General features: G+C 43.0%; 14 protein-coding genes and 2 long non-coding RNA genes across 29 annotated transcripts in view; 7 read left to right on the top strand and 9 right to left on the bottom strand.

Moving 5' to 3' along the window:
• Positions 1–82843, top strand: part of LOC309347785 (ankyrin repeat and KH domain-containing protein 1-like) — a 90352-nt gene extending 7509 nt beyond the window's left edge. The window contains exons 2-35 of one of the 10 annotated variants that reach the window (XM_081872562.1): positions 7444–7597; positions 10629–10752; positions 12961–13108; positions 15552–15699; positions 16505–16738; positions 17866–17960; positions 20142–20379; positions 21483–21674; positions 22326–22435; positions 23330–23417; positions 24238–24365; positions 24539–24682; positions 25100–25202; positions 37904–38653; positions 48828–48958; positions 49077–49188; positions 49572–49717; positions 51474–51616; positions 52062–52275; positions 53893–54068; positions 55677–55839; positions 58688–58783; positions 60590–60706; positions 61989–62163; positions 64580–65036; positions 67784–67930; positions 70819–70929; positions 71766–71915; positions 72024–73636; positions 75797–76006; positions 77464–77715; positions 79813–79988; positions 81857–82021; positions 82325–82843. In XM_081872562.1, coding sequence (XP_081728688.1) covers positions 7444–7597; positions 10629–10752; positions 12961–13108; positions 15552–15699; positions 16505–16738; positions 17866–17960; positions 20142–20379; positions 21483–21674; positions 22326–22435; positions 23330–23417; positions 24238–24365; positions 24539–24682; positions 25100–25202; positions 37904–38653; positions 48828–48958; positions 49077–49188; positions 49572–49717; positions 51474–51616; positions 52062–52275; positions 53893–54068; positions 55677–55839; positions 58688–58783; positions 60590–60706; positions 61989–62163; positions 64580–65036; positions 67784–67930; positions 70819–70929; positions 71766–71915; positions 72024–73636; positions 75797–76006; positions 77464–77715; positions 79813–79988; positions 81857–82021; positions 82325–82384 — 7470 coding nt within the window. In that variant the 3' untranslated portion in view covers positions 82385–82843. Of the gene's footprint in view, positions 1–7443; positions 7598–10595; positions 10753–12960; positions 13109–15551; positions 15700–16504; positions 16739–17865; positions 17961–20141; positions 20380–21482; positions 21675–22325; positions 22436–23329; positions 23418–24237; positions 24366–24538; positions 24683–25099; positions 25203–37903; positions 38654–48827; positions 48959–49076; positions 49189–49571; positions 49718–51473; positions 51617–52061; positions 52276–53892; positions 54069–55676; positions 55840–58687; positions 58784–60589; positions 60707–61988; positions 62164–64579; positions 65037–67783; positions 67931–70818; positions 70930–71765; positions 71916–72023; positions 73637–75796; positions 76007–77463; positions 77716–79812; positions 79989–81856; positions 82022–82324 lie in introns of all 10 variants that reach the window. The other 9 variants (XM_081872564.1, XM_081872561.1, XM_081872560.1 and 6 more) reach the window with 9 other exon arrangements.
• Positions 82844–89432: 6589 nt separating this feature from the next.
• Positions 89433–94821, bottom strand: SRA1 (steroid receptor RNA activator 1). The gene is made up of 5 exons (XM_081872909.1): positions 94750–94821; positions 94478–94654; positions 91767–91975; positions 90567–90675; positions 89433–90037 (listed from the first exon to the last, which is right to left on the bottom strand). Exons 1-5 carry the CDS (start codon positions 94772–94774, stop codon positions 89841–89843), a joined length of 717 nt encoding a protein of 238 aa, XP_081729035.1. The 5' UTR covers positions 94775–94821; the 3' UTR covers positions 89433–89840.
• Positions 94822–98118: 3297 nt separating this feature from the next.
• APBB3 (amyloid beta precursor protein binding family B member 3) lies at positions 98119–117523 on the bottom strand. Its single transcript, XM_081872844.1, has 12 exons — positions 117191–117523; positions 110413–110591; positions 109154–109230; positions 108554–108614; positions 106183–106329; positions 105342–105469; positions 104787–104901; positions 104161–104248; positions 103758–103841; positions 103403–103518; positions 100399–100587; positions 98119–99864 (listed from the first exon to the last, which is right to left on the bottom strand). The coding sequence occupies exons 1-12, from the start codon at positions 117237–117239 to the stop codon at positions 99631–99633; spliced, it is 1467 nt and encodes a 488-aa protein (XP_081728970.1). The 5' UTR covers positions 117240–117523; the 3' UTR covers positions 98119–99630.
• Positions 117524–120917: 3394 nt separating this feature from the next.
• LOC309347937 (SLC35A4 upstream microprotein) lies at positions 120918–123861 on the top strand (the record flags this gene model as incomplete). Of its 2 annotated transcripts, none has more annotated exons than XM_081872932.1 (3): positions 120918–120990; positions 123074–123172; positions 123664–123861. In XM_081872932.1, the coding sequence occupies exons 1-3, from the start codon at positions 120976–120978 to the stop codon at positions 123859–123861; spliced, it is 312 nt and encodes a 103-aa protein (XP_081729058.1). In that variant the 5' UTR covers positions 120918–120975. The 2 variants fall into 2 exon arrangements, with proteins under 2 accessions (XP_081729058.1, XP_081729059.1); XM_081872933.1 differs by having other exon boundaries at positions 120934–120990; positions 123113–123172.
• A 574-nt stretch (positions 123862–124435) lies between these two features.
• On the top strand, positions 124436–125744 carry SLC35A4 (solute carrier family 35 member A4; the record flags this gene model as incomplete). Its single annotated transcript, XM_081872865.1, has 1 exon — positions 124436–125744. The coding sequence occupies one exon, from the start codon at positions 124436–124438 to the stop codon at positions 125435–125437; it is 1002 nt and encodes a 333-aa protein (XP_081728991.1). The 3' UTR covers positions 125438–125744.
• A 3954-nt stretch (positions 125745–129698) lies between these two features.
• LOC309349257 (uncharacterized protein) lies at positions 129699–152936 on the bottom strand (the record flags this gene model as incomplete). Its single annotated transcript, XM_081875002.1, has 18 exons — positions 129699–130404; positions 131022–131189; positions 131446–131586; positions 132360–132490; positions 133834–133921; positions 134407–134484; positions 137532–137746; positions 139932–140062; positions 140285–140404; positions 143651–143779; positions 144476–144558; positions 144821–144898; positions 145804–145932; positions 146615–146662; positions 147234–147319; positions 150253–150304; positions 151765–151836; positions 152880–152936. 18 exons carry the CDS (start codon positions 152934–152936, stop codon positions 130189–130191), a joined length of 2022 nt encoding a protein of 673 aa, XP_081731128.1. The 3' UTR covers positions 129699–130188.
• Positions 152937–154232: 1296 nt separating this feature from the next.
• Positions 154233–157973, bottom strand: CD14 (CD14 molecule). Its single transcript, XM_081872803.1, has 2 exons — positions 157740–157973; positions 154233–155647 (listed from the first exon to the last, which is right to left on the bottom strand). Exon 2 carries the CDS (start codon positions 155635–155637, stop codon positions 154276–154278), a length of 1362 nt encoding a protein of 453 aa, XP_081728929.1. The 5' UTR covers positions 155638–155647; positions 157740–157973; the 3' UTR covers positions 154233–154275.
• A 3762-nt stretch (positions 157974–161735) lies between these two features.
• TMCO6 (transmembrane and coiled-coil domains 6) lies at positions 161736–171670 on the top strand. 2 transcript variants are annotated; one of them, XM_081872784.1, is made up of 12 exons: positions 161736–162443; positions 162610–162734; positions 163736–163845; positions 164733–164916; positions 165653–165757; positions 166207–166292; positions 167481–167597; positions 168249–168360; positions 168448–168628; positions 169602–169693; positions 171035–171202; positions 171296–171670. In XM_081872784.1, exons 1-12 carry the CDS (start codon positions 162290–162292, stop codon positions 171476–171478), a joined length of 1617 nt encoding a protein of 538 aa, XP_081728910.1. In that variant the 5' UTR covers positions 161736–162289; the 3' UTR covers positions 171479–171670. The 2 variants fall into 2 exon arrangements, with proteins under 2 accessions (XP_081728910.1, XP_081728909.1); XM_081872783.1 differs by having other exon boundaries at positions 163733–163845.
• LOC309347991 lies at positions 170047–171028 on the bottom strand. The gene is made up of 2 exons (XR_014159113.1): positions 170635–171028; positions 170047–170597 (listed from the first exon to the last, which is right to left on the bottom strand). It is a non-coding gene; the product is annotated as an uncharacterized lncRNA (long non-coding RNA).
• Positions 171671–171699: 29 nt separating the features above from the next.
• On the bottom strand, positions 171700–176537 carry NDUFA2 (NADH:ubiquinone oxidoreductase subunit A2). The gene is made up of 3 exons (XM_081872934.1): positions 176378–176537; positions 173364–173470; positions 171700–171910 (listed from the first exon to the last, which is right to left on the bottom strand). Exons 1-3 carry the CDS (start codon positions 176482–176484, stop codon positions 171819–171821), a joined length of 306 nt encoding a protein of 101 aa, XP_081729060.1. The 5' UTR covers positions 176485–176537; the 3' UTR covers positions 171700–171818.
• A 677-nt stretch (positions 176538–177214) lies between these two features.
• Positions 177215–190092, top strand: IK (IK cytokine). The gene is made up of 20 exons (XM_081872758.1): positions 177215–177360; positions 178758–178824; positions 180739–180831; positions 181565–181624; positions 182234–182401; positions 182484–182598; positions 183565–183635; positions 183885–183931; positions 184045–184208; positions 184302–184410; positions 184846–184885; positions 185265–185484; positions 185961–185979; positions 186123–186203; positions 186892–186970; positions 187228–187285; positions 187746–187834; positions 188056–188164; positions 188795–188829; positions 189775–190092. Exons 1-20 carry the CDS (start codon positions 177345–177347, stop codon positions 189800–189802), a joined length of 1668 nt encoding a protein of 555 aa, XP_081728884.1. The 5' UTR covers positions 177215–177344; the 3' UTR covers positions 189803–190092.
• A 3492-nt stretch (positions 190093–193584) lies between these two features.
• Positions 193585–203470, top strand: WDR55 (WD repeat domain 55). Its single transcript, XM_081872845.1, has 8 exons — positions 193585–193656; positions 197184–197332; positions 197981–198081; positions 198847–198934; positions 200097–200276; positions 200585–200684; positions 201106–201275; positions 201677–203470. The coding sequence occupies exons 1-8, from the start codon at positions 193639–193641 to the stop codon at positions 201996–201998; spliced, it is 1128 nt and encodes a 375-aa protein (XP_081728971.1). The 5' UTR covers positions 193585–193638; the 3' UTR covers positions 201999–203470.
• Positions 202726–208269, bottom strand: DND1 (DND microRNA-mediated repression inhibitor 1). Its single transcript, XM_081872857.1, has 5 exons — positions 208172–208269; positions 206915–207044; positions 205387–205848; positions 204258–204668; positions 202726–203612 (listed from the first exon to the last, which is right to left on the bottom strand). The coding sequence occupies exons 1-5, from the start codon at positions 208184–208186 to the stop codon at positions 203596–203598; spliced, it is 1035 nt and encodes a 344-aa protein (XP_081728983.1). The 5' UTR covers positions 208187–208269; the 3' UTR covers positions 202726–203595.
• A 1406-nt stretch (positions 208270–209675) lies between these two features.
• HARS1 (histidyl-tRNA synthetase 1) lies at positions 209676–245689 on the bottom strand. Of its 3 annotated transcripts, none has more exons than XM_081872786.1 (14): positions 245567–245689; positions 243797–244010; positions 242196–242279; positions 241662–241781; positions 239549–239644; positions 238579–238704; positions 237858–237965; positions 237617–237715; positions 237246–237339; positions 236831–236958; positions 236499–236741; positions 234303–234419; positions 233864–234010; positions 233173–233715 (listed from the first exon to the last, which is right to left on the bottom strand). In XM_081872786.1, the coding sequence occupies exons 2-14, from the start codon at positions 243899–243901 to the stop codon at positions 233659–233661; spliced, it is 1524 nt and encodes a 507-aa protein (XP_081728912.1). In that variant the 5' UTR covers positions 243902–244010; positions 245567–245689; the 3' UTR covers positions 233173–233658. The 3 variants fall into 3 exon arrangements, with proteins under 3 accessions (XP_081728914.1, XP_081728912.1, XP_081728913.1); XM_081872787.1 differs by lacking the exon at positions 245567–245689 and adding an exon at positions 245426–245563; XM_081872788.1 differs by lacking the exons at positions 233173–233715; positions 233864–234010; positions 234303–234419; ... (9 more) ...; positions 243797–244010; positions 245567–245689 and adding exons at positions 209676–210097; positions 212226–212372; positions 213528–213644; ... (8 more) ...; positions 226945–227034; positions 227836–228022.
• Positions 210660–211011, bottom strand: LOC309347987. Its single transcript, XR_014159109.1, has 2 exons — positions 210930–211011; positions 210660–210859 (listed from the first exon to the last, which is right to left on the bottom strand). It is a non-coding gene; the product is annotated as an uncharacterized lncRNA (long non-coding RNA).
• Positions 245588–271949, top strand: ZMAT2 (zinc finger matrin-type 2; the record flags this gene model as incomplete). Its single annotated transcript, XM_081872895.1, is given in 7 exon segments — positions 245588–245681; positions 245684–245823; positions 262123–262216; positions 262591–262714; positions 264197–264270; positions 268931–269076; positions 271312–271949. Coding segments are annotated over 7 exon segments (816 nt in total). The 3' UTR covers positions 271456–271949.
• Between the last annotated feature and the right edge of the window lie 12714 nt (positions 271950–284663).

Raw genomic sequence — 284663 nt, 5'->3', positions numbered from 1 at the left:
AGAAATCATTGACACCATCAGTCATAGCCATCAATTTCAATGGGCCAACACTGAGTAAGATTAACACTGGCTACAACCCAATATAAAAGGGTATTCTCCTACTCAGGGAAGACCCATTGGAGGTCAGTGACCCCTGAGTCAGCCATACCCATCAATTTCAGTAGGTCTCCTCTTGGATAGTATTATTATTTCTATTGCAGTTTATTGCCCATCTATTACCCACCTATTTCAGTGGTTTTCCTATTGAGCAGGACTCAACACTGCCAGAAACCCAGTAATGATTATGAGGAAGATAAAGATAGGCTTTGCCTAGCAAAGTACTACTCAAGAGCAGAATGCACTGGAGTCGGCAGGTCGAGTGTCTATATTTTGGAAGCCCATATTGCAGTGGAGTGGTATCTCTGAAATGGTTGATGGAGAGGGCTATTCAAGTTGCCTTTTTTAAAAAACCCAAAAACCTGATGTTAACCATTAAGCCTTCAGCCATGTTAAGACCAATTGGTCATCTCTGCTGTGGGTTAAACCACAGAGCCTAGGACTTGTTGATCAGAAGGTTGGCGGTTCGAATCCCCGCGACGGGGTGAGCTCCCGTTGCTCGGTCCCAGCTCCTGCCAACCTAGCAGTTCGAAAGCACGTCAAAGTGCAAGTAGATAAATAGGTACCGCTCCGGTGGGAAGGTAAACGGTGTTTCTGTGTGATGCTCTGGTTTGCCAGAAGTGGCTTAGTCATGCTAACCACATGACCCGGAAGCTGTCTGCGGACAAATGCCGGCTTCCCTTAGCCTATAGAGCGAGATGAGCGCACAACCCCAGAGTCTGTCACGACTGGACCTAATGGTCGGTCAGGGGTCCCTTTACCTTTACCTTTACTTTCTTCAAGCCTATGCTAACTGTGTGTATTGAGTTTTAGATAGGTAGCCGTGTTGGTCTGCCATAGTCAAAACAAAATAAAAAAATTCCTTCCAGTAGCACCTTAAAGACCAACTAAGTTAGTTCTAGGTATGAGCTTTCGTGTGCATGCACACTTCTTCTGAAGAAGTGTGCATGCACACGAAAGCTCATACCTAGAACTAACTTAGTTGGTCTTTAAGGTGCTACTGGAAGGAATTTTTTTATTGTGTGTATTGACTATGAGCATAACAATATGAAAGTGTGACCCAGGTGTCTTGGATGATCTGGTTTGAAGGTCTTGACATGGAGTCTGGAAGGCAGAACTCTATAGACATTGTGTGTTTTAATTGAATATGAGGAAGGTGTTGCACAGTTACAGTGGTACCTCTGGATGCAAATGGGATCCGTTCTGGAGCCCCATTCGCATCCTGAGTAAAACGTAAGGTGCGTCTGCGCGGGTCGTGTTTTGCCGCTTTCACACATGCACGTGATGTCATTTTGAGCGTCTTCGCGAGCAACAAAACCCAGAAGTAACGTGCTCCGTTACTTCCAGGTCACCGCGGAGCATAACTTGAAAACGCTCAACCTGAAGCACATCTAACCCGTGGTATGACTGTACAGTGGTGCCCCGCAAGACAAACGCCTCGCAAGACGGAAAACCCGCTAGACGAAAGGGTTTTCCGTTTTGGAGGCGCTTCGCAAAACAAATTTCCCTATGGGCTTGCTTCGCAAGACGAAAATGTCTTGCGAGTTCCTGCGGGGTTTTTTCCCTCCCCCCCTTTTTCTAAGCCGCTTATCAGCTGATCCGATAAGCCGCTAATAGCGCTAATCCGCTAAGCTGTCAATGGGCTTGCTTCGCAAGACGAAAAAACCGCTAGACGAAGAGAATCGCGGAACGGATTCTTTTCGTCTTGCGAGGCACCACTGTAATTGGAAGGAAAACAAACCCTTGGTCAGCTGCTACACAAAGTGATGGTGAGGGACAAGGGCTCAGGAGAATTCAGAAGTTTGCCACAAAATACTTTTTGTGACAATTTGGCTGTTCCTAATAAAAATATTGCCCAACTATGGATTTTGGAAGTTTTTTTTTAATGGACCAACATGGTTGCTTTTTTGTGCTTCAGGAAATACCAAATCTAGTTGTTCAGAGCAGAATATACAACCAGAGGAAGATAAGGGTCATCTTCAGGTGGCAGGAAATTAAGGCTTACATCCCTTCAGCCACTATACTATACTAATGACGTGGATTGATGTACTAGGTCAGGGGCCCCAAACTACAGTCCACGGGCCACATCCAGCCCTCCAGGGTCCTGAACCCAGCCTGCCCGGCAATTGCAGAACCCGCTGCTATCTAATGGGTCTCCCCAGATCTCAGCCAGCAGCAGCATGCTGCTGCAGCAAAGAACTCGGCCCAGACACCATAGGGTGGAGGTGCAGGAGGAGGCCCTCGCGGAGCCCATTCCAGCTCAGGGAAGATGACCTCCCTCTTCTCCTTCCTTCTCCGGCTTTCTTCATTCTCAATCCTAGTTACAAAACTCCTCGTCCATGTGGTGCTTGCTGGGCAAAGATCATGGTCAGATCATGGGTAAGGCGGGCAGGAAGAGGAGGAGGTGGCTTTGTTAAAATGCACTTCTTTTGTAAATTGTTGGAAAATACGGGTCTCAAACATGAGGTCTTTTAAGCGGCAGTGGCTTTAATTCAAGATCTGTGGGTGGTGTTTTTTTAAAAAAGGTTTTGGCTGCAAAGCAAATTGCATAGCGCAGGCATAGACAAACTGGGCCCTCCAGATGTTTTGGGACTACAACTCCCATCATCCCTAGCTAACAGGACCAGTGGTTAGGGATGATGGGAGTTTGGTTCCAAAACATCTGGAGGGCCGAGTTTGCCTATGCCTGGCATAGCGCTTCCAGGAGATCTCCCCTACCATCGGCGATGAATATGCTAGTTTTGTAGGGTGAAGTTTGGGAAGGCGGAAGTGTGTTGGGGGTTTTTTTTTGGGGGGGGGGAAGATGTTGAGAATCCACTTTCTGAGCCAGAACTGGTGGGAAGGGGTTGCAGCTTTTGGAGGGGGCTGGCAGTTGTCCAGACAGAGTATATGGGATGTGTTGATGTGACAGGGGCTGAACTTTTTATAAGGCGGGTGTTTATGTGAAAAGCAAAGCAGTTGTTTGGGGGTGTGAGTTCCCCTTTTTTATTAGGAGGTTGCAAAACACTGGAGGGAGCTGAGCGGATTCTGTGCTGGGGAGACTGCTGTCAGGAGCAGCTTTGCTTTGCTTATGATATTATGGTTATGTAATCCTTACAGTAACCCTGTAGGGTAGGCCAGTGTTATTTCCCACCCCACCCCCCATTGCAGAAAGGAGAGGTGACGGCTAAAGCCAAGAGAGAGAGTGGCTTGTGCAAATTCAAGCTGCCAGTGACCCCAACTTGTAGCTTAGTCTCTGCTAAGCCAGCTGCCCTGATGCAAGGTGACCTGGGAGGGGGTCAGGTTTGTGGGGTCAGATTTCACATGGTTTGAGGAGAGAGCAGGCCCATACTTCCCATTGAGATACTTATATGTTTATGTTGATTAAACATTCATTTTAAATATTGTATTGTTTTTCCTGTTTTTTGTGCCCTACAAATAATATATGTGCAGTGTGCATAGGAATTCGTTCATATTTTTTCCAAACTATAGTCCGGCCCCCAACAGTGTCAGAGGGACAGTGAACTGGCCCCCCGTTTAAAAAGTTTGAGGACCCCTGTACTAGGTAAAATAACAAGAATTCAATAGGACTTAGTTCTGAGTAGACATAGAGTTTTAGTCTTAATGAATAGCTAGTTTACAGTTACATCTGAAGTGGCCAAATAAGGTTTGGAAAAGGTCTGGGAACTGTGGGTTGTATCCAGTGCTTATCCTTCTCAGAGTAGAACCATTGAAATTAATGACTAGTAAGGTCCATTGGCTTTAGTGGGTCTACTGGGAGCATTGGATACAGCCCCATGAGTTCAAATTACATAAGTACCTGTCAAATAAGGGAAGATGGGAAACTTACCATGTAGAGAACAGAAATTGAATTTTTCAAATTGTTTTTGCCAGTAAAAACAAATTTGTCCTTGATTAAGACATTAAAACCTTTAATTCTGAACTCTGTGCCAATCCAAGTCACAATCTGAAAGTAAACATAAACTTAAGTGTTTTCCTGCTGTTCTCCATAAGAAGGTGAGCATAATCTATGGCCATCCAGTTATGCTTCTGAATTCTCACTATTAGGTTTTCCCAGGAGATATGCAAAAGTTCTTTAATATTAGAATTTAGGGGAATGAAGACTTTTCTAGCCTGGGCCTTTTTAAGGGTTTTTTTTTAAAAAAACAAACAAACACATGGCATCTCATGGCCAAGAATAGTGAAGTTTTTAAACTCTTGTAAGTATAAAATGTATCAGCATATTGTTCTGCATCAGGGTATTCTCGGCTCTATTCCTGAACATTTTTGGTATGGCTTTCTTTATTGTTCATACTGAAACTCCCAAGTTTATTCCTAAATATTGGAGATCCTTCCAACTAAAATAGGCTTAAGACTCAATGTTAATTACACCAACTTTCAATTAAATTTCAGAGAAATTGATGGGATTTCTCTCAAGTTACTCTATTTAGATTGATATGTATGAATCCATATGCAGCTTGTTTACTTTTGCATTAAATCTATATACTGTTCTATGATCTAAGGTTACAGGGCGGTTTACAGCATAAAAAACTAAACTAAAAACTAGTTGAAAGTTAAATGCAGAAACCTTGGCTTATAATGGTACTTATTTACACACCTAATCCCAAATACAGCTTCTGCACCCAACATACTAAAAAGCAGAATGCTTTTTACTGCTCCTGGTTAAACATCCTTGCTAATCCTTTGAACAGAAAATCTGTGCTTGAACAGAAAACCTGTGCTTGTAATGATGCACACTATAAAACAGATGACGTAACCTTTTTTGCAGTGTTTGAAATTCATTGGGCGCCAGGCACATTTTGCTACTGGCACGGGTTCAATTACGACTACATAGATATTTCTAGGTGTCAGGTTGGTGACTGACATCTCCATCGAGCCAGTTGACTTGTGTGCAGCAAAATACGCACAGCATATGCTTCTGTGCTGCCACATGAATCATGGATGCTGGGCATCTTAGTGCTCAATCATTGCATCAAGGAAAGTTAGTGTAGGGCTGAGTACAAATATATTTGACTGTGTTCCAGCCTTTACACAGAATACCCAAATGGAAACTTGGAGACCACAGTTTAAAAACCCATGCCTTAGTGTATAGTTAATACCATTTCCATTTTCACTCTGTTTCTCCTTCTTACATACTAGGACAAGTGAATTATTATAAGAGCAAAGTACAGTCAAGCAATACAGTTTAGATTAGACGCAGCCTTTCTCAACCTGTGGGTCCCCAGGGGTTGTTGGACTACATCTCCCATCACCCCTAGCTAGCAAGGCCAGAGCTCAGGGATGATGGGAGTTGTAGTCCAACAACCTCTGGGGACCCACGGGTTGAGAACTGCTGGATTAGAGGTTTTCAACCTTTTTGAGTTCATGGCTCCCTTGACCAACTACATTCTTTCTGTGGCACCCCTGTGGGACTCAGTAGCCCAGTTATGTCACCCCTTGCTTGCAGAGCTGGCAGCCTCTCTCCCTTTTTTTAACACCCTCCCTTGTGGAGTGTTCCCTCAGCCTCCTCTCCTTTCCCCACTCCTTGGGAGTCTTCTGGGCAGCCGCTGCTGCTGTCCCTGGTCTCTGAGCTGCCCCCTACCACTCCAGAGAGAGATCCCTCCTCACACTGCCCCACAGGGGCCTGGGAAGAGGATGCCCCCAACCTTAGTGGCCCAACGGAGACTGGCCAAAGGTGAACGTGAGGCCAGCACCTTACCTTGATTGGCAGCAGCGAGCATTGCTGGGCCTGCATAGCGGAAAGGCTTCCCTTCAGCATCAAGCACTTAGCTCCCAGGCAGGACTTGCACACAGCAAGCACAAGAAAGGTCAGTGCAGCGCCTGCCTGCCTGCCTGCCCAGGCTCCCACTAGTCTGTCCATTCCAAAGAAAGGGCTGGTGGACTGGCTGGCTGGGCTCCTCGCCTGCCTGCTTGCTTGCTTACTCCATGGCCACCTCAGCTCCTGGCAACCAGCACCCGTTGGCCAGCCCCAGAGGCACCATTTGCCTACAGTTTGGGGCTGCTGCAACAAATAGCTGTGCAAGCCTTTGGGAGGCAGAGATGCAAGAGGGCATTAGGGGAGGGAGGGAAGGAAAGAGGGACAGGCCAGTGTTGCCCACAGCACCCATGACCAATCATTCATGGCACCTAGGGTGCCACAGCGCACTGGTTGAAAACCACTGGTTTAGATTATAAATAGACATTCTGTTGTGGTGACTGTAATCTAGGTTTGAGGTGCCATTTGGCGCCTAGTTTATACAGTCATACCTCGGGTTGAATACACTTCAGGATGTTATCTTCAGCTTCCTTCACACTCCGCTCCAGGTACGACTTTCTCTGCTGAAAGGCACAAAAGCAACAGCAAAGAGTTGTATTCCATCAAGTTCCACTCAGAGTAGACCTGAACCTTAGCTACTCAGGTCCATCAACATCAGTGGGCCAACTATCAAACTGAGGCTAGCACTGATTGAACAGCACCCCTAAAAAGAACCATACTGAAAAGGTTAGAGGAATTTAAATGTCTTTAAAAAAGGGTTAGACAAAATTGTGGAGGATAAAGGTATTTTCCTTAGACAAGACGGATACAGTGGTACCTTGGGTTAAGAACTTAATTCGTTCCAGAGGTCCGTTCTTAACCTGAAACTGTTCTTAACCTGAAGCACCACTTTAGCTAATGGGGCCTCCCGCTGCCGCTGCGCTGCCAGAGCACAATTTCTGTTCTCATCCTGAAGCAAAGTTCTTAACCTGAAGCACTATTTCTGGGTTAGCGGAGTCTGTAACCTGAAGCGTATGTAACCTGAAGCGTATGTAACCCGGGGTACCACTGTACTATTATTACCACAGTTTTCAGTTTTACTTTTCAGGGAAGAAAAATAAAAGTACAACCCTAGGTATTGTTACCTGGTAGTAAAGTCCACCTTGCGCTGTGGGACATTCTCCTCAGTAAGTGTGCATATGAATGCCACCTAAAAATCTGCATTTCTCCAACTGGTTTCCCTGGGAAATTGTCAAGCCAAAATAGATGATTAGTGAACTGTAGTTGGTGATTATGGTTAGAATCTTTGAAGTAGTAAAGAGGTTTCTCTCATCTAGGGAAAACCAAATGTTGGCAGGTTCAGCGGTTATAGGTGACCTAAATTTAGTCTGCAGTACAGTCTAAATTACTGTTACCTTGAACATGGTTGTAAATGTGTTCAACTAATAGTATGTGTTCTGAAATTTCATTCTCCAGTAACATTTGTTCTTGAAAATGCATGCATGTAGGTATCAAATATGTGGCTTTGACACAATGTATTCAGTTTTGTTCTGGTTTGGAATAAATTGTTAAATGAAACAGAAGTAACAGCTAACCTCTATGTCTTCAAACAGGTTGAGTCGTTTATTTTGGACCAAGAAGATCTGGATAACCCGGTGCTTAAAACAACATCAGAGATATTTTTGTCAAGTGCTGCAGAAGGAGCAGACCTACGAACAGTAGATCCAGAAACACAAGCAAGACTAGAAGCCTTGCTGGAAGCAGCAGGTAGTTTTCTTTTTTCATTTTGATAGTAGTTTTATTTGTGGGTGGTGGAACCAATAGTTTTGACCTTGAGGAACAGAGATTGCTGTGTGCTCAGACATTAACAACTTGAAGTTGAGTTTCGGAACACAATTGAGTTTCTAGAATTGAACATTTTAAAACTTTGTTTGGGGTGCCTAAAAGAGTTTAGAAGTGCTTATGTCAAATTCAAGACATTGAGGCAATGTACTCCACAAGGTTTTACCCAGATGCTGCTGTGTAAAACTGTGTTTTACTCATACAGACTGTCTCAATTATCTGAGCTAAGTGATGCAGGAATAATGCTTCAAATCACAATGGTGACGAGTTCAGGGATCTTGAGATAATATTGTTTAATGAAAAATGGGAGTATAAACAGGCTCTCATTCAAGTTTGTATCTGAATAAGTAATTCATGCTTGGTTGTAGCAGTCAGTGAATTGAGCAGTAATAATTTAAGTTTGCAGTATGCAGACAAAAAGCAGACAAGAGTGGGGAATAAAGGTAGCCCTTTTGAAAATGCATTCCAGTAACCTTAACCAGAGCATCTAGGATGTATTTCATTTGGTGCATCAACCTATATTAATGAAAGGTGTTTCATGGTACATTGGACACAAATATAATCTAGGCTAGTGATTCCTGAACATTTCCCCTATGGACCATTGGAAAATTGCTGGTGGTCTTGGTGGACCAATTAATGATTTTCCTGCCTCTTGTAGCAATTTCAGTGCACTGTACTAGATAGTGAATTCTTTTTAATTTTATTTCTATTCCTGTTATTTTTTATATTGCATTTTATTGTATTACATTTTACATTCCATGGAATAAAATTATAATACAATGAAATACAATATAAGAAATAAAAAATAAAGTAAAATTGAAACATGATCATTTGACTTGGACATACCACAGAGCATCTAAATGAAGTTCACAGATCACAAGTCATCCATGGATCACAGTTTGAGAACCTGATCTAAGCTGATGTCTCTAGACAAAATCATGGCAGCCATATTCTGCATCAGTTGAAGTTTCTGGGCTGCCTTTAAGGGCATATTGCAGTAATCTTACTTGAAGTGACTAGGTAACTATTAGGACCAGGCAAAGATGATTGGGGGAGGGGGGAATGGGTGGCATGTTCAAGGGAGGATAGCTCCCACCTCCCAATTTTTCTGTTTTCCCCCTGTGCCCTAACATTGGTTCCATATCCTCCTGGCAGGGGTACAGCTTTAAATCAAACTGATAAAAGGAGCTATTGGGACACAGCTGCCACATCAGCTTTCAGGAGCAGTACTGGATCTGGAAGTACCCTGAAGCTGCACACCTGCTGCTTCAGGGGAGTGTAACCTCATTGAAAACATGCTGCACCCTGGCTCCTAAAGCATCAGTCCTAAAACTGCTGGCTCTGAATTTTGTACATCCTAGCTTCAGTAGATGCTTTATTCATGCACATAATCAATGGAGATGGGGGAGAAATCTAGATCACTACGAAATGTTTTGTTTTTGAAAATGGCTATACAGTTGTCCGTGTAGATCCAGTGTGGTGCATTATTGGATTAGAGAGACTAGTTAGAAGCAGTAATGTTGGATTTCTGGGGAAAAATAAATTGGAAAACTGGATCTCTAATTGAAGGTTGTCACTGCTCAGCGTAGTTGTCCTAGCCACAAAGCCATAGCCAGTTGTTTTGGGGCTCTTGTGTCCTAAAAGGAGTCAAGGTTGCTCCACATAATAGGAATTTTACTCTTACCCTGTTACATTGTCAGGATTAAGAGGTGACTTGTCAGAAGCCTTTGCTTCTATTTCAGATTAAGCATAATTGAGAATTAGTTCCAAATCCTAAATGGTGATTAATCAGCTGTGGATTATTGAAACAAACTTGCTTCATAAATCACGGTTTGAAGTTTGTTAGCTTCCACTAACAATAGTCAAAACTAACTGCAATTTGTCTGGGTTGAGATATCATAATAAGCTGTGGTTAGTTTAAGTTGGAAATGAAAGCTTCTAAACTCCTCACATCCATGTTAGAGGAAGGGGGAGACATGTAAGTGGCTTGTCTCTGTAACTCTAAACTATAGTTAGCATTATATGCAAACAGAACCATTAAGTTGTGTGTAAAAGACTTTAGAAGGAAATGATAGCCAATTTCATAATCAGTTCCCGTAGCTTGAAAAATAATGCTGACATAATATTTCTAACATTCTTAAAAACATAGTTTAACACAGTGTTAGAAACTCAGATATATACAGTCAGCAGAATGGAATGCCTAGTTGCCATTTTTGGGCCAGACGGCTTGAAAGTTGTATTTTTCAATATGACTTTTTGGTTCCTGAAATTCATTGATTGTGCCGATAAAATATAACCGATAGAATTCCACATCTCCAGATGGTAGAGATGTCACATGCCCTCCTGGTGCCTAGGCATCTTCACTTGGTTGCAAGTGGCCGATAGCCCAGTGCAAAATCCTTCTGGTGAATTTTGAATGCTTGTTTTAGCATGGTGTTTCGGCAAAAGGTACAATGAAGTATCTAGAACACTTCTTAAGTTTATCAGTTATTGATTGATTCATTTATATAGCCACATCCGAGATACCAAGGGTTCTGTCCTTTATATTTAAATTGGCATCTAACTTTAACTTTAGTTTTTTTAAAAAAAAACTCACTAAATTTTCATTATGTCACTTTTAAAAAATTGAAGCATTAAGTGCAGATGCCGTTGACATTTTCCCATTCTTTTTGTAGTTCAGGAACATAAGAGTTGGATTTAAGGACGCAAAAATAATTATCAAGTCCTAAAGCTAGCTTTGTCTTTTCCATGTTCTGTTTGATCTTCCTGATATCGTAGGGTCAAAGTAGTTTCTAATTTTCTAGCATGTTTGCAGCTGACAACTTTAACTAATAGTGCATGTGGCTGAAGTTTAAAATGGTGTCTCTGCATTTTTTGTGTGGTTTTCATACTAACCTGATTGATGAACGCACATTCGCTGAAGGGATTGGTAAATTGTCCACTGCCGATGGTAAAGCCTTCGCAGATCCCGAGGTGCTCCGAAGATTGACTTCTTCTGTCAGCTGTGCATTGGATGAAGCTGCTGCTGCATTGACACGGATGAGAGCAGAGAACAATCACAACGCAGGACAAGTGGACAAGTATGTATTGAATTCCTGTTCATCTGGTTTGATTCTATCTGCATTTGACTTGAAAAGCTGAGGATTGTGGATAAAGTGGCTCTTGGTATATCTAATAAAGGAATATAAATAGGCCTAGACCAGCTTCTGTCTCTGGTATTCAGAAATGTAAACTGAATAGTGACCACTTTGGGCTTTACCCAAAGTAATATTTCAGCCATATCAATCCCTCAATGTGATTCAGAGGCGAGGTTCTCTAATTGGCTTGGAGAGCTTCAGTAGCAAGATAAGGTAATGTCATGAGACAAAATTGACATATTTCCACATGTTAATTGATGAAGTATATTCACATATATGTTGCATCCATGCAGTTTCATGCAAATTTAAAAATGGGATAGTTGTATAATGAGGCAATATGGAGCACAGAGGATGAGGCTTATATACTCATAGGAAAGTAAGGAAGGAAGGCCAGGAATTACTTCATAGAATATTAAATGTCAAATAGTTGTCCTTGGTAAAACTGTACAGGGAAGACTAATTGAATGTGCGAACATTAATACTGAAATTGCTTGCATTAGATACATTCATTGCATCAGATGAAACATGCATTTTGCAAGAATTCGACTTTAGGCCTTCAGTGGCTGGATTTTGTTTTTTTAAGTGGCAGGTAGACTGCAAATATCCTTAATTCTCACAATACAGATAAATACCGTATTTTTCGCCCCATAGGACGCACCGGCCCATAGGATGCACCAAGTTTTTTGGGGGGAAATAAAGAAAAAAAAAATTATTTCCCCCCCAGGCGCTTGTGGGGCCGGCAGCGGGGAGAGGCACTCTTCTCCCCGCCGCCCGCCTGCAGACCAGATCCGGGGACAGCGGGAGGACGCGCTGCGCCTCGCAACTGTCCCTGGAGCTTGCGGGGCAGGCAGTGGGGAGAAGTGCACTTCTCCCCGCCGCCCGCCTGCAGGTCAGGTCCGGGGACAGCGGGAGGATGCGCTGCGCCTCCCAACTGTCCCCGGAGCTTGGGGGGCAGGCAGCGGGGAGAAGCGCTCTTCTCCCCGCTGCCCGCCTGCAGATCAGGTCTGGGGACAGCGGGAGGACGCGCTGCGCTTCCCAGCTGTCCCTGGAGCTTGCGGGGCTGGCGGCCCGGAGAAGCACGCGTCTCCCCGCCATCAGCCTCCAAACCACATTGGGAGACAGCGGGATGGCGGCGTTCCGCCTCCCCGCTGTCCCCCGACCTTGTGGGACTGGCGCTGCGGCTCTCCTGAAGCCTGGAGAGCGAGAGGGGTCGGTGCGCACCAACCCCTCTCGCTCTCCAGGCTTCAGCGAAAGCCTGCATTCGCCCCATAGGACGCACACGCATTTCCCCTTCATTTTTGGACGAAAAATACGGTAATCTGGGCTAAAGTCAGCATAGAGATTAATCTCTCATCATGTTTTTTAATTCATACAGTGTTCACTTAATGACTTGGAAACTTGATAGACAATATTTTATGTGAAATTTACTGCTTAGCCAGCAGTATGGATATGCATCTCTTAAAGTGTTTGGCCAAAATGTTCAGAAAACCATGCTGCAAGCTTTGTTGTTCCCTTTATTCAATTTTAAGATTTAAGATTCTGAAAAAGAAAAACACATAATCTGGTGCACTTATGACTTAGTCATCCTTCTACCTATATTAGAAATTTATATAGCTGCCTTTGAAATTGTGACTTACCAGTGCTGTCCTATGAACTGCCACATGGCTATATAAAGACCAAGTGGTGTACAGTCAATTTACGGTATACTTATTTTTATATTTATATAAGCTTTATGTATTTTTAATTTTTGGTATTTTTTATATAAATATAACAAAACAACCTTTCAAGGTGATTACAGTAAAATACTTCAATTTTGTCACCCAGAGTGGCAATTTAGTCCTTTCTAAATTATCCTGAATGCATTCTTCATAAATCTCCCAGATTCCTGGTTCAGGCATCTCTTTCCCTGTTGTGAGTTGCATGGAAAGAGTCCTTAAAGCTCACTCCCATTTTCCCAGATACAGTCACAACAAGAGTTGCCTAAGCAGCTTGCTAAATGATTCTTCATGTTTGTTTAATATAATTTTGTAAAGGACGCCAGCTGTCTTTAGTAATGAAAATTGTACTAAAGTTAATCATAAGTTACCATTTGTGTAATTCATTTGAGCTACTTCCATGTGTGCTCATTGTATTTAAAATGTTATCTTCCAGTCGCAGTTTGGCAGAAGCATGCTCGGATGGGGATGTAAATGCTGTCCGGAAGCTGTTGGATGAAGGAAGAAGTGTAAATGAACATACAGAAGAAGGGGAGAGTCTCCTTTGCTTGGCATGTTCAGCTGGGTATTATGAGTTGGCACAAGTGAGTAAAGACTAGTGTTCTAAACCATTCCTTTAAATACTAAAGGTGTGAGGCCTATAGATAATCTTCTAACTTATCCAAGAATTAAAAAGTGTATTTTTAACCTGGTATCTAGAGGGTGCAGTAGAAACATGCTTTCCTTAACACAGTCATATCAGTTCTTTAATGCTAAAACTTCTCATGAACCCAGAAATAATTGATATGTTTATAAAATGGACTACTGATTTAAAAGGACAAGGCAAATGTTCTGCTCACGTATTCAGTGGCTTTTGAAGTGCTTAATCCTGCAAGGTTTAACTTTAACAAGAAAGTTGAACAAACACCACCAAACAGGTTTTTTTCTGACTTCTTAGCATATTCCTGGGTAAAGATGAAGTTTAGTAGAACACCTTGCATTTCTGTTATTCCTTGATTCTTGAGCTATTACTCTATGATTTTTGAATGCCTTCATCTGCCCCAGCTGCAATAAAACATGTCTCTCCTGTATCGGTCTCTACAGCCACAGCAGGTGCTGTAACTCTCCAACAGTTTGTCTTCACCCCCAAAGGCACACCCTTCCATTGTCTTCCAAGACAGACAGATGCCAGCCAACTTTGAGTGTGGTGTCATTTGTCAAGAAGTTTCCTTGGAAATGTCATTAGGACTTGCTTTGTATGTCTTAACACTGGCAGTATCGCTATTGGTGGTAGTGATGTGGTTCCATTTAGTTCTATGGCAGAAAGTAAACATCTTCATTGGTGGCACCAGATTGCTCTTGCTCTGTTGTAAAAAGCTGCCCTCTAACCATCATTGTTTGTTTCCCTTTCTCCACTCCCTTTTCCCAGTCATGGTAAGAATATTCAAGTAGAGCTCTCCCCACTGTGAAAAGGGAATGGTAATGGTTTTTCAGCATCAGGTTAGGAAAACTAACCATGTCCATCTCTGTAACCCTATCTTCTGCCTGCATAATCTGAAGGATTACTTAGTATGACATGGACTTCATGAAGTTATTGTCAAGATTCTGAGGGTCACTATAGGCCTGTAGCTCATGCAGCTAAGAGTTATTGTGGACACAACTGAGCTAGCTGGACCAATGGTCTAACTTGGCAGCTTCCTGTATTCATGGAGATACAATGACAAAGTCTGAGGATGGGATTCACACTATGAGCCCCCTTAGCAGAAGCCCTGTTTAAGAACTTCCAGTTATGCATTTGTGCTTTCCCCCCTCTGCCCTTGTCTCCCATGTTCCCAAAATTGGATCTGTGGGGTTCTGGAGGATGCTCAGAGAGCACACAGGGGTGTGTGAAATCCTTCCCTTGGTGGCACGTTTGCCATTGTGCAACATTTAATTCCACCCAACAGCTTTGCAGCTCTCAGCTTTTGTTCTGTGTGTTTTGTGCCAGAGATTATTACAGCCAGAGAACTAGAAGCTAGAAATAATTTTTACCTCATGTTGTTTGAGAGAAATTTAAAAAGAAAAAGTGAGCTGAATGTGGTGGTCATGTGAATTTGGATCATATCCACATATCTTGGATGTATTCAAAGTATGTATTGAAGTATTCAGGTTTACAAGTACTGAGGGGGTGGTCATCTTTAACTTTGTATTCTTTTATCTTCTTCCTGCCCTACAAGGTGCTCTTCCCTTGTTGCCTTATCACAAAACCATGACGCCGTTTAACTTTACCACCACCTTAGTGTGAAGGCCGTGTGGAAGGCTAAGATAGCGGATGGAGAATAGTGCAGTTCCCACAGTGCTGTGCTGTTTCTTTACTTCAGGAAACAGCTCCACATTGTGGTGGTGGCAGGAGTGCAATAATACAGTTGTATCTTGGATCCCGAGCGCCTTGGAACTTGGATGTTTTGGTTCCCAAATGCCACAAACCCGGAAGTGACTGCTCCGGTTTGCGAACATTCTTTGGAACCCGAATTTCCAATGAGGCTTCCATGGCTTCCGATTGGCTGCAGGAGCTTCCTGCAGCCAATGAGAAACCGCACTTTGGTTTCTAAACGTTTTGGAAGTTGAACAGACTTCCAGAACAGATTCTGTTCGACTTCCAAGTTAAACTGTATTGAACTTAACTATTTCATTGTTAACCCAGGACAGTTTCCACATTTCCCAGGCTTGTAAACGAATCACATTTATTTTTATACAGACTGATTTAATGATTACCCATGCTTCCTTTCTACACCCTTATCTAGGCTAGGCCCTTCTCTGCTCATACCTTTTTGTTTTGTTTTCTTCCTCTGTTTCCTTTACAACTAGTCTTTCTCAAAATGGCATTCCTCTGAATGGAGACTCCTGTTTAGAGGGCTGGCACAGTGCTGGTGATAAATGACTTTTCTTGTGACTGAACATCTGATTCTTCCCTTCACATCGAGAATGACTAAGTTGAAGCCTTTAAAAGACCAAGAAAGGGGAATAGTAATGACTAATAGGAGTTTAACTTCTGTTTCATTTATTCAGGTACTGCTTGCAATGCATGCAAACGTTGAAGATAGAGGAAATAAAGGAGATATAACCCCACTCATGGCAGCAGCCAGTGGCGGCTATGTGGACATTGTGAAACTGCTGCTTGTTCATTGTGCTGATGTCAATGCCCAGTCTTCAACAGGTAAGTGTAAATAAGAAATGAAAAACTACTAATAATTTGAGTGCCAATAGATTAAATAGATGCAAATATTTACTTAGGGATGTAGTATTATGTGTGAAAAGTAGTGCACTGTAAACTTTGTCTTTTAAGTGATCACTCAGTTGAACCTGGATGAAGAAGTTCATGTAGTATTAGTGTTAATATTATAATATTTTAAAACAGCAACACTGTCACATTTAGGAGAAATTAAATACCTTGACACTAATTTATAAGTTTTCATAAAGCATTTTTCTGTAGTAAGAAATATATTCCAAAATCATTGCTCATTAGAAATGACTATTGAAAGTACACTAATGTAAAACTGCTCAGAATGTCAATTTGTAACCAGTGTTTTCTGTTTGATATTATGCAGATTTAAAGTCCCGTCAAACAGTAGTCATCCTTTTGCGGGACCAATTTCTTAATCTCAATGAATAAAGAGTTAAACTTGCAAAGCAGGGGTGGTGTAGTGGTTAAGAGCGGTAGACCCGTAATCTGGGGAACCGGGTTCGCTTCCCCGCTCCTCCACATGCAGCTGCTGGGTGACCTTGGGCCAGCCACACTTCTCTGAAGTCTCTCAGCCTCACTCACCTCACAGAGTATTTGTTGTGGGGGAGGAAGGGAAAGGAGAATGTTAGCCACTTTGAGACTCCTTCGGGTAGTGATAAAGCGGGATATCAAATCCAAACTCCTCCTCCTCCTCCTCCTCCTCCTCCTCCTCCTCCTCCTCCTCCTCCTCCTCCTCCTCCTCCAAGTGACCTTGGTTTGTTTTCCCCTGTTCTCTTAGGAAACACAGCACTCACTTATGCCTGCGCTGGGGGATTTGTTGATATTGTCAAAGTGTTGTTGAAAGCAGGTGCGAATATTGAAGATCATAATGAAAATGGACATACCCCCTTAATGGAAGCAGCCAGTGCAGGTCATGTTGAGGTTGCAAGAGTACTTCTGGAATATGGTGCAGGAATAAACACTCATTCCAATGAATTCAAAGAAAGTGCTCTTACACTTGCTTGTTATAAAGGTAGGACATTTTGAAGGATTGCATTGGAAAACCTGAGTATCCCTGTATACCCTTCTAAAGAAATCTGCTGCTTGTAGCATTACACTGTGTGTTTAATTATAACATAAAGGCACAGTATGCCCTCCACAATTCACTGTATGTAATGCCATGCAAGAGGGCAGGGCTGAGGAGGGTTAGGGTGATTGATTGATTGATTGATTGATTGATTGATTGATTGCATACATGTCTTCCCTAATGTCCCAGGATGGGTTACAACAATTTAAATTTTAAACACTGCTTTTAATGTTATACCAGTACAAAAGATGCAATCTCAAAAAATAGGGTGTGTCCTGAAAATATATACCTCAGGTGTCAAAGGCCCCTGGCTAAAGAGGTGCGTCTTCAGCGTTTGCCAAAGTCGGTATAATGAAGTTGCCAGATCCTCCCCACAGAGGTGCAAGTTCCACAACTAAGTGGCTGCCACAGAGTGCCTTCTCTCAGGCAGTGGAACTACCAAGCGATAACCCTCTGCTGATTTGAAAAGGTCTGTATGGAAGAAGGTGGTTTTTCAGAGATCTGGGGACTCAGTTTTGTTTAGGGCTTTGAACGCTAACACGAACACCCTGAATTAGGCCTGTGGTTATCTGGCAACCAGTGCAACTGTTTTTAAATGGGGGCTGTAAGTCATCTAAATGGAACCCCAGTCAGTAATCTGTCCTCTGCATTTTGGATCAATTGAAGTTTCCAGTTGACTTCTAGGCCATCCTCACATACCATATCCCAACTATTACTGCTGCTGTGAAGGATCTTTTTAAAAAGTTATTTTCAATTATGCATACATAATATAAATTATATTTAAGCTCATATCAAATTGCCATGGACTACTGTTTGCATTCCATTGCCATTTGACTCCAACCTTTACATTTTGTTCCTCTTTACATCCATATGTATATATGGTTTACAACAAACCGTACTATCCGATGCATGCAATGAAATGGCCTCTGACAAAAGCTGCCACATGCCAGTATACAATGTGTTACTACGTTAAGTTGGCTTAATGTACTAGCTTGGTGTGAAACTGTTAAGCATAGTTGGTTTGAACCATTATTAGGTCTTGTAACATGCTGATTTTTCTCTTTTATTTGAAGGTCACTTAGATATGGTTCGTTTCCTGCTTGAAGCTGGAGCTGACCAAGAGCACAAAACAGATGAGATGCACACAGCTTTAATGGAGGCTTGCATGGTAAAATAACCATTGGATTAAATGGTGTTTTGGTTGAAGAAAACTGAATAACTTGAACATACCTAGCCTTACCTCTTTCACTACTTAAAGAAAACACATTGCAAGAATGTTTATGCAAGATCACAGCTATTCATTTATGTTCTAAAAACAGCATTCCAGTATTTATTGCCATGGCATATAAGTTTAAGTCAAACACTATTTTTCTTCAGCTTGGTAAAATTGTAAAAGCTAGTAGTGGGGAATGAGTTGTTAACAGCTTGCAATCACAACTTAGGTTAGCAGTAAACTAACTGTAGCTTGTAATAGCCAGAAAAAGAGGATAAATATAGTAACCACCTCTCTGAAGAAGAATGGTCTAATGCTGCAGTAGTCTTCTGCATTATGCCATTAGCACTTGTGCTATATAAGGATGCAGTGAGTAGTCAAAAGCTTTGATTGCCTACTACCTGGTTTGAAAAACGTGTAAGGACAGTTACTGCTGGGAAACTGCATAGAATTAGGTATATTCTGTATCAATGATACGCTTTATATTCTGTATATAAGAATACACTTCATGATCTGCTGTGAGACATCATAGAAGCATTTGAATAAAAGCAACAATCATATCGTATAGTAAGTAGCAACTGATTAAGCAGCAGCAAAGGGGCAAATATTCTAAAAGGCTCAGTGAAACAATGGTCTGTTACTGTCTGCCTAACAGTAGGCAGTGATGGGCATACCTCTCTAGGGAGGTTGTGCGTAACTGAGAATGAAGTGACTCTGTTCACATATAACGTTAAGCTAGGTATGGGGAACCTTTGGCCCTCCGTGTTGCTGAACTACAGCTCCCATGAATTCAGAAAATAATCAACAAAATATATTGTGCTGCAGTATTCTTTCAGCTGATCCCTGCAACCATGTTGAAAATGGAGGACAATGCCAAGCTTCCCTTCCCTGTCCCCAGCAAGCTGCAATGAACATGGAATTAAATATCTACTGTAAATTGATGACAAACAAACTCTTGTAGATGCTCCTAGATTTGTGCATGCTCTGTCCAGCAGAATATCCTGTGACTCTTCATCCCATGCAATTAGTAGAGGTGCATCTGAATATAGAAGGTGTGGAAGAATAGTTGATTCTTGGTCAGCAGAGGAGTGGAGCATACAGGAAAGGGTTAACTCCTAGAAGGCAGTGGTCCAGGGCAAAAAAGTTCCCAATCAACCATCATGTAGTGCAGGGGTAGTCAATTTTTTTATACCTACCACCCACTAATGCATCTTTCTTGATGGTAAAATTTCCTTACTGCCCATCAGTGCTCAATGGAAGGAGGATTCAGTTTCTGCCGTTGAACCCCCTACCGCCCACCTAGAATCCTGAAACACCCACTAGTGGGCGGTAGGGACCAGGTTGACAACCCCTGATGTAGTAGGTTAAGGAGTTCTGCAGGCAGACTGCTCTTAAATTCAGCTGGTCTTCTCCCGGCATTGCTGCACATTCGGGGGGGGGGGGCGGATGGACGACAGCCACCAAATGTGACTGTACACACCACTTCCTCTGGAAGTTATATATGGAGCAGCCGTCAAGGTCCACACACCCAATGGCCTCCAGAAGGAGAGTATTCAGCAGTTCCTGTAACTGGAAGCTGTCATCCCACTCAGTTTCAAGGTATACTGCTTCCGAACATCTCTTTTGTATGCTCCACTCCTCCACTAACTAAGAATGGAAACTTGGATGCTTTCTGGTCAGTGCAGAGTGGCACATACAGCTTGATTCAAGTTGAACCTGATTCCACTGATAGCTCTTCTGTTTTACCTTCTCAGTTGGCTTCTGTATTGCTTCTTCTGTTCTTGTTTTATAGTTCTTGTTATTAGACACAGTGGGGTTCTCCTTCAGATACATTTTAGTTACTACAACCAGTCTGTGGACTAGTGGAAAGGTCTCATCTGGCTGTAGCAACAGGAAATAAAAAATAAAATAAAAATGTTTTGACCCTGTTTTCTAGAAGATGACATGCCTGAATGTTTCACTCTGCTGATCAGAATAAGATTTCACAGTAAATTCAGTTGTTTGCAATTTAAGCTGAAGAGTGAACATACATTCCTAACATAATTCAAATGATATTGAAAATTTCCTTTCTAGAATATTTGAGCTTTCTTTCTTTCTTTCTTTCTTTCTTTCTTTCTTTCTTTCTTTCTGAAATAGGATGGGCATGTGGAAGTAGCTCGTCTGTTACTGGATAGTGGTGCTCAAGTGAACATGCCTGCTGATTCCTTTGAATCTCCACTGACACTTGCTGCTTGTGGTGGCCATGTGGAGCTAGCAGCCCTGTTAATAGAAAGGGGAGCAAACCTTGAGGAAGTTAATGATGAAGGTTATACTCCATTAATGGAAGCTGCTCGGGAAGGCCACGAGGAGATGGTGGCTCTATTACTAGCTCAAGGTAAGACAACACATTTGTTGCAAATTAGAGCATTAATATTATTTTTACTAGCTTCTTTCTTGGTGGCTTCAATACTAATATTGCTAGCAGAGTAGTTCATAGTTTATAGTATCATAGAGTTGGAAGGGACCACAAGGATCATCTAGTCCAGTCCCCAACACCAATTGTGGTGTTGATTCTGGTGCCTCTTACACTGAGGATAATTACTAGGGCTGCTAACCTATTCAGAATTCTCTAGATCAATAAAAATATTAATTGGAGTAAAAAATGGTGTTCCCAACCAACCTGATTAATTTCTAAGCACCTTTTATTGCAGGATGTAATGTTTATTGGATTAGGAAACCTTCATTTTGCGCTAAAAGAAAAGGCAAGAGAAGGTGTTTAAACAGACTTGCTCAGCCAGCCAGTGTTGAAGATGTGATTAAGGAATCTTGCCCTTTTATCTGTGCCAGCAGCAGTTCCACAAAGCTCCTTAGGCTGCTACGTTGGGAAGAGTACAAATGTGCTCCCAGTGCTTAATGTTTGGCTGGTGCTTCTGTGTTTCTCCCACTTGTTCCTACCTCTACTGCTAAATACTTCGCAGATTGGATGAGGATCTTGCACACCATAACATTGCTCTGCTGGCTACCTTCGTAAGAAGAGCCAAGTGTAGACCAAGAAGCAGGTATTGCAGGGAGGCATCTTCGCTTAACTGGGTGTGGAATGTGTGAAAATGTCTTAAGTTAATGTGTTACCTGGCAGATAAGTTGAGAGAAAATTGCTCTATTGTACCTCTTTTAAAACCATTTTTTCAAGGTGTTGGGCCTTTTGTTGCCATTGTGGTAAGCCAGTGGATTTATTTATTTGATATTTGGTTTTTATATTTGTATACCATACCACACAATAATCAACCATGTCTTCTGGGCAGGTCACAAATAAAAATAAAATAAAATATGAATACAGTAAACTAAAACTATCCATGCAGAAGCTGCGCTAGCACAGAAATTAGCAGAAACCATATGAAGAAATGCAGGCCAATAAAATAGCACTAAAATCCAGTGAGGGGGAACCAATATCAAATGGGCATGCTAATGATTTTTTTTCCTAAATAATTTTTTTTGTAGGTGCTAATATAAACGCACAGACAGAAGAGACACAGGAGACAGCTCTAACTTTAGCATGCTGTGGAGGGTTTTCGGAAGTAGCTGACTTCCTCATTAAGGCAGGAGCTGACATAGAACTTGGTTGTTCTACACCTTTGATGGAAGCGGCACAGGAGGGCCACTTAGAGCTGGTGAAGTATTTACTAGCAGCAGGTATGTTTGCTATTACAGTTGGAAGAGATAAACCAGATAGTGGACCTTCAGATGTTTTTCAACTCGTGACTTTAATCACTCTTGACTAGTATGGCCAATTTATTGTTGCAAATTGTAATCCCTCAACACTTTCTTGCATGAGTCACAATGTAGTTTCTCCGGAGCAATGAAGAATATAGTCATAATTCTGGAACTATTGGAAATTATTATCAGTAATGTAAAAGTATTTAGTATTCAAAATGCTTATGTAGCTAATCTTCACAACATTTTTGTGACATGTTTACTACTCTCATCAGGATGACATGCCTAAGACTTCAGCGTCCAGATTCATTTGACTGGTTTTCCCAAGAGCATTTGTGTTCTCAGTGGCAGTCCCTGTACTCAATAGCAAAAGACTTATGAAACTGAGAAATGTTACCAAAGGAACCTGTGATATGCAGAGGGGTGACTTGCTGCTCAGAGAGTGCTAGCCTAAAATAAATATTCTGTCACCTCACCAGTGATTTATTTTTTTAAATGGTGTTTCCAATTGAGGTATCCTGTCAGTAGCATTTGAGAAAGGAAATGTTTTATGAGCCGTTCTAGGTTGAGTGTTAATTGGGTAGATTTTTTAATACATTGTGAGTAATCTAATTCCACACTCTTCCACAGGCGCTAACGTTCATGCAACAACTGCAACAGGAGACACTGCCTTGACCTATGCCTGTGAAAATGGACACACTGATGTTGCAGATGTTCTGCTTCAAGCTGGTGCAGATTTAGTAAGTCTTGAATATTTCTCTAAAATTTTGGAATGTAATGGGAGCTTTTTATTTTCCTTGAAAATGAAGAAGAAAAGTGCCTATGCAAACTAGATGGGAGAGTAGACCAAATTGTTATCCAGAGGAATGAATGCAAAATAATTCATGAGTGAAAGTATAGATTAACAATTTGTCTAATACTTGGATTCTTACGTTGTGAACTGCCCTGTGATCTTCGAATGGAGGGTAGTATGCAAATTTAATAAATAATAATAAATAATTTTGTAATTGTTCTGTTTACACCAGTTTTTTCATCACTTTGAAAAAATAACAATTTTCAATCTTTGATTTCCTTCCAGCAGTGCATGTTCCTTGTATTTCTTTTCTTTAATTGGTTCTATTTGCTGATTTATCAGGAAGTGCCAATGGGACAAGATTTTATATCTTTTATTTAACTGAACTAAATATGTAAAAGGGTGTTCAAAATGGAAAAGGTTGTTTGTATTCTGCATGCTTCAAGTACAACAATGGGTGAAGTGTATGACTGGTGTTTTTAGGTCAAGTTTTTGTGCACAGCTTGTACTAAAGTATCAAAAATGTTTACAAAAGCATTGTCGTATACCACCTTTGGTCCATTTGCCAGGCAAAGCCCCTTCCTTATCCCTAATCTTCAGGTTGTGTTTGGTCCAAACAGTTTAGTGTTCTGTTTAGCTCTTGGGTAAGACTTCAGTCTTCTCGTTGCTGTTTGTGACTCTCACCTATTTTGAAGGGGGCTTTCTTTTGCCTCACTGAAAAAGCATCAGCTCTACCTTAAGCTTGCCTGCTGATCTTGCTCTACAATATTAGCAAATTAGTTCTTCTCTTTACTTTCCCCCACAGTATGGATTTCACTTTCTTCATAATATTTCTAAACAGGAGCATGAATCTGAAGGTGGAAGAACACCACTGATGAAGGCTGCAAGAGCGGGTCATCTATGCACTGTACAATTTCTTATTAGCAAAGGTTGGTAGTAGTAATAGTAACATTAGTAGCTGAAGGAAGGATTGCTTGACAGTTGGCTGTTAGGAAGAATGTGTTGCTTTATAGCAAACATTACCTTTTGCTATACATATAATGTTTTGTACTAAATGTATGTTTGGGATACATATAGCAGTGGAAAATGAATGTGGACCGTGTTTTTGAAAGCTCAGTGCTTCATATACTTCTTCTTCTTAAAATAATCCTCTTTTCATATCTCCATAAAGTATTACAACCCCCATGCCCACATACTTGGAGTATGAGATTTAGTGTATCTTGCTTGAGGTTATGCGCTTGTGGCAGAGGCAGTGTTACAGGGGTTGTCTCGTTCTTGTAGCTGAAGACTAACTGCAGCAGGTTCAGGTTAACTGTCATTTGGTATACAATGCTTAATGAAAAATGAGTTTACCAGCATTTTCTTTTAAGCAAACATGAAATATGAACGTGAACCTTTAAATATTTTGGTACCTGACTATGTCATACTTGGAGTAGGCCTATTGAAACCAATTGATTGAAATTGGCCAGCACTGGTTTCAATGAGTCTCCTCTGTTTATGACAGAGCTGTACTGTCCTTTAGAACTCAACTACTTAATTTATATTCCAAAATTAACATACAGCTAATAACAAACTGGCTTTTACTATGTGAAATGTTTTTAAAACCTAAATGTAAGCAATTTCCTCTTCACTTGCAAATTATTGTTCATTTTAAAATTAAATGATTTGGAATCTCATTCCCAACAAATGGTGTCTTTGCATTAACTTTGTTCCTTGAAATTTCCCTTTAATTACATCTCTTTGCGATAGGTGCCAATGTTAACCGAGCTACAGCTAATAATGACCACACAGTGGTGTCACTGGCATGTGCTGGGGGCCATCTTGCTGTTGTTGAGCTGCTCCTAGCTCATGGTGCAGACCCTACTCATCGTCTTAAGGTATTCCAAGTAACTCATTTTATTATTTTACAGTATATACCTTTTGTCAGTTGTATTGGCTAATGCTCCCAAAGTATGTTAACTATAAGGTTGGTTTTGTTGTGTATACCTAGTTAGTACAGTACTCAGATCACAAACTACTATAATCTGTCTTCTTAAAATGTGTATTCCAGGATGGCTCGACCATGCTCATTGAAGCTGCGAAGGGTGGTCACACAAATGTTGTTTCCTATTTATTGGATTACCCAAACAACGTTCTATCAGTTCCAACTGCAGATATGTCTCAGCTCACACCGCCATCTCAGGATCAGTCTCAGGTAAGCTGTAAAGCTTTTAACTATAGCAGTGGAAAATGAATGTTTACTTTTACCAGCTTGACATAAATGGTGCAAGTTTTTATATAGATATAGAATATGAATTTGATATAGAATATGAATAGTACAATTTGAGTAAAAGTCAAGTAGAGAGAAACTCCCAAGAACAGTGATTCAAAATTCAGGTGTGCTACCTCTTCTATTTCTCATGCTGTTGGATTTCTTAAAAAGCTTAACTCTTAAATTTGAGGGGAGGAAAATCCAGTTCCATACTAAAAGCTCACAAAAGCTTGTTTGAACAGTACACTTAATGCTGTGCACATGCAGGGTGTGAGGAGAGTATCCTACTTGATTTGGATTAATGTTCAGGTTACTTTAAAATCCACTGATAAAAGTTTTTAATCTGAGTTGATTTTGCAGGTTCCACGTGTACCAATGCATACACTTGCCATGGTTGTACCTCCCCAGGAACCTGACAGAGCTCCTCAAGAGAATCCCCCTGCACTTTTGAGTCTCCCAAAAGGTTAGTATGCAAACATTTTTAAATTGTATAACTTGTGCTAGGATTCTGAATTCATTGTGTGTCTGGGGCATGGGAAGTATTTGGGACTTGATAGTGAATGGTGCAGGTCTGTTTCTCTTTAGTCATTTTAGTATAAGATTTTGAAAACATACTAGCAGTTATCTAAAGAACTGCTTTGGCTCCATGCCTGGAGTTGTGCTATTCCAGTGATAACTTTTGATTTGAACAGCCAGTGGCAACCTTAATGTCATCACATGGTACCATATCTCAAACTCCTTTTAACGCTCCCTTCAGTTTCAAAGCTCTCTGCCATGTTGCATGGAGGTTACTGTTAACAAAAGCAAGTTTTAGATGATATTCAACTAAGTTGAATTAATGACCACGACTTAGTTAAGTCCGTTAATTTTGATAGGTCTCTTATAAGAAAAACTTTCCTGAATATCGCTCATTAGTTACTAGTTGAATAATATATTTGGTAACATACTTTAGTAAAATATTCAACCATGTTTAGTTATACTTGTAAGAAGCTGCCTCTAATAGATTTAGTAGATTTCTGAACTGGGCAGTAAAATTGCATCTTCACCAGTAGTAAAAAATTGTGTGACAGATTCAACAAACAGTGACCAACTGTAGTATTCATTTACACATTTCCTTAGCTGATTTTATTATTGCTGTAAATGAGGTCAAATAGGAAATTCTGTATTTTGCAGAATTTTGAAGTACAAAGAAACTCCTTGTGTAGAATCATAGAATCATAGAGTTGGAAGAGACCACAAGGGCCATCGAGTCCAACCCCCCTGCCAAGCAGTGTACCTGTTGCAGAAAATGTATTGTCTTGGGTTAGCAAAATCTGTGATTCACCTAGTCAAACATGTTTTGTGTCAAGCAAATGCTTGATGTACGTATGCTCTCATATGTGCTTTCTCGTGCTCGCTCTCTCGTGCTCGCTCTCACTCTCTCACACATCCACACACCCACACCCACACACCACAGTCTCCATTTGTTTTTCACCATGTTTGTGAAATACATGGCTAGTGGACCGTATTCAGCTTGGTGGTTCATATGCTGTACAGTTTGTTCTTTCTCATTCTGGACAGTTTGCCCAGCTGTTAAATGATAACAGTTGCATTAAGTGAGTGAGTCAATTTAGATTTCAAAGAACTTACAAGTTTGTATGTATAGCCTTTCTGGAGACCTATGAATGTGATTAATCAAATGTTTGTAGAGTCCATTAAATAAAGCATAATACTTGGTAGAAAGTGAAATGAGCACGGTTGTACTCAGAAGTGACAGAATTTTGCAGTGCAAAATCAATGCAGAATTGTTAATTAAAACGGATGCATCTACATATTTATTTAGTGTAAAGAATATGCTAGGTGCTGTGCAGCACATAATGTGATGGCTCCTCTCTGAAGGTTTAAGAGTAGGGGAGCTAAGTTGTACAGAAGGCCAGAAAGACGAGAAGGTATTGGACAAGTTGGGATTTTTGGGTAAGGTTTTTTAAGGGAACACTGAGATCCTCAGAATAGGTTAAACAAAGCATTCTTAGAACAAGTTATATATAGTGCTTTTTCTAAATGCTCAAAGTGCTTCACATATAATAGGCAAGCTTAAGATAGGCTGCTATCATATGAATTATGCACACAGGCATCCAAATTATTTTCACGGAAAAGATTTGTATCACATAGAGCACTCCAGTAATTTACTTTATTTCACCTGGTGGATTGTGTGATTTATTCTGATTTTTCTTGTCCTGAAGAAAGACAAGGAGCTTTGCCAGAGTACTAAATTCTTGACTCCAAACACTAGAAATATTTTTGAACCGTACCTCTGCCTTCTGGGATTTTAATTCACATTAGCCACATTTTTCAAAATTTATATTTTCATCCAAGAGAACTGCTTTTCAGTGACAGAAAATTCCTAATTGAAGCCCTTAGTTGGCTAAAATATTTTGCATAATTTATCAAATTTATGCAGCTGGAGCTGTTTTATGTGTTAGAAAGGTTCAGCTGCCTATAAATCTTGTTCCATGACAAGCAAATGAACTGTTCTCACTGAAGCAAGTTGCCCCCTTAGCACTCGAATGAAATTTCTCTTGATAAGTGCCTGTGTGTCATTTCAGTTTGAGAACAGAACACCAGACAAGGCTTCCTACTCTGAACTTAAAAAGGCTCCCAAGGTAGTGGATAAAAATCCATAAAAATGGTAATCCTGAAAAAATAAATAGATCTAATTCATCACAAAAATAATAACCTAGCAGCTTGTCCATGATCCCCTCCCAAAATAGTGTACCATACTCATTTCCACTGTCTCCTGAAAGAGAGGCAGCGTTGCATGTGGAGAGGAAGCTTCATTCTTTAGAAGCCACTACTAGAAAAGCTTTGTTTTAATAAATGTTTTGTCTCAATGAGGGGGTTTATTGCTTTAGTTTGTTTATGCTATATGTTTTTACATTTTTGTATTTTAAACCTCCCTGTGGTCTTCGGATGAAAGGCAGTATAGAAAATAAATATTTGTCCTTTGTGGCCACTGGGCCTAGTCTCTCTCTTCTTTTTAAAAAAATAATATTTATTAAGAGTTTAAAGATTACAAAAAGAAAGAAAAAGAGTTAAACAAATCAATATAATACAATACAAAAACAAAAATAGAAACACTACATAAAACATAGAATTAACAAAACAAAACAAGAACAATTAGAAACACTTCCAATATTTTCAATCTTATCTTTCATTCCCTTGTTTCATACTCTGGTTTCACCTCAGATCGTATAAATCTTTCACCTTTTACTGGGCCTAGTCTCTGTGAGGAAGTGCACACCATAGGGCAGCCAACAAAGTGATGTATTCTGATAAAATGGAAATGGATCTCTTGTCCATGTATATGCATAAACACTTCTAACTGCCAGGCCTTTAAGCCTCTTCAACTCTTTGTTAAATACAAATTTTGTAAAAAAATTCTCATGATTCATGAAGTAGAGCAGAATCCACTTCTGTACTAGCGATGTTTCTCTGAAGGCCAAACTGCATGTTACATGTGTTCCAGCTGGCCACTTAGCTTGAAATAAAAACAGCCCTGAGGCCCCAATCTGGAACATATTCATGATTGGGATGGGAGCCCTGTTCCAGTCTCCTGTTGAAAACTTCTACCTCACAATTGCTACTTGCTTCTAAAGATGCTGGCTACTGCAAACAGCATGTGTTGGGGGCCATAAACTGCTAGGAGGTTTTGACAGGAAACCATAAGTGCCTGTGTTCTGGGTTGCAGCATCACACTGGTTGTTTTGTAAAAAATGAGTGGCCACCTTAAGCACAATTTCTAAAACCATGTGAAGAGCACAAGTGAGATCTACAAAAAAAAGTAGTATGTAGTGTTTTTGTTCAGGATATTTTATTTCATTTACTCTGCATCCTCCTCCAAGCAGTCAGCTGGCTTTCCATGGCAACTAAGCATAGCCCTAATTGGACTTGTGTTTTTTTTGGGAGGGGTCATTCCCTGCTTTACATTTTTGTACTTCAGTGAACCTTAGGAGTCTTCAAGGCCTGTTGATAGCTTCCTCTTGTGCGTTGATGGTGCTGTTTTAGCAACATGGGCACTGGCATTCGTGATTCAACCTAAAGGGTCATTTGAAGTTCAGAGCGTTTTTAAGAGACTGCATTCAATAAGCCAGTTTTACTCAAGCAGTTTGATTCAGGTTCTGACCTCAACTGTATATAGCATGTTAGAAATCAGCATATTTCAGTTATGATGAAGCAGTGGAATTTTAGCAGTGATTATAACTGTCTTGTGCTATGCATTTAGAATTTTATGGTATAATACGAACAAATTGTCCCAAAATGTTATATTCTGTTATACATTAGCATTAGAAAGAAGTGATCTGGAACGCATGAGATGCTATAGACATTTTTGGAAGCTCCAAATAACATCCACAGAAGCTACTTGCCTGCCTAAACATCTCTTTGTGGCCTTAAAAGGGGGGGGCTGCACCCCACACTTTTGAACTGTTTCCCTGCTCATACTCCTGATGTCAATTCTTACCTCACCATAGCTGAGCAAACAAGTGGCTTGTTTGCCAAAAGGTATCAAAGGAGGTCAGGCTTTGAACTGAGTGGTGGTGGAACCTGATGAGGATCAGCAGAACTCATCTCAGCAGCCTCCCAGTGCCCTATTTTGTCTACAAAATTGCAGCTTCCTACCAGTATTTGAGGCATTGCACCACCACTCCTGGATGTAGTTTAAAAACACTATTTAAAAAGAGACAAGTATGTCTACCAGTTAATCCCAAACCCCCAAAAACTTTTGAAGACCCCCCCAGCTTGTCTGCCTGCAAATGGGGCAACAGATTTGGGATGGGGTGGGGGAGCCTTTTGGTTCCACATTAGGTTGTTAGAGATGCATGCAGATATTGTGTGCTTGGTGGAGGAGGCTAAGCAACCTAGTGTTAGGCATATTGGGCAAATATCTCTTGACTACAACTACAACAGTGTAAATCTTTTTCACACATACACACACATTGTCTGTTGCCTCCCAAGTGCACCAGTTTATTTTTCCCCATAGGAATAAATTGCAACAATTCACTTAAATGGCAGAAATCAAATATCTGCATTTGAACACTGTGGGAGGTGGTTGGAGGCTAAATCTTTGCCCTGCCCCTTCTGATTCCAGTGCTGGGGTGAGAAACAGCTATGTTGGAGTTCATCTTGTTTATTCTGTGGAAAACAATGGGAGCAACTTAAAACCAAACCGTTCTTTTGGGTCTGGAAGGCAGGTGCATTTCTGGAAAATGTTACTGTAAATGAGTATTTTGAGATAAAAGACAGGAAACAGTTTTTAGCATGACCTGGGTATACTGAAGCAAAAAACATTAGTTCTCCAAGCTCAATTGTGACTGTTTGACCTTCTAACTTAAGAGGGGAAATGCTAAGAAAAGCACCATTTTTAATTTTGTACTTCTCCCTATGTGCAAATGCTTTCTGAATATTGCTTCAAATTTGTTAAAGTAATTGCTTGACTACCACAATATGATTGGAAAACAATTTTTGACTGGAAAGCAATTACACAGTTCAAAGTTCAGTGTGACTCCAGGCATTGAGCTTTATTGTTTATTATAAATAAGCAGTATTTATAATGGTTATAGAACATTGGTCAGTAGTTTACATTAAGAAAATAGAATGCCACAAAACAAGTGCAATATATGAACAAGACTAAAACCCAACATTCACAGAAGACTGAGAAAAAATTCCATTAAGGATGGTGGTAATAGCACTACCATTCAAGACAAAATCTCATGTTTTGCTAAAAGATAAAGGCTGCTTTCACTGATGTGCACATCCTAAGAAGCACATAGGTTATGGCTATAGACACGAGTGGATAAATACTACAAGCTGCACATCTAGACTACAATGGTAGTCAGCCTGTAGTGGTTGACTTTATGGCAGCTGAACTAAATATTATTTAGTGTCTTAAGGACACAACTGAGGCATAACAAGACTCAGAAAGCAGACCTTATGACATGATGACATAATGAATTGTGTCTAGATGAAGAAAGTCAAGTATTCCATCTGAATGATGATTGGGAGTGCTATATAATGCTGGCTAAGGAGTTTTCCACTGTCATTCTGAATAACTGCAGTAGAAGGGCAGCACAAAGGGAAAGCCCCTATCTTAGCTTCAGAACGTTTTCCATTTCTTTCTACTTCTTGCAAAATGCCCCCAAGACGATGAATTTCAGCAAATTTAAGCATACATCTGTGATACATCTAGTACTTGAAAACCAGGAGACTGACAAAACTATAACTATTCCCCAGTATGCACTGGAGTAGGATAAACACGTATTTGCCTTTAATTTATATAGCTCTAAAGCACTATAGTATTATGACAATGCCAGCTTATACAGGAATATTTATAAGGACAGAGGATGCAATAAAGTGCACAGAGAACAGCTGCTTTATGTCCTTGAGACTTCTACAAGGTGATTAGGTTGTTCTTGAAGGATGACACTTAAGCCAAATGTTGAGTACTAAGTGTGCTGCACAGGATCTTGTCTATGGAATTTTCAAGGTGAAGAAATTAAGAACAGAAGACGTTGGACTGGGTTGCACTGTGCACCAAACCACATGAGCAAACGGTATGCTGTGCTTAGCCCACAAAGAAGCCACTAACTTTGCTCTGAACAGGCATTCCAAAAGGCTGAATTTTGTAGCTTTGAATAAGGCTGATCTTGCCATGTTTTTGCTCAGGGATAAGGTTGCTTCTACATGTTATACAGAAAGTTCTGTAGAATTATATATGCAAAAGACTGAGATTTTTAGAGGTTGTGTTATTTTTACAAAATGTTGTAGAAGTACTAGATGATGTGGGTGACATCACAGAAAATGCATTGTATAACCATCAATGAAGTATTCAACAAGCAACTGAATGATTCAGCAACAGAATATCTACCTTCTCTGTCCCATTCTACCATGATTGATTTGTGGCTCAGATATCTATTTTACCAGCCAAGTCAGGGAACTGCCTAGCAGGTGAGGGATTTTGAGGCCTTGTATTATCAGACAGGCAAGCACTACGCCTTCATTCTAAATGGCTTCTTAGATACTGATTCACCTCAAGTCCTGAGGGTGATATTGAAGAATCTGGAGCTGGTGGGAAAGATGTTTTGGAGCATATTGGGTCCTCTGAATCTGCAGCCTCATGCAAGATGTCTTTGAGCGTGGTAGTCTTGGGAAGGTTCTTCTGTATATACTGATTCCCTTTGAACCATATATATACTGGAGCCAGCAATAAAGTTGTCGGCTTCCTTCAAGGGCCTCATCCAGTTCTGACTAGTCCTGATAGGAAGGTGGTAGGGCATCATACCTTTTATGTATTTACTGAGTGGGACACTTCACCTTCACAGCAAATTCAGCATTTGAAAGCCTGTTGAGAGAACCATCACCTAATTAATAATTTGGAGAAGGCAAGCTCACAGATAAAACCATCATATCCACTAAGAAGTTTTTGTGAAGAATATACAATGTGAAGGCAACTGACTCTTATGTAGCACAGCATGTCTTGAAAACACAAAATTGGAAATGTTGCCACCAAGAAGTGACATTCTTCATTTTCACTCAGTGTGCAGTATTGAGTCATCTGGAGAAATTCTCTTTTTGCCATTGTAGAGCTCCCAGTGCCAGCAAATACTGGTTGGAAGTGCTCTTAATCAGTTATTCTGGTTGTTCAGATGTCAGATGTCCAGCTGTTTGTTTGGAACTAATCTGTTGTTTATGCCAAACAAAGTGTGTACCTTTGAGATGCAAATATAGCAAATCTACATTCATGTCAGTTCAACAGATACTTTGGCCTAGTTCACATGTATTGACAAACCATAGTCCAAAACTATGGTTTACATTGAACAAGCTGGTGCACACTGGCTTAGCATTTTGTGTGAATCTGTGCTTGTGGTTTGTTTCTCTCTGGACAAACTGCAAGTGGATGCAAAGGTTTTTCCCTGGCTTACTACTCATGATTCAATTGGGAGAAACAAACCATGAGCGCTGATTTGCAGATGACACTAAGGCAGCTGCTCCAATAGTTTGTTTTCCAGCTCTAGAAAGGAACAAACAAAGCAGGCATGACAGAGCAGCACGCACAAGCAAGCTGCTCGTTTGAGCTAAGCCATCGTTTGTTTCTGATCATGCTTTATTGTTAAATATGATTTGAGGCCACTGACTACTAGAGCACATTCATGGATGTCCAACTTGAAATGCCTGTAAGCATAATGACTGTCAAAAGATTAACAGTGCAATTCCTTTTCTTAGTTGGTACCTGTATCATTTACAAATTTTACTGTTTGTGTTAATTTCAACTTTTTTGTTATATACTGCTTTCATTTTTTTTTCAGTTGAGCTAAAACTATGGACAGTGTTGCATGGAATTTACAAAAACCACATTTTTTAGAAAAATTAGAAGGTCAAGAACTCAATTCAGCTTGGAAGCCATCATTTTCATAACCATTAGCCAAAATGTGTTATGTAATATAGTTTCCCAGCTTTTACCCCTTTTTCCAAGCCTCTTTTCCAGAAATCCATCTAGACTATTTACTTACACAAGAGAAAATAAAGGGATTTTGCCAGGGGATTGGAGGGAAGAGGCTGTTTTTGTCTTTTTATGTTGCTCAGAAGTGCATGTTTGGGTACTGCTTGATTCATTCACCTAAAACTTTGTGGAAATGTGAAGTGTTTTTGTTAGCTTTACTAGCACAAAAGCTGTGGCCCTTCCATTTAGTTCTGATTTAAACCTTTGTGTAGCTACTCAGAAATTTCAATATGCCATAAGACTTGAAGTAAAAAATGACCGTTGCGGAGGGAGGAATTAGTCAGTGGGTGCCTACTATATCAGGGCTGCACTATCTCAGTTAAGCTTCCCAGTGTCTTCTACAGTACCTTCAACTGGAGATGGTTTCAACTTTTATAAGGTCTTAAAACTGCTTCAGCCTCAAATGGCTTCCTCTCAGATGTTTCACTGTAATTGCCTCAATCTGTCAAAAAAAACCCCTCCAAAATATTTTGTCTAGATACCACATTAGGCCAGCAAGCTCATTCTCATTGACTGTACGCTTACAGAAATTCCTCTTTGTGATTTACCCAGACACAACCCTCTTTTTTTAGAAGTCCTACAGGGTTAATTGGGGTGGGCTTTGAGTTGAAGATTACAACTTTAATTTTATGAAGTTCTGGCATATTTTTTATGTTATTGATTTCATGATATACCTGCTCCAAGCCCTAGGGATAGGATGGGATAGAAATTAAAATTATGAAATTTTTGGGGCGGCTATACCGTAATTTTTTCTGACAAAAGCCATGCCAATTTTCCTTCTGATTACAAATTAAGACATGACTTTGACAACCTTTATCTTATGGATCATAAACACCATTTTCTTCTAGAACTTAAATACTTGAAAGCATATTAATAAGTTCTAGTTTTGGATTCCTGGGCCTTCAAGTTCCATGAACAACTTAAGGGACTTGGGAATTGAGCTGAATTTCCATGTTTTTATTGTTGTGAATTAGACTGCCTGGAGAGTGAGGTGATGGGTGATGCTAAGCCTCGTTTATCCTGATAGCTATGAGTTGTACTGACTGCTGAAGTACATTAGCATATGCTTTTTAAAAACAACAACACATACTTACCTTAATATATAGATATATTCAGCTATAGTGCAATTTATCATACTCTCAGTCTGAGTTCATGGGTAAAAGCCATTAAATTTTGGGCAGGGGAATACCAAAAACATATTTTCCTTTCTGCAAAGGTCTTGGCAATTTAGAGACATTGAGCAGCTAGCTTGGGGTTCTGTGTTGGGATTTAGTTTAGTTTAGTTTAGTTTAGGTCTTTCCCACTACGGACACTGCTTAAATGCATTTCAAACCAAAATGTTCAAAAATCCATTTGGTCTAGTCTACAGGATTCATGCTTCCTGTCAGTTTCAGTGTATACTTGCAGTATACAATTGAGCTGTGTGACCACATGAGTGGCTTCTTTACTCATGCATTAGAAGGGGTGTCCAATAACAGCTTAGTTGGCAGAAGGCACCAACTAAGCACATGAAGAAGCAAGGGTTAAGCCAGTTATCACAACAGTTTCAGACATGACTCCTGCCCTTGCAGGAGTTACAAAGGGGTTACGTTCGGAGGATTATGCCTAAAGCCAAAACCATGTGTAGTCAAAACACATTGGTTTCAATGGCGGATGGGATTGCAAAAGTCATTTTTCCTGGAACCCTGCTTCCCCTCACTTTCTTTTTGGCCACACGTGTAAAACTGAATGCACATAAACTATGGGCTTACTGTACTTGCGCTAGAAAGGTTATACTTGTTGTTATTGGTTTCATAGATTAATAAATTGTGTCACAGCCAGGAGATATCAAAGCAGTGTGCAATTAAGAGTAAACAATAGATTCAACCCCTGCATCTAAAAGTTCTATATAACAGTAATTGTGGGAGTGGAGTGACTTCTCCTCCAAAACAAAATGATGAATGGTGCCCTATAGCATATTAGTAGCCAGTGTAGCACTCTCACCAGAAGTGGTATATGGGGTTGATGGGATACTACAGTTAACAGCCTAGCTGCTGCATTCTACACCTTTCTGGCTAAGGTCAAGGCATGTAGGTCATCCAGTCCTGAGGTTTCCAATGCCTGGACTACTGTGGCCAAGCTATCTTATTCCAGAAACTGTTATAATTGTCTTACAAAACAAAGCTGGTAAAAAGTACCCGCTGCTTCAGATGGAGTGTAAGTCTGTCCAGAACAGGTCACTGATGTATCTCCCAGACCTGGGAACCACTTATCCACAGGGCCTCCTTTTTGCCAGGGCTTAAATTCAGTTTATTGGCCCTTATCCATCCCACTCCTGGGCCCAGGCACTGGTCCAAAGCCCACATAGCCAATTATAATTCAGATGTTGCAGAGAAGAGTTGACACTGCTCCAAAGCCCATAACAACCATTTCCAGCTGCTCTATGTAGATGTTAAATATCGTTAGGGATAAAAAAAGTGCCCTGTGGCACCTGATAATACAACTGCCAAGGCCCAAGAGACCTACTTTTTGCCAACTTGTGAATATTACCTTCCTCTGAGGTGGCCAAAAACATATTTCACCTTAGCCATTCAGATATTTCAAGGCGCATGTTTTCTCTGACACAAGTTTTGATGCTCCTTTAGAAAACAATTATACATGAAGCTTCCTCCAGCATTGCTCTTCTGCCTCGGCTTATACCAGGTGTGGTCAACATGGTGCCCTCCAGATGTTGCTGTACTACAACTTCCATCTGTTTTCTGTTATGAGCACAGTATCTCGTCTCTCTGGTTTTCTCCTCCTGGACTTCCTGATAACTTAAATTCCCTATTAGGCTAACCTTGTGAGACTCAATGTACCTATGCCCTATAGCTTGTTGTTAGATTATATTTTTTGTATATGGTATCAATATAATATTTTTGGAGTAGTTTTGAAATATTCAAAATGTTTATTTGTATTGGATCCCAGTAGAATAATAATACTGTCAAAAATATGTGATGGGAGAAGGTAAAGGGAGAGAGTTGACATATACAAATCCCATCCTCAAGTCAAATCAGCACAGTCCTAGGTCTATGCTTTGAGCTGTGACCAAACTTAGTTCACTTTAATATTATTCTTAGAGTAATACAGATGAATTTAGGTTTTTTCTTCAAATAAAAAAGTGGCATATGTTAATGTAAAAAGATTCATAATGAAGGTGAATGGTGACCAAATGCTTCTCTCTTCAGATGACTGATAGAATTAACAGTCCTGATGTGTTGAGAAAATAAAAACATAACAGTGGTCCAGTTAATTACTTGGTGTGCTCGCAACTTTAAAGTTGGCTTAATATGTGACTTTCATACTGCAGGCGGTGTCAGTTACCTTAATGTATATCACACTGGTCCTATTAAGGCAATATAATTTAATTGTGCCTATAGGTTTGCAAGGTTTTATGCCTCAGCACAACTCCAAAGATAGGAAAGCTCAATTAATCTTGCATCAAGACAGTACTAACCTTTTTAAGCATATCGTTCAGAACTTGACATTGAATATATATATAACTATAGCGCCCCAAACCCACACATTAGTTCATTTTTAGCTAAATTTGTTGTAGTGGTGTTATAGTATAAGAGTTGCTGTGAGTATCATAAAATCTGAGTCAAAACACAGCATTAAAAGCCGGTAGTAGTAATGCTCTGTCTTGTCAAATAAACTGGTTTGAGATTATTAGAACAGCTTGTGTTGCCATGTCATTTTGAAACTTGAGGGTACATAAAGGCCATCTTGAAATTGCATATTCACCCCATTAAATGTTGTATCTTTTAGTAGTTTTCTTTTTCTCCCTCTCCCTCACACACAAAGAAGTGTGCATGCACACGAAAGCTCATACCAAGAACTGACTTAGTTGGTCTTTAAGGTGCTACTGGAAGGAATTTGTTTTGTTTTGACACAAACTAATATTTTTTTGGGGGGGGTTAAATATTAGTGCATTAATGTAACATTGACTTTTGACAGCTGCACAGCAAAGCTCTGAGCAAAGGATGACTTGAATTTGTAGAGGTACTGATACAGGATAGCTATTTCTTGCTGGATGCCTTTTGTGGTGCGTTTAAACCTTTGAACTGAACTGTTCAGAGAAACAGGGCTTTCTGCAGCAAATGCTCATTTGCTTTTAATAAATGTTCAAGACTTTTGCATTGGTCCGTGTACTGAGGAATATAGCTGTTTGCAATTTTTACAGTATGTTCTTAAAGCACAACTCCCAGAGATAGGTAGCGTGGCATATGTGTTGGATGTTGTGTGTGTTCTGCAAGTTAAGTCTCTAGTGTTGCAGCGTATTTATAGGATTTTGCTTCTTTTGTCTGTCTGAACGTTAGTAGTCAAGACATCGGTAAATATTCTGTATTTTTTGCAGTAGAATTTTATTTATTTGATAAACAATACTTAAGGGGACACATTTTTATTTTAATATTAACATAGTTTTTTACAACTGGAAGCTAGGGTCCATTTTAAAATTACAATTCTGTCTTGTGCTGTCTGTCCTGATATGAGGTGTAGACTTTAATCTATTTTATGCTAATGTGGTTAGTTATAAAGTTTTGGGTGGGAAAAGCGTGGGGTATGGGTTAACCTCAGCATGGCATTTTTTCAAACATTTTTCGTGTGCTTAGGTACATCCAAGCAGAAGTCAACTTCCCTTCAGGTAGCAGATCAGGAGCTACTGTCACCTTTTCACCCATACCAGCCTTTGGAATGTATAGTGGAAGAAACTGAAGGCAAGCTGAATGAACTTGGACAGAGAATTAGCGCTATTGAAAAAGCACAGCTTAAATCATTGGAGTTAATTCAAGGTGAACCTTTGAATAAAGATAAGATTGAAGAGCTCAAAAAGAACAGAGAAGAACAAGTGCAGAAGAAGAAGAAAATACTGAAGGAGCTGCAAAAGGTGGAAAGGCAATTACAGATGAAAACACAACAGCAATTTACCAAAGAATATTTGGAGACCAAAGGTCAGACAGAGTCACCCCTTACCCATCAGCAGCAGTGCCCACACACAGGTGTCCTCCCAGAAGTGGAAGGCAATGAGGGTCTGCCTGGGGATAGCTTTTCAGAGTTATGGCAGGTTGACAGAATCCTGGCAGGTAAAGATGAGCAGCAGCACTCTCCACCATCTGCTAAGCAAGCCGGGTTTGTCCCTCTCCAACCTTTGTCAACGCCACAGTGTAATTTTTCAAGTAACCTAGGCTGTAATGGGACAGATTCTTTTGAACTTCAGAAAGTATTAGGTAATCAGCAAAATGTAGGACAACAGCAGCCAATTGCAGGACATGGTCAGGGGCTGTTAGTTCAAGAACCAGACGGATTAATGGTTGCCACTCCAGCACAGACGCTAACCGACACTCTTGATGACCTGCTAGCAGGTGGGTTGAGAAATATGTTTTCTTGCATTAATGTGTGTGCTCCGTTCCCTCTGCCCTCATTCCCTCTTGCAATTTTCCCTTTGGGGAGTATTTGTTTTAAATATATTTCTTTCTTAGTGCTCTTAATGTTGGCATTCAAGTTATAAATTCCCAAATATTTGGGTTGCTTTATCAAAGGTTAAATATTAATATTTTGCTCTATTGAAATCTTCCTATATCAATCCTTTGGGCTTCCACTTCAGTAGTAGTAACTTTTTAAGGAAAACTAGTTACAAGAAACCAAATGGTGTTATGGAAATATGTCTAGTTGACACTTGCCTCTCTGAAGGTATCACTGGGCTCATGATTTCAACACTCTCGTGAAGGTGCCATTTGTATGACCTGACACACCTCTGTAGCAAGGAGACTTTGATGTATTAAAACACCAGCAGCTTTATTTGGAAATTAACCTACAGGCTTACTCATTCATATATAGTAATATCAGAATATCGTATGCTTGTGAAAATGAACCCTTTGAAATATGCTCTAACTACATGGCAGCGCTAGAAATACTTGCAGCAGAAAGGGGATGATAGCTCCTTCTTAGGAACAAACTTAGCCTACACTAGCTATTGTCAGCTTAGCTATCACACCATTTTAACATCTTGTAATAGCGTAAGATGCTAGGTAAGAAAAACCATATGCATGGTTTATGTATAGACTGCAAGCTTTAACCTTCATTGTAGAGTAATTTGTGAGGCTGAAAGTAAGAAAAGGGCTTGCCCTTGTGGAGTTTGCAGTGATGTGCTGGCTCCATTTTCCTTTACTGTCTTTGGCAGAATATAGTTTTCCTTTGCGTTTGTATCCTAAACTGCTAAAACCAATGCTAAAACCCCAAAGCTAAAACTGCTGTGGCCATTCCTTTTAGAAGTTGAAGCTGTAGATAGCAGTGTTTATTTGAGTCTACTGCAGTCTGGATGGGTCTTGGTTTTGTTTTGAAGCTATATTTGTTTTGTGTTATGTAGCAGGAATACTCCTTTTGAATTTGAAAAAGGGAATGTGAAAGGTGCCTCACCTAACTTGTAAATATAGTTTTTGCTTATTAAATGTTAAGTTATTCTTCTTGTAAGGAAAATAGCCCTCTTGATGACCCTGTTAGCTCATGTTCAATAAAGTAATACTATCAGGAGCGATAAAACAAGAAAAAAGATTTCCCTTGGCTGGGTTGGGTTCAGAAATATAATGCAGCATAACAGAATCCCTTGTAGGAGAAAGGAAAAATATTTATGGATCTAAATGAAGTGTCTTTTACTTTTTTATTGTGCCAGCATTTTATGGATACATTTTCATAGATGATATCTCATAGAACTGGTGCTGTCTAATCTGTTGGAAGTTTGCTTGAAATGGATATCATGTAAGTGAAGTGATTTTCCATCTAACTTACCAGCAGTAACCATGTGCTCTGTGCGATTTCCCTTCAACTCAGGACAGGAAAAATAAATCTCATTCTGATTTGGCTTCTTGATGTCAATATGTGGCTGATAAATCTGATTGAGAGAAGCAAATACTAAATAAACTTAAGTTTTAATAGTGTATATATCACCAACCAGGAACTAGGAGAGTTAGAATTCAGCATTGGGGGAAATCAGAAATTTGAGTAGGCAAAAATCCACTTGAAATTGAATTGGTGTGAAGATGTTTGGAAAATGTGTAGTAAACTTACTAAATTTATTAAGGGAGCTCAGTTAAACTAATTTGCCAAAGTTGTGTACTGTTTATGATTTATGTCTTTTTGAAAGATTATAAAGCTGTTAGGTTTATTGAGTATGTAGGTTTCTGAAACCTACAGCAGACTTTGCAGTTCTCTGTTCCTCATTTGCTCAAGTAAAATGAATGGGAAGGTTGCATATATCATGGAAGGAGGAACAGCTGTAATTTTAGGGATTTTCTCTAGTGCCCAGATTACCCCCCCCCCCCCGAGAAGAACTATAGTAGTGCTCATTGCAGTGTCTGAATCAGCTTAATGGGCAGATTCATATGTTAGAAGAATATTCAGATGCTTATAAGTATTGCATTGTTAACGTCATACCTGATAGTAGTCAATATGCAGTCTTTGATGTGGCTGACCAGATTTTGAGTCAACTTGAGTCAAGATTGGTTAATGGTTAAACTTCATTATTTTTTTAATGGAATTGCTATTTCAAAGGAAATATATGTATCAACATTACTGGCTTCTAAACTAATAATGAGTATGTCTAGCATTTCAGTAATAGACGAAAGATGACAAAGAAAGTAGGCTTGCTGATGACTTGAACTGGGAGGGACTGAAAAATGTCTTTTATTTTTTTAAATCTGTCATATGCTCTTGAGGATGGGAGAGGATTGCCTACAGCACCTTGTGAGAATTGGGCAAGTGGTGGTGGGAATGTTGCAGAGGAAATGAGATGTAAGAGTATCTGGTGATAGAAAAGCAATGCTGGAGTGTTCATGCATGCAATTTGAATGTAATGTTCATGTTGTGAATTGCCCTGAGACCTGCAGGTATAGAGCAGTATTCAAATTTAATTTAATAATAATAACAACAGGTACTCAATATTTGGTACAAAAAGGAGATGCAACACTGTCTTCAGTGTAGATGTCTTCTTGTCATATATAAGCAACTATTCTCTTTTATGGAGGAGAAGATGGTGAAATATTTTCCACAGCTACTGTGGGAAGTAGTAGGAAAATACCAAAGCCCTATAACTTTGAATTTTGTGTTAAGCACCCTTGCTCTCAAATACTCATTTATACTTTATTTCATTGATTCACTGGATTTATGCTAAATTTCACACTGAGCTTTCAATTCAGGTTACTATGATTTGGGGGAAAGCTGTTGAATTTCTTAACCATTGTTGGTAAAGGCCACAACGTTTGGAGTGCATATTTGAATGTTTATTTTTTGTTGAATTTCCCCATTTAGGACAGTACTAAATATAAATCTAGGTTTGTTTCGTTTGTTTTTTAAAAATGGGAAAACTTTACCAGAATCCCCCAGTGGAAGGAGAATTACCGTATTTTTCGCTCTATAAGACGCACGAGACCACAAGACGCACCTAGTTTTTGGAGAAGGAAAACAAGAAAAAAAATATTCTGAATCCCAGAAACCAGAACAGCAAGAAGGATCGCTGTACAGCAAAAGCAGCGATCCCTCTTGCTGTTCTGGCTCCTGGGATAGCTGCGCAGCCTGCATTCGCTCCATAAGACGCACACACATTTCCTCTTTCTTTTTAGGAGGGAAAAAGTGAGTCTTATAGAGCAAAAAATAGGGTAACTTTTGCCATCATAGTCGTAAAAGAAATAAAGGCAGTAGGTAGCTTACATGAGGTAAAATGCTCAGCTATTTAATCACTTTAGGACTACTACCGTCTTCCCTAAAATATATGTATGTTCCCTTGTATGCAAACAGATCTTAGTTTGTGTACACTTGGATTTCAAAATCTAAAGTGTGAAAGTCTAAGAGCCAAACATGTACGTTCCCTGTGTTCTGAGAACTTCTTGCAACAAAAACCTTGCGTAACATTCCCCTCATAGTTTTTTTTGGGGGGGGGGGGAAGGAACCTATAGTAAGTCAGAGGTGTAAATTTCAAATTTCATAAGTAAACAAAGTATCCATGTTTAAGAATAGCAAGATCCTATTATTTAATTTGATCACCCTAAATAGTAGTATGACATACCAAGAAATGAATTTCAAAATTTCTCCCTGGGCAGGAAGAAAATAGTTTTATTAGTACACATGTAAACGATTTAATTGCAACAAGTGTTCATACACCAGACTTCACATACTTTTTTTAAAAAAATCCTGTATGTAGGCACTTTTTCTCTCTCTGTACATTAAGTACCCATTGGCAAGAAATTGTCTTTATTTTTATATGAGCCATCACAGCATCTTGTGTGTTTGTTGAGCTGGCTAGTAGTTGTTTTTATTCATAAACGCAGTTAAGAGATGCACCTATTTCTTTTTTCAGAAGTCCTTTTCATTTATAGAACATAACTACTGGCTAACGATGGCATCTCTTCTTCTAGCAAGACACATTGCTTTTGCCTGGGAATGAGGAATGTTGTAATCTTTCCAGATCATAAATTATACAATTATGAAAGTGAAAGCAGCAACATAATTTGATTAAACATAATGTCTGGATTAAATTTTGGCCCAGTTAAATTTCCCTTACCCTTTTGTATGTGTGTCACTGTAACATGTTTCTCTGTTGCTCTTCTTGGCTCTCAGGTTCTGCTTACTCAGTGAGAAGTGTCAGAGAACCATAGCATCTCTCCTTTTGTTTTGTTAAATTGGCTCATGACTTGCTCACTCTCTTCCCAACATCATGCTTCAGCTAGCCCAGCCAAAGGGAGATGTAGAACTTCTGGTGCCTCTTCTTACCACTTTAAAAAGACCATTGGTGGTCTCTGAAGGAGGGTCCTGTACTTGCTGTGTCTGGTGGTTGATAGATCTTTATTGGCAATGAACTGTGCAGGCGGCGGTGTGTGTGGGGGGGGGGGAGAGAGAGAGAGTGCAGATGTTGTGATCAATGAAAGCTTGGAAGTGAAATGCCAGAGGATTGTCAGTGTGGGTGCACACATACATTTATTACTCCTCCATTGTGTGCCATACCACCCCTTCTCTTGTGCCTTGCTGTGTTAATTTCCTTCTCTGAGGTAGAAGGAGTGGGAAATCAGTATATCAGTGTCTCTTGTATTTTTAAAACAAAATAAAAAAATTTCCTTCCAGTAGCACCTTAAAGACCAACTGAGTTAGTTCTAGGTATGAGCTTTCGTGTGCATGCACACTTCTTCAGATACCTATCTGAAGAAGTGTGCATGCACACGAAAGCTCATACCTAGAACTAACTCAGTTGGTCTTTAAGGTGCTACTGGAAGGAAATTTTTTTATTTTGTTTTGACCATGGCAGACCAACACGGCTACCTCTTGTATTTTTGTGTCTGTCCTGCTTGCTGCATGCTCTTCTGAGAGATTGGAGAAGGGTGATCAGTTGAATTCTCTTTAATCAAGTTGTAGCTGTATATCAGATGGGTCCTCAAAATTAAGCACTGCAAAACAGTAAGTTTTAATTTCGTGTCTAACTGTATTCTTGGATAGGCAATGGTTAATTCAGTGATCTGTGGAATGTGATGCAGTCAGTTCCATGGTCTCTTAAATGCCCCCATTGTTCCTTGTTCTCCTTTGTGACTCTTTCACCAAACATTTACATGATACCACCTCTTTCCTTACAAATCCCTTCTCAGGCAATTTTTCTACAAAGTCTTTGGCCCCATCTCCTTGTTCTCATCCCTATTTGAGACACAGACTATTTAATTGTTCCATGTTACCTTTGGGGTTCTCTGCCATACTTTCCATCTGCTCCCTTATCTGTGTAAATTGTAAATTCTTTAGAGGCAGTAACCGTACCACTAGTTTGTTACCTGTAAACTGCCACTGGCTGTGATGGGACTATAAATGCAAGTACTGTCTTTTCTACCTAGTGCCTTCTTGTAATGTAAGCTGATATTACCATATTTACTCAAATCTAACACTCACCTTTTTTGGCCAAATTACAGTGTGAAAATTAAGGTGCACATTAGATTTGATGGCACGTTTACATTTGGCAGCAAATACTTTGCTTGGTTTCAAGGTTCTGAAAATTGAGGTGCACATTATATTTGATGGCACATTAGACTCGAGTAAATACGGTATGTCACTTCAGTTGGTCGATAAAGATTTGGATATTGTCTCTGTTGACATTGACCATGGGTGCATTACATACTTACATTTCAAAAGTTAAAGCACCCATTTTAAGTTGTCCACGAGAAATGAAAACATAGAAGGATCATAGAACTGTAGAGTTGGAAAGTACCCTGAGGATCATCTAGTCCAACTGCAATCTAGTCCAATCTTTTATTCCAATCATTTACGCTTCAGCATTTTTCTGGGCAGATTTGAGTGAACTTAACTTCTGTAGGTATATAATGGCTAACAGTGATTTGTGAAAGCACAACTCAGGGTCACTTTTAGTGTTTTATGTCTTAAAAAATTAACTCTTTTTAATGTATGTGGTATGGTGTCTTCTGTGACTGAGTGTGAACTGATTTGGGAACTTGGAAGTTGAAAGCATCAGTTTCAGGGATGTTACATAAATTTCAGAAACAAGTTCTAAGATTCCCTGGTGTATTTAAATTATGAAGTTATATTCAAGTTCAGAGATGAGATGTCACTCATATGTCTATACAGTTCCCTCCCCCTGATTTTTACAGGGATTGCCTTCCTGGCCCTGAGCACATCAGCGGAGTGCACAGAAGCCAACCCTCTTGCGCTCCATTCTGGCCTATTCCAAAAGCAGTCAGTTGCGCATCGGTTGAACGCATGCAAAATGATCGCCACCTGTACAGTGTTGTCAGCCAATATTGACAACTTTGAACAATTAGCTGGTGAAAGTTTTATACAGTAAATTGGAAAACTCTCAGAAGCTCTTGTTTTACACACTGCTCCTTTTTTTGTACTACTTGGTTCCACTGCTGGAATTTGTGTAGTACATGGGTGAGGAACCTGTGGCCCCCCAGAGGTGGTCAGAATCCACTTCCCAGCAGCCTCAGCAAATATGACTAGTGGTCAGGGATGAAGAGAGTTGGAAGTTCAGCAGCCTCTGAAGGGAGACAAGTCGTCCATCCCTGGTGTAGAAAGTTGTTGCAAGTTAGGTGGGAAATAGTAGCAAGCTTTGTGCACAATTCTTTACTCAAGTTCTATAGTGTAAGCTACTGCTTTTAATACCACTCTGATCAGCCTAAGTTCAGTTGACCTCAAGGTTTAATGTGAAACCAAAACAAGTGTCCTCCCTACTTGAATGGCACTTAAAGAAAAAATGGTCATGGTATACATTGTGTACAGTCAGGTTTACTCGCAATCCTCAGTCCATTTGAATACCCTTTTGTGTATTTACATTTCATTCAATGTAAAGAAGACTGCATTGTCAGTTGTTTTTAAAAATAACTGGTATGGAAATATTGAAATTTATTGCTTACATTTGTTCTTTTCATGTGTTCAATTCATTTGGAATGGGTTGGATCCAGACTTGACCTCATGCAAATGGAAAGGCTTATTTTTATTTGCAGAAAGGGCCAAGATCCAACAGAGGATTCATCTAGATCAGGGTTTCCTAAACTGGGATTTCCAGCTGTGGTTGGACCACAACTCCCATTGTCCCTAGCTAGCAGGACCAGTGGTCAGGCTTGGACTAGATGGCTCTTACAGGTTCGTTCCAATATTACAATTCTATTATCTCAGCTACATTGCTTGACAGTAGCTTGCTCTTGCAACAATTCACTTCTCCCAGTATGCAGCGTTCGAAATTCGCCTGGCACATTTTGCACTTGGCTATCAGCCACTTGCGCCAAGTGAAGATGCCTAGGCGCCAGGACGGTACCTGATCTCTCCAACCATCTGGAGGTGCATGCCTGGGGATTCTTGGATCCTGACTGTGCAGATAAAATATAGCAGATAGAATTATACAGATTGTGTTGCTAGTGTATGGAAACAGTCAGGATCCAAGAATCCCCAGGCATGCACCTCCAGATGGTTGGAGACGTCAGGTACCATCAGAATGAATTTCAGGAACCAAAAATTTGTTTTGAAAAATAAGACTTTCAAGCCATCTGGTCCAAAAATGGCAACTAGGCATTCCATTTTGGCGACTGTGACCCTTGTTAAAGGAGCCATTTGACTCCTAGCTTATATTGATTTTCTAACACTGCCAGTATGCAAGAAACTGGAAATAGTATTAACTGTGGACTAAGGCAGAGGTTTTAAAACTGTAGTCTGTGAGTTCCATTTGGGTGGCCTGTGGAAAGGCTGCAGTACAGTCAAATATATCTGTACTGAGCTACACACTTAATTTTTTTGATGTGATGATAAAGGACTAAGATGCCCAGCAAGGGGTCCATGATTTGCACGGCAGCACAGAAGCACATGACATGCATCTTTTGCCGCACATGAGTCAGCTGGCTCGATGGAAATGTCAGTTGCCAACATGGCACCCAGAAATCTCCATGTGGTTGCAGTTGGACTTGTTTCAGCAGCAAAATGCACCTGGCACCCAGGGAATTTCAAACACCACTCCAGAACAAGAGAATTAGGGAATCGGTGAAAATTTCTTACCCACTTTCCTCCAGCATGGTGTTCTGTGTGTGAATAGTGTGGATCTAACCCAGTGTGTAATGACCATTCAGCAGATGGGAATTTTAATCTTAAATGTAATGTTTTCATAGCAGTAGTTTTTTATAAGCAGTTGACATAACAATTTTAGTACTATTTGATGGTTAAGTATTGTTTCATACATCTTATTTCCTGTAAAACAAAATAATCTGGCCTAGTTAGCTTTAAGCCACAAAATGTAAATTGTGAAAGTGTCACCTGCTTATATGTAAAAGGTTTAACAGTCTAGAAAATGTCTCATGATGGGATTCTGCAGCACTTGGATACAATCACAAATCTCAACAGCAGTCATATCTTAGTTACTTTAGAATGCCTTTGAATATGTAGATGGGGTGATCCAGTCAATATTGTATACATTGAAAAAGCTTTTTATAAAAGTCCTTCACCAAAATTCGTTGAATAAGCTTAGAAGTTACAGGATAAGATTAACTAGTTACAGGGCAGGAAGATAAGATAAGATAAGATAAGATAAGATAAACTTTATTCACATTAGCCAACGGCCATAGCAACATAAAACAAGCAATATATACAAATAAAATATATACAAATAACAGGGCAGGAAGCAGAGAATTAGGAATAACTGGACAGTTCTCACAAAGGAGAAAGTGAGGAATGGCCATTGCCAAATGATTTATATTAGGATTGGTGCTTTTTAAATTGTTCATAAATCACCTGGAGTTGAGGTGACCAAATTTTCTAATCCTTCCAGTAGCACCTTAAAGACCAACTAAGTCAGTTCTTGGTATGAGCTTTCGTGTGCATGCACACTGATACACATGTATCTGAAGAAGTGTGCATGCACACGAAAGCTCATACCAAGAACTGACTTAGTTGGTCTTTAAGGTGCTACTGGAAGGAATTTGTTTTGTTTTGACTATGGCAGACCAACACGGCTACCTATCTGTAACTCAAATTTTCTAATGACACCAAATTTTTCAGTGTAGTAAAAATGAAAAGGGATTGTGAAGAGCTCCAAAAGGAGCTCTCCAAAGTGGGTGAATAGGTATTACAGTGACAAATTCTGCAAAATTGTGCAAGTTGGAGTGAAAAATCATAACTCCTAATGGAGTCTGAGCATTCAATAGCTGATTTTGGTGGATAGCTCAATGAAAATGTTAACCTAATATGTGGCAGCTGGAATCCTTTAGGGAAATGCCTTAAACTAAAACTTCTGATAGTGTAATGTCTTTATATAAATCTATGGTACAATCACACTTTGAATACTATGTGCAGTTCTGGTCATGATCAAGGAGCCAGAGCAGCTCCTGCAAGTAAAGGTTACAATACTTAAGGCTTAATTTAGAATAAATGCAAATATAGGGAGGGGTGTAATAGTGTCAAAGTGTGCATGTTTCAGAAAAAATGTGTAGAGATTTTTTTCTATAATAGTAGGACCTTGAGTTACCCAATGCAGGTTTGCAATTAATTTTTGCTGAGCTTGCTTACTTAGAATCAAAATTCACTGAAACTGGGTATCTGTGAGTCAGTTCTTTACATGTTGTATTTTATTATTGTGCGGCTTCAGGAGTGTAGCTGGAAAGTCAGATAGAACCATAGCATATTGATGCTAAAGTCTGTCATACCAGCGTAGTCCATCAAGTTTGAAGGAGATTACACATGTAAAATATGATGCCTGTCTTGATTTTGGGGGATGAGGAGAGATCTTTTCCTATGCCTGCTTCCAAATATTTTAAAGGGGTATGCTTCAGATCTTATATGTGTGCCCTTCACACTCTTTAGGGTGTGAGTGTGTATACATACACACCTACCCACACACCAGAGTACAAAATTTAAAGTGAAAATCTATCCTAAGTGTTTCTGGGATTGGGGTACAATTTTGCATTTCCCTGTTAGTTCATTATTCTATAACAGGTTTAGTAATTAATAAGACATGATTTCTCTGGGAAAGGAGCTCTTTATGCAAGTGATGTTAAATGTTATCCTTTTTTCCAGCTGTTAATAGCAGAGTGCCTACTGGCTCCAATTCTACAGAATCGCCTACACCTGAACCTTGTTCACAAACACTCAGTGTCACTTCTCAATCTGTGCTCCCCACGTATCCTTCAGTTGACATTGATGCCCACGTGAGTAATGTAGATAAGTTATAAAGCTGTTTTTGTTATATTAGTTGTTTCTGTTATATAACAGAGTAGTAATAAGGCGTGTATGTAGTAAACCTAACATATCCTTTCTACTGTTAAGACGGAGAGTAACCACGATACTGCGCTGACTCTTGCATGTGCTGGTGGTCACGAAGAGCTCGTCTCTGTATTGATAGCACGTGGTGCCAGTATAGAACACAGAGACAAGAAGGGTAAGCTACTGAAGTGCTGCTGTTTGTTGGTATTTTTTCCAGGGCTTGATGATGCATGGATATTGGACATTCCATTACTTTTCATAACTTTCTAGCTCATAGAAGAAAAACTGCTTTGAAACAGTTTGGGGGGGAATTTAATGTTTGTTATATGGAACTTTGAGCATTAACTGAGAATGGAGGATATGTTTTTTTTAGCAGAGGCTTCTTGTCAGCTTTTTGCCCCCCCCCCACAAGTGCTTTATCACAAACTCAAACACTGACTGTTCAGTGATTTCCATTGCCAATATTTATTGTGAATTATTGGTTTTAATACACAACTTTTCTTTCTACCTCTTTGCCTCTCGTTCGAAAATGGCTTCTAATATAATAATCTCTATTAGGATTTACACCGCTAATTTTAGCTGCAACTGCTGGACATGTTGGTGTTGTAGAGATCCTTCTAGACAAGGGTGGAGATATAGAAGCACAATCTGAACGTACTAAGGACACTCCACTTTCATTAGCATGCTCTGGTGGACGCCAAGAGGTAAATGTTATACTCTATCATATTCTTTAGTCTTAAGTTAGGAGAAGAGAGCATGCATGTAGCAGCCTGATATGTCCCCTTGCTCCCTGAAACATTTTTTTTTTGGTATATTTTAGTTTATACAATACATATTGTATTGAACATGTTTAATTTTTTAATTTGTGGATTGCCAGTAGTAGAAATTTGTTTCCTACAAACATCCTTTAAAATGGCTCTTGATAGATTTGATTTTGTCAGTCAGGCAAACAAGATTCTTCAAAATCTACTCTGGTGTGAAAAAGGCATCCAAGTTGGACTGTCCATACTCCCCATACTGCTCAGGATGGGCAGGTATCATGCAACCTGTAACTGTAAAAGGTAAAGGACTCCTGGGTCGAAGTCATCTATGGAGTGTGGTGCTCATCTTCATTTTAAAGCAGAGGGAGCTGGTGTTTGTCCACAGGCAGCTTTTCTGGGTCATGTGCCCAGCATGACTAAACCACTTTTGGTGCACGGAACACCTTGACAAGTTCCAGAGTGCATGGAAATGCTGTTTACCTGCCGCCGTGGTACCTCTTTATCTACTCATGCTGGTATGCTTTCGAACTGCTAGGTTGGCAGGAGCGTGAGCTTACCCTGTCGCACAGATTTGAACTGTCGACCTTATGATTGGCAAGCCCAAGAGGCTCGGTGGTTTAGACCACAACACCACCCACATCCTACCTGTAACTGTATACCAGATCTGAGTCCAAGAGAGATTTTACTCTTCAGCCTGCTTGCCCAGGAACAGAGCTGAATCTTCCATGTCCTTTCTCTCACTTCTGCAACACCTTTTGTGACTTCAGTAGCTTCTACACCTTCACCAGCTTTACCTTTTTCAGTTCTTGTTACTAGTACCTTTTTGTTGCCTTCTCCAAGATCCATTTGAAAAGGAAAAAGAAAACTATGGCACTCTGTAAGAAGGAAAATTTCCTCCATGCAATCAGACTAAAAAGGGCATGTTGGGATCTGCAGGGGAAAAAGAATCAGTACTTTGCTGCTTTCAAGCCTCACAATGCAATCTAGAGACTTTTACAAATGTTACATTTCCATTGATCACACACTTGCCACGATTTTGAAATTCTTGAAGTCCTAGAAGCCTGTTGCAGGAATGAAAGAGAGGGAAGCTAGAATAGAGGGCTCTGTTCCTGGTCAAGGCAGGAAAGTGGAGAAGAGTCTGGAGCCACACAATTTCAGGTGACATAAGTACTCTGTGTCCTGGGCAGTACAACAAGACAGCCCATTCTGGATGCCTCTACATCAAACCAGAAAGAGCCTTCATGGTAAGCGACCTGTTCTGTGGATTTTTTGTATATAGAGCAGGGTTTCCCAAACTTTGGTCTCCAGCTGTTGACTACAACTCCCATCATCCCTAGATAGCAAACCAGTCATTAGAGATGGTGGGAATTGTAGTCCCAAAACATCTGGAGACCCAACTTTGGGAAACCTTGATATAGACTATTGTAGGATTCTCAGTACCATTAAAAACGTACAAACTAGTGAAACTAATTTTGAGGAGTGCTCTGCTGCCATAATCTCTCTATACACTAATGACAATTGGCAACTGGTTCTTTGTATAACCATTGAGGAAAAGAAAGGATTAAAAGAGAACCTTGGTTCCCTGACTTGCCATTTTGTATTCTAGCTATTTATAGATTTAACAGTTTGGCTGTTTGCGAATTCCACCCAGTGCCAGAGTGTTGTTATCCTCTGATCCTGCTAATATTGTACCTTTCAGGTTGTTGACTTACTGCTGGCACGAGGAGCAAATAAAGAACACAGGAATGTGTCTGATTATACACCTCTTAGTCTTGCCGCATCTGGGGGATATGTTAATATTATTAAGATCCTGCTTAATGCTGGAGCGGAAATTAATTCAAGGTAACAGGCTGTGTTTATTGGGCTCTGTGGCATGCTGCATTTGCCACTTCTGGTTCTATCTTGGGAGGAGGAATAAAGGGGATGTCTAAGTCAACTGATCTATTTTGATCCTATTCAGTTGTATTAAACTCTCATAATACGGGCTCCTCGTAACTAATGTGCAATTTATTGATGTCTATTTTTTATATATATTAAAAGCTCACATACTTTGTTAGTAGATTTCCCCCCTCAAATTCCTGCTAGTGTTTTTAGCATGTAAAATGGTGGTATCAACTGAGACCAGTCTGCTTTAGTCTGCTCTGGTCTGCTTTTGTCAGTTAGGTTTCTCTTCCATTTCTCTGTAAACCTGTGTCTATTCTTCCGGGGGGGGGGGGGGGCTTGTTTTCTGTACATTTGTCCAGGTTCTTTTGTTCTGGTGGTTGTATTAATTATCTCTTCCCTCTAGGACTGGGAGTAAACTAGGCATTTCTCCTCTGATGTTGGCGGCTATGAATGGCCATGTTCCTGCAGTGAAGCTGTTGCTTGATATGGGCTCTGATATAAATGCTCAGATTGAGACCAATCGGAATACAGCGCTCACTTTGGCCTGTTTCCAGGGCAGAGCAGAGGTGGTCAGCCTGCTCTTGGACAGAAAAGCCAATGTTGAACATAGGGCAAAGGTGAGCCTGCAGATAGCTTTCTTCTCAAATAGACTTGTGGTAAAAATGGTTTTGGCAATAGACTTAGTTTCCGGTTTTAACTATTTCAGTAATTTGAAATCAAGCCAACTTATCTTGTCCATCACTGAGTATTGGAAGGCTTTATTGCTTTTACTTTAGTAAACGTACCATTATTCATGATACCACCTCATGGCTAACATTGCCTCAAAAGCTACACCTGATGGTAAGATACCTTACTGGTTATCATACTGGTTTTCACATAGTGGGTTGCAACTATGCAAGCTAAGGTGGATTGCAGCCTAAAATGCACCACACCACTTGTTTTGATATTAAATTAGAGTGAAGAGAAAATTGAAGCAGATATGAAACTTACATACTTTTGTGTGGAATAGGGAATTTTGGCAGCTGGTTTTTTCTTGCTGTTGCATAATAGATTGTAACTGTAAAGTAGAGAGGCACTCACTGTTGCAATAGCCTCTTTTTTTGCTGGTGGTCCTAGAGAGAAAAGGCAAAAGATGAACAGTGAAAAAATTGAGTGGCTCCTATATTGGAGGTGGGTGTTAAAGATGAATTCTGGATCTGAAAAGGATTAAGACTACCAGTTTACAATAGGAGTGAGGAACCTCTGGCCTATAGACCAGAAGCAAACTGGGGCCTCCTCATCTGCCCCACCAGCCTCTTCTTCCAGAGTCTGCCTACTTCATGTCCCAGTTTCTCCGGCCAAGCAACAAGAGAGTGGTGGTGGAAGATATTACGAGCTGTCCAAAGAGTAAAAGATTGTTATTTTCCCATGGGCAGTTTGCTGCAGTGTGTGTAGGATATATTGGGTGGTTGTGGCTTTATTCTTCACACAAAGGAATGCAGCTTTCAAATCGAAAAAAGTTCCTCATTGATCGTTCCTCACTTCCTGTCAATAAGGGGAGAGAAAAGAAGAAAGGGATGGGGATTCTTTGCAATTCGAGGGCCACATTCCCATTTGGACAACCTGACAGAAGGTGCATGCCAGTAGTGGTGAAGACCACTTCTCTTCCCTTATTGACTAAAAGTGCAGAAACCTTGAGGTAAATTGAAGATTAAAGAAATACATTAGCTTTGACTCAGTTTAGTTCCTGAACTGTAGCCCTGTGGGAACCTCTGCAGGAGGAGCCGTGCAGGTGTATTGGAGAGAAGCAGGAAACAAAAGCCCAAACACTAGCCAAAGAAAATGCAAACTGCAAAGTCTTAAATATTGTGGTGAGCAGATTAATATTAACATTCTGAATATCATGCTAGTAAATAAGTGATGAGGTACTTTTGTTCAAATTATTCAAGTGTGCAGTGTTCAAGGCAGCAAAGTTCTGTACTAAAGCAAAGCATTGTATTTTGATGTGACATCCATTAAAGTGAACATTTATGCTGTACAGATGCTTCTACTGACCTGAACATAGTAGTCCCAAGACCTTACAGCTTTTTTTTTGACTTGTGAATCCATTGTGTGTGACTCTAGCTACCCTGAGTCATGTTGATAGGTCTTGCATGCATTGGGGTCCTTACATAGTGAAAGAGGTTGGCAACTATTTCTAGACTATGTTTAGAACTGCTTTATATAGACTCTATTTCAAACATTCTTTTAAACAGACTGGGCTCACCCCTCTGATGGAAGCTGCTTCTGGAGGTTATGCTGAAGTTGGAAGAGTTCTTCTTGATAAAGGAGCAGATGTCAATGCTCCTCCTGTGCCTTCCTCAAGAGATACTGCTTTAACAATTGCAGCAGATAAAGGCCACTACAAGTTTTGTGAGCTCCTGATTAATCGGTATGTCATTTTTTTTTACATGAATAACTGTAATGACTAGAGTACCCACATACAGAAGTAGGTAACAGCAGACTCAGAAGAACCTGGTGGTTTTGCAGCACTATATAAAAAAGCCACAGGGAGGAGCAAAAACTGAAATAGTTCCTTAGAAATTCAATGGCATAGAACGTTGAGACTGGCAGCATTCACACATCACAGTAAACCATAGTTAATGGTTTACCATGTGACTGCAGAAGGCTCCTGCTTCACTCCTTCCCTCTAACTAGTGGAACTTAGCATTGTAATACACTAAAGTTCTGCTCCTAACAAACCACAAAGTTAAGCCAGGCTTACCAGTCATGATTTGTTTGAATGAAGCAAACTACCTGGTGTTGGACATAATGCTAAACCTGGTTTGTTGCTCCTGCTAGCTAGAGGGGCTGTGTGAAAATGTTGCAATCATCATGTTTGGAGTAAACCATTGACTATGGCTTACTAAAGGGGTGAGGAAGGTGTGACCCTCCAGATGTTAAATTCTGCAACTCCCATCATCTCTGGCCATTGGTCATTCTGACTGTGGTTGATGGGAGTTTAGTCCAATGACATTTGGATGTGTGCAGGTTCCCATTCCTGTGTCTACTGTAATCTACAAACTGGGCTATTTGAGTGAAGGGGGAATTGCCAACTGGGTGGGAGGGGGAACAGAGTGGAGCAACTGGGATGGATTGTAGGAGAGAGACAGATGTTAAGAGGTGCAGAGAACCATCTCAAATGAAGTTCATTCTCCATATTGCAGATTGACAGGGCTTGTGATGGGGAGAATATAGCAGCCCTGCAGTGTATTTAACACGCTTTACTGGTTGGACTGAACCAGAGTACAAACCCTGCACTGTTATCCATTGCACATATCCCCACATTGCAAGCTGGGTTCAGAAAGTAGCATGCAACAACCCTGCAGTATAATTCACTGTTGATATTGCCAATCAGGGGTGATCACTATTCTAAAACTGCCCCTTTAGACTTTCCTTTGGGCCACATCAAGCACTGAGTTGCATTTACAAAGACCATTGCTCTATTGATTTTCATGCAGACTGTAACTAAAAAAATTGTAACTAAAAATATGTATTTTACACATTAAGTCAGACCAGAAACTCCTGTCTTTGATGCTCACTTTTGTGTTTTCCACTTCCTCAGCCACAAGTTCACATAATATATGCACCCATGATAACACCGCAGCACTTAGTTGTGAGACCCCACTTGTAAGATAGTAAAGTCAATTCATTCCCATGCATAAGAGGGAAGTATCAGCATGCTTGGCAAGGTTTGCAGAAATAAAAAACAAAAACTTGCAGAGAAAAAAGCCACTTTGCATGTTCCAGTTGACATAGTGCTAACATGTTAGGAAAAGGATGGGATGATTGGAAACTCAGACCTTAAAATTTTGTTGCAGGCCCCCTTTTTGGAATTCTAAATTTCAGTTTAGTCTTTATAGCACATACCTCAAGAGCATGGATGACATTCTGAAGTTCTTAGCAGCTTCCATATAACCAGTGTTTGTGAACTGAAATGTAGTTTCAATTTCTGCCTGGGTTTTTTTGCCAGCTTGAATTTAATTCTAATTCCTTTCAGGGGGGCACATATTGATGTTCGCAACAAGAAAGGGAACACACCGCTCTGGCTTGCAGCTAATGGTGGCCACCTTGATGTAGTTCAGCTGCTTGTGCAGGCAGGAGCTGATGTGGATGGTGCAGATAACAGAAAAATTACTCCCCTTATGTCTGCATTTCGTAAAGTAAGTTCATTGATGTTTCACAAAATTTAAATCTGAAAAAGTCAACTTGATGGTTTTTCCTATCTTTTATCTTAGAATGAATGAAATTTCCTCTCTTTCTGTTTTCCTGTTGCTGTTTGCCTTATGACAACCTTCCCCAACCTAGTGCCCACTGTGTGTTTCTGACAGCTGCCCCCAGCTATTATGATTGATGGAGGGCAGTGGTTCAAAACATTTGGAGGGCACCAGGTTGAGAAAGCTTGCATTAGGAATTGATGTGAACTGTAAAGTTTGTAGTTTACATTTGAAGAAGCAATTTCGCCTGCCTAAAACAATGTTTATATCCGCTGATTCCCAGGATATAATTGCTACCTAGTTGTACTTACTCACTTTCTCCATATTAATTGTGGAACTGCCTCAAATGGTCATGATCCTGACACAGAGCGGGACATACCCTCAACATGTTTTGGTCTTCAGGTGGGGAATGGTCATGGTCAGACCACTTCCTGGTGAAGTTTGTTATTGTAACTGCTATTCATGCCTGCAAGAGTGGAGGACCAGTTCAGATTGTCTGCTCTGAGGGTGATGGACTCTAATGGCTCTGGAGGATTTCCCAGTGTAAAAAGTCGGTGATTTTGTTGAGGTTCTTGTTTTGCTGTGGAGCAGTGAGACAAGAAGGGCTGCTGACATGATCATTCCCAAACCTGGTCTTCAGTGCTGTGGAGATCACATTGCTCGCTCATATTCCCAAGAGCTGCAGTTGATGAGATGGAAAGTGATGAAATCTTGCTTTCAAACTGGCTAAACACTCGTTAGGAGACATAATCCTATTGTACTGCATCCATTGCTCCCTCAAGGAGTCAGCTAGCAGGTCCAGAGACTTGTTACCCTGGATTCGAGAGCAGATCCATGAAATCATATCTGCAAGTAGTTTGCAATACCCTTTAAAGACAAAGTCTTTGTCTTGACTTGGATGCCACTATCCAATAATGATGTCCAGTGCTACACCTGGATCATTTTCAGTTGATGTTGCCTGATGATGTAGCCAGGATACTTACAGCAATGCCTTTGACCACATGCACTCTAGACTGTGGCTGGTCAAAGCTAGCTAGAATTTGGGGTGACTACATGGGTCCAGGATGTTATGAACGCATCACTGCATGATGGGGTGGTCCCAGCTGCTCTTAAAGAGGGGGGTAGTGCAATTACTCCTTTAAAAACCTATCCTGGACCCACTACTGGTCAGCCATCAGTGTCCCTTTTGCGGGGAAGGTGGTGGAGCAACTTCCAAGTGTTCCTGGATGTCGCTGATTATCTGAATCCACTTCAGTCTGGTTTTAGGCCTGATTAGGGCACTGAATCAGCCCTGGCGGATGACCTTTATTGAGAGGGACAGGCAGATTGTGATCCCGTTACTCTTAGTTTCCCAGAGGCCTTTCATACCGTTGATCCTGGTATCCTCCTAGATCAGCTGTGTGGCCTGGTTATCTGAGATACTGGGCTGGATTCAGCTAATGGTCCTGCTACTATGCAAGGACTTACACTAGGGCAAAGGGGCTGTCCTGTCTCCTGCTCTCCACGCCCCCCCCCCCATGACTTAGGTGGAACTCAGGAGAACCCCCACCAAAAAAAAAAAACCCACCCAAAAACCAGGTAGGAGGAGAAGAGAGATTGTTCTGTTGAGGAAGGAGAAATGCTTACACTGACAGAACATTTGTAACAGTGCAACATCAAATTCCTTCTTTACAAAGGTTCCATTTCTAGTTGTGTGGTAAAGTCCTGAGAGTAACATTGGGGCACTGCTCTTCAATCTTCTGGCAGTTGTGCTGTGGGGCTCCATGGGGGCACCGTTTTGTCCTCAACTATTTAACATCTGAAGATGCCATTAGGAGTTTTGGAGTATGGTGCTAGCACTACACTGCTTTTTTCCTCTATAACATCTGAATCGGGAGAGGCTGTTGAAGCCCTGGACCTTTGCTTTTAATGCAGTGGTGGTCTGGATGAGGACAAATAAACAGCATTTGAATTCTGGAAAGACAGAGGCATTATAGGTAGGTGGTTTCAGTGTCCAGAGGATAGGACAGTTGCCTTTTTTAGACAGGGTTGCACTTCCTCCAAAGGAGGAAGTACGTAGCTTGGGGATTATTCCCGGGTAAATCTTTATCATTCCAGACCCAAGTGACCTCTGTGGCTGGCATGCCTTTTACCAGCTTTGTTGGGTATGTCTGCTACCACTATATCTGGATCAGAATAATTTTGGCCACTGTAGTACATGCATTGTTAATCTTGACATTTGATTGCTGCAATGTGTTCCATGTGGAGCTGCCCTTGGTCTGGAAGCTAAAATTAGATGGGGGTAGATGACTGGCAGCATGTGACCTCTGATAGATAGATAGATAGATAGATAGATAGATAGATAGATAGATATCATATATCATATATCATATATCATATCATATCATATATGCGCACTGGCTGCCTGTATGCTCCCTGGCCAAGTTCAAGATTAAACAAAGCCTTGAACAGCTTGGGTCCAGGATACCTTGAGGAATCCTGATCCTTGAGCCTGATCACTGAAATCATCTAGAGGAGTGCTGTTGATTGTTCTTCATGTTCAGAAGCCCAGCTGGCCTCAATCAGAGGTCTGGTATTTAGTGTTGCTGGTTCTGTGCTGGAAACACTTGCTTTTGATTTTCTGTTGAAGACCTTGTTATGCTGACAGGCCTATGCAGTTGTTTGAAGTTTTAATAATTATTTTGTACTGTTTTTAATGGTGTTTTATGTTTTAGTGTATACGTATTGGTGTGTACCATTCTGATAGGAGATGATAAATGAATAAAACCTTGGTGCTGCTCTCTTTTTTTTTCAGGGTCACGTAAGAGTAGTGCAGTTTTTGGTAAAAGAAGTTAACCAGTTTCCTTCAGACATTGAATGCATGAGGTACATAGCAACAATAACTGACAAGGTGAGTGCCAGAAAGGCTCCTAATGTGTTCTTAAATGATGTGGTGCACCACCTGCAACTTAACAATGATAAAAATCAACAGTGGCGGTTTTTCCCCAGCAGTAGCTCCTATATTTATTTTTAATAATGCATAGATAAATTCAACGGATATTGATGTTACTGAGCATGAAGCCAAATCTAATCAATATTGATAGTGTTCTTGAAAACTAAATATATACAGAAGTTGAACATAGCCTACTTTGGCTATTTTAGAGGAAAGGTGGACTATAAAAAATGGAAACAATTATGTCTTGGTTCTGTGATATGTTTGTGAAACTGAGTGTTAGACCACTTGGATCTATTAACTTGCAAGCAAAGTTGCTATCTGACAATGAACAGCTAGGCGTCCTCACCCCGAATTCTTGAGTGAGGGCATTTTCTCCATTGTAGGCGTGGTGTGTTGGTGGGGAGGGGATGGTCTCTGTTCACCACTTAAAACAAACAGACAAAAAAACAGATTGCAAGACTTTTATAGTTGAAGATCACAGCTCCCAAATAATTTAGGGGAAAGGTCTGAAAGAAAAAAAGTTCACAAAATGAGGTCAGACTAAAGGGAGGATTTTAGGCACTTGTTACATCACTCTCACAAGATCCAGTAGTTGCCCTCTCACAAGATCCTGTATAGTGGAACCACATTATACTATACAAGTATATTAGCAATGCATGTTTCATATGTAGGTAGAACAGCATTGTTCACGTACCAAATATTGAAAGTGCTTATTTTAAAAAAAACTTTATTCAAATAGAGATTATATCCAAAAAACACATCCTTGATGGAAGTTGCGTGGACTGTGCACAACAAATTGGAAATTAATGTATGTAGGTTGGACAAAAATGAGGTTCAGAGAGAGGGGGCGAGGCTGTTGAAAACTGTTGTATTTTCACAGGCCTGCACTGGAAATGTACAAGGGAGGCATTGCATCTATTATCCAACACACCTGCCTTCCACCAATACCCAATAGCTGAATTTCAACAAGCACTGGATTTTTTTACAAAAATATTGTGTTCAGTTTTACCGCATATGTCTTAACTACCATTATATAGAGATAGATACGCAGCTGCTATTGTGAAGGGCTGTACTTCACAATATGTTAGACCTTGTGAATTGGCATGGCTGAATGCTTCTGCCACTGGAAAAAAGACCTTCCAAAATGTTAGCAAGAAGGCTAGGAGTGAATGCTTCTCTAAGATGCTAGATTTCCCCTAGTAGAAATATGTATGGGGAAACATTCGGTAGGAGGGAATAAATCTTGTCTGAAGTAGTAAAGGCTTTTCTGGTCTGTACCATATCCAGCATCTGCAAATCTGGATATGCCTAAGGAAATTGATCACCTTTACTTCCATTGGTAGTTATGGTTTTGCACCTGTTATCAGGGGCAGCATGAGAAATGCTTTCTAGATTTGGAATGCCATGCTACAGTTGTATTCTAAAAGTAGGCAGGTGGACAACTGGCCAGCACAAGGCCTGCCAGTTGAAACAATAAACTCTTATAGTATTAAACTTGCAGCTTCAGTATAAATTCTGCTCTTTTTGCATTGAAAGGTCAGTTAGCACACGTATGGCAAACAAATTGATAATTGCTTTAAAATCTGTATTTTCAGAAAACTGTAGATCAGCCGAACAGTAATAAAAAAAATCACTAGTTTTAATTCATTACCTACAGACATATTCTCCGGTACTGCATTTGTATATGCCAGTGAAGTAGTTCTTGGTGTCTAGCAACTTGCTGAACCTATCTTTCCTTTTCACAAACTTTCTACTGTATAGGATTTGCTGAAGAAATGTCACCAGTGTGTTGAAACAATTGTGAAGGCAAAGGACCAGCAAGCAGCTGAAGCAAATAAGAATGCAAGCATCCTGCTAAAAGAGCTAGATTTGGAAAAGGTAAGATGATAGAGTACATCCCCTTGCTTAAATACTGTTACATAAATCAAGTAAAATCCTCTCTCAGACTTATTCATGCACCTGTGTGGGATAAATGCAGCAGAGGGTTAATCTGAGTCTGTTTTGGATTTTAATTTTCTGGAGTAAGCCACCATCACGCCTTCACTCAGGCTAGCAAGACTTCTAAATCAAATGGGTATAGATCTAACAGTTGAAAATCCTAACCACCCCCATGAGCCACATTCTGGATTAGATTGGGTCGCCTTGCTGCATCCTCCTGTGTACTGTAGCAAGCTAGTAGTTACTAAAGCAGTAGCTTGCGGTTCGGGGGGATTCCAAAGTAAAGCTTACTTTAGTTATGGATAGTAATAACATAAAGTGGTCCACTACACTATGGTCTAGTTTGGACACCCTTTCTCAGCCTCATACATTTATAAAGCTTGAAACAAGTGTCAAGAGGCCCAGCACTATTGCTTCACCTTGTGTGCTTGTTCACCACTTTTTTTAGCTTTTAGTAAGCATGTGTTTCTTATTATGTCTAATCCGGGGGACTCTTGAGTTCATGTTAATTAGTCAGGATCATATTCATGTTTTATGAAGCCTAGACTGATTGTCTAAACTGGGCCAATAGTTTATACTGGAAAATAAACCAAAATCATAATAGATACTTACTTAAACATACCTTAAACTAAATGTAGTCCACTAAAAACAGGTATAAAAAATTGGTCTACAATTGCAATACTGTATAAAAGAGCAGGACCACTGCAGATTGATTATATTCAGTATTTGAAGGTGGCTTTCAGGGTTTCCACTCTTAAGGACAATCTAGGCATATCTATAGACATATCTATAACAAAACACATTTGTAGCACAGTTGACCTAAGCAACAGTGTGCTTTCCCACACAAGATGGGATCTGTGTGAGCCAAGCCAGATTGGAAAAAGCACTTCAGTTTACTTTCGTTTTTTTACTTTTTCATTTTACTTTCATGTTTAGGGAAGTTTTTAATGTTTGATGCGGTATTGTTTTTAATATTCAGTTGGAAGCTGCCCAGAGTGGCTTGGGAAACCCAGCCAATTATTATTATTATTATTTTATTTTATTTTATTTTATTTGTGTGGGGGGGGGGAATCATTCATTATGGAGGTTTCTTGAGCCAAAAAGAAGACACTGGAGAATTTAGAATTCTATATATAATGCATTTGCTGTAGTTATCAATGTATATATGTTTATATTCTACATTGGTGTGTAATCAGGTATATTGTAAATTATTTTTCCACAGTCCAGAGAAGAGAGTAGAAAGCAGGCTCTTGCAGCAAAAAGAGAGAAGAGGAAGGAGAAGAGGAAGAAGAAGAAAGAAGAGCAAAAACGAAAACAGGAAGAAGATGAGGAGCACAAACCTAAGGAAACACTAGAGCTGCAAGAAGATGAAGATGAAGATGAGAATGATGATGATGGTGAGGAATTCATCACTCCTTCAGCTTAGTTTTCTAAACTTGTATTTTTGGGATTTAAAGCTCCTCTAAAGCACAGAGTGAAAGTAATTTTTACATGTGTTTTGGTAATAATTGGTCACTTCATTTGAGTAAGGATATCCAAGTCGTGTGAGGGACTCTGTTAGCAGTGTACATCGTATACAAACACATTGCTTATATTTCTTTATTATTTATTAAACTAGTAGAGTTGTATTTAGAATGACTCTGTAGAGAAGAAAAGGCTTAGTCCAGAAAATACATTTTGAAAACGGTGGGTTTTAAAACCCATTTAAAAATGCATAGTGCAAAGGCCATGCATGCTTCTGTGTGTAGGAGTGTAAGAGGCTGGGAGCTGCCACAGAAAAGGCCCTGTTTCTCATGCCTGGCAACCAAATTGACGTCATAGGAAGGTACACAAACAGGGCCTCTGAACCATATCTCAATGCCCAGGCAAGTTTGTATGATTGCTTCATACAATTATCCTTCAGATAGTTCTGTCTCAAACCATATAGGGCTTTCAAGGTTAAGACAAGCACTTTGAATTCCATCCAGAAACACACCTATAACCAGTGCATTTGGTACAGAATTGGTGTCATGTCCTCCAGTTCCCTTGCCCCTACCATTATCCTAGCAGTGGAAACCTGCACCAGTTGGAGTTTCCAGACCATCTTCAAAGGCAGCCACACAAAGAATCCATTATGGTAATGTCTTGGATGTAATTTGTGCATGGATTACTGAGGCAAGGTCTGGTCTCTCTAGATAGGGCCATAGCTGCTGTATCAGCCTAAACTGGTAAAAGGTATTCCTAGCCTAATCCCAGGATGCAAACCAGAGTGCTTCCCCATTCAGGACTGTTAAATCATTCCAACCATGGAGAGTACCTCTGTCTTGTCTGGATTAAGCCTCAGCATGTTCACCCTCATGTATGCCAGAATCATTTTCAGACACCTGTTCAGATGTTCCACAGCATCAGGAAGATGCAGGCAGTGCTATTTTTCTAGAAAAAGAGGTGCCCTAACTTGCCATGAAAGCTTCCATTGTTCTCTTATAATGGCACCGAGTTCCGGCTGAAAAAAAGACCTGGTTGTAGGTTAGAGCTAGGTGTTGTCTGTACAGTGGTGCCCCGCAAGACGAATGCCTCGCAAGATGAAAAACTCGCTAGACGAAAGGGTTTTCCGTTTTTCGAGGTGCTTCGCAAGACGAATTTCCCTATGGGCTTGCTTCACAAGACGAAAACGTCTTGCGAGTTTGCTTCCTTTTTCGTAAAACCGTTAATACCCAGGGAATCCATGCTCCGCAAGACGAAAAAATCGCAAGACGAAGCAACTCGTGGAACGAATTAATTTCGTCTTGCGAGGCACCACTGTATATTGGTGACACCAAAGTCCAACTCTCCATGTTAAACAGCGTGTGGTCAGAATAATACCTTGAAGCACCCCACAGATCAAGGGTGAGAACTTGAAGGCCCCCAGCACCACCTTGGACTGATCCTTTAGGATGCTCTGGAGCCAACATACTACAGTGCCTCCCATGCCCCACCTAACAAGACAGCCCCAAAGGATAATCTTTATCTTTCCTCTTCTGCCACAACCCAGTCAAACTTTAGATTTAAACTCTGCTTTGGGAAAGGATCTGTGTGTCTTACATAATGGATACTGTAGGCACTGTGTCTATTACCCTTGGCCATCCAACAATCACCTGCTGTCTCTCAAGTATCCCTTCCTGTTTCTTCTTCCCACCTGGCCCGGGTCCCCCCCCCCCCACTATAATTCTGATGACTGGAACTGACTTCAGCACCACTTATTCCTATGGCACTGGGTAAAGTAAGTCCTGGTTACAACCCCTTCTGAATGGCTCATCTCATCTCTATCCTAACCATGTGGGAAGGAGTTCTGCAGCAACTCTGGGGTAATGCAAAAATGGGACTCAAGTTGTACTGTCACTTTTTTTACTCCCTTGTTAGTAACTCAGCCAAACTCACCTCTTCCCTAAAGCTTTTGAAATCACCTTCGAATCTCATCCCTCTGAAATGAAGCTTTGCATGTTAATATTGTCCAATTTCCGACCATCTGAGTTCTTGCTACCCTGTAAAGTACCTTATACATTGATGCTATATAGTTCTATATGATACATACAGAAGAAAATCAACAAACAGTTCCTAGAATAGCAGGTTTTAAAAGAAGTTCTTTTTTAATTCATCCGTTGTGATTTAAAGCATTTAAAAAATAGATTTAAAACCAGAATGCTAAAAGTCTGGTCTAACTTGCAGAAAAACTCTGCCTTTGATGTCATGGTACAAGTCACTACCATTCTGATACAGGTGGGGTTTTTTTGGGGGGGGGGGAGGCCACTGTTCCCATCATTAAGTTTTATTTTTAAAAAATCTGTTTTGTTTCAGTTGATCAAGAAGTTCCTTTAGAGCCTCCAAGTGCAACCACTACAACTACTATTGGAATATCTGCAACATCAACTACTTTCACAAATGCATTTGGAAAGAAGAGGGCCAATGTGGTAACAACTCCCAGCACAAATAGAAAGAATAAGAAGAATAAAACAAAAGACACTCCTCAAAATGTGCAGATAATTTTGCCAGACCAGCATATAACTCTAGCACAGCAAAAAGCAGATAAAAATAAAATCAACGGAGAGCCAAGAGGCGGTAGTGCTGGTGGGAATAGTGATTCTGACAACTTAGACAGCACAGATTGCAATAGTGAGAGCAGCAGCGGTGGTAAAAGCCAGGAACTAAACTTCACTATGGACACACACTCTTCAGGCGAGAGACGATATGCCTCAGTACTGCTCCCTTCTCAGGAAGACAAGACTAACACCTCAGTTTCCAAAGTGCAAACCAGGTGAGTCACAAGTTATATCTCCATTATTGAAGCTTTTAATGAGTCTTTTTCATGTTGGCTTGATGCTGAAATGTTTCTGAATGCACATGTTTTGGACCTTCTGCTTCAAGGTTGGGGGATTAGAGGCTTTAAATTACCTTATAGATCCCCAAATTAGGTGTTACTAAGGAGATGAGCTCTCCTTGGTAACCTCTAATTCATCCCTCCTGATCAAAAACAAAGCAAAGCAATTAAAAGCAACAGCTGCACGTTAATCCTCCAGGACAACAATAACAGCAAATGATATCATCTAGTTTTGCCAGAATGTAACTTTGAAGACAGCGTTGGGCAGCAGGTTCTCTGACCTCGTGGTGAAGGTGGGTGTAACAGATGCTGCTTGCTCTGCACATGAACATCTGTGTGCTCCTCTTAGCAGTTGTCATCTTCCTGCATCAAAGGTTTCCTGTTGGTGGGAGCAGTGACCATTAGCATGCAAGTGTGTTGCTTAGCCAAGGCTAATGATTCCCAATTCCCCATAATCTAGAGTAGAGGTGGCTAACATGATGCACAGGCCATTTCCCCCCGCTGCACCCACCTGTCCCATCCATACCTGACATGACTGCAAAGGAACTATTGGGAATATTAAGGTGCACTTTATACAGTGGTACCTCACGTTACATACGCTTCAGGTTACAGACTCTGTTAATCCAGAAATAGTGCTTCAGGTTAAGAACTTTGCTTCAGGATGAGAACAGAAATTGTGTTCCGGTGGCGTGGCAGCAGCAGGAGGCCCCATTAGCTAAAGTGGTGCTTCAGGTTAAGAACAGTTTCAGGTTAAGAACGGACCTCTGGAACGAATTAAGTTCTTAACCCAAGGTACCACTGTATTGTCCCTGTGCAAGCAAGGCTTGCATTCGGAACCTTTTAAAATTTAGTACCGAATGCAAGGCCCACTGGAGTTTACTGCTTGATAAGGAACCGTGGGAGCTCCCTTTAATGCTCCTGGTCATTCCTTTGCAGTTGTGGGTTTGCCTGCCCCCACAGTTGATGTCATGTGTGGGCAAGTGGGTGTGGTTAGAGGGAAACAGCCTTGTGGGCCTATTTAAGACCCTTTAAAAGTTTCCCATGCTTGTTTTAGAGAGATCCTGTGACTACATTTTGGCTACAGACCTACGCTTCATGATTAGCTAGTTTCATATTATTTAAAAGATTCATACCTTACATTTTTTATAAATAGTACAAGGTACCTAAGAACATCACTATTAAAATAACAAAACATCAAGTTTTTACAAGATCTAAGCAGAGGGGCTGGGGAAACCCAGCCAGATGGGCGGGGTATAAATTGTTGTTGTTGTTGTTATATAGCATAAAAAGATAAAACAAATATTTAAAAGCAACAACAGAAGATGAAACAATTGCAACTGACATATCTAAGTAGCTCAAAATCAGCCAGCTACTAAAACCAGATGTTATAGTCCAAAGTCAAGTCGTCTTCTTTTTAAAAAATCTTTGGCATTCACTATCGTTTCAAGTGGCAGGAGCATGACAAACTTGTCTCAGAGGCGAGCACCAGGGCTTTGGTACAGCTATGGAGAAGGTCCTTTTCATGGATTTCAGTTATAGTTGCAATATATACCAGTTTTGGTCTGCCCAGGCACACACAGGTTCTGCCTCTGCATCATTCAAACCTTCTAGAACTAAACCTAGATACTTCTGTTATAAAAGATCTGCTCTTTGACTATAGTGCTTATGCCTATGGGGTGAATTCCATATTTTTCTGTTCAGTTCTCTTTTCAGCCACCATTTTATCATTAGGGAGAATTTCTTCTTTGTCTTTCATCCAAGTGTCATCTTCAGAATTTTCTAATTGGGTCTCTTCACATACCATGTAACATGAACTGGCCCAATACGAAGTACCAGGTGGTTTTTGAGTACATTCTAGTCACATCCTTTGCATGGTGCTCCATATGTATTGTTCTACCTGGCCCCAGTTGTCAACTTAAGCTGGGTGGACACCAGATGTGAGCTATCCTTATCCTTGTTCATATGACGATACCTGCATCCAGTATCTCAATAACTAGCTTACCAATCTCCTATGTTTGTGCCCCCACAAAAAAACACAAAGCTGAGGTTGCTTACCTGAAATGGATGTTTCCCACATAGCTATCTGTGCATCCACACAGTTGGTCTTCCTTGTTGCAGGTAGCTGTATAACTATGATACTTAAGAACTTTGATACTTAAGTGCCAAGCAGGAAGTTGTGGTACATTTACACAACACTTGGGCAGATCGTTTGTGCCCAAAGTTAGTTTTAAATTCAAAAAGTTCTGAACAATGCTGTGCACAGGTTCATAACCTTTAAGCATATCTGCATAATTATCACTCATAAGAACACCAGATTCAGGTAAGCAGGCTGTTCAACAGTCCCCCATCCCCTTTGCACATAATTAATGCAACTGTTGCCGCAAAACAATTTACGCTGCCATTAAGTGTTTTCAAAAGTTATTAATCTTTTATCAAAATAAGTGCCCCGCCTACATAGTCATTAGCGCTGATCTGTTGATAGAGCTTCCTGTATTAGGAACAAATGTTCCATATTCTGTGCTCACCTGAACTCATCTGGAAATAGGATTGTGCTGTCTGAGCACTTGGAGGACCCTGTTGATAACAGTTTGTATCATTCACTTACATGGAATTCAGTAATTGGAATTGAGGTTTTGATCATTTGGTGGCAGGCAATCAGTAATCAAACTTATCTTTGTTTTTAGACTTGAAGGTGAAGCTAATCCAAACTCCTTAACAACAAGTTATAAATCTGTGTCTCTGCCTCTGACATCTCCGAACATAAAGTTGAATCTGACTAGTCCAAAAAGAGGGCAAAAAAGAGAAGAAGGCTGGAAAGAAGTAGTGAGAAGGTAAGTTGTTTTCATGCAGTTTCATGAATCTGACCAGTTTGAGCATGATTGGTAATTTGGTCAGTTTTGAATTGGGGGTGAAGGTATGACAGTATACGAATGGTAGTGGATACACGTGTCAGATTTTTTTTTAAAGCACTTGGCATTTGCTAACTTTAACATACATTATAAGTCTTAAATGCTGTGGACTTGAGGAGCAAACATTAGGGTCACATGCTCTCTCCTATCACACCAACTTAAGTGTTAAGTAGCATCACATAAGCAGCGCCTACTCATGGATCCTAGTTCACAGTGAAGGTTCTGCACGTGGAGGTGGGGAGTTGAGCCTGAGGTTTGTGTATGCACCCCATTATGTAAAGCTGAGATGCTGGGTGTCTGGGAAGCAGACTGTCAATTCTCTTGTAAGAGCCCTGTTGTTGTTAAGTTAGTAAGGCTCAAGGATGCAGACAAGGTGCTTGGATTAGTCAGGGCCACCACTTATGCTCTGGACCCTTGTGGCTGATAAAAAATTAGCAGTGAGGAGACAGCTGGCTGGGCCAGGCAGGTGATTCATGCCTTCTTACGAGAGGGGTTGGTCCCTGCCTGCTTGAAGGAGACAGTGGTAAAACTACTCCCGTTCTTGGGCAAGGTTCTAGAGTGGATGTTCATGCACCAGATTCAGGCGCTCTTGGTGGAAACTGAATTTCTAGAGCCATTTCAATTGGGTTTTTGGGGGTTTTTTGCCTGGTTTTGGCACAGAAACTGTTCTGGTCACTCTGTATGTTGACCTTTGCTGGGAGAGAGACAGGAGAAATATGTCCTTGTTTATTCTTCTTAACCTCTTAGCAGCTTTCAATACCATCGACTTCTGGAGCAGTTGTCTGCGTTGAGGGTAGATGGCACCACTTTGCAGTGGTTCCAGTCCTACTTGGATGGTGGTTCTCAGAGGGTGATGCTTGGGGAGTGCTCTGCAGCCTCGTGGAACCGTCAATGTGGAGTTCCTCAGGGCTCGATTTTATCCCCTCTGCTGTTTACATGAAACCACTGAGAGGGGTCATTTGGCGTTTCAGAGTACGTTGTCAGCAATATGCTGATGACACAGCTCTACTTCACCTTAGCATCTGCAGGTGAGGCAGTGGGTGTGCTGGACCGTTTTCTTGCCTCAGTAATGGACCAGATGAGAGCCAACAAGCTGAAGCTCAGTCCAGATAAGACTAAGGCACTGGTCTGGATGGATGGGAGGTTGCCTGCTCTTGATGGGGTTATACTGCCTCTGAAGGAGCAGGTAAGCAGCTTGGGGTACTCCTGGATCCTTTGCTGTCGCTTGAGCCTCAGGTGGCCTCAGTGGTGCTGATTGCCTTCCATCCGCTTTGACTGGTGGCCCAGCTGTGCCTCTGTCTGGACAGGAATAGCCTAACTTCTGTTGTCTGTGCTCTGGAAACCTCTAGGTTGGAATACTGAAATGCATCATACGTAGGGCTGCTTCTGAAGACAGTTAAGAAACTTCAGCTGGTGCAGAATTTGGCAGCCAGGTTGCTTACAGGTGCAAGACAGTGTGAGCATATACTGATCCTGGCCAGACTACACTGGCTGCCAATTAGCTTCCAGACCCAATTCAGAGTGCTGGTTTTGACCTATAAAGCCTTAAACAGCTCAGGACTGCAATACCTCAAGGACCAACTCACCTCATATAAACCAACCCGGAGCCTGCAATCATCATCTGAGCACTTCTTTGTGTGCCTCCTCCATGAGAGGTCTAGAGGGTGGCAACATAAGAATGGGCCTTTTCCGCAGTGGCTCCCCATTTGTAGAAGGCTCTCCCCAGAGAGGTCCATCTGGCACCTTCATTATATATCTTTAGGCACCAGGCAAAAGCATTCCTCTTCAACCAGGCCGTTGGCTGATTGATATTCTACACATAGCTGTCAACGTTTCCCTTTTTTTAAAAAGGGAAATTCCCTTATTCCGAATAGGGTTCCTCGCAAGAAAAGGAAAAAGTTGATAGCTATGATTCTACAGTTTTTTAAATGTGTTTGTGAGAGGAGAGGTTTTTGTTTTAACTACTTATTTTGTTCTTTTATCTTGTGAACTGCCTTGAGATGAAGGGCAGTATATAAATTTAATAAATTATTATTATTAATTAAATTTCTGTACTACCCTTCAACCGAGGAGCACAGGCCTATTTACATTATAAAAAGTACACTTAATAGATGCAAACAACTTTGACATTTTAAATCTGAGCCGTTAATATGAAACCATATACTTTTCCATATGTAACAGTTCTGATGTAACTTTTTTCTTGGCTGCTGATGCATTTGTAAACATATTAACAATAGTGAATCTTGTAGAAATATGTATGCTTCCAAAGCCTTCCCTTTCTGTCAAACTATTTTAAAAAGAGATATTTTGCTATCCTAACAGAGCTATAGATTCTGCGCTGTGTGGAGCACAGTGATTCTAATGAAGTACTTAATCCTGTTGAAATGGGGAGGACAATAAGCCATTAACTGCTCAACTGATTTCAATGGGCCTTAAATGGACTGCCATCTAAATTATGTACAATATCAGGTTCCATATGCCTATCACACCAGTTTCTTAAGATTTCCTAGTGTTTTAAATAATTGTGATATTTTAGTCTTGACTAATCTAGGGTATAATTAGAACATGTTTTGGAAGTGCCTACAATAGTTCCATATGTGTAGAGCTGAGTAGATCTGGGACCTGCTAATATCTGGCTTGGAGATCCCTTGGGTTTCCACAGAGATCGATAATATATATGTAACAAATAAAACAGGGGAAAAGAGAGAAGGTTTTCTTGTCTGGACCTGAGCTTGAAAATGTATGACACGAAACTCTTTTCATCTTTTGCCTAGAAAACTAATGAAAATTGTATTTTCTATCCTTGACAGGCAAGTAGGCAGAGTTTTAAAGGACCCTTCCCCTAGCAACACTCTGCAGTCAACGCCAATTGAACAGTTTCAGCTGCAGAGAGGCGGACGCTGTCTTTCAGGAGCAAAAAGGTACTTTGGTGGCATTCAAAAGTTCTGCATTGGAATTGAAGAGGATTTATGAATAGGCTGTAGATGAGGCTGTGGGTGGAATCAATGAGGGTTTAGAACTTCAGGGAGTATGGATTACAGGGGTTTATGTATCACTGTCGGAACTGAGCTGAAGAGAGGAAGAAAATAGAATCCATGTGAGGAAGTGTTGGGGCTTGTAAACTTCCAAGGCTGCTGGAATTGTTGGAGGGAATGTCATTTTTTAAAACAACTAAAGGAAAAGATAGTGACTCAACAAGTACAAGATATATAATAACAGGGATTTTTTAAAAAAACAAACAACAAAAACCTTTCCATGACTTTCAGTACACATGGAGCTTCTTCATTAGTGTTTTCAGAGCTGTAGGCTAAAATATGTGGTATATCTCCAGTTCTAAAGCATGCATAGCAGTTAAAAGGCATAGTAACCATTCAGTTTGTCAGTAGTACACATATTCTCAAGGGGGGCTTTTTAAAAGTTTGGCAGTTAATGTGTGAATTACAGTAGCATTATCTGAAGAGCTATTAGCCTAAGTTAAACAAAAATTCACATGCCCAGAACACACATCTAACAAGGCCCAGAATATCCGCAAGAATATCACTTTAACTATCCTGAGATGCTTGGCTAGTTATCAAAATGACATACTATAATATTTAGTTAAAGGTAAAGGACTCCTGGACAGTTAAGTCCAGTCAGAGGCGACATTGGGGTGCAGTGCTCATCTCGCTTTTCAGGACGAGTATATTATAATACTACCTAAATCTCTTAAATTTAAAAGCAGGAAGCCCTCAAAACATTTATAATTTTTGTCATTTAGGTCAAAAAAGCTCTCTGTCCCAGCATCCGTTGTTTCTCGAATAATGGGAAGAGGTGGGTGCAACATCACAGCAATCCAGGATGTCACTGGTGCTCATATTGATGTGGACAAACAAAAAGATAAAAATGGAGAAAGAATGATCACAATAAGGTAGAGTGCCTAAAATCTAATGTTTAAAGCTCATGTTTTTCAAATGGATTTAAGTTGTACTGAACTGAGCCTTGTGTTCTAAATATGATCCTGCCTTCTCTATTTCAGGGGTGGAACAGAATCAACAAGATATGCAGTACAACTTATTAATGCCCTTATTCAAGATCCTGCCAAGGAACTGGAAGATTTAATTCCTAAAACTCATATAAGAACACCTGCTTCCAGCACCAAGTCAGTCCATACAAATTTTTCATCTGGCGTCAGTACTGCTTCAGCTTCAAACAAAAACTCATTTCCCCTTGGAGCTCCATCTCTTGTCACCTCTCAGTCATCAACGCTGTCTACCTTCCAGTCTGCTAACAAATTAAGCAAGAATGTCCCTGCAAACGTGCGCTCTTCTTTTCCAGTCTCTCTTCCCTTAGCTTATTCCCACCCTCACTTTGCCATATTGGCTGCCCAAACTATGCAACAAATTCGTCACCCTCGCTTACCGATGGCCCAATTTGGAGGAACATTTTCAACCTCTCCAAACACCTGGGGTCCATTCCCAGTGAGGCCAGTTAACCCAGGCAGCACAAATAGCTCTCCAAAGCATAACAGTTCAAGTCGCGTAGTTAACCAGAATGGCAATATTTTGCAGCCTGAATCCACGGGTTTAGCTCCCACTTGTCCTGGTACTGTCTCTTCAGTAGTTGCATCTTCTCAGCCACTCTGTGTTACAAGTAACCGGACTCCATCATCGGTCAGGAAACAGTTGTTCGCTTGCGTTCCTAAAACAAGTACCATGACGACAGCGATCTCAACTGTGACAACTACATGTAGCACACTGCCTTCAGCTTCTCCTGCACCTGAAAACACTGGGCATGTTCCCACTACATTTCTACCCGCTAGTGTTCCACAGGCACAGCAGTCTGCACTTAAAACAGATGCTGTTTCTTCTGCCCCAGTACCCAAAGAAAAGGCATCAACACCAGAACAATCTGTTGGAAACGCATGTGTGCCATCATCGGTTGCTGCTAGCAGCAATATCTCATCTGGCAGCACTTCAGGAGTCATAGAAACGTGCACATCTAGCAGTCCTGCACCTCCAAACAACGCGCAAGATGAAACACTGCCGACCAATATGGCTGACTTAAGTCCTCCCATATCTATGCCTTTTTCTTCCAGTTCAGAACCTACTCCATTAAGCTTAGCTTCACCTAGATCGGTTGCTACGGATAATCAGGACAATGGTACCTTACCTCAGTTAGCTGTACCAGCACCCCGTGTCTCTCACAGAATGCAACCTAGAAATTCATTTTATTCAATGGTACCAAATGCAAACATACATCAGGAACCTCAGTCCATTTTCGTTACAAATGCAGTACCTTTGACACCTTCGCAAGGGCCACCACCCACAGTTCAGCTGTCATCGCCCATGAACGTTATGAACGGTTCTCAGATGCATATTAACCCAGCAAACAAATCCTTGCCTCCTACATTTGGCCCAGCAACACTCTTCAATCACTTTAGCAGTCTTTTTGATAGCAACCAGGTGCCAGCTAACCAGGGATGGGGAGACTGCCCACTGTCCACACGGGGAGCAGCAGACCAACCTTACACTGTCCAGTCTACGTTTTTGGGTAACTCTGTGATGGGGCACATGGAAAATGTGCATCCTGATAACTCCAAGGCTCCAGGGTTCCGGCCTCCTTCCCAGAGAGTTTCAACTAGTCCTGTAGGTGAGTTGCTATGTTCTGCATGGAAAGGGAGATCATTCTTCATGGCCTCTTGATAGCAATTGAAAAGCTTCCCCAAACTTTAAAATTGTTTCTGTGATCCTGAACCAGAGGAATACTGAAAACAAGAATTGTGTTGGGTCTTTGATTATTTTTACTCAGTTGATATTTTCTTCATAATGTGACTTAATATAACCAAGAGATGGGGGAATTGGTGTGACTCTGTAGAATGAACGTTGGCACACGTTCAGGTAACTTCTGTGAAATGATGGGGGAAACAGAACATCCTAAAGAAAAAATCTGGCCCATATAGATGATGGGGACTTTTTGTTTAATCCTTCACATACCCTCATACCAGTCCCTCCCCTTTCCTGTGTTTGTCTTCCTCTAAGACCAGATAATGTGATTCATTGATAAGTTAGCCTTTTTCTTTACTCCATAACAAAATGGAACCAAAAGTTGCATTTTAGGAAAATGTTTCTCAGCATTCCACCTATTAAAGCTTTGCTCTGCATTTTTATTTTTGAACTCTTGTCAGAACCATAATGAGATAAAAATAAGTTGCATAATTAAATAGGAAATGGAAGGATGGCCATTCCCTCTGTTGCTGATTGGTGGTGTTGACCAGTTTTAATTGCAGTCAATAGAAGCCACACTCTTTGATTATGTTATGCTTGCACTAAGGTTTTGCATTGTGCTTTATACTTAGCAGATGATAATTCCTCTTCAGTCAGCTCTGAGATTTCTTACATTCTCAAACTTGAATTCCAGTAGGGTTCAGTTAAAAAACAACAACCCCACTCTGAATCTTTGCTGATGCGGTTTACAGATAATCTTTGACACATTGATGTAATAACCAATTGCTGAGCATAGGCAGCATTTCTAAGCCTCAGTCCTGATAGTACTAACCTTTACAGAGACCATAGTTGGTAAAATAAGATTAAGAAGGATTTTACTCAACTTGCTGCTGTTCATAGTTTAAACCAAGTTCTACATTGCATGGGCACTATATCCTTGTGACCCGTTTATGTGAATTCGATTGTGAGAAAATTATGTGTGTACTAATGGACATAAAGGAGACTTGTGGGATGTTAATTTAGAAGCCTTTCAACCATCCACTATGTGGTGGCATTTAAAGAACAAGCAAACCAGAATAGTGACCCTCAGTTATCCCACAGTCATTCTGGGGATGAAGTGAGGCCCTGTAAGAGCTCTTAAAATACACCACGCAGTAGATGCAACAAACCACATAGAGAGAGGTAAAGTGGAAAAGCACCTATATTCAGCCATCTGGGGAGGCATTCTCGCTAGTTTAGAACCTAAATATGCAAGCAAAATTGCTTAATCAACCATGAGAAAATGGTCTTGAGCAGCAGACTATCCCATTATTGGCTTTTGCTGCAAAAGAGGAGCAAAATCTTTTCATTGAGTCTACAGAAGGGATGGGGAACCTGTTCCAGATGTATTTGAATTTATCTCAGCAAATGTGGCCAGTGGGCAGAGATTATGGGAACTGTAGTCCCAACAACATCAAGTTAACCACTCCTGGTCTACATCATCTAAAAATGTGGTTTTGAACTGAATTCTACGCTGGTTGTGTTTTCTTCCCTTCCCTGATGTTTTGAAAAATGTTTAATGCCTGCAGTAAGAGTGACAGTTTAATGTTGTGAAATGCTCACATCAAGCCAGGCTGGTATTAGTTTGACTCAGTCTGAAAATGTTTGCACTGCAAAACTATACAGGTAACTATGCCATTTTGAGATTACTGTATATACTGGGGATTTGACCAATTTGGCAATAACAAATAATTTCCCCTATCTTGGCTTAACTATTTATGCCAATTCAACTATGCACAGAACATCTATAAATATTCTCCTTAATTTTAGGTAGGATTGTGAAAAGCAGTTCATGCTAGAAGCAAGTAATATTTAAAACACAGGATGTAATTAATTATTATATGGGCAGGCTAGGAAAATCCCAAATGTAACCCAGCCCTATTTAATGATAGAAATCAAGATAAATGAGAATCTGTTTATCCTACAGACCTCATCAGATTATGATGGGAGGGTTTCTGTAATTCGTAGTATAACTGGGTAACAAGTAGGGTCTTTGGAGTTATTTTCTCAGACATAATCATATTAATTGTAGACTTACCTTCTCTAGATCCATCCAGCAGCTCCTCAAACTCCTCTTCAACGCCTATGGCTGGTTTTTCAGCAAACATTCAAGGAGCACGGGTTTATCTTCAAGGGCCAGCACCTGTTGGGACCCCCAGCTTTAACAGACAGCATTTTTCACCACACCCTTGGACAAGTGCTACAAATTCATGTAGGAGTTTTGGGGGTCTGTCTAATTCAACTCTTCAGTCTGTTGGTATTGACCTTTTTGCTGGCTGTATGATTCTAACACATAAATTTGTTTTCAGCATTAATTAAAGAAATTGAGGCAATTTGAAAAGATGAAATTACTGAACTGCTTAAAAGGGGCCAAATTAGACATAACATGCAGTCACATGAAGGTTCCCCTTCCTTTTCAGAGAGTTTGAGTAGAAGAATTGATGGAGTGAGGGTTGCTTGACTTTTCCCATCTGGCTTTCCCTACACACAAATCTGTCACAATTACTTTTCTCTCTGTTGGAAGGAAGATAAAAATATCCTTCCCATTTCATTCTTTACCCACTCAAATTTGCAGCTCCCTATGACCACTGCTGGTCTTAAAAACAATTTAAAGGAAACATGCATGCAGTTGCACATTTGCTTTAGTTTAGACCCAATACTTTTAAACTGCCTCTATCTATCCATCTATCTATCTGTCTGTCTATCTATCTATCTATCTATCTATCTATCTCTCTATCTGATCCCAGACAGGTTCAGAATATCTGAATGTAAATAAGTGATGCTTAAGTCATGTTATAGATTCAGCTAGAGTTGGTCTATATAGGATGCTTGCTGAATGAGATCAGCTCTTGATAATTTTGTTTGTTCAGCAGTGATTTGGAGGAGGCTGCAATTATACGCCACAAGGAAGCTGCTGGCTGGCTGCCTTTGGGTTATTTCTCCCCTTATCTCTCTCTTTAGTGGCTTATTTATCCTAGACATTGGTGTATGGAGATGGGAAAATCAGTTGAGTGCTTGTTAACAGACCACTACGCAGTCCAGTCTGTTTCATAGATCAGTCATGGAGAAAATGTCCCCTATAGTTATTTTTAAGCTTAGTAAATAAACTAGAGAGCCATTGGCTCCTATGTCAGTCAGGGACAAAGAACAATAAACCTGGCAGATAGCTCGGAAGTATAAAAGTTTAAAGAGCCTAGATAACTTAGGCAGGATGACCTAGCTTTTTGTTGAGGCTGATGATTAGAGACATTTGGGGAAGGGAGGGAGACCCTTTTGGCCAACACGTCAGATCTTAATCTCACTGCACTCCATGGGCTGCCTTTGGCAGGTGAGCAATCCCAGCCACCTGTCAGAATTGTCCAATAAGAAGTGGTCTGCTTTGCCAATGCATTCCCTGAAGCATGTTCTCAAACAGCTCCTTGATGGATGTACAGTTTTGAAGACATAAGCTAATAATAAACTATATCATGAAGCACCATGTTATAACCTAATTTAAGATGCATTAAAATTCAAAACACAGTTTTCATCTATTTCAAAATACTGATACTTTACAAAAAAAAATGTTTTTAGTATTTAAATCCCGCTGATTACAGTAGAAGTGTACTTTTGCTGAAGCATTGAGAATTTCATCTCTAGTGGAAACTTCCTAGAGCAGCAGTTAAGGTAACTCAGCATTTCATGTGTGATAAAGCAAGAGAACTGTTTTTTCATCAGGTGAATCTCCTATTCCATCAGTTTCCTCGGGATCATCCTCGCCCCTTTCAGCTGCTTCTGCACCTTCTTCTCTGGGTCAGCCAAAATCAGGGAGCACAGCACAAGATCGAAAGGTGCCACCGCCTATTGGAACAGAAAGACTTGCTAGGATTCGTCAAGGAGGTTCTGTCACACCTACCCCCTTGGGAACCAACTTTGCAGCTCCTGTCGGACACAGTGGTATCTGGTCATTTGGTGTTAACAATGTTTCAGGTGAGTATCTCAAAGGAAATAATAATAATAATAATAATAATAATAATAATAATAATAATAATAAAATAATTTATTTATTTATATCCCGCCCTCCCCAACCAAAGCCGGGCTCAGGGCGGCTAACAACACTAAAATAGTGCAACATTATAAAAACATTATAAAAATTAATTAAAATCAAAATTGATGGCAACCATAAACTAAAGTTTTGTAAAGATTGCCAAAGGAGGGAGTCAGGCTGCGCCCTGACCAAAGGCCTGGTGGAACAGCTCTGTCTTGCAGGCCCTGCAGAAAGATGTCAAGTCCTGCAGGGCCCTTGTCTCTTGTGACAGAGCGTTCCACCAGGTTGGAGCCGCAGCCGAAAACGCCCTGGCTCTAGTTGAGGCCAGCCTAACCTCTCTGTGGCCTGGGACCTTCAAGATGTTTTTATTTGAAGACCGTAAGTTCCTCTGTGGGGCATACCAGGAGAGGCGGTCTTACAATGATTGTAAGAGTTAAAGGAAACAGTAATTTGCAAATACAGGATAAAGGTTCCCAGCCATATTATATCTAGCTCTTGAGCTTTTAACTAAATAAATCCTAAAGAGTCCATTTAGACAGAAATTATTTAAACATCTTTAGTACTTTAAACATGTATTCCTGCACATTGTGCTTTTCCTACTTTGTGCAAGAGTGGAAATCTTCCATGCAGGAATTTAATAATGCCAGTAGTAGCCCTGAATAGAAGAGTGTTTCTGAGAATAGCCAGGAAGGTTGCTAAAGAAGTGGAGCTGCAGGAAAATAAGTCTATACAGGGATACAGAACTGTTGCATGGCAGAAAGTTCAGAGAAAGGGGAGTGGGGAAAGTGGCTGATAGTGAGCCTTGTGTAGCATGAAAGGAATGAAGACACATGAGTAGAGAGAGCTCCAAAGCGAATCTTCAAGTCAGTGCAATGCATCCCATGGAGTCGGTGTAGGAAACTGGAAAGGGGTGATCGGTATGGAGGAGACACAATGGTTTAGAAGAGGCATTCAGAGCAATTGAAGATAGCAGTTAACAGGAAGGAAGATCTTTTGATAAGTAATTTTCAGTAAATTGGATACGGAAGACCATTGAAAGGGCGTATAGAGGCTAGATGAGAACCTGGAGATACCAAAACGGGAGTGGTGCCAGGGTGTGACAACTTCTAGGATATGGGAAGAAGGGGGGGGGGGAATACGTGCCTTTGATGTGCAGTGATCAGACCCCAAATAAGGGAGGTACTGGCAAAAAGGGAACCCTATGATAGCAGCTGGAGTTTTAATTCCTGATTTTTTTACTGCAGCATTTTCTATTTCTGAAGAGGCAAGTCCTTTTGAATTTCAAATAGTAGTTTGTATCTTGGGGAGTAGGTATTGCTGCAGTGAATCAGTAAGTGAAGTTTCAGCTACTACTAAGTAGTTCTGTTGTGCAGGTATGTCCTGCTAGCACCATGTTTGGCTTGAGACGTTGGCAGGACAAAGTACAAGAGGATGTTGGTGAGGAGGGAAAGGGACAACGTACCCTTAAATGGCAGAGCAATTGTTTTGCATGGAGGTAGTCCCAGGTTGAATCCCTGGAATCCCCAGGTAGAAGGATGACACAGAACTATCTGCTGCTAGTCACAGATAATACTTGGGCTAGATGGGCAAACAGTTTGTTATGATAAAGCAGTTTCTCATGTTCCTAAACCTCAGGCCACAGGAATCTCAGGAGGGTGGCAGATAAACTTTGTTAAAGGACACAGTCATTAATCTTGGAACAGATAGGTAGCCGTGTTGGTCTGCCATAGTCAAAACAAAATAAAAAAATTCCTTCCAGTAGCACCTTAAAGCACCTTACTTAGTTGGTCTTTAAGGTGCTACTGGAAGGAATTTTTTTATTTTGTTTTGATTAATCTTGGAGAATGAGGACTGAGAACTAGTCCTTGGATTTGCCATGGAAAGGTCACTGCCCTTGAAGAGCACTGTGTGTAGAGTTGGGTGGGGTCTTCCTGCAGCAAGAAGGAGCTTTTCTAACTTTTGGGTAGTAAGAGAGATAAAATTTGATTAATACGAGAGATTTTTCTGATCCCTAAACAAGTGCTTCGTTATCTTTCTAGAAGGCATGTCAGGTTGGTCTCAGCCTGTCATGGGAAATCATCCAGTTCATCAGCAGCTGTCGGACCCTGGCACCTTTTCTCAACATCAGCCGATGGAGAGAGATGACTCTGGAATAGTGGCGCCCTCAAATATTTTCCAGCAGCCTATGCCGAACAGCTTTGTAGATTTCTCTAAAGTACGCTTTCAAAAGTTTCTCTCTCACACTTGCGCACAGTCATACTATGCACAGACCTCCACACAGTTGCTTCAAATCAAACTAAATCATACAGCTGTAGAACATTCTTAGAATTTGTATTCTCAATGGAAGCTGTTTGTGAACATTGGGGGCTTCTCAGCTTCCAGTCCTTCCAGAATAGCATCACTTCTGTTTGTCTGGGGTGTCTTAATAGGCAATTTGTGCTAATTAGGGATAACATTCTGCACTGCTTGCCGTTTTGTGTATTAATATGTATTGTTGCGTATCTCTGCTTGTTCCACTTGCCAACCTTGCCTACCTGCCAAACCCCTTCTTCCCCCCCCCCCACACCTGGCCATTCCCTCATTCCTTTACACCTCACTCACCCCTTGCCTGTCTCCTTACAGCTCGCCCCAAGTCCCACCCCCTCTTAAAGGAGGGGAGAGATGCTTCAATTTTCTCTGAAGTGTCTTCCTTCTGTTAAACTTTGGTACAGCTGCATTTAGCAAAGAGAGGGAGGTGCTTCACAGAGCAATTTGCTTGCACAGCTGCCTACCTGCTGTTCTGTTGTCACACTGGAGTTGGTGTGCCCAGCTATTGGCAGCCATGCAAACTGCCAGGTGACAACAGCCTTACATTTTGATGTGTATAGGAAAGAAGAGCCTGTTACACAGTAATGAGTTACTCTTGAGTATCAAGGATTGAATATGTACTGTGGAGAGGAAGACTTTCCAAACTACTGGTTTTGGGTGGAATTCCAATCATTCTGTTTGCACAAGCATTCCAGCTTGCCTGATTGAACAGACCTCCCAACACTGTTCAGGAGGTTTTTCCTGACCCCCTCAAGCCAGTTGGGGGGGAAGCCCCATTTCCCAAGCAGAAGTCCTTGTGCAGGGTTTCTGTTGGTGGGGGCTGTTAGGTGAATCCCACCCTATTTGTTTATAAGTTGTCTAGGAACTGTAGAGGATTAAAAGAACTTTAATAATTAACAGCCATGTTGTACTTATACCAAAATTAGCACAAAAACCCAAATAGAAAACCAGCACAATCAAATACAATATATAGCATATAACTATAGCAGCCATTAAATATGTTTAGTACATTAAAGCATCAACCACGTCGCAGAGACTTAAAGGCAGATCTTAAAGTCTTGTAGAACAGAAAAATATTAACATGGAATTGAAAAGACGACACAAGACAGGCTTCACTGGGAAGAACATTCTATAATTGGAGTCCGCCCAATAGAAATGGCCCTCATGTCTACACTGAGCTTTAATTGAGTGTGTACTGGTGGGCATTTTGGAGCCCACAGGCACAGTGTTGGTGATCCCTACCTTACAGTACAGTAGGTAAATGTGCTGTTAGGCATGAAGGTCTGTTAGGTCCAATGTCCCAATTTACATAATATCTTGTGGGCAGGACCAGATTTATTATGATAGAAGAGGGATTTAATTGGTAAGGAAAGCAGTATAAACATTAATTTGGATGGGGAAATGTGGGAACTGCCCTGGCTTCTGTTGGCTAGAATGTTCACAAATTTCCGACAATATGCTGGTATCAAATAAATGAATCTTATCTAGTTAGGCAGCTTCTAAAAGAGGCGGATAGGTGCTAAAATGTGCTTTTATATTATGTGATGAATGTAAAAAAATAATAATGTAGGGTTGACACAGATACATTATTCTAATGTAGAACATGAGTTGGTTAGTCTTTGCTCAGGAGCCTCTTAGAGGTGGTGTAGAATTCTGCAGATAATCTCTGCGTAACAGTAGCATTGTACTCATTAGTTACTACAAATAAAATTGCTACTGATCTGTAAACCTGTTTCTCTGCTACCATTTTCTGTAAATTGCCATGTCTCTCCTTAGGGCCTTCCAATTTCCATGTATGGAGGCACTATTATACCGTCTCATCCTCAGCTAGCTGATGGACCAGGTGGGCCTCTCTTCAATGGACTGCATACTCCAGATCCAGCATGGAATCCCATGATAAAGGTTGTCCAAAATTCAACAGAATGTACCGATGCTCAGCAGGTGCAGTAATTAATGCTTCTTGTACTATTAAATTTTCAAACATCTGCCTTAAATAATATAATTGAATTTTTGTAAGAGTACTAGGAGTGTCTTCATTCTTCCATCCTAATGTTACATTTTCCTTAAGTGTACTTCAAAATGGAGTCTTGGTGGGATAGCTGATCATTAAATCTGGGTGTTGGGGCCAAGCTTTAGTCAGCTAGAACTTGGTTTTTTGCACCACTTGATTCTGTAGGTCTTTGTATAGTGGTGCTGGAGCCATACTCTGAAATTAACTATTTTGTGATCTTTCTCCTCCTGTAGATTTGGCCTGGCACCTGGGCGCCTCACATTGGAAACATGCACCTCAAATACGTCAACTGATTTAGGAGGGCCTACCTTTTTCTTTCCTTTTCTTTTTTTAAGCCTTGTTTGGAGAAACATATGACCTTGGAAGAACTTGGGAATTTTTTTAATGTGCCTAACTAAGCAATTTTTCTGCGGGCTATAACAAGAGAAATTTGTTTGCCCATTGTGTAAGAACAAAATGAGTTACCTATTCAACTGATTCTGTTCTCCAGTTAGTTTAGCCATTTTGAACTCAAAATCGGATGAACCTAGTGCTTTTGGCTAAACACTACTGAATGCTACTTGTATGCAGCAGAGAACTAGATGAGTACATGATTTCAACCTTTTAGGGTGATAAATACATGTATAATTGTTTACATACTTAAAAGGAAAAACGTTGAGTAAATTTCATGTCGTATAGTGGCTCTACTTTATGTAGCCTGTATTAATGTGAAATATTTACCTGAATATTCAATAAAAAGATGAACATTATAAGTTTTGTGTAATGATCTTAATTAAATCAGTTGCAAGATTGTACCGTTGGATTGGTACTGTCAGTAATTTTAAGATCATTAATAGATTCTCAGCACTTTTAGAAAACTGTTGTAGTATATACAACACTGTTTCCAGTACTATTAGCTGTTCTGGTATTTGATAGAAAGTCAGAGAAATCTAGAATATGGTTGAATCACTGGACAGCCATGGTGGCTGACTCCTCAGCACTATAGCCAAGGGTAGCTTTATTCAGCGGACACAGTCTACCAGGTTGTGTTAAAGTAGGTACTCAGAAATCTAACACAGAACAAACAAACCAAAGAATCGCCAACAGGTGTTAAGAGTACATATAACAACACATCAAGCTCCTTCACTTAAGTAACAGATTCATATTTAAGTACACATTCCATGCCAACCTAAGGTATCTATACCCAACATACACCTCAGAACTACAATTAAATTATCTTTAAACATGGAAAATTCTTCTCTGACTTCAACTCTCAAAAATGGACTTGCAGAGTTACGAGATGCTATGCCAAAGCCATGTTTCTTCCTTGGGAAGTAGGTGACTTTACTGTGCTGGTGCCCTAAGTCATATTTCATAGCGATGCTCTAAAACTGGCTGCTTTAATATGAAACCTCAACATCAGTTAATTAACTTGTCACACAGCTTGTCATATTTCTGGATTTGGAAGAGCTTGCCATGCAGAAGCAGAAATACTAAGTTATGTTTGGCTGGAGTGCACAGAAGAAAGCTAATTTGTTTCTAACACAACGGGGCTTGCCAGCAGGCAAACACACTCATCTCCTTCACAATGTGGACCAGTAGTGAAACTAGTTGCTGACTAGGGAAAAGGCAGCTCATCACCTAAATAGTGCAAGGCTGCAGATGATGGTGCACTTAGTCTTTTGGTAACCAATGATAAGTATGATGCAGGACTCTGTGTATAATAATCAAATTTATTGTGGGCAGATACAATCAGTAAGTTCTCCAAATGCTCAGGATGTAGAGAAGAACTGGGAATCTGTAATTCTATGTAGCAGTTCAATTGCCAAGCTCACCCAGTGAGCTTAATACAAAGGGGTTTTGAACTAAGATCTTCCTGTTCAGATCGTACCCCCTAGAGCATTGGTAGGGAACCTTTTTGGACTGGCAGGCCATATCTGTGTAACTTCCCTACCCCATGGCTGACTTTAACAGATGGGCAGAGCCACCCACCTGCCAAAGTTAACCCACAGGAAATACACACACTAAGCAGGGTTGGCTCCCACCCATCTTCCAGGTGGGTGAAGTCAGCTGATGGACAGGTAGACATGGTTCAATGGGGTTTTTGTTAATCCAAATACTGCAATGTGTAAAGTGAATTGAGAGTAGATTCCCATTTATAGAAGTGTGATCTCAACTGCCAAATCTGGTCAGCTTATGACATCAAAGTTCCAAGATACATCAGTAGCTTTTTGCACATTGTTCCAGCCTGCCTGAACACACAAAATTCCCAGGTGAAGAAAGAGTCTTACTATTTTGCAGGGTTTGAACGTTACATTCAACAGGTGTAAACTTTGAGGAAGAGATGTTTACCTGTCCTTTTCTTATGCAAAACACATAAGAAAAAAGTAGTTTAGGGTTTTTTAAATCTCAACTGCACCCAAATTCCTGGGTTGGAAGCAAATCTGGCTTCCTTCATTTCTGGTACACATGACTAGGAATGTAGCCTGTACAAACTCAGCTGGGAGTGTACCCTATGGAACATACCGTATTTTTCGCCCTATAGGACGCACCGTCCCATAAGGTGCACCTAGTTTTTTGGGGGGAAATAAAGGGGGGAAAATATTTTCCCCCCAGGCGCGGGGCTGGGGCAGGGGAAGCCCGAGCTTCCCCCGACCCCAGCCCCCAGAACAGGCAACTCTCCGCAAGCCGTGGGAGCCTGGCGCCGGGTTCCCGCGCCTTGCGGAGAGCTGCGCAAAGTCTGGGCGCACTGAGCTTAGCGCGCCCAGCCTTCGGCATGCAGGCAACTCTCCGCAAGGCGCGGGAGCCTGGCGCGGGCTCCCACGGCTTGCAGAGATCTGCACGAAGCCTGAAGAGCGAGAGGGGTCGGTGCGCACCGACCCCTCTCGCTCTCCAGGCTTCAGCGAAAGCCTGCATCTGCCCCATAGGACACACCCACACTTCCCCTTCATTTTTGGAGAGGAAAAAGTGTGTCCTATGGGGCGAAAAATACGGTATATTATTGGGACAACTAGCCTCTGGTGGCAGCAAGAGCAGCACATTTCCTCCCTTTGTGAGTGTTTTGTTAAAGAGTGATTAAATGGAGGACATGGATGTTTATAACCTGCCTTAGGAGCAAGATTTTGACACACACTTCTCATTTTCAGTGCTGTACCATGTGCATTTGTTAGTGTCTGTTTGGTTGCATTATTCTGATAGTCTGCCCAAGTTGTGTTTGTCGAGCAGCTTGTCTAGCACCACCTGGGGGTGGTGGAGGGAATTCCACTACAATGCTGTTAGTGAATCTTTATGGCATCAAGAAAAAAAAACCAATCCTTAAAGCTAACAGTGAAAAAATTGTTTGGCACAAATTGCAAAATGACCTTAATCAAGGGCTTTCACCTCAGTCTTTTATAACCAACAATCCACTGCTAATGGATAAATCTCCACACCATACATAATTTTATAAAATACTATCCTATGCTACAAACATAGCCTTTCCTAGTAGGAAAGGTACTCCAGGTCCCCATTCATTTTTATTACCCTACGATACCATGTGATGGGCTTGTCAGAATTGTGCAAAGTATTCCAAGTGTGTCTGCACTGCAGCTACATATTAGGACATTACAGTACACTGGTGCCTCGCAAGACGAAATTAATTCGTTCCACGAGTTTTTTCGTCTTGCGATTTTTTCGTCTTGCGAAGCATGGACTTTGGAAAAGCTTCAAAAATCACCAAAGTCTTCAAAAACCTCAAAAAAGGCTACCACACTGCGTGCTATGAGTTGCTCCTCGAAGTGAATGCACGGTTTTAAGAAAAAGGAAACAAACTTGCAAGATAAAGGAAACAAACTTGCAAGACGTTTCCGTCTTGCGAAGCAAGCCCATAGGGAAATCCGTCTTGCGAAGCAACTCAAAAAACGAAAAACTCTTTCGTTTTGCGAGTTTTTCGTCTTTCGAGGCATTCGTCTTGCGAGGTACCACTGTACTGACAATTGTATTTTAGTCTTCTTCCTTATAATGAAAGCTACCACATATATCCAACATTAGCCAGAAGTATGACTAATTTTGGTTGTTACCAAGTATCTCTCGAATGGGGAGAATATTTTTTTTATTCATGAAAGAAGATAGAATACATAAAAGAAAAATACAGCTAATAGCCTTTGAATACATTAGGACAATTCACAAATTACAAATCATATCCATAAATTAAAATATTGAAGTCAGAAGGATTCTACAGCATCAGAGTATCGATCAGAGTTCACAACTATATCTCTGTATCTCGGTATTTAGAGATCTTCTGAAGAAAAACTTTCCATATTGTGTGGTGCTGGGAGCTGGTAACAAGTTCTAGACATTGGTGTATTGTACTAGGATCATGTGGCTGTTGCATGAAGAAATAAATCTTCCAAACGGGGGGGGGGGGGGAGTTATTTAAGTCTCTGCTTAATCCAAGCTGATAATTCAATTTCTCTGATATGGCCATACTTGGTCATATATTTTTCTTTGCTTACACCTAGATAGTTTCAATATCTTGATATTAGCATTCTTGCAGTTGTAAGTATCTTATTTGTAAGTATATTTCCATTGGTCTGGGGGCCACCCCCAAAGAGCCACGGTGGGGATTGGCTATGAGTTTTGTTTTGTGATCAGATTTCTGCAAACACAACTTCCCAAAATTCTGCTGCCCAACACTCCTGCCAGATGAGCATATGTTTGCCTTTTACTGTCTTGTATCTCCAGCATCACAGAGAGATTGTTGCTGTTGTAAGATAGAGCTGCAGGTGTGCAGTACCATCTCAAGGCCATTTTTAACAGGGCTGCTTAGGTGTGGGCTGAGATCAAGGGAATGGAGACTGAAAACCAAATGTTTCCCTAATCTGAGGTGTCTATTGTGCTACCTTTTCCCAGCACCCTTGGAACACCTGAGTCTAGCCCAGCCAATAGCCTATAATGTATGAATTTGGGAAACATGCCGTGGCATTGGTATTGTGGGTAAAAATCATTTGCTCAAAGGCTTTTTTACTGCAGCATCATATGTTGTTGGCCTTTCTTGAGTAGACCTAGCAGTCACACTAGTTTCAGTGGGTCTACTCTGAGTAAAATTTATTTGACTACTACCCAAAGATGGTTTTAAAACCATTAAAATTGAAAATAATCATGCTAATAGATTAAAACTAAATACCAGTACACAAACAAGAGCCAATCAAATGTAATGCTGCCAAAAGCTAAAGCATTTTTAAGTGGTACCTAAAACTTATCTTTGGGAAGGACCATGGCTCAATAGTAGAACATATGTTCTGCATGCAGAAGGTCCACGTTTTGCCTCCAGCATTTCTACATAAGGCTGAGAAAGCTGTTTGAACCCTGGAGAACTCCCTGACTATTAGTATAGAGCCTACATTGAGAAACTACAGGTGGTGGTCTACAGTTTGAGACCCACCAAAGAAAAAATCCCTTCTGTGGCCACCCACCTTTCCTGTATGGTCTTTTAATATATGGGTATGGTTGTATTTTTATTCTACATAAAGTATGAGTCCTTATATTTAAAACAAACTACACTAGGATTCTAGCAGTTTATTATTTTTATGCACAATTTTGACCAAGCTCCCCAGCTTTCTCCTCCCAGCCCTGAGGCGGATTAGAGCTAGTGAAGGAGCCCAAGGTCACCCAGTGAGTTTCATGGCTAGTCCAGTGCTCCATGTTTGCCCTACACTGACTTGCAGTTTGACTCCTTTGGACACTATATTTGTAGAGCAAACTGCCTCTAGTAGGTAAGAAACCAAGGCAGGGCAGCTGAATCTAAAACATTGGGAAGTAAATCACTGAATACAATTGCTATTGTTTTTCAGTGTTGGTGTTGCAGTGTTGGGAGGTTGTTTTTAGAACACTTGAGATAAGAGAAGCAAAATCATAGGGCAACCCTTGGTCACAACTCCATGGGTTAGTCTGGAGCTAAACAATGAGTCTGGGTTCAGATAACACACTAAGCCAAACTATGGCTTAGCTCAGCATGGCAGAAGAGCAAAGTGGCTGCTGTCTCTTCTCCTAGAGCCCACGTGCTCATACTAAGCCATGGTTTGGTTTAACATAATGTGTGAATCATGCCAACATGTAGAGTGTTGGCAATGTCCAGTAGAGCCTAGACGGAGGATGCAGACTTGACACCTTGCTTCTGAAGTGTCGTTGGCTTCTAGTTGCTGTTATGCTTGTGTACAGCAAGACATTTAAGAGGGCCATTTGCAGCCAACAGCTGGAAGCTGGGAACCCGTTTAATATGTGTATTATACAAGTTAAGATACAAGACTTGTTTCTAAAAATTAGCAAAATTAAGGTAACAACATAAGCCTTAACTTATAGATGCTGTCACTGAGTTGTCGTAGCTCAGTCGGTAGAGCGTGAAATGCTTAATCTCAGGGTTGTGGGTTTGAGCCCCATGTGAGATAAAGGGGAAATAAAGTGTAATGTTACCTTGAAACTGTGTACACAGTATTCCAATTAAAAAAAAAACAAAAAACCACAAAAACTTATAGATGCTGTCAGCCAGTCAGAAGGATCATTGCTGAATAACAGTAACTCCCCACCGAAAGGTTAATGGAATGTTATTATTGAATTACTATAGTAACCTTCAATAGTTGCCACAATGGAAAAATTACTTCCAGAATTAAACTGCAGTGTTTAAGACTGAAAGAAGCAGGATGCACAGCAACTGTTGCCATCATATTCTCCACGCTGCCCCAAGGGCATGCGGAAAGAACGTCACAGTGGGAACTGGTTGAATGGAAGCCAGTTGAGGATTACAGTAAAAAAAAATATAGCAGCACAATATCCTCTCTACAATGAAGACATTGCAGTAAAAAATGGTTCCTTTAAAATAAAATAGAAACAGCATCTATCCCAGGGGTCAGCAAACTTTTTCAGCAGGGGGCCGGTCCGCTGTCCCTCAGTCCTTGTGGGGGGCCAGACTATATTTGGGGGGGGGGACGAATTCCTGTGCCTCACAAATAACCCAGAGATGCATGCTGATTCCCGGACCGTCTGTGGGCCCGATTTAGAAGGCGATTGGGCCAGATCCGACCCCCAGCCCTTAGTTTGCCTACCTATGATCTATCCCCTCATTTTGGTTGAATTGCTGAGGACAGATATGCAATTGCTGGGAAACATGAGACCTCACTTTTGTACAGTCTACATTTTCCTAGAAAGATTTGAATGAAAAATACAAGGTACATGCAACCCAATCTGGGGGGGGGGGGCGTTTCAGGTCATTGTGTGTAGTGGTGGAGCATGCACAAGCCCACGCCTCCCCATTCCACCCCCTTTTCCAGCCACTTCTGGGTTGCCGCAATGCGCATGCGTGCAGTCACACGTAAATCGGTCGTTGCCTGTAGATGAAGACCAGGAACCTTATCCAGACTGAAATGAACTCCGGAGCAGCAGTAGCTGTAAGTGCATGCTCTTAGTTTCAGTACCACATGTATCAGTCTGGACTTTCATTGTACACTTGCATTACAATTGCATCACCTAGTCACTTCCTTCCATTTTGTACCAAGTCCAGAAAGGGCTGGCTGTTTTTAACCACAGTCACCAATTTCAAATAGCTGCACCCAATTCTCCAGCTTACTTGAGAGATTCTCCTTAAGCTTTGAGCTTTGGTCAGATTGGCAAAAATTAACTTGAGTAGGTCACCAATGCTCAGGAGATAAAACACGTTCCTCTGCTGCTTAGGAAATCAGTCCCCTGTCCCCTGCGGGCCCAGTCTTATACTGCCAACTCCTTGGACATGGCCTAATCTTACTGGCATTCTGGTTCCAAAGAGGTTTCAACTTTTCGCTCGTAATCTTCTGTGGCCAGATCTTCTGTATGCAAGTTTCTTGTTTCTGCAATGAGCCTTTTCACTCCTACCATCCACTGGCTCACTTCAGTGACGTGGTCCACAATTAGTGAGCGATGGATCTCATCAGCTGCATCCCAGTGCTGCTTCTGGAGCTCTGAAAGTAAAAAGAAAGCATCTCAGAACTGCAAAAGGTAATGAAAAAGTAGCCCAATTCAACTGCTTCCCCTGACCCTAGCTCCTAAGTCACTAAAGAATTAAGGAATGCAGATGTTTGTGGCTCCACAGGCCACACACATGGACTGCATGCTAATCCTACTGCAGCAGTAGTTCTGCTATAGGGATTACAGTGGTGCCCTGCAAGACGAATGCCTCGCAAGACGAAAAACTCGCTAGACGAAAGGGTTTTCCGTTTTTCGAGGTGCTTCGCAAGACGAATTTCCCTATGGGCTTGCTTCGCAAGACGAAAACGTCTTGCGGGTTTGCTTCCTTTTTCTTAAAGCCGTTAATACCCGGGGAATCCGCGCTCCGCAAGACGAAAAAATCGCAAGACGAAGCAACTTGCGGATCGAATTAATTTCGTCTTGCGAGGCACCACTGTATTTAAGGTGGCCAGAGGCTGTAAGATAAGAGTTTACAATGAGGAATGTTGCCGCAGAGCATTGAACCTTGTCCTTGCTGCTTACCTTGTGTCAGAATCTTCATTCCCTTTCTCACTGGGGCAGAGAGTTTCCCTTGTACCCACATCTGCTGCAGGATTCCTAAGCGCTTGCTGATGTCATCACAAACCTGTTTCTGAAAAAAGCAATTCTTATTAGGAAGCACATCTCGCAAAGGTTATGTTTATAACTTCTCACCACAGTCTCCTTGGTCCTCTTAAGACAAAAGGGAATGGCAAAACCCTCACTAGCTTTGAGCTTACAAAAAAGCAAACCCTGGGTAAAGCTGTTCACCTGCCTTCATTTTCATCCTACCAGTTTTATAATTTCACTCTAATCTCTGCTAAAGCAATAGCTATACCTAAGATTTGTCACTTCAGACATCGTGCCAAACCATAGTTCAGAGTCTGGCACGATCTCTAGCTCACTGAGGATGCCATCTTTTCAACACTGCCTGACACATTAATCAAGTCCTCATTGCAAGAAGTCCACAACAACAGAGCTCCAATTTTATATAATATCTAGACCTGGTGGAATTCCAGCTACAGAAAGTCAAAACCATTTAATGTTAGATGCTACACTTAGATGTAATCCACAGTAATACAAGAGATAGAAGCCTCACTCCATATATTTCTAATGATCAGCACCTCCGTTTTTTAGGTATTTGGCTTACATGCACATACAGGTGGCTGGAAAATTGCAAGCATCTTGTCATCTCATCCTCTTACTTCCTTTCCCCAGAATGATTATTTTGCCTGCGTTTTTGTTTGCTATATCTTATGGTTTTTTTTGTGGGGGGTTGCTTGTTATCTTTCTTTCTCTTCTTTTTCTTCTTTCTGTAGTTACTGGGAGTGTTGTGCTGTTTGTTTATTGGAAGATGTTTTGTCTGTGTTTTTTGCTACCTACTTGCTTGGGTATGCTTGGGGCATGGGTTGTGGGGGAAGGTGGCCAGCTTTTTTTTTAAAAAAGGTGCTTTGTTTTGAGGTGTATATAGGTGTTTTTATTGTTTCATGAGGTTCTGAGCATTGCCAGTTTTTTCTTCTGTGAAATGGTGCCCATTGCGCCTTCTTAGATTTCCAAATGTGCCCCCACACCCTCTGCTCTAGCTATTCAACTAATCGCTTTAGTACAACGAAGCAGACCACAACTGCTCATACAGAGGCAAAAGAACTTTCTTCCCTCCAAAGTAAAATGGGGAAATCCTGAAAAGGAAGCAATTCTACTTACTGGTACAGATCTCCTGCAATTGGCCAGAGCCTCATTCAAGGGGGCAAGAACATTCTCCACATGGCAATCCTCACCAGCCTCAGCGACGGGTTGGCTTGTGGCATCTACCCTCATAGAGCGGCCTGGCAAACGAGGAGGAGGCAAGCCCACCGGTGGCGGTGGAACAGCTGACGACGCTGCTGAGCAGGTAGCACTTTCTGGACCAGGTGCTAAAAATACAAGTCAGGAGAAAGACACAATCAAGCATACAACCAGTGTATAGTACATCGAGAAAATTGAATTCTGGGTCTCCGAATCAGGCAAGCAAAGCAAAGCCAAGCTTAGATAGAAACCAAGACTTTTATGTCATTTGCCCAGTATTGTGGAAAGCCCTGTCAACAGAGGTTCAGCAGACACCTTCTGTTTCAACTTTTAAACATCTGATGAAAACTTCTCTACCCCATCAGGCTTATGCAGGGAATTAAGAAGACAACTTTCCACAATAGCTAGCTGATTTCAACTTTGTATATTTTTTGTTGTATGTTTTTATGTACAATTGTTGTACACAGCTTTGATTTTTTTTAAGAATAGCAGTATTTGTGTAAGTAAATAAATAAATTTGATTCAGTGATGTAGTTCCCACCCTCAGAATTTCTGCACGCACTTCCTTTAGAACACACATCACACAAAAACCCAACCTCCTGATCAAAACCAAATAGCTCTCAGAGGATGGCCAGTTTTTCTGAAGAATATCTATTGAAAAATTGAATATCTATTTAAAAATTGGGCTGGATGAAGCACTTTCATGTTGAGAGTTCCACAGAATATTTTTAAATAGATATATCTGATGGGAAACCACTAGCAGAAAGAGTGCAATTCTGAGGTGGGTCCAGGAATTGCATCAGTAATCCTTAAGCAGGTCACAACTTTCTCCAAGAAGAAAGGGGTGGGGCCTCCAGTCTGGGAATGGAGCTGTGAGGGACGTCCTTCTGATCATTCCGACTACATACTTTGAAAGCAGCTCTGTGCTGCCAAAAGATTAATGTCAAATGGTAAATGAACTTTCTACTATCTCTTTACTACTAAAGATAAATCACCATGTCTACCAACAAGAGAGCTGCTGAAAGAAAAAAAGCGGCAGAAACTAACGCTGAAAAAAATATGGCTGATGCAAAAAAAAAAAGCTGACTCAAAGGCTACTGAGCATTAACAGGCAGACGCAAACACAGCTACTTTACAAAATATCCTGGCCCAGCTTCAAACCCTAAACCACATACAAGACCAGCTGAGAACTCTAACAAAAGACTTGAATGAGTTCTGGGTACAACTGTCAAACTGTGAAGGCAGATTGGACTCGTTTGAGAAATTTTCACAGGCCTCTCACAGCACTCTTCATTGTGGGAACCCATAGTCACACTTGTGATATTCTTAAAGAAAAAATCCTGTGTGATTCTTGCTGTGTGCCTGTCAATCTCCAGAACTGACTTTTATTTCTGTTTTACGTTATGATCTTCAAATCCATATTGGAATTAGGAAATTCTACAAGTTATTGATAAGCATGGTCTTCCTTTGGACATTCTGAGTTTGGACATCTCGCCACATGAAATCTCATATTTTAAAGCATGATTTTTGTGCTGATTGCACTTCTGATTGTCTGTCCAAATTTGCCCTTGGTATGCCAAACTACCGATTTAGACTCCTATATAACCAGCATCACAAATATCAAACAGAGAAAAGCCTTTACAGTTCTGCAGTTCCAGCCTATGCGTTCTGCCATAGTTGAAGGACACTATTGCTGGATCGCTTATGAAGAGAGTTTGCCCACATGGAGGAAATCTGCCTGAAGACTTACCCCACTAGATTGGTTGCCCAGTCTATGAGGATTAAGAGCAGCTTTGTTCAACAAGTTAAATCTCACAGTTGGGAGATTAACTGGGTATTTGTATAACATTTTATTAAAATACAAATAAAAAACAGCCAGCTTTGCCTTTAGAGTGGCAATTTTAGGGAGACGTTTGTGGGGGTGACAAGTTGAGGTCTTCAGGGGAGCAAGCTCTTATCCTCATATAATTTCTGGTTTTAATAATTAAGCTAACTGTTTAATGTATTTCATTCTGTTTTATGTATTTTGCCCTTTGTAATAGCTTCAGCTCTTTGCATGTTTCTTATGGGTACAATTTTATTTTTAAAAAACTAATAATGCAAGCAAGACTCCTGAGCAGCCCTTCTACAGGAGGCCCTATGGCTTGGAGTGAAGTTGGCTAAAGGAGGCGGAGAGAGGGAGGGAGGGAGGGAGGGAGAGAGGAAGGAAGGAAGGAAGGAAGGAAGGAAGGAAGGGGAGGAGGAGGAGGGAGGGAGGGAGGGAGGGAGGGAGGGAGGGAGGGAAGGCGAGCCTCTGGAGGTGGGCTCTGCGTTCCTGGCAGGCGTGGGGATCTTGACCCATCTCAGCACAGGAAGAGATGGACAGTCCACGAGGCTCCTCCAGGGGTCACATTAAGACAGCCGCTGCTTGCAGGGGCTGTTTGCTGGTTTGTTTACAAATCCCATGAAACCAACAGATGGCTGACTCAATAAGTGAACGTCTCGTGAGGGAGAGGGCTAATCCGCCAGCGAAGCGGATGCGGTTGGGAGCCTTGATTTTATAGTCCCGAGTTTTGTTTTGTTTCTACGCTTTCCCTGTTAACAAAACAATAAGGAGGGAAGAAGGAAAGAATCTCCCCGCGTCTCCTCACCTGGCCCGCGAGGAGGAGGGGGGGGCGGCGGCGGCGCTGCTCCCGGAGCCGCTGCCGGGCGTCGCGTCAGGATCCCCCGCTTGCCGCCGCCGCCGCCGCCTCCTGCCCCGGAAGCCTGGAGCTGCTGCAGGCCGTACGAGAACTGAGGCGGGTCGTTCCAGCCGCGCTCCCGGTTCCCTGGAAAAAGGAAAGCGAGACGTCAAGGCCGCCCCTCCGCCGCCGCCCGCCCCCTCGCCGCCCCCTCGCCGCCCGCCCCTCCGGCGCCCCCTCACCCGGCTTCACGTAGAGCTCCGCCATGGCCTCCCCCTCGGCCGCTTCCCGGCGCGTGACGTGGCGGGCCGGAGCCGGAGGGAAGGGAAGGGCGAGGGAGGCCAGGCCCGCCTGCGCCCAGGAGGAGGAGGAGGAGGCCCGGGCGGCGCTTGGCGGGGGTCGGGCCGGGAGGGCGCGGGGTTGGCCGGCCTCGCCCTTCTCCTGCGGCCCAGACCGTGAGCCGCCGAGCGAAAGGGTGCTGCGTCACTCAAAGGTAATACTTAGAAAAAGGAATATGAATATGAATATACACATTTAATTAAAACAATTAATTAAATTGTTTTAATTAATTAAAACAATTAATTATTAATTGTTTTAATTAATTAAAACTATTAATTGTTAATTGTTAATTATTAATTAAAACAATTATTGTTTTAATTAATTAAAACAACTAATTAAAATAATAATAACAACTCGGTGGGTTCCCGCCAGAGCTGCGCAGAAAAGCAGCACCTTTTTTTAAAAAAAAATATATTTTATTAAGGGTTTTCTTGTTTTACAGTGTAAGTGTAATGCCTCGTATTTTTTTTTCCCCGTGTAACATTTTTACAAATCCATTTCATTTGTTGAGGCATTAGGGGGAGAAGAAAAAAGAAAAGAAAAGAAAAGAAAGAAGAAGAAAGGAGGGTGGAAGGAGGGAGATGGGTGGGGGTGGGGTGGGGTAGCGGTGTTTCCACCAACAGCATACAAATCAATATGGCTAACTTGATCCAAAACACCCACCCACCTCACTCACACACGAAAACAAAGATCACCACAGCCAATCACAAGCAAACAATCACATCCTAGGCCAACCCCAACCTCTCTCACCCCCAAAGGAACACAAGTGAACAACACAAGCACGCTGACACCAAACTACATACATTAAGCATAATAGAAGCAGCACCTTTTTAATAACCATGTTAACAACAACAACAATAAATTTATAAAAGAAAGACAAGAAATGACTCTGGGCAGAGAAAAGAAAGGACTTTTTCACAGTGGCGTAGCGTGGGTTGTCAGCACCCGGGGCAAGGCAAGTAATTTGCGCCCCCTAACCCGTGGATTTGCACCCCCTAACCCTAACCCCCAGATGGTGCAGCCGGGCCCCCCCTGCACCCCCCACACTACGCCACTGCTTTTTCAGGCAGCGCTGGGTCGGAACTGCGGAACTGGCTCCCTCCGGAGGCAGCGGAGACCAACAAACGAGGATCAGAGCAGTTCGTGGAGGAGGAGGAATTTTTATTACGTATTTCGGTCACAGACCAGTTCCAGCCCACGTACAATATCAAGGAAGTCATAAAACACGATAAGGATACATTTGAATTTGCACTTAGGTATAGCAGAGACAATGCAGATATAGCAACAGTTTAAAAACATAAATGCTTGCTGGAAACCGCAGGAGGGGAGAGTTGCGCTTGGGCTCTGGTCCCACTTGCGGGCTTCCCATAACTGGCCCTGGCCCTGGCCCTCATCAGCTGTATGCCAAAGAAGGGCCTCCGTTTATGATTGCAGGGTCCAGGTCAGTTCATAGGGAGGAAGCAGGCCTTGAGGTACTGTGATCCTGAGCCATTTAAGACTTTATAGGGCAAAACCAGCACATTGAATTGGGCCCAGAAACTAATTGGCAGCTAGTGTAGTTGGGCCAGGATCAGTGTAATATGCTTAAACCTTCTTGTCCTGGTGAGCAAATGTTGCACCAGCTGGAGTTTCTGAACCATCTTCCAAGACAGCCTACTTATAACACATTGCTGTAACCTAACCTAGAGGGAACCAGAACATAGATGGAAAAAGTATTCATCTTTGGTTTGCACTTTTTGGCAATCACTGCAGCTCATGCATGACTAGTTCTGCATTTGATTAGCTTCATCTTGGAGCATCCTGGCAATCATACCAGCAGGCCATGTAACTCTTGATGCTATTTGTCAATCAATGCTGCTGTCATTATGATATTTCCCATATTAAGTGACCTTGCTATCTTTACCATAATCCTTCTTATGTGTTGTAGCTAGAGATAGGCATTGCATCTCAGTCACTGTGTGGATTATATGGCGTTTGTTTGCCTGCCTGTGTATATGATATAATAAAACAAACAATTGTATTATATTTCCTACACATACTCCACTTGGCTAATAACCCTGATGATGGCTCTATTCTTTCTCCATGATTGATGGCAGTGACGCTTCTGAATACCAGTTGCTTGAAACCACAGGAAAGTAGAGTGCGGTTATGCTCAGGTCTTTTGGGCTTCCCGCAAGCATCTGGTTGACCACTGTGAGAATAGGTTGCTGGGCTAGATGGGCCACTGACCTGATCCAGCAGGCTCTCCTTATAGTTCCCCCACAGCATTGCACATTTATTGTCAATACAGTGGTACCTCTGGATGCGAATGTGATCCATTCCGGAGCCCCGTTCGCATCATGAGCAGAATGCAACCCGGTCTGTGCATCTGCGCGGGTCGCGATTCGCCGTGTCTGTGCATACGTGTGACGTCATTCTGCGCATGCGCGAGCGGCAAAACCCGGAAGTAACCCGTTCCGTTACTTCCGGGTCGCCGCGGGACGCAACCTGAAAAGATTCAACCTGAAGCAAACGTATGACTGTACAGGGTTTTTGTTTTATTGCATGCCAATGTCTGCACTGCCAGTGTCTAACGGTCTGTTGCATCTTTGCCTTTTTGTTTCATAAAAGTGCACAGCCCAAGGCCCAGTATTTCCATAAGCCCTTTGGGTTAAGTCATTTTAACAGCTTTGTCTAAAATTAATCCAGCAAGAATTACTATATTTTCCATGTACAGTGTTTGAGTTCAATCACACAAGATTCCTGTCCTTAAGCGTACCGCAAAGGTACAATCGTGAATTTCTCATAAGTTGTTTTAGTTGGGCCTTGATCCCTTTCATAGACGTTCCCTCTGTATGGAGGCATTTATCTTTGGGCTTTAATAGGCCTTTGGATGTTTTTCTCCTAAAGGACTAATCTCTGCAGGTATCCCTACTCTTTGGACCAAGGCACATTAGAAAATGAGCAGCTATACAGATGGTAGACCACTCACCTGTTACTCCACTTCTCTGTTGCCATTCATGGTAGGTAACAAACCACAAGAGGCAGGAACTATTCAATCTAGGCTTACTTGCTGCCTATCTCCCTTTCTGCCTACTTATTATCATAGAAAAGGACTCAGCTCCTCATTCAGAACTTGGCATTTTCCACTTCCAATTTAGCCTTGAAGTGAGCATGGCCATAGAGTTGGACAGTGACACCAAAGGGAAGTCATTCATTTCCCACCCATATCAGCAGCTCATTCTAGCACCAATAAAATTACCTGGAAACAGAGACCAAAGATAAAACAACTCTAGATTTCTTCCATATTAGTAGTTTATTTGCACAAATGATCAGATATAAAGTATCACTGAGGTAGACTTGAGTCTATCTTAATCTGGGGCTAGTTATAAATAAGATAAAATTGATGGGTTACCTTATCTCCCAAACAGAAAAGAAAGGAACGTGTTTGGAGATTTACCCTTTCATTGCACCAGCCTCACTCCCCATTTCTGGACACAGATCAAATGAGACTCAGCAGTCACTTTTGCCAATGTTGGTGCAATAAGCTCTCAATATTTATAGGCTTTTTCTTTTTTAAAAAAAAATGGGGGGGGGGAATCCACAGGCAGCTTTATATTCTCCTTACCTGCATCTTACAAGTGTGAATCACTTTTGTCTGTTAGAGTTGCTAGCCAGCATTGGGTCCTACAGTGATGGCCTGGTCAATTCATTGTTCCCAATCCAAGTGCCTGACTAGGCATGCTGGTGTTATTAGGACAGTAATGAGTGCTGATGACTCTCTCACTCACATACCAGACATTTTGCTAGTGAGCACTGGAGCTAAGTGCACCCTTTGATTATTCTAGGCTTCATTATGGTCACTGGCTTGTTTCAAAAGAATAGTTGCTACAGCACGTACACAGAAGTTAAAGGATTAGCCCAGACGTTGCCAAAGAAACACAGGCCTGTTGCAGGCTATACTGTGAAGAGATAATAGTGTGGTGGCATTGATGGAACAGTGTATGGGATGTAGCCAACATAGCACTGTGTGAAGAACATCCAATTGCACAATAAAACGTGGACCCCCCCTCCCCCTGTGTGCCCCCTAAACTGTTAGGGAGCAGATTTAGGGAGGGAGGGGGATTGAGAGAGTCCTTGTATCTCAGTATGCCGATTCAAAAAGAAGAGACTATTTGTCACTTTTCGAGGGAAATGTGTATCTGTACTGACATCTGGTAAATCCAGAGGCTCACAAGCATCTATTTGCTGCCGCAAATTAACACAAGTGGCTGTTCCATGGCCTGCCTAGGGTTGCAGTCAGGTTTCGTATGCCAAGCATTCATGCTACAAGCTGGGGAAGGAAGAGTAGCGATACTCACAGCTTTTACTGCAGAAACCAAGTGGAGCTACTGCTTCAAGCTGGCATGCCTGCTCTGCCCTGTTCCATAACCCACCTGGGCAAGCAGGAGCAACGTTTTAAGCCTGTGTGATGCACTGGATACTGCCTACTCCACATGCCAGGGAACATTGTCGGAACATTCAGGTGCAGCTTTGTTCATTCATTCCCCCTGGAAACAACATTGCCTCCTTCTCATAGCATCTACATGGCAAAGGACTAGCAAAACTATGCATAACATGTCTAGAATCAGCCACAGACCTCTCTCAGGGGCCAGATTTGCTTGGATCTGTTGGCTCTTAGATTCAATGAAAGAGTCAACAGACAAAAGTACGCTATTTACATTCTGAACCTGGATATCAAAGGAAGGCCACTGTTAAGTATCACGAGGGGCCCACCATCCCTGCCTCTCACCATATATTTTGGGCTAAGGGGTGTGTAGTATGGAATGTTTTTGGCGAAATGCTTCAAAGAATGAGAATAAACCCCTCTTGCGTGTAGGCGCCGCGCTGCCATTTTTCTGCAGGGAGTGCCCTGTGACAGGAAAGGAACAGACTGGCGAGTCGACTGACACTGTCCTTTTCATCTTCAGGATGGAGCGTGAGCCACTCTTTGGTCTCATTCGCGATGTAGAAGCCACTAAGCACTTTTGATACTGGACCTACCAAAAAAAAAAGCAAATCATCGTGGATTTACAAAGGGCAGAGCTTACCAAAACCTGGTGGTTGCTGAATCTAGTTATTTCCTGACATAAATTCTTTCAGTCTATGATATAGGCTTATAAAGCTCAGAGCACCCCATTTATAAGTGGGGGAGGGGGGGAGAGAGAGAGCTCCAACAGCATCATCAGTGCTTACAATGAACATTTGAGAACCTTTGATGCAGGATCCCAGCTTCAGATGCTTTGAAACTGCTGAGGGCAGAGATCAAACACTAGGGCTTCTAACTGATGGGGAGGAAGTGGGGTGAGATTGGTCCACTCTGAAGCTCAAAGTGGGCAGTGTTGGTTAAGAGGCCTTGCAAAGGGTGCAGCCCCCTTGCAGAAGCTGAACAGTGCGTGGCCAGTGTTTGGAAGGGAACCTTACGTATGGCGCCTGGGATCCTTTGGTGGAAAGAAGGTGGGATGTAAATGTAGTCAATAAATAAAAGGACCTGAACTACTGAGCAAGCCCTGCTTAAATGTCTTGGCATTTACCATGCATGCGGCCTGCACCGCTTCTGAGATGGTGCCGGCATCTGGCTCACACCAAAAAGCTGTGCACTGGAAACGTTGTTGGCCCATGTCAGTAATGAGTGCGAAGGTGTGGGCGTCTTTCCCAATCCCAATAAAAGTCACATAGCGGACCTGACATTCCCACAGGCAAGAGCCGTTCTCATCCTCAGCCTCAAGAAAGAACACAAAAGAGATTAGACTTAAGGATGCATCCAGGCCAGCATTCTTCCTGCACTTCAGTTTTATCCTAGGTACTAATATTTATATGTCCTAGGCCAAATATTGAACCTGTGTACACATTCTAATAAACCTGATGCAGTGGCCTTGATATACAAATTCAATACATAATCATAGCATAGGCTTCCAACATTGTAAAACATGCTAAATGAAAACAATAAGAAAAAAGGTAGATTTCATTGTTATACTGCAGCTTGCCTGATGGAATGATCTCCCCTCTCCTCCCCCCACCCATGCACTGTTCTTGGAGTTCTTCTGACCCCTCAGAGCCAGTTGTGGGGGTGGGGTGGGGAGAGGGAATCCCTGTTGCACAAGCGGAAGTCCTTGAGCAGGGCTCTTGATTATCTTTCTGTAATCCTTACAGCAATGAGATCCAGAGGGAACCACAAACTGTGGTTGACTTTAGTAACCAGCCCAAAATATGTGGTCACTAAGATTCTGTCCCTCTCCTTCAGCCCAGCCCTTACCTTGTATTCATTGGGGCTTCCTCCTCCATAAATGTACATAGGATTGCAGCATTAAGCCAGAGGGAAAGTAAAGCCAGGCAGTGTGTTGCAGAGGAATTTTGAGCACCATCTCTAGCCTTCCTTTGGAACTGGAAAGTAGAGAGGGGGTCTTCCCCATAGTTGTGCAGCACCCCCAGAGGCTCAGTGCAGCTCCAGGGGAAAATCCCAACCACTTTCACAATTTTACTAAAATAAAATCGTACGTGCCAGGTGCTCAACCATTTGGCAGAAATTAGCAAAAGAAGGGGGGATCTCGTAAGGTATTAGGAAACAGTGGGAAAATGCTGCTGCTCAGCGTGTATCACGGGCAACTCTTTAGTAATTTCTTTCACCAGATACCGTATTTTTCGCCCGATAGGGCGCACTGGCCCATAAGGTGCACCTAGTTTTTTGGGGGGGGGGAATAAAGGGGGGGAATTATTTCCCCTCCAGGCACGGGGCTGGGGCGGGGGAAGCCCGAGCTTCCCCGGACCCCAGCCCCCAGAACAGGGAGCTCTCTGCAAGCCGTGGGAGCCCAGCACGGGCTCCCACGGCTTGCGGAGAGCTGCACGAAGCCTGGAGAGTCTGAGAGCAATGGCGAAGTTGCGCGCAGCTTCGCCATCACTCCCGGAACTTGCCGGGCTGGGGGGATAGCTTCCTGAAGCCTGGAGAGCAAGAGGGGTCGGTACACACCGACCCCTCTCGCTCTCCAGGCTTCAGCGAAAGCTTGCATTCGCCCCATAGGACGCACACACATTTCCCCTTCATTTTTGGAGGGGGAAAAGTGCGTCCTATAGGGCGAAAAATACGGTAATATCATTTTTGCTGTCCATCCAAAGAAAGGGCTTAACTATATATATTAAAAAAAAGGATATGGGCTGCAGCAGTTTTCTACAATAGACTTTTCTGTCCCCCTGATGTTACTCTCCACTGCTTCCTTTCTTAATTCCTTCTTCACCCTTTGGCACTCTTGGTGTGCAGTAGAAGGTTGATTTTTAAAAAAGACATGTGAAGGGGTGTGCAGAGCAAAGAATACTCAAGTGAAGCAAGGAAGCTGTCACTCAGTGCACATGCAGGATCTCAATGGAGACCCTAGCAATGCCTCCTAATGATTTATGACTACCGCTAAAATGTATATCTTAAGTGGCAGCACAAAATAAAAAAATTCCTTCCAGTAGCACCTTAAAGACCAACTAAGTTAGTTCTAGGTATGAGCTTTCGTGTGCATGCACACTTCTTCAGATGCACACGAAAGCTCATACCTAGAACTAACTTAGTTGGTCTTTAAGGTGCTACTGGAAGGAATTTTTTTATTTTGTTTTGACTATGGCAGACCAACACGGCTACCCATCTGTAACTGGAATTAAGTGGCAGCATTATTCTGGTATTCTGCTTTGAGACTGTGCCTAACAATTAGAACTGCCACCAGCACATAATTCTTATAAACAGTTTGTTTTATTTTGTGAGAGCCTATGAACATAATGTATCGGTATTTTCTCTGACTGCACCAATGTTTATTCAAACAAATTTCTTGTAGTTCTGCCTTCAGTTTCAGAAATATGTATTTATGACTAAAAAGGGTTTGTGCAGGCAGCAATTTTTTAAAAAAAGATCAATAAAAGGAAAGATGTTTTGTAACTGTCTCAGCCTCATTCCACAGAAACTTGTGATTAGTTCTCATTGAAATCAATAGAACAAACCAGCTACAAGTCACTTTCTCTGGACTTGATTCAGTGTCTTATTGTGTTTGCCATCTGTTCTCTGAAAACTGAAATCACTGGGAACAAAAAAGGCTAATGAGGGGTTTGCATGCCCACTAGTGAACTATTTTCCAAATTTGTATTTAATAAATTAAATCAAACTATGCACATAATGCAGTCCCATTGATTTCAGTGGAAAAGATCAATGAAACTGTTCAACTCTGTGATTGAAATCAATTGGACTTGTATGATCTAGCCAAAACTAAGCACTTTAAGGTTCCATTGATTTTGGTGGGAGAATTAAGCAGTTGCATCAATCTCTTTCACTGAAATAAATGGGATCTGAAAGTGCTTAGCTTTGTCTAGATCACATGATTGCCATGGAAAATGGCTAGCGTACAGTAAAATACTAAAGTCCAACAGTCCTCTTGTCATTCTGGTCTAGCTCCTCTTCCAGTCTCTCAGCCTCTGGGGCAGGCAGGATGCCAGATAGGATGGCTACTGTCATGTCACTTGGTAAGAGGAGAAAGCTGCCAGGGTGGCTAGTATCACAAGGAGCCTTACCTCAGCTTGGTCCGCTTGCATCACTGAGTCTGAAACACTGACAACAGATGGAGTCCACTGGTCACGGCCACGGCTGCCCACCAGGTCTTCGATGGCAGTATTTAGCACATCCATCCCTGAAGTGGTGAGACAAGAAATAAATGGGTGATCCAAGGGAAAGTGAGAATGCTCATCAGCCAGAGAACAGGGTTCTCTCAAGACTTCCACCATAACTGGGGCACAGAGAAGGGCCCCTGCTTCAGATTTTAGGGGTTGACAGACTTGGTAAAGGAGGAGGTGCCCCATATAAGCAATAACTTCACCCATTGAACACACCAGAGATAGGTAGCAGAATTCAAAGAGCACAGCTACTTACCCATGGCCTTGGACACTGGTGAGGTGCCAATATACAAAGCTTCATATTTCCGGACAGACTCTCCCACGGCATCCAGAATGTCAACTGCCCGAAGCAAAAGGAGGAATTCAACATCACACTGAAACAAATGTTTCATCAGCACAAACATTTCTGTTTGCCTGATGGAACAACCTCTCCTCTTCCCAGACACAGTTCTGAGGGTTTTCTCAACCTTCTCCCAGCCAACTGGGGTGGGTGGGGAGTCCTATTAGCCAAGTCCAGCACTTTACTTCAAGGAAGAAGCAGGGATGCTTATTTAGACCAAGGATGGGAATAATTACTTCAATTCTGTCAGAGCACGGAATTGATAAAGTGCTGACAGGTGCCCCAGAAAGGGACTCATGGGATTTGTAACTTTTGTTACCTTGTAGAGAGACATCATCTGGAGTGACAGGTTCAAAGGTAACAGATCGGCTGAGGCTGTTACTTGCCACGGCTCGCTCAGCCATGATCTGTAATACAGAGAAAGGTCATGAAAAGTTGCAACCACCTGCTGGAACTTCCCACCTAAACCTGGGTAGTGGTGGTGGCAAAGGTCAGGGAGAAGACCCTCCTAGATGGTAACCCAGGAGAAAGTATAGAAAGAACATTTCCAGTCTTCAATGACATGGCTAGAAGTTGCAATTCAAGTGGGAATCCCATTAGCTTTATGAATGTTTACTCAGAAGTAGGTTCCCCTACTGCCAAGTAAGCATGCACAGAATTGCCACTCTCCTTATAGCTGTGCCCCTCCACCAACAAGGACTGCTAGACTCCTAGAAATCTGACAATATTCATTTAATACAGAGGTCCGATGAATACATGGTTCAGAGGAATTTCTTCCAGCCCCCAGCCAACCAGGATGAAATTCCACCTGCCACCTCCTTGCAAAATGAAAGCAGCCTGGTGCAGGGGACTGGTGCTGCACTTCAGGGGTTGGGACACTCTTCCTTCCTCGTGTGTGCATGTGTGTATGTAGGGAAAGAACCATGCCAGAATCAGCAGGGATACCTTGGAGCACATTTCATGCAGGGCCTTGGCAATGGCCTTGGCAGGCACATTGCAGTGGAAGACGTGGCACTTCAGCATACACGTGTCCTTGTCACTGGCCACGAAAGCAAAATCCCTGCAAGGAGAGGAGAGCCCAGTAAGCAAGGGCAGGGCTCCAGGCACTGGTCCTTGCTGCAGAAGGAAGAAGGGGCCTTACCTGTCCCTTGGGTCAAGCACAGCATGTAGGGAAAGAAAGAAGAATCTGGTTAATGCAGAATCCCTCAAGAAGCAACCCTCTTAATGGTCTGTGTGCTATCAGCTGTAATAGTTTCTGGCAAGAAGAGCAAAGGTTTCTTTGTAGTGAGCAGAAGGACCTTGTGGCAAGGCGAGGACAGCAAGATCGACACAGAGAAAGAGGGAGAGAGAGAGAGAACACAATTTCAAGATTCTCCCTCCTACAGGGCCTGTGGCTCAGTTTGGTGCAATGCTAAAAGACTGAGGAGTTGTCCTTCATATTAATTTCCAGGAGCAGAAAATGCCCTCTCCTCTTCAACCCCAGAGCAAAGGTTCCCTCACCTGCCGTGGTTGCATCCCACACCCCAGACACGGATGTTGATGATGGGTTGGGAGTGGATGAGGCTCTGGTCCAAGGGATCCACTAAACTCATTGTGTCCTTCTTCAGGATCATCACCATGTTTTGGCCCTGAAAAGGGAAGACTAGAGGACTGTGACTGAGATACAGTGCAGGGGTAGGAAAAAACTTCCACTTGCCGCTTGCAGCTAGAGCGATAATGATGTCCCTTTCCTAGGGAAAACAGGGACTGGCATGTTTATCCACCCAGCAGTGCATAAGAACACCTGTATGTAATGCCATGGACTGAATGGGTGCATTTTTGGCAAATAGGTACAAGGAAGAGGCATGGGGACACCCAGCAGCTCATGCCTGGGTCCCTGCCAAAGGCGGAAAGGATGCAAAGCAGTGCCTAGACCCAGGAAATCAATTGCTCCATTGAAGGGTGACAACTTGAATAAAATATGGAGGGGGCAGACAGAGGTGGAGCTAGTTGCTTCAGTGCCCAGAGTGGCACACATGCTGTGCACCCGGGGTTGGGGCTAGCCACCTGCAGGAGTGGGGCAGGCGTCCCAGGGGGGCGGGGCAGTGATGTCAAACCCCCCCCCCCCCGTGGATGACACCCGGGGCGGACTGCACCTACCACACCCCCTTCCTCCGCCAGTGGGGGCAGGTAAACCCCATCTCACATAATTGATCACAAGATATGGTACCAGCACACCATTGGAATGGCAATGCCCGTCCACATATGAGTTGGCCCCTATGGCTGCATTCAGCACAAGGGCTGCTGGAAGTCTATGTGGGAGACATTTGAGTAGATCTCTCCCTGGGCCTCCTGCACTCACCTCGCCCCACCTGTCCGCAGGGTCCCAGTCGTCACACTTGTTTTGGGAGAGCTGCTGGATGCAGTTATTCACGGCAATGCTGCTTTTGCCAGGAGCCAAGTCCTCCTCGGGGATTTCTACCCAGCCCAACGAACGCACAACGAAGCACTGGCAAGAGAGGGGCAGAGGGGTTAGGCGTGTCTCCAGCCTTCCTAGCTCACCATTGGCTATGCAGCCCAGGCCACTGGCAGCTTTTTGTGAACGTTTCAGCTCATGTGAACTGAAGCAACCCCTCTCTCCCTGACTGTACCTCAAATCTAGCCATCATGAACACTTCCGGAGAGCATCAACTGATACCATCACTGCCAAATTCATTGTGCCCTTCTTTACTACATTGTATGTCACAAAGGTGTCCTCATGTCTGTCCTTATTCATAGGTTGTCCCACTAGATTAGGGATGGGGAACTTTTTTTAGCCTGAGGGCTGCAATCTTTTGGAGGGGGCATGGCTCACACGCCAGAGGCAAAAGTGGGTGGAGCAAGAGGGACTGGACTAGATGACCCTTGGGGTCCCTTCCAACTCTCCAGTTCTATTATTCTAAGAAATGTGGTTTTCACCTTTGCACAATAGATGAGTTCCTACTCATGCCCCTCTCTGTCCTCCACCTAGACAATCAGTAAGCATTATCAGTGTTCAGTGACACATCCCAGGCAGGCAGAAACATTCAAGGAGGGTGCAGGGCCAGTGAGGGTCTGGGGAAAGAGGCCTGGAGGGTCACACTCAGCCCCTGGGCTAGAGGTATAGAAAGTGAGGCTTTCCTAGCTTCTTTTCCCTCATCAAATTGTAGCTTGTTAAGGATTCATAGCTCAGACTGGTGTGTCAGTGAACCAGTCTTTAATTGCCTTACTCCAAATCTCTAATTATTTACCCATGTAGGAAAAACACTTCCCCTCATTTCCATACTTCCCAAGTGCCCCAGGACATCCTGTTTCTTCACGGGAGATTGTGGTGGCCATTTTGGGTGCTGCACTCTTGCGCTGTGCTCTTGCCCTGAACAAAAATCACTTTTTTAGGGCCATGATCTCATGTGGCACCCAGGAGCGCATCCCAGAAGACACGCATCCTGGTTTTGGCTCCAAAAAAGTTGGACGGCACACCTTCAGGTGAGAGAAGGAAACAGCAAACCAGTTCTGTGTAATTGTATGTGAACTCTCAAAATGATACCGCAGGGAGACGCTGTCAAGCATAAACCTACCTAAAAGGGTATGGATGGGAAAGGCCATTATCTCCTGCCCACATCAGAGACAAGTTCTTCTGCAGATAATATCTGACTGGAATTGGTAGAAGTTCCAATCCTGAAAATTTGCTTTTAGAAAGTCCTTCCCTCCCCTGCTTCCTCAAGCATTCTTTAATTACTATTTTGCTATAAATTGGACTTGCAGTGCTGTGTGATTTAAGGGTTGTTTAATTCTGATTAGGTATTAGGTAACTCTGGACTGAATAACTTATTCTTCTGAGGCAGGGTACTTCATGTTTATAGTGATCTGACAACAGGGATGTGTGGCACAGTTATCTGTCTTCACCAAGCACAGCACACAAGCCAGTTCACAATTAAAATTACAACTTATACAACTAAAACAATAGATTCCAAAATACTTGAGCTGTGTTTAAGTTCTGGGGAAGGAGCTTGTAATTTTTAAAAATAATTTTAAGAGAGGTATCATTCAGTTTTTAAAAAACACATAGGTTAATCAGTTTAAAATAGTTCACTTACTTGATAAACTCTTTTATCAAGGAAAGGGGCCACAGGGTTCAAGGATAGTTGAGGGAACATCACAAAGGACATGGATAAGACCACTCAACATGCATAGATTACTCATTTATACCATCTAGCCAATCTTTCACATGAATGAAAGGGTAGTTAAAACATTGAGTGATACTGGGAATGCACTGTAAAATGCCAAGGGAATATTCAAAGCAGTTGCCATGATTTTCAGAGCAGTACCCGAAGGTGACACATGCCAGCTTCTCCAAAATAAGAAGAAGTGTGCATGCACACGAAAGCTCATACCTAGAACTAACTTAGTTAGTCTTTAAGGTGCTACTGGAAGGAATTTTTTGTCCAAAATAAGAGAGAGACTCCCAGGTTCCAATGAATAGCCTGATATATTGTGTTGTGAACTGCCCTAAGATATATGGGTATAGGGCAGTATACAAATTTAATAAACAAACAAACAAAGCTCACAGAGGGGTAACTTTTCTGCAGCAGCCTCCAAGGAAGGGCCTTACCTATGCTGAATCTGGACCCCTTGCCTCAAAGAAAGGGGCTTCCTCAATCAGCCAGGTTTCTGAGCTACGTACCCCCTGTGTCCCCCACCTCACCTGACTGTACCTTGGAGCCAAGCTCTGGGTTGCCCTGGTGATGCTCCTCCCCATGCCAGCTCACTGATGTCCTGTAACAGGTAGACAAGCATAGCAGTGACATGGAGGTTCTCAGTCGTGGCATAACTCTAGCGAGCGTCACTTCATCCCCAGAGTGGCAGCTGTGGATCCCATCGTTCTCTCAACTCTCCAACACATCATTAAGTTTAATTCACTTACATTAAGTTTAATTCAATGGTTCCAGCCTCCATTGGTCCTAACCAAAGGCTTGTCAGCTCTAACCCTATTGATGTGATTTGCAGGAACTAGGCACCTCCAGCCTGTACTCTGCAAAACCCAGTCCTTTCCCATTTTGGTGGAGCCATCTGAGTAGGATGGAGATTGGAGCAGAGGATCAGTATTTCTTTATGACTCAAAAGTTAGACCAAAGACTTGTGGGATGGAAACAAACCTGCTTGCTTCTGCATCTGCACCTGCACAGAGCTGGGTTACCTGTGAGGTCACCTGAAGAGACCATGAACAGGTCCTAGAGCCCTCTTTCACTTTTACTCAGATTTGATGTGCCCTAGTGTTTGGATGAAATGCTCCTGCCCCCAGGAGACAACCCTACCTTCTGGGCAGCGATGCCATCGGACTTGGGATAGGTCTCTCCCTTGGCAGACGTCTTACTGTTGCAACCTGAAGATCCTGAATGAAGACAGAAAAGAAGGTTGTGAAAGTGAAGAGAATGTGGCACTGTTGTTTTATTAACATTGAGGCTCAGCCAAGCAGCTAAAGTGTGTATGTAGAAATTCAGTCTACGGTTGCGAGCAGTTGAGCCATGAAACATTTGTGAGGATTTTTTTATATAAAAAAGAAAGGAAAATCCCGGGAGGAGGGGGAGACGGAATTGGCCAGCTTAAGCCACTATAGTAGTCTGGAGTACTATACCTTGATATTAAAAAGCTCTTATCCCCACACTTCTAATGAAGTACTGAGTCCTTTAGCACTATTTAGACAGCACAGGAACATTTCAGAAAGGTGGGAAAGAAAAACAACATGTCATCTGCAAACCCCAAACAGCACTACAAGGACTTCTGTTTTGGGCTGGCTGGAGCTGTGAAGGAGAGAACTTGTGAAAGGAGCTGAGGGCATATTTTGTTGTACTCTCCATTTGTTTTCTTCTAAAAACGCAAATTCTATCATGATTTTCAAAACAGATGCATTGAGCCAAGTCCTAATGGAAAGCAGTTTGGTACCCCAATAGACAATGTTACTTTACTGCATGAATAAAAAAAGATCATTATGGCAAATCAATAGATCTTAGCATTGATTACATCTATTTTATCCTAGGCATTCACAGTGCCTTACTGGATAGCTTCTGCTGACTAATGCTACAATCCTAAACATACCTGGAAGACCCACTGAAATCAATCCAAGTAAACGAATTTAGGCTTTTTAAGACATTGCATTTTACAGCAGAAGCGCCACGGAAAATGCAGCTGTAATCTCCCTCTCTCCACAGCTGTTCACCCAGTCAAGGGACTCAGTTGACCCCATCCCAGTTCATGCCCTCTGGATGTTATCAGTCAGTGGAGTCAGCTTTGAAAGCCAGAAGTCCCTGTTGCCCAGTAAGAACAAGAAGATCATGCAGAAGCATGCAAACCTACAAATGGTGCCAGGTGGGATTGACAGTACACAGTTACTACTCTGTTAAATTTTACCACACAAGGCTCTGTATATGTGTCACCACGAGAGACAGGCAAGTCTGCATTTATGGGTATATGTAAAGAAACAGCAGCCCTAGAGAGAACAAGGGTTGGGCTGCTGGCATTACGTTTCACATGGGTCCTGTCAATCATACACACAAAGGCTTTGGAATCCTGATACCGTTTCTGGCAATGCAGCTTCCCCAGTTTGTGCTAAACCAGAGGGGCAAGATGGGTGTTGCCACTGGGTGGTGCCCGTGGGCACATGCCAGTAGTAGGTCCCAGAGGAGTCGTGGATTTTCCTCCATCCTGGGGGAAGATCAAGATCTGCCTCCAGATTCTGGTCATTCCATAGGTTGTCTAAAGAGAGAAAAGACTTCAGATGAGGAAAAGGGCAAGTTTCATTTCAAAGGATGGTGACAACAGCTTCTACAGAAAGGTAGAAAAAAGATACATCAAAATGCCACTCTCTCTATTTTAAGACACATTATTTCTGAATATTCCGGCTGAAAAATCTAATGTGGAATAACAACAGAGGACAGGTGCATGAAGGATATACATTTACAAGCTTCCATCTATTCTTACAAACCACAGAAGCCCCTTGTCCAGTCCTTGCTGGGCAGTCCAGTGGAAAATTTCAGTCAGTATTTACTCCTATATTTGCAAGGGTTAAACTTAAAGCCTTCTTCTCCCTAGCTGGTTAATAAAGAGTTAACAAAAGTCAAGGATGTAGTAACATTACACAGTGGGGTGTTCAGCATTGAACAGAAGACTCAACACTGTAAAGATGTGAAATCAATACCCACAACCCCCACGGCCATCACACAGATACCAGAAGCAGAGCACATAGTAAAACCACGGAATTTGTTCCCAGAAACAGTGGTGATGGCCACCAACTTGGAAGGCTTTTAAAAGGCATGCAGGAAAAAGCTATCAGTGGCTACTAATCATGATGTCTATGCACAATCTTCAGTGTCAGAAGCAGTATGCAAAATTTCTGGAAATCCTAAAAAGCAGGGTTTTAATGAGGAGTGAGATGGAGCCCAGTTTCCCTCACTCTACTTTCCTGGAGAATGAATGTACAGGCACCAGAATGTGAAACCTGCTGTTTCCCTGCAGGACTTCCAGGAGCAGAGCTGTGACCGTAACTGTATCTGCCCCAGCGCACACAGCTAAAAATACCCAAAGGTCAGTGTGCCCCTTCTGCTTTATTATCCTGTTGATTCTCCCAGTATGGAGGGGACAGAAGGTGAATAATCCATCACTTGCCATTCAATTACATACTGCAGGCCCTGCTGTCTCTTGCCTGCCAAACTGCATTCTATTTAATCAGGTCTCGCCATCCTTTAGAGTGGCTCTACCAGCTGCCAGAAGTAGCAGCACAGAGGTTGACACTTCCCGCCTGCAGAGATCAGAGCAAAGAAGCACCAGCCAAACTGCTTTCTGACATTCACACATTTCCTGACTGCCAGTTGTCTCCCAGGAAACAGCACCCAAGAGCCTGACCTGCACTAGCAAAGGCTGCGCTGATGGACAGCCATGACGCACAGACCATCTGAAATTATTCTCCAGAGCAGCCTTCTTCAGGTGGCAAGCATCGCACCTCGCAGGGTGGGCAATTTTCTCCCTGCCACACAAAGCTATTTCTGTGCCAAACTTTGTGGCAAGATGCTAGATGTGAGGAGACTGATACGCTGAGGCTGTTGCTATGGGGAATAAGATATAACAGCCTCCAAGTAGCACTTGATTTGGGTACCTCTGGCTGGACTGAATGTGGCTGACTGTTCACATCATTCTGGAAAGGGTAGCCAGAGCAAAATGCAGTCACTCCTAGTGACTAATCAGTATGCACAAGCACAGCAAGAACTTAACTGTTAGAGGCAATAGACAAATTGTCCTGACTGCCACTGGATTCATCAAACTGGCTCCCAATTAACTAGTTGGAAATGAAAATTAAAGCTTGTTGACTTCACCTTAATGATGCCCCCATTCAGGCAATTTCCTGAACTTGTGCAGGCTCAAAGTGGGGACAAGAAGGGCTGCACATGAAAGTCCCAGCCACTTGCATTCGGTTGAATGTGCTTAGAGACCTCATCACTGTCAGGATCCCTGTCTTATCAGGGTTTTTCTTCACAATGAGGATTTGAAGCATGTTCCCATGAATGCACTTAGAAACCCTGTGCAGATGTCTAAAAGGAAGCCTGTGTGCTCAGGGGCTGTTAGAATGGGGCTTAAGCACGCTCATCTCTGCCCATACCCACTTTGAGGCTACAAGTGTTCAGGTGAACACACAAACAGGTCTTATGTGTATTCTCGCCTGGGGAAGCAGACTTAAATCCAAACCATAGCAAAATTGTTGGTCTTTCAGGTTTGTATTTTTTCTATAACAGACTGTGTCCCTAAAAGTTTTTCTGAAAATCCTGGAAATTGATAGCGGATCTGGCAAGTTTTCCTGAAAAAGAATGCTCCAATTTTCCATTTCCTCCAAATAGTGCCCTGCCCTGAAATTCATACTCAGCGTAGCTCAGGCAGTGAGCTGACATCTTAATTCAACCCAAGCTGAGTTCTAGTTTTAATCATTTACCTCTGCCATCTGCTCTTGTTTTCAGAAGTACCCACTTTGGAAAAATTGGTGATATCCACATTTTGCAAAGAGAAATGGAGTGTCTTCCATTTGCCTGGCCTCTCTTTTCCTTCAAAATCCAAGGAATGTGGGAGGCAAGTTTCTCTGTTCACCAGCCTGGAATGGGAGTTAGACCAACAGCTAATTTTGCTGGAAGACCACCTGCATAAAGGAATGCGGTGGGAATGAAGCCCCAACCCTCCACTGTCCAACTTGGCCTATTTGTATCCAAATGCCACAAATGGCACTCCATCCTTTTCCCACTTTCATCATCTAGCATCACAAGTGAGTCAGATTTGGCAAAGAAACTGTCAGCTGCTGACTTCTAAATGCAAGGACATAACAAAGGATTAGCATCTAACCAAGTCCACCACTAACTTGCCCTCTGTAGAGAAGCAGTTGGTCAGTAATGGTGCAATCTGAAGATCAGCAAGAATAAAAAGGAGAGATCATGTTTTTCAAGGCAGCATTATTCTTTAAGAAGCAAAACAACAAACAAACATCAGTGAGGTAGCTGTAGGCATAATTTTCTCTGTTGTGGGGTTTGGGAACTGGAATGGAGAAGCTATTCATACTAAACAGCAAGTTAATAAGAAAGATGATATAGATTGGCAGGGTAGGGGAGAGATTTACAGGTTCTTTCCCATAGCCCTCTATGTGCATAGGCCTACACACCAGGCTGTGTGTTGACTTGCCCGAAATTACACGAAAGAAATAGTCCCTAATTCTGTGTGCACTCCAACTATTAGGATATGACAGCAACTAGGAACACTCAACCCTACCCAGAATTAGAGCTTCTAATAACAGCTTTCATTAAACCATAGCATTCACCTCAAGGCCCCTTCATAATCAAAGTGTGTTGACTGAGTTATGAGACATGAAAGAGGACAGAACACCTACACCTTGAATAGTTATGCAGAAATGGGACTTGGAGCGGGCATAGCTTGTCACATATGCTGCCCCTTCTAAAACTCCCACTTCTACACAACTATTAAAGAACACTGTCTGCTTTTACATCTGGCCACGCTAATTGCCAAATGGTCAGTGGGAAACGGGTTAAACACATCCTCCCTATCACTACAGCTCTGAGCAAATTCATACTGCAATAGAGTAAGAAGAAAAGAAGTTAGATAATTTGTGCATCTCCCCATAGTATTTTGTTTGATAGGCTTTTGTATGGTGGCTTCTTACAAGATCTGTGCTGCTAAGGACCCTTTGTACAGTAGAATTGCCTCTTCTACTGTCTCTTTACTAAAATGGTTGCACAGAGGGGAAATAACATCTTAACCTTCCTCCTCCCTACCTTGGCAAACCAATAAATGTTTACGCTTGTGCCAAGCTCTGAGAATTTAATCAAGGAAATGCAGCTTTCACAGATGGGATTGATTTGGCTAGAACAGTGATGTCCACAACTCAGTGCAGCCCATTCCTCCCAATTTTCAGGCCTTGGGGATGGAATATTTGGGATGAGGGATGGTAGTAACTTTCCTTCGTTTTTATTTGCAAGAAATTGAAGCATTTCCCCTCCTGGAAAAAGGCAGCAGATGGGCTCAAAAAAGCTGGGAAATTGTGTGGGAGTGATTTTCTTAGCAAGTACCATACTTATCTTTAGCACAATCCTGCTCTCTTTGCAAATCTTACAGGTTCAGAGCAAAATTTTGGCTTTGAGAGTGAATCTTGAGAATCTCCAAATAACATAGCTCTTCTCAAACAGACCCAGCTACATTTTAAGTGACAATTGGCAGGTGGTAACCAAGGAGAGGGTGTGGTGCCGTGCCTATTAAATGCTCTTGACACAGAGGTGCACTGGCACCAAGTTTCTTGTCTTGCCAGCACCAGGCAAATATGCTTGTATTTGCCCAGGTTTGGAATGTCAATATGGCATCTATGGATGCAATGACAGTTATGAGGACCTCCCCTGGCACATGTAAGACCTATGTGTGCCCCCTCTCTGTGCTCACTACCCCTTTTATTATGAGTACATACAGCTGGAGGAGGTGGTGGGAAGAGCAAAATGCAAAGCTCTGTGTGCTTTTTAAGGCTCAGGCTCAGATCTGAACAGCAAACAAAATGACCAAGAGGTAAGAAGGAAAGCGAGTATCAGAGAGGAAGGAGAGTGATCTGGGTGACTGAGAGAAGGAAAACATAGTAATGAAGGGGAAGGTGAGGCGATAGTAGGATGCCACATGAATCCAAGTGGAAGAAAGAACTGGAGAAAGAGACAAAGACAGACAACAGACAGACAGAGAGAATGGAGTGGCAGAGACAGGAGAAACATGCACACATGTACACCCATGTCAGACCAGGGAACACCTATCCTCTTGAAACTTCAGTTTTTTTCACAGGCTTATCAGCAGTACCACATCACAGATCACATCTGTTGCTATTGACTGAACCATTGACCTGAGGCATAGATCCCTATGGGTCCTCATCCTTTTTCAAAAGGGAGCTCCTCAAAACCACCATGAAGCCATAGTTCGCCCCTGTATCCACATATATTTTCCATGATTTGTTGGGTTTTTTGTCACCCTCTGCAAAACTCATGAAGATCCATGCCTAGATAAATGTTTGTTTGTTTTTTGTGATGCTGGCAAGCACTGGATCTGTTATTTTTACTGTGTAGTATACCACAATGAACTTTATCTTGGTGGTTTATTTTAGAGGACACTATGTAAAACTATTGAAATTGAAGCTGTTTGAATTGAAGCTGTTGTTTATTTTAAACTTTCATTGTAAGAAACAAATAAATCATCAAAATAACCATGTTGATATACCAGAGGTCCTGTAGCATAGACTGCACAGGTTTGGTTAGTGATATTACACCCAAGTGTATGGCTTCCTACCCTTGAAGCATGCAGGCAACTTCATAACTACATTTCTCCCCTCCCCACCCCCTTTTTGACAAGGACCCTCCCTCATGGCCCCAGAGCTGCTGGACCATGGCAGCAGCATTGGAAGGCAAGGAGGAGGGAGGGAGGGAGGGAGCCAGCCAAGGCTGGTGAGGGCCCAGGTCAGCAAGCTGATGTTGGATGTGTTCTAAGGGGTGAGCAGATGATGAGTTAGGCTTTCATGAATAAGGAGAGGGAGTTTTGAGTAAGGAGAGGGTGGCTTTGGCAAGGCATAAAGGGAGAGTATTGGTGGCTTTGGCGAGGGGTAAAGGGAGATAAAGAGTGGATTTGGTGGGGGTGGTGTGGGGGTAGGCAGGGTTGGTGAGTGAAACAAGGAAGAACATCAGAAGGCCCTCCTAGGTCAGGACAATGGGTTATCTAGTCCGGCATCATGTTCTCACAGTGGCCAAGTGGATGCCTATGGTGCAGAACTTGCTATGGTTCCCTGGAGACTTTCTTGCAGTTCAGAGTGCTGAAGTAAGAGCTCTCCTGTCAATATGAGAGCAACGGGGAACGAGTGTAATTCAGAAGGTGGTTATCCCTGCACTATTAGATTGAGATCCTAAGCGTATCTCATGGGAATGAATTCCACTGAACTTGAAGGGACCTTCTTCCATACAGTTGTATTTAGACTGGGCTGTTGTTGGCCCTGTAGAACCCTCTGACGATGCCAGGCATCGCAGGCTTGCCTTTCTGTTCTGCACACTGTAAGAAACTGATGAAATATGGTACAATTTATCCTCTGCGTGTGTGTTGTACTGCTAATCCTGTGAAGTTGGGGAACTCAAGGGGGATTTCAGAACTCGAGCCAACTTTCCCTAGGGTACAGCGGGCTTCTCCTTTCAGAACCATGGAAAGCTCCCCGGAGCTGCCCCCGCCCCCAACGCAAAGCTCGAGAGCGGGACAACAGGCGGCGCTTTGCCTCTGCCCCATGGCGTCGAGAAAAGCACTTGCAGATGCCTCCGGCGAAGTGCAAGGGGTCGCCATAACCCTTTCCTCGACAGCAAGTTTCCCACTCCCTCCTTTTCTCCCCAAGCGACAAACAGCCCGAGTGGTTTGGAGTACATAGGGGGGACTGGGGACACGGGGAGGGGGCGCACACACTCGCTGCTTCAGCCGAGCCACTGGGTAACCCCTCACCCAACTCCCCGGGAGCAGAACTTGGCCGAAGAGCCCCAAGTCCCAAGCCGGCCGGTGAGCGGGGTGGGAACACGAGGCAATGCTCCCCGCACGGGGCTGGAGGGGGGGGGTAGTCCGGGCGCCCCTTCCAAAACAGCCGGGCAGGCGAAGGGAAGAGGCGCGCTCTCGCGCGATCACGCCCGCCTGGCTCTTCCGCGGCCCCGGCTCTCCTGAGGGGGCTCCACTTGGGGCTGCGCCCCCAGCACCCCCGGGTGGGCGCCGCGACCATCTTCCCCCCACCCCAGCCGGCGCCCCTTGCTTGCTCTTACCGTCGCAGTTGACCAGGATGATGGCCAGCATATAGTCCTTGCCGAGCATGGCTTCGCTCGGTCGGGCGGCGAGCAGCCCCGAGCGCGGAGGACGGCAACGGCGGCAGCAGCAGCGCTGTGCCAGAGGCCGGCCCCAGAATGCGGGGCGGGCGGAGCGAAGAGCGCGGACTGGGCAGATCCGGGAGGAGAGAGATGCTGACGAGGGAGGGCGATCCAAAGCCGTGACGCAAGAGGCCCACGGGCTCCAGTGGGACTTGGCCTCCCAAATTGAGCGTGCACAGAATGGCAGCACAAGGTGGGAGGAAATGTCTGCTGATCTTACTTCCAAGTAAACAGGCTGAGGGGGAAACACCAAAAGAGCCTTGCTGGATCAGGCCAAGGACCCATCTCGTCCAACATCCTGCTCTCAAACTGGTGGACCACATGCCCCTGATAAGCCCACCAGAGCTTTCCACACCTGCGATTCCCAGCAACTGGTATTCTGAGGCACACTGCCTCAAGCATTGGAGCCAGAACACAGCCACAAACACTCCATAAATTTCTCCAGCCCTCTTTTAACGCAATCCAGGTGGGTGGCCATTAAAGCCTCTTGAGGTAGCGAATTATTTAGCTTGCCCTGAACGTTCCAACATTTAGCTTAATTGGAGAACCCCAGTATTCCAGCATTATGAGAGAGAAAAACTCCTATCCCACTTCCTTTTATACACCTCTTAACATGTTCCCCTTATTAGACATTTTTTTAAACGAAACAGCCGAAAATATTGTAACCTGCTCTAACCCCTTGATCATTTTGCTTGCCTTTTCTGCCTCCTTTCCAGCTCCACAATGTCCTCTTTGCAGTGAGGTGGCCAGAACTGTGCACAGTACTGTATTACAGTACAAGTGTAGTCTCACATCATGTATAATGACACTTTGTATAACGGCATTATGATACTGGTAGTCTTATTTTCAATCCCTTTCCCAACGACTCCTATCATGGAATTCACCCTTTTCACAGTTGTCACACACTGGGTCAACAACTTCATCCAGCTATCCACTATGATGCTTCTTCTGTGCCTTGAAACACGTCCACCCTCTGTGGGTCAGAACTTGGGAGGGACATCAGAAGCATAGCTGTAAACTTACAGATTTGAAAATAAGGGACTAGCAGCCTCGAAAATAAGGTACCAGCAGCCAAAATAAGGGATTTTAGTCAACCAGTTGCCGAGCCAAAGGCAGAAAGCCCAGCCAGCCCAGCAGCCAAACGAAGCCTCAAGTGGTGGTTCCCACAGCGTAGCAAACCAGCAAAGGGGGTGCAGCAAGGAAAACCACCGTCACCTCTCTGCTGGGAAGCGCTGAGCAAAGGCGAGTCCCCAGGCAACGCAGCCGATTTGATCGGCACAAGGCATGCAAGCTCCACCCCCCAGTTGTTCTTAGACTCCTTACTGGGTGAGCAACGCAGCCAAGCAACACAGTTGGAGCTTCCCTCCTCCCTGGTCAGCAGGCAGGGAGGGAGAGGAGCTGCTTCCTTTGAAACCCGGGAAATTTAAGGGACATCATCAATAAGGGACAGCAGTGGGACACGGCGCTGGGATAAGGGAGTTTCCCACCAAATAAGGGACGGTTGTCAGCTATGATCAGAAGCTGCCTTATAGCAGCTCAGCTCCACATTGTCTACTACACTGACTGGCATGGGTCACTTTGGACATGGGTCTTTTCCAGTCCTGCCTGGAGATGCTACTAGTTGAAAGAGATGGAGGGGATTCCAATGGTCTTCTAGTCCAACCCCTTGGAATGCATGAATCTAAAGTATAAATGACAGATGACCATCCATTCTCTGCCTAAAAAACTTCAAGGAAGGAGAGTCCACCACCTTCCGAGGCAGTCTGTTCCATTTCATGCAACCAATCAAAGTAATGGGCTGTAATCTATCAAAGTGTAAACCTTAATAAATTTGTCCAGACTTAAGGTGCCACAGAGCGCTTCATTGCTATTTTTTTGCCCTGAGAGACTAACCCAATTACCCCTCTGGTTGACTGACACTCATCTTTCTTGGGAGACAATGGACGTCTGAGCCTTTTGTGGTGTAGTCAAACCTTTGGAAAGTTAGTGTGTCTGTGGCTGTAGAGACCGATACCGGACATGTTTTGTTGCAGCTGGGGCAAATGAAGGTGTTTAGTTGTGGTGATCCTTGGGGATCCTGCCATTTTACATTCTAGGAACATAACCAAGCCAGTGTGGATGTCACTGAGACAGGAGTGCGGACATTCTGGAAAATCGGGCTTGGGAGAATACATATTTATCTGTCCTACCATGTGAATCCCAAAATCTTCCTGACACAGGCATTGAGGAGTCTCTCCTGGTGGATGCAAGTTGCCCACATCTCACTTCCATAAAGCAGCGTGCTCAAAACACAAGCCTGGTAGACCTTCCTCTTGGTATTGGTCAATAGCATCACATTCTCCCATACTTTTTTGGAGAGGTGAGCCATTGCCATAGTTGTCTTGCCAATATGCTTGAAATTGTATAGCTTAACTCATGGTCCTGGCTGGTAGCCAGATTCTGCACCCAGATTTGTAGGCACAGATCATCCTCTAGAATAAAATAGCTCATTAGGGAAATGCTGAAGTCGCCCTTTGGGGCACCTCAGGGTCAATTTTTTATGGTAGCCCAAATCTCTGTTGTAAGGGTGTATGTATATATCTCAATTTTAACTCATGAGCTAATGCCGCAATCTGCTCCGATTGTATATTTTATCTTTATGAACGCTGTTTTTATTGTGTTATGTTACGTGAGCTGGTCTTTGACGGTAATAAATTATCTCATGGACAATCCTTTAGTCTCTGTGGTGCCACAAGACTGGTCATTTCGTGGTTTGTTTGTATGTCTGTGTGTTATGCTGTGGCAGCAATAACGCTTCCAGCTACGATGCAACTGCCGCTAGGCTGCTACCTGATGTTTAGTTTCCTACTTATTTACTGATTTATTAATTTTTTTAAACCCCAAGCCCCGCATCCCCCTCAGTCACAGCGGCAGCAGCTCAGACGGTGTGAGAGGAGGACAAGGGCGCCATCAGGTCCCTGGGACCTTTAAGGGGTCGCGACAACCAAGATGGCGGCTCCCGCTGCCGCTTCGTCCCGCGCCTATTTCTGAGCCAAAAAACAAAACTGAACGAGCGCCCCGCTTGGCGAGGGCGACGCAAAACTGACGTCAGGAGCACGCGCCGACGCTGCGGCAGGAGAACGCCGTCGGTAGGCGGCTAAACTGAAACCATAGACACAAGAATCTGTAGAGTAAACCTCCTCGCTGGCTGGATAGGGATCTTCCGGATCAGCCTTGGGAAGCCGCAGAAATCGAAGCAATTCTTCTTCTTACTTAGACGTTGCTTCATGTGGAAATGGTTGTTATTATGACTTCTTAAATTTGTATACCGCCCTGCCTCCGAAGATCCGGGGCGGTTCACAACGGGGGGGGGGGAACGAGAACGCAAAATTCATAAGAAAACAAAGACATATAAAAAGCCATGGAATGTGAACCTGGCTGTGAGGAGAAGCGTTTCCGCCTGGCGCCTAAAGGCTGGCAATGGAGGCGCCGGGCGACACGCGTAACGTGTGAATCCCCGTCCCCAGCCTCTCTTCCTTTCCCTTGAGTCCTGGCTAGCAGGGGGCTGGACTAGGTGACCCTTCCTCCTCTACCTTTCTGCTGGGGGCGGGGGGGAGCAGCCCTCAGAGCCTTGGAGAGAGGAGCCGGCGAAGGCCGCTCGGGAAAGGAGGGCGGCGCCTGCGGAGGGCGGAGCCGCGAGCAAGATGGCGGACGACAAGGTACCGGCCTCGTCCTCTCCGGGGGGCGGGAGGAAGGCGCTCGCGGCCTCCTTGGCTTCCCGGGGGTGGCGGGGCCTGCGAGGGGGGAGCTTTGGGGTTGGGGGGGGGAGGGAGCCTTTTCGGCCACGTTTACTCGGGAGTCGTCGTGCCTGAGGGGAAGCGGGGCAGCTTCGGGGCGGAAGCCGGAACGCGACTCTCCTTAGGATGCGGCCCTGCCAGCTCCCCTTTTGCCAGCTGGCCATAAGCTGGGTCCTCTTCTTTAACACCCGCACTTTTAGCTTCTGCTTACCCAGGTTTTCCTGATATTTGGGGGGGGGTTGTTGTAGCTTTCTTGATGATCTTTGGCTTTTTTTTTTTTTTTTGTAAACGCCTCTTTGCAACTTTCTTGCCTTTTATTTATTTATTTATTTATACAACAAGAAAAAAACACACAAAAAAACCACAAATACCAAATTACACACAAATTACAAAAATAACCATAGCCACATAATTTTCTTGGCAAACAATAAAACATCTATTGGTCTTAACACTAAAGACCCAACTTCCCGTCTATTCCATATTTCAAATTCATGTTACTTACTGCCACTGCACATTTTTTTCATAATTAAACTTATTCTCAATAAATCTAATTTCTTCTATCTACCTAGCAACTATTACTGAAGTTCCTTGAATGCTTCTCTTTCAGGAAGCCCTGCTAGCTCCCCTTTTGCCAGCTGGCCATAAGCTGGGTCCTCTTCTTTAACACCCGCACTTTTAGCTTCTGCTTACCCAGGTTTTCCTGATATTTTTTGGGGGGGGGGGTTGTTGTAGCTTTCTTGATGATCTTTGGCTTTTTTTTTTTTGTAAACGCCTCTTTGGAACTTTCTTGCCTTTTATTTATTTATTTATTTATTTATTTATACAACAAGAAAAAACACACAAAAAAACCACAAATACCAAATTACACACAAATTACAAAAATAACCATAGCCACATAATTTTCTTGGCAAACAATAAAACATCTATTGGTCTTAACACTAAAGACCCAACTTCCCGTCTATTCCATATTTCAAATTCATGTTACTTACTGCCACTGCACATTTTTTTCATAATTAAACTTATTCTCAATAAATCTAATTTCTTCTATCTACCTAGCAACTATTACTGAAGTTCCTTGAATGCTTCTCTTTCAGGAAGCCCTGCCAGCTCCCCTTTTGCCAGCTGGCCATAAGCTGGGTCCTCTTCTTTAACACCCGCACTTTTAGCTTCTGCTTACCCATGTTTTCCTGATATTGGGGGGGGGGGGGCGTGTTGTAGCTTTCTTGATGATCTTTGGCTTTTTTTTTTTTTTTGTAAACGGCCTCTTTGGAACTTTCTTGCTTTTTAAAACTGCCTCTTAGGCCTAGTTTGGGTGCTAAGGTAGGACAGAGACGTGTCAAGTGAGGGAAAATGAAAACACGCAACTGATTGTGTGAACATGGGCACTTGCTTGTATAAGGCGGAACTTGAAGTGGGTTCTGTTGGGAGGAAGGGCGGAGTATAAATGGAATAAATAAATAAATGTTGACATTTTCAGTTTTGGGAAAGAACTAAAATAACTTACCCCCAAATATATTTTTTAGCCAGAAAATTCTAGCTGTATAAAAATGAAATCCAAATGCATGTCTTTTGTTAACCTCTCCGGACTAAAATAGTGAGCGATCCATATGCAGCCTATAATTGTTCATGGCAGCAAAGTATAAAAAGACTAGACAGATGATTTTTTTCATTGATTTATAACACAAGTTAATATTTGAAAATTAATCCACTGATGAAGTCCATTTCCCACACCCAAAACAGCATCATACAGAATTGCTTTATACTATTGTATGGAACTCATTGGCGGATAGAAGCACCCGGGATAGAAGTTGGAGAGTAAAAACTACCTAAAGTGCCCCCTCTGATGTGGTGGCAGTGATAGCCAGATACTGGTCTTATATTAGACATCCCATCAGAATTTCTAGACTGTGTCTTTCCTCTTAGATATTTGCTTTCTATAACAAAGATACTAAAATGCATGTGTGCATGCAGTTTGGAATATGTCATTTATGTTTCCAATGTATAGGACTCTCTGCCAAAGCTGAAAGATCTTGCTTTTTTGAAGGATCAATTGGAAAGCTTGAAACGAAGAGTCGAAAATGAGGTACAGGCTGGAGTAGGACAGGTAAAAGTGGGGCTGTTTAATACTGATTTTTCCAAGTCTGTTGTCACCGTATTTGTCTCTCAAAAGTCATTAATAATGTGCTTGATATATCTGGCCCAGTAACTCAGGCACAGGCAAACTCTAGCTCTCCATATGTTTGGGACTACAATTCCCATCATCGCTAGCTAACAGGACCAATGGTCAGGGATGATGGAAATTGTAGTCCCAAACATCTGGAGGGCCAGAATTTGCCTATGCCTGCAGTAACTTATTAGAGTACAATGTAATTATACCTGTAAGGGACTGTAGTTTATTTTCAGTGTGTCACATCTGGAAAATACTGAGACTGTGCTTGCTCTTTTGATTATAAATACTACATTAGCCTTGAATTGTAACCCAGCATATTAGGAAAAATGGATGAACCATGAGAACACATCCCAGTCTGCATTTTAGTTGTGTTCAGATGGCTGCTTCAATTGCCCATTTATGTTTTTGTTTTTTGTTTTTTACAGGAAGTCTCTTTGCTGGCATCCCCATTTCTCAAAGGGTTTCTTGCTGGCTATGTTGTAGCCAAACTCAGATCGTCAGCAGTCCTTGGATTTCTAGTGGGGACTTGTACTGGTCTGTATGCTGCGCAAACCTATGCAGTTCCTGATGTGGAAAAGACAATCAAGGACTATTTCAGTTCATTCAGGAAAGGACCAGACTAGAATATAGTATCTCATGTATCAATACACTCCAGAAAACCCCTCTTATATTAGGCTTTCTAAACAATGTAAACTCAATTAGGTCAGAAATGACTCCTCCTGCTCCCCTTTCACCAGTCATATCAATCGGAAGTGTTTTTATATTGGATGAGATGAAATTTCAGCAGGTCTGATTGTAAGTATTCTCAGACATTCAATCATGAAAAGTCTTGGTGGCTGCTTCAGCCATCCTGGGATTAGATGGTTTCTGACTATCAACTCGGACAGCTGCATTTCTCACATGATGGGATTCTCATTCTGATGGAACACAGAGCAACTGCTGGGTCATCATGCCTGCCAGCTTTAAACTGGAACCCACCCCATGTCCTTTCATGTACCCAGAAAATGTGGCTTGAGTGGCTCACATTGTCCAAACTTTTTCTTAATCATGCATACATATTATACTGACATGCGAATCTCATCACAAATGTGTCATATTGCTCTGAGTCATTGATACTTCTGCCTTTCCATGAGTATGACTTTTTTTAAAAAAAAACCTATATTAACTTCATTTTTCTCCTATAAAAGTTAGAGGTTGATGTTTCCCTTGCCTCCACACTTCAGAGAAATGCTATTTGACAACGCTTGTACTGGTGATAGCCGGGTCAGCTCAGCTGCTGCTGTCGTACTTGGGAAAATCCGGTGGGGGCTGATGCTGATCTTGTCCGTTTTTATCTATGGCTCCCATGCACCACTCCTGACTCTCAGTAAAGAAAATGGCCAGATCCCATTCAGTGCCTCCTCTGTGGTGGTTTTGATTGAGTTAACCAAGTTGATGCTCTCACTAGTCTTCCTGATGATCTGGGGCTGCGGACAACAAAAACTATCTGTGTCATGGCATCACGCTGCTCCCTTTGCTCTTTCGGCATTGCTCTATGCAGCCAACAACAACTTAGTAGTTCATTTGCAGCTGTTCATGGATCCTAGTACCTTCCAAGTGCTCAGCAACTTGAAAATTGGAAGCACCGCCCTCCTATTCAGCATGTTCTTGCACCAAAGACTGACTGCCCGCAAGTGGCTCGCTCTTTTCTTGTTGATTTTTGCTGGAGCCTTTTATACATACGGAGGCCTGCAGGACCCACAGCACATGCCTGCTTCTGAGATGCAGTTGCACATCACCCCCATTGGCTTAGTGCTGATCTTTCTATATTGCCTGATCTCTGGCCTTTCAGCAGTCTACACTGAAGTTGTCTTGAAGACCCAGGATCTGCCTCTTAACCTCCAAAATGCATTTCTCTACTTTTTTGGTGTTTTGCTGAACATAATCATCCATCTGTCAAGCAGCTCAGGGGCTGGGTTCCTGGAGGGTTTCTCATTTTGGGTTCTGTTAATTATTGTGAGTCAAGCCTTGAATGGCTTGATAATGTCTGTGGTCATGAAGCACAGTAGTAACATCACTAGACTCTTTGTGATCTCCTCCTCTATTATGGTTAATGCTTTGCTCTCTGTCCTCCTATTTGGTCTTCATCTAACCACCTTTTTTTTCCTTTCTGTTTTGCTGATTAGCTTCGCTGTTTACTTTTATTATGGAATCAAATAGCTTCCTTGCCTCTGTGTATCTTTAGAGAAGTCATTTATATGGAAATAATTTGCTGCTTATATATTTTACCTTGAAAAGAGTATAATAGACTGCACAAGTACTTTACACCTCCCTTGTGAATGGCTTAATAGCTATTGTTTCATACTTCTCCCTGAGCTCAGAAAAAGTATTTGTTGTTTGGCTGAGCTGCAGCTTAAACTTAGTATGCTAGTACGCTAATCTTGTCATTAGCCAGCAAGCATAGTTTGAGGAAGCAAATTGTTATCTAAAAGCCCACTTTCCTGTCATTTTGAATTGGCATTGGTGGAAAAGAGAAGAGTTGTATGTATTCTGTATATAGCTTGTTTCATCCCACAAGAGGTGAAAAATCATGCTTCCTTTTTTTGGTTACAGCTCAGTAGGATCTGCCACTCCTGGTATCAAACAGGAAACTGGCCTCCTATATATCACTCCTCCACTCCTTCCCACTGTATTGTCTACCTAGTGTCTATAGATTCATGAGTCCTCAAAAGGAAAGAATGAATTATTTCTTAATGAGCAAAAGCAGTCTCCCAGGCTCCCATTTCTACACTTGTGGAAAGGGAAGCTCTGTATATTTCTTTTCTTTTTTAACTAACACTTTCATTGTTACAAATCTGGAAGAGTGTAGTATGAACAGCTATTTATTCTGCACAGGGAAGTGTTTTGCTTTTGATGTTCTTGGCAGAGGTTCTGCTTCAACCCAGTGATTACAAATGACAAGTGCCTTTTGCAAGTTAATGCCCTTCTGTGTTTGTCTGCTCCTGAAAGAGTCAATTGCTACCAGATAGTTTGTGATGAGTTGTGAATGTTTTGTAAAAAAATCCTCCAAAATAAATGGAGCACAGTTTCCTGTTACATTTATCTGGATGTTTTCCAAACAGGACTCATTTCTCCCTTTCAGTATTGAATCTGAATGTGTAGACCTGCCTCAATATACAGCCAGAGGTTCCAGCCATGTAAACACACATGCTTAACTTTTCCAGGTGATGTTCTGATAATCTGTATTCTGCTGAATTCAGCTGCTGGTAATTGGGAACACTATGCAATGCATCACCATTTCTTTATTGAAGCAACTATAATCCACCTCATCCAACACTAAAGTGTTCAGGTAGCTTCTGACAACATTCGCATTTCTGCTGCCACACAGCTGAAATTCCCCACACCCAAATATTTCTGCCTGTAGCATGTACTTGGCATATATTATCATTAATAATAATAATAATAATAATTTATTATTTGTACCCCGCCCATCTGGCTGGGTTTCCCCAGCCACTCTGGGCGGCTTCCAACAAAGATGAAAGATACACTAAATATATATATATATTTGCTACCAGTATAGATGTTCAGAAAAATGTACTGTGCGCCTCTTGCTTTGTTTTCTCTTCAGTATTACTGATAAACTTAAAAAACTGGGTTGATCACTCTACCTCTCAAGCACCTTCTGTGCCAATGTCTGGAACAGGTGTGGTGGGGTAACTGCTCTAAATGTTACATAGGGGTTTTTATTACCTTTTTTTTTTTTGCAATTTCTCTCTGTTTATCTGTGGTGCTGCCGCATTTATTCTAGCTCATGATTTTGATAACATTTTGATAGCTCAGTGATTGGATTGGATTGGATTGTTATACACTCAGGTTCAACTAGTATCAATTCAATGCAGAAAAAATGTCTAGTTTGAAATAAAATTAAAAATTAGTTTACAGGGTTGTGTATTTGTGTGATCTCTTATTGTTTGCTTGTTGCAAAGGAAACTATTTAAAATGCTGGAACATAAATACAACTTTGAATTTGACATGGAATAGAATTGAGTACCTTCATGTGGAGATAATAGAGAAAGCTTAATCACACAACTCTTCCAGAACAGTTTCTGTGTGCAGGATCCAAAATAATTTACCTCCTTCTTCAAGGTTCAATGAAAGTTTCAAGGTGGGAGCACAGTACTTATCTGCTGTTTGGGAGAAGGTAGTTTCACTAGCCAGGCAAAGAGCAAAATAACTTATCTGTTCCACAGGGCAAACCTGCCTTTTCCGAATGCAATTTCAGGTTCCTCTTCCAGAGAAAATTATTTCAACAAATGTTTTACTATTCTGATTATGGTGTCTTAGGTTTTCCTTAGGGGACTGTTTTATTTAACAGAGTTGAAATAATTGAGTGAAAGAAGCATATGCTTAGCACACATTCCCATATTCAGTTACAGTAGTACCTCCGTCCTGTTTGCGAACTATTCGGTTTACAAATTCCGCAAAACCAGAAGTAATATTCCGGTTTGCAAACTTTACCTCAGTCTATGAACGGAAGCCAAATGGTGGAAGGGCACCGGTGGCGGGAGGCCTCATTAGGGAAAGCTCACCTCGGTTTAAGAACAGATTTGGTTTAAGAACGGACTTCAGGAACGGATTAAGATTGTAAACTAAAGTACCACTGTATTTACATCTCCAGTGGACAAAGGATCTTGAGTAGAAGAAAGCCTCCTATGGATTTATTTTTAAACAGTTTTATCTAACTTACTGCTTGAAGCCAGTAGCATAGTGACTATGCAGTGGTGTCCAAACTTTTTTTAAAGAGGGCCAGATTTGATGAAGGGCCATTGACATTTATTTAGGGTTGAAGTTGTTGAGGTTTTTTAGGATTTTACCGCAGGAAATAAACTGCCACAGGGGCTGGATTAAACTGACCAATGGGCTGGATTGGGCCCCCGAAACGGACTTTGGACATGCCTGATCTAATGGAAATAGACACAAAAACAATGAAATATAAGCAGTCAAGAATATCTGAATTGAATAAGCTAGTCGAAGAGACCTCAGAGAAGATTGGCTTACAGTATTTACTATGGGTTCCATAGTAAATATTTGCTTGCTAATATGGGACAGGTGTAAAATATTTTTTCCAGTAATGTCATGTATATTACCAATACTTTATGGTGAGAGATTTAAGTTAGATAGACACTTTGTGAACTTACACATTTGGAGGGAAAAACAGCTGTACTTCCCTTAACTCCAAATAAGACCATATTTACTCAAATGTAGCGCGGGTGTCGCTGTGGGTTAAACCACAGAGCCTAGGGGCTTGCTGATCAGAAGGTCAGCAGTTCGAATCCCCATGACGGGGTGAGCTCCCTTTGCTCAGTCCCTGCTCCTGCCAACCTAGCAGTTCGAAAGCACGTCAAAGTGCAAGTAGATAAATAGGTATTGCTCCGGCGGGAAGGTAAACGGCTTTTCCGTGCACTGCTCTGGTTCGCCAGAAGCGGCTTAGTCATGCTGGCCACATGACCCGTAAGCTGTACGCCGGCTCCCTTGGCCAGTAAAGCGAGATGAGCGCTGCGACCCCAGAGTTGTCCGCGACTGGACCTAACAGTCAGGGGTCCCTTTACCTCTTTAATGCTCCATTAAATCTAATGCGCACCTTAATTTTCAGAATCTTGAAACCAATTTTTTTTTGCTGGAGGATGTAAATGTGCCATCGAATTTAATGCAAGCCCTAATTTTCGCCTTGTAATTTGGCCAAAAAGGGTGCACATTACATTCCAGTAAATACAGTAATCTGAGCATGTGGTAGAGAAAATATAGCTAACTGGACACACACCCTTCCAGTAGGGTAATAGTTTCATATGAGAAGAGGTAGTATAATATTGTGGGCTCCAGCCATTCAGGACAAAGTATTGCTCAATGCATGGTGTGTAGAAGTGTATTGTAGCATTAAACTTATTTGAGAATGACTTACTCAGTTCTGATGGGAAACCAGTCTTCCTTGGTGGTCAACACCAACCCATGGAGACCAGGTAGAATACTAAACCCCAAGCCCAAGGGGCAGAGTAGGAGCTTCTAATGCCACCTTTTGAAACCCACCATCCCAGAACAGCAGTGCCCTGTGTTCTATCCCACATCACAGCCCAAATCTACCAAACCAATGCACAGAAATAGAAAATGCAAAAGACTATGATTTTGAAACTGGCAAGTGGTCCAAGAGCCACCTTCCCATTATACATTGCAGGTTGTTAACCAGGCCACTGAGGCCATTTCCATTCCCAAATCAGATCAGATTGAGAGGGATTCAAGCACCCTTCACACAAGCCACACATAGAAGGGCATGCCAATGGTCTGTTCATATATCCAACCTGTGTTTGCTCAAAACTGAATGTTACTCAGTTTTAATCTGTTCCAATGAAACAAGTTTCCTGTCTTAGTTGAGATTCCATCATCATCATCATCATCATCATCATTATTATTTCTACCCCGCCCCAACTGAATGTTAAAAACACAATACAGCATCAAACATTAAAAACTTCCCTAAACAGGGCTGCCTTCAGATGTCTTCTGAAAGTCAGATAGTTGTTTATTTCCTTGACATCTGATGGGAGGGCGTTCCACAGGGTGGGCGCCACCACCGAGAAGGCCCTCTGCCTGGTATTGAACCAGCTGGATGTGGATAATCTCTGTTCCTGTCATAGAATGCCATTCTGCCTTCTCAAATTTACTTTGGAGAGAGATCATTCTTCAGTTTCAACCATTGCTTTCTTTACATTTCAGTATATGAGTGACATAAGGTACTGGCCACAAGGAAGCAAATGTGGATGAAACATCATTAAAGTACTTAAATGTTTGCCTAGGCTGGGAAAGTGTCATCATCTATGAGACAAAATTTCAGGTAACTTTGTGTAAGCAGTACCTTAGTTGTGAAAGCTAATGTGACAAAAGCACATAAAAATGAAATTACAAAGCACAAATACAAGCTCTTAGGATGGGGAGGCTCTCTCGTGGCTCTGTGTAAGGGTCTGGAAGTCAGTCTGGGTAGCTTTCTCCATGTAGCCCAGTTGCTTCTGAGCTTGTAATTGCTGGTTCTGAGTGGAAAGGAAAACAGCATCCTGAAGGGACTCCTGGAGCAGCTTTCGATATCTCTGTTCAAGGACATCTATATGCTCTTCAGCATGTTTCCTATAAGCCTGGAATACCTGTAGAAGAAGTTCAACAAGCCTTTTAGAAGATGAAAGAGAGAGGTCAAGGCATGAAAAGGGCATCATCTAGTACTGCTGAACTCTCCCATTCTCTTACACATTCAACAGGAAATAGCCTGGCCTGACAACTGAAGCTGCGCTCCTCCACTGCTGCCCTGCAGAGCAAGTATATATAGAGAGAGATGTCCCAGTGATCCAATGAATAAAGGAATTGCAGGGTTTTTATTGTAACATAGACTTTTCTTGCTCCAGCTCCAAAAAAAGAAAAATCAATTGGGCTCTTTAGGAGGTTATACCACTGGAATCACGTGTTTTAGTCCTTCAGGCAAGCTGCTAAGCTGTCAGCTATATTGATATTTATTTCAAACTTCTAATGTTGCAGAGGGTTGCTGTTTCTCTCACGCAATCAAGTGAAGCACTTATTTGATGCTGCCACTAGAGGTCTGTCACTCCTAAAGATTCCCTGAATCTAAAGGTTCCCACTGAACCTCCAAACAAGGAAACAAAGGTTCTGAGTTAAACCTGCCATCTCAAAGGCGCCACCAAACAATGACTGGTTTGAAACTCAGAAGAACCCTTCCCCAGGATTAGTTTGAACTGACAGCTCTCTTGACCTGCAGGATGTGGTGTTTTTGTGTTTCAGTTTCTCGTTGGCATTCTTGGTACAGCTCCTCCAGATCCCTTTCTGCTTCTGCCCGATCTCTTTGCAATGCCTCCATGCGCAAAATCAGCCAAGACTTTTCTTTCTGCCAGAGCATGGCTCCTTGCTGGCCTGGAGGAAGCTGCAATTTGAGAAGAGAAAGAACCTTTCAGATGAGTTGTAGTGAGATTGCAGACTATGGGACAGATAAAACAGAGGTTTGGAATTTGTTTAGTTACGATGTTAATTGCTGGTACTGGTTCCAGCACTGGGTGATTGGTGGGAAAGCCCTTGTCTCATCTGCACTCCCTTGCTGTATGTTTCTCTCCCACACACAGTATGCTTCCTCAAGGAGCTGATAAGTTGGTCTCCTGCCACCACAGACAGGAACTATTCACCTCTTGACTTGCCAGCTCCTCTTCCATTCTCAAAAGTTTCTGTTGTATCAGGAGATGGTGTTGCTCTTGAAGAACCTGCCACCGGGTTTTTGCTTGAGAGAACCTCCCCTTTGTGTCTTTGTGCTGCTCACCAACCAGGCTCTGAAAAAGAGCAGCGCAGGAAGACAGTCCAAAGTACTGCAGTAAGTGCTCACAAAGCAAATCTTCTCCAGTCTCTGGTTTTCTCAGAGCAATATAAATAATTGTTCATACAGCTCAATCTCTTTGCAAGAGTGCATTGAGTTACATAAAGTATACACATGAAATATTTGTGGTCTGGGGCTGTTTCTGCTCCCTCCTGTGCCTTTAAACATTATCAGGCAAAGCTTTTCCTGCTACAGGATTGGGAAAAAACAGAAAGCCAGGGCCCTTGTTTCTAAGGTCCAGTTTTTATGTGCATAGAGCCATGTGGTTGCTACTTAAAAATGCAAACACCTGGAGGCTGTCTATGACGCTGTGGCCATGTTCATGTCCCTGGTACAAACCATTGAATGGGGTGGGGTGGGGTTGAACGGATGCCTTGGAAATCACCATGCATGCCTTGTGTGGCTGCCTCTGTTCAGATTACGTTTCAATTAGCATGCAACTACTTGTAGTTAAAAGTAGTTCACACAAGTGTTTAGGGGAGAAGCTGTTGAAGTGTTCATATACTTTCAGCATTCTATGGGCAATTGTTAAAATAGTCTACATTGAGGGGGCATATCCCATGATGCAGGTGTGAGCTACTGTAAACTCATGATCCCCTGTTACATTCACAAGCAATTCAAGTGCATTGCACTTGAAAAATCTCACTGCTGGTGGTGAAATCAAATCTTCCCAATCTTCCGAGGACTTGGATTCAGGCACATGGTCTGAGACTCCCACATGTCACTTACAGGGCTGGATGATTTGGTTGCCTCACTCAAGTCTCTGGCTCTGTGCATTGCAGCAGTGAAAGGTTTGTCTTCCATGGCACTTGGAAGTACACCAACCTGCTCAAGCTGGATCTTTGGGAAGCTGCCACCACCTGTCAGAAACAAGTCTTGTATGAAAGAAAGAAAGCTAGTAGCAAGGAGGGATAGGACAGTCTTTAGACACAAGGAAGGGGATGTCTTGCTGTGTATGGTGAAATAAAATGTACCAATTCCTGCCCCCCCCCCCCGGCCATATAAAGATACCTGATTTATATTAATACGTCTCGCCCTACAGTGTGTTGTTTATATACACAGGTCTTTATACTGTAAAACCATCTCTCTATCCATATTTCTTCTCCATACTTCATGTTTTCCCTTGATTGCTTCATGTAGGAGCTGAAAGGGCAATACCAAAGGGGGTTGTCTTTTGGGTGATTCACAGGCAGGGCCCCATGAGTGGAGATTGTAGCCAGAGATGGTCCATGGGGGCGGGGGAATGGGGGGTGATGACAGCCAGGTAGACCTGGGTGAGTCAGGTGTGATGGATATCAGGCTGCAATCTCAACTGCAGTTGTATTAGCATTCAGTTCATTATCTCCTAATACTTGCTTCTTATATACAGTACTCTGCAGCAGAACTTTATGAATTAGCACTTGTGAATTATTAGTTCTTAGCATTTTGTGTGATTGCTTTCCTGAATCTGGGAGGTGTTGGGGTGACCTGTTAGTTGTTCTTGGATCTACCATTGTTAACGAAGATCCCATGTGGCCTGAGTGGCCAGGCCTACTTTCAGCTACAGCTGTTTCACCAGGTACAGCCTCCCTGGGACACTGTATTCCATGCTCCAGTAGCCTACAGGCTGCTGACAGGCTACTGGCAGTTGCAATGTGCTCTACGTGGGGCTGCCATTGATGATGGTTTGGGGGCCACGACTAGTGCCAAGTGCAGCAGCCAGGATGGTGTCTGACATGGCAGAAAGGACTCATAGTACATGTATCCTGAAAATTGTGCCAATTTAAGGTGCTTATTTTAACGTATAAATCCCTAAATAACGTTGACCCCAAATTTCTGAAGGAGCGCCTCCCCCAATATGTGCCAGCTTGGGTATTGAAATCAATGGAGAAAGCTTTGGCACTGCTGCCACCTTTAGAGGCTCAGGGTGGTGATGGCTCATGACAGGGTTTTGTCTGTGGCAGCCCCCAAACTGTGAAACTCCTTTCTCACAGGAGTGTGCCTGGCACTTTACACGTTTTGGCAGATAACTTAAGTTGCAACTGTTCATCCTGGCCTTTGAATGGTGGTAGTTTATCTATTTCATGCCTTTATTGTTGTTCTGTGGTTTAAAGATCACCTGTTTCATTTATCCTACAAATCAATGAGTTATCTTATATATTTATCAAGCTGTTTCACCTCCAGATAGGTACAGAGTAATTCCGGCCTTTAATTGTTTTCAAACCTGATGTTTCTTTGTCCTGCCGTGTATCATCTTGGCTTTGTTGATTCCCAAGTTCACCCCCATCATCCATATCTGATGTAATTTTACCCTGAAGTGGAACACAGTCAAGTGATTCAAAATACGGAGTGGCAATGATACTGGTATCTTAACAGAATTCTCTCTACCTTGAACCCCCTTCACACAGAGACTGAAAGAGACTGCAGTGGACATTTTGGGGGGGCCTAGCAGGTTCCTTGGTTTGCTCAATTAGGACTGGGGGTTGGCAGACACCCACTCCCTCTCCAACACGTATACATGCACTTTCATGTAACACTGCTTATTTTTGTTATTCCTAAAATAATAAACAAGATGCAATAAGATTCTTTTCCAAATGAAAGGGCCAGTGCACTTCAAAAGCTAATTGTATAAAGACTAAACCATATGAGGGTACTTTTACAGTTTTTGGGTTCCTGACAGATCCACTGTGAACTTCTACACTGGGCTTCCTGCTACACTGTATACTATGATAAGACATTTATTCCCCTAAGGTTACAGGGTGGGTCTGATAAGCTGAGATACCTGAGAAGTACTTACTCTGCCTTCAGGAGAAGTAGCCTTTGCTTCATATGCTGAGGCCTCTTTCTTTTTCTTCCAGCGTTGGCTTTTCAGAACCTTAAAAACAGTCGATCCCAATTCCTCAGCCTCAAAATAGTTAGTTTACAGCTATTGTGAGCACGCTTCTTGGAGCCCTCCAGCCCGCCCTGCTGTAATAGCCAAACAGTTAGCAAGCAAAACCATGCAAGTGGTTACCATCTCCACTAGTTTCTATGGCCATTCAGAAGGACTCAATGAATCTGAATGGCAGCAGTGGCTTCCGAGATCTTCTGGAAGCCGGAAGCTGCCACAGACGCTTCTCCTTGCTTTTCTGGCAGCGGGGGCGGAGGGGAGTCATGCCCATGGAGGTGCCCCTTGGATTCTGCCACCTGAGGCAGCTGACTCATGGATGGACTGGCCCTGAGTTGGCACAATGTGAGTTTTAAAGTGCAGTTCATTTCTCTCCTGCCAGCATCCTTCGCATAGGGACACATGCACACACACTCGAACCAACCCCTACCCTATCTGAAATTTCTTGCAACATGGAGAAACAGAAATGTTGTTGTGAACCGCCCTATGGATGAATGATGGTATATAAATATAATCAATAATAATAATAATAATAATAATAATAATAATAATAAATGTTCTGGGCAGCCCATTGTACTTTACATTTTTGCCACATTCTGCTAGGTGACAGAAATCAACACAAAGCAACAGGTGCACCAGGATTGTTTTCCAGTTCACTCAATTATGGAACATATTCAACCTACTGATTAGTCTAAGCCAGTGGTTATGCTATTCCTAGACTAGGGGTGGGGAAACCTCCAGCCTCCAAGCCAATCTGCGCACGAAGCCAAATCAAGCAGCCCTGGGTTTTTGCAGGCATCAGCTCTAAAAGGGACTTCTCCTTCATGCAGCTGATGTTTGCAAAATGCAGTCTTTCTTCTGCCCTCCCCATCAGCTGATGGGAACGAGAGAAAGAAGGCTTTGCCAGCCCTATGCTTAGAGCTTTGGAAAGTACCTCAACCTACACAAATGCATATCTACCACAACTGTGTACCCTAAGATTGTGAGATAACCCCTTGATTTTTTAAAACCAGAGAACAGATATCCCCTCTTCATGGAATGCATCATAAGATTCCTTGTCAACTACTAGGCCAGTGAAGTGTAGCACCTGAAACACTATGACAGCTAAATTAAAAACCTGGAGCACAAGGGCAGCTGGGGACAAACAACACAGGGAGTTCTGCCTCCATTCCCCATTGTTGAGCTTCCCAGAAGTACTTGACTGGCCTCTTTGGAAACAGAACTGACCTGATCCAGGATGCCAAATCATATGTTCTGATCTGATTTAAAGAAATATAATTTACTGTAAAACCACTTTTCATGCAGGTTTTTAAAAATGTCTGAATTTTCTTTTCTTTTTTTTCTTCATTACAGTCATACCTTGGTTGTCGAACGGAATCCGTTCCGGAAGTCCATTCGACTTTCAAAAACATTCAACAACCCAGGTGCAGCTTCTGATTGGCTGCAAGAGCTTCCTGCACTCAATCGGAAGCCAAGGAAGCTGCGTCAGATGTTCAGGTTCCAAAGAACATTCGCAAACCGGAATACTCACTTCCAGGTTTGCGGCGTTTGGGAGCCAAAACATTTGAGTCGCAAGGTCTTCAGTATCCAAGGTACGACTGTAATGATTTTCAGGGGGGGAACAGTGCAATTAAGGGGGGGAACCCCCCGCATAGGTTAGATAATTAAAATGTAAGAGATTGGCCAATGATTAGCATTTTCAAAATTAAATTGCTAAACATTTTTTCTAAATCTTTTATATATCTATTTATAAGAAGAAGATAATAATATTACAGTTTAATTTTAATTTAGCTTAGTGAGTTAGGGATAACTAGGAAACAGACTGAGACTAAAACTGAATTTCAGTATTGCAATGACCACAGACAAACCTACAGTGCAGCTGCAATTGGAACATGGCCTGTAAATGGAGTTGTCCCATCTCCAAAAGGATGTTGTAAACTTGGAAAAGTGAAGGAAAGAGCAGCCAAAATTATCAGGGAGGACTGGAGCACCTTGCCTACAATGAAAGGATAATGTGGTTTGAGGTTTTATAACATAGGGGAAAAAATTCTAAGGGACAGGGGCTGACACATACTCGAGTTTTATCAGTTATGCATGGTGTAGAGAAAGTGAAGATATTTTTTTCTCATTATAATAAAATTTTGAATCCACCCATGAAACTAATTGGTGCCTAATTAATTTATGGAACTTGCTGCCCCAAGATGTGCTTATATAGCAAATAAACTTGGTTTTAGAATACAATTTGACACGTTCACGGCTGTCAAGTCTTGTATCAACTATTAGTCATAATGGCCATGTGAAACTCTCACACATGGGGGCAGTATCCCATGGAATACCAGGAGGGGGCTCCTCTTTCTGACACCCCTGGAGGCATCCGGCTGGTCCCTTTGGGAGGCAGGATGCCCTGTTGGTCTGATCCAGCAGAGCTCTATGGGTGGCTGCAGTGGCGTAGCGTGGGGGGTGCAGGGGGGGCCGGCCGCACCGGGCGCAACATCTGGGGTTAGGGCAAATCCACGGGTTAGGGGGCGCAAATCCACGGGTTGGGGGCGCAAATCCATGGGTTAGGGGGTGCAAATTACTTGCCTTGCCCCGGGTGCTGACAACCCACGCTACGCCACTGGGTGGCTGTGTATTTAGGCTTTAATTCAGATAACTGTCCATTAAATGCAGATCATTCTTGTGAGTGCTTGAGAGATTCTACAGTTAACTGCCCAGTCTTCTGCGAGTCCAGAATATTGTGCTTCAAACATAGCCTTTCAACTCTGGCTGCATGAGATTTCTGGCAAATACTTCATTATGCAGAGTTCATACCAACTAGAGTGGTACCTTGGTTTGCAACCGTTTTGGATTACAACCATTTGGGATTACAACCATGTCAAACCTTGTTTTTTGGATTACAACCAATATTTTTTTGGGAGGCCTCATTGGCAAAAGCGCGCCTTGGGTTACAACCTGTTTTGGTTTACAACTGGACCTCCGGAACGGATTATGGTTGTAAACCAAGGTATCGCTGTATGCTGATGCTGTGCAGTTACCTGTATCTCCTTGATCACCCTCTCCAACTGGCTGAGCATGCTCTCCTGCTCCACCCGACTCCTGAAGGACAGCTGGGCTCTCAGCTCTCCTATCACCTCTCTTTGTTTCTGAGCCTCCTGAGTGGGATCCCAATGGACTGGTGCCACTTTCTTTGTCACACTCCTCACTTGTTCAGTCAGTGAGATGGCAGACCGTATCTCTTCTCCAGAAGCATCTGGGAAAAACCCCACAAAACTCTCAGCCAGACTTTGTAACATCTGGGTTTCTTGGTTGGCCTCTAGAGCAGTAGTCACCACTTGAGGCAAACATAATTCTCTTTTAAAACTCTGATAAAGATACACTGTGGGCTTATTCATACATACGGTATTTTGCCTTGCTCATTCCAAGTACAGGTCCATGCTTAAAAGCTCTGTGCCCAAGTGTTCATTTGGTTGTGTGTGTGTTTTTCTCCAGAGCTTTCCCTGCAAAAACCTGCTCTTTAGTGCTCAGACATCAATTTAGGTTTTCCATTATTGCTGTTTGCTCCAACTGAGCTTTAAAAAGCAGGTTTTTGCAGAGAAAGCTCCAGAGCAAAAAAGAAATGCAAAAGGGCAATCAGACCTAGTGCTTTAAAATGTGGACTGTTCCTAGACAGAGCAGAGGAAAGTTAAGTAGGGTAAGCCCTGAGTTAGCACAGTTAACTTTAGTACTTTAAAACAAAATAAAAAAATTCCTTCCAGTAGCACCTTAAAGACCAACTGAGTTAGTTCTAGGTATGAGCTTTCGTGTGCATGCACACTTCTTCAGATATCTGAAGAAGTGTGCATGCACACGAAAGCTCATACCTAGAACTAACTCAGTTGGTCTTTAAGGTGCTACTGGAAGGAATTTTTTTATTTTGTTTTGACCATGACAGACCAACACGGCTACCTATCTGTATTTAGTACTTTAGTAGTACTCTGCAAAGATTTTTTTTCCAAATTAAACAGGAGCCACTCAATTTCCAGCAGGGGCTACTGAGACTAACTGCCTTTCCTGCTAATAAAATAAACCAAATCTTCCCCTAAAGCAATATACTTGTGCTGGATCTGAACCAACACGAGAATGATAACTATCCTACAGCCACAAGTTTAAAACTTGTTTTATTTTGATATGTTTTAATTTTATGTTCATGTTGTATTTTTATATTTCATGGCGGTAGTTTTTGTTTTATAAATCTATTGCAGTAAAGTTTTAAAACTCTTTTACACAGACTGTTATTTGCGTGAGAATTGTAGTGTATTATTCTAGTGCAAGTGGCAGCAGAGTGCATTAGAACCCACCTGTTGGTCTGCGTTTATTCAGCTGGCTGTGAAGATTAGCTGCATACACTTGCTGCAGCCACTTCCCACTTTGTTTGCGCTGTTTCCTTCATGCTTTCAACAGGCAAAGAAATCTTATCATTGGCCTAAAAAATATCTAGCTAGCATTTTTCACTGCTCATTAGTTAAAGGATAAATATTAAAACCCTACACAACAGTCCCAGTTTGGTGATTTTGAATTCTCAAAGTGTGCCTTTTCAAGGAGGAGCAAACAGATTCTAGCTTCTTTATTTTAAATTCTGTAGTGCAGAAGCAGGCTGGTTTTATATTTAAGCTGCAACCTATGTTAAGAATTCCTCTGCCCTGTATGTTTTATGAAGAAACAAATCCAAGCTATGTACTTGCTAATATTTTGGCCTTAGAGTGGTTGAGTAAATGTTGAGACTATGTATTTGTGGCAATGTTTTTTCTTACCACTTCCACTGAAAAACAACCACTGCTGCTTATAAGACAGAGCTGAAAAAGTGTGTTGCATAACCATGTTTCACATTGGTTGAAAGAGTCACTTCCTGTGAGTTTTTAAAATCTTAGGACTTTTAAGACAGATGTTTCTCCACTTCCCTTTTGCAGTGAAGAGGCAGAATCAGCTCAGCACACCAGAATAAAATAAAAGAATCAAGGAACAAACAAATCATCTTACTTATTCAAAGCACAATATTTTTTGAATAATGTAAACCACCTAGGGAACGAATTGTTAATGGGGAGTATGAAAATGCTGTAAATTGATAATAAATTGATATTACTCATGGAAGTGTAGTTTGGTAAGGGGATAAGAACCTTAGCTCCCTGTCACAGAACTGCAATTCTCAGGGTCCCAAGATAAATATTAAACTGTTTTAAGCCTGTGGTATGGAAGTGCCCAGAAGCAGAGTATCCTTTCTCCATCTAATGGGTGGAGACATCATCTACTTCCAGGTCTTTGGAGAAAAACAACAACCCTCACAATCAGATCATGGAACATGTATGTTCTTGAGAAGGGAGCAGTGCTTGACAAGCTACAGCAAAAACAACCTTCCTTCAATATCATACAAAAGAAAACGATACGCGTAATTGTGGTACCTGGCAGGGTCAGGCACAACAGCAGGAAGGTGAGGGCATTTTCTTCCAGCAAATTCTTCAGCATCCAGCAGAGGAACTCTGTGTCAGCAGGAAGAGCCGCAGCCGATGAAGCTCGGAAAAGAGGCAAAAAACTGTACAGGAAATGAGCAGCAAGGAACAGATCACCCAGCAGGCAGAGAATAAGCACATTTCTTAAAGCAGAATTAATTTGGCTGAGTCCCGAGCAGTGAAGGTGACTGTGCCCCAGTATCAAAGATTTAGGGGCTACACATTCCCAGAAAAGGAGGCCTTGTGCTTCCTGCGCATTCTCTGATAATCTGCTTGACCTCTACTCAGGCCCACCCCATACTCACGGATCAGCAGAGTGTTGCTCATTTCCTCCAGAAAACGCAAAGATCTTGACGGCAGCACGCTGAAACCCCTGACCACCCTCTGCTTTTGTCTCCATGGTGATGGTGAAGAGGTTGCCACATCTCAGGGGGAAGGTAGGAAAGAGAAGGTTAGGATGGTCTGGGTAGATAGGTGAGAATTGCCATCTCTAAGCTCCCACTACCAGTATCTGGCCATTGTCATTTACATTTTACATAAAGCTGTTGTCCTAATTGTGCAACTCAGTTTCACTGTTAATACTCCACTGTGTAATTTCCAGTGCAGTCTTCACCTCTGCTTCTGCAATGTTCTGGAATGGCGGTGAGGGAAAGGATAATGGAAGGCCTTCTTCTAACTTGCATCAGGAATCCTGATGGAGCAAACAGCACTGAGCTATATGGACCGATGTATGACTCAGGCTGTGTCCAGACCAGGGTCTTAATGCATACATGGGTTGCCATTTCCATGTGCACATATGTGCACCTTTGCCCACACATGAGTGCACTCAAATATATACTTCCAAAATCTACCTTGATGCTTCCTGGACAGTGCTTGATGGGAGGTTTCTGTGTGGTTTTGTGTTGCCTCCTCCCCTCAGTTAGTATTTCCCCACTCATTGTAAGTTCCTGGAAGCTGAGGTCTGGCATGCATGCAAGTATGAGGACTGCAACCAACACTGCAGCTCTGCTGCTGCAAGGGACATCTGTGTCTGCAATGGAACTTCCTTTCCTGTCACTTCCAGCACGCTGTGAACGCTCAGTATCAGCTCTGGAGGGTTGCAGAACCTTCCACAGCAGATTTTGAGGGCATGCTGTAGGAGTGCGAAGAGGAAACAGAAGTCCTCTTGCACCAGTGGAGCTCTGCTAGCACAGCATTTAATACAACCCCTTTTTTTACATTTCCTTGCATGCATATGTATATATGATTTCCACAAAAGAGTAGTTTTTAAAATGTATGTGGGTCGCTGCTAGCCAGGGAACTTGAGTTCCTTTGTGGGTATCCAGACATGCATTTGCAGCTACGAACCCACACCTTTTTAAAGAAAAATAATGAAATACAAGTTTTTAATATATACCAGATTTGCACAAAAGAGCAGTCAATGAATGAATGAATGAATGTGTGCTCCTCTCTAAGCCAGGCAAAGGTTTGGAGTCACTTGGACAAAAGGCTGCCACTTCCTTTCCTCCCTTCCTTTCTCACTTGCAAGGGCAATTGTTATTTTTAATACAGCTGTGCTATTTTTGGAGATTGATTCTCTTAAGTTTAATTTGGTTTTATTACAGTGTGGTTTTACTGTTACGTTTTTGTTCTCTTTTATATGTACAGCCCCCTAGACAAATTATTTTATGATGTGTCTCATAAACAAGCAAGCAAATAAGAGTTGGTGGCAAAGTAGGGAGTGGATGCTCTCAAGGATCAGGGCCATTAGCAACAAACTGCCTGATGGTGCCAATCTTTGACCCTGGGCCTGCTCTGCTGTCAGGTGGAGCAAAGGTCTCTGCCAGATATTGATGTGCCTCATCCTACACCGCTTCCCTAAGCAACATCCCTCATCCAGACAAACTGGTATACTTTGGAACCCCTTGGCATACCAGGACCCTATCTGCCCACAGACTGTCTCGCCAGAGTGGTGCATGCTCTGGTTATCTCCCGCTTGGACTACTGCAATGCGCTCTGCATGGGGCTACCTTTGAAGGTGACCTGGAAACTACAACTAATCCAGAACATGGCAGCTAAACTGGTGACTGGGAACGGCCGCCGAGACCATATAACACCGGTCTTGAAAGACCTACATTGGCTCCCAGTACGTTTCCGAGCACAATTCAAAGTGTTGGTGCTGACCTTTAAAGCCCTAAACGGCCTCGGTCCAGTATATCTGAAGGAGCGTCTCCTCCCCCATCGTTCTGCCCGGACACTGAGGTCCAGCTTCGAGGGCCTTCTGGCGGTTCCCTCACTGCGAGAGGCCAAGTTACAGGGAACCAGGCAGAGGGCCTTCTCGTTAGTGGCGCCTGCCCTGTGGAACGCCCTCCCATCAGATGTCAAAGCGATAAACATCTACCTGACATTCAGAAGACATCTGAAGGCAGCCCTGTTCAGGGAAGTTTTTAATATGTGACATTTTAGTGTATTTTTCATCTTTGTTGGAAGCCGCCCAGAGTGGCTGGGGAAACCCAGCCAGATGGGCGGGGTACAAATAAATTATTATTATTATTATTATTATTATTATTATTATTATTATTATTATTAGACTGCTACAGCTTCAGTTTCTGATTACCTCTCAGATCAGATTTTTTCTTTTTATAGTGCAGTGCATGACTGTCTCCCAAGGCCAGGTGTAGAAGGCAGTGGGCTGGTGGCAGCAGGGGGGCACTAGCGTGCGTGTATCTGTGCTCCTCACCTCCAACCTAGTGCTTCCCTTGCCCATCTCCCTCCCAGTCCCAGCGAGCAATAGCACCCCACCCCTTGCCCCATGGCTGAATTAGTAAGATCCGAACCCTGGAAATGCAAGGTCCCAAATGTGCAGAGAAGAGACAACTGTGGATGGACGGGTGTCTGTTAAACTTCAGGTTGAATGTATATAAGTTGAAGGGGCAGCTCACTGCTGGGATGCTGCTGTGTACATTCTAAAACCACGTGAAATGGCTGTGGCATTGCTGTAAAACCTGGGGCGTGAAGCGCCAGCTGCAGAATCGGTTCCTAGCAGGCATTGTGCAAGTTCTTAGCTCTTTCCTTCCTGAAACTGAAAGGACTGGCAGGGAGGTATTCTTGTGTCATCATGAGTAAGAATAGCCTTGGGGTTCAGCAAGAAATGATGATGCTTTAAAAAGCAAATCTTTGATCGTAAGTCACGGAAGCCAAAGGCCTAGTGCAGGGGACGCCAATGTGGTGCCGTCTCAATGTTCGGGGCTACAGCTGCCATCATAACTGGCCATGCTGACTGGGTCTGGTGGAAGTTCTCATTCAAATAATCTGCAGGGCACCAAGTTGGCCACCCCTGGCCTAGGAAGAACCAGGAAAAAGTGTGTGGGCTGACTCAGTCTCAACTTTCCACCAAAGAATAGTGATTGTACCAGTGACTGTGCAGCTCCTGATGCTAAACTGCACGTCCATGATGCAAGCAGCTTATGAGCTGCACATATGTGAGCAAAGCCAAAGTCTAGCCAGTACACTTCTAAGTGGCACTCAAGTGGCACAGAGTGTAGGAGGCAAATATTCTGCCTCTCGAGTGGAGATCTCCAAGATGGGTTCAGGAAGGTGCATCAGAGAGAATGTCAGAATCTTGAGCAGCGTTGGCTGTGTGTGCTGCTTTCTTCCCCTCAAAAGAGCACTCCCCTTCCTGCGGCCCTTACATGGCTGCTTTGTGCTGCTTCTGGAAAGATTTTTGCAAATAACTTTGGTGCAGTGACATCCCCTGCAAGTAGGAATGAGTGGCAGCTTGTGAATTGGCCACAACTACTTCCGTCGCTTCTTCCACCATCCTAAAGAGAGAAGGAGAGAGTTGATAGTGTGAGGCATCTTAATTAGGCTGCCGTAGAAATAATGAGGAGGGTGGTCAGAGGTTCCTCAGAAACTCAGGGCTCATCCAGAATTTACGCCACCTTTTCCAGGCACAGCTCCATGGTCAAGTGTGATGTTGTTTTTTTACCCTGGCACTTTTCCTGGGAAAACCTGATTGCTGTTTGCTCTGATTCAGTGCTAAAACACAAGTTTTCCTAGGGAAAGTGCCAGGACAAGAAAACCAACAACATATTCACATTCCTTATGTCTTAGATAAACTTTAATCTGTCTGAACTAAATTTATTGTGCATACCATCCAGCCAGATTCCTCCCCAGCCATTCATAGAATCACAGAATTGTAGCGTTGGAAAGGACACCAAGAGTCATTTAGTCCAGCCCTCTGCAAGGCAGGAATCTCAACTAAAGCACCCGTGACAGACAGCCATCCAACCTCTGCTTAAAATCCTCTAAGGAAGGAGAGTCCACCACCTCCCAAGGGAGTCCATTCCACTGTTGAACAGCTCTGTCATATTCTGTTCCATTGGGTGAAATTCTCCCTGATCTCTGAGTAAATAAAAAGTGAAATCCCAGATTCTTCTCTGTTTTCTGTGCTAAGGTTTCCTCTCCTCCTCAACAAAGACCAATCCAACACCATAGCCTTGGAAATGGATGCTTACAGCCCCAGCGGAGGGAGGTCCATCACCTGCAGGACTTGACTTCTGGGGCTGAGGAGGTCTTGAGCCTTTCCATCTGTGTAGATCTGAAATGGGATGGATGTGAGAAAAGTATCAATACAGCTGGGACTGGGATGAATGGCAATGGCAAACCTGAAAGTGCAAAAACTATTATAATCACATCAGTCAAAATGAAAATACAGCTTCCATGGCTTGCAGAACAAACAGATACTTGGGACAGTGACCCATGGGCCATAGCAATGAGGACACAGGCAACTTGCAAGAACGTTTTTATGGAAGAGCATTGAGTGTATAAAGCTGGTGCCACCCTATGCAAGATATGCTCACCTGGACAAAGGTGATGGTTCGGAGGTACTGAGTACTCTTTTTGGCAGGGCTAGTTTCTTGCAAGACAGATTCTATTACCTGAAGACAAATGGGAGAAAGAAAGAAAAATGCAACTCATCAGAGTTTATGCCTTGCATACACAAGTGGCTGCTTACAACTGATGCTTTTGCATCCTTTTAGAATTGTTGTTCAGCCCACAATGCAATCAGGTGTTTTCTGAGCTGCCCTCCCTTTTAGCTGATTTGTGGTGAGTTTCTCAGTGTGCAATGGAATTGAAGCCTTTCACGTGTAGACTGGCAAAGTGCTATTGGGCCAGTGGGGGGTCTGGACTGGGGATGAGGCACAGATAGGGGACAGTCCTGAGGGCCACATGGAGAACATTGGAGGGCCACATTCAGCCCCTGAGCCTGAGGTTCCCCACCCCAATGTTATAGGGAATGAACTGCATGTAATCTCTCATGGCTGATCATTGAATAATTGATGCTTTTGAATTATGGTGCTGGAGGAGATTCTTGAGAATCCCATGGACTTGCAAGAAGATCAAACCTATCCATTCTGAAGGAAATCAGCCATGAGTGCTCACTGGAAGGACAGATCCTGAAGCTGAGGCTCCAAGACTTTGGCCACCTCATGAGAAGAGAAGACTCCCTGGCAAAGACCCTGATGTTGGGAAAGATGGAGGGCACAAGGAGAAGGAGATGACAGAGGACAAGATGGTTGAACAGTGTTCTCGAAGCTACTAACATGAGTTTGACCAAACTGCGGGAGGCAGTGGAGGCAGTGGAAGACAGGAGTGCCTGGCGTGCTCTGGTCCAGGGGGTCACAAAGAGTCAGACACGACTAAATGACTAAACAACAACAACAAAGCTCTCATAGGTAGCATCCTTCTTTCTAAGAGTCAGATGCCATCTACAGTATCATCCTCTCTGATCATAACTTCATTCCATAATGACTACATAATACAGTATAGAAGTCTCCCTCACCTTCTTGACAAAGGCTTGGATTTGTGTCTGGCTTCCATCGTGATGGGCTTCACAAACCAGCAAGGACACACTGTAGCCCAAAGGCACCATGGCCAGCAGAGGTTGCAGCTGCTCCAGGAAGAGCTTGTCCTGGAGTGAAGGACAAACATGATAATCTGCATGCCCAGCATTAGTGCATATCAGCCCAGATAAGGCCTTGGGTTAGGTACCAGGGCTCCAGACACTTGACAAAATGAAGCCCTCTTTACTGGTTTATTCCCTGAATACAGCATGAACCTTTTTTTCTTTTTCTTTTTTACAAATTAAATGTTGAAAAATTTAGTGAAAACATCCTCCCCCAAATTCATTTTGGAACATGCTTGCAACAAATTATGCTGCTAATGCTAACACATTTGTCATTTTCACATGGAAGAAAAGCTCAGTAGCTTAGCTTAGCTTAGAAAAAAGGCCGGGGAATGCATAATGGAAATTTATAAAATTATGCATGGTGGAGATAAAGTCCCTCTGCCATGATACTAGAACTCAGGACATCTAGTGATACTAATTGGCCGAAAAGACAAACAAAATAAGATATTTCTTCACACAGTGCAAAATTAATTTATAGACTTCACTGCCACAACAGCTGCCCTAGGTGGTGGTGGTGGGAACTTGAACCTCTCAAAATATCCTAAGAACTACCTCTCATTTGTGAAATCAAAGCTGTCATGTCAGAAATCAAAATTGGTGCACCAAGTGTTCCACCCTAGCTTAGCACATCATCAAGTTATATATTGCAAGGGCTGCACAGAACAATATCCTGGGTATGTTGTACCTGCCCAGTGTCCAGACTGAAGACTCCATCAATAGTGAAGCACCCTTCCTGGAAAGAGACAGCAGTGCTCAATTAGTGCTTGAAGATTTGAGGTCTCTCTCAAATCCTTCCAGTAATTTCCCCTTCCTTCTTTGTTGTCAGTGTCTGGTTCACGGGATAATACAAACAAGGCAGATGCGGTCAGGACCTTGGGCAAATCACTGTGAGAAAACTGGCTAATGTATCTTGCATCTAGAAAGAAGCTGTGCACAGATCTCCCATAGCCAACTGAAGGCTGGCTAGCCTAGAACTAGTTGGACCTATCCGCTCAAAGGAGCTGTCTGTAGCCTAAAAGGGCCACTGCCTTATTTTGGAGCCATTGACTCTTATGACATTGAGGTGATGGAGACTGCCCTGAGAGTGAGTCTTCTGAATCTGATAAGGCAATGCCTTATGGCCTGGAAGAACTTAGGGGCTGGCAACATTCCAAGAGGTGTCTTCCTCTGTGCTTGAATGGGGTTAGGGCTAGGGAACACAACAGGGAACACAATTCCTGACCATTGGCCATGCTGGCTGGAGCCAATGGGAACTGGAGTACAACAATATCTGGAGGGTACCCCTGCTCTAGGAGCTTTCTCACCTGCACTCCTTTGTCTGCCTTACTAATGAATATCAGACGGTTAGAATCTTTGTTCACCACCAGGAAGCTGTCTTGTTTCAATGAGCCTGGAAGGAACATCAAGCAAGAGTACTAATTAGAAATACAGCCACCTTATTCTTCAGCATCCTATGGGCACAGGGAGAAACTTTATTAATTATCGTTTCTGAATAATAATGTCATTAATTAAAGGCTCTCCACCCTTATGGGAAGAAAAATCTGGGATGGGGCAATTCACAAAGAGATCAAGTGGAAATGACTCATAAGTATCCCAGCCAGAATCAATACAAAGCAATAACATGGGAAGAACCTGAAAGCAATACAGGTTTTTTAAAAGTGGCCTTTGCTGAATGAAACCTTTGTTGGTAAAGTCTACATGATTTCCATAAGACAACATGTGCAGCACATGCTGCCTTTGGCTTTAATCTCAGGAGAGATTAAGAGCAAGGAAAGACTCGCTCACACTTTGCCCTGTGCTTTCTAAGTACAGGTTTATACTTTAAAGCTGCATGTCTGAATGCCCTTCCTTCCTTCCTTCCTTCCTTCCTTCCTTCCTTTCTGCCCTACTGCTTTCCCTGGGGAACCCCTCTCTTTAACGGTGAATCAGAAGAAACAGCAAACTGGATTTTCCGCAGATTGCCATTTGTTCTGATTCAGTGGTAAAGAGTGGATTTTCACAGGGAACGTTCTGGAGCAGCAAAAAGAAAAAGGGGGAAAAAGGGCTCAGACACAGAGCTTTGAATCGCAGACCTGCTCCTAGAAACATACCACAAAAGAAAGTCTGGAGGAGTCTGCAGTTTAACTTGACCAAAACAAAACAAAAAACTAGAATGGAATCCTATCTCGCAGTAGGTGAACTGTTCCCACGTTTTGTGGGCATCCCCTGCAACCAAGCTCATTCCAGGTGTGTTGCTGTCTATCCTTCCTCTGGATTTACTCCTTTGAACTTAAGTAGGTTAAAGTCTTCAGAGAGGCTTTAGCGCAGGCAAGAGGGAACATTTTGTCTTTGGTTTCATCCAGAGTATCACATTATGAATGAAAATTGAGTCCTGCTAACCACAGTGCTGAGTAGAACATCAGCCATATGCAAATCTTTTGTCAAAGAAAGGGCAAGGAGATTCATGTTATATATTTTTGTACCCCATAACTTATTATCTCCATGTTAAAATGATCTAATCAGACTCCTTACTTATAGGATTAATTATAGAATAATAGAATTGTAAAGTTTGAAGGGACCCAAAGAGTCATTCAGTCCAACCCTCCTCTTCTGTCTGTCATGGATTGACTGGATGCAGAAGAGTGGTGGGAACCGCCAGGGGACAAAGGCTCAGAGTCCAGGGAGTGGTGGTGGGACAACAATGAGTGGTCAGAGGGATCAGACTGGGAGGAGGAGGTGTCAGAAGCTGAAGAGGTAACAGGGCTTAGTAAGCAGGAAGAGGCTGGGGCAGAGAACAGTCCAGACTCACAGGCAGAAGGGGAGGCTGGAGACGAGGGGGGCCAAGAGGAGGAAGCGATGAGTCAAGCTGGTGAGGAAGCCAGGCTTTCCCCCTCTTGCTGTTCCCCCTCATCCCAAGACAGGCAAGACAATGGAGCCTCAGATAGGGAAAGAACTGGGGGAGGAAGAGACTTAGGGAGCTGTGTGAAGGCTGGACCTTCAGTCCCCACAACTGCCTCATGGGGCAGTTCTACTGGGGAGAGTTGCTGTGCCATCTAGGCCTGATCTCCTGAGCTGTCTGGTTTCTTGAATAAAGAGTTAGCTTCAATGAAGCCTCGTAAATTATTTTTGAGCTGCTCCTGACACCTCACACCTTCCAGCTTGTCAATGCCCTTCTTAAACTGTGGTGCCCAGAACTGGACACAGTACTCCAAGTGGGATCTGACCAAGACAACTCTTACTTCCCTTCACCTGTACACAATAACTTCTGTTGATGCAGTCTAGAATTGCATTAACTGTTTGGTTTTTTTTTTTGCTGCTGCATCACACTGTTGACTCATGTTAAACTTGTGGCCTACTATTGTCGTGCAGTTTGATAAACTGGAAGTTGCAGCAGAGAAACTGTTTTAAAGGAAATTATGAATATGCCCAGTGCTTTTTTTCTGGGAGATGCATACCCCTGAAGATTTTTTGAATCTAAATTTGGCCTCACTGAGGGGCAGTATTTCAATATGAGTAGGCAAATGAGAGTACCCCTAGACTTTTTTAAGGAAAAAAAGCACTGTGTATGCCTAGCATGCAGCATGTGATAGGGTTGGCTGTGGAACTGCTGAATCAAGAGTTATGTAGCTGATTTAGGAACACCCATACCCCCCTTAGCATCTTACAAGAACTCTGAAGCCGCAGCACATGTAGTCCATCTCTCAGCCCCAAAGGCTCCCTGGAATCTCTGAGAGGCACAACCTTTTCTGTAAAGGTCTCTGAATGACGCTGGGTCCTATAGGTGAATCATGAAGCCGTGTGGTATAGGGCCAATGACAGAGTGTTTCAGCTAGATTTTCTAATCAGAATAAAGATTGACAGGATTGAGAAGTGAAGTGCAACAGTACCTAGTAACTACTCGCTAAAGACATTCTTGGATCAAGAAGGCAACAGACATTTCTTCCCATACCACGTATGGAAATAGAGGAGAAGACAGCCTGGTAAGCAGGCAGCATTGACCTGAAAGCAGGAAGGGATTGTCAAAGTGGAAGACAATCTTTACTATTACAAAAAGGTGCCATCAATAAAAATGGGACAAGGAAAATTAGCTTTTGCCAACTCCTGCTAGTCTCTCATTGCTCACATCTGTACGTGTCACTCCTCAAGGCCATTTTTATTCTTGCTAAGAAAAGGTTGTTCCTGCAGAGAAGGTTCCTGTTTCCCCTAAATGTTATCGTTACTTATTTGTAATTAGCCAATATGAAAAAGGAATAGTGTAGAATAGGATACAGCAAAGTTTTTTGGTGCTGTGCAGCCATCCCCAAAGAAAGCGGGTTCCCATTCTCCAGCTGTTGAGTACTATACCTGGTATCTGTCGAATTCCCACAGCTGCTTGAACACGCACTTCCTGTTCAGCCTGTTAGGAAACACAGCACAGACAGCTCAGTTTGGGGTGTCAGTGAGAATCAGTCCTTGGGAATCTGTTTTGGAGAGGCAAGTGCAACCAGGCAGCCAGGTCCCAAATTCTGGTGGACATCCATATCAACACAGAACTCAAGCAGAAGATGGAAACCTGAGCAGGGTGCAGTGGAGACAGAACAGTTCTCAGCTCCCTAGAAAGAGTGTCCTCTACAACACCTTGCATGTTTACTAGCTCATGCAGGGCTCCCCTCTGCAGTACCCACCTGCCCAGCATCCATGGCTGACTGTATTGCGCTCTTATTTGCCTAATGCTTTCCCCATGGGAGCTGTGAAAAGCAGATAGCATTACCAGAGTGATAGGGTTACCGTTAATGTTTAATCTTTCTGTCTGTGGCCCAGGCATTTCCTGGCAGCTGTCCTTGAAGCACTAGAAAGGGCAGGTTGGGGCCTAGCAGTGGCAGCAAGAATGGGACAGGCAGGCTAAGGGAGAGAATTAACTGGCCCTGTGGTAACATTGGCTGGGGCTTCTGGGTGTGAACAGTTAGGCAGCAAACAGCCTCTTCTGCTTTAACCTGCAAGTGCAATAGCTTCTCTGCTTCCAGACTTCTGGAATGTTATTTCAACATTCTGTAGCCAGGAACGCAACCCCCTTTTCCCCAACCCCAAAAGTTGGAGGGGCAATTTATTTTTGGATGATGCTCCCTACTCCCTTGATATAGCCCAGAACATGATTGTTCCCCATTCTGGAATTTGGGGGAGGGGAGAGAGAAAAGAAGCAGACATGAAAGAAGAAGAAGAAGAAGAAGAAGAAGAAGAGTTTGGATTTGATATCCCGCCTTTCACTCCCTTTAAGGAGTCTCAAAGGGGCTAACATTCTCCTTTCCCTTCCTCCCCGACAACAAACACTCTGTGAGGTGAGTGGGGCAGAGAGACTTCAAAGAAGTGTGACTGGCCCAAGGTCACCCAGCAGCTGCATGTGGAGGAGCGGAGACGCGAACCCAGTTCACCAGATTACGAGTCTATCGCTCTTAACCACTACACCACACTGGCTCCACTGGAACACACTCCACACTGGCACACTGGAAAGCAATGCTGTTTGAAAAGTGAAAGGTTACCGCTGGCCCCAGAGCAGAGAGACGAACCCCATAGAGATGGAAACTGCTTGCACATTCCATAGAGGCTGTGGTTGGCCATAAACCCTACCATAGCTGTCAACTTTTCGCCCTTTTTAAGGGAAATCCTATTCGGAATAAGGTAATTTCCCTTCAAAAAAGGGAAACGTTGACAGCTATGAACCCTACTGAGTAGCAGAACGTAGTCCACATCATGACTCAGTTATTGTGCAATGTTGCCCCAGAAAAACAGTAGCATACATTACACCATTTCCACTGAGATTTATTGAGAGCCTGGGAAGAAGGGCAGGAGAAAGGGACGGGGTGGTCAAATCAAACTTACCTGATGGTTGAAATGGGAATCAAAGGCCCGCTCTGAATCACTCTGGGTGGGTGAAGACCCCAGGAGGCCTTCCTAGGGTTAGGAGACCAGCAGTGCCTCCTATTTTTCAAGTCTGCTGTGGAGAAGGCTTGGGGGACACTGCTGAGGAGGGGGCAGATCTTGTGAGCCTCAAGGAGTGAGCCACCGCTGCCAACAGCAATGCATTCCTTGGTGGCCAGATTTGCTGCCTCTGGAGATCCTGCCGCCTGAGGCAGTTGTCTCCTGGGCCCTGACCAAGACCTATATCCCACCCCTCCATTATTATTCAGGTGACAGGGAACGTAAGGGGGGCATATACCACTCTGGCCTCATGTGGCACTCAGAGCATGCATGGTGAATCTTTGGCAATGGCAACTATGGCAAAAGGGCACTTTGCAGAAGAAGGCAGCAAGGTGTAGAAGAAATTTTCGCTGCTTCCTAACTGTTGGCTCCGAGCCTTACCTAATTACAGTGGTACCTCGGGTTAAGAACTTAATTTGTTCTGAAGGTCCGTTCTTAACCTGAAACTGTTCTTAACCTGAAGCACTACTTTAGCTAATGGGGCCTCCTGCTGCTGCCGCGCCGCCGGAGCATGATTTCTGTTCTCATCCTGAAGCAAAGTTCTTAACCTGAGGTACTATTTCTGGGTTAGCGGAGTCTGTAACCTAAAGCGTCTGTAACCGGAAGTGTATGTAACCCAAGGTACCACTGCAAGCCTTCTGAAGCTCAGCCCCTGAGCCTCAGACAAGGAAGCCTGTCACAGCAGAAAGGGAGCAGCATCTGAACTAGCCAGGGTGGCTTTTTAAAATGATCTAAAGCCACACCTTCTAGCTGACTTCCAACATAGAATCATTGCCCCATTTCCTCTTTATTTTATAATTTTCCTTTTATTAGATATAGCTTCTCAAGTCTACAAAGAGTATTACCTTTCAAGATAACATGGGATAGCTAATACAATTTTATAATGACATCTTATTTTCAACAGTCCAAGGAAGGAAAGTATATTAATCCAAGGTCCATCCAAGGTTTTTTTCTAGGGTCATACCTGTTAAACTGTTTATAATAGATTTATTAGTTTTCTAGTAGGCTGACTGTACCTGTACACCTCCCTCTCCCCCATGTGAGAAAAAGATTCTGAAGACCAAACTGGACATATAGGTGGCTGGGTCTCTTACAGTTTTTAAACATGGCAAATGCAGCCATGGGAGACTCAGATCACAGTGGCACTGGGGAAGGAGTGGAGCACATGGAAATTGCCTCTCGCTGTATTCCACATCCACAGATGACCCCTCTTAGAGCAGGCTCTGTGGGATGTATGCAGTGTATGGGATCATTATATATATATATATATATATATATATATATATATATATATATATTAAAAATGGCATCTGTAAGCAGCTGGAGATCAAATGTACACTCTACCTTTTTGTTGTTGCTTTATAACAATTGTAAATATTTATCAGTTTTTAGTACAGGGGGTTAGTTTAAAAAGATGGTGGAAGACTATGGTTAATTTTTAATAAAAATAACATTTGTGTTTCAGCAGCAGGGGAAAAGGTACAGTCATAGCAACATGGAATATTCTAACTGAAGCATACTCTTGCTCCCCCTCTTTATTTTATTTTTTTTACAAATTCTTCACTCATACCATTTGCCCAGTAATATTCAATACCCAACCCCAAATTCTAATTTTCTAGTTTATTTATTGCCAGGGAACTGCCATCGGAGCCAGAGGGAGAGGGAGGGCTCCAGAGGGATTCTGGAGAGCGTACTGGGAGGGAGAGAAGTAGCCCATCTTCTGGGGAAGGAAATCAGCGTAACACTAGTGGAGAAGGGGGGCAGATGGGGTAATTGGCGAGGTGGCTCCATGACTCCTCGCCGGAGACCAGCGGGGAGAGCACGGGTCCTCCGCTGCCCACACCCTCCCTGCGCAGAAGGCTTCCGCGCAGGGAGAGTAGGAGGAGACTGGGCGTCAAAGAGCTTCTTTGCTGGAAGAAGTTCAAGAAACGCCCACTGACGGATTCTGCCAGCGATTGAGACAGCCACGGATGGGTGGTTGTCTGGACAGAAAGGGTTCACCCAGGTAACTCAGCCAAGCGTGGCGCCGATTTACGCACGAGCAACCCCTAGAACCATTACATTTATTTATTAAGGTTTTTATATACCACCTGTTATGCAGGCATTTTTATTGCATTTATATCCCAGCTTTTCTTGTAATAAGCTCATGGTTCTCCCTCACCTCATTTAATCCCCTGCAACAACCCTGTGAGGTAGGCTAGGCTGAGTGATAGTGACTGGCCCAAGCTCACCTAGTGCACTTCATTGAGAGTGGGGATTTGAACCCTTGTCTCCCACCTCTGACCACTACTCCACACAGGCAGTGTATAGTAGTATCATAAAATACAGTACAAAATGTACAAATACAATTAAAATCTAGCCCAGTCGGGTAGCTTACACTTAATTTATGCCACAATCAATTGTGATCTGCTTTTAGTTCCCTGACGAGTCCCAACAGTTCAGAATTGCTGAAAGAAAATGTCCGGAAATTGTAGCACTGAAAGCAAACAGAAAAACAAGGTGGAGGCATATCAGCAAGTTGAATATTGAGCCACGACTGACCAGAGCCTTGCACCGCAGTGATGAAAAATGTGCATTTTTCACCAGGGAGCCCTGGTAATTGAGAGGGGAATGGCATGTATAATCCTGTGGCCAATCAGGCAGCAATGATGGTTTTGCTGCTAACTCCTGGATATCCCTGGAACAAGAACAATTGTAGAGATTGTGGCCAGCTTTCAAGCTCCGCAGACGCATGAGATGATTGCTGGGAAGCTGTGAGATGTGGTTTTGATCAAGACTGAGGACCTGCAAACTAGGAAGCCTGTCAAGTGAGGGAACAGTTTGCAGCCTGTTTTTGGACAGGTAGAGCTCTTTCAAGGCAGGGAGTGAGAAGTCAAGGGTAAAAATGTTATTGGCACTCAGGTCCAATATCTCAATGTTGGGTGGCAGAGAGCTGCCTATTTGCTCTAACCCTGTACTGGACAAATTAAAAATATGAAGTGAATGTGGCCACGTGCAGGAGGAGGAAAAGACTCGGGACTGAAAGTTATTCTGACTTAGGTCTAAGTGAGTGAGCATCTTGAGATGGCCAAGAGTCTTGCACACAGTCTCAAAAGAGGTCAGATTGTTGTGGTGGAGTTTTAAGATTTGGAGTTGCGGGAAAACCCCTTCGCAGAATGTTGACTTGATGGTTTGGTCCTGGAAATTGTTTCCCGAAACATCCAGTAAATGCAACGCTGTGAACATCTTGCTAATTTCGCACGGGACAGATGTGACTCGTGACTCTGTAACTGTCAGATTCTGCAGGGTCTCCAGCCACCTTCTCAGGCGGGACATGTTCAGTCTGTTGTCCAGGGGGGCAGCCGTCACTTTGTGAAAGCGCAAGGAAGAAACCTTCAGGTCCCGCCAACCTGAGAGGCTCCAGTCAGCATCTCCAAGGAAAGTACAGTTTACAAATTCAAGTGCTGAGACCTGAGTGTAGGAAAGAAATTGCAGGGACCCTGGCACGAGAACCTCTGGCACAATGAGGTCTGAAAATATGAGCTTGCGAACTAGCAGGGCCTCCAGAATGTCAATTAACTGTGAGTTTGGCTTGATTCCAGAATAACCTGCAAATTGTTCCAGATTTCCTCCTCGAAGCTCATATGTGGTGGCTGGAAGGCACTGAATGAAGTTATTTGCCTCTAGTGAACAAACACAGTGACGTAGGGACTCTGTAAAGTTACAGTTGGCTTTTGCTTTGGGGAGTTCCAGTCCCAGGAGAAGGGAGAACACAAAGGCCTGAGTTCTGAGCATGATGCAAACCCTGAAAAGAGAAAAGCCACAGTTGCTGGGGTTTTTTAAAAAAAAAATTGTTAAAGATTTTATTGGTTTACAAAAGCACATGCCAGAAAAGTCATAGTTAAATCACAACATTATTTCCTAAAGTGTCAGCAACCATCTGAATGCTGCAGGATTTGACAGATCACATGGGAAGTCAGTGGGAACAATGTACTCCAAGTAATGCCACACACCTCTGAGGTTTTGTCTATTTTATCATCCTGGATTCCTTTGCTAGTGGGGATGGGAGAGGTAGCATGGCACCTGAGAGCCTCAAATGCCTCTTCCCTCTAGAAAAAGAGGCATTTGACATATATATATATATATATATATATATATATATATATTATTGATACACAAGAAAAAAGAAAAAACACAAAAACACAAATAGCAAGTTACACACAGTAATAACCATAGACACATAATTTTCTTAACAAACAATAAAACATATATTGGTCTTAACACTAAAGACCCAACCTCCCGTCTATTCCATATTTCAATTTCATATTACTTATTGCCAATACACACTTTTATCATAATTAAACTTTTTCTTAATATAACTAATTTCTTATATCTACCTTGCAACTATTACTGAAGTTCCTTGAATGCTGCTACAGAATTTAAACAACTATATTTATTTTTCAAATATTCTTTGAAAACCTCCCATTTTGAAACAAATTCCTGTTTTGATTTATTCTTTATTTTTTCTGATAGACCGTCTAATTTAGCATATTCTGTCAGCTTTTGGATCCAATCTTGTATAGAGGGGATTTCATTACTCTTCCATTTTGCCACGATCAGAACTCTTGCTGCCGCTGTCGCAGATAAAAAGATACCCTTCCACCCCTCTAGAAACTATAATGGAGACGCAGCGCAGGTTTGGCCTTGTGATGCTACTTGCACCACTATGCCAGTTTCCACTCCTGGCTCAGCCCCACCTGCATTTCCAGCCGAAACAGACACCTCACAGGCTCACACCATGTGAAATAGCGATGTGTGCAAAAACTTCCCTCACACAGAAAACTAGCATCCCAGGGAGAAGCTAGAGCCCTTTGTCCTGATAGACAAGTTTTCTATGTACAATGATTATTTGATTTTATTTTCTGCATGGAAAGGCATTCAGTCTCATGAAGTGCCACCTGCAGTCAGAAATGGGACATTTGTCTCAATAAGAGGGTAGGCAAGGAAACTGCTGCTCACTACTTAACAAAACAAACAGGAGATGGGTTTTGTTGTTTGTGAGCAATGAGGAGATCCTTTCAATTAAAGAGAGAGGGGACACAGCCCTGTCCATCTTACTTCAAATAACACATAGCCAAGGAAACACTCCTAACAAGCCTATTGTTGAGAGAAATGTGACACAAATGACACTCTTGTGCTACAACTTGATGTTGGTTTATGGTTGCATTCAGTGATGTGGGACACAAAATTTTCCAGGGCTTAATTTTTCTGCAGAAATGTTTACATTTCATAAGTTCTTTAATAACAATGGGTGCCACTTGCAACTAAATATTAGACAAGCTTGACACTATCAAAGTTCATAGCTTTCTTTACTAAATACAGTACAAGTAAAAGTAAACGTGCTAAATGAAATAACTCTCTAAGGGCATCAGATAATCACTATATGCAAATCACCCTATTTGCATGTGCAATTTTTCCTGGAAGACCCACACCACTGACTATGTATAGTTCATCCTTAGAAAATAATAATGTTTGTGTCTGGGGTTTTTTTGTGGGGTTTTTTGCATTCTGCCAGTTATAGTGCTCTCCTGGAACTGAAATCTATTTAATTATTGCTATGTTCAGAAGTAGGTCACAGAGCTAAAATAGAACTGGAAAGTAGTGTAGCGTATGAGATGACATTTCTTTACCAGCAAGGTATGTCAGAATCACAAAATGCTTTTGCATACTTAGCTGAAAGAACGCTACCACTGTACACGGCGGGCGAGTGACGGAGCTTACTTCTGAAAATATGTGGATAATACGTACAGGATTGTGCTGTACATGTGCCAGAATGGCCCTCTAGTGCTTAAGAGGAGAAAAATGGCATTTCAACAACAAAGCTAAAAGTCACCTACCAACTGCTCTGGAAGTTGAGACTCGTTTCTGCCACAGATCTGCCACAGATACCCTTCTGCTCCTTTCCACACACAACACGTTGTCTTAGGAACTGTCCTGTTGTGTTCAGTAGCAGCAAAGGGTCAGATATTACTCAGTTTTAATTTTCCAGCTGAGTTCTTTCTCCCAACCTGCTTCTAGTTATTTTAGCAGAATTTCACAAGCCTTTTGAGGAACTTCCAACACAGGAAGATTACATAACAAAGAGCTCCAAATTGGGAAATAGTGAATCGGAAAGTGATCTCAACTTTCAAGTTCATTTCCGAAAAATAACAGGCAGAAGGCATTATTGTCAAAAGTAGCCCAGCAGCTACAATTGTTTTCCACATGTCCATCCTGCACACACTTCCTGAAAGTCAGGCTAGCTCCTGGGCAGAAGTTGGTATTTGTTAGTATTCCAGCCATCACCTTACAGAAAAACAAGATAAGTAGACCAGACTACTCAACCCCAGGCTGGCTCCTATTCAGAGCAGACAGCATGTGGTTATTGTGGTACGAAAAGCAAACAGTGAAATCGCATTCCTGAGTGCTGCTTTGTACTGGATTTTAGGCTGTCCTGTGCTAATTTTTATGTTGGTGGTACGGTACTGATAACGTTCTGATAGTGCTTTTAAGCTTATTTTTGTTTACATTTTTACCAATTTGTATGCTTTGTATATAAAACTCATGCAAATTCATAAGGATCTATGTAAATAATACTAGATCTGGTTTTTTATCAAGGCCCATAAAGGTTAATAAATGTAATTCAGTAACATGGAGGGAATGCCAAAATACAAGCTGGCACTTGTAGCATACAAATTGTGAGTGACTATACATGCAATGAATATGCATTTTCTGTTGAATTGATGGCAACCAGTTCCATCATGTTCCCTTCATAGATAAGGAGGGAGCGGGGAATGGACAGACTTGAATTTCCAGTTTCAACAGACCTGTGGGGTTTTTTAAAAATCTTCTGGGGTGGGGAAGTGAGCTGTCCACATAAATCAATTAATTTTAGGCTAGTATGACCACAAAGAAACTAAAAGAAACAACCAAGGATGTGGTTTGTGTTCTTTCTCACTTATCTATTCATGTGTGTTAAAAAAATTAATATGGGTGTTTTGTTTTTTTACCATTTAATCTGCATTGTCCAAGAAGGTATTTTGCTCCCTGAGGTGAAGGAAAAATGTTGTCCTAGTAGACACAGCTACTAAATTTCACATCAACACTGGCAAAAAGGGCAGCACACATGAAGGCAGCAAGTTTGTTCAGGGGTCACTGGGCAGGCAATGGGACACCCAGTTCTCTCCCCCTCAGACACCTCACAACTGTACATTGCCCAGCATCTGTGCCTGAGGCAGCCACTTCACTCTGCCTACTGTCAAGGCTGGCCCTGCAGTGGAGCACAAGGCTCCTGCATGCAGTTGGCTGCTGGGTTTGGCCTGATGTTATTAGCCAATCATGGGGACGTGGGTGGCGCTGTGGGTTAAACCACAGAGCCTCGGACTTGCCAATCAGAAGGTCAGCGGTTCGAATCCCCGCGACAGGGTGCGCTCCCGTTGCTTGGTCCCTGCTCCTGCCAACCTAGCAGTTCGAAAGCACGTCAAAGTGCAAGTAGATAAATAGGTACCGCTTCGGCGGGAAAGTAAACGGTGTTTCTGTGCGCTGCTCTGGTTCACCAGAAGCGGCTTAGTCATGCTGGCCACATGACCCGGAAACTGTACACTGGCTCCCTCGGCCAATAAAGCAAGATGAGTCGGTCACTACTGGACCTAATGGCCAGGAGTCCCTTTACCTTTACTGTTAGCCAATCAGGTTCTTGATCACCAAATATATACTGATTTCGCCAGCTTTCATCATGTCATGGTTGATGTACCTGATTGTCCTAAAAAGGGATTTTATACAGCCAGTGACCACTGGTATTTTTTGTTACAGTTGCAAGAGAAGACAGACACAAAATGCCTTTGTGATGCTTTATTCATCTTTTGATAAGTACAACTCTTATAAGCAATACTTCGATACACACACATTATTCTAATAATTATTGATTATAATTGATTATAATCAATCCTATCAACTGGTTGATCAAGCCAATCAGCTGGTAGGAATTACACTAAACCAGCAGTTGCTGAGGTTAGATAACGTGGGGTCCCTTTTCAAATGTATACTGTCTATGTGTATATCCTAATGGTGAACACTGGACTTTGTATATGATTTTTATCAAAATGCCTTGCTTAGGCCGGTGCAGATTCACAAGCTGCTCTAGTGTGGATAAGCCCTCAGCCTTCTAATTCTACTTACTATCAGCAGTCAAAACGTTATGCTTCAGTTAACCTAAGCTATTTTAGCCATTTCACCATCGAAATTCCCCTCTTCTATGCTAATATAATTCTCTATTCCTTAACTTAACATATCATTATTTCTTTCATATATTAAGTTCTTTCCCATGGCTGGTATGACATCCAGCATTATTTAGAGGTCCCATCAAAGAGCATTATTTCTGTACTTCTTTATTTCAATGTTCCCCACCACCAAAGCATTAATATGAGCAGATTGACGCCTTTGCTGCAACCTACCTGTGGGGTGCTTTCTTTGGGGGAGTTTTGTCTGTAACTCAAACCACCTCTCCCGCCCTAAAAATATTTGACTTGTAGCATTAACAGTAGGCTTCACTGCAGGGCTATCATAAGCTACCCTCACAATATATCCTTTCTTGCCACAGGGATACTGAAGTTCACAAAAAGGAAAAGGAAAAGAAACTTACATTGCTTCATGGGCGTAGTCAGGATTTTTTTGGGGGGTGCAGAACCGACATGGTTGGTCAGTTAGTAAAGTATTTCTATTGTTTTACTTGATCGCGGGGGAGGGCAGTGACGTGTACAGTGGTACCTCAGGTTAAGTACTTAATTCGTTCTTAACCTGAAACTGTTCTTAACCTGAAGCACTTCAGCTAATGTGTCCAGAGGAGGGCAACCAAAATGGTCAAAGGCCTGGAAACGACGCCTTATGAGGAACGGCTAAGGGAGCTGGGCCTGTTTAGCCTGGAGAAGAGGAGGTTAAGGGGTGATATGATAGCCATGTTCAAATATATAAAAGGATGTCACATAGAGGAGGGAGAAAGGTTGTTTTCTGCTGCTCCAGAGAAGCGGACACAGAGCAATGGATCCAAACTACAAGAAAGAAGATTCCACCTAAACATTAGGAAGAACTTCCTGACAGTGAGAGCTGTTTGACAGTGGAATTTGCTGCCAAGGAGTGTGGTGGAGTCTCCTTCTTTGGAGGTCTTTAAGCCGAGGCTTGACAACCATATGTCAGGAGTGCTCTGATGGTGTTTCCTGCTTGGCAGGGGGTTGGACTCCATGGCCCTTGGGGTCTCTTCCAACTCTAGGATTCTATGATTCTATAATGGAACCTCCTGCCTCCGCTGCGCCGCCGGAGCACGATCTCTCTTCTTATCCTGAAGCAAAGTTCTTAACCCGAGGTACTATTTCTGAGTTAGCGGAGTCTGTAACCTGATGCGTATGTAACCTGAGGTACCACTGTATTGCAGTATTGCAAACTGCCCTCTCAGCCTTAGTTAGACCCGCCGCCCCCCCCCCCGCCAGTCCCAATATTAAACACTGGCCTGCGCTGCAGGGCTGTTGTAAGTCACAAGCTTTCCTCCAAACTCACCCTTCCTGTCTTCAGTAAGGGGCTGAGAGGGACTGTGTGTGCATTGGAATAGGCAGTATAAATTATAAGACCCGAATGACTTCATCTCTTTGCTCCTATCTCGCTTCCAAATGATGCTAAAGAAAAACCTCGAATTCCTAAGGGCATCCCTCACTTCTGCCCTGGGGAGACGGTTGAAAATAACATCGCAATGTGACAAGGGAACTCATTCATCCAGGGAGCTCGACGACTCTACACTTTTTGGGTCTATGGTTCCCTTCATTGATTTTTCCTTTCCCGGACGGAGTGCGCAGGCGCACTGAGCCGATAGTTGAAACATCCGCCAAGATGGCTGCCCCTCCCTCTCCTTACTTCCTTTCCTCCGGCCGCGACCCGGTCGGATAGCTCTTGAGTTTGTTGTCCTGGCAACCGCGCGGAGTTGGCCGGTGCCTGGACCAAGGCCTCCGCCCGGCCCGCACTCCGCCCGCGGCGGCTCTGCTTGTCCATCTCTCTTGTCATTCAGAGACCTTCCCCGCCTTCCTGCTCCTCCCGGCCTCGCTGGTGTTGGCCCCTGAGAGGCAGGCCCGGCTCCTCTGGGCGCCAGCCCCTTGCTGGGAAGAGGGAGAGGGCCCTTGAGCCGTGGCCCGCGCGGGGGGAGCCATATCACTGAGTCCATGTCAGGGGAAAAGGCGGGGTGCAAATAAATATATAATAATAATTGCACGCAAATGTGTGGCTCTGTGGACACGAGTAGGGAGCCGACAGCAGTGACCAGCCGCTGGTCCTTTTAAAGGGACAGCTCTGCCCCCATTTTTAGGAGGGGTGCTCTGTATGTTGCTACCTGCTGCTAAGGGGGCATCCCAGGCTCAGAGCAGAAGTTATGATTTCTCTTGGGTCAGCCCCGGGTGCCGAAGCAGCGGCAGCTGCTGCCTCCCATGGAGTCGCTGGTCCAAGGAGCTGGAGAAAAAGCCGCTGGGGGCCACGCAACTGCAGCGTGGAGGACCTGCGGACTTGGAGGAGAGAGCGCGAGTCAGGTTTGTGTGTGACTTCCTTCTGCAGCTTTATTGGGACGAGAGAGAGAGAGAGAGTTGCATATTACTTTGCTCTGTGTGGCAGTCTCATTTAACAAGCTCTTTTTGCTCCTTTGTTTTGCTCCTTGTATTGCGGCAGTTTGATAACAATGTGCTGCTTTGTTTGCAGCTCTGCGGAGTGCGCGGAGGCATCAGCAGTTGATCAGCAAGCGGCTTTTATGTGAAGACACCTTGATGGATGAAGGGCAGGTTGGAACGGACAGTGGGGCAGCAGCTCCTCTCTCTGAAGAAGAGGTAGGAAGATCGTCCATTTTTTGAAAGTTGATTGGGGCTTAGATATTAATAAATGCAGTGCACTTAATCACACAACCCTTTGATTTGTTTAGAGATAACTGATATTTTTTATTTATAGCTAGCTTATGATCACGGGTGGCGCTGTGGGTTAAACCACAGAGCCTAGGACCTGCCGATCAAAAGGTTGGCGGTTCGAATCCCCATGGTGGGGTGAGTTCCCGTCTTTCGGTCCCAGCTCCTGCCTACCTAGCAGTTCAAAAGCACCCCTAAGTGCAAGTAGATAAATAGGGACTGCTTTCTAGCGGGAAGGTAAACAGCGTTTCCATGTGCGGCGCTGGTGCTGGCTCGCCAGATGCAGCTTAGTCACGCTGGCCACTTGACCTGGAAGTGTCTTTGGACAGCGCTGGCTCCCGGCCTCTTGAGCGAGATGAGCGCGCAACCCTAGAGTCGGACACAACTGGCCCTGATGGGCAGGGGTACCTTTACCTTTACCTTTATGATCACAGAGATCATAAGAGCCAGTGTGGTGTAGTGGTTAAGAGCGGTAGTCTCGTAATCTGGGGAACCGGGTTGGCGTCTCCGCTCCTCCACATGCAGCTGCTGGGTGACCTTGGGCTAGTCACACTTCTCTGAAGTCTCTCAGCCCCACTCACCTCACAGAGGGTTTGTTGTGGGGGAGGAAGGGAAAGGAGAATGTTAGCTGCTTTGAGACTCCTGAAGGGGAATGAAAGGCGGGATATCAAATCCAAACTCTTCTTCACGGTATATGAAAGTGCTATGTAAGCGGTACAACATCCAAGTAATATTTCAAGTTGATGTCCTTTTTCTTTCAAAAGAGATGTTAAATAGTTAAATTTCATAGCCCACCGCACCTTGGTCTATGAGACTCCAGGATTGTTTCAGCCCTTCATACCACAGAGGTGGACAGCAGCAAGAGGCTTCCACCTGAGATTTGCTTTCTCTTCAAGTTCTGTCACTGATTCAGTCTTGCTCACTAGCAGATTTCACAGCTGCTGAAAAACATCCAAAGAGGAAAAGACGACAGGGCAGCATCTCTGCGTCTCCTACGACAAGGACTACAGCACAGAGAAAACCAGCAGAAATTCATCAGGTTAGTTAATGTGCACTTGACCTGCTGACGCCTATTCTGGGGGGGTGGGGTGCTTGTCTGTGTTGAAGTAAATGGAACTATTTAGGTGCAGTACACCATCTTACCTCGTGCAGAAACAACCCAACCTAAGTGGAGAGAGGTCCAACTTCCTTGTTAGCTGGATTTCTATTAGATGTCCATGACCTTGAAAGTGTGGCAGCTCCAGAGATTAGATGAGCACCCCAGAAGAAGAGAGGCACTCTCTAGTGCACAGAAATGCTCTCCTCTTCTTCATCCAACAGGGTGTTGAATGCTAGTCTGTTACAGTTTCTGGCCTCCCTGCTGTTTTCTGGGTTGAGAAGAGGGCTGAGTATACAAGCCTCCCAAGGACAAACATTCTTTTAGATTTTGGATGTTTGTTTTCACTATTCTTTGGCTGTGGCCAGTGTGTGCACAACCTCCTGTTTTTTTAAGACAGACTCTAACTTTGAATTGATAACCTGAACTAACTTGTGGGGGTCTGGTGTGGGAAGAATGGGTAAACTTTATATTCTGTTCCAATCTGGGTTAAATAAACTTTCCAATGTTCAATTCCAGTTTGGGCTGGGTGGGAAATAAGTTGTCAAGTTGTTTAGGTTTGTTAAGTGCCATTCAGTTGGAATTCGCCTGATTTCCTGGGCCATGCAGATGAACAGTAATATCCCATGGGATATTTTTTGATGAGTGGCTGTGTCAATGTAAAAGATAAATATGATGATAACAATGATAGTAGGAGCAATAGTGACAACTACTAGGCTATTGGGATAGGTCCAACTTCACACTTACTTTCCTTCAGTAGAAGAGATAAGTAAAAAGAGTATGTGATTCTGGCAGAGGACTGCATAAAGATGCTTGTTTTAATTTTGTAGGCTGGAGGGCAGTATGCGTCTGCTGATTGGTCTCTTCACTGGCAATCTGGCAGATCTGCAGATGGATGCAGCTCGCTGTTTACATGAACTCTCCCATTCCAGTGACCCTGATGTGGTTGAGGCGTGTTTGCCGGCAACCTCCTACCTCTTGACGTACCTCTCTGGACACAGTGTAGCCCTTATGGTAAGATCCAGGCTGGCGGTACTTGGCTGTTCCAGCTTCTGGTAAGGCAAATGAAGTGTGACCTTTTGCCTACACCAGGCTCCACATTACAGAGTATGAAAACTATCCTCTCCAGCATACTCTTTATTTTTTGAGTTTAAAAAGTGGCTCAAGGTGGAACAAAGTACATTGCTATTGACGTCAACTTAATTGGGTTTTATCTGATAAAACAGGCCCTTTTGCACATTTGAAGTAAATGTGCCCCAGCTTAGGCCACTAGATACCAGAAAAGTATGGATTAAAGGTCTGAAGAACGTGGGAGAGGTAAATGTGAAGACTAGAGAAAGTTGTGGCTGCCTGGGCCTTTTGCAGTGACATGAACTTGGCTGCAAGTACATCCTGGAATGAGGGAGTGATTGTAGTCCGGCCATAGTTGGAAGAATCATTGTAAGGTTCATTGGATAAGAGGTCTCCCATTGAGGGGTGGTAGCAAAGGCTCACATGGATGCTGACCTCTGACAATTGGTGTAAAGTTATTGATCACATTATTTTCAGAAGTATATGTTTCCATTGCCTATATTTCTTCTCGCTGCTTGAGCTGTTACATCTCTGCATCCCCAAATCTTCTCAGCTACTCTCCGCTCCAGTGGAAATGTTTCCTGTCCCTAGAGCTGTTTGCAGGTATTGTAGCATTGTGCAAGAAGTTGCAGTTATAGAATGGTGAATATGGAGCATGTTCTTTCCTGCTGTATTTCAGGAGCTGTGTTTGTACACATTGGGGAACTTGGTGGTTGAGATGACGGCTGTGAAGAAACAACTTCTACCTCAGGGCATTATCCCAGTATTGGCATCCTGCATCCAGGTAAGTGGGAAAGAGTCTTTGCCAGACATTCTGAATGCCAGCTGCGTACAAGCCTTGTCAAATCAAAGAGTGCATTTGAGTCATGCACTATCCATTTACCACTGTTAGAATAAGTAGAATCCCTCGACTGCATACGCAACACAGAGACTGAGGACTCTGTACCCTGCTGCCCAGAACTGGATGATTTATTGTGGCTTATTTCATTTGATTATACAATAACCCGTGAAGGCAATTAATAAGATGTTCTCAAAGAGCAGCTTGCTGTTCTTAGCATCATTAAGCTTTTTGCTTATATTTTTAACTTCCTGAGAAATGTCTGAAGGAATACAGCAGTTAATCAGCTGTACCCTCCACCCCTGCAACTACGTATGTGTTTCCACAGGGCACATAACACACTGAAGCCTTTTATTCTGAACCAGGGGATGGTGATTGTTGTACTCTGATTTCAGTCCCCTCATGTGGTGGTGCGGGAAGGTGTTGGCTACGTTCTGTCACAGCTCTTGCAGTCTAAGGAAGCTCCAGCTGAAATCATACCGTAAGTGGAATAATCTCTTCATTTCAGAATTTGACGTGTATCTCTGTGTGTGTGCATGACATAGCCAGCTTCCTTCTTGGTTACGCCAATCCCTTAGAAAAAGTATATGTGCACATGAGGCACCAAACTTGGTGTCACTCATTTACTTACTAACTTTCATTCTATCTATCTATCTATCTATCTATCTATCATCATCTATCTATTTATTTAATTGCATTTATATATCTCCTTTGTCTTCCAAAGAGCTTGAGGGGGTGTACATGGTTCTCCTCCTGCCCATTTCAACCCTGATGGTGACTGGCTCAAGGTCACCCAGTGAGCTTCATGGCTGAGTGGGGATTCAAACCCTCGTCTCCTGTATGCTGGCAGCAGAAGCGAATCAACCAGCTCCACAAATAAGCTTTCTATGGGGGCATACTTTAGCTATAATCTTAGTCTTTAACATTAATGGGATGATCTGGCTTTAAAATCCTGAAGATTTCTTTTGCCACACCAATATCTTTCTCATTGGAGTTTGTGTGGTGTTAACCATTTTAGGCGGTGGGCCTTGCCTATGTCTTGTGAAATTTCTTCCATTATTTTATGATGTCTTTCATATCCTTACTTTACAGTTAGATTCATAGAAACTGTCACTTGTATTTATATCAATGCTGCAAGATCAACCCCACAAATTATACACTGTATTTTGATATGAAGTATCAAGTGTTATCATGTGAATCTTGGTACCTTGTCCTGTTCAAAATACCCTTTTAACATTCCAAGTTCTGCATGTTAATTAAGCAAGTAGATAATAAGCTGCACCTTTAGTTTCTGAAATGCTGAAGTTTTGGGGAGGCTGGGAGGGAGGGAGGGAATCATGTGGCTTGAGGAGAGGTGGACGTATTGTTAAAAGGCCATGTCTGATGCCCATGTCCTGACAGTGGAGCTGTTGGGGGAGTTGCATGTGTATCTTCCTCAACCCCTCACTAGAACAGATATATTTAAAAAGTCAATCAGGTTTTTTTTGGTCAAATATATCTATGGAATGGTAGATGACCTGTAGCTTGTCCTTAAAACTATACAGAAAGGCACGTGTAAAGCTACCAAAAGCACTATCTCTCCTCCAGCTACTATCACTCTCTGCCTCTGGGATAGTTGACATGGTTCCCCTAATAACTTAACAGAGTATTTTTCTTCTTCTGCCCCCAGCTTGGTCCTAAATTCCACCCTCCCCAAAGACATGCTTCACCTGGTTTGTTCCAACCTGGAAGAAGGAATAGGAGCTGCAGTGGAATTTGCATGGGGTCTTCACTACATTATTTGTAGGTAAATGTTTCTGTGGTACATAGGAGGTCCTAAGTAGTGGGTTAGGATTCTTGAGTGAGACATGGAGGTGGGTTGTCTGTACATGTTGGTAGTGCACATTGGGAACAAAGATGCAAAGGGCATGGGCCTGACCTCCAGTTTAGGGAAGCTTGCACAAATATTTGCTCCGTAAACAAACTACGTTCCCCACCTCCCACCCCTTTGCTGAGGAAATATGAAGAATGGAAGATGTTGGCTCTTTAATGGCAGATCATTTTTATCCATGCCAGTCATCTTGATAAGTGGGTAGTATCCTTTGGTTCTAAATCCTGCTGGTCCCCTGAAGCTGTCAAGTGAGGTTCACCTGAAAATGACCTAAGACCCACTGAGCTAACCCCTTTCTGTAAAGCCAGGGTGATGAGTGAGATAATATAGCACGGTCACAAAGTCTAACTCAGTTTTTCATGGCTACTCTCGCCTGCACCTTACAACCATTTCTAACATCCCATTCCCCCCCCCCCACACTTTCAACTTTGCGTATTCAAAAACTGATTTCACTTGAAAAATGAGCAGACTGAATAGGAGAAAAGCCTTTTAATGGGTTGGATAGAGGTGGGACTCTACCTAGTCCTACTGAAGTGGGATAGCTGTCCTTTATTTTCCTTTCTGTAGCCGGGTGAACAACTCCCTGCTGATCTCTCAAAGGACCGTGCCATCCCTTGTGCAGCTGTTGCTAGAACTGGCTTCTGTGATCTCAACAACTTCAGTTGAGGGTGTAGAACTGGTAAAGTAAATAGGAAATATATTTGAGGCGCCAGGCTGTGCCCCCGGCTCTCCTTCTGAATGTATTTTTTTTCAATTCTCTTGTCAGTTGATTTGTCCTGTGGTGCGGTGTGTTGCCAATCTTCTTGCAGAAGATGAAGTGGGCGATGGTGAACTCGTAGAACAGGAAGAGAGGCTTCTAAGGGCCTTGTTTGAATTCATACAGTACTTTGTCTCCGAACACCTCTTCATTGCCCAGGAGTGTCTGTGGCTCATCAACAATCTGACAGGTATGTCCTGGCACACACACAGTTAGCACTAGATGAGAAACCAAGTGGTACTGCTGCCTTGCCTCTCCTTTGCTATCTGTTGGAGTCTTCTAATTGGGCAAAGAATATTGACCTTGATAGTACTAAGGATAGGTAGATCTCAACAGTTACAATAAATTGATGAGATTAGCATTTTCTTTTACAGCCTAATAATTTACTTAATAATGGGGGGGGGGACCTTTTTGGCTCCACAAGCCAGGTTCTTATCAGGATTGGTAGGTGGGGCTGCCTGCTTGTCAATCACATGACATCACAATGATACCATGTGCAAGGTGCTGCTAAAAAGAAGAGGCTTTCCCCCATCGTTTTAGCAGGCTTGTATGGAATCACCTGCTAAAACAATGTGAAAAACACCCCTTTAGCAGGAGATTCTGATGCTTACCCCCTTCTGATACATGAAGGGGGTGAATGAAATCCTCTGCTAAAGCCGGGGGGGGGGGGGTTGTAGGTGGGTGTCCATTTTAGCAGGTGATTGCAGTGCAAACACCATCCTGAATCAGGGTTTGCATTGAATCCTGCCAGACTGAAAAGATCTAACCCCCGCTCCTAAACTGAAGTGTGGGGCTTAAATTCTTCAGGATTTAAACCCGCCTGCACACCCATTTAAAGTCACCTAATAACATTGTTGTCAAGGTGGCATACAGCATAAGGTATTATTAAAAGTTTCCAGTACAGAGAGGTTTACAGGCAGACAATAAGATTTGTGAGGTGTAGTATCCTTGCATCATGCAGCAAAAAACTAGGGTGACTTGCTCATGCATCCTAGGCTTTTCTCCTTTGGGGCTGGGAAAGACTAGATTCAGTAGTTAAAGCCTGTTTTAGCTGCCTACTGTAAACATGCTGAAAGTTTCCTCTGCAGATGACATCTGCAGATGACTCTGCAGATGTTGAACAGTATGCCAATAGGGATTGAGATTTTTCTTTCTTTCCCTAGCTGACAGCATCAGATCATGCTCTGCTTTGCTCAACCCAGACCTCTTTCCATCTCTACTGAAACTCTTGAGCTACGAGAGGCTGAGCTTGCTGGTAGGTTACAGTATTGATCAGGGTTGAGGATGGATTTCCTTCCCTCTACGAACACCAGAGAATTTGAAACTGGATATTCACTTTGTGCAGTTTTGGAAAATGTGACTTTTGGCAATTAGGGCTGCCTCTTAATACTGATTGGTATTGGTAGAGAGCCTCACCAAAATCAGCCATACTAGGAAGTATCCATTAGGAACCCCCCTAGTGCAGCTGATTGGCTTTTAGTGTTCATCAGCTGATGGGTGCTGAGAGCCATCTCTTTGAAGTGTGTTGTGTTCAAATTGCATGCAGATGGACGCCTAAGGGGATGGCTCTCAACAGCCATTTCAGCCACTGATGTGAAACTGGCAATCTCTTTTAAAATTATTCTTACTTTATTGTTTGTTCAATTTGTATACCATCCTTAATCCTTAGATCTCAAAGTGGTTCACAACATAAAAATAGGAGAGAAAAATGCAAAATACATAATAAAAACAAGGAAAAAATACCACAAACCAAATGCAATAACCTCCCTCCCCTCTCCCATAAACACATTTAAAAGGGTATTTAGTAGAATAAAAACACTAATTTATAAATACTGGATTTGTCAATGGTGATGAGATTCATTCTGTACTTAAAATTCTTCTTAGCACAACTTTTTTTGCTGTTTGGTCAGTTTTTGTCTTTTGGTTCTGTAATACACCATTTTCCAAGGAGTTTTAGAGGCTAGGGAGTTTATTTAATTTATATACTGCCTTTCCCCACAAAGGGAGGAAGCATTCAAAAAGCAATTAAGCGGTTTCTCAACTAGTGATTTCAAGGGTTGCCAGGAGCAGTATCTTTCAGCCATCAAAAGCTTGGCTAAACAGTAATGTCAATGGTGAGGGAGACAAATGCACTTCACCAGGAACTGCTACTAAGAAGGCTCTGTCACAGGTCAATGCCAACTAGGCAGCCCTCACCAGCAAGGACTCATCTGCTGATTGTAGGGTCCAAGGTGGTTGGTACAGGGGAAGGTAGTTGGGTCACAAGCCATGCTAGTATTCCTCAGGGTTCCACTAGCTATGTGGAAACCTTCATTTTGCTTGAGGGTGCCCTTCTTGCTTCCAGCCCAATTGAAATTAAGAGAGATGCATCAGCTAAGAGAGCAGGCTACATATACTGAGCACCAGTTCAACAATATAGGAAGTTCTAGATATGTCACTAGCTGGTACAACTTCCTGAATCTTCAAAGAGGAGGCAGTGAAAAGCAAACAGGCAAGCAATCAGTGCCAGATATTTAAGGCCACAGAAGTTCCTTGATACTACTGTAAAGATTAGAGTGGCAGAATCCTAACCTTAGCCTTTTGGTGTCTTCTTCAGGTTCTGACAGTGCTGTGCAACATAGCTGCTAAGGGCTCTGTCTACTGCCAGGCACTGCATCAGAAGGCTGTACTCTTTCCCCTCATTAGCATCCTTGCCCTTCCTGATGACCAGGTCGTGGCTCAAGATCTTGAACTACTGCATCTCCTCTTCCATCACTGGCCAGAGGTATTTTGCTATCTGTTATTCCTGTATTTTCTGAAGGCTCAAGAGTTATAAGCAAGCTCAGAACTAACTTTGGTCTTCTCTTTTTTGTCCCAGGCTGCCGCTGATTTTGTAGGTCAGTCAGGACTACAGGCCCTAGAGCAGCATCAGGATAAACTACAGCTGCAAGAACGGGTCAAAGTGCTCATTTGGACTGCCAGCCAGCTGACCGCTCTCCCCCAGAATTGTCCCCTTCATGCTTCAGCTGAAAATCTACAGTCTACTTCCTTACAAAGTTGATAGTGATACATACAAAGCAGCCATGCTGGCTTGTTGCTAACAAGCCTGTGAACAGAACACTTCCTTGTTTTTCTGAAGAGTGATAAAAGTAAATATCCCTGGTACTTCTAGAGAAGCCTTATTCTGTGATGTTTACTGTTCTCTAAACTGTTCTTTAGCCTAGCACTGGGTGTGCAAAGATTAACAATAGTGTGAGAAGAATCAACTTACAGGGGACCATCTTCGCTTAAACAAGATATTTCAGCTTTATTTTCTAAGTTGAATTCTTTTATATTCAAGTTACACATAGAAGTGATCTACATCTGGAAATAGACTCAAATTCAGTTGCCATTTGTTTTCCTTATGCTTTGCTGTTAACAACATTCTCCAAGGCTTTGGCAACTTGGTCCATGTTTAGGTTATTCAGTGATACACTCTTCTCTCTGCCAAACGCTGAGGAAAACACAAAAGTTGGGTGAAAGGCATATACCATGGACGGTTTTCATTTGAAGAAATGATTTCAGACACTTTGATCGAGCCACCATGTGTTTGCAACCTACACTGCTAACAGCTCCCTTTAGACATGCTCTGCTTTACTATACACAGATATAAATGTAGGTACAGCAATAAAACTCAGGAAATGCATACACATAGCAGCCTCACTTTCCTACAGACGAGCAGTGTTAGGAAACAAAACGCCCTGCACAGACAATGCATGATACAGGGATTTCTACTTTCAGGAAGCTACTACATTAAAAACTGAAATGCAGTGTCCAAGGGGGATGTGTTCCACCTATAACCTGAATTGCTTTTGGATGCACTAGCACAGACTTGGTGCAAACAAATGCTTTTCAGAAGAGCTGACATTCACTTCTGCTTCAGGGTTGGGGAACAGGATTTGGCCAGCAGGTCCATCCTTAGTTCCTCCACTTTGTGGACTACCCAGTTGACATCAAAGCTGCCACATCAGATAAAGCTAGAAGGTTTTCACTATCACCGCAGTCCTCAGCTACTTCAGCTATTGGGAACTCTCTAGTCTGCTGTAGTACTGACTCTGAGTCAGTATTTACAGAAGGTGTTAAAGCATATGATTCAACGCCACTATTCTCTATTTAGATGTATCTGGCAAAGTACTAGTAAAGAGGCCTTATGGTGCCAGTTATCAGAAATATTAAGTCAGGTGCCTGAGCCTTAATTAAGTCAAGACTAGCTAAGTTTACTTTAAAACTTTAAAGCTGAAGTTTTTTCAACAGCTCCTAAACTTAAGTACCTATTTTGGAAGAAAACGAGTAGGATAAGTGTTGAAACGAGTCCTTGGGTGGGGGGGGGGGAGAGGCAGCTAATTCATTATTTGCCATAGGCCATGTGCTCAGTTACGTTTCCTCTCTGGCAGCCACAGACCGTTTCTATCCACTCTCTTGTCTTACATTTATCCATTTTTCTCTTGATCCCTTCTGCATTACAGAGATGCAGCAATTTCCTTGTCCAACAAAAGCAGCTCTCATGAACAAAAAAATTCTAACTCAATTAAAAAAAACAAAACATTTTTTGTTTAAAAATTCTAAAAGGTAAATCCTGGGTGGAAAGCACCCTGGGGACACATATTTCTATCAGAAGAGAGTGCCAGCTCCGTTCCCAGTAGATACTTCATGTAAACTACTAGCCAACATTGAAAACATTATAGAGCAGATTTGGAGCAGTTGTGGGGAGAAAGTGCAAGTGGCTTACTGGGCTGGAGTTGTCCAAGAAGTGTTTGCTAGTGGCCTTCAACAATAAAAATCCAGGCAGGGCTGAAAAGCTTTATTCCTCAAGGAAAGGCTACTACTTGGAACTGTCCAACATATTATTTCTACCTAATTGTATAGCAAACTTGTAACATACGTCCCCCCCCCCCCCCACAACTCACCATATCTAGCCCAGAGCTTGGGTTGCACATCTGAGCACTCTCTGATCAGGATAGGGAAATCTGGATTTGCTTTCTTTAAAGCCACATAATGTTGTTTAATGAAATCTCTGCAAAGAAAAAGCAAACACACCAGCATGCATTAGGATGAGGGTCTTCTAAACTTTCATGAAAAGTCAGTAGGATACAGATAGTGGCTTTCAAGTGTCAAACATTCAGAGAATACTTCCTATATTTATCTGTAGCACAGGGTTTTGGGGGCATGTTCCAGGAGTCTTGCCATTTTTGAAACAACTGGGTGTGCTCCAAACACATCCAACAAAATTCCAGAAATGTAGTGATAAGTACACTGTATTTCAGGGCAGCTTGTCGACCATTACAAATTTCTTAAAAACCCAGTTTCCCATGAACATAGTTTAAAAAATTGAGCTAAAGCTCAGCAAGGTGTGGGGGAAAAAATATGACTAGTACAGTCAAACCTCAGTTGTTGAACATAATCCGAACATAATCTGGCGCAGCTTCCGATAGGTTGCAAAAGCATCTTGTACTCAAGCGGAAGCCGCATCGGACGTTCGGCTTCCAACGAAGTCTGAACACCAGAGCATTTACTTTTAGGTTTTTGGCTTTGGGAGCTGAAATGTTTGAAAACAGAGCCATTCAGGAACCAAGGTTTGACTGTACATCATTTTTTCCTACACTTTTCCCAGTAGCCTAAGAGGTTAATATAATCCAGTAATGTTCAGTATATCCTGATGATACCAGATGTATTTAAGCTTTAGCAAACTTCTTCAGTGGCATATACTGTATATATAACAGTAACTAGAACAGCACTGGACTTGGCTTTGTGGCTTCTCTGCTCAGCTGGTTAGCTGCTATCACAATAAAGTGTTCAAGGTGGGTTGACCTATTGGATACATCCAAATCAAATTACCATAATCTGTGTTGGGACACCCACAGATAGGAGTATTTACTGGAACCTCATTTTTTACTCTTCCCGCTCCCCCCCCCATAAAAGCACGAGTTGGCCTTGTAAAGGTATTGCTTCTAATATTAATATTGGCTGATTAACATCCCTTATCATTTAAAATGTGGGGGTTATTTGTATGGTTTTTGTTTTTGTTTTTATTAAATATTTTGTGTTTTTATCTTTTACTTTTGTGCTGTGAACTGCCCTGTTATCCATATAAAGGGTGGTGTACAAATTTAATAACTAATAAAAATAATATGTCCTTTGGGCTTTTTTCCTTAGTCAATATGGTTTTTACCTTTACTTTTGTGATTCAAAACCAATGTCCATTCCTAGTACAAAAGCTGGTGCTCTGCTGTTTTTATTGTAACACACACACACACACACCCACACCAATCTAGTCGAACCTGTGCAATGCAGGAATCTCAGATAAAGCACACATGCTTTAGTTCAGATTCCTGCATTGCAGGCCGTTGACTAGATGACCCTTGGGATTCCTTCCAACCCGACTATGATTCTATGATTCCTTTTTGAGTGCAAGTCCACCATGGCTTGTTCTGGGTGGTTTTTTTTTCCTGGTGTTTGATACCAACATGCAAAAGGACAACTAACGGCCACTATTACTGCCCTTCATGCCGGCGCCCCCCATTCCCTAAGCAAACAGCAAACCTCACCTTGCGAACCAGAGAGAGGCTAACAATTCTATGATTCTGTGAATACTTAATTGTTTTTAATTATTGCTTTTCCTATTTTTATTTAGAGATTTATTTATCTCTAAGCCGCTTCAAGTCCCTGAAAGGGGAAAAAGCGGGACATGAGCACAGTAAATATATGACAGTAACAATAACTTTTATCAAAACAAAAAATTCCTTCCAGTAGCACCTTAAAGACCAACTAAGTTAGTTCTAGGTATGAGCTTTTGTGTGCATGCACACTTCTTCAGATACACTGAAACAGAAGTCACCAGACCCTTCTATATAGTGAGAAGGTGGGGAGGGGTATTACTCAGAAGGGTGGTGGGAATGGGTGATTGGCAGATAGCTGTGATGAGCCTATTGACGACTCTTAACGACTGCAATAGGTCTTACAGGAAAAAGCAAGGGGTGAGAAGGTGAATAATGGCTGTCATATATAATGAGATAAGAAGATGAGATAAGAATATATAATGAGATAAGAAGATGAGATAAGATAATATAATGAGATAAGATGAGATAAGATGAGATAATATAATGAGATAATGATAATATAATGAGATAATGATAATATAATGAGATAATAATGAGATAATATAATGAGATAAGAAGATGAGATAAGATGAGATAATATAATGAGATAAGAAGATGAGATAAGAATCCAATGTCTTTGTTCAGACCAGGTCTCTCCATGGTTTTAAGACTGCAATATATAATGCAACGTATAGACTGCAATATATAATGCAATGTATAATGAGATAAGAATCCAATGTCTTTGTTCAGACCAGGTCTCTCCATGGTTTTAAGTTTGGTAATAAGTTGCAATTCAGCAGCTTCTGAATTCAGAATTCATTCAGAAGCTGCTGAATTGCAACTTATTACCAAACTTAAAACCATGGAGAGACCTGGTCTGAACAAAGACATTGGATTCTTATCTCATTATACATTGCATTATATATTGCAGTCGTTAAGAGTCGTCAACAGGCTCATCACAGCTATCTGCCAATCACCCATTCCCACCACCCTTCTGAGTAATACCCCTCCCCACCTTCTCACTATATAGAAGGGTCTGGTGACTTCTGTTTCAGTGTATCTGAAGAAGTGTGCATGCACACGAAAGCTCATACCTAGAACTAACTTAGTTGGTCTTTAAGGTGCTACTGGAAGGAATTTTTTGTTTTGACTATGGCAGACCAACACGGCTACCTATCTGTAACAATAACTTTTATCATAAAGCTGCCTGTGAGCCTCTGCCCCCCCCCCCACGACCTATCAAGCTGCAACCTTCTAAAAAAATGAGCGGAAAAGGCCGGGCTGTCAGGGGAGGGAAAGGCCTCGCCTCGCCTCGCCTCGCGTACCTGACCCCCTGGCTGGCCGGCGAGCGCTGGCAGAGGTGGATGCGGAGCTCCTTGAGGTTCCGAGAGAGGCCGCCCTGAACGACCCGCGCAGCTGAGGAGGCCGCCATCTTGGCACTCGAGGTTCCCCCGCTCCCCGAAGCGCAACCTGCTGGCCAATCGGCGCGTCCCGTTGGTTTATTCTTGTCGTCTTCGCGGCCAATCAGCACAAGGCGACGGGCGTGGCTATGCAAAGTTCTTCTGGGGAGTCGCGCGGTATGGTGGGTAAATCAACCAATTGCTCAATCAGTCAATGGGGGCACCGAACCATAGACTTAATTTATAGAGTGATACACTAAAGGTGCAATGCGGGTACTTCTAATTCTACCCCCGCCCGACGCCTCTCTCCCTGGGGCTGAATAGAGACTGACCAACCCATTGGAAACCCAAGATTTCATGCTCGAGTCTAAATGCATATCAAACAATTAAGATTGGCAAGGCTATTTTCAATAAAATAAAATAAAATTTGCGTGTTTGTGTTGAGGGTGACGGGTGACCACATGAAATAAAGCCCAAGTCAGAAGAAATAGGAACTGCTTATCTTCTTGGTAAACATGCTACATTCCCGGGTGGATTTACAGCGTCAATTTTCACGCCCCAACCCCCTGCCAGGGGAATAATAATAATAATAATAATAATAATAATAATAATAATAATAATAATAATAATAATAATAATAATAAACGTAGCTTCCCAAATAAACCCGGAATTTTGCTATTGAGGCAAATGACAGACAGGTTTATAATATTATGTCTCTCTATAGTCTCGATCTCCGCGCAGGGCGTTGTGGGTCACAGGCTGTGGCCCTCCCCTCTCCTCCTTCCGCCGCGCGGTGCCTTGTGGGAAAAGCGAAGGGGTTTCGCTGCGTTGTTGTTGTGTTTCTTTTTACCTCAGGCCGAGACCCGCGGCGGCGGCGGCGGCGAGAGCGAAGATGCCGGAGCGGGAGAGTGAGTGTCTCCGGAGGGGGCGGCCCGTGTCTCTCCGTGGGGGGGGGGGTATAGTTGCACCGCCCGCGTCTGAGAGAGAGTTTTAGCCTTCTTTTCCGCCCCCGCCTCGCCCCCTCACGCGCCCCCCGTCAGGCCCGCTGCGCGGCCGGGGATCCGGCGCTTCGGAACTCCCTGCCGCTTGAGGCCAGGCCGGCGCCTTGGCCGTGTCCCCCTTTGGGGCGCCTGCCCAAAACAGCCGCGCTCAACCTCTCCACCTTTCAATGTGGGGTTCTCAATCTTCCTCGATTTTATCGCCTCACCTTTGTGTAAACCGCCCTGAGGGTTTTCTGTTGTTTTAACAACCGAGGAATGTGTACATTTTGTGAAATACCGGCAGATAGATAAATGAACTTAGTTGCGCCTGTGGCACATTGTTGTTGTTGTTTAGTCGTTTAGTCGTGTCCGCCTCTTGGTGACCCCCTGGACCAGAGCACGCCAGGCCCTCCTGTCTTCCACTGCCTCCCACAGTTTGGTCAAACTCATGCTGGTCTCTTCGAGAACACTGTCCCACCATCTCGTCCTCTGTCGTCCCCTTCTCCTTGGGCCCTCCATCTTTCCCAGCATCAGGGTCTTTTCCAGGGAGACTTCTCTCCTCATGAGGTGGCCAAAGTCTTGGAGCCTCAGCTTCAGGATCTGGCCTTCCAGTGAGCACTCAGGGCTGATTTCCTTCAGAATGGAGAGGTTTGATCTTCTTGCAGTCCATGGGACTCTCAAGAGTCTCCTCCAGCACCAGAATTCAAAAAAATCCATTCTTCGGCGATCAGCCTCCTTTATGGCCCAGCTTTCACTTCCATACATCACTACTGGGAAAACCATAGCTTTTACTGTACAGACCTTTGTTGGCAAGGTGATGTCTCTACTTTTTAAGATGCTGTCCTGGGCCTTAATCTGTGGGGTAGCTGGGAAGGAAGGGGGCGATCCTAACTTGGGTAGGCAGTGGCAATCCAGAGCAGCTGTGGGGAAAACGCTGCAGCCCTCCAGGCACTGATGTACTACAACTCCCATTTTTTCTCCTGTTGGCCACATTTGCTGGGGCTGATGGAAATGGTAGTTTAACAACACTGTGTGCACGCACGTGTATGTGTAGAGCCTCTTGCTCTTTGCTAACTTCGTCTCCAGTCACTTCCTTGCAGCAGATATAGCAGCTGGTTACACAACTCATTGCAGAGCTGCAAATGTGCAGTCTCTCTGACACACTGAAGTTCCATCTTCATTGTTAGTTTGTTTCTCTTTCTCTGGGTGGTTTCATTTCTGAATGAAAACCCTGTAATAATCTGTGCAAATGGTGTGTTTACATGTTTGGCAGCGCATCATGCATATCACATTGGCTTGGAATCACTTCTTTTTCTTCTTTCTAGGCGAGCCATTCTCTAATCCTCTGGCCCCAGATGGCCATGAGGTGGATGATTCTCATTCCTTTCACCAGTGAGTAGAACTTTTTGTTACGTTTTGTGTTGGTTCAAGTGTCCTGTTTTTACCATTGCTGCTGTCCAAGTGTCACTAAACTACTCACTGTGGTGAATGTATTACTGGCTTCCAGCAAGGGTGATTCAAGGATTGCCCATCCTTCTCTTTTCTACCTTAGAGCTGGGGAGGAGTGGGATTATCCTACCAGTTGTGCTGGGATAGTGAATCCCAAGGCAACCACATGGATAGTCCTGAACTTGAAACTGGAGTTGGGATCAGGGGATTGTCTATAGCGTCATACAGAGATGCAGTAAGTCGTTTGGGATAAGGGGTCTTGGCAACCATGAGCCCGGCTATCAAGACTACTGAAAAGTTCTGGATTCATGCCACTACTATTGCAAAGTACCAAAAGAACTGGATAAGTGGAATTCTAGCCAGTGCAGATGAGGGAATCATGTGTAGTTCATTACAGCTACCAAATCATGGTGGAACAATAGTGTGTCCTGCAGTGGCCCTAATGGATTTTTTGTTCTGCGCCCTCCCACCCACCACTGTCCCACCATCCATCAGCTAATTTTCCTTCTTCAATCAATGCAGGAGGACAGGATAGCCAGGGGTCTGCAAACTTTTTCAGCAGGGCGCTGGTTCACTGTCCCTCAGACCTTGTGGGGGGGCCGGACTATATTTTGAAAAAAAGATATGAACAAATTCCTATGCCCCACAAATAACCCAGAGATGCATTTTACATAAAAGCACCCATTCTGCTCATGTAAAAACACCAGGCAGGCCCCACAAATAACTCAGAGATGCATTTAAAATAAAAGGACACCAACAAAGATACAGTTACAGATAGGTAGCCGTGTTGGTCTGCCATAGTCAAAACAAAACAAATTCCTTCCAGTAGCACCTTAAAGACCAACTAAGTCAGTTCTTGGTATGAGCTTTCGTGTGCATGCACACTTCTTCAGATACCTTCAGATACCTGATATCTGAAGAAGTGTGCATGCACACGAAAGCTCATACCAAGAACTGACTTAGTTGGTCTTTAAGGTGCTACTGGAAGGAATTTGTTTTGTTTTGACCAACAAAGATAGAGTGGCTTGCCAAAATTATTGGAGTACTACAATATATCCAAAACAATGGGAGAAATTGGAAGGATCTCAAAAGAGAAGGCAGACAGGGACTGGAAGGTGTTTAAAAGATACTTGCAAAACTATATCGAAAAATCAGAACTCCTATTAGAATAAACAAGTTTCGTTTCAAATATTGGAATACTAAATAAGATGGATAACAATGTGTAATAGAAAAAGAAATATGAAATTAGGTTAAAGGTGTGTGAAAGAAAGTAATAGAAGTAGGAAGAAATTGCAATTGAGTAGATTGGAAGTCTAACACAAAGGGTGAGGGGTGGTGGATGGTGATGGGAATTATCTGTGGGATTGAGTGTAGGTATGTTGTATGTATGTAGGTATGTTGTATGAAATGTATGTAGGTATGTTTGAATGTGTATTAATGTTGAATTATTCTAACAATAAAAAATTATATATATATATATATATATATATATATATATATATATATATATATAAAAATAAAAAGACACATTCTACTCATGTAGAAACACACTGATTCCCAGACTGTCCGCAGGCTGGATTGACTAGGCGATTGGGCCGGATCTGGCCGCCAGGCCTTAGTTTGCCTACCCATGGGTTAGCCAATGGATGCCTGTTGTTTTTTGTTTGTTTGTTTGTTTGTTTGTTTGTTTTGCTTGCAGAGGTTTTTGAGTCCATACAAGCATGTTGGCTATTTGGTATCATAAAATGGAATTTGGAAAGATTTTGTCCTTCGGTAAATCTTGTACCATGATGTGTTGAAGGCAGGATAATGTAGTGTGGGTTTTTTGGCAGTAAATCACAATTGTTTTTATTCTAGATCTAAACTGACCAATGAAGACTTCCGAAAACTTCTTATGACCCCACGAGCAGCTCCAACATCTGCACCACCTTCCAAATCTCGCCATCATGAGTAAGCATGTAATTTCTGTACTACTTAACAAAACTTTGTTGAGGTCTTTCTCCCTGTCCCCCGCCCACCCCTGGTCAGCTGGTACATATTTATTCAGTACTTAGTTTTGGCATAGGCTTGTGTTTTCTGTATAATTTGGGCACAAAATAGAAAGAAACTAAATTCAGAATTAGGTATCTAATGAGGCTAATACTTTGATCTTAAAACAATAGTGATCATGCTTGGCAGTAATAGAACACTTTAGAGCAGCAGTATTGTTTTTAGTGCCCTCTTGATGTTGCTGGATTATAACTCTCATCACCCCAATCATTAGCCATGCTGGTTAGGGCTGATGGGAGTTGGCTACCAAGAGGGGATCAAGTTGGCTACCCCTGCTTTTGAGTGTTCAAAGCATTTCGCATACATTATATCAGTCCTTACAGCAATGAGAGATAAGATAGTATTATCCTAAATTGTTAATGAGATGGGCAAAGACTGAGAGAACGCTACCATAAATGACTGGGGCAAAATTTGTTTTGGGGATCTTGCAGCTCCTAGGTTTTGCCAGTATGCTACATAGCTCTCCAAATCTATATGCATATCTTAAAGCATCTTCGAAACTTACTCAGAAGGCTTTCATGGTCACCTCTGGCTTCCTTTGACTGAGCTAGTTGTTTTATTAAATGGCATGAAATGTTCCTAGCACATTCTCAAAGTTGGGCATTCTGTGAGCACATTTTTTTGTCCTGTTTAGGATGCCAAGAGAGTACAATGAAGATGAAGATCCAGCTGCTCGGAGGAGAAAAAAGAAAAGGTAAATTGAGAGATTTTGATCCAAAGCTTTCCTAAGGCCCTGATGTTTCTTTAATGTGGAGGAAAAATCCTAAATAAAAACCCTGCCAGAAAAAGTTGCGCTCTTGGCTGTCTCCTCGCTAAGAGAGGGATACCCAGTGATTAGTTGACCTTAAAAGAAATATTATGCCTTATTTATCCCCATTGAATTACCTTCTGTATAGTGGTGGTAATGGACATCTTCAGAAACACCTGGACACGTAGTTTTCAGTGCTTCTGCCATCTTGACTTTTACCCTTGTAGTGCTGAGATTACACTTGTGATTTCAGTCAGTGATTCACTTGGAGCTTGAGGGGTATTGGTTATCTTCTTGATCTTATTAGATCTTTCTGTGGCCTTTGAAATCATTGAGCATGAAGTATTGGTGACATGTCTACAAAGCCTGTAGCCATGGGTAGCTCATCACTTCAGGGAGACAGGATCCAGAAAAGGGTATTTAACTGGAGATGACAGAGACAAGCCTTCAAGATTCTAGCTATTATCTCTGAAGCTGTTAAGAGAACTGGGAATTCTCTTATAATACCATGGTCTGAATATTTCAGTGATAATCGGTTTGTCTTTCTCACACCAGCTACTATGCAAAGCTTCGCCAACAAGAGATTGAGCGAGAGAGGGAGCTGGCTGAGAAATACAGGGACCGTGCAAAGGAGAGAAGAGATGGTGTCAACAAGGACTACGAGGAAACGGAGCTGATCAGCACAACTGCTAACTACAGGGCAGTGGGACCCACTGCAGAAGCGTGAGTGCAGTCACTGTTTTTGCCTTTCTTCTTTGCAATACAATGCGGCTCTGTTGTCATGGAGTTCTTTTTATTGCATTAGGGACAAATCAGCTGCAGAAAAGAGGCGGCAGTTGATTCAGGAGTCCAAATTCTTGGGTGGTGACATGGAGCACACTCACTTGGTGAAGGGTCTGGATTTTGCTTTGCTTCAGAAGGTAAGCCAGATGATACAATCAATAGTAAATCAGCAATTCTCATGTTGGAGAACCTCTTCCCCATGTGTTCAGTGAGATCTCCAATAATGCATGTTGTTGATAGCTAAATTGCTATTCCCTATGCCACCATTCCTTATTTGATATGTAATATCTGTCCCTTTAAGGATTTTTTGCTTCTGTTTGATCAAGAACACTATGATAATAATCTATGTAGTATTAAACTTGTCTGGAATTTTGGAATAACTCTGGATTATGCTCTTTGCTTTAAGAGCTAATTAATTTTCTGCAATGCTTTTTCTGAAGAACGTCATTCATAAATCTTCAGTGTCTTTTATTGGCTGCTAGAGATTTGGTTTTTAAGAGATTGTTGTTGGTTGTTAAGTTATCCAGTTGCCCTATAACTGCATAAGATAAACTACTTCATATATGTGGTCACCTGGTACTTCCTCTGTCTGAATGGCCACTGACTGTATTTTTCAGATGCGAATAAAACAACGGGGGGGGGGGGGATTTGACTTTATTCAGCCTCCACCTTGTTCTGGTAATTTATCTCTTCCTGAAGAGATTAAGGCTATTATAAATAAATAAACAAACAAACAGTACTGTTGATTTGTTTTTCAGTTACAATATTGTTTATAAATTATTTATAGTTTAGAGTAGTATTTTTTAAGTCTTCATTGAGTTTTCCAACATACACTGTATACAGAGCACACATGGTTTGATAAAAATCACACCCACCCAAAATTAGTAACAAAACCAGGAGTAACATAACACTGACAGTCTCATACAAATAATTTCAGGTTCATATACTCTGTGTAGATCACCAATTGATACTGCCACACAGGTAACTCCAGAGCAACATACATTCCTTTGCCAGCGTGTAAGAAAAAGGGCATCCAAACCTTATCCAATTTGTTGGGTTTTGGGACTCTGCTAGCATTTTGAAGAAAATTTCTCTCTGGCCAGGTGCGTGCTGAGATTTCCAGCAAAGAAAAGGAAGAAGAGGAACTGATGGAGAAGCCCCAAAAAGAAACCAAGTAAGTGGTAACAAGGCAAACTCTGGCTTGTGACTTTCTAGCTCAGGCATAGGCAAACTCTGGCCCTCCAGATGTTTGGGACTGCAGTTCCCCTCATCCCTGACCACTTGTCCTGTTAGCTAGGGATGAAGGGAATTGTAGTCCCAAACATCTGGAGGGCCGGAGTTTGCCTATGCCTGTTCTAGCTTAACAGAGAATGTAGTCTAGAGAAGAGGCGTATTATATCTATTCATTTTGTTTCTCTTTTAGAAAAGATGAAGATCCAGAAAACAAAATTGAATTCAAGACTCGTTTGGGTAGGCACGCTCATATATGTTCTATGAAGCTGGGTTGCAATGTTGTGACTATCATGGTACCATGAGCAAGTAGCTAAAATATTCTAGTGTCACCAAATCCCCATCTTTCCTAGGTCGAAACATCTACCGAATGCTATTCAAGAGCAAGGCATATGAGCGAAATGAGCTCTTCCTTCCAGGGAGGATGGCGTATGTGGTGGATCTTGATGATGAATATGCAGACACAGATATTCCTACCACCTTGATCCGAAGCAAGGCAGATTGCCCTACCATGGAGGTATAAGTTATGAATGCTTTCTCTGAATGAGCAGGTGCTTTTCTTGTGCACATATTATCTATTGGGGTCTGATACCTTTGACTTTCCTTCTAGGCCCAAACAACACTGACTACAAATGACATCGTTATCAGTAAACTGACCCAGATTCTTTCCTACTTGAGGCAAGGCACTCGTAACAAAAAGTTGAAGAAGAAAGACAAAGGTGGGCTTTGTATTTGGGGATCTGACGGGATGTATGGATCTGATGGGATCTTTTCCCATAAGCACAAGGGGCATTGAAAGGAAAAGTGTCATTAAAATTTGTACAAATTAAACAAATGGCAGGGAGACACCAGAGTTTTGCTTATCAGAATTCTGATGCTTTTTTACCCTGCAGGGGTGAGTTTATAGTTGAAGGAACCACTTAAAATGGGAGAAATTAGGGTGAACTGTACTTAATCGGCATCTTCTTGCCTCTTTGGCAGGTGAAGAGGCACAAGCTGAGTGATCTCAACTGTCAAGCATGTAGTTTCACATGCCACAATGTACAGATATATCTGCAGTATAGTGTTTTCATTATCCCTTCCTAAGACAACAAAACTGAAACAGATAACATGAATACAGAAGTAGGTTTATTTTGATTTCTCTCTGTCTGTAGGAAAACTAGATGAAAAGAAACCTCCAGAAGCAGATATGAGGTAAGTAAGCTACCTTCTTTGCTGGGTGGATTATCCTCCAGGGTTTTAGCAAGACTCCTTTTAATTGCATTTGGCACCCTTGACGAGAAGCTCTTACTTGGTTGAAATGAGAGGGATTGAAAGCTCCTCTAGCAGACCTTGGGAGGGAATAAGTAAGTGGGCTAATTTTGGCTTCTCACTCTCCCAGAGCGCAGGAAACAGTAATATTTTAGCAAGAAGAAGCCACCTTGGGATCCATCAGATTGGTAGCAGGATTGATTGATTGATTGATTGATTGAGTAATTTGTTCAAGGAGCCTGTAAGAAATGTTCTACTATTTTTGAGGCCAGTGTATATTTATGTTTCATGCCTTTTTAATTTTTATCTTTTTGGCAAAAAGTATTTTTGAGGACATTGGTGATTATGTGCCGTCTGCGGCAAAAGTGCCACGAGAGAAGGAGCGAGAGAGGTACAGGGAACGGGACCGAGAGCGGGAAAGAGAGAGAGAGAGAGACAGGGAACATGAGAGAGATCGTGAGCGCGACCGAGAGAGAGAGCGTGAACGTGAGGAGGAGAAGAAGAGGCACAGCTACTTTGAGAAACCCAAAGCTGATGATGAGGTGAGCAGACAGTACTTTGGCCATGAAAACTTTCTATGCTGCCCTTCCTCCAAGGGTCACAGGGCTGGTTACAATATAAAAGCACAAAAATACACAACATAGTAACAAACAAAAAATAATCACCCACATTTAAAAGGCCATAGATGGTTTAATCAGCTGGAAGAGGAGGAATGTTTTTGCCTGGCACCCAACCACTACTGGGATAAAATGGGTATAAAATCCTCCTAGTGGTAGGGATAATTTGATACTGGTGATTTGTTTTAAATAAGTTGAGACTATGTGTTAAATGGTGCAGATTTTCCAGTCTGGGCTCAGGATGAATATTTTGGCAAGGGAGAAGGCAGTATACTGTGTATGGAGAAGAATTTGCACTTAACAGGCCTGCACCACTTCACCCTGCTCCCAACAAAAGACTGATGTTCATCTTGCTTTTTAGTTGCCATGTTAGAGTAATGTGTTCTTTCTTTCCTCCTTAGCCTATTGATATCGACAAAGGTATGGTTCGTTCTTTTTTTTAAAAAAAAATTAAATTGGTTTTTTCACAATTTAACTTTCAACCATTTCAAACATTAAAATAAAAGCTTCTTTTGAACCAAAGGTATGCTTCTTTCTTAACCTTCTTATGAAACTGTTTCCAGGTCCTGGCTCAGCCAAAGAGTTGATTAAATCAATCAATGAGAAGTTTGCTGGTGCAGGTGGCTGGGAAGGGCCAGAATCATATCCTTTTTATATGCATATACAAATGTGTGCTGGCAATGGGTGCAAATGGCTACAGTTGGCTGTTTGATTGATCTTTACTAGCCTCTTTTATAGAAAATTGTCTCGCTCTAGGCTCAGACCTTCATTTGAAGGTGATATTTTCCTTTTGTGTAGTTGGGAAAGCTCCAGAAGACACTGGTTCTTTAAGCAGAAGCATTTAGTTTTAAGTATTCAGTTGTCGTTCATAGGAGATCCTTTCTGTGTATGTTTCAAGTGACCAAGAAGCTGCTGGCTACTGGCTTCTGAGAGCAAGATAGGATGGGAAGATTTCCTTGCCTTGAACTAATACGGTAGAGTGCTTTAATTACCACTGTGAGACAAACAAGTGTAGTGAAAAGGTATTTCCAAATACCTGTAACTTGCCTCATGTGCTGCTGGTGTCCATAAAGAAGTAGCTGCTATAGATGGAGAATTGGAGCAATAAGTGGGGAGGGTCCATCTCTTACCATCACATTTTGGGGCTATTAACTCCTTGGCTTGCTAAGGAGAAATGAGGGACTTGGTTGACTCTTAAGGACTGCTTTTCTATTCTCCTGTCATCTCATATTGATCATGATCAATTACTTTGGGTGACAACACTTTCCTATGTCAGATGCTTTCTGACCCTAGATATGCCTGTATTATATTTTCCCTTAACTTTGGGCACATTAAAAAAGCCTGAAGACAAAAAGCAATTGGGCGACTTCTTTGGGATGTCAAACAGCTATGCTGAATGCTACCCTGCAACGTAAGTATTCCTCGAAATGGGATGTGGGCTCTGGGGAACCACATGAAGCCAAGCAAGATATTTCTTGCTTTACCCTAATATTTAGTGGACAATATTAAGGGCAGCTGTTTGCAGTATTTGTAATTAAGTACTCCTCTTCACTGACAAGCTAATTATATTTATCTGGAGTCTTTGCAAATTGGTGAAACTTGGAATTATCCAGACTTGGGGCTGCAAGTATAAATAAGAGCTTCCAATTGTATCCCTTTTCTTTTTAGCATGGATGACATGGCTGTGGATAGTGATGAAGAAGTAGACTACAGCAAAATGGATCAGGTAAAGTGTCAATTGGTTAGCTTCAAGATAAGCATTTCTACTTCGGGGTGGGGCTGATATTTGGGGGGAATATTATTAGTTGTGATATCTCCTAAAGTGTAGATTGCCTAAGATTTCACATGACTCTCATTTCCCATTGGACTGTGTGGTGGCAGCTCCTCACACTCTGGCCTGGCTTGTGGCAGAATGAAGTGTGTAGATTTGATTCTACTGCTTCAGGCTGTGTGTGTGGGACTAATCCTGCCCCCACCCCAGGTGCTCCTCAATATAACAACCAACCTCCTTGCAAGTAGAAAACTCTTATAGCAAGGGTCAAAGTGGTCTTAAACGTTCCTCCTTGGCATGATAGTTGTGGGGAGTCCAGTGCAATTTTGGGTTGCTGTTTCTTATGGAGGCCTGCAGAAATATGGTTCTCCTACACTGATACATTAAGTTTATATTTTTTTCCTCTCTCCTCAAGGGAAATAAAAAGGGACCCCTTGGTCGCTGGGACTTTGACACACAAGAAGAATATAGCGAGTACATGAATAACAAAGAGGCTCTGCCCAAGTAAGTTTGCCACTTGTCCTGAGGGTAAGAATGGGAGAAGCAGAAGCAGTGGGTTATGGTGGGTCCAACATTTTAGCCTTTTGGGAGGACCCTACAGGTCAGCTGCTTCCTGTAACATTGGTGGGAATGTATATTTAGACCATGGGAAGGCTTTTTTGAACCTAGCCTTCCTGCTGAAGGAATTTCACCTCCATTTTAGAGTTTTTGCTGTTTTATCCTAGAGCGGCTTTCCAGTATGGAATTAAGATGTCTGAAGGCCGTAAGACACGTCGTTTCAAGGAGACCAATGACAAAGCAGAGTTGGATCGGCAGTGGAAAAAGATCAGTGCGGTGAGCATTTTGAGCAGAATGACTCATTAGTTATATTCCCTTTTCCCATCTTAATGTGCAGTTTTTTCAGAACTTTATTCAGAGTACCACTGACACTTTCCTGAGTTTATTTTAAGATTAAGAGGAGAATGGATCTTTGGCCAGCTTACTCAGTCACATGCATATATTTTCTCCGTCTTTGTGTATTGGTCTTCAGTATTCCCAAGTTGTTCTACGGTACTGTTTATTCTATCGCTGAGAAGCCCAGCAAGGAAAACAATGCCTTCTCCTATAGAACTTGTAGACTGTTCCTGTGCTTTCCCTTGTGTAACAGATCAAATGCTAATCTAGCCTGCTAGAAATCAGTTGTTTTCTGTTACCTGGTGTTGCATGCTCCTTTGCTAAATCTTAGTACCTTCCTAACATAGGAAGCTTTAAAAGTTGTGGGTTGTATTTGTGGTTTGGTTTGTGCAGTGGAACTGCCCTCTGCCAGTGCTGCCCCCAAACCTGCTCCAGAACAGATCTGAGAGGCATGGGGGGGGGAGGGGAGGTTTTGTTGTGCAAGTGGAAGTCCTTGCGCAAACTTAGTTATGTCCTTGGATACAACCCTGTATACATAATTGTAATGCATTGATTATAACTTCTCTGCAGATCATCGAGAAAAGGAAGAAGCTGGAGGCTGATGGGTTAGTAGAAATGCTTTTACTTGAGAATCTGTTGCTGTATGAGTGCTACTCCTAAAGTCCACTCCCCGCGGTGCACTTGCCCTTATGGGTCTTCAACAGAGTGCTGTGACTTAGTTGTGGTCTTGTGATCCAGGGGGTGAGGGTTCAGCATGTATGGACTGAGGAATATTCTCCTTGAAGGTTTTTGCTCTGACTCATGCATTTTTTCCCACATTCCTAAAAAGTGAAGCCAAATTACACCTTTCACAAGTCCAATTGTCCAGACCCCCAACTATGATTCATTAACTATAGGGTGCACATAAAACTGAAATAGGGCCTCAACTTTATTCTGTCACCTCTTAATTGAATATTCAGAATGCTTGTGGGTGCGCAGCTGTAGAGTTTTGCCCATGCAATTTATCTGCTATTTCACCCACCCCTTTACGGTTTTATTGCTGGCAATATGCAGGTGCCGATAGATCAAAATCCCACCAAAATTACCTGCCCATTAAGTCTTCACCATGTCAGCCTTGTACAAAGGCTGAAGCTCTTCTCTGGTCCTTTAGTTCTGGATGCTCTGCTTGTAACTGCATTCTAGCAGAAGCCTTGTCTCTGTAGTACTTGTTAGCTGTGGAGGAAAAGGTTTTATGATCTGGCATTTGCCAGAAGGATTCTTTTCTATGTTTTAGTAACTTTGCATGTTACCATCCCTGAGGTTATGCAAGGCCATATTTTGTTTCCATGGCTTGGAAGGGTGATATGTATTACTGCGCACAGTGCAGATTCTTCGCATTAGTGAGCATGTCTGCTTCTGTGATGGAGTGCAACTCTGAAGATTTGTGTGCAGGCCTGGAAGAGTTGAATTAGTGCCAAAGTCCCACTGATTGTAAATTTTACTTCCTGTAAGCTGTATTCTGTATTGGACTCTTCTGTATCATGTGTCTCATAAAATATCTGTATTTTCAGGGTTGAGGTGAAGAGACCAAAATATTGAAGTTACCGTGAACTCCTGGCCCCTTCAGCTGTACTGGACATGGGGCTTTGATGGAAGTGTTTAGATCTTCTCCCTGCTCTGGAGCAAAGCTCATTTGTTTCCTGCTCTCAGAATCATGTCTTGGGCATATAAGCACAAAGGGCAACTGCTGAGGAACCTTCTTGCCACATCTCCTTGTCCTGTATTGGCAGCACTGGTGCCTGTTCACTGGGAGCCTGTACTTTAGGTTTTTTGTGGCTTGTAATCCTTTTAGATGCAATAAAATCTCTTATTGGTGTCTGTATTACAAACCTTTTGATCTTTTTCTTTTCTTGTAAACAGTAATGCAGTTACACTTTCCTTGAATTGTATGATGGAGTGGGGCGGGGGGTATTTGCTTTTGGAAAGTAATGATTTCTTCATTCTATTAAAAGCATTACGGCAAGCCTTTCTTGAGTTGATCGTTAGAATATGATGTCAATCAATAATGTTCTGCAGTGTCTTTACGTTTTTCTCCTCACTCCCAGCTCATTAATGTCTCTAGGGGAGTGTTTCTAAGAATACTAACAGAAGAAAAGGAAACATTTGGATACAGTTTAATTAAAAATAAACAGGGAGGTAAACAGCAGATTAACAGCAATTTTATATACTAATTAGCATGTCTTCATCAGATACAACAGGGATTGTGTGTACTTCTGTTACAGTCATACCTCATGTTAGGTTTTTTCAGGTTGCGTCCCACGGCAACCCAGAAGTACCAGAAAGGGTTACTTCCGGGTTTCGCCGCTTGCACAGACGTGCAAAATGACGTCATGTGCATGCGCAGAAGCGGTGAATCGCGACCCGCGTGTGCACAGACGCGCCACTGTGGGTATTCATGTTGCGAGCGGGCCTCTGGAACGGATCCCGTTCGCAACCAGAGGTACCACTGTACTTTTATAAATCAGCTCTATTTGAATAATATTTACATAACTTAAAACCATATACCAGGCATTGGTGTGGAAAACTGCAAAATAAATCTGGTCTTTTAACCACACAGTTGAGATACTCATCTGGCTTCTATTATAAGTAACCATATTAGGGTTAGAAACTGGCAAGTAATCAATCAGGCCAGTTCCCTCTTCCTCTTGACTTTTTCTTTAACACCCTTGACATTCCATAGTTATTGGATGTTCTCAGCATCTTCTTCAATGAACAGTTGGGCTTTTGGGCTGGCATACATGACAGATAATACAGGTGCTTGGGGGCCTGTTCCACTCTTGGCAATCGGTGGGCATAGTGGTGGTGGGAGATGAGCCATAGTTTCACTTGGTCAACAAAGTCTCTTAAAAAATCTAGTTACAGGTAGGTAGCCATGTTGGTCTGCTGTAGTCGAAACAAAATAAAAAAATCCCTTCCAGTAGCACCTTAGAGACCAACTAAGTTATTGGTATGAGCTTTCATGGGCATGCACACGAAAGCTCATACCAGTAACAAACTTAATTGGTCTCTAAGGTGCTACTGGAAAGAATTTCTTTAAAAAATTGTTCATTTGGTCATGGAAAAGGAAGGCTGAAGCACACTGGCTGCTTCCTCATTCTTGGGCTTTTGTACAAAGGGAAACACTAGAGGTTTGGATATGGAAGTGTATAAATCAAAGTACATTCATTTCAATGAAGCTGAGGCAAAAAGATCAATTTCTGTGGGATTTGAAGCACCACCAATTCAGAGTTGTGGTGTGAGAAAGCGCATCCTTCAAGGACACAAGAGGCTGCTTATAGGGATAAAGTATCCCCCTTTATTAAATCCCCACATAAACTTCATTTTCATTTTCTCTCTTCTAGTGCAAAGGTGAAGCAAATTTAGACTGATACCTTGTCCCACTGTTAGCGTGATTAAATAGTTCCATTTGCATGAAAGTCAATTGAGCACATAAATTCCAGGTAGGGATACTTTGTGACCAACAGCTGACAATATGAAAGCTAAGAGGGTGTGGAAAATTGGGTGAAGGATCTAATGTATATGCAGCCAAATGAGGTGTATCATGAAGTGTCATGAAACACTGGGTGGGAAGTCAAATAGATTTATGGTACAGGAAGTCAAACAGGATCCGTTCCAGAAGTCTGTTTGACTTCCAAAGCATTCGGAAACCACAGCATGACTTCTGATTGGCTGCAGGAAGCTTCTGCAGCCAATTGGAAGCTGTGGAAGCCCTGCCGGACATTCGGGTTCCAAAAAAACGTTCAGAAACTGGAGCAATCACTTCTGGGTTTGCAGTGTTTTGGAGCCAAAACCAAGGCATTTGGGATCCTAGGTACGACTGTATATAGTATGGAAAAGAAGATGTAACCGTAAAACTGAAAAAAAATGCAAGTATTTTTGTTGTTGTTTTTTTAAAGTCAATTGAGCACAAGGCTTCTTTGTACTGTACAACTTGGTGCTGGATTTCCCTGGGTGGGTGAGCTTTGGAGGGAGCTATTTCACATTACGTTTTGTTTGCATAGTATGGCATCACTTGCACTTTGCCCTTCATCAACGATATGTTTTTGGTGGTATACTGAACCAGCCCTCAAGTGATGGGGAGCAGCATTGCAACAGCATTTTAAAGCAGCTTTTAACCACGGTCCAAACTACATACCTTTTTTTATATATATATATTTTTACAAAAGGGGTTTTCTGGGTGGGGTGCAGGAGATGCCTGCACAGTTAATCATAAAAGCAGTGGGGCTTCAGAAGGGAGTGATTAGCTCAATGCTGGCAGCAACAAAAAGCCTATAGTTGCCGCTGTCACTGTTTCATCTGGAAGACTGGATAATGATGGTTGTCTTCACGATGGTGTTGCTGTACGGGTGTATTGCATTACAGTGTTGCTGTAAACCTCTCTTTCTGCTTCAATTCTACCTCAAACATGCATTACGTAGCATGCTCAATCTCTGAGCTGCTCTGGTGCACAATGCTCTTCCACCGTTTGTTTGTTGTGGGGGGGAGGAAGGGAAAGGGGAATTGTTAGCCGCTTTGAGACTCCTTAGGGAAGTGATAAAGCAGGATATCAAATCAAAACTCTTCTTCTTCACTGATACCAGAGAAATAATATGGATGGATTGCATTGACATTTTTTCATGGACATGACCATTTCAAAAAGTTTAAAAATTCAACACCTGGTGCTCTTTTTCTGGGGAGATGCAGGGGTACGCATACCCCTAAACATTTTGTGAATCCTTGTACTTTTGTCCATTTACTGTATTTATTTTTCCTGATCTGAACTATAAAATGGTGATTTTCTTGAGTCAAAGTGGGAGTACCTACCCCTGAAGATATATTTTTTTTAGAAAAAATGCACTGTCAACAGCACTTCATAGCATTTACACGTTGCCTTCCACCATCAGCCACCAGAATCTTTCACACAACTGGGTCAGAAAGAGCATTATTTGGGCAACACACAATAGTTTCTTTCCTACTATTTATAATTTCTGAGCAAATTAAATTCCTTGGAGGTTTTTAAGCCATCTGTCATGGATGCTTTAGCTGAGTTTCCTGCATTGCAGCGGGCTGGACCCTGGGAAATCCCTTCCAATTCTATAATTATATGACCATAAATTAAATCCAATCAACATCAGTCAGTAAACGCAGTAACTGCGGAAAAACGAGATTTCTTATGGGCAGATCGCACAATAATAAGTCAAAAGCCAGTTTTCACGAATCCGGCTACCAACCTTCCCAACAAAACTGGCATTAAACAAGGAATCAAATTGCCACCTCCCGCTTTTAGGCGTTGCACTCGCCTCCTCTAATCGCATCTGCGAGCCCGGGAGGGAAATCCCTCCGCCGCGCCAGCATTTCCGGGCGCATGTGCCGGAGCGAGACGCGCGTGCGTAAAAATGGCTGCGCCCGAGCAGGTGAGTGCCGATCCTGAGCGCAACTCAGCGGAGACCCCTCCGCCTTTGCCAGAAGAAGAGCCCGGTGCCCAGCGGAGGCCAGGGGGGGCTGCTCGCCCTGCGGAGGCTTCCCCGAGCGGCGGCTGCCTTTTCCCGGCCCCAGAAGAGGCTCCGCGAGCCTCGCGTGGTGCTGGAGAAATGCGCCCCCAAAGAGGGAGAAAGGCGGGCTTGCCTCCGCGGCCTCTCTGTAGCCTTAGGAGGCTTTGCCCTCGGGTGGGAAAAATACTGCGCCTGGGAAAGGGAAGTGGGAGTCAACAGACACTCAAGGAATAGTTTCGGAGAAAAGGCTTTTGTTTCTACCATCCCTGAACTGGTAGAAGGAGCAAGTGTGATAAGTCACAAAAAGCATGCACGAAGTTCACAGTCATGTGCACAGAGTATATATTCCCCTTCCAGTTCCCTCCCCCTTTCTCCTCCCTCGAGTCCTCTGAGCATGAACAGAAAGCTATCTTGGGACTCTTGGCACCCTTCCCAGGAAAAGGGTTTCAAAGTGTTCAGACAAGTTTCCATCTCTTGTTCTGGCATGGTTTCCGGACAGAAAGCAAGTTGCAGTGTGGTTCTTTAGCAAGGCCAGAAGGCATCAGAAAGGCCTGAGAAACAATGGACTGTTCTCTACCTTGGTTACAGCAGAGCGGAATGTTTCTGATGCTTAGCTAATGCCTTTTAGCTGCTGAGAAAATGGTTTGGAAAAGCTTTGAGAAGCTTTGAGCCTGCTTTGGTGGGGGGTGACTTCGGGCCTAGGTGAGGTCACCTGTCCTCACAAGAAGACCCCGGTGCCCACCGGAGGCCAGGGGTGGCTGCTCGCCCGCCCGCCCGCCCGCCCTGCGGAGGCTTCCCCGAGCGGCGGCTGCCTTTTCCCGGCCCCAGAAGAGGCTTCGCGAGCCTCGCGTGCTGCTGGAGAAATGCGCCCCCAAAGAGGGAGATAGTCGGAGAAAGGCGGGGTTGCCTCCGTGGCCTCTCGAGCCGCCGCTTTATTTATTTATTTTGGCACTTACCGGTAATTTATTTACTATTAATGTTGCAATACATATATGAAATCTTTACATATACGTTATATTCGTAAATTCACATTTTCACATTTCATTATGTACCAACATTTATCCATTTCTTATTTCTTGCCCTGTGTCTTCCCTCCACCCGTGGGTGACTTCCTTGTTATTATTTTGTAACTTTATTATTGAGATTGTAATTTTGTATCTTAATAATTAAACATTCAATCTTATATATCTGCTTAGCTTAGCTTAACTTTGTTGGAGCATCTTTTGGTCATGTATTCTTCTACACATTTCCCTTCCTGTTTGAGATTTTGATTAGATTGCACTCTAATTGTTGCTGTCATTTCTGCTAATTCAATCATTTCAAAAAAATATATTTTGCCAATCTTTCAATGTTGGTACTTTAAAGGGAAGTTGCACACCTTGGTGGCGTGAGCTGAATCTGCAATGTAAAAGGTTCCCTGAGTCTCTTTTGGTGCCATGTGGATTGCAGCATGCGAGACTTACATCAACATCATCATATTTTATTTATACCCCGCCCTTCGCGGTTCAAAAAACCAGGCTCAGGGTGGCTAACAACAAATTTAAAACAATTGTAAAAGCAACATAAAACACAGTATAAAAACAGGAATAACAATAAAATTCAAAGTTCAGAAATCAGTTTATAAGCATTAGTCACCAGGGCTAGCTAGCTGAATTAGTCCTACTTGGGCCAGCGAGGAGGCCAGGGGAGAATTAGCTGTGGGGTCTCAGAGCAGGTAATCTTCATAAAAGGGGAGGGGGAGGGAAGAGAAGGGAAATAAAAGATCAAGCTGAATTCAAATTAAAGGCCAGGCAGAATAGCTCTGTCTTCCAGGGCCGATGGAAGGAGTTTGAATCCTGAAGGGCCCTAGTCTCATGGGACAAAGCATTCCACTAGGTCAGAGCCATCACTGAGAAGGCCCTGGCCCTGGTGGAGGATAATCTGACTTCCTTAGGGCCCAGGACCTCTAAACTATGGTTATTCCTGGACCTTAAGGTCCTCTGCGGGGCAGACCAGGAGAGGCGGTCCCGTAAATATTTGTCTTGGAAGAGACAACACTTCATGCTAGGTAATTGTATTAAAAGTGTTCAATAAAAGTTTGTAATTTAAAAGAGAGAGGGTTTTTGCCCCCTAGCTGGTAACTCCCCCCCCCTTTTTTAAGGCGTCGGACAGCATATCAATACAGGACAGTACGTATCCCATACCGCCTCCTCCCTTCCCGCCTCACGGAATGCAGAATACACACATACACCAATTACAACGTTTCAGCACTGCAGGAGCAGAACTGGGGGCAAGAGTGTTAGGTTCTGTGATGCTTCCCATAGTCAGCTTTGCTAACTATGCAATGAGATGACTCACCAGCTTAATGTGAGAGGCATTGCAGAGGAGAGGTCGGCATCAGCTGGTCAGATGAGAATGTGGTGCACAAGAGAAATCTGGCTTTAAAAAATGCTTGGCAGGGTCAAGCCAGTGACGTTAGTGTTACTTGTCCAAATGCCCCATCTCTGGATATTTGGATTCGAGACCCCATTTAATACTGTGGCTGTGGCATTCAGCGTTTTGTGTGACCTTGATCTAAACTAGAGCAGGAGCCTGGGATGTTTCCCTTAGTGAATGGATAACAAGGACCATGAATGTATGCCACAGATCAGGAAAGGTACTGCCAGTGCAGTTAAAGAGCAGAGTAGAGAAAGCTGTTTTCCTTCAAGAAACGGAAATCCTCTGCTTGAGGAGAAGAAAAAAGGAACTTTAGCCAAAGAAAATGCAAGCAGACAATAAGGGATTTTTAGGAAAATAATTGAAGGAGCATGTTGCTGAAAATAAAAATCATCAACAACAAAAATATTTGAATACGTTATATACAGGAAACAGGTAAGGGGGTGGTTGGAAATTTGGATAAGGAAGTCTCTAAATACCCGTTGCTGAAAACTGTGAGGAAGGAGGGTGCAGTTGTGCTCAGGTCCTGCTTGAATGCGTCCTGTAGGGATCTAGTTGGCCACTCTAAAAACAGGTGTTTGGACTGATCCAGTAGGACTTTTCCTATTTCCTTACGTTCTTACTAGGTGGCTGTGCTGATTCAGACATGTATGGCAATCAGCTATTGCTGTATAATTCATGATTGGCATGGACTGAACAACTCTAGCCTGACTCCAAAGGAAAGCACAAAGCAAAGGTAGTTGTTTTGGCCCATTATAAAAATTCCATAATCCATAGTATAGCAATTTTGGTTGACCTAATAAAGGTGTTTGCCTACTATATATTTTGGAATTGCACAAAAAAACAAAAAAATCAGAAAGTTCTATGTTGGTAAATCAAGACCCATCAGTGGTTGGTGAAGACCAGGCATGTCTAAACCAGTTCTGAATAGATCAACCAATATATAACATAGTGCCTATGATGGTGACCTCTGAAAGTTGAGGGTTGTAGGGCCTCTGCGGAGTTCTGATTCTTCCCTTTTATTCCCCACCAAGGCATATTCAAGTGAGGAGGAAACAGAACCTGAGCCTAGACCTCGAGACACTCCTGAAGACATTTCCCTTGAGGCAGCAGCAAACACCATTGCTTTCCACCCTTGTCGGGATGTCCTAGCTGCTGGAGACGTGGATGGTGATGTCTATTTGTGAGTACAGCTTCTCTGAGAAAAATACTGATGGTGTAACTGGGTGAGCCCTTAGGGGGTGATGTAAGAATGAAACCCAAAGAGTGCTCCCCCTTCCCATATCAGTAGTCCAGCAAGACAGAGGACTTACATTGTCGGTTTGCACTATAGGGAAAACCTATCATGACCTAGTTATCTGATGAATGAGAATCTCCTGCGTAAGAGAGCTTGGTGATGGAGCTGTTCTAGAGCCTTTTTCTACCCATCACCCCAGTTGCTGGCAGAAAATACGTTTTGCAGCCAGATGAAGGAATGCCAAGAAAACTTTGCAAATATTAATAATATTCCACTTGCAAGTTTTTGGTTCCTTCATCTGTTTATATCAAGGGGTCAGTTTGAGGGCTCATAAGCAGGGCATGAAGGCAACAGCTTTCATGGCTGCAGAACTGGGGAGTTTCAAGACACAATCCTACAGATATCTAACTTGCCCTTCCCTTTTTAAAAAAAAATAAGTTATAAATTTTTGTTGTCTACCATATATTAGACTGAAATTCCCTTTCAACTCTTCTGCCAATCTTCCTCCAGTACAAATTTCATCTTTAAGTATAATTTTTCCAGTTGCTTTCAACAGGTTCTTTGATTATCCCTCCACCTATTTCAATATTTCAGATATTCATATTCCTGTTTAGAAGGTGGGAACAAGGAGCTTTGGTCTTCAGGACATCATTTAAAATCCTGCCGGGAAGTCTCCTTTTCCCATGATGGACAAAGTGAGTACTTTCCTCTTTGGGGCTCGTTTGTTTCATGGTTCCTAATTATGCAGTGCCTTCACTAGAACAATGAGCTTCTGCTTATCAGAAGGGGTGTTAAGGCTGCAATCCCATGCACACCTTTGTGGGATTAAGCCCCCTTGAAAAGAATGGGATTTCTGAGTAAACCTGTATAAGTCTGTTTGAATCCCAGTAGGAGAAAAAGCTTAGAGTAAACTTTTTAAAAATGCATTATGGCGTGACAATTTACTAGATATTTATGTTGATCCCAAAATAGCAAGCAAGTATGTTGGCTGTTGATCACAATAACAGGCAATGCAATTTCATGCTGGAGAACATTACATACAGTGCTTTTTTCTAAAAAAAATGTTTAGGGGTACTCTCATTTTCCTACTCATATAGAAATACTAACCCTCAATGAGGCCAATCTTAGATTCACAAAGTGTGTAGGGATATGTGTACCCCTGCGTCCCCCCACAAAACACTGAATGTATATGTTAACAGATTATTGAAGAATTATCTGTATGTCGCTATTTGCAGATTTTTATCTTCAATAAACTTCTGAATAATGCTGGGACAATGTCCTTTGAATATTTCTGGAAAGTCTAATGAAATAAACAGGACTGCTTTTATACTCTGTGGTGTAGCTGCTCACGGGTTTCGATGTGAAGTTCTGGCTATTCTGTTTTAGAAGGGAGTCAGCAAATATTCCCTTTAAATTGCTGAGTATATCCAGTGATCTGTGTGTTCATCTCCATTTTCTAGAGCTCTTTACGGTGTCCAAAGATAAATCCATTCATATTCTAAGTGTGGAGGAAGGTCGTCTCGTGACCAGGTTCTCCAAGGCTCACAAGTAAGCATTGGGGACTCCTTGATTGTTTGCTTTTATAGGAGTGCGCTTACTCTTGTTCCTCCAAGGAGCTCAAGGTGGTGTGCCTGGTTCTCCCCCTTCTCATTTAATCCCCGCAGCAACCCTGGGAGGACATGACTGGCCTTAGGTCACCCACAGAGTTTCAAGCTCTAATGGGGATTTGAATCTTGGTCTCACTTCCTAGTTCTTCCATCAAGACGGTACTTACAGTAGCCAGCAGGAAATCCGCAAACCTTCCTTGCAGTCCAGTCCTATGGATGCTTGCAAAGGGTTGCTACACCTGCATCATTGCAAGCAGTCAGCCTCCTGGCATCAGCAACCACCCTGTGGCCTTCATGGCATGTCATTTGCTGGGTGGTTGTGACCTATAAAGCCCTACACAGCTTAGGTTCCGTGTGTGTGTGTGTGTGTGTGTGTGTGTGTGTGTGTGGTTCTCTCTCTCTCTCTCTCTATATATATAGAGAGAGAGAGAGTATATATATATAGTACACATTATATATAGTATATACACACTATAACCTTTCACCACCACTTGGGGGGCAAAGCAGGGCCAGAGATGGTGTGACCTGGGGAGAGTTCTGAGGGCCAAACCAAGAAGCCTTAAGGGCTGCCTTTTGGCCCTGGGCCAGGTTGCCCACCCTTGCTTTAAACCCTGCCTGTACCTCTATTGTTTTTCCCTTGTACACTTCATTCAGGGCGAGGAGGGAATACTGGGAGCTGGAAGTTGGAGAGCGTTGACCCCTTGAAGTTAATGGACATGACTGACAGGTTCACTATTTTCATCCGCAGTTGGGCCCTCATCATGGTTGACTACAACCCATGATTAGGGCCCAAGTGCAGATGAAGTAAGTCTTGACATCTTTTAGGGAGGGGAAATGAATTTTCTCTTGCTCGTGTGGCTCCCATAATAGGAGTGTACAGGGAAAGAATTCTCTTTGTTCATAGGATCAGAAGAGCCTCTCTATCACGGCCCTCATTCTGCCCTTTAGCGCAGTTCCAGTTTGCTTGCCTTCTTCATGGTCCCTCTGTGGGGCTGTTGAGACCTTGCAAAGGGCAACAACTCTGAGAGGGAATAAGGCACTTATGTAATATAGTGGCTATCTGTAGCGTGGATTCTGCTGCTACAACTCTGGAATTTCCACAGTTCTGCTCTGAACAGTCTGCTGGTGATAGATGAGCACTTGTTTGCCACAGGAGATGACCGTGGGGAATTGAAAGTGTGGGATCTGCGCAAAGGCACCTCCGTTATGGATATGAAGCAGCACGAGGAGTATATCAGTGACATGGCCGTCGATGGGAACAAGAAACTGCTGCTCACCACCAGGTATTCCTGCATTCTCCAGTTTAAACAAAGGGATTAGTGGGCTTAGTTTATTCTCCCTTGGTGGTGGTGGAGGCGCTTTGACTGCAGTGGGAGGCCAAGAGCTGTTAAGAGTCTCCCTCCCTCTCTCACACACAATTCTTTTCCAAGGGCCATTGAAATTGATACCTATTGATATCCTGAAATGTACAGATGCTTCTGAGGGGCAGAACACCAAACTAACTGGAAACACTTGGAGCCACAACTGATTCTGCTGCCTTGGATGCTCCTGATAAGTAAATGATCACTGTGTTCCATTCTGTTTCTTGCAGCGGAGACGGAACTATGGGAGTCTTCAACATCAGGAGAAGGCGCTTTGAGCTGCTCTCAGAGCCTCAGAATGGAGACCTGTCAGCCATCGCCCTGATGAAGGTCAGCCCTATTCCAAAACATGTTCTTGCCCCAAAAAGTATGCCTTGATGGGCAGCATAATATTCCTATTTCATTGCCATTTGCTTTCATGTTTAACAGACTACTGTATTTTAATACTTTGTTGGAAGCCGCCCAGAGTGGCTGGGGTATAAATAATAAATTATTATTATTAGACAGAAAAAGGTCTTTGGATGGGTATATCTTATGGTTCTTAGTTGATGGTGAGGGGCAGGGCTTTTGTCAGGTGGAACTCAGTTCCAGCACCTCCTAGGTGGGCACCATTGCCATTCTAGAGATAACTAGGGAGGTGTCCATGGTGAGTTCCAGCCCCCCTTTTTCTAGGAAAATAGCACTGGGTGAGGGGAATCATGACAGTGCTTTTTTAGGGTTAAACAGTATTTATTTCTTGTTTGCTGCTCAGAGAGGAAAGAAGGTGGCCTGTGGCTCCAGCGAGGGAACCATTTACCTCTTCAACTGGGATGGTTTTGGTGCTACTAGTGATCGGTTTGCACTGAAGGCGGAGTCCATTGACTGCATGGTTCCAGTAACAGAGAGCATTGTGTGCACAGGCTGCACTGACGGAGTCATCAGGTGAGAGGGCACTGGGTTGTTTGTCAACCTGGGAAGCACAGGCTTATCCTGAAACCTGCGGGTATAGGGTGATATACAAATTTAATAAATAATAATAACAGTGCACATCTCTAGAGGATTGTTAAGATTTGCATTCCCCCCCCTTTCAAGCTTCATTCTTGCCCCGATTGTGGTTTGTTTATATAGCTTTGTATAATAGAGTCTGTTATGGTAGTGTCTCATTGTTTTGCATGAATTATATTCCATAAAGCAATTAAACCTTTAAAAGGAATTTAGAGCCCTAGAAAGATTCCTTTCCCAACCTTCACCGGAGCATCTTAAAGTGCAGGTAGAATGAATTTCAGGAGCTGTTCTGGAGGAGCTGGCTTTTTTCTTAATCAGGCCTTTTCTTCTTGTTTCAGGGCTGTGAACATCTTGCCCAATCGGGTGATTGGCAGTGTTGGGCAACATGTTGGGGAGCCTATTGAGCAGCTAGCCAAAAGCCATACTGGCCCATTTCTGGCCAGCTGCGCCCATGACCAGAAGGTGAAGTTCTGGGACATCTCTTCGCTTAACTCAGTCATTGTGGATGATTACAGAAAGAAAAAGAAGAAAAGTGGGCAGCTGAAGTCTTTGAGTCTCAAGGCATTTGGTACCGGGGAGGATTTCTTTGCAGGCTTGAGAGAGGAGGCAGCAGAGCCAAAGGATGAAGACTCCAGTGGCACAGAAACGGATAGTGACTAAAATATGTGCATGGATCAGATGTGAGCAGCTCTCCCCCCTGAAGGGACCTTTATAACCTAATACTGCTTGAAACTCTAATGTTTTTGCAGAGATTTGGCTAAACAAACAGCAGGATATTGGGTGAAGGTGTGGGAGCCTAATGAAATCCGTACTGCAGTCTTCTGGGTACTCCTGCAATCCAGTGAAACAAATATGTGTTTCCACAGCAGAGTCATGAGAAAAGCATGGCCTGGCTGCTACAAAAGGGGAAGGTGTAGATCTCAAGTTACCCAGGACAAAGCCTGTGCTTTCTGTTGGAAGAGGAGTATCTCATGGAATGAAAAGGCTAGAAAACAGGATTAATACTAGTGAGGAGGAAAGTTGTTGGTCTTGTATGTATGTACTGGTTTAACTGCTACTTTCAAAGGAGGGTGGCCAGACACAAAAAGGGGATAGGGCTCCTGTACCTTCAATACAGAAGGACGACTCTCTGAAACACAGAACATGACACCACAGAAAATGTCAGCCTTTGGCTGATTGACCCCCAATGCCCTTTTTAATGTGCTGTGGGAAGGGGGATTATTGGTTTGCTGTCTTTATTATGGATTTTATATTGTAATTTTATGTTGTGAACCACCACCAGAACTATGAAGGACAGCATACAAATTTAATAATTAAAATAAACAAAACCCAGCTTAAATATCATCTAATCAGATTTCAGATGCTTCACACAAGGAGATTGCAACACTTATTTCTTTCAAAACAATTTTAATATTCAAGTGCCTAGGTTTCCAATGTTACATATTCATTCACTATTTTTGATGAACATTAAAAAGTCAGAGAATTTTAAGGGAGTCTGCCTGATCCTTTCCCTAAAATCTTCATACATCCCATTTGTTATTCACTGGGAACTTTTTCTAGTGTTAAAAAGGCACCTGGTGTTCTGCTATTAAGAGGCACATGAAGGAATTCAGAAAACACCATCCTGAATCCCCAGGAAGACATCAGTAAAGGTGGGTTTCTTCCTTAAAGCAAAAGGCTGGATTGTAGAGCAGCACACAAGGAACTTGTTACATACCAGCCTTGTGCATGAAAAATTGTCCAATGCCCCTCGCCTAAAGCTACAACACCAATTCAAACTGTCACAAACAAGTGAGAAAGCTCTCCAAACTCTTAAATAAATACAAAGAAGAATAAAGTTTTCTATGTGTAAACAAAAAAGATAAGCAGCCCTAAATCTTGGTGTTGAAAGGTGCAGGAGTCATTCCTATAGTTTTACACAGTACTTGTTATGCTTGAGGGGCAGAAATAAAGTTGCAAATGCAAGATATGCCCCCAGCTTAAGATTGCCTGCCGAGAAATACGCATGCATTATTTCCCCAAACTGAAAAGGATACTCAAATAACTAACCAAAAACAATTTAGTACCAAGATCTGCATGGACAACCTTTTCAAATCTAACAAGACTCCAAAAGCAGCAATGCTTCCTGCCAACCCCCCCCCCCAAAAAAACCCCAAGATGTCAGGCACACTTTCTCTCCCCGTGGATTTTATCCAAGCTGGTTTTAGTGGGCAAGGACAGGACACACAGACCCCTCCTGAACTTGAAGACTGTTCTCTTACACCATTGGGCATCCTGTTGGAAAGAGAAATAGGTTAGGCTTTAGGGTTGCCAACATACAGAAAAGCAGTCAACCCACTCAAAACAGGGAACAACCAGGAAGGCACCTATTCTACAAACATACAAGGCAGGAAAACTCATTTTTTTAAGTGCTTAGAGGCTGAAAAGGCCAGGCACTGGCCTCCACTTGTCTCACCCTCTATCCTTATTGTTATCTCTGTTTCTTAACCTCCGGCCAGGTTCCAATGTTATCTAGGGCACCCACAGGCACTGTGTTGCAGTCTCAAGCAAGTGAACCAAAGTTTTCTACCTCCAGCTTTAACTTACCCCTCTCAGCCCTGTGCTCTTCTATATACAATGCTGCCACCATTCATTAGCTTCAATCTCTCAGTGTTGCAAGTTTCATATACTATCATTTTGTGCTGGGTGAACAGAATAGGCATCCTTCTTCAACAAAAGATTTACTGCTTAAAGAGCTGCTAATTTAGGTAGGTTCTACCTCCTTATGTCAATTTTATAACAGTTAAAAGCCCCATGACTGAGCTGAAGATTTCACCTGCCTTGCCATTTGAGAGGCCTGAAGGCATCCTAGTATCTCTTTGCTGCCTTCAGCAAATCCGAAGCACTACTTCCAAGCTGAAGTTGTGCAAGGACACTTACCCAGAGCTTTGAGTAGCTGCAGTGCCACTGCATTCTTGGCCTTCTCATGGGCCTCCAAGCCAGAACGTTCTGGCTTGATCCAGATAAACCCACTGAAAGGTGATGGATATTTAGGTATCACCACTTGATACCAGAACTGTAACCATCCTTCACGATTCTTTTGCATACATTTTGTAAGAAATACAGGGAGCCCCAGATGCCGTTCCTTGCATTGCAAATTCAGGTAGTCCAGCACACTGCCCACTGCGGGTTGCACAGGCCCAGAAGGTGCTTTGTAGGGGACATCTCTGTGGGGAAAATTGGATGGTGGAATCTCTGGAAAGCCCTGAACGGAGGCACTGTGGAGTTCCTGTTTTGTATTTGGTTTTAGCCAATCCACTTCAATGTCATCTCCACAGACGCACAAACTACCTGCAGAACAGAAGAAACCATTTAAATTTTGATTCAAATATAGGCCTCTCCTCACAGTATTCCACCTGCAATTTACAGCAACGTAGGAAAAAATAAAAGTAGACTACATATGAAAGAGACAGCTTAAAAATGTATATTTATACGAATTGCATTGCTTGCATAATTTGAGTTTGTATGTATGCACTAGTGATAGCTCCAAAGTTCTCATCTACATTAGTTCTCATAGTGGTTAATATTGTCACTGAAATGTCCACGAAGGTGAAATTGACAGGTAACTAGGTGACCAGTGCCACTTAATAATAATAATTTTATTATTTATACCCCTCCCAGCCACTCTGGGCAGCTTCCAGAAAAATATATTTTTTAAATAAAAAAGCCAAACATTAAAAACTTCCTGATATATGGATGCCTTCAGATGTCTTCTAAAAGTTGTGTAAGTTCTTTATCTCCTTGACATCTGAAGGGAGGGCATTCCACAGGGTGGGTGCCACTGCCAAGAAGGCCCTCTGCCTGGTTCCCTGAAATTTCACTTCCCGCAGTAAGGGAACTGCCAGAAGACCCTCGGAACTGAACCTCAGTGTCTGGGCTGAATGATGGGGGTGGAGTTTGGCCCCTGTACTTGAGTGGTGGATACAATGAAGAGCCAGCTGCACCTCATGCTCCCAGCCTCTACTGCCTATGGTACATGAGACTTTACTGCTATATTTATGAGACAAACCTTCCACAAGCGCTTTCCTGGCGATTGCAGCAGCCTGGTGGGAGCTGTATTTCACCTCTGCCAACTGCCTCTCCCTTCTGAAAGGGCTTGGGTGCAAGGAAACACTCAGGACTCCGGCAGTAAGTTCCTGCAGCATTGGAAGGAGGTGTCCCTCTCTCACAGAGAGAGACAAACCATCAATGGAGAGCTCGCACTTGTCGGTACTTCTGCAGACCAAAATGGGGTGGCCAGCCTGGATTTCAAAGGCGTTGAGCACGGCAATAGCATCCTGGGCACTGCGTCTGTTTGCGTATTTCGCATAGGCAAAGCCACGGTTGAGCCCGCTGAACGTCATCATGAGACGAAATTCATAGAGCCTCCCAACACTCTGGAAGAGAGGAATTAGTTTATCCTCATATATATCCTGTGGAATCTTCCCTATGAAAATCTCAGAGCCAGGTGGTGGAACACTGCCAGTCCAACCTGCGGAAAAAGAAGACACATAATTGACTTGTCTTTTTTTCTAATGTTCCATACAAGGAAAACAGAGCTCAGCAGTTGTACAGAAAAGAAAAACAGCAGCTGATGGCTGTCATTTCAGATTTCCAAGAAAGGAATCAAATTAAATTGTCTCTCCATAAGGTTCCATGAGTTGATGGAGGGTGAAAACAATGCTTGACTGTCTTAAAGTAAATAAAAGGATTCCATGTCTTTTTTAAAAAAATTCTTTTTATTGAGTTTCAGTTAAAAAAAAAAAAAACCAGAAAAAAACAAAAAACGAAACAACAGTTTCAGAAAAAAGAATGGGAAACAGGAAAGAACAAATATCCATACGTAACACCAAAAAACATCAATTTCTGTTAGGTTCTTTGTCTTATACTTCAAAAACTTCATGCCTTTAGGTATTTAGATCTCTCTTCTACCCTCCCGATTTCGGGCTTCTTGAAAAGAAAGAAAATTTCTCTGCAGCTAATAAATTTTTGATGGTTTGCGCGTCATAAGGTTTATAATAGACCTGCTATAGTTTTTAAATTTCTATAGTTTCCTTCTATATATACCATAAATTTATTCCAATCACTAATAAACTTTGTATTTTTTTGGTTTCTATTTTTTTGCGTCATTTTTGCTAATTCAACATATTCAAATAATTTTGTTTGCCAGGATTCCATGTCTTAACTGTCTTGTCTTTTATACCAGCTTCATCCCCATACAAGATTCTACAGCAAAGGGAAAGACTTCAGGCAGTAGCGTATGTGAATGCAGGCCTTTAGTTTTTAGCAATTTTTATTACAATTCTGTACAATAAGCAAGTAAAATAGAAAGACTTCGTGGAACTTCTGTGGGCTTGGGCATTAGCAGGGAAATCCAGGCTCCCCTCATCCACTTTGGGGGGAACAACAGCTTGAGAGATTTCCAGCAACCAGTAATGACAATTGAAAGGTGGTAACCTTTCAATTGCCTCCAAGCAGCTGAAGTACATACAAGTATTTCTAAAAGTGATCCTTGGGTCACAGATCTGTGTATCCCAGGCGGATAATCTTCCACTTACCTGGAGGAGGGCCGCCGTATTTCCTCTGGCCATTGATCTGTACCAGTTTGATTCCAGTCTCTTCCACCCAAGCCAGAAGGGCAGTTTTTTTAGCCTGGTTTACTTCCTCGCTCCACGCAGGAGAAGACATCTACAAACACAACATGGAATCAGGGGGAGGCCTTGGGTCATCTTTCGTAATTTGGCACCCCCAAGCGTATATTCTCCATCATGGATCTTCTCGATCCAGCTGCCCTGATGGCACTAAGAGAGGCCCATGCTCAGGCCCTTCCAAAAGCAGCAGCCCAGGAAGGACGAAGCTTTTGCTCAGCAGCCCCAAGAAGTAGAGTGTTGTTTCTGGAGCACCCGGGGAACATTCAAGGTACAGTACTTCGGAGTCACGACGACCCCGGTGCTGCACTAACAAGCCGCTTGCAAAATGAAAAAAATTCCTTCCAGTAGCACCTTAAAGACCAACTAAGTTATTTCTAGGTATGAGCTTTCGTGTGCATGCACACTTCTCGAAGTGTGCATGCACAAGAAAGCTCATACCTAGAACTAACTTAGTTGGTCTTTAAGGTGCTACTGGAAGGAATTTTTTTCATTTTGTTTTGACTATGGCAGACCAACACGGCTACCCATCTGTAACTGGAACTATGGAAGCCGCTTGCACTTCGGCAACGGGGCTTCGCTTTGGGGGGAAGGAGTGCAACTAACCCGGCCAGCTTCGGCCATTGAAGAAGGGAATTCCCCTCCAGGGCGCGTCCCTCCACGCGGGCGGATTCCCAGCCCGGAGCGCAGAAGTGAGCAGATTTGGAAGAAGCGAAAGCTTCATCGAGCTTTCCCCCTTTTTTTGGGTGGTGGTGGAAACAGGACCAGTAGCTCAGTAATCAATCGCGGCCAAGAGCGGTCTCGCAAAGACACGTGTCAGTCGCGAAACACACTGCGCACCCCTTATTTCAGAAACCAAGAACCTGTTCCCAACTCCTTCGGAGCATTTTGGGGGAGCCCCTTTGCGCGAGAGGACCTCGTGCCGCGCAGCCGACTCCCCCCCCCCGCATAACTTTGAAACTGTATTGCGAGGGAGGGAAGTCGCGACAGCGGCGCTCCAAAGTCACGAGATTCGCTCCCAGGTAAGAAGAGCATCCTCAGGTCCCTGGTTTGCGCCAGGTGAGCTCCCCGCCCGCCCAAGACCTAGATTCGGCTCAGACTCCCCCCCCCCCGCCCCATTTCTCTTCCCTCCTACTGGAAAAAGCTAAGAGGCTTCAGCCTACCGACCTGCGCGCCATCCATGGCGCCCTTCTCGGCCAACGCCTTCCCAGCCACACCCTCCTCGCTGGCGGGGGCGGCCGCTCCTTTTCTAGCCGGGGGGTTGCTCCCCCCGCCCGCTTTCCTCTGCTGATTGGTAGATTAGCAACCCGCCCCCGCCCCCCGTGCGCGCTCCCGGGGCGGGGGTCCTTCCTGGTCAGCGGGATCCCTTGCGCGCGCGGCAAGAGCCGTCGGCTTCTTTCGCGCAAGGTGCGCGAAGCCCGCCGTTCTCTTTACTTCGACCCCGAGAGCGTTCCCACCACTTTCCAATCCTTTGATTAGCTACAGTGGCGTAGCGTGGGTTGTCAGCACCCGGGGCAAGGCAAGTAATTTGCGCCCCCTAACCCGTTGATTTGCGCCCCCTAACCCGTGGATTTGCCCTAACCCCAGATGTTGCGCCCGGTGCGGCCGGCCCCCCCTGCACCCCCCACGCTACGCCACTGATTAGCTAGCCCAGACCATTCACACGTGACGCAGCCAAGTAGTAGCGGACTGGGCCCATAAGCTCGCCTTGCAATGCGCCGGTGGCCCGCTAAGTTTGGCCGCCAGGAGAGCAGCGGCGCCCACTTGCAGGCGGAACTCCTTGGGGTTTTTTTCAGTAATAAAGACCCACTGGACCACATTTAAAAAATATTCTGAGCTGCTGGTGGGCTATTTATTGAACAGCCTTATGTTGCTAACGCGGCAAATTGGGAGGGTTTCTTTTGTTGCTGGTGGCAAAGGCTGAAACGTCAACTGCTCCCCTCCCATATAATACAGAAATTCAACAGGTGACTTATTTTCTAGGGAGAAAAATTTCATCCGTGTCTCACACTTCCCTGTGGCACAGCCTGCCACCATTGTTGTGCTGACCAGAGAGAGAACTCCTTTGAAGGAGGCACTCATTCCGCATGCAATCCACTATGTGTGAAAGACACCTTCACCCTTAAGGATTAAGGAGAACAGGAGGCAGAGATAAGCCTGACAAGCTGTGAAAACTCCTGGAATATTTGCAGGCTAGAGACTGTCCACACCTGAGTACAGCACAGTACCTGCGAATCACTCACAAGGGCTTCACCAACTTCACTATTCTGCCCAGTCCACACCACACACCAGCACCCCCATTTAAATACATCGTGGTAAAGACTGTATTTACTGTTGCTTCCTTTTAACTGCACCAGTCTGGAGCTCACCTTAATATAAGCAATTTTCATACAAGTTTGGCTGGGCACAGGGCCCATGTTCACTCTTTTGAAAGCTTTGGCTACTCTGTTGTTATTTTGTTTAGGGAGAAGTAAACAGTTCCTGTGAGTAATAATAGGGCTATCAGGTCTGCTCCTGAGGTCTGGCCAAAGCTAAAACCAATTATTTGACATGCAGAGGATTGGTAAAATAGCACCCCTGCTGTGAAATGTGCTTAATTTGAGAAATGCAGTGGTGGCTACGCATCATGTTTGTGTAGCTGAAAGGGAAAACATGAACACAGCAGAAAGCATGGGGTTGTAATAAGCTTTATTAATATAATGCTGACAGATGAGGTCAGAATAGGGAGAGTGCATAGACCAGAATGCTGAAAGTGTCATGCACTCTCCCTGTGTAAACACCAAGATGCTCACAGAGCAGATGGCGTTCCCTAGAAAACAACTCAAAGGTTCTTTTGAATTATTTTATAGGAGCAACTTTAAAAATAAAATAAAATAATGTCCTGTCACTCCTCAAATCCAGTGAAAAGAAGCTTCATGGTAAAATAAATACAGCTTTGAGGACCGCCCCCGCCCCCACGGATGCATTATGAGCAAAATGGGCATTATGTTTTGGGTCTCAGCAAATCTTCCCAAGGGAATCCAGTGAAAACTTCTAGGGAAGACATGTTCGTCTCTTGATTTCCTCAATAATTCCTTCTCTGCGAACATTCACCTGCAAGGCAGAAACATGAGTGAGCTACAAAACACTTGTCTCTCACTCCCTACCCCAGTGCACACGCCCCCAACAGCCTACTGAAATATCCCCCAACACAATGGCTTAGTTTGTACAATATAGTCAGCCCAGCTATGCCATACTGGGGCCATGCAACTTTGTGGGCTCCCAGAAGAGAGCTTGCAGAGCCGCTTTGCTGCACCTCAACCCTTTGGCTTAGCCTGTCATCATGGTTAAGCTCTCTCTCTGCTCCCTAATCACCAACTATAGCCAAGAACAAGCCAAGAGTTTGACTTACTTTGACATGTGAATCAGGCCAGTGTATTCTGTGTTATAATAAACCACCCCTCTAGCTACCTTTTCCTCTATTAAATTGAATTTGCAATTTTTCTATCCCTTTAAAGTTGCAGATTGCTTGCAACTTGACGGCAGAAGGTTTATCAAGTCCTCAGCTGGATCCCTCATTTGCCATAATATTTGACACTATTCAAGTCTATATGCGCCTTGAATGACTACATTTACATTGCTTTTTCTTGGATGTCACAGAATGGGGGGGGGGGGGTTAGGCAGAGCCTTGCAAGATAAGATCTCCTGTGGTTTTGGCAACTGTGTGTGAGAGAAATCCTAGACAGAGGTGGGGGGGGGGGGAGGGAGAAGCGGAAATCTGCCTTCCAAACAAAGTTGAAGCAAGTTTTGTTGCCTTTTCTTTTTCTCTCTCCTCCATGTCTCAGAGATCAATTAAAAGCAATGAAGAGATCAGACCTCCTCACCCTGTCCTATTTTGGAAACAGGAGGTTTTGCCATGCTTAAACAATTTAAATGGCAAGTTCACAAGATAAGCCAAATTAGTCGTATTTCCTTGCTCTGTAGCTAAGAACTATTACTCCTCACATGGAACATACACTCCACTTTCATACTGCAGTATTTCAAGAGCATGATTCACCTTGTCCTGCCCTATGAAATAGTCACTGGCAACACCACCAGTACAGGTGTAAGGAAGGCAGGATGGAAAAGTGGTCAGACAGACGTATTTGTGCATTTGGATGAAGTTAGTTGTGAGATTAAGCAAGAATGCATATGATTAATATATACTTTAAGTGTATAATATCTAGGTTCCCATATAGTTTGTATTCTCGAACTGTTAAGCAGTTCCACTGGCTTTCTGTTACCCAACATAGCTGCTGTGGCTGGCCAAACAAGATCAGGAAAGAAAAACAAACATTTGAATTATTGGGTTAGCAAGGAATGTATTGCTGTCTCCAAAATATATGTGGAACTGGCCTGAAAAAGAAGTTGTAATTGCTTAAATTAGAATAAAGTGTGATGTACCTCATTCAATACAAAGGAGCCAGTAAGAGCTCCTTTATCTTTGGATTAGATAATTCACACCTTATTCTATACTTCTCTAATCTTACCACTTCTTATCTCCTGCCTTTGAAAGACTTAACTGAATAGCATCAGTGAGCCTGAGTAGTAGCAAACAACAAGAACACTAAATTTGACCCCAGGGCAGACCTGTTAACACTTGAGAACCAGTTACAGATAGGTAGCCGTGTTGGTCTGCCATGGTCAAAACAAAATAAAAAAATTCCTTCCAGTAGCACCTTAAAGACCAACTGAGTTAGTTCTAGGTATGAGCTTTCGTGTGCATGCACACTTCTTCAGATACACAGTGTATCTGAAGAAGTGTGCATGCACACGAAAGCTCATACCTAGAACTAACTCAGTTGGTCTTTAAGGTGCTACTTGAGAACCAGTGAGATAGTTGTTCTAATGCTGGAAAAGATTGAAATCTCTACTCCAGCCATATAGCTCAATGGGTGATAACTGGCCAGACACTGTCTCTCAGTTGAACTTATCTCACAGGATTGTTGAGAAGATAAAATGAAGTGGGGAGAATGATGTATACTACTTTGAGCTACTTGTAGAAAGGTATAATATAAATGTAATAAATGCATTTACGTTTGTGCAGATATAGTTTTATGTTGTGTGCAGAGCCCTTCTGGCTAATAAGACAAAGGAATTCAATTTTTATGAAATTACTCCTGCTTTTAGCTGGACATTAGTTATATTTCTACCCTCAGAGACTTTCTCTTTGCAAAAACCTAAGATGAAGAGCCATGAGTACCTCTTCTCTAGTAGATACATCTCGCAGTTTGACCACTCCATCATTTAGCTCTTGCTCTCCCAGGATGGCAACAAGAGGGATTCCTGTCTCCTCACAGTACTGCAACTGGTTCAGTAGTTTGGGATTCTTCTTATAAAGCACCTCTGCCTAAAAAGCAGAGAAAAAAAGTTAGTAGGCCAAGACAGAGTAACCTCCACTGTTCTTTGCAAGTAGGTTTCAAACCATGGTGTTGGGGGACCATTTAGAAAGCTTATCCAGGTTTTCTCAATGAAAAGAACACTGATTGTACATAGGCTTATCTAAAAAGAGGCTATTCATCATTCCCATTCCTCCCCAGCAATCTGGAAATGTATGTCTAATGTGTTTCCTAGGGCAAACTGTTAGCCCACATGAAATTCAGTAGACTTGACCAATGACCTGTGTGAACCAATCATGACCCCATCAAACATACCCAGAAGCTTCAACACACTGGCTTTCCATGGCAGTTTTAGGGGGTTCTTGGTAGGAGTAATGATGCAAATAATATTTCCTGATGATAGAAAGACTGACGCCTGTTGTGCTATACTGTACACTTGCTACTGGCAGATGCCTCTAAATGCCAGGAATATATTGCAACCAACACCCAGATTCCCTTATTGCAGAACATAATGATCCTCATAATGCAAACTTAATTAAGACTATACAAAGTCCAAGTCATCACCACTGCATGTTTCAGTTAAGGCTGCAGATCTAGCAGGATTTTACATTTTTTTAAAAAACGGAGGGTATGTAATATAAATTCATCTAACTATTTTAGGATGAAGTATTAGGCTATTTAATTAACTACAGGGCAAATCACGCAGCTACATTGCCACAGCTAAGCACCTGCCCCAGGCCACACCCATCCTCAAATGCCTCATCCTTTGGAAGTGCCTTGAACTGCAATATTATTTTTTGCTGCTTGAATGGAGGGTGAATTGAGCATGGGTGTAGCCGGGTGTAGAGGGTGAATTGAGCATGGGTGTAGCAGTTGCCCCCCCCCCCAGTTCCAGTAAAACAATAGAAATATTTAACTAACTGACCAATCACGTTGGTTCTGCCCCCCTAACAAAAGTCCTGCCCCCCCTAACAAAAATCCTGGCTATGCCCATGTGAATGTGTGTAGGAAGGTCTGGTCCCCCCACTTGTCAAACATACCCCTATTCCTATTATTCATTCCTGCCACATGACAAAGACAGAGGAATAGAAAGAACTCCCCTTCTCCCCACCCCCAATTCTATAACCCCTATTTTGGGCCCAACCCCTTATATACTGCATTTGCACCTTGATCCCAGAATCCCACAGCTCAGAAACAAGCTTTAGCCTCTCTTCAAGGAGTTTCTTCTGAGCAGACGCCACGAGCACCTGGGTCCCGGTTGTCCGGATCTTTTCCTCAGAAGCCTGAAGGTGGAGACAGAGGTTTGAAAAAGATACATAGAAGCACTCTAACAAGAGAATCCCAAAATTCATGTATGCCAGACGATTTCAAGTAGTTACATGAGCTTATTGCACTGTGCAATAGACTATTGAACCATTCCAACAGTACTGCAGAACTATGCTACCCTTGGTACTACAGCAGACAAACAGGTGCTGTTGTGCATTAGAGACAGATGTGTTTATAGCAAACCTGTAGATCAGGGGTGTCCAACCCATCAACCACGATCGACAGGTTGATCCCTGGATGATCCCCGGATCCTTATCTCTGCCCCCTCCCCCCTCGGTCTTTCCCTGAATCGCGTTTAGTGATTGTTCCTTTGTTGTCTCCTGTAGCGCTGCGTTCGTCTGTTAGCAGCTGTGTTGTTGGTGAGCAATTTATTTTAATCCTGGACACTTATGTTTTAAAAAAGGTCAACAACTTAAAAATGGAAAGCGTAATGCTGGTGGTCAACAAAAGAGGTTTAAAGACTGTCTCAAGGAAAATCTAAAAAAATGTAGTATAAACACTGACAACTGGGAAACACTGGCCTGCGAGCACTCCAGTTGGAGAACAGCCTTTACCAAACATAAGAGAAAATGTTCTATTTGTACATACCCTCAAAGAACTTCAAAAAGCTGGTGTGCAAGTGTAATGTATCCTCTGAACTGAATTACGTTTTTCACTTTGTATTTCCATGCAAAGTGATTTTGTGGAGAAGTTTATCCCTCTAAAGTTTTCTAGTTTGGGACTCTGTACCCTGGCATACAGAGTAATCTCTTCCACATTCTGTCTTTTCTAGAGAGTTTAAGCATACACATAACTCTATCCTCATTCCATTGAGACACTGATACAAATCTCATTTAGCCCCCACTCCCTTAAATACTTGTGTAAAGAAACTATGGGGTCAGCTTGGCACGTCTACAACTATGTTGTTCAGCTAAGCTCCAGTTCCTCCAATAATGGATATATTCCTCAACATTTTGGATGAGCAGCTACTCACATGACAACTTTAGTTGATGTAAAAAGTCTCTCGAAATAATCAGCGTACTTAAAAGCTCTTGAGAGGCACATGGCCACAGACTCCAAAACTGACAGAGCTTGTAGTTGTTTGTTGTGAGCTAACCAAACCTTGAGAAAGGGAAAAGCAAGCAGTCCTTACCGCCACTTTTTGTTCCATGATGGAGAAGATCCGTTCAATGCCAACGCTGAATCCAACACAAGGCACTTTCCGCCCCTTGGGGTCAAACATCCCTACTAGGCCATCATAGCGGCCACCTCCAGCTATGCTGCCCACACTAACAGACTCATCTGTTTGGTCACTTTGCTGGAGAACAGCCTCACAGATTACTCCAGTGTAGTAATCCAAGCCACGAGCCAGGCTCAGGTCAAAGGAAACCTGCAAAACAGGATCATAACCTCCTTAGCGGTCAGAAACACACAGGTGATTAGATAGACCAGGATTAGAATTGCACTGCCCTCACTCACTTGCTCCAAAATGCCGAAAATAGTCAAGTACTCAAACAGCAGCTTCATTTCTTCAAGGCCTTCCCTAGCCAGCTTGTTCTGTGACAGCTTTGGATCTTGGAGCAACTGCTCGATCAGACTCAGCCCACCTGCAAAAGTGATACATGTGGTACGTATTATCCTCTGCAAAATATGCATCAGGACCGACAGAAAACCATCTCCTGCCAACCCAGCTCAACAGTTCTTTCTCACTTCTCTCATCTGATGCAGTTGTATCTGTTTTAATATGGCGATACTTAGGTTAATAGAATTTTGGAGACTTGAAAGTTAAACCCAGACTCATTTCCCCATCAGTTAAGTGCTTTAGCCTCAATTGCCAGGACTCTCCAGAGGGGGTGAGGAGGCTGACCACCCCTCTGGTATTTCAGACTATGTGCCGAGTCAGACATGATGACCTTACAGGAAAATACAATGGCTTGTGTGCTTTTTGCTTCCAGACTTTGGATTGTGCTCCTCTTTTGATCAGTATGGAGATATACTTCTCCCTGCAATGTGTCCACGGAAATACAAGAGAACAAACAGCTTCATTTCCTGTTCTCTGTCCCTCCCCCACTCAGTCATGTATGCATTGGTGCTAACACAACATCCCTTTCTGTGTCAAAGAGATTAAACACTATCTTGAACAGTAGCTAGATGGATTGCATGAGCATGAGATCCCAAGCCCACATGCCTCAGAATAAGAATGACAAAGCTTTCCTTTTTCATACTCACCCCTAAGCTGAACGTATTCACCAATATGATCTGCAATCTCTGGCGAGAGACCCTTCTCTCCAACCATCTCACTTCTCACATCATCCCAAGCCATCTGTGTACAGAATTAGAGTTATATGGTCTCTTAATGTTTAAACAAGTCATTTATCCAGTTTTTTTTTAACCACTTATAAGAGCCTTATAAGAAGCATTTTCCTTGTCTCATTTCTATTCTGATTCCATGGGACTTCACTCCATATTTCAAACCCCTATTGACTACAAATGAGAAAATCATCTCCAGAACATTCTACACAGTCCCTGAAGGGTGGTGTGCAATATAAAAGCAACAGCATTACTGCAGAAAAAGTGCCTCATTTGATGGGAGATACACATAAGACATGTTCAGGCATGTGCTATAGTGAGTATAGGGCCAGGAGTATATATACAAGCTCTGCCTCAAAACATGCACTCCCCTCCCCTCCCCTGCCCAGACCCTGACCTTCCTTATGTTGCACAGGGAAGGTGTGCCTAGAGCTTCTACTTGCAATCAGGGATCCTGATATAGCAAGATCCTTCATCACACAAAACTGTTGAGAGCAGGGCTTCCCTGCTCCTACCCACACTTAATTTTGCATTCATTTGAAAAAAAGGAGCAGGGAAAGCAAAATATTGTTGTGGTGCAAATTAACTAGACACCTGGGATTTGTGATACATGTACTGGAACCTATCCTTTCCACAGGAAACAATTCAAAAATGAAACAATGTTAGCATTCTGCCTTGGCCTTATTAAGTGTGTACTATTGCATGCTCCGGCAGGAAGGTAAACGGCGCTTCTGTGTGCTGCTCTGGTTCGCCAGAAGCGGCTTAGTCATGCTGGCCACATGACCCGGAAGCTGTACACCAGCTCCCTCGGCCAATAAAGCGAGATGAGCGCCGCAACCCCAGAGTCGGTCATGACTGGACCTAATGGTGAGGGGTCCCTTTACCTTTTTATTGCATGTGGAACTCTGTGTGCTAACCTGGGTCTGCCATATTTGAATGACAGCCCTTTGAAGAGGTAAATAGTGTGATGTGGCAATCCAAGCATTTCAATAGGACAAAAACAGATCCACAAACTGAGCAGTTAAGCTAAGAAGTCAAGGTAATCATTACTCATTACTCCCAGCATGTGGGATCTTAAGAAGACATAAAGAGTAACTTTAAACTGCGGACGTCTCAAGTTGTCATGAAATACTAGACTAATGTTAATGGAGCAATTAAAATAGTAATTATAGAATGAGTGTTGATCTGAACACTTTATTATACCAAGATATAAACAGTAGCTATTGGAAAATATTAGTCTGCAAGATATGAGCACTGATAAGCACCTTACTTCCGAGGGTTAAAAAAGAAAAACCCTCAAGGTCAGCCTAATGGGAAATTGTCCACTGATCCCAGTTGCAGGATCGTGCCAAAAAAACAGAAGCAAATAAAAAGTACCCCACTACCACTATGGCTCATGATTATGCATTTAGTTATGTAATATTGAATGTTATCTGTAAACTGTTCTATCCTGTTTCCTATTTTCGTTTAAACGAATTCACAAAACAAGAACTTATACGCTGATCACTAATGAACCATGTGCTGTAGATATCACTGCAAACGTATTATGCTATTTTTGTGAGATACATAGAATCATAGAGTTGGAAGCGACCACAAGGGCCATCGAGTCCAACCCCCTGCCAAGCAGGAAACACCATCAGAGCACTCCTGACATATGGTTGTCAAGCCTCTGCTTAAAGACCTCCAAAGAAGAAGACTCCACCACACTCCTTGGCAGCAAATTCCACTGTCAAACAGCTCTTACTGTCAGGAAGTTCTTCCTAATGTTTAGGTGGAATCTTCTTTCTTGTAGTTTGGATCCATTGCTCCGTGTCCGCTTCTCTGGAGCAGCAGAAAACAACCTTTCTCCCTCCTCTATGTGACATCCTTTTATATATTTGAACATGGCTATCATATCACCCCTTAACCTCCTCTTCTCCAGGCTAAACATGCCCAGCTCCCTTAGCCGTTCCTCATAAGGCATCGTTTCCAGGCCTTTGACCATTTTGGTTGCCCTCCTCTGGACACTCATACAAATCGCATGAGAAGGCTTGGTCTATTTATTAGTAGATATTAGGAATATTCCTATGATCCTTGCTTATAAAACCCAATAAATTCCCCCCCAAAGTTTTTCAAAAAACAAAAGCTCCACCTCCTGCATATGTGTCAACTTCTTCCGGACTTGACAGTTTCTCTGCCACTCATAAATAGCAACCCAGTATCAGTTTCATTCTCAAGGAGCAGGGTTTCAGAAAAGGGGTGAGGGGTAATATTCAATGCTGTACCCACAAGGAAAGTTCTTAGGAAGCCTTGAAGACCCTCTTTTCTCTGATTATCATATGCGTTGGCTTCCTAGACCCAGCCAGCAGCCCCCAACACATTGTAGTTCTGAGGGAGGACCAAAAACTATCGCAACGTCTTCTGGTAGCCTTAGGTGCCCAACTTTTTCTTTCTTTTATTATTATACACTTTGATTTTTCCCCCTATGGTCACACCATGGGAAATGCAGTGGGATGTCAATGTCTTTCCATGTTTACCAAACACTTGAGCCATGGTAAAAACAGTATTTATTATCCTGATGTTCTTACCTTGTCTAACTTGTCCACAGCAGAGCAGATGGACCGGAATTTGCTCTCTGGAACTCCACATACTGCAAACATCCCATCAAGGATACGACGGTCATTGACCTGCAGGGAAATTGATTTTTTTTCTTTCCAAGTAGCAATTCATGGTTCATGCTTCTGCATGTTATTACCTCTGAGGGGCAGGGGAAAGATGAGGCCGTTGGATGGGCAGCTGCCTCTGGCTCACTTTCCTCCCTCAAGAAAGCTAAGTAAATATTTTTTTTTGGGGGGGGGAAGGTCCCTGAAATACTGTAACTGAAAACCAATAGGAGTTGGTATTGAAGTACTGAAACTGAAATCAATAGGAGATACATGTGCACATGTATCTTGTGGAAACATTATCTCACTCATGGCAGAACTGAACACAGCCCTCCTCTTTCTTTCTACAGTATGGAGAAGACACCAGCATTGAGATAATTAGTAACAACCTAACTCTGAAATGGGCCTTTTCTGCAGTGGCTCCCTGCTTGTGGGATGCTCTCCCCAGGAAGACTCATTACATATCTTTAGGCACCAGGCAAAAACATTCCTCTTCTCCCATGCCTTTGGCTAATTAAACAATCTATGGCCTATCAATAGTCTGTCTATAGTCTGTCAAGGTATATATACAATGTAAGTGATTTATGTTTGCTAGGACAATTCTGGTAAGGGACCTGCAAATACAAATAAGGGAAAAGCAGCAAAAGCTGGGGAAATAAATTATTTCTAATCAAATTTGAAGAAGCACAATGAATATATACTGAAAAATTAAGACAAAACCAACTGTGTTTCTCATTTTATGTTCACAACAAAGGACAAGATTAAATAAATAGAATAGTATTTTGTGTACATTCTGGATAAAACTGCTGTAGATTTCTAGACTTGTTCTCACCTTGATAACAAATGCTCCTATTTGTAGGGCACTCAGGATCTCATGAATAATCTTCAGGCATTCTGCATCAGGAATCATGGGGTCATACTGGCCAGCAATGTCAAAATCCTGGGGCACAAATTGCAGATGTGAAAACCCTTAAAGCATAAAGCATCCACCTGAGTGACAGACACATAGGTTGCTCGATATATAGTTCACATCTTCCCCAAGTCTTGACAGCACAGCAAGGCAGTTGTTGTTGTTTAAACTAATTTTAACATTGTATATTTATATTCTTGTAACCTGCCTTGGAACTCTATGGCGAAGGGCAGGTAAGAAATGTAAAAAATAATAGCAGCATGGATTGTCAGTCATTTGGGATTTGGAACAAGGCACACATTCAAGTATATTTAATCATATCAAGGTACTCACAAATATAAAAAGGTGCCAAAGATGATTAAAAAATGTTGAGGCAAATCAAGGCTGAGAAAGCACAGTGAATGTATGAAGACAAATTAAGACAAAATGTCAGTTAACTGCACTTTGGTGGCAGCCGATAAACAAGCATGTAGGCACAGCAGTGTATTATTTATACAGCACCATTTATGAACATACAAAGCAGCTTATCAGCAGAAAGGAGATACAAGCCCAGTTTAGACATTGTGCCTGAACAGAGTACTACAACATGGGGTGAGGGGCTTGCTTGTTTGGCTCTGCTTGCTCCATCCCTAACTTCCTCCCACTGAATCCACTTAAAAGTGTTCTCCAGGTTTCCTGCTGTGGGATTTCATGGCTGAATGCACTTAAAAACAAAAGAACTGGAATCCATAGAACTCCAATAAACTCTAGAATAAAAGAAATCTGGAGAGGAAACCAGAGACTGTGCTACAGGGAGTTTTCCACCTTTTCCCTCCAGGCAGTGATCTTTCCCTTATTTCTGTAAGGCAGCCCTTCCCTCCATTCCTGAAGCAGCTGATCCGTCAGTCGACAGCCTAGCCACTATAACGACTACATCTTTTTAGGCAGCTGTTCCAGGTCCTCCTATAGTTGTCAGTCAAAATGAAAACAATTACTCATGTGTCCCACTACCTTTAAGGCATTTTCATCAGGCTTTCCCTGAATCAAGGGAAGTATTCCTGTAGAAAAAGGGCAGGGGGGTTGAGGATAACTACAAAACACTCTGGGTGTTACATTACTGTTTTTTAAGCTCTGGAAGCAATTCAGGTATGAGAAAGACATGACAGCCAACTACAGGGGGAAATAGGAAAGGCACCAGCTGGGTCTGACTAGAAGGAAGTAAAGCAAAAATGTTATATGAAGAATGAGAAGGGAGGAACGAGCAGGAAACCAATTAGAGCCATATATGCTTTAAGGCCATCCTACAGATACTCACACACTGGTAGAACTCTCTGTATCGGCCTTTTGTCATGGCTGGGTTGTCCCGCCTGTAGACCTTAGCAATATGGTAACGTTTAATATTGGTAATTTTGTTCATAGCCAGAAAACGAGCAAATGGAACCTGAGAAGAGAAGGCTAAGGAAAACATCTAAAATCCTAATGTATATAATTCAACCTATACTACTGGATGCATTTGATCTAGTGGGTTGAAATGAGTTGAAGAAATGACTTGGCATCTGCTAGATGACATCAGGAGGCAAAAAGAACAAGATGTGTAAATGAATAGAAGCAATGGTGTATTCACTTTTGGAAAGCTTATACTTCTTTAAATGAGGCACACCATTTTTTTAAAAAAATGCAAATACTCCTAAAAATTGAGAGCAACAATGGTTCTTGTGATTCAGCATCAACTGTGACCTCCTCTTTCAAAAAATAGGATTGTACAAAACCTGCTAGTCTGCATGACCCAACGTACACCTATTACCTCAATTTTTACACATCATTGTCGGTTTCCATGCTTGTGACAAAGTGACAAACAAAAAATTTGCGTGTTTTTTAAAAAGAACTGTGCCATCAAAATGATGTTCCAAAAGTTTCTAAATCTACTTAGAGTAAGTGCAGATGTTCCTCGTCTGTTGAAGAGCAGTTTTCTGCCCAAGCTAGGAGCATGGGATTTAAGGATACAGTTAAATCATAGCGAAGAGATAGGAGCTCTCCTCCCTGATCTTTCAGATCATAGATCAGCTTGGAATCTTCACCATACTTCCCTGTCAAAGTTTCCTAAAAAGTAAGGGATGGGAGAGGGGATAGAAAAAATAAAATAAATCAAAGGCAAGTAAAGAGTTATGGTAAGCAATAGGTTTTTATAGGGCAAAACAAATGCATATTCAGGCAAATTTGCTCTTATAAAGCCGTAAGGTGCATGGGGAGGGACCTTAATAAAACCTGTATTCTTTCCACCTAACTTTTCTTCTTCCCTATGAAAGTGCCCCTTACAAAATGTATATAACAAAAACCAACACAATAATAAACTAAAAAAATGTAAAACTGACACTGCAATCCTATACATACCTAGTCAGAAGTCTCACTGGGTTCAGTGTGACATTCCTGAGGTGTAGGACTGCAGCCTAAGTGTATGAAGTAATTCCACAGGAAGGAAATTCAGTGTGACACTGGCTCTTTAAAACATTTCTTTATTCCCCCTTCTGGTGTTATTATGTTTTAGAACTTGAAATCTATGTCTGACTTCTGGACTAACATTTGACGCTTCTACCAGTACCTTTCCTCAGTTGCCCTATTCCCCCTGCTGCCCCATTCTCACCTTTAGTTCAAATACTGGAGTATCTATTGTCTCAGCTCCATGGCGTTTGAAGCAATCGATGATGACGCTGAAGACTCTGTCTCTGATTGCCATCTGCTTGGGACTGTAATCCCTGGTACCCTGAAAGTCCAGAACAGAAGACAAGTTGATGGACTTCTGTTCCATGGAACACATGCTATGTTCAGGCAAAGTGAACAGAGAAGGTAGGCAAAGTGGTGCACTATTTTCAGCACTCAGTAATGGGAAGAAATTCCATGACAACTCTTCCAGAACATGGTGCTGGAGGATCTTACCTGGGCAGAAAGGCAAAAGAATTTGTGATAAAAGAAAAGGTTTTAAAGTTATGACTTTGCCCTAGGACTCCCCACCCCAAAACAGGGTCACCTACCACCAATGGCCCTAAGGGGAGGATCCTCATGAATATTATATTTTTATTTTCCTTATAAGCTGCCTTGCTTTTTGTCCCCCTGACAAGGCAGCCAAACTCTAAACAGATATCAGTCAGAAGGAAGAAGGCTGACTGTTCTAGGGTGGAAGACCTACATGTGGAGGTCTATTCGTGATAAGAATGCAAATAAGCAATTCGACATGCTTGTAAGCCACCTTGTATATATATTGAAAAAGTTGAGATGCTTAATCAAACTATAAAATCAACACTAAAGCAGGTTAGATAAAACCATAGATAAAACCAGCAAAGCTTTAAAACAACTATAAAAATAGTCTGCTAACTGTTTTTCTCCAGTCTGCATTGGGGTTTTAGCAATTCAGCAATTGTTTTAAAATGTCATTGTTTTTATTTTAATAATTTAGAATCTTAAAATCTTATACTGTTACATGTTACAGTTGAGGTTGCAATCTGTTTCGTGAGGATAAATAACTAAACAGTTATCAAAGGCAAAGGAACTATGCCAAACTTTGGAATTCAAAGTAGAAGTGGGATTCAGCAAAGTTTTCAAGCTTCAAAGCCTAACAAGCCAACTAAGCTAGGAAACAAATTAACAAGGAAAACTAGCTCTTACCTTTACTACATTCTACATGATTTTTTATATTGAGCTGGGGTTTAAATGTGGCTGCTTGTGATCGTACTGTATCCAGATCCAGATCTTACCAACCCAGTTCTGACCTAGCAATTGCCATACTGTACTAGCCTGCTACAACCAAAACAAGGAAGAGGCTTGTGGCACAGTGGTCAGGGATAGACAAGCTTCAGACCTGATGTACCTGCTTTTTAAAAACCAGAACCTTGAGTTCCACCAACAAGAAACAAAATGATGGCTCTGAACACTTAGAACGAAGGGCCAGGATGTCTCTGAGCTAGTCTAGTGTGCGCCTACACACAATCATGCTGAACTTCAGTCTTTTTTTTCAGAACCCAGTGTGGAAAAACAGTATTTATGAAGCAGTGTGTTATTTGTGCAAGAGCATCCTCTAGTGGCTGCAAGATTTTAGGAATTGGAAGATTGGCTGGAAGTTTGTTAGGAATTTCTGTAAAGCGTTTTTTTTGTCAGTGGAGAGTAGAACATATTGGAAAGGATTAACTCATCTTCTGGTAGGCAGGGGCCAAAGTTTATAAAAACTATGGTAGTGGCCAGCTGGAACAGGAGGGAACCTTCCTCCCAGGTGGTAGCCATAACTTTTAAAAAGTAACCAATTTCAATAAAGAACAATACTGTATATAAGGAAAATGAAACCTCTTGACTGGAGCACTCAAGAAACGAAGGTAACAAAGCATTACCCACCAGAAGGAGGGAGGAGAACCCTGTGACAGAAGCTGCTGGAGCAGCCTCCTGCCAAAGGATGTTTCTGCAGAGATGAACTAGTCTACCTTAGAATGTCTGATGAACATGGCTGGATGGGATCAGGCTGCCTCTGATTTACGCAGATAAATTTATGCAGTGTGGCAGTCATCTATACTATAGAACTGCTGTGGTCACTGCCCCCTCAGAGAGATGTCAGTCGGCAGAATCTGGGATCTGGCATGATAAAGCTGTGCAATAACTACCTCTGGAGGGGATGGCATGACTTGGTCTGGAAAAACCCTGTCTCTCAGTGTATTCCATTCAACCTCCTGACATGGAGCTGGAACCCATCCAGATTTGAGTGGAGAATAAAAAGGAGCCAACAGTAAATCCAAAGAAACAAGTTCAATGTCTTCTAGATTAGTTGGTAACACCCTTTCCTCAAAGTCTTTGTGCTGTTCAAGTGCAGCGTTTATCAAAATGAGAATGGTGGTTCCTGTTCCAAAACATATTGGAAAAACAGGATGTTGGGGAATTGTGAAACAGTTAAGACAAAGCCTTAAAAACTTATCCTTTGAAAAGTGGAAAAATGAAAACATACTAGCAGCTCAGATTATAAAGTAAAATGTAACTTTTTCAAAAATGCAAGATTTTTTTAAAAGGCTAGGTAAATAAATAAATAAGTCTTCCACATGCACCAAAAACCCACAAAAAATGGAAGCTGAGGTGTTGATGTAACAAGGCCCTCTTCCAAGCAGCCATCTGGTTCACTTTCCTTGATAGGAACACATGGAATACAATCTGAAGGATCAGGGAGGTATATATGAAAGGCAATCCTTCAGGTAGTCTAGTCCCAAGATGATAAAATCAAAACAGGGCTCAGAATCGGAAGCAGACTGGGAGCCAGGGAATCTGATAAAGCACTAGCATAATATAATGAAAATGTCCTGTCCCAGTTATCTTGCAGTCCTGTTTAGGACCAACAAGAGTTCCCCAACCATAATTAAGGGCAGTACCACAAACAATGCAGTTTAACAGTCTAATGAGAAGGTTGCTATCTCCATTCAGATATGGTTGCAGAAGGGTATAACAGCTGAAGTGGATGGAATTTGTCTAATGATTGTGCTGGATCAATAAACACCCATCTTGTGAACATGATCCTTTAGAACAGGAATGGGAAACCTGTGGCCTTCCAAATGTTGCTGGACTCCACAACTCCCATCGGCCCAAATCTGCATGGCCTACAATGATGGGAGTTGTAGTACAAGAACATCAGGAGAGCCATAATTCCATATCTCTGCTTAAACAGATATATACCTGGAAGAAGGCTGGTGCAGATTTTCTTCAAGGCCAACACTTCCCAATTGTCTATTTCAACCAGGGGCGAAACTAGGCTTTATTTCATCCAGGTCAAAGACCGAGTTGGCACCTCCCACCCACATTGCCATAAACCCAACCACACAGGATGGGAGCCTCAATGGCGCCCTTCTGGAGGCTTCACCTGGAGCAAGAACCTGGATAGCCCCCCGCCCCATTAGCTACAGCACTGATTTCAACAATGTTTGGTCTTTGAAGATAAAGTGGCCACTCAGTACTACATGCAAGTTAGGATCCCACTGTTTGGTAAGAACTGCACAAGCAGGAAGATTACAATATAAGTCCCCTTGCACTGGTGCAATGCAGCCAATTACTATGCTAAACCTCTGAACTCATTTAGAATTTGGTGCAGCAGTGCAAAGTATTTGTTATATGCAGCTAAAGTAGCCTAGCTGCACTGGGAAAGGGCGGACTAGGGTAGGAAAGGTATCTTGGTGAGAGAGGGAGAAATGGCCAGTTTAGTCAGTGTCCTATTTGTTATTCCTGGATCAGGTCTGCATCTTGCACCAGCACAGCAAAGCAAAGCACAGCACAGTGAAACATGAATGGGATAGCATTGCCAGTAGCAAATCACAGCACCCTTGACATGTAAGTTGCAGCAGGAGAGGCACTTTAGTCATCAGGTCACTGTTCCAAATTAATGAAACCACAGGGTTAAAAGCTGTCATTGGCAAGTTAATCAACTATACAGAAACTAGTCTATTCTTAAACTGGACTGCAAATTACTTATTTTTATTTGAAAGAAGCATGCACTAGTGGGATGGAACTTAATCCTCTCTTCTGTAGTGCCCCCCTCCCAGTCCTCAAAATCACCTCTGGGAGGTTGGTGGACTCTCTGGAGAAGATTTTGGGAGGGCATGGGGCAGAGAGAAGGAAATGGAAGTGCCAGTGAGCTCTACTGGCACTGCTTTGTATGCAATCCATAGTGGAAAGCTTGATGTGGAAATCAACCCAATGTGCAACACCTGCAAAAAGGGCAAATTTCATGTTAGGAATGATTGGAAAGGGATTGGAAATAAGCCTGCCAATATCAGAATACTGTTGTATGAATCTACAGTAAGATCACATTTGGAATTTTGTGTACAGTTCTGGTTACCTCAACTCAAATAGTAAAGATGGAAAAGACTGAGAAAAGGTCAGCTAAAACTATAACACCTTGTAGGGACATTTATGGAGCATCGGGTCTGAGTCCTTTCACATCTCCTATATTGCTGGAGGCTTCAAAGAAAACTGATCCCAGTTTGAGTATATAGGACTCCACAGTGAGGGGTGCAGCCTGAGGAAGGAGGGCAGCTTGGGATGTATAAAAAAAGGCCAGATACAAGAGGACTGAAATACTGCATTCAATTCACAGAATTTAGGTTCCGCACCCCTGCTATGTACATTTACCAGACAACAAGACCCACAGAAGAGAGTGGGGCTCACTTCTGAATACACCTAGAATTTGCAGGGGTAGGAGCAACAAATAAATCACCTATAGTTTCACTGAGAGAAAGACATGTTAGATTCCAGGAGGACATGACTTGAGCCATCAGAATGGAAATCACAAGACAGTCTTCCTAAACCCTCGTAAGCTTTCATTTGCATAAAAAGTGTGCACACTTGAGAAAATAAGAGTGTACTGTACATGAAGGAATTCTGCTCTGCCATGCACAGTACAGGTGGGGCTAAAAGGTTTACCTTTGGTGTCTTGAGGACAAACTTAGGTCTGTCTTCTTCAGGGCATATTTTTGCCTTCATGTCCAACAGCTTTGCCACCTGCTCTGCAATCTGAAAGGTAACATTTTTTAATCAATGCAAGTTACACAGCTTTTATCTACTTTGTATTTATACAATAGCTTTACTTAAGTAAGTTTGGTAATGCGTAATACTCTAACCCTGATACCATCCTCAATCCATTAAAACTCACCAATAATGGCAAATCCTGTGGTGGGTGAAGCCTCTCTCCTACGCTCATTTTACGAAATACAAATCTTTCAGCCTAAGATGGCTTTAAAACAGTTTGGATCCATTTACAAATCGTTTATTTTAATTGATGTGTGTTAGAACTCACTTGTTAAAGAGAGAGAGGAAGGAAAAAGGAAAACAGAGGAAAACTCTCCTTCCTTGGAGGCTTTTAAGCATCTGCCTTGGATGCTTTAGCCGAGATTCCTGCAATGCAGGACTAGATGACACCTGGGGAATCCCTTCCCACTCTAAAATTCTATGCTAAATTAGGTCTATTAATTTTGACATGTCCAGCCTGAGACCTTGTCAGGGGAAAACATAGAATAATAATAATAAGGTCCCCGTTTCCTAATTACATATACAGTATGTGTATATATTTATCCTGTAGAGAGCCATCTTTTTCGCCCCCGATAACGACTGGCGCGGAAACCTCTGGGTCGCTTCTTCCAGGCTGTTAGCGAAACGAGCGGCCTTGGCAGCGCCTCGGGGGCCTCCCCGCCCGCGCCCCAAATGACAGGGCCAGGCAAGGAAGGAGGCGGAGGCGGAGGCCGCTCTTCCCCTCAGCCTCTGCCGGGGGCGCCGCCCGCCCATGAGGGACACCCCCCCCGCCCCGCCCCGCCTCACCTCCTCCTGGGGAGCCTTGTCCTGCTTCAGGCGCCGCACCAAGTCGGCCTGCTTCCTCAGCGACTCCTCCTCAGCCATGGCCACCGCCGCCGCCCGCCTCGCTCAGCGGCTGAAAGGGGAAAGGGGCCGCCGGCGCCTCGGTTCCTCCGCGCTCGCTACCTCAGCGCCTCCGAGCATGCGCAGTCGCCTGTCTCGAGGCTGCGAGGGCTGCCCGCTCTTTAGGGGGCGGGGCATTCAGCCACGCGCAGGCGAGGCCCGCTTCTGAGCATGCGCACTGGCTCGCGCCGACGCCTCGAGAGCGGCCCGCACTTCAGTCTTCAACTGGCGTCCGGGAGGCTGATGCAAGACGGGCTCGGAATGGCGCGAGGAGGAGAGGGGCGGGGCGGGAAATGAAAGAATGAGAGAGAGGAAGTGACGCGAATGACACTTTGTTTACATGTCCCCTTCTCTGAACCATGTGCATATATTTAGCTCCCAAGTCTGACATCAGAAATGGCTGTGTGTGTGTGTTTAAACAGTGAGGGGACATTTCAGCCTTCCAGGATACTCTGGCAATAAAAATAAAAAATATATATTCTTCTCCTGTGACTTTGGCAGTTATGCCAGAATACAATTATATGAGGCCCTAAAATTCAATAAACAGATTTGTACTCAACCAACTGTCCAGGACATGCTGGCGGACAGCGATGATCAGATTACTTTAATAGTGGCCGAATTTTTAAGAGCTGTCCATGATGAAAGAATGGGCCATGATAAAGAGACTTTGTGGTTTTTAATGGTAGGTGACGTTGCTGTGTTGTATTATTATTTTATATTAAATTGTATTAAATTATTCATGCAAATTGATTAATTTCTGGGAGTTAAAAATAGGACTAGGATAAATTGTGTTTGCTGTACCCGTATTTTATACAGTTTGTATATGTTGTTTGTCAATGTGTGGTGTCCTATGCCTAATAAAGGATTTTGAATTAAATAAAAAATATTTCCTTAGAGCATTTGGTACCCCTCTCTTCAGCCAAAAAAGGCCCCCAAAGTGGAATTACCATATCGATAAAAACAAGACTTTCTCTGCCTGCAGGCTTTATAAAACTCCCCAAAACCATATGCAACATACAAGGGGAAAGGAGGAAAGTGGTTAATATTAAAATATCCCTTATTTGGGAAACGATACTAAAAGGAAGACTGCAACGCTGAAACTGCAGAATTCATTTGAGAGGTTTGCTTGTGGGACCGAGGGTTGCATGCTCACTAATGCTTACTCAAAATGAGACCTGTTGAGTCATGTTCATTAATTTCTGGTCTGGTAGAACTTCATTCAGAAATCGGAACCGAGACCTGCTTACTGTCAGGATGCCTGTGTTATCAACAACTGTTACATTAATAATAGTAGTAATAATCACATAATTATCACTGTTGCTGAATTTTCCCATTTAGTTTCCCTCAGACCCCGTGTGTGTATACCTGTAACTCAGCATTTCAAACATATGAATTGTAATGCACTCCAATAAAGCTTAAATAATAAATGTCATAGTTTCTAAGGTGCTGCAAGACTGCTAATTTTGTTGCAACAAGCTAACACCACTAGCTATATGGAAAATATCTTCCAACTGAGTCTTGTATTTAACTATGCAATCCTATGCACATCTGCTTGGATTCAAAATCCCACTGGGCTCAGAGGAACCACTCCTAGGCAGTTGTGTACAAGGTTGCTGACTAACACTGTGATCTTACACATGTGTATGTCAGTCTTTCCAGTGCAACTATTGCAGAGGTCGCATGACCAGATGTTATAATTTGTTATGATTGTATGTGTGGGAACGGAAGGTTGTAAAACTTCTGTTCTTTGTTCTTCTCTCTCAGAGAGGATGATTGTGTGAGATGCAGCTTGCACTGCTAGTTATGTTCTTTTACTTAATTTGGTGTAAATAATAAAATACTTGATGCCACATATCTGGAGTCTGGCTTCTCGCTGACTCTGCTATTAGCATGCACACAGGTCCATTGGATGTGTGTCGCTGGAGGTACGGGACTGCTGCCGCCAAGTGAGTGTGCCTTGATAGACTACTCAATTTGATGTGGCTTACACAATTGTGTGTACAGTGGTACCTCGGGTTACATACGCTTCAGGTTACAGACTCCGCTAACCCAGAAATAGTGCTTCAGGTTAAGAACTTTGCTTCAGGATGAGAACAGAAATCGTGCTCTGGCAGCGTGGCAGCAGCGGGAGGCCCCATTAGCTAAAGTGGTGCTTCAGGTTAAGAACAGACCTCTGGAACGAATTAAGTACTTAACCTGAGGTACCACTCTATAGGACTGTAAGGTAAAGGTAAAGGTACCCCGACCATTAGGTCCAGTCGTGGCCAACTCTGGGGTTGTGGCGCTCATCTCGCTTTATTGGCCAAGGGAGCCGGTGTACAGCTTCCGGGTCATGTGGCCAGCATGACTAAGCCGCTTCTGGTGAACCAGAGCAGCACATGGAAATGCTGTTTACCTTCCCGCCAGAGTAGTACCTATTTATCTACTTGCACTTTGACGTGCTTTCGAACTGCTAGGTTGGCAGGAGCAGGGACCAAGCAACAGGGGCTCACCCCGTTGCGGGGATTCGAACCACTGACCTTCTGATCAGCAAGTCCTAGGCTCTGTGGTTTAACCCACAGCACCACCCGCTATGACTATTTCTGCTGTAACAGACTAATACAGTTCACCCTGAGGAACTTGGCACTGAATGAAACCAGTCTTTGCATCTGAACCTCTCCTAATTTAACATCAATGGAGCTCAACAGAGCTTATTTTCAATTCTGTCCTGCAGGATTTACTGCAGTTAACAGGTGGAATCTAGGCACATTAATGTGAAGTAAGTTCTGCTGTGTTCCATGGGGCTTAGAACTGAAGATGAAAGTGAGCTGTTTCGGTGGAATGGCCATAAATTTCAGACAGGTTGCTCTGTGTGAAAATGTCCATCCAAGTCAGCCCGCCTGGGCATAACTTGATAACATTTTATTAATTTTCAAAAGACAACCACAAATAAAAAACAATACAAAATCAAATCAAATCAAAACAAAACAGATTGACTTCCTCCAAGTCCCTTCCTTGGTTCCTTTATTAATCAACATACCACATGTCCATTGTTAAATTTGCAAACCATTTAAATTACCTATTGCCCATTCATATCAAAATTACAAGTAGTCCTAAAACCCTGCTAATGTATTAACCTGTTTACAATGTACTGTATATATGCAATAAACATCTTCCATTCTTCCTTAAATTCATTGTAGTGTCTTCCTCTTAGTTTGTCAATTTTGCCATTTCAAGCCTATTCCATTAATTTAACTTGCCAATCTTTTTTAGCTGGGGCATAACTTGGTCACATCAAAGAACAGCCCATCATCAGAGCAACAGAGAGACATTAAAAAAAACCCCTACAGAATTATTTTGTTTTTAAGTGAATATTCCTTTTAAAATAAAATAAAATAAAATACATGAGCAACCTTTACATTTTATAGGCTCATCATGCTCAGAGAATGTGGAGACTGTACCAGAGAATAAAGTGTGCAGGCTTTAAACGTATGGACTTTCTTTGGGCTTGATATGAGTCTGCCACTAGATTTGTATTTATTTGTGTGCATGCATCACAGTTAACCTGCATCACAGTTAAATTTTCTGCTATATACAGAAGTGCATGATACAGGCAGTGGCCATTTTATGTATGTCTGATATGTGTGTAACTGTGCACATGTGCATCGTGGCAAACCTGAAAATGTCACAAAACATCACAAAAAGGAGGTGGGATAGGACGGGGGCAGGTGAGACAGCATTATGTGGGCCCCACCAATGCGCATGCAAATCAGTTACTGCCTGTACAGTGGTACCTTGGTTTAAGAACAGCTTAGTTTATGAACAACTTGGATTAAGAACCCTGCAAACCTGGAAGTCTGTGTTTTGGTTTGTGAACTTTGCCTTGGAAGCAGAACATGTTCCGCTTCCTGTTGAGTGTGTTCCATTTGTAAATTGAGCCCCCCACTGCTATGGGAAAGCACACCTTGGTTTAAGAATGCTTTGGTTTAAGAACGGACTTCCGGAATAGATTACGTTTGTAAACCAAGGTTCCCCTGTACATTCATACCTTGTTTTGCGACCGGGATCCGTTCCGGAGCCTCGGCCGCTAGCTGAAAAGGATGCAGGGCAAAGTGCAACGTCTGCGCGCGGAGCAGTTTGAACTTCTGCACATGCGCGAAGCACGATTTGGTGGGTCTGCGCATGCGTGAGTGGCAAACCTGGAAGTAACCCGTTCCGGTACTTCTGGGTTTGCCGCGGACGTTTGCTGGAATGGACGCTAGACGAGGCAGATGTTCGCAGAGATATTACTGTACAATACATACATAAAAAAAAAAAATTTCCTTCCAGTAGCACCTTAAAGACCAACTAAGTTAGTTCTTGGTATGAGCTTTCGTGTGCATGCACACTTCTTCAGATACACATGTATCTGAAGAAGTGTGCATGCACACGAAAGCTCATACCAAGAACTAACTTAGTTGGTCTTTAAGGTGCTACTGGAAGGAATTTTTTTATTTTGTTTTGACTATGGCAGACCAACACGGCTACCTATCTGTAACTGTACAATACACAGTAAAAGTTAGCTACAATAGTAGCAATGATAAACTTCTCCACTAGGGGGATTTTCATCATCATCATCATTATTAATCAATGTCATTAAGAACATCAAACTGTACATTATACACAGTATAATTTAAATACTATATATATAAATATATATAGATATATAGTAAATCATATGCAGAGTAGGGCTACTGCTGTTAATGAACTTCATTCCATTTATTCCAATGGGGTCATACAGAGCATGGCAAACATAGGATATCACCCTATTTTGGTTGTTCCAACTATGGAACACGAACAACTATGGAGCACCTTGTCCTAACTAAGGATGTTGTTGTTTTTAGAGGGGGGAAAACCAAGGCTGCAAGTTTCAGTATTAACTATTCAAACCCTTCTGTGTGAATGCAGAATTCACTATTCCCTTTCATTCAGTTCAAAGTGGAACAGTCCAGTGCGTAGGTTTTCTGTGGAGTGTTTGCAAAACAGAAAGGAAGAGCACCTGTACCACATTTCATGTTGTTTTTTCTGTACTCTCCAACCAAGACCAAAGAAAGAAGTTTTGCTTTTTGCCAGCTTAGGTTCAGGTAAATAAACTGTCAGGACATCAACTTGCTGTCAAGAGTTTTCTCCCTGTAAACTGGTCATGAAATCCTAATATTTTGCCTGTTCAGGAGAAATATTCTGATTTCACATATAAAAGTAGAAGTAATTAAACAGAAGACGTAATTCCTGATTGCTGTAGTATCAGATGCTATTCCAGTACATTTTCATTATGATTTAGTTAGGCAATATGGATGTAAGAGCAAATTTATGCTGGTTAGAAATTGGCATCAGTCATTGACTGCCACCATTGGTTTTAGGGTCAAAACTACAATATATTTCCCAGACACAGATGATTTGGATTCCACAAACAAATTTCTATAAAATAGCCTCAAAACCTGGGAATCTCCCAAATCATTATTAAAGGCACAAAAACAGGGTGGAAAAAGGTGGCAACTGAATGCAATGTGAAAACTTCCTTTCAGCTTCTAAAATGTTATTTATCCCAATAAAAGCATTGTTTCATCCGTTCTGTATTCCACGTTTCTCAAAAGTCCAGTTCTTCAAAAATGCTGAATAACTCCAGGTGGCTTTACGGACCAGCAAAATTCTCTGAGGGCACACAGCTGCCAGATTTAAAAAAGGGAAATGAAATGAAATGAAAGGGTTCTATTTTTCCAATCTCTTCTTGATCTCCTCTATGAAATTCTCCTTAGGAACAATGATCTGAAAAGCAGATAGAGAACATGGGATTAGCATAATTTATCAAAACTAATTATCTTCCACTGAAGGAAATTCAAACTATAAACTTTTTTTTTTTTTTTAAATGAGTGACAGATCAATGGATTCTGGTAGCCTGCTTTGAAACACCAACCTCTTTCCTGCTAGTGACATCCCGAAGTTTCAAAACTCCATCTTTCTGTTCCTCTTCCCCTATGATGAGAACAAGTGGGATCCCATGTTTTTCGCAGTACTGAAGTTGGTTCAGAAGTTTGGGGTTTTTCTTATACAGCATCTCTGCCTGAAATAAGTTCACAGTGATCGTAAAGTTAGACATTCACACCATGTGTAGCATGTAGCAAGTGAACTGCCCAGATATTTATTTGAATCATCAGCACTACTATACAGGCTTTCTACCAAATCAGAGGCTGATGCTGTCCCTAAATTTCAGGTCTGCATCAAGCATGAAACAGGCTGGAGGGCCTGGTTATGACCTTATTCTCTGGGAAGGCTCTCCCACTTCCTTGTACTTTGGACTCAAATAATATCAGCTTCTAGAAATGCAGCAATATAGCCTGACTCCTCAGTGTTACCTTGATGCCAGCACCCCACAGTTCAGAGATGAGCTTTATTCTCTCTGCAAGGAAGTTCTTCTGAGCAGCTGCCACCAGCACTTCTGTCTCTGTTGTGCGGATCTTCTCCTTGGACATCTGAAGGGGGAGCAGGGACAGAAGCTCATCACAGCAACTGGAACCTTATGACAGTATTTACCAATCAAGCCACAACTCAGTTCAAGTCTTTGTTGAGACCTGGAAACTGGTCCTAATAAATGCACTCTAATAATGCTGCTTTTGTACTTTTTCTTTTTCCAATGAAGTCTAGTTTCATTGCTAATTTTAAGAAGTTGGCCATCCGTACTTATCTAAATTCCAAAATATGATTAGGTATACAGTATACTAAAATTAAAAAGATAAAAGAGGAGAATTAAAAGCACTGATGCTGTCACATTTTGTTGTGGTTGTTGGTATTGATCTGTCTCGAGAGACAATGGAGTGTGCCTCTGGGAACGAAGTCAAACCACTGCGTTAGCAGCAGCAAAGTGACCTCTCTGGGGGTGCAAGCCTGGGCAATATGCATATGCAGGGCCTTGGCTGCCCAGACAACAAGACTCTCCTCTCAGTCTCGCTGACATGGTCCAAAGGAAAGCAGAGCATGACGTTTGGCACCAGCTTGGCTGCAGGAATTGCCAGAAGGTGGCATACATACCATCCAACCATCTTAGGGACTTCACTCTGGATTTGTGTAGGGTTTATTCCTTAGCCTTTGCTTTCCCCAAATATATCCCACAAGGCAAAGAAAGCTTAGGATCAGAGTTTTTCTTCCCCTAGATGGGCTACCTTCCCAGGTTGATGAGCCCCATCTGCCCCTCACTTCCCTCTACAGCATGTGCACAATGCCTTCTTGATCATTAGACCCACTAATGGTCTCATCCGCTCAATCCGCCAGAGCCTGTCTTCGCATGCAGAGAAAGCCCCAAACTCACTGAGGGTTTGAGACCCATTGACTACCCTCACCAGGTTTAGACAGCCATTTGAAGTCATTCCCAGGGTGTGGCTGCTGTTGCATGCTGACAGCTTCTGGGAGGCACAGGTGAGAGCTGAGTCCACCAACAGAGGTACTACCCTTCCCCTAACACCCCGCGGTAACATCAGCATACACCATGGGTAGGTAAACTAAGGCCCAGGGGCCGGATGCGGGCAAATCGCCTTCTAAATCCGGCCCACGGACGGTCCGGAAATCAGCGTGTTTTTACATAAGTAGAATATGTGCTTTTATTTTAAATGCCTCTCTGGGTTATTTGTGGGGTATAAGAATTTGTTCTTTTTAAAAAATATAATCCGGCCCCCCACAAGATCTGAGGGACAGTGGACTAGCCCCCTGCTGAAAAGGTTTGCTGACCCCTGGCATACACTGTTCATGGAAAGCTGAAGCCACCTAGGCAATTTGTGTACTGGGAGTACAGTGGTGCCCCGCAAGACGAATGCCTCACAAAACGAAAAACCCGCTAGACGAAAGGGTTTTCCGTTTTGGAGGCGCTCCGCAAAATGAATTTCCCTATGGGCTTGCTTCGCAAGACGAAATGTCTTGCGAGTTTTTCCTACCCCCCCCTTTTTAAAGCCGCTAAGCCGCTTATCTGCTAAAAGCCGCTAAACTGCTAATAGCGCTAATCCGCTAAGCCGTCAATGGGCTTGCTTCGCAAGATGAAAAAACCGCTAGACGAAGAGAATCGCGGAGCGGATTCTTTTCGTCTTGCGAGGCACCACTGTAATAAAGAGCATGAGCTTAAATCATCACAGTCTCCAGCAACAAATGAAGTTCATAGAAGAATTAACAGAATAAAAATCAAATAAAAAACAAACCTTGTCAGAATAGCACCATTTAAAAGAAATAAAACTAGATATAGTGACTTTAAACCAAATATCTGCTTTTATTATTTACTGTTTTAAAAGCCTGCTTAAAAAAACTAACTCAAACATTCAAAGTCAGGTTTTGATAGGTCTCCCTTTCTTCCTGCTGATAGGAAGGTGTGTTGTATGAAGTTTTCATGAAAAAGAAGGCATGCCAAGAATCATAATGTATTAAATATTTGGCTTAAATAACACATTCAGGTAATATCCATGGCCGATAGACCAAAGAAAAGGAATTGCTACTTTCTCACTACTTTAGATGACATGTGATATGCAACTCTATCATTTCCTTTCTGATCACACATTAAGAATAACTCTTACCTCAGCATTCTGTTCTAGGATGGAAAAAATCCTTTCAACACCAATGCTCACTCCAACACAAGGCACCTTTTTCCCTTTGGGGTCAAATTTTGCTACAAGTCCATCATAGCGCCCACCAGCAGCCACACTGCCTATCCTGAGAGACTCCTTTGTGTCACTTTGTTGGTGCAGCAGCAGCACAGCCTCAAAGATCACGCCAGTGTAATAATTTAGACCACGAGCCAGACTCAGGTCCATGGTTACCTGCAACGCAGCCAGGAATCTCATTAGTAGGCAAGAGTGAAAGAATGCCAGGAAAAGCCAGAAAGGGCTAATGTAATATCCCAACTCACCTGGTCTATGATTCCAAACAGGGTAAGGTATTCAAACAGCAACTTCATGTCCTCCAGTCCTTCTATGGCCTGTTTACTCTGCGAGAGCTTTGGATCCTGAAGTAGCTTCTCAATCAGACATATCCCCCCTGCAGGAGAAACAAATACACGGTGGAAGAGGCTGCAACTCCAGCAGTCTCCACAACACTTGGTCCATCAATTTTAGTCTTTTTCATGGCTGCTACTCCTTGCCCAGTTTGAAATGTTTCCAATTCTCTCAACACTACTTGAGCCAGAACATAATTCTATGAGCACAGGAAATAGCAGCAGGGCACTTGATCTGCACAGAAACATGCATGAGTTCTCAGCCAGTCTGCCTGTGTCAGACTAGGGTTCAAGTATGTACACACTAAATGGTGCCTAAATTGAAACTCACCATGGAGCTGAACATATTCACCAATGCGATCTACAGCATCTGGAGAAATCCCATCCTCTTCAACCATCTCACTTTTCACTTCCTTCCATGTCACCTGTGGTGGAGAGGAGAGAATTAGCTTGGCATATGCTCAACTAAAGCAGTTCTTCTCCTGGCTGATCTCTAAAACTCTTTGCTAGCTATAGACCATTTAAACGGATAGTTTTACCAATATTTATGTGACAGAGGCATGAGGAATGGCTGTTTGCCAAGGCCTAATAATAATTATTATTCCACTTATTTGGTGTATGCTCAATGACAACACAGCTGAGCTGTTTTAAGATGTCGTCCAGGCTTAGCAGATTAAAACAGAATATTCTTTAACTGTTTACCTTGCCCAGTTTGTCAAGGGTGCAGCAAGCTGTTTCAAATTTGCTACTGGGAACACCACACATTGTAAAGATCCCATTCAAAATACGCCTTTCATTGATCTGGAGAAAAAGAAGAAATGTTCTGTAGAAGTCACTATAAAGTCACTCATTTCAGTATTCCTTTCTTCCACTTTGACTTTCATCCCATTTTCATTTTTCACAGGCTTGTAAGCATAGGCCCATTCTGGCCAAGCTCCCTTACTTTGATGAGGAAATCTCCAAACTGCAGGGCACTTAGGATCTCGTGCATGACCTTCAGACATTCTGCATCAGGAATCATGGGGTCATATTGGCCAGCAATGTCAAAATCCTAGAGCACAGAAGGCAGCAATCAAAATCACAGAAGCAGAGCCTAGGGGTCATTAGCAGAAATATTCAACAAACCACTTCCATCTCCCAGAAGTGCAAGGAAGGCAAAACTTGTATCAGCACTCAACTCTCTTGCAATCCCTCTGCTCCCTACCTACCCCAGCCTGATATTTTGAGGGAGGAAACTTCCATAGTGCTCACTCTCTATCCACAGATGTAAAGTAAAGGTAAAGGTACCCCTGCCCGTACGGGCCAGTCGTGTCCGACTCTAGGGTTGTGTGCCCATCTCACTTAAGAGGCCGGAGGCCAGTGCTGTCCGGAGACACTTCCGGGTCATGTGGCCAGCGTGACGAAGCTGCTCTAGCGAGCCAGCACCAGCGCAGCACATGGAAACGCCGTTTACCTTCCTGCTATAAAGCGGTACCTATTTATCTACTTGCACTTAGGGGTGCTTTCGAACTGCTAGGTGGGCAGGAGCTGGACCCGGCCGACGGGAGCTCACCCCGCCGCAGGGATTCGAACCGCCGACCATGCGATCGGCAAGCCCTAGGCGCTGAGGTTTTACCCACAGCATCACCCGCGTCCCAATAGATGAGAAACCTGCAAATACTTACACACTGGTAGAATTCTCTGTAGCGTCCTGTTGCCAATGATGGGCTCTCACGTCTGTAGACTTTTGCAATGTGATAGCGCTTAAAATGGGAAACTTTGTTCATGGCCAAATAACGAGCAAATGGCACCTGGGAAGCCTTTGTTAAGAAAAATGGTGTGTTGTTCACAGAGCAAGAACAATCTTGTTTTGTCAGCAGTCTTACGGTTGCTATTATGTCACTCCTACTTCACGAATAGCTAGTTCCAGTGCCTTCTGAAAAGCACAAGTTTAAAAGCAGTTGCAGACATGTCTTCGAAAAAGCTGCAGAAGAATATTTCTGAAGTACATATACAATTAGGTGTGTTTCTATGGTTCTCTTACGTTAAATGTAGAAAATATCTTCTCTCACTTACTCACTGTCATTTCTAAATGTATGATAGATCCAAGACAGAAAAAATAGCAAAAACCTAAAACTTAGTAGAGGCAAAGCAAGGAGAGTCTCTCTAGGTAGAACATTTCAAAGCTGTAGCACAAAAGAGGAGATAACATGCTCTGGCTTGGATGTAAGAATCTTCCTAACAAATGGAATGTGGAGCAGCGCTTCCCCAAAAGATCTCAACTGTTTTGGAGGCTTTCTTGGGACAAGACACCCCTTATGCCTAAGGTATGCTGCCCTTGCGCCATTTAGGGCTTTAAACTTCAACATCAGCATACTTGGTTGTTCCCAGAATCACGCTGGAAGCAGGGTAACTGTAAACACTTTGATCTTATGTGCTCCCCATAACCACAATCCAATAAAAAGTGGTAGCTGTCTTCTGAATCAGTTGCATTTTTAAACCTATATTCAACAGCAATCACTGGCATGCAGGATACAACATGATCTCCATTCTTCAGGAAGAGGCAAAGTTGTTATATCCTAATTCAACTATCTTACCCAAGAAAGACAGCAACCCCCACTGTAAAGGAGGGTTTCCTATCCTTTGGTAGGATACAGTCAAGTCATAGCGAAGACACAGCAACTCTCCCGCTTGGTCTTTCAGCTCATAAACCAGCTTTGATTCCTCCCCATAGTGATCAAACAAGAGGTCCTTGAAGAAAAAGAAAACAAAAAGAAACACAGTATATTTTGTCAAGTATGGACCAGTGTTTAATATTGTGGGATATATCATTATGTAACCCCCGTCCCCAATAATATTTCCTTTTAAGGAAGTAATTCTGTACCTAGCCACAGGGAATTCATGCTTTGGTCATATCTAGACTAGAGCACTGTAATGTGCTTTATATGGGCTGCCTTTGAAGCATTCTCAGAAATACCATTACAGAATACTGCCATTAGACTTTTGACTGAACTGAGTCAAAGAGAGCACAATGCTAATTTTGCATGGCCTCCCAGTGGGTTTCCAAGCCCAATTCAAGTTGCTGGTGCTGACCTTTAAATCCCTACACAGCTGGGTCAGGTATACATGAAAGGCCACATCCTTCCAATGGCAACTTCATAGGCTTTGCTAAAGCTCAATGTTTCTCCACCCTCTGAAGTACCCTGAGAGTCCTTGGGATAGTATCTTTTTAGAAATGGCCCTATTAGGATTTCCTTCCACCATGTTGTTTGGGAAGGGATATGGTGTGTAGGCAATTTGTATATCTTAGTTTTGGGGCTGAGCATCTTCTGCTGGCTTTATCCGTGCTGCATATCACCCAACAGGTAGTGCATATTTTATGACTGATTAATCCGCTCCACTTCACAGTGGGGAGGAATTGTGGTGGACCGTGTGGCCACCCACTCCCCACCGGGGGCGAGGGACTTTGTCCCCTGTTACCCGGGGGATCCCGGCCACGTCAGAGCCCGGCCAGCCAATCCACTGGCTGGGGGTGTCTGGCCGGGGCCATTTAAATGGAGGAGCGAGCCAGAGGACTTCCTCCTTGGTTCGCTTCCTCAATCACCCACCCTCCCTCCCTATTTTGCAGGTTAGGCAATGGCCTTGCTATGGACTTTGGTTGGTCGCCTTGGTTGTCCGAGGGGCCTGGTAGTAATTTTTCCACTTGGCAAATTGGAACTGGCCACTTGGTTTTAACCCACCTCGTAGCAATCGTCACAACTTTGTTAGGGTTGCGGTTAGGCATTGTTTGACCTTGTGTGGGGGAGGTGAGGTGTGGCCATCACCTGCCCCTCCAGGCTTAAAGGTATTCCGTTAAAGGAATCCGGGGATGTTGATCTTGTCAGAAGCCCAGATGGGGGCCAGGGCCTTGACACGACCCCGACGGGAACACCAGGAGGAGCTTGAGTTGGTTTGCATTGACAGGGCTCCTCCTACCAGTGGCTTACCCTTACTGGACTTCCTGCACAATGGGCAGGAGTCAGATATAGTCAGGTCCAATCAATGCCTAAGCCAATATCGCTCACATTCTGTAATTCAACAAAGTTGTGACCAAAATTTGCCCAATAACATAAACCTAATATCTGTGTCCTTGTGTGAGTTATTTCCAACGAGGGGGTGACTGCGGGGTCTCGACATGGAAAACAAAGGGCTGTGTAACATGGAAAGCTGACTTGTGCAACACTGAAATATTTATTATTTGCTCTGTCTTTGTAAGAACAGCCTGCTGGATCTGGCCATCTAGTCCAGAATCCTGTTCTCACAGTGGTCAACCAGATGCCTATAGGAAACGTGTAGGCAGAACATGGCTTAACTAATAATGATACTGCGCGAGAGTTGGAGGAGAAGAAAACAAGTTACATTTATTCAGTGCTTCTTGTTTTCTACAAATGATTGCATGTCCTGCACCAGTGTGTACTGGAAGCATTTGAACCAGACCTGAAAGCTCCAGCTTCATGAAAAGAACAAGTGCATTTTCTATGGCAGAAGCTATGCTTCATACACTTGTCCTACTGATCTGGAACTAAGTGGCACCAGTTGAGACAACCTACAAAAGTTTCCATCTTTTGCCTAAGGCTTAATCCAGAGTTTCAGTTCTACTGAATCTAATGGAATTGAACCTATGTGCAGAATTCTCAGCCAGCCTTCAAGAGATACAGGTCAGATTATTTTGTCAGCCATTAGAGCCAGTTCCATTTCTGAAAGAAAAGATCTAAGTGACTGTCCTCACCTTCCGCTCAAACACAGGGGTATCTATTGTTGCAGCTCCATGACGTTTGAAACAGCTGATTATGGTGCTGAAGATTTTTTCTCGAATGACCATCTGCTTTGGGCTAAAATCCCTGGTGCCCTAAGGGTCCAGGCAGAGGAAAAGGTGGGGGGTTAGAAGAGATCTTTTTAAAAGGAGGAAGTGCTGAATAAAAATTACACAGTTATAATAGTAACAAGAGCCAATTATTGAAGGGCTTCCAGATGCTTCAATAGTTGAATACTAAATATTTGGATCTATGCCCAAAAGCTCCAAATAAGAATCAAGTACAGCTAAAAATAATAGAATGTGATTGGGAGAACAAAATTGAACAAGCAGCAGATTAAGCTTTTTAAAAAGCTGCATGCTCTATGGGAAATGGCTGGATTGTGCAGAGGATGATGTACAGCTTGTTCCACTGCAGGGAGGACTAGAGCCAAACAGCCCTTGAAGGGGACTCTGGGAGAGGAAGCCGAACACAGAAGACCCAGATGGGTAGCTGAAGTGGAGAATTACTTTGGCAGTTTTTATAATCACGTTTCCTTTTTCTGTAGCAGTTCCCAGCTGTGACGATGGCCGATTTATTACATCTTCAATCACCTGGAAAACAGTAGAGCAGGTTTGATAAAACAGACAAGACTGAACTGTTACTGTCACAAAATACAAGCACAGGGTTCAGAGTCTATGTTAACATCTGTACATTTCATTCTACAGAAATTTCATTAAAAGTATTCTAGGTTTTAGCGGTGACCTAGAAAGCAGGTAAGTGATAATATTTGTCTCTAAAGATAACATCCTCAAAGAGATTTAGTCCATTTGTTGAAGTCCTGAAAACTTTCCTGAGGAGTACATTGTTAACAAGCTAACAAGCCTAGGACCTCCTGCTCTTGTGCCTGCTACCTTATCTGCTTTCAACTGAGCTATCCTGATAGATTCACTCTTTACTTACTGCTGTACTGAATCAGATCATTGGTCCATCTAGCACCAATCTATCTGATAGCAATTTCCAAGGCTATCAGACAGACAGAATGTGCTTTCCTAATCCAGCTACCAGAAATTCTTTTAACAAGAGATGTCAAGGACTGAATGAGGGACCAAACATATGTGGTAAGGAAGAGCTGCAGCTCTGGGACAGAGCACATGCTGTGCATGCAGAAGTTCCCAATGTCTCCAGGTGGGGCTGGAAGAGATCCATGTCTGAAACGCAAGAAAGCCACCACTGGGTTGCTGCAAAGTGTTAACAATACTGAGCTAGATGGACCAATGGTCTGACTTAGTATAAGGCAACATTCAATATTCCCATGTGTGCAAACTATATGCTTTACCAGCAATTAATGGCATCCCCCAAGTGCTGCATTAGTACAACCTGACAGAATGAAAGATACTAGGGCTGCAAGAGTGCTTTGTAAATAAAAAAGACACAATGACAAAGAAGATGGCCAAAATTACTATTACATGAATACTTTTGCCTGGCTAACATTTAGAGACAGATTTGAGTAAAAAATCAGAGCTACAGGTGCCTGACGTAATAATAGAATAATGGAGTTAGAAGGGTCCCTAAGGGTCATCTAGCCCAACCCCCTGCTCTGCTTAAAAACCTCCAATGAAGGACAGTCCACTACCTTCTGAAGGAGTCTGTTCCACTGACTCTATCCAGAAAATCTAACAACACAGAATCAACCTCAAAAATCCCTAAGATTTCATGATTCTCAAACAGTAGCAATGCTTTTCTGCACACCCAAGCACAAAAGGAGGAACAATAGACTTTTACCAACACTTACCTTCCTGTATTGCTGTAAATCAGATACAGTCATACCTCTGGATGAATACGCTTTGGGTTAAGCATTTCCTGGTTGCGTTCCGTGGTGACCCGGAAGTAATGGAGCATGTTACTTCCGGGTTTCACCGCACACGCAGACCATCAAAATGATGTCACGCACATGCAGAGAAGCGCCAAAACATGATGCGCAGATGCACGGACACGGGTTACGTTCGTTTCAGGATGTGACCGGGGCTCCGGAATGGATCCCATTTGCATCCCAAGGTACCACTGTACTTCAAAACTTAACATAAAAGTCTAAGAACTAGATGATGAAGCTGTGGAAAATGAAACACACCTGATTTGGGAGATGACTGGAAAAGGCTCGTAGGATGCATAACTGCACTGGCAGGTGCCGACTCCTGTAGGAAGCTTTTGCGAAGAAGGGACAGATCCAATGCATGGTGGGGAATTTATGCAATTAACCTCAGCAGATGGAGTTCCCCACTGCAGATATTTCAGGTCTTGCTGTGCCAAATAGGAACTTCTTGTATTCTAGTTAGCAATAGACACTGTTGTGAAGTATACAGCATGAAGAAAGGAGAGAAAAGGAAAACCGAATGACAAAATTCCTTTTAGTGGGGAAGTCACATAAGCCATCCATTACTATGTGAATAGGCAAATCCCGAGTGCATTGCTCCTGGAAACGATGAGCGGTTGTTCTTATTAACATGCCCCCCAGGAGATTGGACCTACACTCTTGGATGTTGTGCAGTGCAGCTAAGAAATCTGCTTAATGATTGGATCATTTTACAACACGCTGCTGGTTATATTTGTGACATTTTTATACCATGCTTTCTCCAGAGCTAAAGTACACATGCATAATATACACACACCTTCCCCAAACCTAGAAGAGAAAGGCTGTGAAAGGAAATTGCTGCTCCAAGGATCACTTAGCGAGTTCTGTGACTGGCCGGGAGATATGAAGCCAGGTCAGCTAGGCCCAAGTCTGCCACTTTGGGCCCCCTGTCACCAGCTCCCCCATTAGCTGAACAGTCCTCACACAGCTGCCCTTTAAGACTGGCCAGGCTGAAGTGACAATGAGGCGGGGTTTTAGCGAAAATTAAAATATTTAATCCCCACGTTTTAGCAGGTGGGCACAGAATCTGAGGACCAAGAAGGAAATGTTGGTTTGCCAAAGGCCACCACCTACTGGATTCATGGCAGATGGGGAAATTTGCATCTCCAGGAACTTATTGATTGATCAAATTTATTTATATGCCACTTTTCCACAATGAGCTGTTCAATATTACACCACCAGCCCGCTGCCCCCCCCCCCGCCAAGCCCCCAGGATTGGTATACATAAATAGAAAGCAAAGCAATATATGGGTAGAGAGTTGCTTGTTACAGCAGATTGGGGTGGGGATGACCAACCACCTTATATTATGATATTCACATTCCTGATGCTCATCATTATCGCCTCTTTGAATCTGTACACCGCCTTTCTGCGTTGATGCACACAAGGCGGTTGTCAAGCTGAGGGAAACAGATCAGGCAATGCAAATTTGTTGGGATCAATCATACAGAAACTAGAGGGTACCCCACCAAAATTCCACCTTGCTCAAATCTTGCAGGATAAGGATACTCATACGACCCTGAATGTGGCTAGGTTCCTGGTCGCTGTCCTTACCCAAAAGCGACGCCAAGGAGCACTACAAGCTAACTAAGGCGTAGTATGCCATTCTATTTTATAGTATTTTATTGTTATAGTGGTGTTTTAGCGGCTGTTTTTTTCCCACGTGCACAAGCTGTTATTTATGTGTTGTTTTTACCTGTATGGGCCTATGGCCGTAATAAATATTGTTGTTGATCAGGCAATGAAGTTCACTCTCCTAATAACAATCGGATCCAACACCAAGTAAGCCGTAATTATTGCAAGTCATTTTTAAAAACAACTGGCATCAAATGAAGCAATATTCAACAGACCCTTTGAATCCACCAGTGCGCGACACAGCTAACCCTGAAAATACCAGCGAGAAGAAAGACGAACGGAAATTCACTCCCAGAAGTTACTACAAAGCATCGCTAAGGTGTAACCGATAAAAACAACAATATCGGCCCGCTGACCGGCGCTCTGCACGGTGGGAAATGGAGGCCGCGGAGGAAGGGATCTCGGCGAAGCCATCCAGGCTGCGTGTGTCACTCTTCAACATCTGCTGGCTCTATGTGCTCGCGGGCGGCCAGGGCAACCGGAAGCACTTGCTAAGGGCCGGCGCCGCTTCCTGTCGGTGCTTTACGATCGCGGCGGGGGGGAAACGGCGACGCGCGCGACACTTTACGACTCACCGGGTCGCTTCCTGGGCAAGATGGCGTCGGGCAGCGGGGTAGGTAATGGGCTTACTTTGGAAAAGGAGGAGGAAGGAAGGGCTCTGTCTGCTCCTTGTTTTAACCTTTAGGCATTTCGGGGGGCAGGGGCGGAAAGCCCCCTCAGCTCCCGCCCCTGCCCCCCACACCCTGCGCCCACCGGCCTCCCGTGGGGGGGGGGGACACACCGGAGACCCCCCCTCAGGCCCCGTTCGGGCGGACGAGGGTCCCGCCTCCTTGGCCGCCCAGCGCCTGTCACGCGCTTGCCCGTGTTTACTCACAAGTAAGCGCCCCGCAAGCCGCGTCCTGGCGGGTCCCGGCCAGGAAAGCTAACGAAGAGCCTCTGTGCTCCCCTGTGTCTTGTGGGATGCAGCGCCCTTAACTTCCACAGACCTCAGGGACTCGCAGCTTGGTCCTGTGGAAGTTAGCTGCGCTTAAGCCCCTTGAAGTAATCCAGTTTAGGTAGCTCGGCTCTGCATGAGACTGAGCTGCCAGCTGGGTATGAAAGGGGTATGTAGAAATGACATGGCTGGTGTCTTTTTGGAGCTGGTAATATTTTGGGCATGCACAAAGAGAGAGAGAGAGATGGTTTCTGCAAAATTCAGAGGTGCAACCTTCAATTGCGGTGTCACCCAAGACCCCAAAATAGCACAAGAAATTTGTAGACCCCAAAGCTGCCTTTGGTTGCTTTCTTTCCAAAGAGGAACTTAAATATTTTATTTACTTATTTCCGCAGGACAACTTGATTTTTACTGACTTAACATTTTAATCGCATCCTTTCCCCCAGGAAGCTTAGAGCAGCATATATTCAAAACAAACCTATGCGATAGGATCATTCTAGAATGGCCAAAGTGTCAGCAAGTCAGTTTTATGGCTGTGTGCGGCTTTGAACACCCTAGCCACTACCTCACTTACAGAACAATAAAATACTTTTTTTACTCTGGGGCTTCAGGTACACAGCTGTTAGGCAGGTTGAACAACTGCTGTATCCATTGCATGTTTAATTTGGATGGACAGGAGAGGAACTTGCACAATCAGAAGATACAAAAATGGTGTAAAAATATCAGATATGCACCAAGTGTCCCCTTGAAATTCCACCAGTTCTCACCAGTTTGGGACTGTGCCCATATTCCATCAACACACGGTAGAAGCCAGTGAAGCTCACAATGTTGGGGACACACTATGCCTCACTATACACACATCACTTAGGTGGGAAGTGATCCACACAATGTGGCACATCTGAACCTGTTAGGAGGAGCACTGTATAGGCCCTTTGGCCCACCAACTCCCTTAGCACCTCTCCCACCTTTCTTCTGGTTGACCAACCTTGTTGGGTGGCGTCCCAGCTGGGCTCATTGCCCCTGCTCCTCATCTCTCTCTGCCCACTAGTGCACACTGAGAGACCTGATCTCTCACAGTCCTGCAAAATTAAGTGATTAGAGTGATTAGAGAGAAGCAGGGCCACTGCCCATGAAGCTCCCAGCTCCTTCTCACAGTCCCATCTTGAGGCTAGGTGAAGCCAGATTTTTCTAGGTGGGAAAAGAATTCAGCATTCTCCAACAACACAGAAACACCATTTGTCAATGTCAGAGCCTTTATTGAGCCGCTTCAGTGAAAGAAAGAGACGTGATGCTACAAATCAATTGCCTCAGCAGGGCCCCTGGTTGTACACCAGTTCCATGATAGGAACACTTGCACCTCCTGCCAGACTGTCTGTCATGGAGCTTGCAAGAGTACAGGAGCCTACAAGGGTCAAGTAGGCTAACAATCTCTTTTTATAAATTTATTTAAATGTTAAGATTAACAAACAATCATCAAGCAAAAAAAAAAAACAATTTCCATAAGTTCCCTTGGACATCCCTCCTCCCCTTTTGTGGGTCCTTATGTTCACTTTTTCTGCTGCATCTTCTCTGTTAGTCCAAGTCTATTAAATCTCCGATAAAACCATAGTCCAAATTTTAACTACAGGCGTCATTCCAATCCTGCTAATAATTTTAATTGTTTACAATGATTTTTTAGGCAACTTACATATTTTCTCCATTCCTTATTGAAATTGTGGTCTTCCTGATTTTTCCAGTCAGTTGTGCAATTTCTGCATAGTCCATCAGTTTAATCTGCAATTCTTCTCTGGTAAGGACTGTACCTTCTTTCCATCTCTGGGCTAGTAGTGTCCAGGCAGCAGAGGTCACAAACATAAAAAGTCTTTTCTGGTCACTTGGAATTTTGGCACCTACAATTCCTAAAAGAAAAGCTTCTGTTTTTTAAGAAAAGGTTATTTTAAACATTTTTTTTTCAATTCATTGTATATCATCTCCCAAATTCTTTTACTACTTTACAAGTCCACCACATATGATAGAAGGTGCCCTCTTTTTTCCTTACATTTCCAGCAAGTGTTTGATCTTGCTTTATACTTTTTAGTTAATTTGCCAGTAGTTAAATACCAACGACACATCATTTTCATATAATTTTCTTTCAAAGTATAGCACGCTGTAAATTTTAAGTCCCGATTCCATAACTTCTCCCATGCTGCTGATTGTATTATATCCAAAATCCCTCACCCAGTGTATCATTACTGATTTGACCTGTTCGTCTTCCGTATGCCATTCTAATAATAATTTATACATTTTTGAAAGTAATTTAGTCTTATTTTCTAAAAGCTCCTTTTCAAATTTAAAGGTTTCATTAAAGAAATCTTTCTTTTTGTCCATCTTAAATATATAATTCAGTTGATTGTATTGTAACCAGTATGTTATGCAGACAACTTATAATCATTATTTAAGAAAGAGATTGGCCTATAATTTTTGACTAACAACATGTCCGTTTCCGGTTTTGGGATAAGTGTGATATAGGCATCTTTGCAGGAATCTGGCACCTTCCCTGTGATTAATATCTGATTCATTACGTCTTTTAATGGTTGTGCCAGATATTCTTTTAATTTCTTATCGTACTTTGCTGATAGTCTGTCTGGCCCTGGCAAGTAGGCTAACAATCTTAAGTCATTGGACTAACTGCAAGGAACACCACGGCTGCTGGGTATGGTGTGGGCCACCCTCCTGTTCCACATAGAACAGGTATGGGATAGTTTTTGGGAGAGTGCAAGGGAGACACAGATAATGAACCATGACTTTTGTCAGCAGCTAGAGCACATAGTCCCTGGATGAATGTGTGTGAGGGAGAAGAGAAAGAAGAGCAAATGGTCCCGCCTCCACCACCTTCGGGGTTGCAGTGGAATTCTGTAAACTGAGAACCACTCTCAGTTGGATGGCCAGATCAAATAGTGGCCAATCTTCCAGAGGCCACCCATGACATCTGGCTGTCCGTCACTTGACATCCTATGAAGCCAGGCAAAACCAATCCAACCCAAAAAGCAATGGGGCTTGTGTTCAGCACCAAATGTAAACAGTGGTGAATGCAAGCTGGGACTGCAAAAGAACAATTGGGAGCTACTCCAAGGCACACACAAACTGGTTGCTCCTTTGCAACTACTTCTTTACCTTTTATCGCCTGACATAATATGATGTCAGGTGAGTGTGTCAGCCCAAAACAGCCTTGAGGGTCAAATTAGGAGACCTGTCAGGCTTAGTATTCTCCACTGCTACTGCTGGTGTGCTCCCATGCATCTGGGCTGTGATCACACAAGGCAAATGTGTCCAGGAGTCACTTCCAGCAGTGGGCATGAGTGGAATGCCTGCTTTTTGTCAGCAGAGAGCTTTCTTGTGTGGGAGACAGTGCTCCCTTCTGTTGGGGGAAGAGTGTTAAAGCAATATACAGTATTTGTATATAGGAAGGAGGGTTGGGGAAAACATGAGAGACAGTTATGAAAGCTATGCAGTATTGTTTCTGTCCTTCGTTCCTTGTTCCGCCTGATGCTGTCCTGGCACCTGCAGTTGTTGGGTGTTTGTGTCTAGGGTCCTGAGGAGAGGCCTTCTTGGGAATTTAGGAACAGCAGTGTGCTCAAGTTTTCTATGTGTGTTCTGTGGGCGGGCTGTTTGTGCAAAGTGCCCTGTCTCCATCATCTTCCACTGTGAGCTGTAAGTGTGCATGACATGAAACCAGGGAGATAAAGATCCATGTTTTCATTTGTGCATAGGTGATCTGGAATTAGGAGTGAGGTTGCTGATGGTACCAAATTGTACAGTGTGGTAAAACCCAAAAAGGGATTGTAAGGGGCTCCAAATTTATCTCTCCATGCTCAGTGAGTGAGCATCAAAATGGCAAATGTGATTAGATATAAGCAAGTGTAAAGTGATGCACATTGGGGCAAAAAATCAATCTCACATATATACTAATGATGTCTTATCTGGTAGTGGTTGATCAGGAAAGAGATATTGTGATCAAGGTGGGTAGTTCAATGAAAATATTGACACAGTGTGCTACAGTGCTGAAAAAGGTGAATTCCATATTAGGGATCAGTGGAAAAAGGATCAGTAAGCTGCCAGGATCATTGGAGATCATTCTTACCATGTGCAACTTGGATGGGATCAAGCTCTTCCAGGGAAACACAGAAGCATTTAATATGTTGGGAACACAAAAATGCTGGCAACAGCCAACCTTTTCTGACAACTGGAAACCTTGCATTCTACATACAGTGGTTCCTCGGTTTACGAACAGCCCTGTTAATAAACTATTTGATTTATGAACTCTGCAAAACCGGAAGTAGTGTTCCAGTTTGCGAACTTTACCTTGGTCTACAAATGGAAGCCAAAGGGTGGAAGGGCACCGGCAGCAGGAGGCCTCATTAGGGAAAGCGCACCTCGGTTTAAGAACGAACTTCAGCAACAGATTAAGTTTGTAAACCGAGGTACCACTGTACATGATTTTCAAATGGGTATTTAGAGGCGTTTGTGAGAAAACAATGGTGGAAACATTCCTCTAAATTTCCAGGTTTGGGATGTTAGCCCTGGGACTCATGCAGAGTTTAGCAATTAAGCCTTTGGTTGAGGGCTGCTATGAACATAGCTGACAACGTTTTCCTTTTTAAAAGGGAAATTCCCTTATTCCGAATAGGATTCCTCGCAAGAAAAGGGAAAAGTTCACAGCTATGGCTATGAACTGTTGAAGATGTCTGTTTAAAGGAAGGGAAATTGAGGGAGAGAGAATTGACCTGGTAGCTTATAGTGTTGTGGAGGCAAGCATTAGGTTGGGAGCACCACATTCCTAGTCTGAATCCTAATGATTGCCTTTGTATCCCACCTTTCCTCCAAGGAATTCAAGTTGGCATTCATGGTTCTTCTGTTCGTCCCCATTTTATCCTCACATCAACCCTGTGAGGTAGGTTAGGCTGAGACACAGTGTTAGAAATTGAGATATAAATGTGGTGAGATATAAATGTCACCACAACGGAATGCCTAGGTGCCCCACAGATCAGCTGATCTGCACAGCAGTGCAGCACCAAAAGAAACATTTCTTTTAGTGCCATGCTGCCCCACAAGCTAGCTGAATGGCATGGTATGGCAGCAGCAGCAGCCTGCCAGATGGAGGTGTTAATCGCCAAACTTGATGCCCAGACATCTCCACTTCCTCACAGAATACTGGTTGCCTGTTGTGAAATGCAACTGGCACCCGGTTAGTTTCGGACACTGCTAAGACACTGGCCCAAGGTCACCTAGTGACTTTCGTAGCTGATCAGGGATTTTAACCCTGTTCTCTCAGGTTCTGGTCCAACACTCTAGCCGTTACACCACACTAGCACAGTAGGAAAGAAAGAAGGGAATAGGCAGACAGGAGTTTGACCATTTGGGGATTGCAGACCAGGAAGCCAAGGAAGCTAGTCTGCCAGGTTTTTATACTAGAATGGCATCTGTACTTTTTAGGGTGGCATAGAAGAGAAAATCCCACTAGGGGCAGGGGAACCATATCTCTGGTACAATTTCCTCACGGGTCCAGGGGCTGGATCTGGAAGTGGGATCCAGTTGGAAAGAAGCAGAGAGTGTTTGCTTATAAATTTCACAAATTGACAGAGTTCTCTGACAAATCTGCCAATGTAAGGCAATGTAAACTGTGGTTTGACTTGCCCTCAACAGCAGTGTACCTGTGGGTACAGCTAAGAAACTTGTACCAGGAGCCAAGAACTTGGGTGATGTACATGTCCAGCTCAGACATCAGATTGATGAGCTCCGGCTGAAATTCTATCCTCAACTGTAGGTTTGAAAGAGATGCGCTGTACAGCGACCGCTGTGAGGACAGGAAGCTGGGCTAGATTGACCTTTGCTGTGATCCAGTAGGGTTCTTCTTGTGTTTCCCTGCCACAGCAGACACAAACTATTTTCTTCTCTAGAGCTTCACCTTAACTACGCTCTTGTTTATCCAAATATTTTGCTACCCAAATGTGTTTTTTTGTTTGAAGAAATGCATTTGTACAATCGTTAAGAACAAAAGTATCACATTAGAGGTCCTTTTTCTGGTGGCAGCTTTGACTGAATCTTGTTTTATGCAGCTGAACATTTCCTGTGTTTTTGTGCCCTGTGATGAACGTTAGCCTGAGGTCCTTTTTTCTCCTTAGCTTATGTCTTCTCTTGGGGAGAGATTCACTGTAGCTGCTAAGCACTTGTTAAAAGATGTTGGGGCTTCCAGCAAACCCCTCGTTTGATCACACTGGAAAAGTTTCTTTGGAATCACAAGCCATGCCTTATTACAGCAAGATCTGAAGTTGAGTTTGATTCATTTCTCTCTGCCTGGCCTAGGGACATGGCTAAAAGATCTTCAAAAGGCTACAGCTTCTTTTTATTATCTAGGAGAAAAGTGAAGCAGCTAGTAAATTGCCTTCTCTCCAGGCACAGGCCAACTTTGATTTGTGATAGTGCTGCTTCAGTGAGGTTGAATCTGGAAAATACCCTTCCCCTCTAATGTTAATTTCTGCCTTGTAAATCTCCTTTCTTCTTTTTACCTGGAGAAGTGGCTAATGATCTTAGTCATGACATGTTTAAACCACTTAACAGGCTCTGGGAATAAATGAATCAAGATTTCAACCCCTCTCTGGGGCTCTCTTAATTCTTAGCTGTAGTTGTTTGCAGTGATTCCATTTTAAGAATTGCAAGGGGTAAGAGTGGCATGAAAATTTGATTCCAGTGCTGCACTTCTTTTAAATGAGGCTTCTGTTGCTTGTTTTTATTGTTGTAAGATCATTCATTTGACTAATAAGGGGGAACATGACTTGTTAGGGTGCTAAGGCTTTTCCCATTTCCCCCAAAGTCATAATTAGATAGAGAGAACTGTTTGCAGACCACTCCCCCCCCCTGCTTAATCAATACAGACTTTAAAATGCACATATTTGAAACCACCCAGTAGTGTATTCCACCTATGTCCATGCTCTGTAGTGTTACCCTCACTGTTAAACGACCTACGATTCCCAAGGGTCTGGCAGACCTTTCTGCAGTGGCAGAGCATGCCTCGCTGGCACCCTGGGCATGCGCATACTGCGCCATGGAGGTGGGGTGTGCTGCTGGAGCGACTGCATCCTTCTCGGATTCCCTCAAGCTGTGAGTGTAACTTAGTTGAGATCCTGTGCACTCCTCAGAAAAACGGAATGGGGGAGAAACCCAACTCACCCTAAAAGCCTATAGGGGCACCAGTCATTCTCTCAGTGTCCATGGTAACATCCCTGACTCCTACCATTCACAGAGCTCTGTGTGGTTAACTCCCCATCATAAGGAGCCAATCTATGCAGTGACAAGGAAATGTCTCAATTATACCCTTCCCTCAGCACCAACCCATACAATCAGCCAGAAACAGACATATCACAGTACCTGCATGAACCACTGCCTGAAGGAAAAATACAGCAACTGTAAATCTCCAGGAATCCCTGCACATAGGGGTCCTTATTTCCTTATATCATCCACACAGATTACAGTGGTACCTCGGGTTAAGTACTTAATTCGTTCCGGAGGTCCGTTCTTATCCTGAAACTGTCCTTAACCTGAAGCACCACTTTAGCTAATGGGACCTCCTGCTGCCGCTGCACCGCCGGAACACGATTTCTGTTCTCATCCTGAAGCAAAGTTCTTAACCTGAAGCACTATTTCTGGGTTAGCGGAGTCTGTAACCTGAAGCATATGTAACCTGAAGTGTATGTAACCTGTGGTACCACGGTAGTAGCCATCATGCTTTTGACTGCACAACACAAAGGGAAGAAAAGAGAGGCAGTACAACAGAGCATCCGGATAGCCCCCAGTAAAGGTAGTACCAGTGCAAGAAGGGCTCAAGGCCCAGTGTTAGACAGGAAGGAGGTATGAACTAAGACAGGGGTCGGCAACCTAAGGCCCATGGGTTGGAGGAGTGCCAGAAATAGCCTACGTGTACGGGTGCTCCTCCGACCTGGAAGAGCGTTCGTGCGCACATGCCCATCCTCAGACAGACGGAGAGTCGACCGGCTCATTCTCTGGTTAAAGTTGCCGACCTCTGAACTAAGATAACCAACAATGAATGAAAAACTCCCTGGAGCTTGAGATAATGAGGCTGGAAAATGGGAAATGCAAGTTTGAGCCCTATCCTGAAGAGCTGTGGGAACAAGGCCCAACCCATCTTTTGCATGCTTGGTCAGCAGCAGTCATCTCAAGAAGCAAAAATGAGATCAGACAAAACTAGAACCATATGCATTCAGTGTCTTGATTCCCTATCCAAATCTGCCTGGGTCCTGGGTCCTGGGTCCTCTAGCATCTGTTTCCTGGTCTCAACTCCTCCCCTTCTTGCCTGTTGCAACCTGCCAATCCCAAGATGGGATTGGGACTCGTGATATTCAAGTACTTCAGGAGATAGGAGAAGGACACATAAAATCATGGAATTTGTAGAGTTGGAAATGACCCTGAGGATCACATAGTCCAGGCACCCCTAACCTTCGGCCCTCCAGATATTTTGAACTACAATTCCCATAATCTCTGACCACTAGTCCTGTTAGCTAGGGATCATGTCACATACAGGGATCAAACCTGCAACGTTGGCATCATCAGCACCACGCTTTAACCAACTGAGTTATCCAGGCCACGTGACAGGGCATTTGCTATCTCTCACCCATAAACACACATACATAATGGATGGCGGCTAACAGTTTGAGGTTGAGTCCTGACAAGACAGAAGTACTGTTTTGGGGGGACAGGAAGTGGGCAGGTGTAGAGGACTCCCTGGTCCTGAATGGGGTAACTGTGCCCCTGAAGGACCAGGTGCACAGCCTGGAAGTCATTTTGGACTCGCAGCTGTCCATGGAGGCGCAGGTCAATTCTGTGTCCAGGGCAGCTGTTTACCAGCTCCACCTGGTATGCACCACTGAGGCTGAGACCCTATCTGCCCGCGGACTGTCTCACCAGAGTGGTGCATGCTCTGGTTATCTCTCACTTGGACTACTGCAATTTGTTCTATGTGGGGCTACCTTTGAAGGTGACCTGGAAACTACAACTAATCCAGAATGCGGCAGCTAGACTGGTGACTGGGGGCGGCCGTCGAGACCACATAACACCAGTCTTGAAAGACCTATATTGGCTCTCAGTATGTTTCCGAGCTCAATTCAGAGTGTTGGTGGTGACCTTTAAACGGCCTCGGTCTAGAATACCTTGAAGGAGTGTCTCCACCCCCATCATTCTACCTGGAGATTGAGGTCCAGTGCTGAGGGCCTTCTGGCGGTTCCCTCACTGTTAGAAGCCAAGTTACAGGGAACCAGGCAGAGGGCCTTCTCGGTAGTGGCACCCACCCTGTGGAACGCCCTCCCACCAGATGTCAAAGAGAACAACAACTACCAGACTTTTAGAAGACATCTGAAGGCAGCCCAGTTTAGGGAAGCTTTTAATGTTTGATGGATTACTGTATTTTAATATTTTGTTTTGGAAGCCACCCAGAGTGGCTGGGGAAGTCCAGTCAGATAGGCGGGTTATAAATAAATTAATAAAACAACAACAACAACAACAACAACTTCATTTGTATGCCACTTTTCCATAGTTGAAACCATGCTCAAGGCAGCTTACATAATTACAAACATCACAAAAATAGTCATAAACAATAAATAAAACATCAAAAAGTACACTGCCAAACGGAACAATTTTTGCATGAATAATAAGAAAATATACAGTGGTGCCTCGCAAGACGAAAAGAATCCGTTCCGCGATTCTCTTCGTCTAGCGGTTTTTCGTCTTGCGAAGCAAGCCCATTGACGGCTTAGCGGATTAGCGCTATTAGCGGCTTAGCGGCTTTTAGCGGCTTAGCGGATCAGCTGATAAGCGGCTTAGTGGCTTAGAAAAGGGGGGGGGGGAAAGGAAAAAAACCCCCGCAGGAACTCGCAAGACATTTTCGTCTTGCGAAGCAAGCCCATAGGGAAATTCGTTTTGTGAAGCGCCTCCAAAACGGAAAACCCTTTCGTCTAGCGGGTTTTCCGTCTTGCGAGGCGTTCGTCTTGCGGGGCACCACTGTAAAACTAAGATACAAAATATGAATATCAATAACAGCAACAACAGCCCTTCCCCCAACAACGCTCTCTGAACAATATCCTAGCCCAAGCGTCTGTTCAGCAGTCTCAGCTTTGTAGCTGGAGTCAGTCAGGCCCCACCCTCCCAGGCCAGGTGGAAAAAGGCTTGCAAGGCAGGGAGCAGGTCTTTCAGAGCACTGGTCTGGTGTAAAGTTGGCCCAAGTTCAAGGGTTTTATTCAACTAACTTTTATTCAGAGTAGACCCAATGGTCATGTGTAATTAGGTCAATTAATTAAAATGGGTCTATCTACTCTGAGTAATTGTAGTTGGATACTACCTAATGTGCTGATTGTGGCTGCCTAATAGGCAAGGTTGGGAGCAGTCCAAAGCTGAGAACGTTGCCAGGCCACTCCAACAGGAGGTGTCTTGATGGACCAACATCCACATATAGCCAATTGCTTGTCTGTCATGGGTTTCCTTTTATATTAGGGCTAGGGCCAGGGCCCCTGGGCCCCAGCTCTGGCTCCAGCTCCTGTGAAGTGTGAGAGGCATGCAGGTTATCTGAAGCACAACATAAACCCAAATGAAGCTGCCCAGACCCATACAATCCGCCATGGAAGCCATATGTGCAGGCCCACAACTAAGAAATATCAGGTTGGTGAATACCAGGGAGAAAGGCTCTTCAGTGGTTGCCCTAATTCTATGAAACCTTATTTGTGGTTAGTGATGTTAAATTTTCGAGAATAATTTTTCAGAGAATATTCTCGTTTAATGAGAATATTAGAGAATTTTCATTTAAAATAGGAGAATATTCATTTTAATGAATGGAAAATGATATAATTAGTTAATATACATGTTTATTCATGGGTAAGCTTGTTCGGATGGCAACCAAAAAGGGTACAGATACTGTTATTAAATGGGGCAATGCAGTGAATTCACATTTTTTGATTTTTTGCACCAAACTTGAAATTGAAAATTCAGCGTAAATGACTCACGCTAATCACTAAGTCTGCCACTAACCGTATATTTATCATCAACTTTGAATTCTAATTATGTTGTGTATGTATGAAATGTAGCTTTTAAAGTAAAAGGAATAAAAAAAAACCTCAGGTCTACTACATGAGTACATACGAATTCAAATGTTCATCACATTAAATGAATAGCATTTTTAAAACTAAAAAAAAAAAAAAAAAAGTTTTCTGTAGCTCACATTTCAGAACTGCCAATGGTGAATGACACAATGTCCAGTAATTGTAACTGGATCAAAAAAATAATTATTCATTACTTACATTGGCAGTATCACAGCTTGGCTGATTATTTACTAGATATTTTTTAATGTGGGTTGTAAAACTAGAATTTACAGTTTGTGGAGAATATTCTCCAGAGAATTTTCTAGCAGAGAATATTTTCACCTCACCTCACTATTTGTGGTGGCCCTAATTCTTGGAAACTTTATTTGTGGACCCTAAAATGCTTTCTATTCCAGCAAGCTCTTTCTTTTAATTGCCAGTTTTCTGTTTTTAAATGGCTGTTGCTTTATGGATTGTTTTTACTATGATGTTCTTAATGTAATTTTTTATTTGTTGAGCTGCATTGTGAAGGCTTGGCTCGAAAAGGCAAGATAAACATAATACACACAGTTACAGATAGGTAGCCGTGTTGGTCTGCCATAGTCAAAACAAAACAAATTCCTTCCAGTAGCACCTTACAGACCAACTAAGTCAGTTCTTGGTATGAGCTTTCGTGTGCATGCACACTTCTTCAGATACACTGAAACAGAAGTTTCCAGACCCTTCTATATAGTGAGAAGGTGGGGAGGGGTATTACTCAGAAGGGTGGTGGGAATGGGTGATTGGCAGATAGCTGTGATGAGCCTGTTGACGACTCTTAACGACTGCAATAGGTCTTACAGGAAAAAGCAAGGGGTGAAAAGGTGAAAAATGGCTTTGTCATGTATAATGAGATAAGAATCCAAGGTCTTTGTTCAGACCAGGTTTCTCCATGGTTTTGAGTTTGGTGATAAGTTGTAATTCAGCAGCTTCTCTTTCCAGTCTATTTCTGAAATTCCTTTGTAGTAAAACAGCTACTTTGAGATCTTGTATAGAATGTCCTGGGAGATTGAAATGTTCTCCTACTGGTTTCTCTGTCTTGTGATTCCTGATGTCCGATTTATGTCCGTTTATTCTTTGGCGTAAGGTCTGGCCTGTTTGTCCAATATAGAGAGCTGAAGGACACTGTTGGCATTTTATGGCATACACAATGTTAGACGATGAGCAATTAAATAGTCCCAAGTAATAATACACACACACACACACACACACACACACACACACACACACGTGTTCATTCAGATGTTTATTCTAAATTGATTATGTGTGTTTCAGTGTAGAAATTCTTTCTTGAGTCAAATGAAATAAATTAGAGATATGCCTACTGTGTGTAAAATAATGCTGGGGTGTTTTTGGGGGGAGGAATTATGGAATGGTGCTTGGTATCATAGGCTATTTCATGTACAGTGGTACCTCGGGTTACATACACTTCAGGTTACAGACTCCGCTAACCCAGAAATAGTACCTTGGGTTAAGAACTTTGCTTCAGGATGAGAACAGAAATTGTGCTCTGGTGGTGCGGTGGCAGCAGAAGGTCCTCTTAGCTAAAGTGGTGCTTCAGGTTAAGATCAGTTTCAGGTTAAGAACGGACCTCTGGAACGAATTAAGTACTTAACCCAAGGTACAACTGTACATTTGCTTTATTCTTAGGAATGAAGTTATGTGGATTTTGTCACTTATTAATGCAACCCTCTCAACCCAGTGGTTGTAGCATACAGCTGATGTACGCAGAGGGTTGTTGTGCAATCTGAGCTCCTTCTCTCTTAACTTTGTTTGATGGTCTCCCCCATAGGTTTATTCATGAACAGGGAGAAACTCAGAATGAAAAACCATACAGGGGAACCTGTTTTTGTGCTTATTTAGTTGTTGCAGAGTCGGGATGCAATGTTAGAGCAAGGCTAGAAGATGCTGTCTTGCTGGGCTAAATGAGAAAGTATCTGTCAGTAGAACTACAACCCCAAAGAAGAAAAGGAAAAACAGCGAAAGAGAGAGGTCTCAAGGCTCTTACGCTGAAATTCAAATCTTGTAATCCTGCAAAGGGTGAAAGAAATAACAAGAAAAAAGCACCAAAATTAAAATGCTTGTGTAGAAATGCTTGACTAATTTTATTTTAGATTTTTCATTCTAAGTATCCCTTAGGCTCAGGCTTAGTAACAATTTAAAAATGTAAAACTTAACATAATTTAAATTTGAAGCTCTCCTCTCCTGAATGCTTTGGGCAGGCAACATTAATTTAAAACAGTCATAGTATTTTTGAAGGCAGATTAAAAAACTTGAAAAATACTAAAACTCTTCTCTTTCCCCCTCTCCTTTTCTTTTAAAAGTTGAAAGCTACAACTCAGCTACCCATATTACATCTGGCTACGAAATGGTAGTTTAAGCAGAGGTCCAGGTTTGGAACATCCAGAAAAAAATGGGTTTCCAGAATTAAGGAACTGCTGCTTGAGAACACCTTGCTTTTTGCTGTTTGGTGCAGGAATGGCAGAATTAAGAGGCTGACTCAACTAGATGTAGGGCTGGCCCATGGAGGCATTCCCCCTATATATTAGGCCACATGTGGTTATGCTTGAATAGCACATCTGTCTGGCCAAGCAGGTGGTTCTATGTCCTGTGCTGCTAATTGTTACGAGGTTTAAAAATATGGGAAGCAAGTATAACCCACATTCCTGAAATAAATTGCCTTTTTAACCTTTAACCTTAAATGGGTCTAAGAGTCGATCTTTGGATGTGGCCGAGTTTTGCACCCCATCTGTGAAATAGTTCCCCTGCTCTCTTGTACTATGTATCTGTGTTTCTTTATCAGGAGGAGAATTTGCCCTAGAATTTCCTAACATGGCATCTGGGTGGCTAGGTGTCACTGTGCCAAATGCTTGCCCCATTCTATTGGGAAGTCTCTTTGTTTTTTAAAGATATGATGCTTGTTTCCTTGGGAAAACATAAGGCACACTCTGCCTCTTCCTGTTTTACAAATCTGCCTTGTCCTGCCTCATAGGATTCCTATTGGGTCACATCAAAGGTTCATCTGGTTCCACAACCTGTTTCCAACAGTGGTTAAGCAGATGCTTTGGAGAAGCCGTGAAGGTGGACATCAAGGCAACGACTTTTCTCAATTTTATGTTCCCCAGCAACTGATAGGTGTTGCCTAAGAAACTAGTGATTCCACTGATAAATTTAGCCTCCATAAATTTATCTAATGTCTTTTAAAAACCAGCCAAGCTAATGGCCATCACCGTACAGTAAATTCCATAAGTTAGCTGTATATTGGGTGAAGAACTACCGTATTTTTTGCACCATAACACTCACTTTTTTCCTCCTAGAAAGTAAGGGGAAATGTCTGTGCGTGTTATGGAGTGAATGCCTGCGGGTGGCGGGGGGGATCTGCTGCAGTCATGAGCAGAGGATCCATGGTTCCCCTTCCTTCCCTCCTCCGTGGTTACAAAGCATGGAGCCACATGGATCCTCAGGATTTTTGCATTGTGCTACTCCACACTCACTGTCAGATCACATGTCTGTGGCCACAGCATGAACCACAAAAATCATATATCCACTATTTCATTTAGAATATTTTTTTTCTTGTTTTCCTCTTCTAAAAACTATGTGCGTGTTATGGTCTGGTGCGTGTTATAGAGCGAAAAATATGGTACTTCTTTTGCCTGTTCTGAATATATTGGTCATCCATTCCATTGAGAGTGTTTTACTTGGTGCTCACTTTCATTTCATGGATTTATATCCTTGAGTGTCAGCCTGCTTCCTGGACACACTCAGATTCTTGCGTGCTTTTCAGAAGCTCAATGTACTTTTTTTGGCTGAAGTTAGCATTGTATAAGAAAGAGTTCTACTGTCATAGGAGGGGGGGACTTTTTTGCACCCTTTGCATATTTTTTAAAAAAGTCATTTCATTCTTTATTTACAGATGCAAAATATTTTTAATCAGGCACACCTAGTCAATAAAACAATCTTATAAATGATATCTCATTTCTGTATCCGAACAAATTATACCATGTTTAATTTTATAAACCCCTATCATGACCCACTCTTATTTACATTTCCCCCTTGTACTAAAAAGCTCGTGGAAGTCAAGTAGTATCCTTTAAAGCTTTCCAGGTATAACTCTGTTTTTCTAATGACTTGGTGATACCACCCTCATTTCGCAAATGCATATCATGCTTGTGCCAGCCTCCCATATCTACTCAAGTTCCTGCATGCTTGTTGGAAATCTTCTGCCTTTATTTTGCTATAGTTAGCAGAGAATAAGCAATAACACAGTGCCAGCTTCTTGGTCTTGTAGCTGTCTCCATCTGCTGTAAAGCATATTTCAGTCAGTGGAGGAGTAAAGTCATACCCTGCATCTGCAAAGCAGCTATTTAAAGATAATATTTTTTTTAATTAATCTGTTCTTGGGACTCACTGTTCAGTCCTATATATGCCCCAGGTCTGAGGTATGTGATGCAGCTACCTTGCCGAAGCTAAGCAAGTCTGAGTGTGGTCAGTAGGGGGACCCTGTGCCTGCCACCTTTAGCTCTATGAAGGAAGAGGGGATATAGATCAAAGAAACAAACAAAGGTTTACTCAGAAGCAAGTCCCACTTTATTCGATAGGGCTGAACCCCCAAGAAGAGTGCTTTCGATTGCACTTTCAATTGGTTGGATTGCTATGTGGGGCTGCCTTTGAAAAGTGCTTAGAAACTTTGACTGGCTCACAGAATAGCAGCCAGATTGCTTGCGCTACTTGTTTGTAGTCACCCTTGGTGGTTTGCAGGACTAAGATTTCCTTGCTTTGCTGAAGTGAATGTTGAATTTCTGCATTTTCCTTTGGTTTGTAGGCTAAAAACCTGGACTTCCGCCGGAAGTGGGACAAAGATGAATATGAGAAGCTTGCAGAGAAACGACTCACGGAAGAGAGAGAAAAGAAAGATGGTTTGTAACATACTGACTTCTTCCGTTAAGAGCCACCGGCTTAGTTTGTAGAACATAATGCAGGGGGCAAAATTGCAGAGGAAAAATACAGACTACTTAATTCTGTGTTCTGCTTCCATCCAAAACAAATTGTAATAACCGGTTCCTTTCCTGATGCTCTTGATGCAGTTCATGAAACAAAGAAAGATTAAGAGCAGGTTCATCTGATTTTAGAAGCAGGGAATTAAAAGTAAGCAAGAAGACTAAGTTGAAGTTCTTGAGGAGCATATTTTGTCCAGTGTATAAACAAAGTATTGTTTTGCATTTTGAAATGCAGTTTTGAATTCCTGGTTTAAACTGAAGTATTTTAAGAAAACCTTATGGATTATGTTTAGGCAAACCAGTGCAACCTGTCAAGCGCGAGCTTCTTCGGCACCGAGACTACAAGGTGGACCTGGAATCCAAACTGGGCAAAACCATTGTTATTACCAAAACAACGCCGCAGTCTGAGATGGGAGGGTGAGTCATCCTGAGTCTTTGCAATGCTTGTTCATACAGCACACAGCAGCTAAACACCCAGATGCCTCTATCTCTGTTCTAAATCTGTGCCTGGGAGCTATGGTCAGGTGGATGAGGGCTAACAGACTGAAACTGAATCCAGACATGGTCATGGAGGGCACAGATTTTGCTGTGGCTAAGGAGGTTGGAATTTCCTTTGGATTTTTTAAATTGCACACTTCAGATGAGTAGACCTATTTTGTACTGGGCTCCACCCCTTAGGCATTACCTGATTACCAGAATTTTAGTTTCAAGTGCTAGTGACCCTCAGGGGAACGTGCCTGGTCCTTAACCTCTGTCGAGATTTTACACTGGTGATCAAGTCTGTAAAGCAAGAGGTTAAAAAGGCACACCCACCCCTCCAAACTTCACGTGGGGGGAAATGAAACTTTTAAAGTGATGTGCATTGGGAATTTGTGCTGCCCTCTGCTGTTTGGAGTGAGCTTTAAAGTGATGTGCATTGGGAATTTGTGCTGCCCTCTGCTGTTTGGAGTGAGCTTTTTAGCAGAACTAATAGGTGATAGCTGCTGCTAAGGATGAATGGCCTCAAAATACCACTCTATACCACCATGTCTGCCTATCCACCTTAATATCATGGTAGTTCAAGAGGGAGAAAATGTGCAGTGGGACAAGTGCTCTGACTTGCTGTGCAAATTCTCATGCGCTGCTCTTGCTTTGTGAGATAGCTCATGAGCCCCTGAAGTCTTGGGTACATGGCAAGTAGCAAAGTTCAGTCTCTTAGGCTCAGCAATAAATTTTTTATATTTTCTTGCACATGCAAGTTCCAGACTGAAGGACAAGGGGCTTTGTGTGGGGTTATTTCCACAGATGGCAACACAGAGCACTTAATGAAGAGAAATTGTGCCTGTATTCAACCTATTTTCGAAAGTTCAGTAACATTGACTAGATAGCCCTTGTGTAGTACTGTATTTTTCGTCCTATAGGCGCACCGTCCCATAAGGCGCACCTAGGGTTTTGGGGGGGAAATAAAGGGGGGGGAGAAAGTATTTCCCCCCCAGGTGCGGGGCTGGGGCGGGGGAAGCCCAAGCTTCCCCCGACCCCAGCCCCCAGAACAGGCAACTCTCCGCAAGCCGTGGGAGCCCAGCGCGCCCAGCCTTCGGCATGCAGGCAACTCTCCGCAAGCCACGGGAGCCCAGCGCCGGGCTCCCGTGCCTTGCAGAGATCTGCGTGAACCCACGAGAGTGAGAGGGGTCGGTGCGCACCGACCCCTCTTGCTCTCCAGGCTTCAGCGAAAGCCTGCATTCACCCCATAGGACGCACACACATTTCCCCTTCATTTTTGGAGGGGGGAAGTGCGTCCTATGGGGCGAAAAATACGGTACTCACCCTTAATTTGATATGAAATAGAAACTGAGAAGCCTTACGTAAAATAAATCTCCTGTTAGATATGAGAACTGATGTCCTTTCCCCCTTCCTTTCCAGGTATTACTGTAATGTCTGTGACTGTGTAGTTAAAGATTCCATCAACTTCTTGGACCATATCAATGGCAAAAAACGTAAGGATAAAGCACCTTTTTTCCCATTAGCCAAGAAATACAATGTTACCTGTCTTGGAAAACAGAGGAAGCTATCCTGATTGTCCTTCAGCAGTTTTTGGTCCTGTGGGACCTGCCAAGTGTTAATTCACAGATCTAGTTCCCTTTGATTCTGCTCATTCCTTTATTGGGAGATCCCAGAGGGAGACCAGATGCTTGTTACTCCTTTGAAACTTGTCTTCAGGGTTCCATCCTCTTGTCCAACGTGGACATGTAGCTCTGAGAGAGGTGATGTGAAGATATGATGTTTTCGTGCTCCTCTTAGTACTCCATGCACAGGTCTCCTTGGCCCTATGATCTCAAGTCTTTCTCAGTTCTGATTGAAACTAGATGCAGACAAACTAATTGCAGTTTAATAATAATAATGTTAATAATAATGAGGCTTGAGATAACGGTGGCTGACAAGGCCATGTGGCGGAACAGGCTCACTTCTCACTGATGTGGTTCAGTTTTCCTTCACCACTGAAACCTTTGGGTGCTTTTGTATCCTATTCATCTTCATGGGTAAGTGAGAACACCTAGGAGCAGTCTTCACAATGTTTATTTGAAGGAAAGGCTGCAGTCTCTCCTTTCAGACTAGAACTGAGCAACTTTCATTCATGTCTTCATGGTCTCAGGATCTGAGCACTGCAGGGCATAGTTGATTGGACTGTGTTGGCAGGGTTTCTATGAGATGAGTCACTGGGATGAATCTGTTTTATACTGAGTCATATCAGTCACCCTTGCTTTGCTGCCTGAGGGACATTCAACATGCAAAATCATAGGCTCTGCCCTTGAACTGTGGTCCTTCTTCAATAGCTTCCTCTAGTTTTTCAATCACAATTTATTGTTCATGTTTTATTGGATAAATCAGCCTTGCACCTCATTATTCAACAAGTGCTTGCATACTCCTCCTTCCCCTCCCACTCTGCTGCCATACCAACTTCCTCTGGGCTTAGGAAGACACCCCCCCCCATCATCAAAATGGGAAGCCAAACATAGGAACCTTTCTCCCTTGGCTGCCCCCCTTGATACTTGGTGGTCCAAGGAAAGAAGCAGCATAGTTGAAATGTGTTTTGTGTTATTTGATCTGCCTCCGTGGTTGGAGGCTGTATGTTGAATACTAGTTGCTGCAAACCACAGGAGGGGAGGGTGCCGTTCTGCTCAGGTCCTCCTTGTGGGCTTCCCATAGGCATCTGGTTGGCCCCTGTGAGAGCTGGATGCTGTGCTAGGTGGGCCATTGGTCTGATCCAGGAGGCTCTTCTTTTGTTCTTGTAAGCATTTTTTTAATAAGAAGAGGAAATCTCTGACTTTTCTGGACATAAAACTTAAAAGCTGTTCCCTTGGAGATTAGAGAACACCTTGGAAGTGTGGAAGCCTTCACTCAGAAGGTTGGGCGTTGATGAGGTCCCTGATTCATCCACCCATTTCCCGCTATTTCATTTTATGACTTCCTTGATCTTAGAGGAAGTCACATGAACACCCATCAGAAGGTAGCTTCTTCTGTGTGGCATTCTTTATTTGGAGCAAACTAGAATCTCTAGGGACCCCTGACCATTAGGTCCAGTCGTGGCCGACTCTGGGGTTGCGGCGCTCATCTCGCTTTACTGGCCGAGGGAGCCGGCGTACAGCTTCCGGGTCATGTGGCCAGCATGACTAAGCTGCTTCTGGCGAACCAGAGCAGCGCACGGAAACGCCGTTTACCTTCCTGCCAGAGTGGTACCTATTTATCTACTTGCACTTTGACGTGCTTTCGAACTGCTAAGTTGGCAGCAGCAGGGACCGAGCAACGGGAGCTCACCCTGTCACGGGGATTCGAATCGCCGATCTTCTGATCGGCAAGTCCTAGGCTCTGTGGTTTAACCCACAGCGCCACCCACGAATCCCCCTAATAATGGTGTTGTGGAGAGTGTAGGGTTCTTGATGTGTGGGGCCATTCTGCAACAATGGCTATTCATATGGAGGCAGACTCCTTGCAGTGCTTTGATAGCAGACCCTGCATGGTGGAGGTTAACTGTATCTCTCCACAGGGACCTATTGGTTTTTGCATCCCAGCAGCAGAATTCTTACAGAGATGCAATATTTGTTTGTATCAATATATACAAAAGCTTATGCTGTATTTGCTGTCTTATCAGAACAACTGCTGTCTTATCAGATCTTTTTTTTATTTGGTTTTGTTAACCAAACAAAAAACCTCGGTACTTGCTCCATCCAGACTGTCCCTTCCCCTACCCCCAGCAGGAGGACCATCGACTGGCCTGTGGGAAGGAACAGGAGCGTAAAGGAGGCAGGCAAAGAGGATTTCAGAGCCTGCTCCAGCTGGTCTGTTTCCTCCCCATCACAGGGCCAACTGACACCAGTTGTGCTGTGGCAGGAATCTTGATGACATTTATATTTTTTGAATATATATATTTGAAACTAATGTGTTTTGTTTTGCTTGTAAATCCACCTTTGATGTCCTTAAATTAAGATATAAATAATAATTGACATTCCCTGATACAGGTACAGATTTCCATACCTTCCTGAATTTTATCTATAAATAGCTATTGTTCAAATTTCAAACTACCTTCTAGTGTTTCTAAACAGACATCTTTACACCATGAACATGTGAGAACCTCCTCATCCCAAATTGTCCTTAAGTATACCTCCTAGGTATAAATATATTCCAGGTGACTAAATGAATTCAGTTGGAGGAAAGTAAAAGTTTGGTTTGCTTTTGAATGCCATATATTTTGCAAGCTCTCAAGTATTTGGGTCCCAACTGTTAGTCTTTTCCCATGTATTCATTTATATTACTGCATTTTTCTATTTCTGTTTTCTTACATGCCTAATTTTATGTTCTATTTTTTCTAAATAAATTTGAGGTTATTCAAGGTTCTGCCACTTGCCCTAGGTTATTAAGGTTATGCTTAACAGTCCTAGGTTACTTGATCATTGTCATATTTGGTCAGTTCACTGTCTTCACAGTTCAGCTATGATCCTGCTGTCTTATATGACAGATTTATTGTCTTTTATTATACTTTTATAGTATTAAAACTGTGTCCACTGCTTTAATGGACTCTGGGCCAAAAAGCAGTACAGAAAAAAATGTAACATAACACTTATTCTTTGATTACTTCCATTAAATGCAGAGGAGTGATGAATGATATAGTTGGAAAGCCCCAATTTTTTAGTATCCTTAGTTCTTGTTTGTGCTAACCAGATATCTCTACAGTTACAGGCTAAAGGATAATCTTTTTAATAGAAATGTTGATCTGTTCCCTTCAATATGTAAACCAAGGCAGTTAATAAAAGATAGATAACCAAAAAGGTTCTTTTTTTTAAAAAATAATTTTTATTAATTTTACAACACAAACAAAAAACAAACAAACATAACACGACTTCCCCATACCTCCCCTTCACTGCATCCTTGTTTTAAATTTTTTTAGCAATCCTTCATCCATTTTTATATTTAATTCTCTTTAAAATTTTCTTAAGCTTAAATTTTTACAGCTGTAATTCTTTATATCAAATCCCTTGACATCTTAACATTCCGAAATTTTACAACAATTTTTAAGATAAATTTTAAATTTTTCCCAGTCCTCTTCCACTGTCTCTCTCCTCTGGTCACGAATTCTGCCGGTCATCTCTGCCAGTCCCATAAATTCAGTCACCTTGGTCTGCCATTCTTCCAGATACTTTGCCAAGAGAATTCTTGCTGCTGTTGTTGCATACATAAAAAATGTTCTATCTTTCTTTGGAATCATTTGGCCTACCATGCCCAAGAGAAAAGCCTCCGGTTTCCCAAAAAGGTTCTGCTCCTGGCCCACACCGATTGCACCTCATGTCTAGATGATATATGCAGTGCATTCTAGCTTAATTAAACTCTGACAGATATAGATGCAAGAAGCAAGCAGAGTATGACTCATTAGCTACCCGTTTGTAGGAGATACAAGTCCAGCAGGCAAATTTGGTCTCATCCCACTTCAGACATGCAGTTTATGGAATTTGTCAACATGATCACTCAGGTGCACTCCCCCACCCCCATGGAATTGCTTCCTGTAGGGAAAAAAGAGTATTTGCAAGCTCAGTTGGCTTAGAGGCAATCCTGCAATGTTACAGAAGGCACCAGTCACTTGCAGCACAAGTCTAATTTGCTATGCATAGTTGGATATTAGCTGGGGTGGGGATGGAGGTAATCAGAAAGAGGGAGAGAGCACAGAAGATAGTTATTCCACTTCTTCCCTGCTGGGTCAATCAAGACCTTTAACTCTGATGCACTATTAATTAAGAGCTTGGTGAGCATGATTGCCTATATCTCAAATTAACCTTCGGAGTTAGCATAGCCTGCCCATATAAAAACAGGGCTGTACTGTACTGTGCAAAGCAGCCAGTTTCAAAGACAGCATTTTCACAGTTCTTTGCTACAGAAATGTAAGGATGAAAATGATTTTCAAGATGCAGCTTGGCTCTTAATCTTTTTCTCTATTGCCTAAGAGAGTCTGAAGTTTGGTCGGCTGTGAAGAGAGATGCTGGGGTGAGATGAAGCTACGTATCCAGAAAAGTGTAATATTTTGCTCCCAAACGGGACAAAGGTTTTTGCTTGGCTGCTGAATATTGGCAGGATTTCTGAGACAGTGTTGTTGGTTCCCTCCTTTTCTAGATCAGAGGAATCTGGGCATGTCCATGAGAGTGGAGCGCTCCACACTGGATCAAGTGAAAAAACGCTTTGAGGTGAACAAGAAAAAAATGGAGGAGAAGCAGAAGGATTATGACTTTGAGGAGAGGATGAAGGAGCTCAGAGAAGAGGTGAACTGTTGCCCGGAATGGAAACAATTAGCATACCTGGAAAGGAATAACACCTAACTAAGGGGCTTTCTGTCACAATTGGAAGGCTAAAAAGATCCATTTAACATGCTAAAAAATGAAAGTGTGGCAATACATTTTCTTAATTTTCCAGTATTTCTGAAATAGTGGTTGCTTTTGATCCCATCATAGTGCTGATACCAGTTTATTCTCACTCCAAAAATTGCTCTGGTCCTGTTGCTTAGGCAGGGAGCTAAAGCTGCCAGGGAGACATTTCTCTGTGTTTGGTCTCCTCAGTGCAACACTGACCTGCAGGTGGCAGCCAAGATTTTTCCTGTTGTCTTTCATTCTGTCTGCAGCAACCTCAGGAGGGCTTGCATTATTTCCAGTGTGTCTGTTTATAGGGAAGCTGTGCAGTTCCAGCACTTTTCCTTTTAGAAACCAAAGTGTGCCAAAGATTAGAATGATTTCTCTCACACGATAGGTGGACAGACTGGGGGAGATAGCCTGTCTCCCCCCTGCCCTTTCTGATACAGGCAGAACCTTTTTCTTTAACACGTTTTTGTCTGTGGGGGATTTTTACTTGTCGTGGGAGAGACTTCAGTGCCATCCATTGCAGCTTGCCCTTCCAGAAACAAAAGAAACCATTTCTTCACTTAACTCCTCAGGGCCTATGTGCATATTTTATGCAGGTTGCGGAACTCAGCTTTTTTTTTGCATAGAAAGTTGATATTTAACACAGAATTCACAGACCCCTTTATAGATCCCAGCCAAGAACAGAGGCTGATCCTTCCCTGGCTGTGTGATGTGTAGACCTTCTTTCATAGGCAAGTCAGTCTTTCATAGGCACAGTCACCTTTTCTCCCTGGAAAATCACAGAAGAATTACAAGCAACTCACAACTTATGTGTGTTTAACATATGTGATTTCAGCTTTACATGGTTGAAGGCCGGCTGGTTGAAATCACACAAATTAAATGCACAGAAGGTGGAGAGCTGGAAAGGTCTTTTTGCGCAGGGTTTTCTTGGCATGGAAAGAGCATTTAAGCTCCCAGGTGTCCTTACTGGGCTCTGGAAGGCTCTTGTGAGATCTCATGGGAACTTGGATGACCATGTGAGATCACACAAGAGGCCTCCCAGGACTTAGGGCAGGGTGCCCTTAAGACTCATTGGATGAACTGACTCTAGAAAGTAGGATTGTGTGTACACGCTATCCCCAAAATGTAACCCCTGCATAAGATTTGTGACTTACCTGTACAAGGTTTCATAGCAGCTTTGGTGAAACCTTTAGATAAGCCACACCAGCTCTCTTTCTTTCTCCCCCCCCCCCTCTCTCTCTCTCTCTCTCTCTCTCTCTCTCTCCCCCCCCCCCACCCCCATTTTACTGGCTGTTTGGCTGTAGGTGAGGAAAACCAATTGCTCACCAGTTTGGGGAAATGAAATTACCATGCCATATGGGAAATGCAGAAGTAGCTTCCTTTACAATTCCAACAGCATTTTTTTTAATTTTACAAATCAAGCCAATGGGTTTGATCTCTCTGCGTTTGCCAATGGCTGCTCTGAAAGAGCCCCACGGTGCCCCTGCATGTTTGAGAGAGTTGTGCAAACAGGATAGTCCTTTGAGCTTCAACAGCCTCAGTAGCTGCCAAGGAGTCAGTCGCTGAAGTCACACTTCTGCATCCCCCAACACGTCTGGCGCCGTTCCAGGCCTTGTGATCTCACAGAACGAAACATTTTGATTAGAGCTGTGGAAACCCTTTGATGCCAAAACCCCCCAAAGCCACTCAGAGCACAGCTTATGTTCCACTGAGCAGCTGTCACTCGGCTGTTCCAACAGCCATCAGATACTGACATTGTCTGTCGCCATCGTTCAGCACCACAGTTGTTGGAATGGGGCATCAGTACAGAATCCATGTCCATTGCTTTTAAAGCAAAGCTGCATTTTCATTACTGTTAATTTCTGGTGAAGCCTTTGGCATTTGTTTAATAGTAGTTGCTGACAGTTGCTGGACACACTGTATTCTTCACATGTCACTTCTGTGTGAGTGTCTTTGGGCTGCTGTCTTTCCACTGCTCCTCTGGGACCAACCAGAGGAGCCAACATTTCTCTTCCATCCATTGTTTGCTGTGCAGACAGGGAAGAAAATGTTGCCTCTGCGGTCTGATTCCCTAAGTTGTGTCTTTCAGATTTTGGTTGCGCAAGCGAGCTTGACTCATTTGGCAGTTTCCCTTTGTTGCAGGAGGAAAAGGCCAAAGCCTACAAAAAGGAAAAACAGAGGGAGAAGAAAAGGAGGGCTGAGGAAGACTTGACGTTTGAGGAAGATGACGAGATGGCGGCTGTGATGGGTTTCTCTGGTTTTGGCTCTACCAAGAAGAGCCACTGATCAGCCATGAACTTCCACCTGGATGGATATTGTTTCTGCCCTCATGATGCTTGAAAACCCTTGGAAGACTTTATTAGAGAATTTGTATCGAAATGTCCTGGTAGAAGCTGGCTGTAGGAGTTGGGAAGGAAACACACCTCTTCCTTTGTGGGGCTGGCTACCCCCTGCTGTTGCTAGTATCCTGCCTGCCTGCAAAGATAACATCACAATTGCCTGTGAGGTGGTAAACCTAAATATCTGATAAAGAACTTTAGCATCCCCCATCCCCCAAACTCCTTGGGGGATAAACCCATTTTCAAGATTTTTTAAACTCTTCATTTCCTATGATGAGCCTGCAGTTGGAGGTTTCTTTTGGAACCACCCTCTCTTGCCCCTGCCTTCAGCTGCTCCTTTCCCTATATGAGTTCTGCTTGCTTCATGTTGTATGGCCTTCTGTGCACGAGAGACATTCTGCTGAGTACACTTTTCCTGTTAATAAAGTGTTAAAAATCTTATACGTGGCTTTCTTTCAAAACTGTACTTCCCTCCATAAATGGTCATCCTTGTGTCATCCTTGTAGGTTGAGCTAGTGTGTGTTATCTTTAAGGAACCTTGGGAGTCTATTATAGCTTGTATGGCTGTGCATGGAGCTGAAACGTCCCCCTTATTTTTTATATCTCCAATAGATTGCTAAAAAGAGGAGGGTTTGGGTATGATCTCCCCCTCACAGTAAAATACACACATGAGAGAAATGAATTTGGGGCTTCAGTAGGGCCATGCTGATGGTTGGAGCGGGGATAGAAAATAGGGAGATCATAAGGAAAGGCAGCAGATTGTGGTGCTCGAATCTGAACAAAGAACTTGGACCCTCTCAGCAGGAGTAGATGATCTTGCTGGCTCTGTGTGCGTCTTAAGAAAAAAAATGACTGAACAGACACTCACATTGACTATCTCCAGCTTCAAGGTTGAAACAATAAATTGGCCTCCTTTTGGCTTAATGCAGGTATTGAGGAGGGAATCTCTGTTGAATTCCAGTATCTTCTTTTCACTGGCCTTATTGTAAGCATGTTGCTGAATTTTATTGAAGCAGGTGAGGGTTTTTAGGGGGGTGGGGCTCCTTCCCCATCTTGGTTCAGGTTGGAGAAGTGTTATCTGCACTGCTCCAGCTGCTCTTTATGCCCCATGTCATTTTCATTGCTTTCTTGATTTAGTTCAGGCAAACCTGCCGTGACTCATTCATTGCCTTTTTGGGTTTAGGACGATTTACATCTGGTGTAGCTGATTTTCATAGTGCCTGCCTTTTTTATATTGATGGGATCATTGTTCTTGTCTTTCTCTGTACCTTTATGGAGCCTCGCAGTGTATTGAGTCTTCTTTCAAATACATGTAGAATAAATCCTATCATGCTTTGCTGCTGTTTTAATTCCTTAATCTTAGACTGCTGACAGCTTCATTGCCTCAGATATTTCCACTTCAATTCAGATTATAATCCCCATTGAAGATGCCATTGAAATGATACATAGCCTGTAGCTATGCCAGCTGAGATACAAATGTCCTTGGAGACTTGACCCTTTAAACTAAAAAAAAAAAAAAATCCTTTTAATGTGCCTCAAACTCCTTCTGTGCACCAAATAGAAATGAGCATTTAATTCCAATCACGTACCTGTCCCTGTTCAAACCAAAAGAGTAAACTCCATTTGAATGTGAGAGAGAAATGAAGCCTGTGACTAAATATCCTACAAGATTTGAGGAGAGGAGGAGCAGCAGAAAAGGAAGTGAGATTACAGTGCCATGTAGCTTCTTTCATGCACATTAAAAAAAGTTTGGTACATTTTGGATGATTTTACCCTAGGTAGCAGCTTTGTAGATTCTCACAGCCCCCTTGTCCTGCCTAGACACATTTACAAACTGCTCATTATTGCACATTGAACTAATTGAGTTTGGTTAGTGTTGATGAGAAATGGCATGGTCCAGTGGATCCCTGATGGAGGTGGGCACTGGGACCAGCTGTGTCCTATTCCTCGTTCTAGAGCTACTGCTGTGTGATCTTGACAAAGTGATCGGTGGAGTTAAATGCCTCTGGTTCCCCTTGATCAGGAGCTCTGGGCAGCTGCTGGGGATGTTAGAGCCATGCTAATTGCTGTTGGAGCTGCAGACTGCAATCTTCGCTCGTCTCCCTTTCTCTTACCTACTTTGTGCCCTTGGGGAGAAAAGACATGTCTTTGTTTATGAAAGACAAAAATAGAAAAAAAATGTTTTTGTTCTTTTAAGGATGTAGAACCTTGGCCTTCTTGTAATGCACAACAATGCTATGTCTTGATAACCTTTTGTCTGTGAAATTGCTGTAGACATTGCAGAGGTGACTTGTAAAGAATCGTCACTGTGACAGTTAATAGGAAAACTAGTTAAAATAGAAATATGTACTCCCTTGACACAGAATAGATTCACTGCAGTTGCCTACCTGCTCTGGATGTGGGGGGTGAGCCCCTCCACATAATATGGTTATGTGTCTCTGTGTCTCAGCAGTGGGAAGGAGGGGTACAATTTCATTACCCTGGTACTTTTTTTCCACATCCCATCCTCCATTAAAAGCCTTTTACCTAAACTCCAGCCTAAGGGCATCTTCCTCCACAGGGCCTGAGCATCCGCCTCTACGTGCCAATATTTCCGCCTGCCTCTCCTGTCCCAGCGCAGGGGCTTTGCTCACAGGGACGGAGGGGGAGTCTCTTTGTCTTGGTTACTTGCTGGGAGCAGTGGAGTGTGTAGTGGCAGAGATACAGACTCCTGCTGGATTCCCAGCAGCAGGAGCTGCCTCCAGCCAAGGATGAAAAGCTAGTTTCATGGGAGGAAATAATATTTAGAAAAGAGAGCAAGAGAGAGAAAGCTTCCTGCAAAGAGCATTAACCCCCTGCTCACCAGGTTTCTCAACAGAGGTGTTGACTCTGTCTCTTTCTTCTTGCTGAAATGAAGCCTTCGGTTTCCTGCTCTTCATATCAGTGCTCCAGATACTGAATGCTAGGAATTCACTGGTCTTCTGCTCTCCTTTGCATGCCAGTTCTGCCTTGTCCTTTCCAAACGTATGTGTAGCATTTTTCCGAGTGGGGCCATTGAGAATCATGTGTCTTAACATTCCCAGCTGGGCTGATACTGTGCCATACCCTCTTAAAACAGCTATTGGGGCTGCCCTGCTTTTGTAAGGCACACAGGGAAGAGACGTAGAAAAAGGAGGAGGTCCTGGCTAAGGATGGGGAAGAAATTAGACCCAGGTCTCATCTGAAGCCGAATCTATCAGATTCACACTGTTTGAAACAGTATGTGAACCATAACACAGCTGTCCTTTGAAATTCACACTGATCTGAATTTTGCTACACAGTTCGTCAACCATCTACAAAAATGAAAAGTGTGGACAAAAATGAAAATATTGGTGAAAATAACACAAAAATGCATTATATTAGGGAAAACTACTTGGGAAATGTGTATAGTAGTCAAAACTATGTGTCAAAGTGTATGTTGGGGAGGGAATCACACTAAAATGCTCATGAATGTACACGAGGATTTAAATTTGTTGCTTTGCTTCAAAATGGGGAGAACTGAATTTAAGCCTGGAAAAATGAGAAGCAGGGAGAACCAAAATGGACAGATTCTTCCATGCTTAATTCTGGGTCTAGTTCACTGCTCCTGTTCTTTCATTTATTGCTGCGAAAGCTAGATCCTAGAAATCACATACAGTTGGAATGTCCAGGTTTTGTTGCCCAGTTTCAAACCAGCAGGCAGTTGAAGATGGACTGCATCCCAGCATGGGGGTAATTATGACCAAGCACTGAACATACGAAACTGCCTTATATTGAGACTTACTCTTGGTCCATGTAGCCTAGTGCTGTGACTGACAATAACTCTTCAGAGTCTCCAAATGTCCTACCTGAGATAATTTGCCCCTGCAGATGTAGCCTAGGATCTGCAGGTAAAGCCTCAATTTGGCCACTGACCTATGGCTCCTTCCCATCAAACGGGTGGCTAGCCGTTTTTGGCCTGAGGGCCATATATAGTCAGCTGTCCCTCCAAGGGCTGCATGCCAGCAATCAGTGCATTGAATGTATGCTCAGCGGTGTGTGCATGCATGCATATGCAAGGTAATGTAAAGGTAAAGGACCCCTGGACGGTTAAGTCCAGTCAAAGGCGACTGGGGTGTGGCACTCATCTTGCTTTCAGCCTGAGGGAGCCAGCATTTGTCCATAGACAGCTTTTTCAGGACATGTGGCCAGCATGACTAAACCACTTCTGGCAAAACGGGACACCGTAACAGAAGCCAGAGCGCACGGAAACGCAGTTTACCTTCCTGCCACAGCAGTACCTACTTGCGCTGGTGTGCTTTCAAACTGCTTGGTTGGCAGTGACACATACACCCAACACTGCAGAGCATATATACATGCACCACACATGCATCACACACCCTTAAAAAGGTAAAGGTACCCCTGCCCGTACAGGCCAATCTTGACAGACTCTGGGGTTGGTGCGCCCATCTCACTCAAGAGGCCGGGGGCCAGCGCTGTCCGGAGACACTTCCGGGTCACGTGGCCAGCGTGACAAAGCTGCATCTGGCGAGCCAGCACAGCACACGGAAACGCCATTTACCGTCCCGCCAGTAAGCGGTCCCTATTTATCTACTTGCACCCGGGGGTGCTTTCGAACTGCTAGGTTGGCAGGCGCTGGGACCGAGCAGGAGGAGCGCACCCCGCCGCGGGGATTCGAACCGCTGACCTTTCGATCGGCAAGCCCTAGGCGCTGAGGCTTTTACCCACAGCGCCACCCGCGTCCCTTCACACATCCTTACTAGGCATTAAATCACCCAGAACACTCTTATACAGCACTGTGCCCCCCCTTTCTCAAATACACCCAAACACATATGCAGATCATTTTGTGCAAAGTAAAAGACAACATTTCTCACCATTTTCCAGAGGGATGGGCATAAAGTGGTACCTTGGTTTACAAACTTAATCTGTTCTGGAAGTCCGTTCTTAAACCAAAGCGTTCTTAAACCAAGGTGTGCTTTTCCATAGCAGCAGGGGACTCAAATTTACAAATGGAAAACACTTAACAGGAAGCGGAACATGTTCTGCTTCCTAGGCAAAGTTCACAAACCAAAACACCTACTTCCGAGTTTGCAGCTTTCTTAAGGCAAGTTGTTCATAAACTAAGCTGTTCTTAAACGAAGGTACACTGTAGTTGGGTTACATACGCTTCAGGTTACATACGCTTCAGGTTACAGACTCTGCTAACCCAGAAATATTACCTCAGGTTAAGAACTTTGCTTCAGGATGAGAACAGAAATCATGCTGCGGCGGCGCAGCGACAGCAGGAGGTCCCATTAGCTAATGTGGTGCTTCAGGTTAAGAACAGACCTCCAGAACGAATTAAGTTCTTAATTCGAGGTACCACTGTACTGCCTTTTACTCTTAAAGAGCAAGTATGGGGATTTTTCTCCCATCACACTGTGCTGCCTAGTACTAAGATCTAAAACAGAAGATTCCTCTGTCTGCTCTTCAGTGAGGAATTCTAAAGATGAGGCAGAGGCTCTGTCTCCCAATCCATGCAGGGTATTATGGGCCACCTCTGTTAACCAACTCTGCCAGAACACATATAAAACTGACTCCTGAGTTAAGTCTGTCTTCTCCACATCTTTCCCAGCCCAGCCCTACTACCTGAGATTATTCAGCTTCAAACGTGTGCTCAATTACAGTACATTATGCTTTCTTCAGAGGATCCACTTCATATCTCAAATTTATGAAATCAACTGTAGCCAGTGTTGGATTGAATAATGTCAGTGACCCCTTACCCCCAGGTCTCACACCATCAACTAAAATGTAGAAGAATGAGGATGGTATCCAACTGTAAGTCCCTAGATTTCAGTGGGTCTGCTCTGAGTATGGCATCATAGAATCATAGAATCCTAGAGTTGGAAGAGACCACAAGGGCCATCGAGTCCAACCCCCTGCCAAGCAGGAAACACCATCAGAGCACTCCTGACATATGGTTGTCAAGCCTCTGCTTAAAGACCTCCAAAGAAGGAGACTCCACCACACTCCTTGGCAGCAAATTCCACTGTCGAACAGCTCTCACTGTCAGGAAGTTCCTCCTAATGTTTCCTAATTGTTGGAAAGAAGCCTATATAACTATGTGGCCATTTCCTGGCCTGGTTGAGAGATACTTCTTTTTGGGGAGAAGGGTATGTGTTTGATCAAGAGTAATGATATACTCGTAATCTCCCCTTTAAGGGGCAAAGAGGTGAAGCCCTCCCCAACTGTTCAGCTCAGTGTGAAGTCACAGTTCAAAGAACCATTTAAATGGTTCCCTCATCCTTTACTACAGCATTTAACTCTTCATAGTCCAGTCGGAGTCTAAGTAGGAATGTCACTACTATGCTTGGATCAGGTTCTCTGGTCTGTGATGCAGGACACCAACTCCTCAAAATGAGGTGCTGCTGCTCTGGACCTTGACACAGTCCCACCTATCCAGTACCAGGCCCCATCTCTGCCACTTGGCTCATGCTCCACTCCCCAAAACAAGCTGTTGACTGTGTATCACTCCAGGTCAAACAATATGGCTTTAAAATAGTGGTAGTCATTAGAATGATTTCTCTCACACAGTAGGTGGACAGACTGGGAAAGATAAGCTGTCTCCCTGTGCCAGATGGCAAACATGACCTAGGATATGAAATTAACTTTACCCAGTGGTCAAAAATGTGGTTTAAATCACCACTCAAATCCATCTTAGCCAAAAGAAGAGAATTCACTCTGAAACTTATTTATAGATGATACCTAACACTATGGAAGCTGGTACTGATACACCCAGGAACTTCATCTAAATGCTGGAGAGGCTACACCTCCACAGGCACATACCTCCACAAGTGGTAGGAATGTCCCAAAATTCAATCCTTTTGGATATCAGTGGTGCAGAAAACCTGCAAAATAACAAAACAAATAATAGAAGCAACTCCAGAATTAGCCCTTTTAAATATCTTCCAAGGCAACAACAATATTCACATGACAATGAACTCATAAGTCACTTACTCTCTGCAGCTAGAAACGTTATAACTAGATACTGGAAAGACCTATTAGGAGTGAATATAGACCACTAGTAACAAAATCTATGGGAAACCTGCCTATTAGAAAGGCTAACCAGCAAACTCAAACTAGCACAGGGACATGCAAAAGAGGACTCCTTCACCTTGGTGTGGCTCCCCTTTATCACATATACAGCACAAGAGACAATGACCTTTCTCTGCCCCCCCCCAACAGCATCTGAATTGATATGGCTAATCTGACTCAATAATAATAATAATAATAATAATAATAATAATAATAATAATAATTTATTTATACCCCGCCCATCTGACTGAGTTTCCACAGCCACTCTGGGCAGCTCCCAATCAAGTGTTAAAAACAGTACAGCGTTACATATTAAAAACTTCCCTGAACAGGGACTCAACAACACCCCGACACATACAAACAAACCACACAGCAATCAACCAAACACAGGCATAGGCAAACTCTGCCCTCCAGATGTTTTGAGACTACAACTCCTATCATCCCTAGCTAACAGGGATGATGGGAATTGTAGTCTCAAAACATCTGGAGGGCAGAGTTTGCCTATGCCTGACCAAACACAACCAACCCAGCTCTGAAACCTCTAATCTCTCCCACCGTTAACCAAAATAAATACATATATAAATAAAGGCTCTACTCATGTGACACTGACACAAAACCCTCACACAAACACTATGCAATAGAATGAAAGATCATTATCCTCCTATCTCTCCCTCCCTCCCCTCTCTTTCCCCATAACCGCATGTCTGTGACAACAGTGTCTCATACTGAATGTAAATAAACTGTGAAAAAGACTCTCTGACTTGAAAGTGGAGATGCTGCGGGAACTTTTTGGTACAAAATAAAATCTTTATTTTTATTTTTTAAAAAAACACCTACCTATACCTTTAGGTCATATTCAGAGGCTCCCTTTAATATCTGCCTACCAACTTAAGTAAGGTGGGTTGTGATGGGAGAGAGCCTTCACAGTGATGGTACCCCATTCCTAGAATTCCTTCCCTAGAGAGGCCCGCCTGGTGCCACCAGCATTGTTGTTATATATTCAGTGTCAGGCAAAGGTGTTTTTATTTTCCTGGGCTTTTAAATGTGTCTTAACATACTGTATGAATAATTTTAAAAATCGTGCTATGTTTTGTTTGTATTTTATATCATTTTTGCAAATCACCCCAGAACAGACTGTGGAGGCTAGAGGCTGGGACGAGGTGTAAGGCATGCAAGAGATTTCCGATTACTCAGCATAACAGAGGACTCTGTATGGGATGGGAGAGTGAATTGCCTGCAGCTGAGTGGAGTCTGCTACAAAAATGATGACCGAGCGTTCTCAATTTATGATGCCTCTGACTGGCCAGCCTGGGGGGTGGGGGTGGGAAGGGATTGTAGTGGCATTTCAGTAGTTCTGAGTATCTAGAGAAATTTTGATTTGACCTTTTCGTAGAGCTGCATGAAAGCACAGCTGTAACTTATGGCATGGTTTTGACATGTCGATGGGGAGGCTGGCAATCATTTGGGCCTCTTTATGCAGCCAAGCTGCAGAATCCAGAATTGTGCAGCTTGCCATTTTCTAGAGACACTGCTCTCGATCAAGGACACAATGACCGAAAACACCAGCACCCCCTGGCAAGAGGCTTCCAGGGAAATAAAGTCTTCATTTGCAATTTTATGTACAAAAGGCTATATTTTAGTTTTAGCCCATTTTAAAAAATCTGCTGAGCTGGGGTTGAACTTCTTGGTGTTAGGGACATTCTTCTCCATTAGAGAGTATATATGCTAATAGAACGCTGTCCCAGTTAAGCAGCAGCTACTGCCATTCATTGTCATTAGGGGCAAATCACTTTCGCAGAGACTTCCCAGTCAGAGACAGCCTGATTTACCTTGCTGTGCCTCAGGGCACATAGAGAGTATACCTTCCCATCTGAGCCATTTAAAAATTGCTTGTGTGTAGCAGCCGGAAATTGGAGAGGCGTTGAAAATGTTTCCTTACTGTGGTGGCAGGTGTGCCCTGCGGTGTAAGGCAGTCTCATATTTCTGGTAGGCTAAACGTGGAAGGTTTGCTAGTTCCAAATGGATGGGGTGGCAGGTGGATTGCAACCAATGGTTTTGGCGCAATAGAAGAATGCAGCCTGCAACAGATGCATGAGACTTTTATTAGGACCAACCAAAATGTCACCAAGTAGTGAGCAAGCTTTTCAGTTTTTTCAGAATTCTCAGCCTGGATAGTAAGTGAAACGACAAGGACTGATGGTAGATTAAAGAAAACTGATAAGTAATTATATGTGGTTAATTGAGTGATTAAATCTGCATATATTCCCTCTGGTAAAAACAATAGTTTTTAAAGGTGGAAAGGATATTTTGTGTATAGATTATGTGTGCAAATAATGGTAGGAGAGGCATGCTCTTTTTGCTTCTCACTCACACAGGAGGGAATGCCTCTTCTAAAACGGAGCTTTTGTCCTTAAAATGATTTTAAAAAAGAAAAGAAAAAGAAAATCTGCTACCTGTGAAGGCAACTTTTTGGCCAATCAAAATGTGTTAAACTGATTAATCTCAACTAAAAGTCACATCTCTTAATAAATAGATGGTGGGGAGAGGAATCTATGTTGCTATGCATACTGACACCCCCCCCCTGCACACACGCAGTGCACAGTTTGAGATGCAATGCAGATTTAATTAGGCTAGACTATGCTTGGTGCAAAATAATCTCAGGTTGCAGCAAGGCATGCTGTGGTGAAGGAGCTATAATTGCTCTTCCTTTGAAAGTATAAAAGCTGGCAGTTATTCGGATCTATTTCTGGCACATCTAAATAACTGGCAGATTTTTTTATTTTTAAAGAGAGAGCACTTATTGCTCTTTCACCCTAGCATGTCTTGCTGCAACCTAAGATTATTTTGCACCCAGCAGGGTCTAACCTAATTAAGTCTGTATCTCACCACCTCCCTCCTGAACTATAGACTGGGAGTTTTAAGCATGTTTAGCAACATGCTCCCTGCCTATATATATATATATATATATATATATATATATATATATAATTTTGTTTTGTGTTTTTAAAGAGATGCAATGTTTAGTTGATTAAACAATTAAGCATGGTAAACTGCTAAAAATTTGCCTTCAGTAGGGCTGCGGATTTTTCAAAAAGCAGTCAGTTAACTAAAATATATTTTAGCCAACAGTTTTCTGTTTTGCTTAATACCCAAGTTCTTCAGGAGCCCTGAAGAACTCAGAAGGCTTGCTCACTGCTCTGTGACATTTGAGTTCGTCCTAATAAAAGAATCATGTGGCTGCTGCAGTAAAACTCAGCCCCTTCTGCCCACGGAGGGTCAGCTCCACTGTGCATTTTCATGCACATGATAGGACTGTTACTGGCAACTGAATGTCATGTGAAGCTGAAATGGGTCTAGGCAGCAAGTATGGCTCAGAAGAGGCACTCTGATGCAGAATAATGATTGTGCGGTCAGTCTTGCAGTGGGACTTTAATTTCCCAGCTTTTCAGGCATTAAATTTGAAAGGGAAAGGGAGGGTGGATGGTATGCATGCAAATAGGAAAACGTTAGGTGCACATTTCAGTAGGCTTAAAGGTAAAGGTAAAGGTAAAGGGACCCCTGACCATTAGGTCCAGTCGCAGATGACTCTGGGGTTGTGGCGCTCATCTCGCTTTATTGGCTGAGGGAGCCGGCATACAGCTTCCGGGTCATGTGGCCAGCATGACTAAGCCGCTTCTGGCAAACCAGAGCAACGCAGGGAAACACCGTTTACCTTCCTGCTGGAGCGGTACCTATTTATCTACTTGCACTTCGTGCTTTCGAACTGCTAGGTTTGCAGGAGCAGGGACTGAGCAAGGCGAGCTCACCCCGTTGCGGGGATTTGAACCAATGACCTTCTGATCGGCAAGCCCTAGTCTCTGTGGTTTAACCCGTGTCCACTCTATGTCCACTCTAGGGTGGTAATGCACACATGGGCCACTGTTTCCACATGCACCTTCATCCACACAGTAGCGTTTTCAATTTTATGTGTCCCAAATCTATCTCAGCCTTTCCCATTCACTGTATTCCCTCCCCTCAACCAGGACTTCCTCACCCTCTGCATGTTCTGCAAACCCAAGATCCATTGTGGGCATGTGCACAGGCAGTTTCTTTACCTGTGCATCACCACCACCATTATTATTATTATTATTATTATTATTATTATTATTATTATTATTATTATTTTATTTACACCCCAGTCTTTTTCCCTGAGAGGGACTCAAAGTGGCTTACAGATAAAATAGGAACAGCTGAAAACACAGGGGGAAAACAATTATTAATAAAACATTTACACATTAATACTATAGAATTAAAACTATAGAGAGGGAGAGAGAGGCCATCACAACAAAAACAGCATGGCGCCAGCCCTTCATTAAACACTGTCATTTCCCAAAAGCCTGTCTTCCCAAAAGGTCTTCTCACCTGTGCAAGCAATTTTTAAAAAATTGTTTATGAAATGGCACAACAACCTCCCCCCAAAGTCAATACTTCAAGCATGTTTTCCACTGGGCAAAATAGTCTTCGATATTTTTTAAAAATACAAGGTTTGATTTACCAGATTTGCACAAAGGCAGGTTCTTTCTTTTTTCTTTTTAATGTGTATCTCTGTCACACCTGGTACCACCAGCAGGTCACCGAGTTGTCCCTTGCAAGGGCAAATAATGTTGAGGTCGGGGGGGGGGGGAGGAGAAAGAGAAAGAGAGGTCCTGTTTTGCCTCAGGACCTTGCAGATCAGGTATTTGGAAATTGGTCACATACCTGTCTTACTTTTTCACAAACCAGAGCAGAACCATTTCCTGTTTGAGTCGTTTGGACCATGACCAGCTCTCCATCCTATGCCACAGAAAAGTCTATTGGTTTACTAGAAGAAATATAATGAATATTTTAATACTATATATTCTGTATGCATTTTAAACATTTCGGGGAGGATACCCTTGTTACACAGTCCTCAGTCCATTTGGAGGGGAAATTTGGAATGCTGTATCATCTCCCTATGTGCTCAGAAATCTTGTTTGATCAGAGCTTCTTCACTGAAGGTTTGTTTTAAGAAAAAGGTTCAACAGACATTGGTTGGGCTGTCTGACTTCAGCTTAAGGTGGACTCTTGTGGGGGGAACAACATTTGTTAGCTTGAGGTGGAGCCTGGTGTGTGTGTGTGTGTGTGTGTGTGTGAGAGAGAGAGAGAGAGAGAGAGAGAGAGAGAGAGAGCGCGCGAGCTCAGTCAGTCAAATGGTCTTTTTAAGCCAGGGAGAAAACAGCCTCTCCTTGATGCTGGCTCCTCACCTCAGTTTTTTAGTCCTTTCCCTGGAAAACTCTGAAGGGAAGGAGCTGGAACTCTGAAATATCTTGTCACATCATGAGATCTGGTGGCAGGTTTAGTAGCTGCCTCAATTCCTAGCCCACATAAATGTAGTGCTTTCAATGAGAGTTTACTGTGCATGATGCCTCTCTCCAGCTTCTTATCCATCTACAAAGGATAGACAACAACCTCAGGATTTTAAAAAAGCTGATGCTGCTATTACTTTTCTAGCAGCAGCCTTTATTTCCACATTTCAAATTGTGCTCCTGCTACTGAAAGGCATGCCAGGGTCTGAATATCTCTATGGCCACCATTTGCTGATCAATTTAACAAACTACTGGACCAGGTTCTATATCCTCCGTCCAGTAGTCCTCAGGAAATCCACAATCCCACCCTCCAGCCCTGCTAACACTGCTACGGTTTTATCTACTCTACAGCAGGGTTGTCCAACCAGTAGATCATGATCTACCAGTAGATCCCCAGCTGATCCTGGTAGATCACAGGATCCTTATCATGTACAAAAAGTTACAGAAGGAAAGCTGGAAAGCTCTGGGCACTTCCCTACTAAAAAATAGCTCAACAACTCTGGGCAATACACCCACCCCATGCACGCTCCTCCTCTCTCCAATGACGATGGGTAGATCACTGCCAGGTTTTTTTATACTGGGAGTAGATCACAGTCTCTTGGGAGTGGGACGTGCCTGCTCTACTGGACACTCTTGAGGGTGCCAAATCTGTGGTGCTCAATGAAACCTTGTAATAAATCTACCTCCCTGTTCTATACTTAGAACAATATCTTAGGAGGTG

This window comes from Podarcis erhardii (assembly GCF_964252035.2).
Source record: "Podarcis erhardii genome assembly, chromosome: 8".
Lineage (NCBI taxonomy): Eukaryota > Metazoa > Chordata > Lepidosauria > Squamata > Lacertidae > Podarcis > Podarcis erhardii.
The sequence above is the reverse complement of the archived record's forward strand: the minus strand, read 5'-3'. Positions and strand labels throughout refer to the sequence as shown.

What these genes read in the sequence shown, in the direction of transcription:
- WDR55 (XM_081872845.1), top strand. An exon ending in GTGGATGGTGATGTCTATTT is followed by an intron (nt 197,333 to 197,980) that starts GTGAGTACAGCT and finishes TCAATATTTCAG; the next exon opens with ATATTCATATTCCTGTTTAG. An exon ending in AGGTTCTCCAAGGCTCACAA is followed by an intron (nt 198,935 to 200,096) that starts GTAAGCATTGGG and finishes GAATTTCCACAG; the next exon opens with TTCTGCTCTGAACAGTCTGC.
- DND1 (XM_081872857.1), bottom strand. An exon ending in ATACGGCGGCCCTCCTCCAG is followed by an intron (nt 205,849 to 206,914) that starts GTAAGTGGAAGA and finishes CTTTTTCCGCAG; the next exon opens with GTTGGACTGGCAGTGTTCCA. An exon ending in CAGGAAAGCGCTTGTGGAAG is followed by an intron (nt 204,669 to 205,386) that starts GTTTGTCTCATA and finishes TCTGTTCTGCAG; the next exon opens with GTAGTTTGTGCGTCTGTGGA.
- TMCO6 (XM_081872783.1), top strand. Translation starts at nt 162,290, where the DNA reads ATGATTTCTCTTGGGTCAGCCCCGGGTGCCGAAGCAGCGGCAGCTGCT. An exon ending in CTCCTCTCTCTGAAGAAGAG is followed by an intron (nt 162,735 to 163,732) that starts GTAGGAAGATCG and finishes CTTGCTCACTAG; the next exon opens with CAGATTTCACAGCTGCTGAA. An exon ending in GCTCATCAACAATCTGACAG is followed by an intron (nt 168,629 to 169,601) that starts GTATGTCCTGGC and finishes TTCTTTCCCTAG; the next exon opens with CTGACAGCATCAGATCATGC.
- CD14 (XM_081872803.1), bottom strand. Translation starts at nt 155,637, where the DNA reads ATGCTCAGAACTCAGGCCTTTGTGTTCTCCCTTCTCCTGGGACTGGAA.
- APBB3 (XM_081872844.1), bottom strand. Translation starts at nt 117,239, where the DNA reads ATGCTCGGCAAGGACTATATGCTGGCCATCATCCTGGTCAACTGCGAC. An exon ending in ATGGCATCGCTGCCCAGAAG is followed by an intron (nt 108,615 to 109,153) that starts GTAGGGTTGTCT and finishes TACCTGTTACAG; the next exon opens with GACATCAGTGAGCTGGCATG. An exon ending in CGGTGCAGGCCGCATGCATG is followed by an intron (nt 99,865 to 100,398) that starts GTAAATGCCAAG and finishes TTTTTTTGGTAG; the next exon opens with GTCCAGTATCAAAAGTGCTT.
- NDUFA2 (XM_081872934.1), bottom strand. Translation starts at nt 176,484, where the DNA reads ATGGCGGCCTCCTCAGCTGCGCGGGTCGTTCAGGGCGGCCTCTCTCGG. An exon ending in CCGGCCAGCCAGGGGGTCAG is followed by an intron (nt 173,471 to 176,377) that starts GTACGCGAGGCG and finishes TTTTCTTTGCAG; the next exon opens with AGATTTCATTAAACAACATT. An exon ending in CAAGCTCTGGGCTAGATATG is followed by an intron (nt 171,911 to 173,363) that starts GTGAGTTGTGGG and finishes TGTTTTCCTCAG; the next exon opens with CGTTTGGCAGAGAGAAGAGT.
- HARS1 (XM_081872786.1), bottom strand. Translation starts at nt 243,901, where the DNA reads ATGCATTGGATCTGTCCCTTCTTCGCAAAAGCTTCCTACAGGAGTCGG. An exon ending in TGTTTGGAATCATAGACCAG is followed by an intron (nt 236,742 to 236,830) that starts GTGAGTTGGGAT and finishes GCTGCGTTGCAG; the next exon opens with GTAACCATGGACCTGAGTCT. An exon ending in TGTGGGGTGCTGGCATCAAG is followed by an intron (nt 234,011 to 234,302) that starts GTAACACTGAGG and finishes AACTTATTTCAG; the next exon opens with GCAGAGATGCTGTATAAGAA.
- SRA1 (XM_081872909.1), bottom strand. Translation starts at nt 94,774, where the DNA reads ATGGCGGAGCTCTACGTGAAGCCGG. An exon ending in CCCTCCTCCTCGCGGGCCAG is followed by an intron (nt 91,976 to 94,477) that starts GTGAGGAGACGC and finishes TTGTATTTTTAG; the next exon opens with CACCTGGTCCAGAAAGTGCT. An exon ending in AATGAAGATTCTGACACAAG is followed by an intron (nt 90,038 to 90,566) that starts GTAAGCAGCAAG and finishes TTTTACTTTCAG; the next exon opens with AGCTCCAGAAGCAGCACTGG.
- IK (XM_081872758.1), top strand. An exon ending in AAGCCCCAAAAAGAAACCAA is followed by an intron (nt 183,636 to 183,884) that starts GTAAGTGGTAAC and finishes TTTCTCTTTTAG; the next exon opens with AAAAGATGAAGATCCAGAAA. An exon ending in CTGGGAAGGGCCAGAATCAT is followed by an intron (nt 186,204 to 186,891) that starts ATCCTTTTTATA and finishes CTTTGGGCACAT; the next exon opens with TAAAAAAGCCTGAAGACAAA.